This window comes from Acinonyx jubatus, chromosome B2 (genome assembly GCF_027475565.1).
Source record: "Acinonyx jubatus isolate Ajub_Pintada_27869175 chromosome B2, VMU_Ajub_asm_v1.0, whole genome shotgun sequence".
NCBI classification, from domain to species: domain Eukaryota; kingdom Metazoa; phylum Chordata; class Mammalia; order Carnivora; family Felidae; genus Acinonyx; species Acinonyx jubatus.
Window position 1 is genome coordinate 104,514,241 of NC_069385.1, and position 277,169 is coordinate 104,791,409.

General features: G+C 39.3%; 1 protein-coding gene and 2 long non-coding RNA genes across 5 annotated transcripts; 1 reads left to right on the forward strand and 2 right to left on the reverse strand.

Moving 5' to 3' along the window:
- Positions 1-7,613: 7,613 nt before the first annotated feature.
- On the reverse strand, positions 7,614-29,245 carry LOC128315621 (uncharacterized). Its single transcript, XR_008298570.1, has 4 exons — positions 27,977-29,245; positions 25,294-25,453; positions 15,317-15,445; positions 7,614-13,037 (listed from the first exon to the last, which is right to left on the reverse strand). It is a non-coding gene; the product is annotated as an uncharacterized LOC128315621 (long non-coding RNA).
- Positions 29,246-36,950: 7,705 nt separating this feature from the next.
- PTCHD4 (patched domain containing 4) lies at positions 36,951-224,801 on the forward strand. Of its 3 annotated transcripts, XM_027057592.2 has the most exons (5): positions 36,951-37,463; positions 38,670-42,594; positions 42,898-43,483; positions 98,671-99,151; positions 220,521-224,801. In XM_027057592.2, the coding sequence occupies exons 2-5, from the start codon at positions 42,590-42,592 to the stop codon at positions 222,152-222,154; spliced, it is 2,706 nt and encodes a 901-aa protein (XP_026913393.1). In that variant the 5' UTR covers positions 36,951-37,463; positions 38,670-42,589; the 3' UTR covers positions 222,155-224,801. The 3 variants fall into 3 exon arrangements, with proteins under 3 accessions (XP_026913393.1, XP_026913392.1, XP_026913396.1); XM_027057591.2 differs by lacking the exons at positions 36,951-37,463; positions 38,670-42,594 and having other exon boundaries at positions 42,884-43,483; XM_027057595.2 differs by lacking the exons at positions 36,951-37,463; positions 38,670-42,594 and having other exon boundaries at positions 42,884-43,309.
- LOC113598838 (uncharacterized) lies at positions 105,251-110,135 on the reverse strand. The gene is made up of 3 exons (XR_008298571.1): positions 109,978-110,135; positions 109,523-109,600; positions 105,251-105,627 (listed from the first exon to the last, which is right to left on the reverse strand). It is a non-coding gene; the product is annotated as an uncharacterized LOC113598838 (long non-coding RNA).
- Positions 224,802-277,169: the final 52,368 nt, after the last annotated feature.

The following is a 277,169-nucleotide window of genomic DNA, read 5'->3' on the forward strand; positions in this document are numbered from 1 at the left end:
AAGTCTGCATGCACAGTAATAATAATAAGTACCGTTTATAAGGTGTTTCTGTGTGACTGGCACTACATTGGACTTCTTGGAATACATGGTTTCTTTCATCCCAATAAGGTAGATATCATTAACTCTGATAGAAGATAAAAATAACTTAGGCCCAAGACCACACTGCTAGTCAGTGAAAGAGTGAGGATTAAAATTCTGGCCTGTGTGACTTCAAAGTGCATCCTCATAATCATTATGTTCTATTTCCTTTCATGTTTGGAGAAACCATAGGTACCACACCAGGAAACGATTAAAAAATGTATTTCGATAATAGTTGTCAGTCATATTTATTAAGTAGTACACTATTTCTGTACATGGTCTCAATTTTTTAAAAAGAAAAATTTGTAATTAATTAATAGTTGACCAACTAATTTCATTTTATCAAATTGCATTCACCAGTTTAGATAAGTTTATGGATGCCTGATTCTTTAATAAACATTTTTGCTTCACAAGTATTCCATATTAGAAAGATAATAAATACTGTTCTCATCAGTCTAATGGTACCTATTTTTACAAAAATTTAGTATTTTTACAAAAATTATTTACAAAAATTTTACAAAAAATATTTTACAAAAATATTTTTACAAAAATTTAGTAAGTTGAACTTGCACCTATTAATTTGGAAATCTGAAGAGAGACTACAATTGCCATCTTTGTTTTTGTACTTCATCACCTACCATTATCCCATTTCAGACTGAGGCCCAAACAGAGAGATATCTATAAAAGTGCACTTGGGACAGGTCCTGAGAAATTAGGAAGAAGGTGATCACTTTTCCCCTTTGCCTCTTATTTACAGAATGAAATGAAGTGAGAAAATTTAAATTTTAAATTTAAATTTTAAATGTAAAAAATTGTGACTGCTCTAGAAAAACACTTTTATGAACAGTCCTCATCTGAAAACACGTTAATAAAATTAATTTAGAAGTCAAGAATTTGAGGGGCATCTGGGTGGCTTAGTCTGGTAAGCATCGGTCTTTTGATTTTTGGCTCAGGTCATGATCTCACAGTTCATGAGATCGAGCCCCACGTTGGGCTCTGTGCTGACAGCATTGAGCCTGCTTGGGATTCTCTCTCTCCCTCTCTGTGTCCTTCCTCCTCCTCTTCCTCCTCCCTCTCTCTCTCTTTCACAAAAAAATAAATAAACATTAAAAAAAAAAAAGGAGTCAGGGATTTGGATCTCTGAGCATACTTCTCCATATAAGTGAAATGGTTAATTTATGTTGAACTTTCTAGAATGGCAGCCTTCAATGTACATGTATCTAACTCAGTGCTGTGGAATTTTGAGGCATGAAGTCTCCATTACCATGCTGAAGTGGAGATGGTATTGCCTGTTTTAGGCATAAATCAGCTCCCTGGCATGGTTGGTATTGTAAAGACTCTCAGTTGTCGACAACTGAGGGATCAGCACTGGGAAGGACCAAGCAGACTAATGGAAGGAGTGTTTGAAGAGGTTTGAAGGGTTGTGAAGAATGTTCACAACTGAGACTAGCCAATTCCCAAGTTCAAAATCATCCAACTACCATGTCTATGGAAAGATACCCTAGCCCTGGTATATAGTCAGAACTCAAAAAGATGCTAAATGCCACAAAGAATAGGCAACATTTCAGAGATTATCCTGAAGGGCAGTTGCTTCGGAAGTAGTGGGAGGCTACTTTCTGGGAGGAAGGAGTCCTCCACTTTGGTTCAGCCTCTTCTGCTCATAAAAGCCAGGACCTCACTGAACTAGCCTTATCTCCCTTCTTGATGTGAGTTCCTGAGGGGAGACTGTGCTGATGGGACTGGGGTTGGCATTATCCTGTTGACAGAAGAAAAGAATCTGTGAGCTGGATGAAGGGCCTCATAACAGCTGTCCCTGTACCTGTCATGACTTGCTTCTCACTGTCTATGTCAAATGGCTATAACAGAAGCCACTGTAGCTTTTTGTTTACTAACTTCTCTCTCCCTTCAGCAACAATGTTCACACATGAGCTTACAGTCTGAATTAGAAAGATGAGACGAGAAAGGCATTGCTTCACAATATGTATCTTTCATTCATTCATTCAGTCAGTCAGTCATTCTCCCTCAACACAAACTTGATCTCCTTGATAATTAAAGATGCCACGAGATATAAACACATCAAACTCGCATTCCATCATTTAAGTTTACATAATCATATGAATGACAGGATATACACCAAAATAATTAAATTTCAGTTAAAGGTGATAAGTAGCTCTTATGGGCTAAATTTATCCCTCTAAACTCCGTATGTTGAAGCCCTAACCCCCATTCCCTTCTGAAGTGACTACGTTTGAAGACAGGGTCATTAAAGAGGTAAAATGAGGTATTGGGTCAGGAGAGCTAATTAATTATGACTGGTATCCTTATAAGAAAAGGTGATTAGGACACAGACATGCCCAGAAAGAAGTCCATGTCAAGACAGAAGAAAGTGGCCACCTACAAGACAAGAGGGAAGCCTTAAGAAAAAAACAATTCTACTGCCACCTTGGTCTTGAACTAATAGCTTCCAGAAATGCCAGGAAATAAACTTCTGTTAAGCTATTCATTCTGTTGTGATTTCATTATGACAGCCCCAGTAAACTAACACAGTGTCTCTGCACAAATTAGATATTGATAGAATTAAAGAAAATAAAATATCACTACACACACACACACACACACACACACACACACACAAAGGAATTGCATTTAAGTGAGTCTTCAAAATATGTCTCTTATTTTGAAACATTGGAACATGGTTCACCTCCTTAAAACTTTCTTCTTCAGAGCGTTCTTATCACATTTATAAATCCTTTTATTACACTAGAATATAATCTTTTCAGGTCTGAAAACTGAATATCATTTAACGGGCTGATGTTCACTTTATATCTTCTCTCATGTATTGAGTTTCAGTTCCCCCAACACCATTTCTTTGTATCTTTGTGTTAAAGAAAACAAAAATAATAGATGAGTGAGTGTGTCGTTTCTGTCAGTTTAGTAAAAGTGTGCACCTTCCCTAAACATTTCCTTCTCTTGTTCAGCTTGTTCCTGTCTGTTCTTAGCAAAAACATATTTATTTTGTATTGTCTTGAGGGTTTTGTTCCGCATAGATCTCAGGCCAGTCTGGGCTTTGGGCTATCCTGACCACATTGCTGCAGACCTACCTGCTCTGTTTTAGGACTTCCATCCCCACTCCCAGGTTAGTGATCCTGGTGACCTCTCTAGGCCAGCTCCTCCTGGTTTTTACGTGTTTATTAATTTTTGTTAATGTTTGTTTATCTTTGAGAGACAGAGAAAGACAGAGCACAAGCTGGGGAGGAGCAGAGAGAGAGAGAGAGAGAGAGAGAGAGAGAGAGAGACAGAATGCGAACCAGGCTTCAGGCTCTGAGCTATCAGCACAGAGCCAGATGCAGGGCTTGAACTCACGAACCTGCGAGATCGTGACCTGAGCCAAAGTCAGCACTTAACCCACTGAGCCACCCAGGCACCCTTATGTCTTCTTTTAAATGCTTATATCAGACAGCTCTGTGTGTAGTCAAACTGTTCTCTTTTCTGTTTCTCTCCCATACAATTATCAAAATTTTATCAAAATTTCATTCTAGAAGATCCCAACATTCTTTTGTATCAAATGTTATTTAAATATGCTTCCATAATTAGAAAACTAACGTAGGCTCGCTGTAAAATGATTTTTCAATAATACAGAAGTTTAGAGGAAAAAAAAAAGATAAATTTCCCCTGTGCCCATACCAGTTCCCATTACATACCCAGAGGTAGCTGTCATTCCTACTTTGATGTTTCAATATCATTTTCTAGATATTAATTGGGAAAGCCATGGAGACGACATGACTGCTTGTTACCTGCAAGCTGACCAGGGGAACTGGAGACTCCTCAAGCCCCAGTCCTTGGAACACACATTCCACCCACCATCCTCACAGTGGGGGCTGTTTCAAGAACACAGCCTTGAAAGTAAGGTATTCTCGAGACCACCTAGATTGAACACGCGCTGAACCCAGGTAAGGCCTTTGTATAACCTTTTGAGATTCAGGCTGGCGACTGTAGAGATCCAATCATCTTGCAGCTACTCAAGAAAAGCGTTGGACAGAAGTCCCCTTGCCATCTTCCAATCTGGAGTCGCCTGTCTGCCTTTTTCTTCAGCCTCTCTTCGCCCTTCAGGTTTAGGGACCAGTCTTGAATATGAAGGGGGAAACTCCTGAGGTTTTGAACTGACAGCATTTAAGTATGGATGTTTAAACACCAAAAGAGGTGTTAAGATGTTATGGTCTGTTCTTTGATCATTCCTTTATAAACCGAAGTGCCATAACAATTCAAAAACTTACAGTACGTGATGCTATTGCGCTATATCATGCATTATGCTTGGTGATAGTGTCACAAATGACCAGTAGGTGTTGCCAGGGAATCCTTGCTCTCTGTGACACAGACAAGGGGTATGGAACATAAGGAAGGGGTAGCATTATCGTCCCAGCATTATTGCTGGAATGGCATATGTTGTCTGGGATTCATAGTCATGTATATATTTAGACAGTTAAAGCTCTTTTTAAACCACTGAGTTGTCCAAGTGTGTATTATATATTCAAATCTTTCTTCTATTATAGTGCACTATGGATTTGAAATATCTAAATGTTGAAAATAGCATTAAACCAAAACATGGCAAATCTTGACTGTGGATAAATGACACCTATATGGGTATCTTTGTTTGGCCTTTTTAAATCTAACATTTTCACTGTGGAATTGTTTTCACGTCAGTACATTTAGTCTCCCTCACACTATTTAATAGCTGCATGATATTGCTTAGCTTGTTTATCAGTTGTGGTCTGAACAGGAAATACGCGGAGGCCAGCAAGGGAAGCAGTAAGGGACAGTAATGCACCCAGCTGTTAGCAACAGAAGAAAGTAGTTACTACCTTGAGTCTGAAGAAACAGGAAGAGAATTTCCCTTGTTACTGGAACCTAGTGAGAGCTGTAACCATGGGTGGGAGGTGCGTAGAATGGAGTGGGGTTTCTTTTTCCAGACTTAACCACTGGGAGGTCTGGCCATAGTTAGAGGGATGAAATCACTACTAACCACAGTATGGCAGAGAAGAAATACCCTTTGACTCTCCCCAGTGCTGTTGTGCCTCCATGGGCTGCTGCAAACTAAAAGCCAGAGGGTAAGGGAACCCCGAGTCAGCTTCCTAGGAATCGGAGCAAGGCAGAAAATGGACATAGAGGGGCAATCAGAGCAAAAGAGCATTGTACGTATGTGAGTCATTTTTTTTTAAGTTTATTTATTTTGAGAGAGAAAACACAAGTGGGGAGGAGCAGAGAGGGAGAGAGAGAATCCCAAGCAGGATCCACCCTGTCAGTGCAGAGCCTGATCCAGGGCTCTCCATCTCAAGAACTGTGAGATCACGCATGACCTGAGCAGAAATCAAAACTAGGAGGCTCAACCCACTGAGCCACCCAGGTGCCCCAAGAGTCATTTTAAATATATCGACTGAGGATCTGCTACGTGTCATGTACTGTTCTAGGCCCAGGGAAACACAGTAATGAGTGAAACAGACAAACATGCTGCTTTCAAAGAGCTTATAATTCTAGGGTGGGAGGACAATGTAACTAACACGTATCTGGTGCTTATCAGGTGCCAGACATTGTTCCAAGTGCTTTATGTATATCGCCTCATTAAATAAATCAATAGCATAAACTTGTTCACCGCTCTTTAATGATGGAACATTATAGGTTGTGTCCAATTTTTCCTTCCTTTTTTTTTCTTTTTTGCCATTCCCAACAATACCAAAACAAATTTTTTTGAGCATCCATCTTCGTGCACGTAGATAAGAAATTCTGTGGAAAAGATACCTAGACATAAAACTGCTGAGTCAAAGGAGAGGCGTTTTTGTTTTTGTTTTTTTAACTTAATAGATTCAGTCAAATAATTCTCCAGAAAATGGCACCAATTCACATGCTCACCAACAAGAGTGCCAGGTTCCCCCTTGGAAAATCTCACTATTACCTCATTCCTTTTCCCAATCATCCAAGCAGGAAATGGCACACCATTGTTATTTTAATATGTGGTCCCCTGATTACCTGTGACACTGAGCAGGTCTTTCTAGATTTACTAGCAATTACTATGAATTGTCATGAATTATTTGCCATAATTGGATTGCTTGCTTTTTTTTTTCTTTTTAATTGTTAACATTTTAAAAATATACTAAGGCTGGGACTCCCTGGGTGGGGCAGTCAGTTAAGTGTTAGACTCCAGCTCAGGTCATGATCTCACAGGTTGTAGGTTTGAGTCCCATGATGGGCTCTGTGCTGACAGCTCAGAGCCTGGAGCCTGCTTTGGATTCTGTGTCTCCCTCTCCCTCTGCCCCTCCCCCACTCGCACTCGGTCTCTCTCTCTCTCTCTCTCTCTCTCTCTCAAACATTAACAGTAAAAAAAAATTTTTAAATATACGAAGGCTAATAATCTTTTATATAAGTTTTTTTTTCTTTTATAAATGCTTTCTTCCAGGGTCGTGCTTGTCTTTTTGCACTTTAAGGTATCTTGCATTCTACAGTACATGTTCATGTTTACTGAGTTACATTTCTCAATCTTTTCTTTCATGGGCTTTGAGCTTATAGCATATTGGGAGGCCCTTTGCTGTCTGAGGGAAATAAAGACACTTTTTTTTTCCTGTGAATTTCTAAATATAGATATTTGACTTCCATGGAGTTTCTTTGAGTATATGATGAGTGATAGAATTATAACATTAATCTTTCTCATATGGGTATCCAATTGTTATACATTATTTACTAAACAGCAAGTGTTTCCCCAATTATTTGAAATACCATTTCTATTATAAATTAAACATAATTCCTTAATGACAAATCATATTTGCAGTTCTGAAATAAACAGATTTGATTAGGTTATATTAGTTTTTTAATACAATAAATGACTTAATTTGCTGCTTTAAAAAATTGTAGTTATGTTCATATGTGAGTCTGAACTATTTTTAGGCTTGTGTGATAGTCTTGCATTACTAGATTAATGCTATAGTAGCCTGGTGATAAGTAAGACAGCTTTAATCTTTCTCTCTACTTTGAAAACAGCTTAAATAACAGGAATTATAGACAATTCTTAAGTATCTAATAGGATGATTTGATTGAATGCACAAGGTAGACAGATGTCATTTAAAGCAGTGCTATTTTAGATAGTTTTTCCTTTTTCTTTTTTTTTTTTTGGTTGGTATCTTGAGGTATTTTGTTAGTTCTTCAGTCATTTTTTGTCACTCAGTTTCCTAGAAAATGATTAATTCAATTAGACTTTCCAATATGTTGCTATAAATGTGCACATAGTGTTTTATTTTTCACTTCCTCAACATCTGTGCTTCTATCCTGTTTCTTTTCCCTAACATTGATTTTTAGTAAATTCTTTTTCCTGTTAAACTGACTTGCTAGACTTTGTAATATTTTGTTAATATTTGTTAATATTTGTTAATATTTGTTAGAATTTACTTTGGAATCACATATCCTTTAAAAAAAATTATCTGTATTAGGAAGCCTGGCTTTATCATTGTTTATTCCATCTCACCATGCTTTTCTTGCAATTGTTTTCTAACATCTCATATTAAAGGCTTAATAAACTTTTTATTTCATTTTTCTAATAAATGCACTTAAGGCTGTAACTGTTCCTCTGAGAGCCAATTGAGAAGGAGAGAGAGTCAGGGAATAAGTTGTTATTCAAATACTTTTCATCTCGTCTTACTTCAGAAGTTATTAAAATGGAAGTTGGGGCTGACACTTGTGAATACTAGAACCTGCTAGAAACTGCATCTCAAGGTTAGGCGGCAGACCCACAGTGCAGAATTTTCAAGGGAAGTATATGAAACTTTGGACAGCTCTCCAGTTCCACCCACACATCTAGGATATAACATGTCAAGATTTGAATTTAGAGAAAACTGTTGAGGAACATTCCTCTAGATTGGACCTCCCTCTGAGTCACAACCCCTCTTCTCCCACAGGAAGCAATAGTGGGGAGTATGCTACTCCCCAGCCTCCATCACTGGAAGGGTGATTGGAGGTGGCTACTCAGAGTGTAACCTGTGGACCCTGAAGTCTGAGGGCAAAAGCGGTACATTGGGGTCTGAGTCAAGTTGGGGAAGCTTGAATACAACATACTGGCTAAAGTGACCTCTGTAGGAGCAAAGGAGTGATTTGAAGTTTGGTAGGAAACTGCTCTTCCAATGTCTCGAGGAAAAGGCTTGCAGTTCCATGAACCAGACAACATGGCCTGCCTGAGGTTTGTCATCCACCCATCCCAGTTAATTAGAGGTGTCAGTTAGCCAGGAAGAGAGAAGTAGAAGAAACAGGGGAGGAAAAAAGCCAACCAGTTTCCTTTGCTTAGATGTTTGCCCGCAGCAGCTCCCGGCATGAAGAGCGGGATATGCCTTACATCAAGATTAGAGTTTTTAATGATGGCCTGGGACTGAGCACTTTAATGGCTCAATTGAGACTGTGTTTGACAAAATAAACAGGAACTATTTTTTTTTTTAGGGTAAATGATGTAGCTACCCAGTTAACCAGAGCCAGGAAAAAGGAAAAAATAGGCTCACTGAAGAAATGCAAAAGGACGTGAGATGCAAAATAGAGTCCCTTTATGACAGCATCCCATGAGTCATGTTTGTTCACATTGTGGTTGCACTGCCTGATCTGATGATTTTTGAGAGGAAGTGTTAACATCTCCTATTTTGGTTACTTTTTTCTGTACTAGTCCTTACATGTTCCCTCCGGTTTACTTTGCATATCTTAAACTTATATGACTAGAAAACCAAAGATCCCTGATGGTTGTAAGTTCTTAAAATACACCTTGTATCATAATAAAATAGTCCTCTTTATCCAAAATAAATCTTCACATTAAGTTCTGGTTTTTTTCTTGTATTAATATCGTCACAGCAGTTTTTAAAATAAGTCTTTCCTTGGTATTTTTTTTCATTCTGCATTTTAAAAGTTGGTGTCATTTTTTTGGGGTGTGTTTCTTGAAAACAATATTTAAACAATGTTGTTTGCCTGGTCTATTTGCTTTTATTCTGGGCTTCTTTGTTTAACTTTTTTTTTTTTTTTTTTTTTTTTTTACCCAACCCAATGATCTCTGTCTCATGGGAAAATATAAGCCTTCATATCTTCTTTGATTCCTTTTGATGTATTTTTATTTATTCATTTCAGTATAATGAAATTTAAACAGGGTTGTTAATTTACCATGTGAACTTATGACGTCAGTTGTTCTCTTCCTGAGCTTCTGGTCAGGATTCTCTATTCCAAGTAGTAGATACATGCTTCAAACTAATAAGAAGGTACATGTGTGTTTATGTATAGGTTGAAACCAGCAAAACAGAACAGCAAAAGGGAAGTTGACCTCAGTGTTAACAGAATATCAAGGCTTCATCAGCATCAGGTAATCGCTCCACATTCTTATTAGCAAGCTCACGTCCTCTCTTTGTTGGCATCTTTCAGGCTTTTCTCCCATTTTGCTCCTACTTGAACAGTAATAACTTTGTCTCATAGTCTTGTAACTCAGTCTGGAGAGGGGAAAAAAAGAATCCTTTCCATCTTGTCCTCAAGATGCAGGAAGGGATTCAGACTGACATAGTTTTGATCATGTGCCTGCAGTCAGACCAATGATGTTTCTTGAGATTTGGGTCAAGGTGACTGGAGATTCTGAGATTCCATTAATAGAAGGAAGGGGAAAGAATTGCCATGCAAAGACAGACATCCTATTGCCATCAGGCTCCGCTCTTTTGGGGTCAGTCTAATTTTCTCTAGGAGTTTAGACATTTTACAATCTATATTCATTATATTAGTGACTTACATTATTATTTAATACATATTTTAATTAATGTTTATATTTATACCTATTTCTTTTTCCAGTATCTCTATCCAAGTTTTAAATGCAACAGAATGTTAAACATGATTTCACATTCCCTCTTCCACCTGTCATGTTGATATCTTGGGAGGATTAAAAGTCCCAGATTGTTTCCAACTTTAAAAAGCCATGTTACAGTAATTATTTAGCTTAACTATGCTCTTCCTGGCCCATTTATCCTTAATAATAGTTAATTTTGTCTTCATTTACCTTGATGTTGAAAATTCCAAACCCAGCAGGTGGTGTTGAACTCCACTAATATGGCCACTAAAAGAAATTGTTCATGGGACATCTCAAATGAGGTTATTAGTAGAAAATCCACTTCTGCAGACACTTGTTTGCATACCAACATGCACTTAACACTCTGGAGTACATTAAATCTGCATATAAGCAAATTATATTCTAAATTCTGGAGCAGAATGCCCACTTCAGAAAGCTCTACTCACAGCATAGCCAAAGAGCAAATGTTCAAGCTAGCTGCTGCCCTAAAAGAATTATAACATAGATTCCAAAGAGTCAGAAAATCACATTATATACTTAAAACAATTTTGTTTTTATTGTGGTGATATATACATGACATAAATTTACCATTTCCACCTTTTTTAAGTATACAATTCAGTGGCATTAGTTATATTCACAATGTTGTGCAACCATCATGCCATTTATTTCCAAAACTTTTCCTCACCCCAAACAGAGACTCTAACCATTAAGCAATAATTTCCCATTCCCTTCTCCCACAATCCCTGGTATCTTCTATTCTGCTCTCTCTACGAATTTAATTTGCCTCTTCTAGATATTTTATATATGTGCAATCATACAATATTTGTAATTTTGTATCTGGCTTTTTTTTATATATTCCCATGTGATATATTTTTTCCAAGATTCATCCAAGTTGTAGTATGTTTAAGAACATGTTTCCTTTTTATGGCTGAATAATATTACATTATACACATATCACATTTTGTTGACCATTCATCTGTTGATGGGGAGTTGAATTTTCCCACCTTTTGGCTATTGTGAGTAACTCTCCTATGAACATGAATGTACAGGTATATTTGAGTCCCTGTGTTTAATTCTTCGGGGTATATACCTAAAAGTGGAATTGATGGGTCATACAATTAAATCAATATTTAGTTTTTTGAGGAATAAACTTTTAATAAAACCAAATGATGTTTACAGTTACAGAACCTTATAGAATTCTTTTTCAAAAAAATTTTTTTAATGTTTATTTATTTTTGAGAGACAGAGCACAAGCAAGGGAGGGGCAGAGAGAGAGGGAGGTGGAATCCAAAGCGAACTCCAGGCTCTGAGCTGTCAGCAGAGAGCCCAAGGCAGGACTCAAATCCAAGACCCATGAGATCATGACCTGAGCCAAAGTCGGACCCTTAATTGATTGAACCACCCAGGCGCCTCAAGAATTCTTAAACATATTCAGAATATAGGGGCATCCTCCTGGCTCAGTCAGAAGAACATGTGACTCTTGATCTTGGGGTTGTAAGCTCGAGCCCCATGTTGAGTAGTGGAAATTATTTAGATAAATGAACTTAAAAAAATTCAGAATATGGAATATATATGACCAATTAAAAGGATGTGGGAGGAGAGATTCAAATAAATATTAGAAGAGGATTTATCCAGATTGATTCTTAAAATATTTAATAGCCCAGGGGCACCTGGGTGGCTCAGTCAGATAAGCATCTGACTTTGGCTCAGGTCATGATCTCATGGTTTGTGGGTTCAAGCTCCATGTCGGGCTCTGCGCTAACAGCTCAGAGCCTGGATCCTGTTTCAGATTCTGTGTCTCCCTCTTTCTCTCTGCCCCTTCCCCACTCATACTCTATCTGTCTCTCTCAAAAATAAACATTAAAAAAATTTAAAAAAAGTTTAATAGCCTAAAGAACTATGATAACATACTATCATGTTTCACAATGTATTCATTTTCTTTATCAATAAAATACATCAAGTATAAGAAAAACATGATAGTGCCTTAATCAGAAGAGTGCAACAAGCAGGAACGATTTGCAGATATGCATTACATAACATCAGAATATAATAGAGGTGCGCTGTGCCTAGAGTAATAAATCCCCAAACAAAGCAAAGAAACCAAACTAAAAGGATGCACTTGAAAACCTCAGATAATACAGTAATATTGACTAATAAGATAATACTAACACAATAGTGTTTAGTGGAATAATAGCGTTTATTTTTTTTTTTAATGTTTATTTATTTTGAGGAGGGAAGGGGCAGAGTGAGAGGGGAACAGAGGATCCAAAGCAGGCTCCCCTCTGACAGCCGAGAGCCCTATGAACTGTGAGATCAAGACCTGAGCTAAAGTCGGATATTCAACCAACTGAGTTACCTAGGCACCCCAAGAAAAGTTTCAAAGGAAACAACTAGACTTCTTTTTTTTTTTATTTGTTTTTATTTTTGAGAGAGAGAGAGACAGAGCATGAGAAGGGGGGAGGCAGAAAGAGAGGGAGACACAGAATCTGAAGCAGGGTCCAGGTCCACAGAGCCTGAGGCCGGACTCGAACCCACAACCAGTGAGATCATGACCTGAGCTGAACTCAGACGCTTAACTGACTGAGTCACCCAGGCGCCCCAGAAACAAATAGACTTCTATCCAGACAAAAATGGGTTAGAAACACATCTAGAAGAAGATGTAATGACATATTGAATTTAAGTGGTGGGCTATAATGTATCAGCCTTAATAAGACAAAGTGTGTAAAAATGCAAATATAAGACAAGCCTTACCCAGTGAAAGAGATGGGAATTCAACTTCAGACCCAATTCCAGAGGCAATCATCTCATTGAAGCCTTCATCCTATGCCATCAAAGCTCAGCACATCTTGGAAACTGTAAGGTATACTTGAGACACTTTGTACATCTAAGATCCTATGACGCTACGCTATTAACTTTAACTACAAAATTGTTTCATTTAGCAAGACGATGCATTAAGATTAAGGAAAAAGCATGATAGTGCCATTCACCAACCACTAAGTCAGCTTTACCTTAGGAATTTAGGATCTAGGCCTTTTGGGCAGTTTCAGATAATTTCCCAAATGAACCCCTAACCGTAAGTCATCACTGGAGAATATCTGCTCAGAATATCTGTGTTATTTCATCACTGAAAAAAAAACAAACAAACAAAAACAAAAACAAACAAAAAAACCAACAACAAAACCCCCCAAAACCACCACCACCACCACCAACAAACCTCACTGGAGTTAACACAGATCACCGATCAAAAATGTCATTTAAGGGGCGCCTGGGTGGCTCAGTCAGTTGAGCATCCGACTTCAGCTCAGGTCATGATCTCACCATTCGTGAGTTCGAGCCCCCCCTCGGGTTCTATGCTGGCAGCTCGGAGCCTGGAGCCTGCTTCAGATTCTGTGTCTCCCTCTCTCTCTGCCCCTCCCCTGCTCGCACTCTGCCTCTCTCTGTCTCTCAAAAATAAACATTAAAACAAATGTCATTTAAATATAACATCAGTGAACAGTAAAACCCCAATATAGAGAAATTAGCTTGTGTTGTAGGTATTACTATATCTATCTATATATTGGTATTCACTACGTATGAAATGTTTTGTTTTGTTTTTTTTCTGAAGAGTGAACTCTTTTTTTAAATGTTTATTTATTTCGAGAGAGAGATAGACCATGAGCAGGAGAGGGACAGAGACAGCGGGACAGAGGATCTGAAGTGGGCTCTGCTCTGATAGCAGAGCTCCTGATACAATGTGTGGCTGGAATTCACAAACCAGTGAGATCATGACCTTAGTCAAAGTTGGACGCTTAACCAACTGAGCCACCCAGGCGCCCAGGAGTGAATCCTTTTGTATTCATCATTTCTGTGATAGTTGAAACATCTCTCATGATAGATATCAGTAAAACCATATTATCCTAGGACTTTAGAAGATGAAAGAATCTTGAAGTTCCCTTGTCTGCATTTTACCATCAAGGAGAATAAAGCTCAGAGACACCAAGGGATTTACCTCAGACATCCAGTGAGGTAGTGATAGAAGTGGCTCAGAGATTCTGGAACTCAGGGATTCTGTCCCAAACCTCATGTCATAATTGTTTTTCCTTTTTTTGTGAATCCACAAATGCATCAGTTGAATTATAGCGAAGAAAACATGGCTGAAAGTAAGGGGTTTGCTCTTGGGTCCTGGGATAACTGGTAGAGACTTCTTGCTGTTTGTTTTCTACATTTCCACTGCAATGGTTTTCCTTTTTAGCTGAACTTATTCTCATATGTGTCTCATGTTTGTGTAGCTGTGTAGTTCGTGCCCCGTACCCAAGACATGGAGCAGAAGAAGAGAAAACAAGGTGGGGTTACCTCCATGACACAGGAAGTGCAAACAGTCACGATGCCAAGTTCCAGAAGAGTAGAGATTCCAGGTGTGTCCGGAGGGCCTGCTTCTGTTGGAGGCCCCTTACCACATGCCCAGCCTGATGCACAAGGCTCCCCCTGATGCAGGAAGCAGGTGCCCCCTTAAGGAATGGAACAGTGCCAACTGGCGACCATGGTCAAGGCTCCTACAGTTTGAGAAGCCCTCTCCAAGTGTGCATTAGAAATCTGGATCAGGTCTGCATCAACCATGCCAACCTTCTTACTGCCAGGAAGGAAGCAGCTTCTCAAATGAAAAGAAGATAAAGAAGCTACTTTATCATACCAATTTCAGACAAAAAATAGCTGAAATTCTACTTAATGTGAAGCAAATTGCTGTAGAGGTACAGAGCTTGGTCTCATTTTAAGGAATCTTAAGTACTCTAGGTACTTAAGTCTTCAACAAGTACACGAGATCTCATATGCTTTTCATGGAGCATCTGAAATGATTTCATTTTTTTGGTGTAATGCTAACTTCAACCTTTGGTTATATTTTAGAGTAATTCTTATTTCCATCATTTGAATGTTCTTACTCTCAAAGCCACTCAGATAGAATAAGGACAGTTCTAGAGTTTCTCCAAACCGAGAAAGGATTTGTGTCGAAAAGGGTTGTGTCACCATCTTTGTGCAAGCACCAGGTGGCAATAGATAGCATCGGACATAAGTGTAATTTGGCCAAGGGAAGCATCAATTTCATCATCATGAAACTCCAGTTACTTCACCTTACTATTTAGCCTGCACTTTTTTTTTCTTTGAAGCAAAGCAACTCTTTTGTTTGTTATTTTGTACCTTGCATCAAAATTTCATTCCTTCTTGCTGCGATAGTTTTAGTGTGAAACCGTGACTTTCTTTTTTTTAAGATTATTTATTTATTTTGAGAGAGAGCAGGGGAGGGGTGGAGAGAGGGAGAAAGAGAATCCCAAGCAGGCTCTGAGCTGTCAGTGCAGAGCCACACGCAGTGCTCTATCCCACACACCATGAGCTCATGACCTGAGCTGAAACCAAGAGTCGGGCATTTACCTGACTGAGCCACCCAGGTGCCCTGAGGCCGTGGGATACTTGCTACTTGAAGATGTCCTCAGTGTGTGTTTGCTCCTGGTCTTTTCCTCATGTCTGTGAACTCCAGTTTGGGTGAGGGTAGCTGGCAGCCTTAAAAAAGAAATACAGGTCACGGTCACAGAGGCCCTAAGACCTGGCTGGTCTGGTGTACAGATCACAGGCAGGTTACTAACCAATGACTTAAATTGTTAACATAGCTCCTTCTCTGCTCGCCACTACCTTCTCCTTCTGAAATTTATATTGAGTTAGCTACCTGCCCCTTCTCCTCCTGTTTCAGGACTGGGCCAGACTCACCCTATTGACATATACCTAGAAAGATGAACTGTTACTATTTGCAAATGAACTATACTTACCTTCTGTGTTTATGATCTTTGATCTTTCCTTTTCTCAGCGAACCTAAACTGGACCATATACTTGTGTTTATTCTTATACTAGCTTCCTATTAAGGGCCTATCTTCCCGTCTTTGTATTAAGGGCTAATTTATAAGCCTTTAGAGGGCAGGAGCTCTGAACTACTTATCTTCCTATGCTCTAAGGTGCTAGACACAGAGTAAGTGCTCAGAGAAAACTTGTTCAATTAACAATTCAGAGACCCAAGGTGGACTTCTTAAAAGTGGGTTGAATGATACCTTGGGCTATTTATTACTGTATTATTGGCTTTTTCATTAGGGATTTACTAATTGCAAAGGAATGATCATACTATTTAGAGTTTCCTATATGTAAGTTTAAATTCCAAATTGATCATTTATGGTATGATTTAAACTTCCTGGGTATTGGTTTCCTTGTCATATCTTTCAAATGAGATAACGATGCCTCTTTTACAAGATTTTTATAGGGATTAAATTTACATAAAACTGTTAATCATCATATTTGGCACATATATTAATTTCTCTATCCTAACAAGAAAAATGTAATTATTTCCATCTTTAGCATGGAAACATTTTGGACTTTGTCAGTGATTCAGATCTTACAAGTAGTCAAACACATTTGCAAAACTATATAGCTAATGGAACATCTGAAATTACAAAATATGGTGGTTTGCAAACTTTCATAGCTGTGGGATGCTTTGTTCAAGCAAAATCCGTCCAGGTGATCCAAAACTAAACACTAGTTAGCTCAGATATTGAAGCAAAGCTTGATAGTTGGATCCTATCTGTTCTCCTCTCCCTTTTCTCCATTTCAGTATGCGTCAACAAAGGAAATCCCTGAATCTCTAGATTATTCAAATGCATTTTTAAAATCTAATAAAGGGTCCAGCTCCCTCATCTTGTACATGAAAAGAATCAGTGACATCCTATTACGCTTTCAAAGTCACACAGCTCACTAAAGTCGGAGCTGTGGCAAGAGCTAGATTTCCCGATTTTCAATGTGGTGCTTTATTCTACTCACCATAGGGCTATACACGTACTCAGTATAAACAGGAAAATTGGTCCCATATTGATCTGCCAGTCCCAACAAGTCCAGATAACAAGAACAACAAAAACATCTAATTTTTACTGAGGGTTTCCTATTAAGTCAAACACGATGCTAAGTATTTTAGAATCCCTGTTTCACCTGACCATTGTAACAACCCTGTAACTTGAATATTATTATTCTCATTTGACAATGGAGAAATTGAGCATTAGAGAGGTCCAATAATTTGCTTAAAGTTACCCAGCAAGAATTGCTCACGATGTGGGCTAAATTCAGTCCTTCCGACCACCAAAGTCCACATTGAAATAGCAACACTGTCATTAGGGAACTGAGAAAATAGATATAAATATTGTTTCCATAAGTAATGTTGGAAACTTTCAAGGCCATGCAAAGAACTGACTTCAGTAAGAGTACCATTCATCCAGTTTTCTACTGCATACAATTGAAAAGGATCTATTAATTATTTTGCTTTGCTTTAATAAGCCATTTTCTCAGTTACGATGTCATTAATACCATTCCTTTTTTTTTTTAATTTTTTTTTTGACGTTTATTTATTTTTGAGACAGAGAGAGACACAGCATGAACGGGGGAGGGGCAGAGAGAGAGGGAGACACAGAATTGGAAACAGGGTCCAGGCTCTGAGCCATCAGCCCAGAGCCTGACGCGGGGCTCGAACTCACGGACTGTGAGATCGTGACCTGAGCTGAAGTCGGACGCTTAACCGACTGAGCCACCCAGGCGCCCCAATACCATTCCTTTTTTAACTGTGCTTGCATTTCTTCAGCACACTTACATTTTACAAGTCCTTATTTCCCAAGAGAAAATTAAATTTAGTCAGTATTTTCCTAAGAAAACAGTCTTTGATTTATGGTAAGTCACTACTATCAAACCTTTAAATTAAAAAACAAAGAAATATAATAATCACTTAACTAGTTGTTAAGAATGAATCTAGATTTATACTGCAAAAGCATCTTAACAGGAAATAAAATTGTGGACGGTTTTGTTACACTCATGCATCAATTTTTATTTATATAATTCCAAAAGTATCCATAGGAAAAGTCAAATATTTAATCAATAAATTGTTTTTTCACTGATTTTTTTAACATATTCATTTATTTATTTTTTACCTGTCTAGTGCATAATATATTTATGCTACTTTTATATTGGTTACATATTCTCATGCCTAGAAACTCAACTGGTTCCCTTTGGTCCAAATTCTCTACATTTTCCAAGGTAGCACAGAAAGCCCATCTCAATATTGCTCTCCACTGTCCTCAGATTCATCACTCAACAGCCTTTCACACTTGCCCTGTCCTCCAAGAAAATTGAACTTCAAAGACATCTTCTGAGTCCTACGTCCCCTTATGTCTGTATGCTTTTGCACATGCTTCTTCATTGAATCTTTATTCGCTAAACTCTTTCTTCAAGACCAACTGAGATGTTACTTGCTCAACCCTCAGATATTTAGATCCTTCCTCCTCGGTACCTCTCCTGTATTCGGTTCACAATATAATTATAAAATTCAGAGTATCTTACACTTGATTTGCATCTCTATCTATCATCTATCGGGAGGAGAAAATACAGGCATCTAGAGAAAAAGAAACCTATCCTATTTATCTTTGTATCCCTATAGGCTCGCACAGTACCAACAAAAATATTCTAAATATTTCTAAATAATTTCATCTTTTTTATGTCTGTGAAGTATGGCATAGATATTTTAATTTCCATTTTGCACGTCATAAAATGAGATTAAGTTCCAAAATCCAGAGTAAGTCAGAGCCATAGCTGGCATCAGAGAACAGGCATCTTGAAAACAGGTCCTGGGCCTTCCTGCTCTACAAATGAATTGCAAAAATACTCTATTTTTATAGAGATATAAAAGGCATATTTCCTTTTTAAAAAATCACTAGTAATTTCCCCCGTTCCGCAGGAAGAAGAGATATTGTCAGATAGGCATATGGTCTTAGGTGCTATCCAAGGAAAGTTTTGCCAAATTACTATATATTCTGGGTGCAAATAGATCTCCTGTCATTCATATTATATCTTTTTTTTAACTACTTTATTGAGGCAGAAGTGGCATACAAGAGAACGCACATGTATAAAGTGTACAATTTGATAAGCTTTGACACACACACTCCTGTTAAAATATACACCAAGACACTGAACATATACATCTGTAACAACCAAAAATTTCATTATGTGCCTTTATAATGTAGCCTACCCTGCCCTCATCCCCAAGAAATCCCAAGCATATCCATTTTCTGTTCTTAGAGTTTGCTCTTTCTAGAGTTCTACAAAAATTAAATCATTAAGTCTGTACTCTTTCATGGTGGGGGAGGGGCGGTTTGGCTTCTTTCACTCAATATAGTTATTTTGAGACTCTTCTATGCTGTTATGCATATCAGTAAAAATCCCTAAAGTCACTCTTTGCTCTAACTTGCTATGATTTCAAGGTGGGGAATACCACATTTATCTTAAAATATTACATCATGTACTCAGATTTATCATATTACCTTAATTCTCATTTTCTTAGACCATCAATCAGATCTCTTCAATTGTATTATCCTTTGAGATACACATTTCTAGATTCAGTCATATCTCCTGGAAAAGACAGCTTTAAAAAAGTAGTCCTAAGAATTTAGACAGGTAAAATCATTTTATGGTTTGGGCAAATCCATATGTCTTCTAATGTTCTGTCAATGCAGGTCTTAGTTGATTGTATTACACAACATTAAGTGGGACCTTTGCAACCTTCCTGTCTTCTACTTAATCTCAGTATTTGTCCATTTTCTCTGTAACATAACCCTATTTCCCTTCTTCATTTTATCCATCCATCCAGCAGTAAAATTTCCCCCAATGCTCCAAATAAGTTCACTCAAGTGGAACTTTCTCATTGTCACTAGTCATGATTTGTATCTTCATTTGCTTGCATTATTTTCCACAAATTAGTCCTTTGGCTCTACCATCATACTGTCATTCATCCCTGGGACTCTCTTCTACTTGTTTTTGTCTTTCAGGAAAGAAGAAAAATGATGCTTCTAGTAAAATAGATTCCTTTTTATCTGGAATGCCCTTTCCTATCAATCTCATTTTTACCTACCATTTTTTTTTCTAGTTTCACTTTGAATTCTTTCCCCAGTCTTCCCAAAGCCATCCATCTCAAATCCATATGTTTTCCCTGTGCTTGCATAGCACTTCATTTGCACCACTATCATGCATTTAGTGTCATTAACTTTGGGGTAGGCATGAGTATACATAAGATATATTTCTGCTGTCTGTGAACTCTCAGATGACAGCTTTGGATCCTTGAAAATGCCCTGCACCCATGGGATAAATATTATCTCAATAGCTTTTGTGTCATTTTCCCTTCTCTGAAAAGGTGCAAAGGGTTCTGCAGTTATCTTGTTGATCAGTAGGTCTGTTTCTGGATCAATTTCTTTATTCTCCATCCTAACCCCTTCATCCTTTAAAGTGGCAGATGATTAATATGTGGAGGGGGGAGAGGGGGTGACAAAGGAGTAAGAAGTGTTTGGCTCTCTCTAGGATTAAAGACAGGAGAAGAGGTTATCAGATTTGATAAAGAGAGAGTCATTTCTAGCAGTTTTTCCTATTCTGTACCATCAAATTAAATGAGTAACGATAACGTTGTTTCTTCTGCTCACTAATATACTACTTTAAATCATCACTCGTTAATGGGGCGCCTGTGTGGTTCAGTCAGTTAAGCATCCAACTCTTGACTTCGGCTCAGGTCATGATCCCACTGGTTCGTGGAATCGAGCCCCATGTCAGGCTCTGTACTGAGCATGGAGCCTGCTTGGGATTCTCTCTCTTCCTCTGTCCCTCTCCCCCCACTTGTTCCCTCTCTTTCTCAAAATAAATATATAAACATTAAAAACAAATAAAAATAAATAAGCATCATTCATTACTGACACACCATTTTATTAACCCATCGCTATCCACTTGTCCAACCCTTAGGTCTACCTTTCAAAAGATGGAGTGAATTTCTTCCCAAGGCTAGTAAATAAAAATTTGAAGTTTACTGTATACAATAATTAAAAATGCATTCTATGGCTTGGGGTTTATCCACCTAACTGTCTTGTATCCACATTTTTAAAAAAAAGAGAACCGCTTGGGTAAGTCACTTCACCTTTTGGGATTTCAATTTTTTCACCTGAAAAATGAAGTGATTTGAAGTGAATGATCTCTGAAGTTCTTTATCTCCAAGTCTGCATCAATCTGTGACTCTATAATGTGTGCCTTGCAGGAATTCTATAAGAATAAATGTTTGTGAAATAATTTAAGACTCAAGGATGAAAGGTTTTATGATAGTGCCAGAACTATTTTTATTAAATGAAGCAAGCCAGAGAAGTCTGTTGCACCTGGGGATAGCTGCTTTCAGTGTCCCCAGCACTGCCTGGGCCCAACACATCTCAGAAAGGGGAAAAGAGAGCATGAATCCCACTAACAGAGCCAGAAATCATGGTGAGTGGATAGTACATATAGTCCCAAAATTCAAACAAGGAAGCGGAAACCAGGCACACAAACACCAGTGCTTACAGAAGAGAGTCCATGAAAGGATCTCGCCTTGGTGGCCCCATTAAAGCCCATTCACATGCCAGGAAAGAGGATTGGTGCCGTCTCTTGGCACCTGCCTGCACAGTGTATCTGCACTGACTTCCCCTTCACACTGAACCTTTCCTTGCCTGACTCCTTATCCAAGCAAACCTATTTGATGACCTCATTTTAGTCATCTAAGTAACTGAAGTGATTACTGAACCATTGAGTTAGAATTCAAGACAACTTTAAATTATTCATTTTTTTTCATATTTCTCAGACCAATAAAGTAAGCCTCAGAGCAGCCTGTGGACTCTCAAAAATCACAAATTATGCGTAGTTATACCAGGGCTGAGTGGTAGACCTGTGACTCATAACCAATGATGCTTTAATCACAGCTTATTATCTTATAAATTAATTCTAGTCTCCATGCTAACTGATGGAGAAGTAATGAATTCCCTGGCTACAAGTTGACAAAGGCTTCAATGCTTTACTCCAAAAGATTAAAAGAAGTGGATAATCTGGCACTTGGCAAGGTCAATGGCACAGATATTGTACACCAATATGGAAGAGCTGGTATGAGCTCCACACCATCTACAGAAGAGAGAAGAACCATTGTCACTAGACTTAGCCCATCAGTGGATTACTACTTTAATTCCCCTCTAGGTCATTTTCCATATATGTGGAATGGCAAGATTAGAATTAAAATCATCAAACTCAGAGAGAGTCAATTTTGTTCACCGTAGATAGAACATCAGGAATTTTAGGACAGGAGACATGTATGGGATATATTGGAGTTAGCTGTCTGGTGAGATATTATTTAGGTCTTTATTTAGTGTGTGAACTGGTAACACAGTGATGTTAAAATATAATTTCTGGGGTGCCTGGATGGCTCAGTCAGTTGGGCGTCTGACTTTGGCTCAGGTCATGATCTCACTGCTTGTGAGTTCTGGCTGCACATCAGGCTCTGTGCTGACAGCTCAGAGCCTGCAACCTGCTTCAGATTCTGTGTCTCCCTCTCTCTGCTGCCCACCCCCACTCTCTCCCTCTCTCTCAAAAATAAATAAACATTAAAACAATTTTTTTAAAGAAAATATAAATTCTGCTTCGGTAGGCTGCAGTGTGGGCCTCAGGTAACGCTGATGCTGCGAGTCTAAGGATCTCATGTAATGGTGTTCCACAATACCCCTCATGCTCATCAGAATCACCTGCAGAGCTTGGTTAAACACAGATTCCAGTGCCCTGCCCCAGAATCGCTGCAGAGATTCGGATTCAGTCCATCTGGGTTGGAGCCTGAGAATTTGCACATCTAACAATCTCCCAGGTAATGCTTAGCTGACTGATTGAGGTCCATACTTTGAGCACCACTGCTCTATACTCTGAAGCATGTCTCGTATAGTTTCGTTTTTATTATGGACATCACCAGATGTTGAATAATGCAAAAAATAATAATGCTTTTGTTTTAGGTGAAGGATAGTAAAAGCTCCCAAAATTCTAAAAGATTAAATCAAGTAACTACAATGTGTTAAAATATAAAGATTCTGTTTATCCACATTTTCTCTCATCTCAGTTGTCCTAAATGATAATTTTGCCCAGATATATCTTGCTGTTGGATACAGTCAACCCAAAAGGAGATGGCCAACTTTCCTAATACAGGCACTATCAGAAATTGCTTACTGCACAATTTTCAAGAAAATTTTAATAGAAAAAGTGGTTATGCTGGACATTTGTTTATATAATGAGTGTGCAACTGAAAATTTGGTGTGAATTAAAGCTGTGGAAAATTGACTGTATTTAAATACTATGGGAGAATGCTCTTTTAAAGGATGGCTGAACACACTATTATGACCACTTCTGTCAAGAATAAGGCAATCAAAGGCAAGGCTGAAGCGGGACAGTTGAAGAATATTACACAGGAGTTCTTTTAACAGTTCAAACATTTACAGATTCCAGTTAGGTACCAATGCCCATTCTGTGTTATGATTTATTGCCTGCATTATTGAGTGGCCAGCCCCATGCGCAGACAGATGATGAGAGATAGGGATTCTGCAGCCCCTGGCAACCTGATTTTCTCATGAAATAGTTATTTTTTCCCTTTCTGAGATTTTTTTCTTTTTTTGCATCCTAGTGCAGAAAAATCATAGGCTTTCACATCAGGCAAATCTCAGGTCAAATCCTCACATAGTTAATTCTTACAGGATGACCTCTCTGAGCCTGCTGCAAAATGGCACTAAAAATACTTGCTTGGCAGAATTGCTATGATGATTAAAGACAATGTAAGTTAAGTAGCCTTTGAAGACAGCAGCTATTTTCTATGAAGGAACAATATTTTCATAAGCTTCCCTGGGAATGACTTTCCCTCCAATCAAATATTCGATGATCATGCAAAGATGACTCTTGTTAATTTATAAATATCGATACAAAAGACAGCAATGGGTATTAACTATAAGATTTATGTATATTTCTGAATGCATACTTACTTAATATCATTCATAAGTAAGTTTGCAATTTCTAACTTTTTACCTATTTTAACTTTAAACAGACAATAATTAAAAAAAAACAGATAATTATTTTTTATAATAACAGTAAAGGTTCTGGATATTTATTAACTAAGTCAAAGTTTAATATGCTACAAGGTATTAAATAGACTAAAATTTGTGAAATAACTCGGAGAAACTATAGAAAAATAGTGATGAAACATTAAAGGATATATAAAATTGACTCTTCAACCTAAACAACTTCTGTATCAAAGAAGGCAGATGGACAATATTAAAAAAAGAGAACAGATAAAAATGAAAAGAGAAGTGAAGTAATCTTGTGGTAGTGCAGGATGTGAACAAGTAATAAGCTATAATCAACACGGGAGGCATAAGATGGAATACATATGAGACAAAAAATTGTAATTTATACATTGGGAATAAGAATTACTAATGCAATTGATAAATGCATTGAATGCTGTCACGATGAAAAGATTTTTCTCAACCTGCTGACTTAGAGATATCTACTCTATTTGCAGATGAAGGAAATTCAAATTTGAGAACAAAAAAATTACAAAATTTCACACAAAAGCACAATTCAACAAGGGGGTTATGACAATGAGTGCCAAAATTAAACCAATAATCTGTATGTTCATTCTCACTGAATTCCAATCATATCTTACATAAATACGATTATTAGTTGTCTTTACAATGATTAAATACATTAAAATGTGTTGACATTTTATTACAAATCATTAGAATCTGTTAAAACAATAAGTTCCACCTGGGTATAGATAGTAGTGATTCTTCCTTGTTTTTTGGAGACCAACTGATCCACCACTTAATTAGTAAAAATAACTTCCCAGAGTTTCAGAGTCTAATATTATGGACAGCATTAAACAAATAATATTTAGAGCATCCTTAAAACCATGTCTGTCCCAGAATAAGTACACTGTGAATTGTTCTGCTTTCATTATCATTTAGTTAATATTAGTCTTCTGGAAATTTCCACCTTATCTGGCCTTGCTACTATTGATCTCATCCCATTACAGCATCAGTACAGCTCTGTCTTCAACATGGGCAAACTTGCATCGGAGTGATAGCTGCCCATGTTTTTTTAAAACCAGATATTTGGGTAAAGCCTATGTATTTGGAGTAAAGACAGGTACTTTTGACTTTGTGAAATACATACATTTCCACTACACTAATACCATAGAGTGTTTAGTATCTCAAACACTTAATGATGTTCTTACAGGATATGTTGGACTTCACTGGATTTTTGATTACAGCTTTGAAATAATAAGTCATCTTCAACAACTCATATTCACATTTATACAATCATGCAGACTTATGAGTATTCATTACATGCATCGATTCTGTTTGATCCATTGCATGGTCATCTTTAATGCAATTGAATGATAGTCATTAAACAGAGGCCAAAAAGGCAATTGCTTTTATGAAGAAAGGAAGCATTGTAAACTATAAATCACTTACCCATTATGGAACTTGGGGTTTTCATAAAATAGATTTTCTTAAATCAAATCGACATATTTGTTGAGCAGATAAACTATGCTAAATGAGGCAAATCAATCAATATTGACTGGAGAGACCCAACCTTCCAACTGGGGGACATGGAAATGTTATCGATGGAGACCTTCGAAAAATATAAAAAATATTGTTTCATGTTTTATCAGATCAACCAAACACTGAATTCTTCCCTGTGAAATTTCTTATGAGATGACAAGGCATTCAGAATCCTGAGTTTTCTCTTGATAGTCTTGTAACCTAATATGCCCACTCAAAAAATTATTCTGATTTTGAAACACACATAATTATTGTACTCTCAATTTATTGCAGCCCACTGGGTTACATATTGTAAAATAGCATTTATATTTTAACCAAGGAGTCGCATCATTATGTTCTGTATATTATATACTTTATCTGAGATTTAACTTCATAAGAGGCTACCATATAACAGTTCCATTGACAGTAGAAATACATACACATTATAACTGACAGTTGTCTTAGATGCTTAACTCATTAATAATTGAGCTGAAGGAAATGATAGGTCACACAACAGCAGGCTAATTCTTTTTAGATAGTTGTGACTTTTTCATTTCCCTTATCCCCTTTCTCTTTAGAATCATTATATGGGCTTTGAAGCAAGGTAGATCTGGATTTGAATCCAGGCTCTGCCATCTAGTGGCTATGAGACCTTAAGTAAATAATGTATCTTCTTGGAGCCTCAGTTTACTCTAGAAATGTATAACAATGAAAACTGCCCACCCAGGACTTCTGTGAGGGTTAAGTAAAACAGTATATTCAAAGGTCCTGGCTCTTAGTAGGGGTCCCGGTAAATGTTACTTATTATGATTAACATCATTCACAAGCACAGTGTTACATCACTACATGAGGGCAGGTGTAGAGGGGAACAGGGAGGGCCGTAGAAGCCGGTGAGTAAGTGACAGTAGTAGAATTGACAGCAATTGCCATGTGTCCCATTCCAATGATTTAAATACTAGGCTGTTCATTTGTAAGGAGACTTGCCCTGAGAAAAAAGTGAACATGGCTTTTCCTTTCTCCTCTAAAGTCCCCTTTCTTCCCTGCTATTTCCTACTGATGTAAACCACGAAAAGAAAGAGATGGTGAATATTTAGTGGTTTCAGTTTATTTGAAAATTTTGATCTTTTTATTAAAAGGTATTCTTCTAGTACAGAAGTCTGCAAACTCCAGCCCAAAGGTCCAATCCAGACTTCTATCTGTTGTTATATAGATTATGAGCTAAGAATGAGTTATTCCTTTTTCGACTGTAGAAGTAAAATCAAAAGAAAAGCAGTCATTTATGGTGTGTGAAAATTCTATGAAACTTAAATGTTAGTGACCCTAATTACAGTTATTAGAATATGGGCACACAGTCATTTACACATTGCCTGTGGCTACTGTCATGTGCCAACAGGAGAGTTGAGTGGCTGTGATACAGACCATATGCTGCCTGCTCACTGCTTTGCACAGCTGCTTGGTTCACTATAAATCACAATTATTATTTTACAACATTTCTGGTGTTATGCACATTGCTGTACTATAACATTTGTTTTATTACGATTATATACGATATAAAATAAGAGAAGAAAAAACTAGACTTTGAATAATTCAGTCTTTTTTTTTTTAGGGGGGGAGGGCAGAGAGCAAGAGAGAGAGAGAGAGAAAGAGAATCTGAAGCAGGATCCACACTCAGCACAGAACTGGATGCAGGACTTGATCTCATAACCTTGAGATCATGACCTAAGCCGAAATCAAGAGTCAGACACTTAACTGACTGAGCCACCAGGCGGCCCCTGAATAATTAACTCAGTCTTAAGGTACAGTAAAGGGATTATTTTGGTATCAAATTAGATGGCAAAATATTTTTGTATTAAGCAGTAACACTATAACAATACTAATAAATGTTGATATTTCTAGATTATGCACTTATCACATCTCCCATGATGGGAAAGCAATAATCAGAAAAAAGAAAAGTTTAAAATATCTCATTACAACAGAATTTCTTCACAAAAATTAAAAAAAAAAATGAGGCTGCAATTAAATATTTGAGCAGCTCATTTATTAGCCAATCAAGAGAACACACTTACCAATGTTGACTTATCATATGAAGAAATGTAGCCAGAGAAAGTAGTTAACATTGTCAACTATTTGCCAAGAACAGCTGCTCAAAGAATTGAAAACATGGGAAGCAAATAGTCAATTAAAAACAAGGTAAATTATCTCAAGTAGTTTTCCTTGGCTCTTGATTAGTCCAAAGATACTGACAATACTAGTTGGTTATTGCTTATTAGTGAAGTCAATGATGAGTTTGAAGTGACTGAAAAATTACCCATGTAAATAATCTGTGTAGAGCAAATACAGATGAGAACATTTTCAAACACAGTGAGTAAACACTCATTTACAACAACCTGAAGTGGAATCTGCTAAGATGTGTTATAACTGATGGTGGCAAAAATATGCACGGAGTTATTTCCACAATACTGATGTTGTTTGAATCACAAGTAATATCAAAGTGCTTTAGAAGACCTGTGCTGTCATAAGTTAAAACAATAAGCTAGATCTTTTTATGCAAATTGGTGGTGGGCTAAACCACAGTTCTGAGCTAAAAGTAAGCTTACAACAGCATTTTTCTTACCTTCATGAATGTGCAAAGGAAATGCACATATTTTATAATCCATTGAATGGTGCAAATGAGGATCTTCTATAGAACCTTCAATTGGACATGATTTCTTTGCAATGTAATGATGTAAAGCAAATATCAAGACGAGAATCTAATAGAATCAATCAATTCCTTCTAAGAGGTTAACTATATGCGCTAAAATAACGTGGTTGTGGATGGTCATCAGTATCAGTTCCTCTCTTTGGGAAAAGGCATTTCATAGAGGAAATATACACAAAATCTCATTACAGATCAACATTAACAGGTGGACATGTGCAATCAGTTTTGACGATTGAGAACACTAAATCTGAAACCCCAAATGACCACAACTTAGTGACTTAAAATAATACTCACTTATTGTCTCACAGCTTTATAAGCTACAGCTTTATAAGTCAGATTTGCAGCTGCAAATCCCACAGGCCAAAATCAAGGTGTCAGCAAAGCTATGTTCCTTTCTGGAAACTCTGGGAGTGATTCCACTTCTAAGCTCATTTAGATTGTTGGTCAATCGCAGTTTGTATGGGTGTGGAACTGGAGCCCTCATTTCCTTTATGACTATCAGCCAGGGGCCAGTCTGGAGCTCCGCAATACTCTCCACATTCTTTCTCATGCTTTCCATGTGGCCCCTCCACAGGAGCCATCAACCACAGGTCAGCCCCCTCTCACACTTCCAATCTCTACTTCTCCTTCCCTGCATCTCTCTGACTTTAGCCTAAAGCATTCTCTCTGCTTTTAAGAGCTCATTTAAGGGGTGTCTGGGTGGCTCAGTCAGTTGAGCATTGGACTCTTGACTTAGCTCAGGTCATGATCTCAGGATCTCATGGTTCGTGAGTTTGAGCCCTGTGCTGGGCTCCACACTGACCATATGGAACCTTCTTGGGATTCTCTCTGTCTCTGCTTTCTGCCTCTCTCTCTCTCTCCTTTCTCAAAAATAAGTAAATAAACTTAAAAAACAAAAGAGCTCATTTAATTAGAATAGGCCCACCTGGATAAACTAAGCCATTATCCCTATATTAACACCCATAAGCTCAATTATATCTGCAACTTCCCTTTTGCTATACAGCATAGTTAAAGGACACAAGGGTTAGGGTGTAGACATATTTGCAGGGTCATTCTTTATTTTTCCTACCATATCCAATTGAGCAAAATGTTATTACCCCCCAAAAAATTCATTCTTTTCATTAGTAGCTTCATGTTATATAAATTATATATTATTATTATCATTAATTTTGAATTCTGTTAATTAAAAATGTATGGAAATGTATATTCCTCTCTTGTTATACAAAAACCTGACTAATATTCTCAATTTTGCCTTTTGGCCCATAAGCCTAAAATATTTACTTTCTGGCCCATTACAGAAAAATTTGCTGATTTATGTTATGGAAGAAAAATAGATTGGTGCAGACTTTCTGGACAGAAGTTTAACAAAATGTTTCAGAAACTATAATGAAAAAGAACAAACAAAACAAATTAAAATAAAAACCGTGCCAGGAATTATATTACCAGAAACTTTTTCGAGGAAACAGTTTATGTGTGCACTCAAATTTAGCAATAGTTTTTGCTTATTCAGCATCATTTACAAAGGCAGAAATTTGTAGTCAGGCCAAGTATGTACCAATGGGGGATGGTTAAATGAATTGAGTAAATCCATTTAGCACTAAAATTATATTATAATTAATGTAAATGGTAGCTATTTTTATTGCCATTGATTATATACATTTTAATATTTTTAATAACATATATTTATTTTATTTTAAAGAGATAACTATAATTAAAAGTTGTTTTATGAAACAAATTGACTTAATTTTGTGGGACCACTAAAGAAGCAATAAAAAGAGACTTTGGTCTAATGTGGGTAATCCTGAAATAGAGCTCTATAAATATCGTTTAGAGATACGGAGAAATATTCAAGAAGAAATGACGGGGGTCGTCCCTCAGGAGTGAGCCTGGGAGCAGGAAGAGGTAGGGCAGGGATTTTTGCTTTTCATCATAAGGTCTATGCACCATTTGATTTCGCTTTGATAAAAGTGAAAAAATATGGAATTTGCATGTGTATGTGTGTGTGTGGTTTATTTTTTAAAAGAAATATATGCTGGAGGCTGTCTTGTCATCAGGGAAGCACTATACTCCACAAAACAAGAAATGACTGAGAAATTGAGAGTAGAGCTGGTTGCTAAGTTTGATCCCTCTGATCAAACAGGCCAGAGTTTAAATGAATGAAATGTAAATTGAATGAAATCTCAAAAGACCTGAAAACAATATTTTGTAGGCCATGTTTTTCCTTTTTTTTTTTTAACGTAATGTAATTTTTTAAGTTACTTTAGAGAGAGAGACAGAGAGGTGGGAGTAGAGGGGCAGAGGGAGAGACAGAGAGGAGAGATACAATGTCAAGCAAGCTCCAGGCTCAGTGTGGAGCCTGACACAGGCCTCGATCCCAACCCCCTGGGATCATGACCTGAGCCAAAATCAAGAGTCAGACACTCAACCAACTGAGCCACCCAGGCCCCCATGTTTTTCCTTTTGAGTCTCATGTTCTAACGTCTTCCTTCTACATTAATTTCCTGAAGAGAAGGCCTTTGAATTTTGCTGGTTATAGAAAGACCTCCCTTCCCACCAAGAGAAGGGAAATCATTAAGCAAAGGCCTTTTTTCTCCGGGGGCAAAGCTGACATAGGCAGTGGAATATTTTCCCTGGATACACAAATAGGCAAAGTAAGAAAAGTCAATAGATAATGTTTCACAACAAGGAAATATCCAAGATACGCTAAGAACACAGAAAGACAGAGCAGTCCAAATAGCAGAATCAAGAGAGGCTTTCAAGTACGTAGGACTGCTTTCAAATTCCAGTAATTCCTAATCCTCTGAATCTCAGTTCTAATATCAGTAATACTGAGTAAGAGATATCTATGTCACAGGATTCCTTAGTAATTAAATGAAATAATGAATATAAAATAACAAGCATAATATTTAGCTTATGATATTCAACAAAGCTAAGTTTCTCTGCCTAGTGTTGTAAATTTCTCCCCCCAAACTGTATCCTTTTTAGTGTCTATAATCATATGAATAATATCTAAGCATATCTGTATATACTTAGGTACAGCTTTTAAATATATGCAAATTAATTTAAGTTAATTATCTGTTTTACTTTCAAGTAATTATGTACCTCCTTTCACTTTAGCTATTTTGAAAGCAGGAAGCACATCTAATAAATCTTGTGTAACACTCCATACAATATGCATCCTGCTTCTATTAATGTATTCCACTTAATCCCCACAATAGCCTGCAAGGTGTGAGCTTTTCTTATCCCATCTTATCCCTATACAGATGAGAAGGCTAAAGTGTACAGTGGTTAAATAAGTTGGCCAAGCTAATGCCATTCACAGGTGACAGAGTAGGGATCTGAGGGACTTGAATGGATGTATCTGTGTCCAGGGTCCAGATAATCTGTTATGCTGTATCGCCATCACCCAGAAATATTATTGTCGTTGCTCTCATGCTTATCTTTGTAAATGAATTCAGGAGGTACACTATCTGTTTTTAGCCTACATATCCACATTGACTCTATCACCGCATCATTTCTATTTTCACTTGCGGGTAACTCACGAATATTTTCATTTTCTACCATCCCCGTCCATAGTACCCTGGTCCAGGCTGCTCTTGTCATGGCTCAACTGTTTCAGCCTCCTGAAGGATCACTCAGTCTTCACTCTTACACCTTCCAGCTCATTCTCTACACTGCCGCATGGCTATATTCTAAAACCCAATCTGTTCTTATAGCACTTTAGTAACTCCCCATCGCTCTGAGGAAAGTGCTCCAACTCTCTAACTCCCCCTACAGTATAAGCTCCATGAAAGTAGCAGCCCTGTACAGCTTGCCTAGGAGGGCTTTGCACATTTTGGTGATTCAAGAAGTCTTTGTTCAGTTAGCGTGTTGAAGGAAACTGGTTTCCAGGCTTCCTTATATTCATGCACCTGTTCATTCTATCAGCTCATCTTTTGCCATTCCTGCCCTTGAATATACACTCCAGCTCTAATAAACTTTTTGTTTAGGTCCTGAAAATCATCAAAAAGACAATCAGTGATCAGAAACACACAGCACTGAGAATGAGCAAGATCTACTCCAAGGTGCAGACAATCTGATAATCCCAGGAGAGCTGAGGCTGGCAACAGGGCAGCCAGAAGGGCCAAAGAGATGCTTCGGAACAACCACCACAAAGGGCAATGGATATAAGGCAAATGGGAGCATAGATCCGTGTCACCAACCACAAGGACTAAACCTAAGGCTCAAAAGTAATTTGTTATGTCTTATCCTTAGTGACAGTTATATTTCTCCTTTCTTCCTTAGTTTTTTGTTGTTGTTGTTTTGTTTTTGTTTTTTGTTTTTGTTTTTGTATACTTCTATCACACTAGGAGAGCCATTCGGGGATGAATTAAGTGTCTATTATGCTATTGTATGTTTATTATACATTAGTTATCCTGCTAGAAACTGAAGGTACAAGACCGGAGGGTAATAGGCATTGTCCTCATGAAGACTGCAGGCTATGTAGGAGGAAGATAGAGATTAGTTCAATACAACAGAATAAAGATTTCCCTAAGTTTCACAGCTGCTCAGCAAAGGGGGGGGGGGGGGGGGCACTGTGCCAAAGACGAAGGCCCACAGAAAGGGTTCATCACAATTTCTGTAAATGCCTATTGATTTCGCCTATGTCAACAAGATAACTAAATCTCCAGATGGTTAGTCTACACGTTTTCTGGCGATGTGTTGTTTACGTACAAATGTGAATGGTCATAGGAAGCTTTCTCATTTTTTCCATTTGAATATTAACTCATTTTGTTTACACTGATGTTCCTGGCTAAAAGGCTGAAAATTTCCCAAAGGTCACGGTGAAATTCCTCACCTCGTTTGACAGACTGAAGACCAAATTTTTGAATGTCAAGCACCCTTATAAATAGTCTGAGTTTGTCTGTTGTCTAATGCCATTTCACTTATATTTTTTCTGAAGAAATCTGTTTTCCTCAGGAAGAAAACTCTATTGGGAATTAAGTAATAGGCAGGTGCTACATCAGGGGTCAGGCCCTCCCTTTTTTCTCCCCTCAATGGTGACACCATTTTGGGTGGGGTGAGAGGGAGTCCTTATACAGGGCAGGGGTTATAATCACAGGAGCGAAGCAACTCCGTCTTTCATATTGTGATTCCATATTGGCTGCAAACCCACCCAAATCTTTTCAGCCATATGCAGCATTGGATATGCAGAATGTGAAGTTACTCAGAAATCACAGTTGCAACTATTGGGAGCCGTGGTGTACCCGGTGTGGGGAGAAGGCAGGGTGGTGGGAGCACTCCACCTAATGTGTAGGCAGTAATGTCATTGGCCGTAGAAACCTTAAAGAAATGATAAAACTGAGTAAAATCTGGTCTCTTCTTTTACTACCCCCATGCATTGTCATTTTAACAATGCCAGCCGTATAATCCTCCTCCAAGCTGGGTTAGACCATTCTTTATGTGACCCTTCTGCCTCCCCACAAAGTCCTCTTCTCCGTACTTACATCTCTCTTTCTCCCTGACCCTAAGGGGGCAAGGGCTACCGTTACCAGAGCTGAGAGTGTTGTTCTCTTCTTTTGCTGTTTGTAATGGTATCAGTGTTGGTGTCTGATCACGCAGCAATGAATGTGGAATTCTAACACGGGGCGACTCGACATTCCCGTTCGAGTATCTCTTCTACGGTGAATCTGACACTCACTCCCACTCAACAATTGGCTTCATAAAATTCTATTTTTTCTTTTCCAGCATCCGATGGGAGAACTGTCTTGTCAGGAAACAGGATGTGCAATTTCGTGGTCAGGCCTGAACTTAATGAGCGACTCATCCTTTAGGTGCAGATTCTCCGCGGTTGCAGGAACACCACTAAAATCCCGGATCGGTAACCAACCACTGGATTTGATGATGAGGACGTGCGTTTTGGAAAACGTGCAACTTCAAAAAAACAATTTGAGAGAATTATACTACTGAGTTCATCCAGAAGAGAGAGATGTTTTTCAGAGTAATTTCAAGAAGGCCTTGCTAGGGACATTTTGGAAAAAAAAAAAAATACTACTGGGAGGAAGGGAAGAAGGGAAGACCTACAGGAAGGAAGGAGAGAAGGCAAAAAAAAAAAAAAAATGGAGGAAATCCTTCGGTTTATTGTAGGGCCAACTGATAGACCTGTATTACACTCGGATTTCAGAAAAAAATTAAAAGATGATTTCAAGGGGCGCCTGGGTGGCTCAGTCGGTTAAGCATCTGACTTCAGCTCAGGTCATGATCTCACGGTTCGTGGGTTCGAGCCCCGCGTCGGGCTCTGTTCTGACAGCCCGGAGCCCAGAGCCCGCTTCGGATTGTTTCCCTCTCTTTCTGCCCCCTCCCCACTCATGCCCTGTGTCTCTCTTAAAAATAAATACACATTAAACAAAAAAATTTAAGATGATTTTAAGAAAAAAGTGTGATTTACTTCTTCCCAAATTAGAAAATCTTTAATAGTTGAAAGCGGAATGTGTACAAAGCAGCATGTCGTCTTAGTGCATTGTCCGATAAACGTCAGCACTTAACTGCATTTTGGCAGGCAGTCTTTCGTTTTCCGTCCAGCTATTCCCCTGTGACCACAATATTCTGAGTATTTTTCCAGCCTCTCTATCTTTCTCCAGACCAACACCAAAGCTCGCGTTCTCCTGTGTGCTGTACCAGTCCTCACCCTCAGTGACTCTCTGTTTGATATCGTGCAAAGAGTAAACAGGAAAGCAAGGCTGACACTTGAACAGGGAATGACGTGTTAAAAGGTGGCAGAACTCACAAAGGAACCCCATGGAAGCAACTTCCGGAAGACGACGGAATCCCGGCAGGACAAGGCGGCGATCACCTACTTCAATTTTATTACTTTGTATCAGTTTACCCATGTAAATCTAAGGCCTACGGACACTGAAATGATCTCACCAAAGTGATAAACAGTGGTGAAGCAAGAGGAGAACCTGACTAAAGATTAAGACAAAAGCGATTGCTTCAAATCTTCTCCAAAACTTACTCTTAAATTCCACCATAGGAAAATACCAGTTCGGGCAATAATTCAGTACTGATGATTTATTTATAAATGGTATATTAGTGGATGTCTACACTGCTTTGTTCCTCTTTTGAGTCCATAGTGTGGCTATTTTACAATGGGAATGAAATGGTGTTTATTTTCAGTGGTAAGCATGCAGGGTGCAATGAGAGGACAGTGGCACTGAACCTCTAAGCCACATTTGATGCACAATCTTATATATGATGAATTTTAGGTTATCAAGTAATGCAAAGCCTATCTAAACTTCCTATAACTGTTTTTAATGTTTGTTTATTTTGAGAGAGAAAGAGACAGGGGTTGGGAGGGGCAGAGAGAAAATGTGAGAGAGAATCCCAAGCAGGCTCCACGCTGTCAGCCCAGAGCTCAGTGCGGGGCTCGATCCCATGAACCCTGAGATCATGACCTGAGCCGAAATCAAGAGTTGGATGCTTAACCAACTGAGCCACCCAGATGCCCCTCCCATAACTTTTATTAAGTCAAGATGTTTGATTACACTCCTCAGTCATTACCAGTCAGTCATCTCCTACTCATACGGAAACAGTGATCAGAGATAGTGGATTCCCCCCAAAAAATAATACTCACATATTTGTACCCTATTGAAATAAAGGTAATTTTTAAAATATCAAAGATCTCACGGGTGCCCGGGTGGCTGAGTCCATTAAGCGTCCGACTTTGGCTCAGGTCATGATCTCATGGTTTGTGGGTTTGAGCCCCGTGTTGGGGTCTGTGCTGACAGCTCGGAGCCTGGAGCTACTTCAGATTCTGGGTCTCACTCTCTCTCTGCCCCTCCCCTGCTCTCCCTCAAAAGTAAATAAACATCAAAACAATTTATATATATATTTATTTATATATAATGTGTATACATATGTGTGTGTGTGTGTGTGTATGTGTGTGTGTGTGTGTGTAGCAAGGGGCACCTGGGTGGCTCAGTGGGTTAAGCATCCAACTTCAGCTCAGGTCACGATCTTACAGTTGGTAAGTTTGAGCCTTGCATTGGACTCTGCACTGACAGCTTGGAGACTGGAGCCTGCTTCAGATTCTGTGTCTCCCTCTCTCTCTGCCCCTCCCTTGTTTGTGCTCCGTCTCTGTCTTTCAAAAATAAATAAACATTAAAAAAAATTTTTTAAATATGTATATCAAGTACCTTTGGACTTCCCCTGTGCAGTATTATAAAGCTTTTAACATAAATGGATTAAAACCAGAAAAACAATTCCTTTGTCAGATTATGAGTTTGTTTTCCATCCAGAAAGTATGGTCTCCAGAAACTAATTTGCTCCAGCAGAAAAACTCAACACCCAAGGTTAATGTCAGCTACCCAACATCCAAACATCCCTGCCATCACATTATGCTTCTTCCTAAGAAAACTTTTGTTTAAGACGAAACAAAACAAAACAAAACAAACTGACAAAGTAAACCCCACATAAACTCCCACACGACAATGTTCTCTGAGAAGAGGCTGGCCCCATTCCCAGCCACATAGTGAGTCCAGATTGGTCTAAGCCAATTACTGCATTACTGATCCTCTCGCCAGTGATTGATTCAGACACGGGCCTGAGAAATGCGACTTATGAGGAAATCTGTTGGGGGTCTTCTGGAAAAGGTTTCTTCCCTCTTAGAAGAGATGCACAGAAAGAGGCAGCTTCCTTCTTCCCCAGGATCTTGTTTTGCCTGGTTGTGTGGCCTGTGACCAAACACAAGCACAACGCTCATGCTCTGGGGATGAGCAAAACAGAATGAGGAAGAGGACTCAGGTTCTTAAGGACACCCTTGAACCTCGAAATTAACAAGTTCTATAACTGTCATGCTTCTGGATACTGTTATGTTAGTGCTAGGACGTCCTTGGAACCACAGTAGAGGGGACGGCCATCTTGTCAGCACAACCCAACGAAAAGCCCCTAGTAGCTGCCAGAACGAATCGGAGGTCAACCAATCACCGAGCGACACCTTAGTTCCCAAATAAAGCCTTTGACTGCTAAAATTTTTTAGCCTCTGACTCCTATCTTTACCCTGCCTTACGCCTGACCCTAACATTTGGTTTGCCTGCATGTTGGTAGTTCCAGTTGGGGTCGGCCGCCACGACAGCATCGGCCCACACAGGCATAGTGGGGTCGGTCATGTGGGTTTGGTTTGCATGTTCCCTGGCTGCGGCCTGGATGTGCTCCCTCTCCTCAGGGGTGAGGGTAGAGGTGAGGATTACCTGGATGTCATGCCATGTGAGACTGTAGGCTTGGGCAAGGTATTGGAATTCCTTAATGTATTGGGTGGGGTCAGCCGAGAATGACCCTAGCCGCTTTTCAATGGCGGATAAGTCTTGGAGGGAGAAGGGGACGTGAACGGGAACCAGGCCTTCAGGCCCTGCCACCTCGCGGAGAGGTAAGATGGCCGCTGGGGTCTGTTCGCTGGGAGGGGCCTGAGCACGAGTTCGTGGGAGGCGAGGGCGGGACGGCTGGGGGTTGGGACTACCGAGTGGGGCGAGGGCCTGCGGGCGGCGTGGCTAGATCCTCTAACGGGTCGGAGATCAGGGAAGTTGGTGAGGTGGGGTGATGGGGGGGGGGGGGGGAAGGTTGTGGGCGGGCAAGGAGCATGCGTGCAGAGGGGCAGGAGGAACATAGGGTGGGGCGAGACCTGAGGTCCCAAAAGGCCACGACTAGGGTATTTCTCCCCATTTTCCCCGCCGAGGGCAGAAAGTGTCCAGATCGGTTAAGACTTGGTATTGTAAAGACCCCTCGGGTGGCCATTGAGAATCATTATCTAATTTGTACTGAGGCCACACTACAGTGCGAAGGCGGATGAGCCGGTTACGACGAAGTTTGCCTTGTAAGCCCAGGAGCCAGAAGTTTTTAACAGACGTTGGAGGGGGGTAAGAGATGGAGGCGGTTTAGACTCGTTACTCCCCATTGGCGTGGCAGGGCGAGGCGTCCCTCGCGCTGCAATAAGGGGCCTTGCGGCGTTCGGAGGAAAGGAGACTGACTTGCCAGACGTCTCTCGTGGGTGTCAGCCATAGCTGGAGGAGGGAAGGAGGGGTCTGCCCTACTTACCGGCTCCTGTAGACGCTTGAGAGTAGGGTGTTGGCCTCTGGCTTGGCGAGGAGGGAGCTCAGCAAGGGAGGCGAGCTACTACCTCCTCCCGGGTTTTGGCACCAAATGTTAGGGTCAGGCGTAAGGCAGGGTAAAGATAGGAGTCAGAGGCTAAAAAATTTTAGCAGTCAAAGGCTTTATTTGGGAACTAAGGTCTCGGGCAAGGTTCCCTGACTCAGGGAGAGAGAGAGGGAGGAGTCAGGGATGTCGCCCCCAAGGTGTGGTGGGGCGGGGTTTTTAAGCTGCAGCGGTTCCGGGTTTAGGTCCGGGTGGGCCTTTTTCGCGTCAGGTCATGCTGTTGCTCGGCGATTGGTTGACCTCTGATTCGTTCTGGCAGCTACTAGGGGCTTTTCGTTGGGTTGCGCTGGCGAGATGGCCGTCCCCTCTACTATGGTTCCAAGGACATCCTAACAGATAAGAAATGCCCTTATTGTTTAAACCAGTTGCTGGAAACATCCAAAATGATTAAGACCAACATTGTCTCTAAAACTGTATCTCTCAGACGTGCCCTTCCTGGACACGACAGGCCTAAGAGGTCAGACTCCTTAAAGCCACCACAGAAGAAGCTCAAAGAGCATTTTCCCAAAACCAACATTGCTCAAGTTGCCTGTGGGACGGAGAAGGAGATCTGCGTGAAACTGCATTATTCAGCCTCTCTTGCGACTAAATTCTAATCTAAGGATGTAAGAGGAAATAACATATGCCATTCCAGACTGAGCCGTAAACGCCTCCCCAGCGGGCTCCTCCGGGCTCTTTCCCACGTTTAGCTGACTGGCCAGGAAATGGCCTCCCTTGGGAATGCCCTTGGAAGCCAGGAGTCGAAGATGGATGAATGACTTGTGGAACTGAGGTCTACCTTTTCTTGCTAAAACGGGAATACCCATAATGGACTGTTCACCTCGAACAAGATATAAACTTGTACTGTTTTACACCGCTAAAATTTAGAGGCTTATTTGTTACGATCACGAGTATTACAGCGCTAGTTAATACGACAGAGTTACAGGGCTTTGGTGAATGTTGCTGTGAATGAAGTGACAAGAGGGTAAAGAACATAATCCAAGTTCATAGATAAGGAAACAGGATCAGAGACCGAGGTGTCTCGCTCAAAACACCCAGGAAGTAACGTGAGGGGCTGGCCTAGAACTCAGCTAGTCTGGGTCCAAATTCATGTTCTTCTGGTGTCCTAACCCACAAAAGGCCAAGTGGATAAATGCCAACCTGGTTCCAAGTCTTGAAAACTGATTATTGACCAACACACATCAGAAAAGACAAATCCTATATGAACAAACCAGTACAGATATTTGTGTTGTAACTGATTGGCCTCTAAATGCACCACTTTCAGATTTATTTTAAGCTTTATTTTCAATCAGGTTTACTAGAATTATCATGCGATTGATATCCACTAATATTCTAGTGCAAATTAATATCCTGTAGGTTAATCTGGAATATTGCTAACATTCCCCTTCTTTTGAGCATATGCTTTATCTTTCTAATGAACCCATAATAGTATTTGCCCTTAGCTTTTTACAGTATCAAAATTAAGAAGCCATGATTTTCTTCTTTCCTTCAATTTTTTTCCAAAAAAAAATGTTTTTATTATTGAAAAATCATTTAAAGATCAGCCACTGAGCCAATTTGTCACTGTTGAAGTGACAGGTAAGGAGGTTACAGGTAAGCATGGGAAAGAGGCTTCAATGACCCATGTGGCAATAGATTAGGGTTGGAGACATACATAAACCCATGTTTAGTTTAATCTAGATACAAAGAGCTAAATAAAGAACTATTTATAGATATACACATGCACAGATTAGTATACAGACAGTCCCCAATTTACAATGGCTTGACACACAATTTTTCAACTTTATGTTGTGCATTCAGTAGAAACCATACTCTGAATGTCGCAAGCCACATTCAGTAGGATCATCTCTCATGCTAGGCAGCGACACTAAGCCACAGATTCCAGGTCACCATGCAGTCAGGAAGGTAAACAACCCATACGCCTTCAACCAGTTTTTCACTTTCAATACCATATTCAATAACTTACATGAGATATTCAACACTTTACTGTAAAATAGTCTTTATGTTAAACGGCTTTGCCCAACTGTGGGCCAATGTAAGTGCTCTGAACATGTTTAAGGTAGGCTAGACTTAGCTATGGTTTTGGTAGTTTAGGTGTATTAAATGCATTTTGAACTTGCAATATTTTCAACTTACCATGGGTTTTTTAGGACATCACCCCACTGTCAGCTGAGGAAGATCTGCACACCCATGTATTTCCTTGTTGTCGGTGGCGAAGGTTTAGAAGTGATGACACCCCAACAGCAAGCAGCACACTTAGCATCCAGATCTTTGTTTCTAATACCATTGTCTAATAGACAAACCAGGACTTCTCGAGAAATGGCTGATACTCAGACAGAAAAGATACAAGACAAGCCTGGAATATCTTTTAGTGCTGGAAAATACAGAATACTTTTTTTTTTTAAGGACCCAATAATAATGAGATATGTCAAAGGGAGACAGAGCACCCAGTGGGCAAAGTGGAACCAATCTGAGCAACAAAGGAAACAAAGTATTGAATTCTAATCCAAGCACAAGAGAAATATTTATAAATACCCCTAAACCCATGCTGATATAAAAGCGTTAAATGGAATGGAATGGAATGGAAGAATAGAAATCTCATACAGGAGCAAGGGCTGGGTGGAGAACCATCAGGGATATTATAGAAGCTATTGGCCTGGGGGTAGGGGGTGGGGTGCTGCAAACAGACTGGTCTTCAAGGTCAATTTCAATTTTAAAGGCTGGAATTTTTTCTTTTATCTTCTATATAACACCACCTTTAAACTGTTGCCCTTAATTAACCATTGCCCCTGTTTCTGAGCTGCCTGCAGTCTCTCTGGTCTTCTAACTGAAAAACTGATTCCACTAGGAAAAATAAAACTCATCTATTAAGAGGATGAGATTTTTCAGCTTTTTTTGTATGCACACGTGGGCATATCTCAAGTATCTGATGAAGAGTGGGTCATTTTACTATGATTAAGAAAGTGTGAATGAATCATGTTTTGAATCCCCATTTTCTCTATGAAGTCAGTGCAAAAAGAACAGAAACTTTGGAAAGCAGGTCTCCAGTTCACAACCAAACTTAGAACTTGTCTTCAAGGGTTCTTCACATTCTTTCCAGAACACTGGGCCTTGTGAAAGGCCCAATCAGCAAAAAAATAAAATACACACATCCACTTACTAATAGCAAAGTTTTTGAAGTTGATGGGATCTGCAGGTGAGAGTTTCTCATCTTTACAGGGTTAGGTACTCAGGGAGGAATTGTACCTGGTGGGAGTTTTCTCTCCTCTGTGGTGAAGGAGACTCACTGTTTTACATAGTAAACGACGCCAGTGTATTTCCTCCTAGCCCTGTCACCCTCTTTATTGAGGCAAAACCTATGTGATGGGTGTCCCAAAATGTTTGTTTCTGTAATTCCACTCAAGAGAAAACTAGATAGCCTCTGGGTCTACTTCATATCAGAATAAATCTGATGGAAGGGAAAATGGGGAAAGGGAACTGAAACCAGAAACTAAGAACTTTTTGTTCTAAACTTCAAAAGTACAGGAGGTGAACGTAATATTTTATGGGAAACTACACACTGCTTGTGGATCTTCACTACCAACCCGCGACACACACAAACACACACACACCAAGCCACAGGCGACTGCTATTGGCAAATGCCTCCTCTCCAATCACCAGATCAAGGAAGGGATCTCTAGAGCCCCAACGCACCACCCACAAATGGGGTCTCTGGCAGCCCTCGGCTGCAGCCTACTAGTCTGGAATGACGGCGGGAAGGTGTTGCAAGGAAATCCCTTGCATGCTTTGTGGTATGTTAAAAATGCAGCATCATCCTCTCTGCTCTCTTTTTCCTTCGGCAGGAAAGCAGATTTCGAGGGCACAGGGAAACTGGAGGGGCAAAACGGCTGCTGGCCTCCAGGAGCCCTCGAGCTCCCTCCCTCCACACACCCCCCCCCCCGTACACCCCCTCTCCCCCCCGCAGGCTCTAATTGCCTTTGCTCCAATGGGCCAGCAGCACCTTCACCAGTTTCCTCTTCCATTCACTCCAGCCAGGAGGGAAGAGGGAAAACAAAACTCTAAAAATAACTGCCAGCGTCTTAAAAAAAAAAGCTTAGCTGCCCCCCCCCCCCACCTCGCTCCCTCCCTTCTAGTCTCTCTCCTCCCCGCCCCCCTCCGCCCCGTTTGGGGCACATGTCTGCTTCTTACAACACCGAGGCACATGGTTCCAGTTAGGCACCCAACCCCATCAGGACGGAGAGGAAATCCACATCTGTGGGACGCTCCGCACGGAACCACCTCCAGCGAGGGAGGCCGGGGGACTGCAGCACCGAGATGAAGGGCTAGACCGAGGGAACGCTGCTCATGCGGTGAGAGGGGCGCGGGAGGCGGCGAGGGCGCGGGGAGGCCGGGGAGGGGTGGGCCCCGCGGTGCCCCCGCAGCGCGCTGTCGATATTTGCCCGCCTTGCTGCAACTTGCTGCAGTGTTTGAAAGAGTAGTAGGAGCGCATGGAGGTGGGGCCGGGGAAAGACCAGGCGGAGTGGTTGGGGGTGAGCGCGGAGGGGTGGGGACGCGGCGGTGCTGGGGAGGGGGGCTGGCCCGGAGGGGGGTGGGATGGGGGAGCGGGGGGGGGGGTGGCCCGGCGCTTACACATGTCACATGTGCTTTTTAAGACGGCCGGGAGCGCCTGCGAGCTGGATCTGGTGGAGGATGCTGCGGCAGGTGCTTCGCAGAGGGCTCCAGTCGTGCTGCCACAGGCTGGGCTTGTGCGTGAGCCGGCACCCGGTCTTTTTCCTCACCGTGCCCGCAGTCCTGACCATCACCTTCGGCCTCAGCGCGCTCAACCGCTTCCAGCCCGAGGGCGACCTGGAGCGCCTGGTCGCTCCCAGCCACAGCCTGGCCAAGATCGAGCGCAGCCTGGCCAGCAGCCTTTTCCCCCTGGACCAGTCCAAAAGCCAGCTCTATTCGGACTTACACACCCCTGGGAGGTATGGCAGGGTGATCCTCCTCTCCCCACCCGGGGACAATATTTTGCTCCAGGCTGAGGGGATCCTGCAGACCCACCGAGCCGTGCTGGAAATGAAGGTGAACCACAAGGGCTATAATTATACTTTTTCCCATCTGTGTGTGTTGAAAAATCAGGATAAGAAATGCGTGCTGGATGATATTATTTCAGTGCTAGAGGATCTCAGGCAGGCTGCCGTCTCCAATAAGACAACAGCCAGGGTGCAAGTGAGGTATCCCAGCACTAAATTAAAGGTACGCTCCTCCTGCATGCTTCTGCCAATTAAAGAGGCAGCACTTCATTTCTTGCCCTAAACAAGCAAAGAAAATGCAGAGGTCTCATCCTTAAGACTCAGAAGCTAATGCTTCTTTCATTTTGGGGGGAGGGGGAAAGATGGGCAACTGAGTGAAGAAAATAGGCAATGAATGGTACGACTAGATATTAAGAAATTCAAAGCCAAACAAAACAAATGCCAAAAAATGAAAAAAAAAAATGGAAAAAAAAAAGTTGTTTCTGAGACCCTGCAATTACATCTTTGTTCAGGGTTAATAAATCAGTGAATGGAAGGGGGAGGGGGAATCCTAAACAATTTGGGGGATTTCTTTTCATTATGGGGCTCGATGTATTTCTTATTACTGATTACACATCCACCTGGTGCCATGTTCACCTATTTACATCTTCAGCCTGGTTTGATTTTGACATGTAGAGATTTTGTGTTTTGGTGCCTTGTGAGTGTGTGTCTGGAAGCAGTGGATATGAATGTAGTAGGGATTTCAGGAATTATGTGTAAGTGTGTTAGCATAGCAAAAGAAGCAGAGACGTTCTATGTGTAAAAATGGGGATGTGCAGGTAACAGATGTTGCCGTAGACTGAGTCCTGTTACCCTCCTTTCCCGTCACAATATCCAAACCAAACCAAGATGATAGCCCAATAGCAAAGAAAAAAGAGAAAAATTCCACAGTCAGCAGAAGTTGCAAAAAAAAAAAAAAAGATTATTTCAGTATTAAACATATTATGCTGTTTGAACTCTCGATTCAAATTTTGTTGCTCAAATGAGATTTCTAAACTCATCCTACACTGTCAGGATTGAGCTGCTGCAGGCAATGAGGCATGCAGTCTCCAGGTGACTGAAGTTTCAGGGACAAATGTGACTTCCAAAAGAGTCACTGCACCATTTGTATGCTCGACCCTGTGTGTGCTCAGAACCTGCACAACGGAGAACTCCCAGGACAGGTGTTTCCCAAGAAGGAGAAATTTTCTTTCTTCTAACGTGTATAAGGCTATGTGTGTGCTTTCATGGAGATAATGGAATAGGAGGGACCTCGTTTGGGTAAATGGATGGCCGAATATCATTAATATTTCTCTTTATGTATTTGAGATTTGAGATTTGAGTCAGCATCTATACACGATTTAAAAATAACTTTCTGGGGTTATTTTAGATACAAAGGCTCTTTATTGTGCATTGAAGGAGAGTTTTGTGCACTTAGAAACTAGGGATTCCTCAGGAAACCTCATAACCTGCCTCCTTTTAACACGTTGTCCTTGTTTAAATGCATCCAGAGGCTGACAGGGTTTCAGCTTTACAAAGCTGAGCAGTCCCTTGGGGTTTACTGAAACTAGACAGATGATTCATCAGCTTGAAATCTAGGTAAGGAAGGGCTTGCCTGCTTCACACTTATCGAAGGAAGCACGATGAATATATGTGGTTGGGCAGCATGCTTTTTGTTACCCGAATCCTTTGCCATCAACATTATCACTTGCTACAGGAAAGGATGCAGTGGAGGGAGAGGTGATCTTCTAGCCTAATCTTTTAACTGAGTTCTAACCTATGCCGGACATCTGGTGTAAAAAGCCATTTGAAACTGTGTCATATTTAAGTTTCAATTTGTTTTCCCTGTGGAGGCAAGTTTGCAGATTACTAACGTGCATTATTAATTGGGTCCCTTATTTCCTTTATTCAGCAGTACTCTCCAGGTGTAAGAGCGTTGGCCAATCAGCCACTGTGAATATTTTGTTTATCCGTCAAAATCATTATGACATTTACAGTATAAACCCCTGAGGTCTTTAATTCACTCATTTAATATTTAGCTGTGCTCCTGTGATTTGCTAGGGGCTCTTGTAGGCACATGAGACAGAATTTGGGGTCAGAAAAACAAGGTTCTTATTCTCACAGGGCTTACAAGTAGTGTATGTCAGTATCCTCACCGAGAGTTGCCTGTGAGCAGGGATTCTGCAATCTTTGGGTTCCTCACTGAGCCAACACCATACTAGGCCTATCATTGGCGCTCCATCTAAACTTTTTGGCTGATTGACTGGTGGATCTACATCTTGGTAGGAGTCAGTGTATAATCATGAAAGAATGGAATAAGTGATTACAAAGGCCAGTGTAATAGTATTAATAGAATTATTCTATTAACCATAAAAAGAACAGGAAAATTACACCTTGGCTCTATAAACTGTAGAGCCCTATTCTGCTCCGTTCTAATGTCAACGCTTCCACACATGTGCTGACTTGACTCTCACTGCATGGCATCAGTGGGAGTTATAGAAGATAATTGGGAAAATGCATCCTTTGAGTGTCTTCTGAGAGCAGTGGGTCCTCTCAAGCATCCAGATGCAATCTCATACATGCTAATGTAATATAAAATATAATTTGTGGAGTACTGTGGAGAGCTCGAATCCTATCAAAGCGTCTCCAAGGATGTCTAGGTTAAGAGCTCCTTGTCACAGAGCAAAGTGAGATGGCCTCTTGTTTTGATTACATGTTATTTGGAGATGATTTTGATTCACATGTGGCAGTGGTTCTCAAGAGGTGTCCCTGGAATGTTGATGCATGGTAAAGTTTGAGAACTTCTGGTGTATGCGATTTGAGGGGAAATTTTGTACTTACCTTTTATGGCCCTCTAATTCATTTTGCTTTCCTCTGTCATACTTGGGTCACCTCTCTTCCCAACTCAATATGGAAAATTTTCATGGTGGAAGATGCCATTGATAGGCAGGGAAGCAGGAGTTGTGGGAAAATGCAAAATAAATAGCACTGGCTGGACAATTTGAGCAGGGATTGGCAATCTCTTGACACGGAAGAAGCAGCAGGTCAGTTCTCAGAGATAGTCTGAAGATGTAGAAACACCGATTGACAGAAAGAAGCGACCAGAAACAGTTCTGACCATTGGAAGGACATCTTCCAAATATCACGAAGACACCCAAGTAGTCCTGAGCACAGAATGGTTTAGAACTTCTGATAAACACGATTATCTTGCCAAAGTGATCCAGAGAAGCAGAGACAGGGAAAGTTGGCTGGTAACAGAGTCTCAGATAAAGCTGGTATGAAAAAAGCAGGAGTCAGCTTAGAATATTATAGAAGAAATGAAACATACACATTTTCAAAAACTGTGTGGAAAAGGTGCCCAAATCTGCAATTCCAACACCTGCATGATAGGAACTCTATAAGGGTGTCTCTAATTAAAATCTTTATATTATTATATCCATTATCATATTCCAGATGAGGCACGAAGTCATGTCTTCTATTCCTTCTATGCTATTTATGTTCCCCCCAACCTAATTCAGTTCTTTATAGATAGTATTCACATCATTGATTAGTCTGTTGATTAATTTGTACATTTGTACTGTAATATCACAAAATTATCATCACTTTTCATACTTCTGTGGCATAATTTTACTTTTAAAGGTAGTCTCTACATTCTCCAGATTTCTATAAAGTGTTTTTGGCCCCAATAGTTTAGAGACCTTTTTTTTTTCCCACCTAGTAAACTACATATTGTATAAGTTAATACAATGTGGCTAGACTGAATTTCTAAGTTAAATACATAACATATTGCTGAACCCCGTCTCTTGAATAAAATGAATCAGGTGCTCAACATCCTTAAGCAAGGACCACTCTGGACTCCAAGATCTTTACTCTGGCCACAGTAAAATACACAAATAAAAAGAAGCAGGCAAATGGGGTCCATAGCAAATGGTGAGAAAGAAATGAAGCAGATTTGATTCCCCTGCAGCCTGTCCTTCCTACTAAATTTCATTAATCCCACACCTAGGAATAGATGTTGAACTGAAGTGTATGTGCTTCAATATACCATATTTAAGAACAGGAGCAAAGAAAGATCTTCCTGTTTCTTAATAAAGGACAGCACTTCTGTGGGGACATTTCCAGGTTTGGAAGATATTGCCATTGATTATTTCATTCCAGATTCAATGGAAGGGCAACCTAAGCCAACATGGAAAGTGAGGACCAACATTATTTTAGAGATTTCCAAGAAAGTTTGGTTCTTCCAGACCTCTTTCCCTAGTTTATTCTAAAATCTTGTAAGACATCCATGTCAGGATCTTCTCTCAGGATATTTTGATTTAAGCTTACCTTCCTGATTCTGTCTCTTGACGGGGGAAAACATTGCTACCTTACTGAATGTTCAGATTTATTGTGCTTTATACATAGCATATTATTGTTACAAGTTTGTGAGTCAGGGGAGTATTTTTATTCTCATTTTATAGGTAAGGAAGCTAACGACCAGGTTAAATGACTTGTACAAGGTCCCTGAGATAGTACACGTTGGAGCTGGGATTTGAATCCAGGTGTCCGTACTGAATTCTTAATCACAATACTACATTAGGTCCCATCACGCTCTGCGCCATTCTTTGTAACAACAGGCCTTTGTACTAAGAAAAATCTCGTGCCATAATTCCCAAGTCATCTCAGATCTGCATTAAAAGACCACTACTGATCTTTCACAGTTGTCTGCTGGCTCACTCAGATCCACTAGTTCATAAGATGGGGAAAGGAAGCTTCACTTCTCTTATTCATCCATAAGGGAGTGAAACTTCCAGTCTGGGCAAACCCCTACTGTATGCTGACCGAGGAACCTGCTACAAATTGTTTAGCAAATGCCTCACTGGCCAATGATTTCATCTTTAATATCATTTCAAAACAACTCAAAACAAACCATGGCGAGGCTCCATGATCAACTGCAAGTGGGAAACCTACAGTGTGGTCTACAGTTTTCAGACAGGGTATTTTGTCCCAGACAAGCTTGGGTGTTTTTGTCTTAAACTGGCATCAGGAAAAATAATTGATGATATAGGTTGGGATAAGACAATGGGGAGTAAATTGGGAAATGTTCAGGAGCTCTAAGTTCTAAGCCCAGTTCTTTAAAGATCAGTTGTGTGTTAATGGATAAATCCCATCACCAATCTGGACTTCAAGTTCTAGCATTCTGATGTAACGTTCCACTAGGTAATAGATGACTATCATTACGGTAGATTTGGGAATATATTCTAGAATATTTTTCCTGTGGAATAAAGTAGATGTGTTTGGTTAGATCTGAACTATGCTGTTCAATAATGGTAATCACGGTTTCCTAATGAAGTTATTGTATATATATTTCCTAGCCACCGAGTCAGGATAAATTGGTTTATTAAATTTTTCTGACTGGTTTAAAAACTGTTCCTCGTACACGGGGCACCTGGGTGGCTTAGTCAAGGTTGAGCGTCAGACGGTTGATCTCAGCTCAGGTCGTGATGTTATGGTTGGGGAGTTCAAGCCCCATATGGGCACTGTCAGTGCAGAGCCTGCTTGGGATTGTCTCTCTGTCTCTCTCTGCCCCTTCCCTGTTTGCAGTCTCTCTCTCTCTCTCAACAATAAATAAACTTAAAAAATAAAATAAAATATGGGGTGCCTGGGTGGCTCAGTCAGTTAAGCACCAGACTTTGGCTCAGGTCATGATCTCATGGTTCGTGGGTTTGAGCCCCATGTTGGGCTCTGTGCCGAGCTCAGAGCCTGGAGCCTGCTTCAAATTCTGTGTCTCCCTCTCTCTGTCCCTTTCCCACTCATGCTCTGTCTCTCTTTCTCTCTCTCTCTCAAAGACAAATAAACATTAAAAAACAAAATAAAACAAAACTGTTCCTCCATACAAAGAAGGCAAAGAGAGACCAAAGAAAGAAGCAGGCCACCCTAGATTGGTAGGTGTCAAGGTTTAATGAGCCAGAGAACTTCTATATGAGGCTTTTCCTGGGCAGCCACAAGATGAGTAGATCTCTATACTGCCTGTGAGAATCTTAAAAGTCTGTATAGAAGCCTGTGTTCAGTTACATACACCGTCCAGATGGTCTCAACAACACATTGCTTTCTCAGGGCTGCATCCTTGAAAACATCTCTCACTGTGAGAATAATGGACAGTATGTATATTTCAAGGCCAGGGGAAGAGGTCAGGAGCCTCTGATTACCCAGGTCAAGCTTATGGGTCAATCAGAGGTCATGTCCTCTTAATGACCTCGTCCAACACTGAGCATCCAAATGGGCAAAAGGCTTGCTTGATGGGGGAGCTGTCTCCTTCTCCTTGGCTTCAACAAAGACCTATTTTTAACTAAAGTAAATAATTTTCATAATTTTATTTATACTCTCTTCATGTTTGAAATTCAAGGATTAAGGGATGGTTTAAAAAAAAAAAAAGGAACAGAAATGGTTCTCTCCATTCTTCTTTTCTTACTCTCAGTTGATCTGCTGGTGTTTCCCTCAGTGGTGCAGGACCACCAAGAGCTTGGGGTAAGGGTGGAGAAAAGAAGTCAAAGAGACACAACATGGTGGCAGTGCTGGAAGAACTAAGGCCACTCCCCCCTCCAAAAGAAACCACTCCTTTGCCTCTCCTGCCATTTTAAGCAATGATAAGCTCTAACAGTTATTTTCTCAGCCTTTTCTATTATAGATATTATTTAACTGAAACAAGCTATTATATTTTGCGTTTCAAAATACATTGTGCTTGGAGAGTATTTTCCATTTTAACCCAATAGCTGTTACATCATTATTGGACCACATTGCTTTTAATTCAATTTTAGAGTGATCAGCATATGTTCAAGCCTATTCTAGATACTTCCAAGCACTTCTGTATGTGCTCGGTATAAATATTTTTTAAAAAGGAGTCTGGAAATTCCTAGACTCTAGATTTGTGTAAGACGGCTCTAGCTTGAACAGCAAGTCTGTTTCTTCCCTGAGTCAAACAGATCACCTTGGGGCCCCCTCCCCAGGGTGGAATCCTGGGAGTAACTCATTTCTCTGGATTGTTTCTGCCCGTGTGCTGGTCGATAGGGTTACATTTATCCCAGCCCTGGCACGCAGAAACGTTTAGGCAATGCTTCTGGTTAAAAAGGGTGCCAAGTTGCATTGTAAATAACAAAATCAATTTCATTTTGTTTTCTAAGACCTTGTTTCCTAAAGTGTTACATATGGACAGGCAGCATCAGTATCACCTGGGACATTATTAGAAATGCAAATTCCCGCATCTCACCTGACAGGAGTCTGCATTTTAACAAAGCCCCTAGGTGATTCATGCATTTGAGCATTTGAAAAGCTCCGGTCTAAGACACAAGGTGGACCTCTGCATTCCTCATTCATGGCCGAGCTTGAAATAACCTGTCAATTCAGACCAAGAACACCCTAAGAAAATTGAGTAGTTGAGCCTATAGTCATATCATTCAGGCACGTGATAGAGATGTTGAGGAAATGCCTGGAGAATTAGCAAGCAGCTCTTCCGCATGGAGAAACCCTCGTCCATGGAGAAACCCTCGTCCGTATCAGCTGTCGTTGGGAACTGTCACCTGGTTAAGCTTAAAGCTGATTACTGTCGTTCAATATTTTCCAAAAATGTTGAAATTAAATCTAACCATCTCTTTAAGAAAAAAACATCAGCAGCATTTTTCTCAAGGCCCTTTGCAGTTTTTTTTTTCACGAGAGTGGCAACATTAAGGCCTAGTTAGCCTAATTATGTTAATATAATATGAGAACACAAGGTATAGGAACTATCCATAGGAGCAAGAGTATTTGGGAAAATAAGACACGAAATTACAGTGGGGCGTATTTTTAAAGTGACGTTGCAATCGTGCTTTTCTCACGATTATTATGGCAGAGCCATTCACTGAAATCAAGGCTTATTCTCTGTCATTCAGAGAAATTCGGGACCTCTGAAAGGTACCTGATGAGCAGCACTCAGAATGAATGGACTCTGTTTAGTTATAGGATTTGTGTTAGAACAGCCAATGTTTTCCCTCCAGAGCTACCCTGCCAATACGGGGAGGGCTCACGTGGGCCACTCTGACTTTCCTCTGCTGCCACAAAGGCTGAAGGCAGAGTACTTACTGGCTCTGGATTCTGGAAAGTGGTTGTACATACACAGGGTTCTCATAGCCTCAGGAGGTCCTGAATGTTTGTGGCAGGTGGAGGCTTGCCTGGATGGATCAGGTTCAGCCTCAAAGTTTACACTTCTTTTGAATGTTCAAGTCTGTTCTTTCACCTCACCAGGTTTCTTAATTACCTGGAGGGAGAGTGTATTCTTTTTTTTTTTTTAAGTTTATTTATTTATTTTGAGAGAGACAGCACGAGCAGGGAGCAGGGGAGAGGCAGAGAGAGAGAGAGAGAGAGGAATCCCAAGCAGGCTCCACACTGTCAGAGTGGAGCCAGATGCAGGGCTCCAACTCACAAACTGTGAGATCATGACGTGAGCCAAAACAAAGAACTGGACGCTTAACCAACTGAGCCACTCAGGCGCCCCCAAGAGTATTCAGTTCTGATTGGCACAATAGTTCACGCTAATGTGGGGAAGGTGCACATTTGATTTGAAAGTCATTCCTGTGCACACTCATCTAGGTAATGATTGTGTCGACTCTGTGCCAGGCTCCATCTTGGTCCCTGGCAATTCCATGAGGTACAAAACAGATGTGCATTTGCCCTCCAGGTGCTTAAGCCTGGCAAAAAAGGCAAAAATCACACGAATTCACATCTACAGATTATCATGGAAGAAAAGTGGCACTGTGAGAGTGGAATACCAAGTCTTGGGGTGTTGGATACTGCTGCCTTCTGAGGAGGTGAGATCTAAGGGGTGAGGAGGTTAACGTGCATGGCTTGGATGGTAGACACAAGAGAACAAAGGGGACGACAGGCACCTTAGAAGCATTGGATAAGAGCCACCGCGGGGGAAGGTACGGCGACGATGGGAAGGGACATTGTAAGAGTTTCTTCAGCATTGATGTAACACAAGTCAGATCCAGGTCTATGGATCTAGATTATCTGGGTGTAGATCTTTGCTCTGCCCCGTTAGTTGTATGACTTTGTACAAATGTTGTAACCTCTTCAGAACTCAGCTCCCTCCTCATAGTCCCTACCTCATAGCACTGAGAAGACTAAATGAGTTCATGATACCTAAAAGCAGTGCTTCTCAAGCTCTAATTGTTACCTTAAGCTCTAAATGTTACCTGGGGATATTTTCAAAAATACAGATTCAGTTCCAGGAGGTCTGGTGTGGATGAAAGTCTGCATTTCTAGCAAGTGATGCCGATGCCACTGATCCATGAACCCCACTGTGAGCAGGAGCTGTATACGGCATTAGAACAGCACCAGGTTCATTGTAAATTCTTAACAGCAGCTAGGGGCTTAACTCCATGAGCACTGATACTCTGCCCTTAGCCAGATTAGGTGAAAAGCCCTTTTTGTTTCAACCCTCAAAGCTGAAAATCTTTCTGTCATATGGTCGTCATCCTTATTTCCTTAGTAAGTGCAGATCCCTCTGTTTTTTGCACTAAAGACCTTAAGCTGCCTCCAGGGTTATCATTCTGACCTCTCTTTGCTAAGGATAGTAAAGAGCAGATAAGGAAAATGTGGGACCTTGGTTCTCTGCGTTCACTGGGTTTGGAAGTATCTCAGAGGTTACATTTTTGTGATGTTCTTAGCAGAGCTAGCCTTGACCACTTTCTCCCTGCTAGGTGTTTGTGACATTCTCGTTCTCCTTCTGTGTCTCTGATGGTTCTCTACTTCTTACTGGCTCCCTCTTCTTACTGTTCCCATTTTATAATGGCCCCCCATAAAACACTCTTTTTCGTTATCTTTTCTCTCCATATTCTCTCTCATTCAAGCCCAACATCTATTTTCTTCCACTGTCTATGACTGTTGAATAGCACCTCTATGCTGCCATTTACTCAAGCTCCGAATCTCAGTCACCTGTAATTAACTCTTTCTCCCCCTCCCCCCAACCAGCCAAGACATATACATAGTAATAGCTAATTAACTGTTAGGTCCTGATCATTCCACCGCAGAAGTCCTGCTAGCATGGTCCTTGGACCAACGGCACCCACACCACCTAGGAACTTGTTCAAGATGCGATTCTCAAACCTCATTCCAGATCTGCCGTAACTCTGGCAGTGGTGCCCAACAAGCCCTTTGGTGACTCTGATTCCTACGGAAGTGAGAGAACTCCTGCTCTGCAATAGTGGTGATCGGTCTTGGCTGAGTGTTGGAATCACGAGGGGAGATTTGACAATACTGATGTGGGGGTCTCATCTCCAGAGATTTTGATTTAATTACTCTTGAAGTGGCATGGGCATTGGGAATTAAAAAAAAAAAAAAACAAAAAACAAAAAACCCACAAAAACAAAACAAAACTCTGCTGATTAAAATGATTACTAAGTTTTCAGACCAAGGTCTCTTTCAAATTTCAGTTTTTCCTTTTCTTTCTCCTGTCCCTCCCTTGGGACTTCATTACTCCTTACCTACTTTATTTATGTGATAAACTAATCTCTCTCCTATAATTTCTCACACTTGGAATGTAGCCTGTGTAACAGGACTATAAGCATCTCTTGATTATATTTTTCTTCTAACCAAATCTTGCAAGTGCTTCCCATTGCCTAGAGAAGAAATTACAAACTCCTGACCATGGCCATGGAGAACTTTCCTTGTCCAGGGCACCAACTTTCCTTATAGTTTCCAGTTGCTGTACATCCTACGCTGTCACCAGACCAAAGTAAGCCAACCCTGAACTTTCCTGTCTTCTTACCTCCACTCATACTGTTACATTTGCTTGGAATTTCTTTCACACTGTCAAATTCGCACACATTTCTTAAATGCTGGAGCCCCAAAGCCACTTTTTCCACAGAGCTTCCCTAAGTGCTTCCAAAGGTAGGAAACACTTCCACACACGTTAGAGGTACTTTGAAGGCAGTTTCCTTAATCACAGTCTAAGTTTTATTATTTGTTGAAAGTCTTTGATGAAATAAAACTGTATGTGCCTCATGAACCAAGAGAGCTGGTAGCCTTCATTACGTAAATTGACTTGTCTGGGAGGAGCTAGCCAATAAGGAGGTCTGTGGGACAAGCCATTGGGGGAAATGTCTAAGAGAACAGGGAAAAAAAAAGCCTGCCACAGTGAGTCTGACATTCTAAGGCTGTCTAAACCCCGAAGATAGATGGCCACAGAAAGACACTGAAAGCTGTTCCTGTGAGTGGTCTTAAGATGGCACAAGCAATGTTGGGCTAAAGAGACAAAAGGCTGGGACGCCTGGGTGGCTCGGTTGGTTAAGCGTCCAACTGCAGGTCATGATCTCGTGGTTCATGGGTTTGAGTCCCACGTGGAGCTCTGCACTGATGGAGCAGAGCCTGCCTGGGATTCTCTCTTTCCCTCTCTCTCTGCCCTCCCTCACTCATGCTTTCTCTCTCTCTCAAAGTAAATCAGTCTCATAAATGAACTTAAAAATAATAAAGAGACAAAAGGCCATCAGAAGAGGAAAAGAGAGCCATTTTACCCACCTGTATATAGCACACATGTGACTTTAGCTCACGAGAGACTGCAGGAGGCATGGTATGGCTTGGGCACAAGGTAGGGCTGTCAGATTTAGCAAGTAAAAATATGAGGCACCAAGTTAAGTTTGAATTTTGGATAAATAAGGGATAATTTTTTAGTAGAAATGCATCCTATATATTGCATTCTTTACTTATCTGAAATTCAGATTTAACTGGGTGCCACGTATTTTATGTGGCAACCTAGCAGTAAGAGAATTCACAGAATCACATCTGAAGACCACAGCACCAACTTCAGTGAGTCAGGACCAGTGCCAGTGCTAGCTCATGTTAATGGCAATCAACCAGGGGACTGGAGAGGAAGACCATGGAAAGTGTTTTGGGAAATAATAAAGAGAGCAGAAAGACTCCCAGAAATGTAAGGGTAAAAGTTTTCAGGGGCCAGAGTTCCCATCTTAAATTTTTTTTTTTTAACGTTTATTTATTTTTGAGACAGAGAGACAGAGCATGAATGAGGGAGGGTCAGAGAGAGGGAGACACAGAATCCGAAACAGTCTCCAGGCTCCGAGCTGTCAGCACAGAGCCCGACGCGGGGCTCGAACTCACGGACCATGAGATCATGACTTGAGCCGAAGTCGGACGCCCAACCGACTGAGCCACCCAGGCACCCCCAGAGTTCCCATCTTAAAGTGAAGGTACAAGCAAGTGAAATTTAAGCTCTTGTACTACAACCTTATTTGTATATTCCGTCCATAGGAAACCCAAGTACTGTTTTAATAGTTCCGAGTGTTTATTTGCTAGTGAAATGAAAATTGAATGAGGAAAAGAAACTTATTCAAAGAGTCTACAAGCTAAAGATTCCATTCAGCAGTCTTTTGTTTTATATTTTAAAAAATACTTACGCACAAGAAAAAATTTTAATGAAAGAAAATAGATGGTGGATGTAAATTAGTGAAAATCTGTTGCATGGGAATATTAGCAAACCAAAATATGAACCCTAGACAGGATAGGTTACCCTTCCATGTATGAAATGTTGCATTAGAAACCGAGATGAAGCATGTTATTAAACATGCGTATAACAGCACAAAGGAGTGTATGTGCTATTTAGAATCTGTCTTATTCTCCTTCAAGACTATAAGACTTTTAAGGGCAGGGATCATATCTGATTCACACTTCTAGCTTAAAAGAAATGTGAGAAAATTCTAGCTTTTCATTTCTCTCTTCCCAGGAACCAGATCTTCCTGCACAGTGCAGTTTGTGGGATAATCTCTTTAGGGCAAATTCCTGGGGGGAGGAGGCAGAGCCTGAGTAATGGAGCATGAGGACAGGGATGGTGGGGCACCAGTAAGTGTCCCCAGAGACAGACACGCGCCCTGCTGGAGCTCCCAGGGCCCTGGGAAGCCCAGGGTCTGAACTAGTTTAATGACCCCTTTTCATAGATAGAGCATATCTCTCTAAGGGAATGGCACATAAAACTGGTATTAGCAACTTAACGTTTATTATCATCTCATTCTTTCCAGCCATTTTTTACCTTGGGGATTATTTTTAAGGAACTGGATCCTTTCTAGGCTGAGAAACTTTAAACTTTTTTTTTTATTAACTAATCACATCTTATCAGTATGTTACTAATCACATCTTAACTTACTAAACAATATCCAAGTTTATATTTCTAGTTAACTTCTCTCAAAAAGTTTTTTTTAATCAAAAAAAATGTCTTAATGTTTATTTATTTTTTGAGAGGGAGAGAGAGACAATGTGAGGAGGGAAGGGGCAGAGAGAGAGGGAAACACAGAATCCAAAACAGACTCCAGACTCAACACGGGGCTCGAACCCACGAACTGTGAGATCATGACCTGAGCAAAGTCTGACACTCAACTGACTGATCCACCCAGATGCCCCTCAAAAAGTTGTTTATTAATTTGATGTTATCCTCCTTGACTTTTTCATGATAGAAGAATATTTCGTTAATTGATAACTAAACTGATAAGAGATTCTCACTTTTCATCTTTCCCTCAACTTAGTATCCAGAAAACTTACTGATGATGTTAAACATATAAGCATGGACAATCCAGTCCATTTAACCTAAAGTAACAAATGTTTTTATTGAGGTGGGAGGTAGGGGTCTTATTGATTGAGTCCCTCTTTTAAAATTTTTAAATAATGATGAAGAGGGTAATAAAAAAGAAACTGACAAACCTTTGAATCCGATCTTGTCATTTACTAGCTCTATGACTCAGACATGCTACTTAATGTCTTTGTCCTTCAATTTTTCTGTTAAAAATTGTATTATTAATATCCTTTCTGTAGAGTTTCAAAATTTCTGGCACCTGGTAGTTTCTTAATAAATTATAGGTATTTTTTAATATAAATCAACATTATAACAACACCAAGGAAAGATTAGGAAACCAAGTGAAAAATCTCTCACAATTCCATTCACCAATTCTATACACAATTTATTTCTAGTCTTTAACTATAAAATACACAGTTGTCATATATGGTATATGTCTTTTTTGATTCTATTTATTTTCATTTTTTCACAAGCATTTTCATAATTATAATTTTATCGGTTGTTCAAAAGTCTGGCAAGTGACTGCGACATAATTTACTTAATTGTTCATTTATTGTTATCTTTAGAGTGCTTCTGGGGCAGAGTTTTTGGAACTGATTTTTACTATCTTTAATAGGCTTAAGGAAGAAAGCAAAATATTCTGGCTTCTCAATAGAAGCTATAGGAAAAGAGCATTTTCTTCCATGATTTAAGATGTCTCTTTTGTAAGTATATGCACTTATGAAAACAAGATACAAATATAGGTCAACAAGTTCCAGGGGAGGAGGTGTCCCAAGAAAAATCCTGGATGAAAATTAGAAGGACCTGATTTATTTGTAGACCAACTCCAAAATTCTGTGAAATACTTTGTTAAGGACCACATCCAAGATTAAGCTTCTAAGAGTACCTTGTGGCTTATCCTATTATGAAGTAATTGTTACAGCTTTTCACTTGCTATAACTCAGTGATTCTCCAAAGAAACAATTCAGGAACTTTCCAATTTTATGGTGCCATGGGCCCCTCCCCAGACCACTGAATTTGAATCTCTGGGGAAAGGGCCCAAGCATTGGTATTTTCAAAGTCTTTGTATGAATGAATGCAGGGATAACCAAATTGAGAAACACTGAGGGACCTTAGACCAGAAGATCCCACCATCCTATCCAGCAATTTTGCAACGGATGAGAGGATAAGGGGCAAATGCTATTTCCCCTGAGCCTCAGCCTCTGAGGTCCCAAAGGAGAGAGCATTTGCCTTGACAGCAACAATCACACCATTTCCCCACCAGGTAAATTACCTCCATGGGAGCTCTTTAGCTAAATAAACAACTTCATCCTCTCCTATAATTCCTTAACCTGGTATTGACTGGCCAGAAGTATGATGTCTTAATCAATTTGTTATATTCCAAAGATGTCTTGGATTACTCGCCATTGGGAAAATATATCCCTGGACACTTCAAAAGGCACGCTTACTTAGTACATTTCTGTAAGGAGATTAATAAAGAAAACCTGGAGGCACGTGAAAAATATTGTTATGGTGATACAGCCAAAGGTAATAAATCTTGACAGCTCAAAGAAGTATAATACCAGGACTTGAAATAGACCTTCACTTTTATTAAGTTGTTATTAACCCCTTAATTTTCACCAATACCTTCATATCCTGAGGTGGTCACGGTTTGCTACTGTGCAACCAATTCATTAATGCTATCCATCGTTAGTCCGTCCTTTTGATAAGTGCAGAGACAGAAGTAAAGGATACGTGTTGAATGAATGAAAGATCAAGTGACTTCGTGATCTTTTTAATTGTCACATATTGAGTATTAAAAACATGATATTAAGGAATTTCAAAATATTCCCAGTCTCAGCTTGCCAAACTTTACTTAATCTTCAGCTAAATACACCCCATGTCTTGTATCTTTTCACCTGTGAAAATAATATTATGCTTCCTTTTGAGACATAAGAGTTCTGGGAAGGTCAACTACTAGTTTTAGTAAGCTTGAGACTTCTAATTCATTCATAAACAGATCCTGGCTTCCCCAGATCAGTGTGGCAAATCAATTCAGATTAAAACAGTATTAACACCATGTCTAATTAAAGGAAAAGTACGTTCATTAAAGTGCAATGAATATTTAAAGTAGTTCCAACTACATAGGAGCCGTAACAATTTAAGTGCCCTTCTTGGGTCAGTAGAGAGCTTTTCCATTAGCATCCTAGCGGATTCACAAATCATATACTCCCTCGCTTATTGTGTTTAAATGGCAATTATAAATCACCTGATAGAATGAGGTAAAAGGATGTCTTCCTAGTCCACATGAATGATAGGATGTGTGCCCCTGGCCACTGAAAACTCAAAATTATGTATCACAAAAAGGAAGTTATCCCATTTGGTATCCCACTCTCTTCTTATGTTTTGCAGGGGCGTATAAGATAGGGATTTGGTTCCTCTTATTTACTGTTCTAAATACTATTCAGTAGTTGTGCCATGTGCGCCTTAAAGGGGTCTAACGTAAGTATCGTTTTGTGCATAAATGCTCGTAAGCCTTCATTAAGAGAAATTTTGGCAGGTTATCTAATCTACAAGTATCAGAAAGCCTTGTTTATACATTCTTTCAGTAACCTATTCGCTATTTAATGTCTCTCTTGATGAAAATTATTCCTCACATCGATTTAGAATAGGTGTTTCTATTTGTTCTTTCTTCGGTGAAGAAGGAGAACCCTGGTCATTATAATGTATTTTTTGGAACCATCTTCTACCTGCGACCTTGGGAATGGTCATTATATTCTGTTGGTCTTTTCCTCTCTGGCTCCATAATCTCTTATTGTAAACCTCATTCTTTAACCTCACAGCCTTTTGCTTTCAGCAGGCTTTTAAGTTTGGGAAATTGACGTGTGTCCTGGGTCTTAAACACATGTGTTGCATTCTTTATAAAGATATGCAAGCATCTTCCATGCTCCAAACTCCCTACTCTGTGTATCTGCCTTATCCCAATGAATAGCCTTTCTCAATAGAGATATATTCCATGCTTACATTGATTCAGACACGGCGCTAGCCTGGGGAGTTACAGAGATAAGTACAGATCCTCTTTTCCAGAAACCTAGTCTAGTGAAGAAGGAAAACAACTAAATGGGAAGCAATCAGTAAAGTGTGGTAACTTGAATCTTAAAGGTGAGTCCAAAATGATTCAGAGCTTTGAATAAGCCAGTATTGGTGCTATATCAGATTCAGCCTCCTCAGGGGTTCTATTAAAAAAAAAATTACTCTTTGCTGGTGGGAGAAGTCTTTCAGAGATGCTTATTTCACTTGGTAATAAATGTTTTCTTTTCAAAATGTATTCATTAAAACCGAGGTCAATGGAAAGCTGCTCTCTATAAGCAAGGAAATATTTTGCTACGATCAGTTACTCTGAAGGTTATGAAGTCAGCATAAAATCCCAATAATGTTATAGACTTAAAAAATGAATACCAAGCAGGAAAATTTTATGGGTATGGACCAAGAAATATCAAGATGAAAAAGCATGAGGGTTATTAATCATCCACAAGACCTGGCCAGAAGATTGTTGGATAGTGGAACTTTCCATGACCCCAAAAATCATCCCACCCTGAGGTCTTTCCTCCCTGATGTATAGTAATGGTTAAGATAATCATGAGATTATTTAACCAGCAAAAATGAAGCATGGACACAAGTACAAGGCATCTTTCATAAATCGTAAAGCAACGGCCACTAAGATGTTGAAATTGTGAAGCAACCACAGCTAAAATGCTGAGCATTTTTACTGATTACAAAGAATAAAGGGTTAATTCCTACTTTCGTTTTGAGTAATATCTGATTTAACAAATGTCGCCAACTTAGTGACCAGTTGGGTGGTAAATCAGCATTTTTGTTCCCATTAAACAAATTAGTCACTTTTATATCTAAGAAAAGGTCACATTAAATCTTTTCAGAACAGAATGGGTAAACATAATCTTCAAAAGATATCTCACATTTTGACTGATTGAAAGATGCTCAATGTATGCTTCTGAGAGTTACAGTGTATATTGAAATTGCAGGATGCCAAAAATCCTTGTTGAGAAACATAAAATAGAAATGGGCCTTTTTCTTTTCTCATAAGGATTCTTTGTATTAGTAAAGTGAAGTGCAGCATTAAATAATTACCCAGTGATGGGGTGCCTGGGTGGCTCAGTCGGTTGAGTGTCTGACTTTGGCTCAGGTCATGATCTTGCAGTCTCTGAGTTCGAGCCCCCCATCGGGCTCCGTGCTGACTGACAGCTCGGAGCCTGAAGCCTGCTTCGGACTCTGTGTCTCCCTCTCTCTCTGCTTCTCCCCTCCTCACACTGTCTCTCTCTCAAAATAATAAATACATGAAAAAAAAAAATTACCCAGTGAATTCAGTCTTCACGAATAGAAAAACCAGTGAGTTGTATCTGACAGTCCTAGAGCAACAGTTTGATTTTTCCTTTATTTAATTCAGTAATTAATCCAGTAATTCAGTAATTATTTCTTGGTTTTGATTGTTGTTCTTTGTTTTAATTTGGAGATAGTAAGACTGCCGGTCAAGAAGTCTCTTTCATCTCTGGAGAACTAAATTCTTTGGAGGCAAGGATAGCCCAGGGCGTATCTGATGTAGATCCACGGGAGCAGTTCTACCAAATAGGGTGTTGTGCACTAACATAGACTGAGTAATTGTCAAAGTCCAGTAAGACTGGATTGGAGCCAGTACTCTTACCGCAGTACCTACATTCTTACTTCTAAACCATTGACTACACATTGACCACACAGGTTCTTCAGTCTTTGGTTGTAGATAATATTTCTAAAGTTATTCCTGATGGTTTTCATGGGAAACTCAAGATTAAAAGTGGAAAAGGCTTCACTGTATCATCAAATTCACCCTCACCCAGAACTAATAAAAGTATATTCCCTACAGCATTTTTTTCCAAAGCAATTTAGGCAGTTTTATTAAGTTCAATTTATGTGCACCTCACTTAATTGATCGAATTTCTGCCACTTTTCTTGGAATACTCCTCTAAAGCCCTAATAAACCTGACTAATATCATGACACTTCTCTATTAGAAAACTATTTCTCTTTATTATGATATTTCATTATTCCTTTTTCTATTAACATAGAATGACCCTAAATAATTCTTCTTTTTCTAATAAGTCATGCTGATGCCTAGTTTTTATGAAGACCAGAAATCAAAGTCCATATCCTGTCATTGTGGAATAGGAACCATTGAAAATAGAAATATATTTGATGTAACTTTAAAATGATCTCTTCCTGCCCCAATTTGGACTGGGGAAAACTGGCAATCAAAGTCCTTCTACTTTTATTTAATAACTACCACTCTGAGGGGCCTCAGAATATGCGAAGAGATTGAATATTGATTATCATCTAATGTTTATTTATGTATTTTGAGAGACAGAGAGAGAACCATTGGGGGAGGGGTAGAGAGAGGAGGTCAGAGGCTCTGAAGCAGGCTCTGGGCTGACAGCAACAATCCCTATGTATGGATCGAACTCCTGAATATGTGAGATCATGACCTGAGCCCAAGTTTGATGCTTAACCAACTGAGCCACCCAGTGGCTCATATAATGAATAAAGGATTCTATCATCATATAATAAATAAAGGATTATGGAATTCTCACTGTGTACAAGCTGGTAATAGATTGTGTGTTTCTGATGCAGCAGAAACACTATCCCTTGCCAGTAAGGAATTTACAGTTTAGTTGACTTGGTTGGATAAGGTCACAACACAGTCGTCTTGTCATGTACATACAGTAAATACATGAGGCAGTAAATGCCCAATGAGGTAGGCAGACACTACTTGCTATAGAAAGGAGTTCAAGGAATAGTGGATCACCTTTGTCTTTCCCTCGGGCTTTTGGGATGAAGTGGGATTTAAATTAATTCCTAAAGCAAAGATTGGAATCAGCTGGAGAACTTCAGGGAGAGTCCCTGGGAAGAGAGCCCTCTTCCCTGAAGAGGAACCCATCTTGAGAGCACACCCAACTGGGTGGCAAACCATTTTTATTCTCATTAAACAAATGGAGAGAATTATTGTATTTCCTAGAACTGGCCCAGGTAGGCTGATTAAAATCATTTGAGAGAACTCAAAAAATGTGTAAATTCTCTAGGTCAGGCTTTCTTAAGCTTTGGCACTCTTGACATTTTGGGCCTAATAGTTCTTAGTTGGGAGGGGCTGCTCTGTGCATTATAAAATGTTTAACAGTATCTCTGGTCCCCACCCACTAGACTTAGTAGTGTCTTCCTCTTCGCCCCCGTTGTGACAACCAAAAACAAACGTGTCCAGATGTTGCTGAATGCCTCCTGGGGTACAAAATTTCAAGAACAATTTTGAGAACCACTGCCCTGGTTCTAAGAACATTGAGGGAAAGGGTTCTCTCATACTCTCGTCTCCTTCTGTAACACCGACCATCAAGAGAATTGTCTTTGCCCCTAACCTAAATCCCTCCTATTGCATGTTATAAATCCCCTTCTTTAGTGGCCTCAGAGTTGTGCCTTCATGTCAGGAGCACTCCGTCCCCTTGGCAAGATGCTAGGCTATATAATCCCTAGAGAATTTCTAGGTGCTCTGGGAAAACCGCTAAGAAATGCTCACTAATATCTCTTCTCCACTTAGGAAAAACCTCTCTCGTCTTGCTCACTTGTCCAAACTGTAGTCCTATTTAGATTAGAAACCTATTTCAATTGTAAATCCCTCTGGTGGGGGAAGCTCAGCTTTAGGAGAGAACACAGCTGGTGCTTCCTGGATGTTAAATAATTCATCTTCCTCATTTTGGAGAGTCAGAAACAGCCAAGCTGAGATGCTAAATCCTCAAGGTAATATTGCAAAACCTAGTCCCTGGCATGAAAGAGGGAAAAGGCCTACTAAATCACAGCAGCCATCCTCCACAGCTTTAAGAAAAGCTGTAGAGAGAATGCTATTTGCTAACCTGATTTTTCCCCATTTTGGTAACACAGGAAAGATAGGTTGCCCCGAGAGAATTTTATGAAATGCGGTTAGGAAGAATCAGCCTTTCTACATTTTATATAGTCATGCCTGTGTCACTCATGCATATAGCTCATTTTTCAAGTGCGGTATTTTGACCGTCCTAGAAAATATGTCCCCCAGAAGTCAAAAGGTAATCGTGGAACAGGAGAGTCACCTGCTCAGTTGCAGTTTGTAGACAATAGATGACATTCAAACAACTGCTTGGCGTTAAAGTTTTCTCATTAATGGTTCTATTCTCACACTTGGCTATTGATTGCATCATCTATTTCAGTCCAAACTGTCCTAGTACGCGTCCTAAGCTCATCTTGGATCTTCCCGTTGCTTTCCTTATTTTTTTTTTAATAGTATACAACGCTTTTTTAATGTTTATTTATTTTTGAGAGAGACAAACAACGTGGGCAGGAGAGGAGCGGGGGGGGGGGGGGGGGGGGGGGCGGGGCGGGAAACACAGAATCTGAAACAGGCTCCAGGCTCTGAGCTGTCAGCACCGAACCCATCGTGGGGCTCCAACTTGGGAACGGGGAGACCATGACCTGAGCTGAGGTCGGACACTTAACCGACGGAGCCACCCAGGCGCCCCCATATTATACTTTCAAAACTGCACTAAGTCCTCCAGAATGCACAGCTTGTGCAACAGTGTCCCACAGTAGTATCAGCACTTTTTTCAGGTAACTAGTAATCTAGTAAACTAGTGCTTTTATTTCTGTGTCCTGAAAGAGGTAACATTCTTACCAGAAAACCTGTTTTACATTTTAAAGAGACGATCTTTTTCTTCATATGTGACAGGGTCCATATGTGGGCTACTACACCTGTATGCTCCACTCAACCAAATGTCTTGATTATGAGACTCTAATGAGAATTTATAATGCTCAGCGATTGCCGAAACTTTTATGTTTTAATCTGTGCTGCTTGAGTGGTTGACTGCATGCAGTATAAGCAATCAAAGCTACCAAACTCCAGATTTTTCCATTGGTCAGGGTCGGTAGTTTTGTATTAGTTTCACTGAGAGTCAATACAGACAAAGGTAAAAGGCAATAGATGTCTGTGTGCAACCATTGCAGTTATCAAGACAATACAAATTTCTAAAATGATCACTTGGTTCTGTATCCAGGGGGATTTTGTCAGGGTACGTAGATAGACAAAAATTGAACTTTCCAACTGGAAATTGGCCAGCTGTGATTTGTAACAGCTACATTCTTTTGAAAAGGACGTTGTGGTCATTAGAACAGGGGAGATGGGAAGAGAGGGTGAATTCTATTAAACGAGATCTCACTTTGGGTTCATTTGTTAAAGTCTTTCCTCATCTCATAAGAACAAAGGGGAAAAAGCCATTTGGGTGTTTGGACCCAGGGGCCAAACAACCCAATAATTATGCTCTGACTGAATCCGAGACATCTCAAGCAATATTCAGCTTATGACAGTGGTGCCGGAGGATCTTTTATGAGCATCCACGCTATTTTTCCCTTCGTGATGTATTCTTCAGAAGTTAGGAATATAACCTGAACTACTCTAGCTTCCTAATAGCACAGCTTGCTTTAAGGTACGCTAAAAAGGAGCAGTTAATTCAAACAAGCTCCATTCTATTATTTTTCAAGGATGTCTTCCTTGGGAAATCTCATTTTATGGGCATTTTATTTGATTTGAAAATTGACAACTTGCATCATAAATCAGATGCTATGCTGCATGATAAGATATATATTATTAAATAAGTGATAGGATGTTTTAAAAGTCAAAACAATTGAGACAGCAGTCCCAGTATCGTATCAGTGAGTTTAGAGGTACACAGTGGAAAGAAAGGGGAAGTTGCCAGAGGCATTTAAAATAAGGATCCCTAGGAAGGCCTGGGTAGCTCAGTCAGTTAAGTGTCTGACTTTGGATTTTGGCTCAGGTCATGATCAAGCCCCACATTGGGCTCCACACTGACAGCACAGGAATCTGCCTAGGATTCTCTCTCTACCTCTGTCTCTCTCTGCCCCTTCCCTGCACATGCCCAGGCTTTCTGTCTCTCAAAATAAGTAGGTAAACTTTAAAAAATTAAAAATAAAATAGGGACCCCTAAAGATAATATCATTAACCCAGTTAAAGTACTAGTTTATAACTAATATCAAGGGGTAGAAAATAATCAACCCATCTTATCAATTAAATGTATATTGGCTTAATTGAAAATGAAATCATGGTGCCAGGAATACAACTAGCACTTTTAATCTGCCTGGATTCCATTCAAAAGAGACTGGGAAAGTTTCCTCAAAACTCTTTATGGGAATAGGGCTTTCTATCAGAGCTACTTGCATCTGAAATTCTTTTATTTCTGTAAAGGAGCAGCTCCAATAGGAATGAGTGAGATAAATATATATAAATGTAGGTGAATATCTGGGAATGAATGACCCAATAATAAGGGATGAAAAGGCCCTCATAATGAGGGGAAAGATTTGGAAATTAGCTAAAGTAAATTAGTTCAGAGACGGCAAGTTTTAGAATTATGTTCTGATTTGTTCTCCCAAGTAACTTCTATTTACTTGTTCCCCGGTATTACTTAATCTGTCAATGTGAGTATTTGCTCTTTAATTTTCCATTTTCCCTACATGTCTGAATGGTCTGGTTCAAACAAATTCTGAAGTAGCCAGACTGGCTCCGGCACAGCTATACCAAGACATGTCAACTGACTGCTAAGGATACAGCAGATGTTTCTACATAGACTCTGAACACATTGTTCGGATTTTGTTTAGTCATTCATTCATTCAACGTACATTTTAGTGAGACAATCCTATATATCAAAACCTGTGCTGAACTCTGGAGAAACAAAGGCACATGATACTGAATCCCTGCCCTCCAAGCTGCAGAAATCAGTGGGCAAAAGCCCCATCTCTGGCATCAGACAGATCTAGGATGCCATCCTGGCCTTGTCACTTACTAGCTGTGTGATATTGGATACATGACGTTATCTCTCTAAGCCCTGGCTTCTTCAGTTTAAAGTGGGGATAATAACTGTAGGTCATTGGAATGATTGAAATGAGAAACAAGTTTTCAGTAACTATACCAAAATAAGCAAGGGGTAAATCCTAGTGTTTATGCTTTGGAAGGAAGTTCCTTCCCTAGGAACACATTTTTGAAAATGAACACAATTAGGGGTGCTTGGGTGGCTCAGTCAGTTGAGCGTCTGACTTCAACTCAGGTCATGATCTCAGCTCTGTGAGTTCGAACCCCCTGTCGGGCTCTGTGCTGGCGGCTCGGAGCCTGGAGCCTGCTTTGGATTCTGTGTCTCCCTCTCTCTCTGCCCCAACCCACTTGCATCCTGTCTCTGTCTCTCTCAAAAATAAATAAACACTAAAAATTAACACAATTAAATTGTAGGGGTCTCTAAAGTGGGGGCACCAAAGGTCTCTTACCATCTCAAGAACAAAAAGAATGACAATGAACCATCCTGCATGGTGAAACCATTGCTGGAATAATGAAAACGTGCAAGTTTAAAAATATTACCACTATTACAAATATTTTTGAGTGAGATCAAGGAATTGCTCTCCTTTCTGCTGAGTTAGAAGGGGGAACAGAATTAAATGATAGTAAATGATTAGGCTTCCGGAAAATTTCAAATTCTAAAGGTTGTTAGTAAAATTTATCACCCCAAAGAAGTATTTTTAGAAGTATGACATGCAGCTTTCTTCCCTGGATGATTTGGATGCAGAGCTGACTGGAGCCAGGGGTGTGAAATCTTTAGGATATTGATGTGGGAATGATATGCAGAGTTGACAACGTGTAATAAACTATCATGGCAGAGATGGAAAGGTTGTAGTAAAAGGTCAGGAGAAGTTGGTAGCAGTTATATATATATTTTTAATAAGGAATGGGGTCTGTTCTGTCATTGTGGAATTGCAGTCTTTTGACTATAATATAAATTCTGTTTGCAAATTCTGCTTAGAATTGCAGCCTCCAAATCTTATGGTGCTATCGCGTTGAAACTTGACAGCATTTCAGTTAATCAAATGCTATTTGACAGAATTTTGAGGACTTTGTCATTTGGAAAGCGTGTGGAAAATATTTGGAAATTTAAACCTGAAACTTCCTGAGTTTGTATTCCAAATTCAGAAGTCACTTGTTTGGATTAAAAAAAAAAATTCTAAGCACTATAAAACATGGAAGGAAATAAAATTGGAACATACAGATATCTGATATGCACGTTCTAGACCAAGTGCCAGTAAACTTTTCTGTGAAATGGCAGGCAGTGCATCCACAGATGAGTACCGATAAAACTTTATTAACAAAAACAAGCAAGGGCCAGATTTGGGTGGTGGGCTTTAGTTTGCCAACCCTTAGTTTAGTATTCTGCAGTCATATTTTCAAAATAATAATGTTTTTCTTCTTTTGAGTATCAGACACTCCCACATCAAATTTAGGTTACATATCTGTGTTTGTGTTCAGTCTTCAGAATACAACATCAAACATTTTAAAAATGCAACATCTAGAACTGCACTTAGACTGGGAAGACTCAATTCTTCCTAGACAAACGAATTGCAGATTTGTACCAACTTGCATTCAGTTTAGAAAGGATCTGGGCACTGAAAGATGAAAAGATAGCCCCCGAAGAGATGAGGGTATGTGTGTGGCGTGTTAAAACTCTGTGGCAGCAAGGAGAAAAAATGTCGTATTTTTCGTCTTCCACATCCAAAATTGCTCCCTTCATGAAAATGCCTCAGGGTGCAAGCACAAAAATTAAAATATTAATGAAAATACATAAAACAGCAGCATTAAACTCCCCTTCAGTGAGCCCTCATAAAATAAGACTAATACTGGACCCTGCAATCAGGCTCAATTGGGGAAAATGAGATTCCCCCTTCGTATTCCTTTCCCTCGTCTCCCCCTCAAGCCCCTGAGTTCTGCATTCTCATTCTCTGACATTGGAGGCAATTTCACTTTAGATCTGAGCTCCAGGGTCTAAGCCTAAGAACTCTGTCTTTCTGTCCCCCTCCCCTGGTTAAAGAGCATCTCTTCTTTTAATCTGAAAGCACTGGATATAACAGTTACAGTGCATCTGAGAAGCTGTATACCCTCGAGGAGGCAGACAGCCTCACTTCTATAAGTCCTTGGCATCTGGAGGCACGTTTTTCATTTGTGAATATTGTTATGAGCTCGGCACCTATTTTGGGTGGCATTTCTTAGAGACATTTTACATAGCGAGAATAGCAAACACAGGCATGTATGTGAATTTAAGGGGTGGTAACACTTTGCATTTGAGATCCTATCTATGGCATACATTATAAAGCATGCTTTACAGCAGTGAACACTCTAAATACTTAAACGAAGAGTGAAGAAATGCACAGAAGATGCATGTATGTTCGAGGCAAAGCTTTGAGACTAAGATGAAAACGATGAGGAAATGGAATCTTGACATTCCCAGTACGAGTCTTCTGGTTTTGGACATCAGGAAATGCTGCCTCTCAGCATGAAAAGGATTATTAAATACTAAAGGAGGGAATGAATAACAATCCCCTAGCAATTTCCTGAGTGTGTGCCTCAGATTGGCATCTGGACATTACTAATACTGTTACAGATACTGAAAAGAACAGCTTGGATCAGAAAATTATGATTGTTAGAAAAGCCACTCTGGGAAGGCTTGGGATTGATATGGAAATTTATTGAAATGAAAAAAAAAACTTTAAAGACAAAAAGTGCTTGTGGCATATTTATGTATGTGAGAGATTATGTGCCTGCCTCCCCAGTAGTGAATGCCTTTAACATGGGTTTGCTTATGCCTTCAGGCTTTTTTAGAAGTGTGCTTGTGTTTCAACAATTTGTCCCAACTATATTTGTTCCCTCACATTTTCAACTTATTCACTAAACCATCCCTCAGTTCAGTACACAGTAACAGAAACTCAACAAGTATGTTTGATACATTAGGTAAGGAATGCCACTGACATTCCTCAGAAATCAGAGTAGACAACCATTTGGCAGTCTTTCTTTCTGGCCACTATTCCTCGGAGAAAAATTAAGCAAATGAGAAAATACAGACAACTGTTTGTGGTGCTGGATTTTATTGGCAGTTGTTTCTGATTAATTACTTTATTGATTGATGTAATATTTATTAAGTTTCCACGGTGTCAGATGTCTGCCTCGTGTTCTGACAAAGGCAAGACATGGAAACTGTGAAATTGAACTGCAGGGTAGAAAAATAAGAGAGGAAGAAACTGCAGTGCAGTGGCCTGGGTAAGTTGCCTGAAAGAGAGGTCCAGCAAACAGCTTCCAGAAAAGCAAGATGAGGTCAGTGATTTGGTTAGTAAGGCCAGTTTGTTCATTCTAGCCAGTCTCCATTTCTCAATCCAGAGTGTTAAGCTGCCATTCCCATCACACCTTTCAGCCCCTTTAGAGGGTTTGTTTTATAGGGAGCAGGGGCCAGCTAGCCCAGACATGGTTGGAATTTATCTCTCCATTGTATTGAATTGCATTTGCATTAGCCATCCTCATTTAAATATCAAATAACTAAGATTCCTGGAAGTAAGTGATTTCTCCAAGGACATAAAGCTGAAAAAGAGTGAACTAATTTTTCTGGCTCCGGGTTCCTGGTGTTTGTCTTTCTGAACGTTGCCCAGTTAGAGGCTATGTGGAACCATTTTTACTCCCGTTTGGGAAACTCCTGTTGATGGGCTTGGATTCGAGTTTAAAACTGATCTACATGGGTGGTGGTAGTAGGAGTGACAGATTTTCTTTCTCTTTTCTTGGAGTTAATCCATGAGAAAAGAACAAAGTGCTTCTACCAAACAACACATCACTGGCCTCTTGTTAATATCCCCACCGTTCATAGAGTGTGAACCTCAACAGAGACCAGTTTGTTTGGTTCCTACAGTTACGACCTTGCACAGCAATCTGTCAGTGTTTCCGTGCATGTCTTAAACTATACCAGTCAGCAAAAGTATTTTTAGAGTTGCCTTTTTTCCCCAACAATCCAAACACTGACATGTTTTACTGGTTACAAAAATATTCACAAATAATTTCAAATGGCTTTTGAAAAGTTCAAAGAAACAGAAGAAAAGAAGAAAATAAAGGTATGTTAGCAGTTGTGAATGAATGGTTGCTAAAGCTTAAACTTCAAATTCAGATCAGTTTTCTGGATGCTGAAAGCTACAGCTTAAATTTAAAAAAAAAATTTTTTTTAATGCTTATTTATTTTTGACCGAGAGAGAGAGACAGAGCATGAGTGGGGGAGGGGCAGAGAGAGAGAGAGAAAGGGAAACACAGAATCTGAAGCCGGCTCCAGGCTCTGAGCTGTCAGCACAGAGCCCGACGTGGGGCTTGAACTCACAGACTTCGAGATCATGATCTGAGCCGGATGCTCCATCAACTGAGCCACCCAGGCGCCCCTGAAAGCCACAGCTTAAAAAAGCATGACCTTCACAACAGCAATGATGTGGTTTTACCGGTTTTTTTGTAGTACTGGGTCTTAAAGCATTGGTATACTGGACAGGAATTCCAGTGACAATTTTGGCAACCGCAGGGGGAAATTCTACGTAGCTGTGGCTATCAGCAACCGGTGATGAAAATTGAGAGCACAACAATGAAACATTTTAATGTTGAAAGTTCTGTGAGATGGCTAAACCAAAAGGGCCAGGGTATGTAGATCTGTTGTGTTCTAACCGGTAGCAAAGAGAGATTTTAACAAATTCGACAGCCGGTGGGTGGCCTGTCCATTATGCAGTCTCCACCAAGTGTTACTTTATTTAGCTAAGCATTTGGCAAGAGTTGGATTCCAGAGTGTTTGAAGTTGCATGCTTTGATAGGGAACTGAAGACCTGATGTCCTATATTACAAAGTATGGGAGGGTGAACACTTTTGGAAACCAGAGGAGGGCTGATATCCCAGTCTGAAAAGGGATAGTCTGACAAAATTATCAATGGGAAGAGAGGCTCCTGGATGGCTCCATCAGTTTAGGGTCCGACTTTGGCTCGGGTCATGACCGCAAGCATCGTTATCAGGCTCTCCGCTGTCAGCACGGAGTACCTTCGGATCTTCTGTCCCCCTGTCTCTCTGCCCCTGCCCCCCCTCCAATAAATAAACATTAAAAAAAAATAACCTATCACCTGGAAAAGACTTGCTTCCTCTTAGTCTACAGACGTACCTCATTTTATTGTGCTATGCTTTATTGTGTGTTATGGATACTACCTTCTTTTAGAAATTACCGTTTCTGGCAACCTGTTGAGCAAGTCTGTTGGCACCATTTTTCCAACAGCATTTGCTCCCTTTCTATCTCTGGGTCACATTTTGGTAATTCTTGCAATATTTCAAACTTTCTCATTATTATCGTATTTGTTATGGTGATCTGTGACCAGGGATTACCGCTCGTTGAAAGGTCAGATGATGGTTAGCATTTTTTAACAATAATATAGTTTTAATTAAGGTATGTATGTTGTTTTTCAGACGTAACACTACAGCACATTTAATAGATCACAGAAGGGTGTTAACGTAACTTTTATTGCACCGGGAACCCAAAATGTTCATGTGACTTGCTGTATTGTGATATTCGCTTTATTGCAGTGGTCTGGAACCAAATCCACAATATCTCCGAGGTATGCCTTTACTCACTGAATTGAACTTGTCACTGCTAAGCTCCCTAAGAACCAGTTTTTAAAATAAAGTGCATCTCACTGTTACCCAACAAAACTAGTCATTTACATGTAATGAGTTGACATTTGGATTTTAGTTAAAAAATGATATTCATAAGGGATACCTGCCATAATCAACACCATGGATTTTTGTATATATATTAAAGATGCAGTTTTCCAGATATTTAAAAATAATGGTACCTCTCATCCATGCTTCACCAAAATGAGATTTTGCTTCTTCCTAGGAGCAGCAGTGAAGCAGTATGGTGGGGCACTGTAAGTTAGAAGATTGGATTAGAATCTTGACTCCGTCTCTTATGAGATGAGTTGCTTTAGGCAGGCCACTTGACTTCTCTCTGTAAAATGTGAATAAGAATTATATAGATTCTAGGGGCTTCTGGGTGGTTCAGTTGGTTAAGTGCCTGACTTTGGCTAAGGTCACGATCTCACAGTTCATGGATTCTTGCCCCACATTGAGCTCTGTGCTGACGGCTCAGAGCCTGGAGCCTGCTTTCGATTCTGTGTCTCCCTCTCTCTCTCTCTGCCCTTCCCCCTCCCCTCTCTCTCAAAAATAAATAAACATTTTTAAAAAATTAAAAAAAGAATTATATCCATTCTGAGGCACCTGGGTGCTCAGTAGGTTAAGCATCTAAGTTTGGCTCAGGTCATGATCTTGCAGCTTGTGAGTTGGAGCCCCATGTCAGGCTCTGTGCTGACAGCTCGGAGCCTGGAGCCTGCTTTGGATTTTGTGTCTCCTTCTCTCTCTGCCTCTCCCCTGCTCCTGCTCACACTCTCTGTCTCTCTCAAAAACAAATAAACATTAAAAAAATCATATCCATTTCAAGGAGTGGTGGAGGGAATTAAAGAATAGGAAAACACCTGCAAACTCATCTGGCATATACTACAAATAATAAATAGACTTTGTGTTTTTTTTTCTTCCTTATTCTAGACCCACTCTTTTCCAAAACATAAAGTTATTCAGAACACAGTCATTGTTCATAATTTAGAAGCATCCTGTTGGCCCTCAAATTTATACCTGATCGTTACAACTTGCTCTTTATGAGAACGACAAAGGAAGGCACACTTGATATTTTTCCTTTCATTCCTGACTCCCATGAGACACAAAAGATCTACTGACGCTATGAGTGCCACTGAAAGAGGGAGGAAAGGAATTGCCTGTGGACCGTGGCGGCAATACTTTCTGCTACTCCGTGTGTTATAAGGACAAAGTTAGGATGAGTACTTCTCAGGGATCCATTTTGGCATCTTCAGAGCAAATGAAAATAGAATTATTGTAAATAAAAATGGAAGAAAGCAAATTAAAAGGTAAGGGAAGTGTGGGAAAAGAGGGAAATCGGTCTGCTGTGATTGATAGGCCATCCTGATCACTCTGTGAGTGGCGTGGTCTCAGTTGTATGAGACTGACTCATGCGTGCTCCTAAATTAAGAATTAGGGTCATTAGCGTCATTAAATTTTTGGACTGGTAAGGACCTTAAAGATTGCCTATTCTCTTGCTACTCAAAGTAATATCCACTAACCCACAGTATCATCATCCCTGGAGCATGTTAGACATGCAGAATTTCAGAGTCCATGTCAGACTGACTGATTCAGGATCTGTGTTTCCAGAAGATTCCCAGGGGATTATTAATGTACACAAAAGTCTGAGAAACAACGGCCAGGTTCTGTAGCCATCCCATTTTCATGCAAGCTTCGAAACTGATATGCACATCTTATATTGTCATCTGAGTCCCTGATAAAAAGTGTTCGTGGAAGCAATGAACAAGGTTGAAGACAGAACTCTTCAATATGCCTGTGAAAAAAATTCTCTCAAGCCTCATCTGATGTAGTGGCTAAATCAGCATCTTGTTCAGTAATACAAATTCATGTAATTATTAACTATCGTTATCCAAAACGTTTTCTCCATCTTTTTTGCAGTAATATCATGAGAGACATTTTAATGGTGCAATATATTATACATACAGAAGAATATATAAGAGATACGTGTAGTTTAAAGCACAATTATCAAGAAAACACCATGTAAACATCACCAGGGTGAAAACATAAATCACTGCCAGCAGCTCAGCATTCCTGTGGCAGCTACTTGCAGCCATTTCCCCTTACCTTGAGTACTACTAGCTGCTAAAGGAATGACTTCCATGATAACCTCTTTCCCTTGTTTTCCTTTATAGTTTTTCCACCTAAGCATACATTTCTAAATAATAGGATTGTTTCACCTGTTTCTGAGCGCTATGTAAATGGAATTCTATAATGGAATTCTATGGTGGTGTTCCATGCTAATATCACTCAACCTTACATTTGGGTGATTTATCCATGTTGATTTGTTTAGTTTTGATTAGTTCCTTTTCATCACTGTCATAGAATTTCATTGAGCACTAATTTCACTATTCTAATACTCATAAGCATTTGTGTTGTTTGCTCTTTAGGGCCATTGTAGGCAATACCACAGGTAATATTTGTATACATGTCTCCCAGGGCATGTATGCGAAATTTGTCGAGGCTGCCTCACCAGGAGAGGAATCCCAGAGGCGTGGAGTCTTTGCATCTTCAACTTTACTTAATCATGCCTGAAGTCTTGCAGTTTACGAGTGGTTCTAGCAATTTACATTTTGAAAGAATAGGTAAGAGTCCCGACACTGCCTGTAAGGGACTTTTTCAGTGGCTGCCTTGATAGAGTCCCGGTGCAGTAGGTCCTCTGCAATTCCCTGATACATCTACCTGTGATTCAAAACAAAACAAAAACAAAAACAAACAAACAAACAAACAAAAACAGCTCAAACCAGCATCTCGTTATCCCTACCCCTTATCTTAATTGCTCATCCACCAGTACCTGAAATATCAGGCCTCAAATCAACATCGATCTTTATAGAAGCGTGTCAGAAATTCGCCTATCCTTTTGTCAACCCAAATTCCGTTTGCCTACTGCCAAGCTTCTGATCCCTCTCTGTTCACTGTGGCTGCATCAACATCACTGTTGGCAGCTCCGGGTCTCCTTCTCATGTCCTGGAACAGTGGGTGGTAATTAACCCAAACAATTTAGAGGCATCATTCAACAATGTTTTTAATCATCTTTTATTCTTCCTCAGCTTCAGTTCCTTTTTCCCTGTATTCTTCCCACCCCTTCATTCTCCTGGAAAGAGAACACAGAAACTAAACAGTGGCTTTATTCTTCATTTTTTTTTTTTCTTTTTGGTCAGCCACCAAGAGCTACGTTACTAGCCCAAAGCAGAGGACCTCTTTCTTCTCTTATCTTCTTGGTCCAAACAAAGAAAAACAAAACAAGTCAAATATTAACACCAAACAAAAAGAACTTTTTTTCTTACCTTTAGCATTTGGTGCCTTATTTTAAGTTTAGCCTTCTGAACACTATTCTCATAGATCCATGATGTTCTTTTTTTTTTTTTTAATGTTTATTTATTTTGGAGAGAGAGAGAGAGAGCATGAGGGAGGGGCAGAGAGAGAGGGAGACACAGAATCTGAAGCTGGCTCTAGGCTCTAAGCTGTCAGCACAGACAGCTGGGCTTGAACTCACGAACCACAAGATCATGACCTGAGCTGAAGTCCGATGCTTAACCGACTGAGTCACCCAAGCATCCCCATGATGTTCTTTTAAATTGTCTCCTTATTTACATTTTTGGACATTTCCTTATAAAAGGTAACCTAATTGGAGAACATTCTATGCCACCTCATTTTCTGTAGGGTCTCCCCTTTCCTTCCTCAGTGCAATGATTTCTATTTGCATAGCCTGCGTGATATATTTAAGCCTTTTCCAACCTTTGAGCTTTCTTTTTCTGTTATGGAGTTGCATGTCATAGCTTCTGTCAACTTTTTCTTTGAAACTCTTGAAGTCTCCTTTCTGAAGTTCACAGTGCATGTCTGACTAAGCCCAAGCTTGATCGGAATGAGATTTAAGAAAAAAAAGAAAAAAAGACACAAATTTGTACTCACTTCCTCTGTGATAAAAAGGACCCTTGGCTTCTCGAATGTGTGTACCTCTACATTTCTTCAGTGTGACAGGTTTTCCTTAAGTGCTTTCCTACTTCTTCACCTTCGCACTTTCTCATTTTCTCCTGGATGCCAGTGAGCCTCAGTCTGTCTTATAATCATATCATAACCTCTTCTCATTAAATGTTAATCTCTCTTGATCCCCTTCTTTTAGCCATCCTCTGCTGACATGCACATACTTAATTTCTTGGGAACAACCACAACCAAAATATGAAACTTCTTGCCGTGTTTCTGGTGTGAAATTTGACTCATTGCCAATGAGCTGACCTTGAAGCTCAGGAGAAGGACGTTCTTGGCAGTGGTTCTCAAGCTTGAGCATGTGTTGGACTCACCCAAGGGCTTATTAAAACACACATTGCTGAGCCCTACCTACTCCCTGGGTTTGTGATTCTGACAGTTTGGAATTCTATAAAGTTTTCAGGTGGTGTTGATGCTGCTGGTTCAGAGAACACGCTTTGAAAACCATTGTAATGGAGTGAAGTATTAGATTCTCCTGAAGGGATTGGTTTTCCTAATCCAGAACAACCCAACTTGTCCTCATACTTGGTTATTTATTAGAAATGGTAGAGTCTGGGCTGTTTGTGTGGAGTCACGGGTTACCATCTTCCAAGTAAGTGTGTCAAGGGTATGTTATGTGTATGAGGAAAAATCATGATATTTCAATGTATTTCTCTGCAAAATGAAGAGGTTGCTAGTCATTTACTACGCAGACGATAAGGGGAAAAAATGATTCAAAGAAGAAAAGTAAAGAAAAAGCAGTTACATTTTGCATTTGGATACACATTTTAGGGTACAAGAATAGTACAGCATCGGGAAGAAGTGGTTTGACTCTTCGAAAAATATGTCCTCCCCTTTTCTGGGTGGGGTTGGGGGAAGGTGGACACAGAAAGTGCACAACAACTGTTCTAGAGAGGAAGGTACTTTGCTGCTTCTGATAAGGTAGCTCACTGCCCGGATACCTTTAACTACATCTTACTATTACTCCGTTCTTTGTGATGTGATTATTACTCAGTTCTTCTAATCACTGGTTGGAGCGTGAGATGAGTCAGTGAAAAGTAAGAGTTTCACTGACTGCCAAGGGAGTTTATTCTGATAAGAGGTGGTGCCGACAGTAATGATGGCTTGAGTGATGGAACTGCTGACCGATCTGGAAAAGTGCACAGGGCGCCAATGCTCCGAAAGGAAAGAAGCAGCAAAGGAGTGGAGAGCATTCGGTCCGAGGACCCCCTTTCTCCCACCCCAGCACTCACCCTGTTACACTTTTCAAGTATGTTTCAAAATTTCAAACCTCCATTCAAATATTAACGACAATGTAATTGTCTGAAATCACAAAATATAAAAAAAAAAAAAAAAAAATGGAATGCTTTCCCACCCTCAGCTTTGTCCTATGATATGTTAGCCAAAAGTTTCCTGAGTAATCTTCATTTTTTCCAAGGAGCTTAAAAAAATTCCCATCAGTCAACTGCTGATCTTTACGTTCAGGCTTTAATTCTAATCCCTCTTGGTGAAAGCCGGAGCCCGAGGCCCCACCTTACCAGGTTCTGCTTTCACAACCACGCGTGGTCTCCTAGAAATGACTGTCCTTCTGCATCTCTCTTTATCCAGAGGTGCCTTCATTGAGGTCTAAATCTGCCTGCTTAACACTTGCCATTTCAGGTCATATGAACGTGGGGGTTTTGTCTTGTTTTTTTCTAGAATAACAATGACTATTTTAGCTGTCTGTCACACAAAAGAAATCCCACAACTAATTTTAGTCAAAAGTATACAGTATGCTTAAGCTGTCTCTTTTTCTCCAACATTCAGGATCCCAGAGTTTTCTGTAAAATGTAATGCCCCCCTCCCTGGGGCCCAGAGTTCCTCAAGGGGTGCCTCATATTTGACTCTTCAGAACGTACTTACTTAATGAGTCTGTCTCTCAGGCCTTTGCTTTCTGCTTTCCAAGGTAACAGATTGCTGTTCTGGGCTGACCTGTGAGTGAGAAAGAAATAGAATCCACACTAATCATTCCCATTCGGAATTAATATTCTTAAAGGTGATTTTCTGGGGAATGTTGCCCAACCCACAATATGTTGTCTAACGCACAATAACAGCACCTCATGGTAAAAATCTCCAGCCCACATAAGAGGTAAAAGCAAAGCTATGGAAATCAATGGAAACGATATTTGAGAGAAGGCAGAAATGGCGTCAATACACTTGGTGCTCGTCCAGCTACCATTTTGCCACAAAGACAAAAATACGAATTACCTGGATCCCATCCATCTGCCTGCTCCTTTTATGTGTTGCTCTTCTCTACTGTGGTAAGCCAGCATTACAAGTGTCCGCACATCTGGAGGAAGAGTTTCCAGAAAGCATAGTATTTTTTAAAGGCTTCCCTGCACCGCCGGGCATTGAGAAAGACCATGCACACGGCAGGGGTGTTGCTTACCACGTGAGCTCCACTAACTCTACACTAACTCTACAGATGAAAAGTGAAGTCCTGTACCACTTGATCTCGGGAGGTGCGGGCAGGGCAATTCTCCTTGAGATGTTTTTTGCTCAAGTTGGATGGAGGCCGATCACCGATGGGAGAAGAGAGACTGTGGTACAGGACTTCTAAGTTACAAAGCCACTTAGTTTTCTTTATAGTCACAGATAGAAGAGGGTGCCAGGCTTTAAACAGTAACAGAAAGGATGGAAAGAGTATGAAGCATCACATTTTTTTCCAGAGGCCCAGGAGCTTCTCACTCCCAGCTTCTGGCGATCTCCACAAACATACAGTAGCACCCCCCTCCTGCCCCACTTTCCATCCCTGGTTTCACTTTCTGAGGCTTCCGTGTCCCGTAGTCATCCAGTCTGGAAGCAGATGATCCTCCTGAGGAATCCTCAGAAGGTCAGTAGCAGCCTCACACTCTGTCACAACACCTGCATCACTCCCCTCACTTCATCTCATCACGTGGGCATGTTATCATCTCACCCCATCACAAGAAGGGGGAGTGCGGTACCTGAAGATATGTTGAGGGAGAAAGCACATTCACATAACTTTTTATCACAGTATATGTTGTAAATGTTCTATTTAATTATTAGTTATTGTTGTTACTCTTTTACTATGCCTAATTTATAAATTAAACTTTATCACAGGTATGTATGCATAGGAAAAAACATAGTGCATATAGAGCTCAGTGCTATGTGCGATTTCAGACCCCCATCTGAGACTGGGGGGGGTCTCAGAAGGTATCCCGGGTGGATAAGGGGGGCACTGCTGTGAATGTAACAGATTCCCCTAATTATAGCATTCTAGATCCACACAGTTTCCAGCAAATAGGACTTCCCATAATACTGGTAGGAGGTTTAGCTACCATAACCTCTGGGAAATGATTAACTATATTGCTTAGAAGCCCATTTCAAACTCTGGAATTTCGTATGTAAATTAGATCATTTGGTTTCTTTATGTACTCATAACCCTGTCCATTTCTATTCAGAAAAGATACACAATTCAAAGAGAAAAAAACTGAGCTGTTAAGACACATTCCACTCTTTGTTCAATAGATTTTTGAGAAGATACTCTATCACAGGCAATTGCAAAACAAAACAAAACAAAAATATCAAACACTTTATTCTGCTTTCAGGGAGTTTCCAGTAAAGAAGAAGGCAAAAAAAAATAATCAAAATACCACATAGTGATTTAAAATGTTATTTGACTGATCCAGAAAATACCATAAGACTCCAGAGGAGTTTTCTTCCAGTTTAAGGTTCTTTAAAAATTTTACGTAAGTTGGAACTTTTTATTTACCAAATATAAAAGACTCTCTTGAAAATAAGTTGACATGTCTCAGACAGTTCTGAAGTTTCCTCAGAAATACTGTGGCTTTAATGATCATATTGATCCCACTTGAAAACCTGACCATGTTATTTCTTTATTATAAGCAGCAAATGTATTAAGTTGTTAAAGTTATTCTTTTTTTTTTCAATATATGAAATTTATTGTCAAATTGGTTTCCATACAACACCCAGTGCTCATCCCAAAAGGTGCCCTCCTCAATACCCATCACCCACCCTCCCCTCCCTCCCACCCCCCATCAACCCTCAGTTTGTTCTCAGTTTTTAAGAGTCTCTTATGCTTTGGCTCTCTCCCACTCTAACCTCTTTTTTTTTTTTTCCTTCCCCTCCTCCATGGGTTTCTGTTAAGTTTGTTAAAGTTATTCTTAATGCAATGTGCTATTGCTTTATAAATAGGAGGTCATTTCATTATTTCTTTACTATTTAATTTAACTTGTGTCTATTCAAGGTGTTGCTATGCCTTATTGTTAAAATTTTGAACCCCGCTCTTCCACCAACATGCCCCCCCCCAACACGAGCGCGTGCAACTATTTCCTTGCTGAAACTATACTACTGAGTCAGGTGACTTTGATGATCAAGCTCCCCTTTACAAATAACTCTTAGCATATTAAATGACCTGGTCTAACACAACTCTTCATCACTGGTTCTGTCTTCACAGATGCCTAGCTCTGAAACAGGAAATGTGTGAGGTCACCTCTAAAGATTTTCTTTATATTGAACCCAGTAGAGGAGAGTGTGTGTGTGTGTGTGTGTGTGTTTGTACTCACTTCTTTTAACTATGCCTTTTCTTTTTAATGTCTGAGATAAATTTTCTGGAATCTGTCATTACTATATGCTGAGCACAAGGTGCAAAGAAGTCACTCCTTCTGTAGAAAGTAACCAAGTCAAGGACAGAGGGGTACATCATTATAATGAAATGCAAATTTCTCATTAAAAGGCAAATCCTTCATCTCAAAAGGTTGAACAGGATGCAACTTCTCTTGACTGGCGGGAATTTCCTATTAAAGCACTGAGAAAATATTCCAACTGAAGACTATTCTTTGGATCTGAACCCCTTTCATTTCAATGAATTGGAACATTTGAATGTATTGTAAGCTCACGTCCTACAAAAATTTATTCTGAGATAATTAAACAATTGTCAGCAAATGGGTTGCCATCCATGATGACCCTTCCTTTCTTTAATATATTTTCCCTATCAAGGCTGGTGAAATGTTTCATCAACATATGTAAGACTCTACAAAATGGGTTGCTATTTTTCTGCATTAGTTGCCTTTTAATGAATTATCCTGATCTTATTTTCCTTATTCCTCTGCATTCTTACCACAGCTTCTTGTATGCTCACATTATTCACTCTCTGGACAAGTGTGGCCTTATATCAAGCTTCTAAATTTGTATACCAGTGAAGTATTCATCTCTAGCCTTTGCCTTAAGCAATTTCTTTCTTTGTAAGTATCTCCAACTTGACGTTTTCCAGGTACTTAAAACTCAAAATATTGGGCTCCATTCCTGTTCCCCTATTCCCACACAAACATAGTCTTTAGGTTGGTGAGTGCCCCTGATGTACACCAGGCTCTTGAGCCACATTCTGTGGTCCTCATTTCCTTCTTCCATTTTTCCTTCATTACTCACATGCAGTCAGTCACCCAGTTCTATCCATTGTACTCCTTAAATACCCTTTTATTGAAATACCATTTTCTCTTCTCTCCATTGCCCCTTGTTCATTTTAAGGATTCTTCATCTCTCACCTGAATATATATTGGAACCTACTCATCAATCACCTGTTGTAAAATCCCAACGCACACACACATATGCACACGTGCATTTCAGACCAGTCTCCATATTGCTATCAGAGGGAACCTCTAACTTGTATCTCATCAGGTCCCTTCTTGTTTTAAAGATTTTTAATGGCAACTCTTCCAGATTCCTTCAGATGGTACACAAGACCCTTTTGATTTCTCTGTTGGGTTTATCCTTCTTTTCTGTTCTGGATGAGAAATAGCAAACATCATTGCTTAAACTGCTGTGGGAGGAAAACAAACACACAAACAACAACCTGCTGCTGGAGGGAGTGGTGGGCCTCATTGCCTTCCACACCAAGAAGAATCCTTCATTATCCAAATTGGGTAGCTCAGTGCTGATTGTCATTCCTTTCCTTTAGACACTTGCTCAGTATTTCCTTGTAAATAGCTCCAATGTAGTCCAGACAGCTGCCAGCCCCAATTCTGAGGAAGTGTTGTTTTCGGTTTGTGTGTTATTATTGGGTTTTTTTTTTAACAGTGCATTGACATAGCAATATGCATTTGAAAAGTCTCCCCTAAATACCTGCTTATGTAACTGATTGCAGTGGCTTCAAATAGCCCTGATCTTTCAGTCAAAGCAGACACCCACTTACCAAGTTAATTGTGCTTCCACAAAGTACCTCTATGTAAATGAAGGATGTTAGGCTGTTTTCTTTACATAAGCTGTGTAAAAAAGAGAGCCTCTCACCTTATTCATAAGGAAGGTGTGATATAGAAGCCTCAAATTCTCTGACTACTTGCAAAATTATAGGGAATTAACCTGTGTTTTAGTAAGGTAGAGTGATGGTGAATGTTCTTTGGGACAAGGAACCAGCGGTTTGTATTTTTGTGCCTGGAAAATAGTTTCGCTTGTAGCAGGTGCCCTAAAACACTAGTTTGTTGGGTGCGTTAAGTTAGAAGCCATGTCTATGTGGGTCCTTTTTGTGTTTACATTTCTCGTTCTGTCTGTGTTTTTTCCTTCTTTTCACTTTAATGTAATCAAGTTATGTGAATAAAGATATCTGCTATCAGTGAGGAAGATGAGATGCATTGGGTTTATATTAATACTGTAATAGACACAGGGCTCTTGGCATTCTTGAATAAACGTCAGTGATGCCTGTGATATGTTAAAGAATATCGGAAAGAACGTGTAGGGTAGTATCTATAGAAAGCATGAAATGTTGTAGTGAAACAAACATATTAAAATCAAAGTTTGCTGCAAATTCTTTTGATGAAATTATATTCCTTTGGGAATCCAGTAGGGTGATAAGATACTGGGTCAGCAAACACAATATGAAACAATGTGAAAGTGGAATCACCTCATCTGCCTTTTGCATGCGAAATGTACATAAAGGTGATAAAATAGAGAGGCTATGACAGGCTCCTTCATGGTTTCACCAGGTGCCCTTAGTTACAGAAGGACAGTTCAGTGAGCACACCCCCACCCCCCCAGCCGTATTGTAGAATCAGGAGGTTTGGTTCTTGCTTCCATCACCCCATTGTAGTCTTGGCTGCACAGAGTGCCACAAAGCTGCAGGGTCTCTTTCTACAATGGAATTTGTCACATCTAGAAGCCCACCTGTTTGGTGCCTAGAATAAAAGCAGGTGGCAGTGCTGACATGCAGGCCTGACTAAATTCTTGAACCCAATGAACACTGGGATGCCCGCTGCGGAGGAGAGTAAATTTCATGAGCTCAGTTTCCCAGTGAATTTGCTCTGATGTTGAATTGTTTTCCAAAATAGAAAAAGCCAATGTTTAGGGTCATATGGAGTATATTAAGGGGAAATCAAACCAACCATTTTAGGTTTCCCCTAAAAGTACCAGATACAGAGGTGCCTGGGTGGCTCAGTCGATTAAGACTCTTGATTTTGGCTCAGGTCGTGATCTCACAGTTTGTGGGATTGAGCCCTGTGTCGGGCTCCACACTGACAACATGGACCCTGCTTGGGATTCTCGCTCTCTCCCTCTCTGCCCCTCCCCTATTAATTCTCTCTCTCTCTCTCTCTCTCTCTCTCTCTCTCTCAAAATAAATAAACTTAAAAAAAATATTTAAAAAATACAAGATGCAGTCTGTCTCCTGAATCTGCATTAAGCTGGGACCAAGCTCTAAGTCATATAGAGCGTGGACCCTCAGGACTAGAACAGATACTTAGGAACTTTTGTTCCTCCTTTTAGTTAAATATACCCTAATTAGGGAGCCCTGGAAACTTCCTGTACTTGTAGTATAGGCTAAGGGTAGATGGGATGTTTTTGCTGCCAAGGGCCATGCTGTTTTTATTTCATTTTTTTTTTAATTTTTTTAACGTTTATTTATTTTTAAGACAGAGAGAGACAGAGCATGAATGGGGGAGGGTCAGAGAGAGAGGGAGACACAGAATTGGAAGCAGGCTCCAGGCTCTGAGCCATCAGCCCAGAGCCCGATGCGGGGCTCGAACTCACGGACCGTGAGATCGTGACCTGAGCTGAAGTCGGACGCTTAACCGACTGAGCCACCCAGGCGCCCCTGTTTTTATTTCATTTTAATATCACTGAATCACTCAACCGTCATTTTGTAGTTAGGTAATAACTCTTGATAGAGCCTTTACAAAATAACAAATGGCGTGCCATCCCTCTTCAAATACCATCAAACTTATTTCTCATAATAATGCTTATGAGCTAGACAGCCCCCTTTCATAACTAACAAAAGAGGCTCAGAGAATCTAAGTAACTTTCCAAAACTCACAGTGATCTTAAGTAGCCAGATCAGCACTCAACCCCAAGTTCTCCAAACTGTAAAACCGAACTGCTAATGCCAGACACGTGGCGTTTGATACCTCCGGAATATGTTGTAGGTCTGAAGAATGGGGAAGAGATCTCAGTTTATTTCTTAACGCCTTGTAAGGATAGGGTTCGAGAGAATTCTCTATGCTGAAGTGTTATGCTTTGGAAAGAAAGGTAGTGATTTGCTGAAGAAAAAATATATCGATTGTCCAATTATGCAAAATGGGGCTGCTGAAACTTGGCACTATTTGGAAAATTCAGCATAAATTGAAACCAACCTGAAATAGGAGCACAATTTTGATGAGAAGCATTGTCTCCAAACTTCATGATATAGAGCTAGAGATATTAGAACTGACACGGCCAAGAGGGATGTTTATGTGTGGCTAGAAGAAGCAGCAATCATGTTTATGTAGTGGAGGCAATCAAACTCCCAGAGGCTAGAATGTGGGTTGACCCCTTAAAATTGGCCTAATTTTGAATGGTAAATTTACAGTGATGATTACTTTCATTATAATGAAACTATCTGTCTTAGTATTTTCCCCTACTGCATAAAAACCCCTGTTGCATAAAAAGTAACTCGATTGCCAAAACATTTTGGCATAATCCATCATATATGCTTTTAGTCACTGTAATTGACTACCACCTAACTTAATAAGGTCACCATATGTCCCAAACCAAAAATAAGAATATGGTATCAAATAATGAATATATTAATTGAAAAGCATCACATGAATATAAAATGACACATGGGGGCACCTGGGTGGCTCAGTTGGTTAAGCTTCTGACTTCAGCTCAGGTCATGATCTCACAGCTTGTGAGTTCCAGCCCTGCACTGGACTCTGTGCTGACAGCTCTTAACCTGGAGCCTGCTTGGATTCTGGGTCTTCCTCTCTCTCTGCCCCTCCCCCACTTGTGCTCTGTCTCTCTCTCAAAAATAAATAAACATTAAAAAAATATTTAAATAAAAACACATATATTTGAATGTTGCATGACTTTGTCTGATTCAGATAATAAAATAACATGAAATTTTACCTTCCTTACTAAAGCTAAAGTCTGTACAGTCATTATGCATAACTTAATGTGCTTCTGACATTTCCTCACTTAACTTACTTTAAGTGGGTTACTTCTTTCCTATATCAGGCAAGTATTTGTATGTAGATATTTTTATTTTTTAATATTAGCCTTAAGCAAAGACAACTAGAAAAGCAGTTCTTTTTCTTTCAAGCAACACAAGCAGAAAATTATTTTCGAAGTCTTCAAAGATTTTTGGATAATCTTTTGCAAAAAGCACACACTTCGCTTTTGGATTAATTTTTTACTCAGGTATCTTAAAAATGTACCTCCTAAAGGCGTCCAGATGCTCCTTTGATGGATATCCAAGAATATAGAGTTTAAAACAAAGATCAGCCCATGCACTTGAGAAAAATATGTCACATCAACCCAGAAAATGTTAACGCCCTTGCAAAGGTGAGCCATTACACCCTCATCTCCTATGCTGAGAGAAGGAATATTTAACTCCCACATGGAGCTATGAGATAGGAGAGTACTTACTTTCTTAGCTTTATCAAAAGGCTTTCAATTATTTTAATATCTTTTAGGTTGGATACCTTGGTAGTAGTAAAGAACAATTTCATGGATCTCATTAGAATGTGTATCACACATGATACTTTCAAAGCATGTCTGTCCTTTGGGGATTAAAAAGGAAAGGTAATTTAGTGAAGATAAAATGGACTTAAGCAAGCATTGTATTCTTTATCTAGCATTTTACTGACATAGTTCAATAATTATCCTTCACTGTGGCTTCGAGGTAGTTGTCTTTCAAATACAGGAAGGAAAATGGTGGGAGAGGGAGGGGGAGGAAAACTGAAAGAAAGGGTTCAGAGGGGAGGAGAGAGAGGGAAAAAAGCAGAAGAAGCAGGAGAAGTAGAAGAGAAAGGAAATGGAGCAAGGAAGAGGTGGGGAGGTTGTTCATATAAGACAATGAGAGATCAAGATCTGATTTATCTTCGGTAGACACCCAAGGGTGTTACTTTTGTTTTATCAAAGGACACAGCTAACCTCACCGACACAACTGCAAATAAAGGCTACTTTTTCCATTTCACATTCTTTCACAATATGTCAATTCCTCTACCTTCCCTTGAAATACGTGCCCCAAATTCATTTCCTTTAGCTTGAGAAATGTTTCACCTTCATTTTCTATCTTCTCTAAATCTGGAAGGCTAGTCAGAGCAATGGTAAAAGGCAACCTGTATGAATCATCAGTAGAGGCCCCTGTGAATGAAAATTTTATACAATCTTGGAAAACAAAGAAAAATAGAAATTAGAAGAAATTAGAAAAATGGAGTTCATAAATGGCAGTGCTATCTTCACATTGCATAAATCAACAGCATATTTCCTGGAAGTTTTGACCAACCTCATAGTCTAGACTTCTGTGGTTACAATGGTCTAGATATTTCAAGAAAGAAGGAAAGTTTCTGCTGAGAGTGATGTTTTATGTACAGCAAATCCTGTACATAATGGGTCAATTAATTTGGCTTCTGTTTTCAGGTTAAAAAATGCATGGGAAGGAATGATACAAAGACAAAAATTAAAAAGAACCTCATGAGGGTCAGTTTGGAACTCAAGTTCAAAGAAAGAAAAGTGACATTAAGCCACCAAGGTTCTCATGATCTTTTCTTTGCCAGGAAAATACCACAGCACCAGTGCAAGGTCAGATCAGCTTGAGAGTTTGAGTGTTAGCTGTTGCAGGGAGTATGGCCGGAGTCACAAAAGATGAGTCCTCAAACAAAGTGCAGTGAAGTGAAGGTTCTCATAGTCGAGTGGGAATGAGGCCCTGACTCCAGAATGAAGCTTCTTTTATTAGGATAATTGCTAAAGACTACATGCATAAAGTCAGCTAAGCAAGTGTGTTATTCAGTCTAATGGTTTAGCTTTTCAAGGTTGAATTTTGAGTTAATTGGTTTCTATAACACTAGGAAGGGTCAGGTGTGAAGGAGGATCCAGCCCTGGACAATGTTAATGGCTCTAGGCGCTCCTTATGAGCCGCGCGTTGTTCAGCTGTGTAAACACGTCCTAAGGCCTTGCACCTTCTCCAGCCCTTCCCTTTGGAAGTCTTCTCCTTTGATCCTTCTCTCTTGCATCTCCAACAGTTAGCACTATACCCTACCCTAGAAGCCAGGAATCTGTTGTTATTTAACTGTAACTTTAAGTAGACCACGGCTGTTCATTATATTTCAGTGGGCAAAACCACAGTCCTTCAGGGAGAAGAATGAACCCTCATAACGTAAGTTGACTTAGAAGCCACAAGACAGATTGCTTAAGACTTGAGCCCGAAAATAAAAGTGTCTTGCTTCTTGGCCCTCCCTCCTCTTCCACTGCTTGTCTAAGTGAAGTGTGATCAGAAATCAAACCTAATTTATCCTTCCCATTCCTAACTACCCTTTATACAGTTCCCTTAACATACTTATTTTTTATTATTTTTGTTGATGAGTCCATAGTTTTTCAAATATATATATATATATATATATATATATATATATATATATAATAGCCCAACTAACCAAGAAAGCAGATGTGATCTATAATTTCATACCAAATAAGAGCCAATGTTTAAGTTTTGATGATTTCCTTTGAATATTTTTACATGCATATTTATTTTTACATGGTTGAGATCATGCTGTATGTATATAATTTTGCAGCCCTCAGCAGTTATCTGCATTCCTCAGCAATGTCTTCTGAGTTCCAATTTTCTCTGCTGCTTTATTTTCTCGCCATCTTATAGGCTTTGTTTCTATAACAAAAGTACAAACTCTTCCAAGGAAGAGACTTTTTTCTTTCTGTGTATTTGTCCTTATCTTGTTTTCTATGCACACACTAGCAATTTGCCTTCCCAGACACTCAGTGCATATATTGTTTGAATTTGTGAGATTTATGGGAACCATTAGAAGTAAATCACCGTTAGCAACTCCTGCACCTCTAGGAAGGAAGGTTTTCTCCAAGAAGTTCTAGCACTCAGGAAGACATGGTTCTTTGGAAAAAAACCCAGGTGTGGGGAAAACTTATTTTCCAGAATAGTGTGAATTCCATAAATTTTTTTTAAAAAATAATGTTCGTACAATCAGGTAGGTCTTGGCTTAAATAAAGCTGTGAGGAAGGCAAGAAAACAATCCCATGCTCCCTTTCTAGTGTCTGTCTCCATCCCAAGGCACACCTAAGGCACAACCTAAGGCTGATTTTTCACACTGCTGTCAAAGAGAGCTTTTGAATAAAGCAAATCTCCATACTCACTACCAGTACTCATTTCTGCATCGCCCTGCCCACCCCCACTGTAAATTCCAGTCATTCTCCAAGTCCCTGGAACACAACATGCATATTCTCCTTTCGAGGCCTTTGCATATGCTGTTCCCTCTGCCTGGAAGATCCTCCTTCCTCATGTCCACCCCATCTTCATCTGGGCAATTGTTACTCATGCTTCAAGGCTCAGCTAAGATGCACCCCTTTTCAGAAAGTCTTCTTAGTCCCTGCTAGGCTAGACAATTGCTTTTCAGTGCTTCCTTAATACCTATATATTTTTAAATGCCTTTCTGCTCATTTGTATCCCTCTTCCACTCCACCCCAAAGGCTTTCTGAAGAGAGGAACTGTCGCAGTTCACCATTCTAACCTCAACATCTGGCTGACACAGAGCAGGTGTTCACTGAATGTGTCTTCAATGAATGAATGACTCTACCCTTCTTGACTGTTTCCCTGCGTGTGTCATGTCCTTGAGCACACCAAGACTTCACCACACTGCTGTCCCAGGTAGTTACCTGCAATACCTCTGCCTTTGACCCTTCCTCTTTCCCATTTCTGTGAGGATCTTTGGGGCTCTACTCTGCCTCAGTAGGTTGTTAGTCTGTAGGTTGTTCGTCTGATCTACTTTTCCACTCAGAGGTGCTAATGACTCAGATGTCATCCTCCTGATACAGCATGCGACTGTAAACTACAGTGTTTGGGGGAAAGAGTTTCCCCCAAAAGAAAGGCAAGAGTAGGACTTTCAATCCTTCTCCTGAAGGGGGCATTGCACTTGAGGCCTTTGTGCATTCCACAAACGTTCCCCTGTGAATGATGGCCAGCTTCCTTTATGTAGAATTGCATCAAAGCTAAATGTCCTTTGATAGGGAACACTTGCCCATGAGTGGTTATGCTGATGCCTTTGTGAGAGACTCACTGAAAATAGTCCTATTGCTTTCAATTGAAATTTTTGGGATAGGGTCACTAAGATGAATTACAGAAAAAACAAAAAGTTCTTTGTTATATGCCTCACATTTAATGTACATGTTAACTCTACTTCCATACTTTTAAAATAAATGTGTGTACAGATTTTGCATCAGTAAAGGAGAAATGAAATGTATTTATCCAATTTTGTGATAAGTAAATAAATAACTGAAGACAGGGTACTCATGACATGGAGAGCTGAAGAGAAAATGAATTTTACTGAATAAGAAATCAATTCATCTAGGCTACTGAGAGATGATTTGCATCTAGGTAAAATCGGGCAAACTCTGGATCTTTTTCCACTGGAGAAGCATTCTCTCTGGAAATTACTCCAAGAGAGAAAAGCTACTGGGTCCAGATTTTAAAGAAGGTAAAAAGCTTCTTGTTTCTATGGAAATGAACATGGGTCATCTTGTGTTTCTTCTTCCTTCTTATTTCTTTTTCCCTTAGGGTAGATTTTTCTAGCCTACTTCGGAGTGTCTAATGACTTCACCAGAGATGAATCATTAAATACAGAGCTAATGAAACCTTTAGAAATAATATAAGCCAAGCCTTTTATTTTTGAGATGGAGTTGCTATCCCGAGAAGTCATGCCCTGTCACCTTGCCGTATAGTAGCAGAACTGGAGCTTGGAGTCAGATACTTGGATTCTGGGCCCTGTGTTCTCTCATCACATTACAGATATTTGCTGGGAAATGTAGAATAATATTAGATGTCTCAGTGAATAAACAGCATCATTCAAACATTTCATGTATGACATATTAATAAGGATAATACCCAACACTTTCTGAGCACTATTCTAAATGCTTTATATGCATTAGCACACTTGATCCTCACAATGCCTTATGATTCTTATTTTTTTTAAATGTTTATTCAGTTTTGAGAGACAGAGAAAGAGTGTGAGCAGGGGAGGGGCAGAGAGCGAGGGGAGACACAGAATCCGAAGCAGACTCCAGGCTCTGAGCTATCAGCACCGAGCCCGATGTGGGGCTCGAACCCATGAACCATGAGATCATGACCTGAGCTGAAGTCGGCCACCCAATGGACTGAGCCACATAGATACCCCAATGATTCTTACTTTAACCAGTAACAAAAATGACATCCAGACAGCTCCACACCTTCTCCATGTTGACACTGGTTCTCTAAGCGAGACGGTTGGATTCTCGACTCTGTACATAACTGCTGTATTATACTTCCTTTCATTCAAATGTATTCTTAAACTATTCAAACATAGGTGCAGCTGTGTTAGGAACATGCCTGACGGAGTCAGAAAGAAGAATAAGTGATTGGCTGTGCCACTTAGTAGAACCTTATTCCTTCCTCTTGCTACGAGCCTGTGTCCTCTTTGGTGAGTTGAGGCTACTCCAGCAAAGCACTTTCTCATAAAATGACCTAGGATAATGCAAAGAAAGTTCTTAAGTCATAAAACTGAGTCTGCCTCGTGTGTTAAAAAGTGATATGCTAGAGTGTATTCTTAAACTTCTATTCCGGTAGGCTAAAGTTCATATTTCATTTCAACAATACAAACCTTATTTTTTTAACTTTGCTATTTGAAAAAAAAAAAATACACACGTGCACTACCCTAGCCTAGTAATATGACATAAGAAATTTAATTCGTTCTTTATTAGGGCATTTCAATGTTTTAAAGTCATTTTCAAAATAAGTTTTGATTCCTTTTTCTTTATTTTTTTTTACTTTATTTTATTGTTTATTTAAATCCAAGTTAGTTAACATATAGTGTAGTAATGGTTTCAGGAGTAGCATTTTGATTCTTTTTTCTTTAAATACCTTATAGGAACCTTGTTTCTCATTATTTGCTTGTTTCTACTAAATATGAAACTCTGGTGAGGAAATCCAAGATAGCTGAGGATTTCATTTAATGGCAGTTTATTCTACAATATTTGATATTGAGAATAAAACAAAGAGACATAAGTTCAGAAATAAATAGGAGGGAAATCTTATTTAAACAAACAAGCAAACAAAACAACAACAAACCTTACCATTTTGTTAGAAATATCACTGCCTTGTTGAACATCTGACTCTTGGTTTCGGCTCAGGTCATGATCCTAGGGTCATGGGATTGAGACCCGTGTTCGGCTCCGCACTGAGTAGGAAGCCTGCTTGAGTTTCTCTCTCTCCTTCTGCCCCTCCCCTGCTCTCTAAAATTAAAAATTAAAAAAGGGGGCGTCTGGGTGGCTCAGTGGGTTAAGCGTCCGACTTCGGCTCAAGTCATCATCTCGCGGTCCATGGGTTCGAGCCCCGCGTCGGGCTCTGTGCTGACAGCGCAGAGCCTGAAGCCTGCTTCCGATCCTCTGTCTCCCTCTTTCTCTGATCCTCCCCTGTTCATGCTCTCTCTCTCTCTGTCTCAAAAATAAATAAAGGTTAAAAAAAATTTTTTAATAAAAATTAAAATTAAAAAAGAAGAAATATCACTGTCTTCTATACATGGGAAGATTTTCTTTTCAGCAATACAAGACAACTGATAATCTAAAAGTTTCCAATATCCTTGCAGTGTCTACCTCATCAAAAATCAGTGAAATCTGAAATGCAATTGTCTTGGACAGAGGTCTGCAGCTAAATTATCTTGCAATCCCAGAAAGTATCTTGATGTCAACCTAGCACATACATTGAGCAGATATGACACTTACTCCCCTATAATTTCAAAGCATCACTGACTAATTTTTTTTCTCTGCCCAATAGTTTGTGACATTAATGTCTCTTTCCTCTGCTATCTCTTGAAGAATTTATTCTTTGATCTTGTCTCTGAGAGTCTTAATTGCCTTTTCCACTGTAGAGCTTTGGATTGGGTGGTAATTTTTAAAAGCTACTCAGTAGTTACTGTAAACTGAATAAGACCTAAAGAATTCAAGATATTTTTTTTCTTCTTCTGACATTACTGCTCCTGGAGAGAGAATATGATGAGATGCTTTGTGGCTGTGAGGTAGCATCATGACCTGTAAATGCACTGATTCACCTTGGAACAATTTACCTACCACAGACTGCCTGGGCTGACTTTTTTTTTTTTTTTTTTTCATGCTGCATCAAGAACCTGAAATACTGCAGGGACTTCCTAATGGAACTCTTTCCTTTAAAGTCACCCTTACTGCCTAAATCATCTCCCATGGTACAATGAGAAAGCACTCCAAAAAGTAAAGTGTGCAGTTCCCTGCTTAAAACTCACAGTGGTTTCTTACTGCAGAACAGTTAACTCCGGCTCCCTAATAAGGCTTTCCTGGCTCTGAAATTTAAAAGACCTTGCTTTGCTCTCTAGCCTCAGACCTCATCTTTTCCTTCAGTTCCTTGAACACTTTGGCTGTCCTTTGCCCCCAGACCTGCATGCAAATCCTTTTTTCAAGCACTCACTAAGTCCCCCTGCCACTAGACTATGTTCGGTGTGCAATGAAAATAGAGGAGGAAACATATTTTAGGGAAATGTTACAGTAGAGTAAGGGGATTGGAAAAAAAGGTAAAATTTATGGGTTTTTTTTCCTGTACCAGCCTCCAATTTCTATATACACCTTTCTTCATCCGAGACCCTATTGTCCTCAGACACTTTGAGCTGTCTCTTGCTTTTCCTGTTCTTAATAAAATAGTGTCTACAACAATAATGCATGGGGGCACCTGGGTGGCTCAGTCAGTTGAGCATCTGACTTCAGCTCAGGTCACCATCTCATGGTTTGTGAGTTCGAGCCCCACGTCAGGCTCTGCGCTGACGGCTCAGAGCCCGGAACCTCCTTCGGATTCTGTGTCTCCTTCTCTCTCTGCCCCTCCCCCACTCGTGATCTGTCTCTCTTCTCTCAAAAATAAAAACAAACATTAAAAAAAATAACGTATGGCTAGTTATATACACCTCAGGGTGAACTGAGTTAAATATTATGGGATGTTCATTATATACCAGGCTGTGTTCTAAACCCCGGGAAATTGTCAGTGAGCAAGATAAGAAAGGTGTCAGCTCTCAGCGAACACACGCTAGTTGAAGGAACATTTGAATGGTTCAATAAGATCACTTCAGACAGAAATCCTTTGTAGGGAGAAGACAAAATAGGAGCATATCATAAAGTGAGGGCTGGGAAGGAAGTGTCTAGTTTAGAGCATGCGGTTCAAATGTTCTCTTTAAAGGTAAGACCTCCGTGAAGAAGTAGCCCTGGCCATAGAAGAGTAGAGGAAGGCATTCCAGGCAGAGGGCATGGCAGGTGCAAAGGCCATGTGGTGAAAGCTGGTGTGTTGAAGGAATAGGAAGCAAGACAGGAAAGCTGGAATAGAATTCATGGGGAGAAGACTGGTGGGGGACAAGGTCTGAGGCTCAGCCCACGGTGGGACATGCAGAGCCTTGCAGACCTGGTAAGGAATTCTCATTTCTTCCCAGTGCAAGTGGAAGCAAGTAGAAGGTTATAAGTGCATAAGTGGTGTCATCTCATTTAGAGTTGTGCACGTGGGCTCTGGCTTCGATGTGCAGAAACGGACGAGCAGAAGTGGGCACAGGACGAGCAGAAGTGGGCACAAGTATGTGGAGTTAGGAACTTCGGTTCATCCCGTTAGTGATGTCTGTTCAATTCAGTGAAACACTGAAACAGGAGAGCATTGAAAGTGATGTGTTACCATTTTGTCATGTTTTTAAGGTTTATCTTCGGGCCGACAAATGTGATTTCTGTACTTAAAGGAATCTTAGAATTTGCGTAAGAGGTTTTGTTGGAAAAGGAGGAAGTTGAATCAACATGCATGTAAGCGATTAAGCATCGGACTTTGGCTCAGGTCACGATCTCGCAGTCCCTGAGTTCAAGCCCCGCTTTGGGCTCTGTGCTGACAGCTCAGAGCCTGGAGCCTGCTTCAGATTCTGGGTCTCCCTCTCTCTCTGCCCCTCCCCCACTCACGCTTTATCTCTCTCTCTCTCTCAAAAATAAATAAACATTAAAAAAAAAGAACAGGGGCGCCTGGGTGGCGCAGTCGGTTACGCGTCCGACTTCAGCCAGGTCACGATCTCGCGGTCCGTGAGTTCGAGCCCCGCGTCAGGCTCTGGGCTGATGGCTCGGAGCCTGGAGCCTGTTTCCGATTCTGTGTCTCCCTCTCTCTCTGCCCCTCCCCCGTTCACGCTCTGTCTCTCTCTGTCCCAAAAATAAATAAACGTTGAAAAAAAAAATTAAAAAAAAATAAAATAAAAATAAAAATAAAAAAAAAGAACAGTTAGTGGGGACTAGGAACCAAAGTGGCCTCCCTGAAGTCAGCCCCACAGGATTCTAGAAAGTTCTGGATTTGGAATCAGAAGAATTGCATTGGAACCCTGGGTTCATCACTTTGACTAACAGGCCTGCCTTCTCTGAGCCTCTACATTTGCTCACCTGTTAAACACAAATGTCCTACCTGGTGATTGGTAAGATTTTGTTACGCCATAAAAATAATTAATTCATGGCTTTATTATAATGATATCATTTCTGGCCTTCACATCTGACTTTATAGGTAGTATTTTCATAGGATAATAGAGCTGAAAATTATCTTCAACATTATGTAAACATTTACTCCTACATTCATATCTGCTCATTTAGAGATGAGAAAATGGAAACCTACAAGGGGAAATGAACCAGCCAAGCGTTTCTTAGCCAGTTAGCCTGAGACCTGTGCTGCAGGCCAGGTCACAGGACTTCTGATTAGGCGTTCTTGCCACTAACCCCCCCTGATTGCTTACAGGTCCAGGGAAGTTCTGCCCAGAGGATAATTACAATACATGTTTTATTCATTCTCTATTTCTCCTACCAATGAACTGTTAAAGTTGGGAAACTGGCAAACTCTTCCACCATCCCTTACAAAACAGTAGAATTTTGCCTTACAAAAATATGCTCAGTATAGTTCTGAGAAACATTGGGATGATTTCTCAAGATCATATAGGATGACTGGGCCAATGGCTTGTACAAACTGTGGACCTTTCAGCCCAGCTTTCTGTTCAAGGACGTCTAAAGACCTTGTTTATTTTGTTCTGGTGCATGGACTAGAACAAATTAAGAGAGAGAAATTCATTCTATTACTTAATCCATTTAAATATAATGGGATGAAAGCGTATCTCTTATGAGGTAATTTTTGTAAGAAATGGCAATTAGACAACTTCAAAAGGGGGGTGAGCAGTTAGCCAAACTCAATAAAAATCAGTTGTTTAAAAATCTGTAGACTTTTGACTTTTGTCCAGGCACACTATCAGTGCCCTCTTTGATCCACTATAATCTCCAAATGAGGCCTGAGGGACGCATAAATCTTTGTTCCGCTGGTAAAGATCCCTGAGAAATCTTTTTGATGACAAGAATGAGTGAAGACAGATGGAACTGCACATTCTTAAGTGAATAAATATAGCTTTTAAAATACTTTCTCTTTCAAATAATCAAAAGCACATGTCAACATCACAGGCAGGATTTCAAAGAAGTAGAAACCAGGGTGGAGCTAAAAATTCTACCAAGCTTAAACCAAAAATAAACAAGCCTAATTGAGCGCAAGAGTGGAAATTCTTTAAAGAGTGGAAACCATATTCCAGTCTCTCAGTGCTGGGACGAGATGCCCACTCCTTCTTTGAAGCTTTCCTACTGTTTCACTTGCAGCTCATCGGAGAAGCCCACAAGGTTTCAAAAAGAGAGAGTGGGGAAACTCCAGCTGGAATTTCAGGTTTTTCATATATATATATATATATATATATATGAAAAAAGATGGAAAGTTTACAAAGATACAAAGATGCCTTGGAAAGGGGAGATTTTCCAAGCAAAGGAAGGAAAAAAAAACCTCAAATCCAATTCTTATTTAGAAATAAATTGTTCATTTAGAGTTGGTCAGGTTGTATTAAGTAGAAAAATTGCTTTTACTTAACGTATAGGGACAAATGGGTACGTGAAATGACTATGAAATTTCCTCCTCACAAATCTTAATGATACCACTAACAACATTTGTACTTGCTGTAAATTTCTCAAACTTTTTTGTGCCTGCAACACACTTTTCAAGTACGACAGTTACTTTAGTGCATGTTAAAAATACAAATAGGAACAAGTACCTCAGATATAGAGTCTGACTAAATGAGTCCATAACGACTGGTTACAGGTGTCTACTTGAGGGTAGAGTGCGTTGCAATTCTGTGATAACAACCACGGTTAGCAGTCTGTTTGGGTTTGTTGCCCTTCTGCACTACCTTTCTAGAAAGAATTGTTTCCTGCTCTGCTTCTATGCTTTTATATCCTTGTGAGATAAATAGCTTGCTTGACGTAGCAAATGCAGATTCTCCTCATGGCACTAAGTACCTTCGTGCCTGCATTTCACGTGGTACCTGCAGCACATTTTCAATGCCATGTTCCGCCTTGCGACCTGCTATTGGGCTCAGTATTGCATCTGACCACCATTGCCACTGAAGTAAATGATAGTTGTGGCAAAAAGAAAATATCCAAATTGATTTAAATTTGGTGATGGCCATCAGGGATTTCTTTCTGAGTGTTAAGGCACACTGGTTGATAATTACTGCTCTGAATTAAACAACTGCATATCTGGGGTGCATCGTGGCTCAGTGGGTTAAGCATCTGACTCTTGATCTTGGCTCAGGTCTTGATCTCATGGTTCATGACTTTGAGCCCCGTATCAGGCTCCACACAGACAGTGCTGAGCTTGCTTGGGATCCTCTCTATCTCCCTCTTTCTCTGCCCCCATCTCAAAACAAATAAATAAACTTAAAATAATAAGTAAATAAACAACTCAGTATCTACCTTACTTGTACCTTAAAGAGGAGTGATCACTTCTCTCATAAATATCCTAGTCCTATGACCTTGTCTGCTCTACTTCATGCGAAATTCTAAAATCACAATGACTTTTGACAAGCCCACCTGAAATCTTATCAGTTTCATTGGCGGGGGGGGGGGGGGGGTTGGTTATCCACTGTGTTCTATGGGGAAAAGGTCAACTTATGACTGAGGCAGGTGTTTGAAGGGAACATCATGATGAGTGAGCAGGCGCTCACCTCATATTTAGAAAACATTTCAACACTCTTGTATTAATTGTAAAAACAAAACAAATAGTATCTTCTATCTGGTGTGCAGTCCACCGTTGCACCCCCAGAGCCCCCAGAGTATAGATGTTTGTAATGTTCATGTGTGTTTGTGTGTGTTGGTGTAGGTGTGTGTGTTAACCCTGAAAAGCTTAGTGTATATTTACTAAATGGATTATTCTTCCAATTTTTGAAATGTTAACTCATGCCATGCTTCATGAAACTGAAGCTGAAAACTTTTGGCTGAAACTGAATCGTAAGACTTGATCCTGCATAAAGGAGTTGTAATAGACTGCTACAGACAGAAATGATGGGAACGGGGGTAGGGACGGGATGGATCATTTCCTTATGCATGTGGCGAGTCTTGCATAGCTTCGTAATTCTCTTTGCATCTTTCTAATCCTGATCATCTTGCATGGGATCCCATGACACTCCAAAAGGTTAAATATAAAATCCTCACGTGCCACTCCACCCACATCAGCTCCACGATTGCAAGAGCCATCCTCTGCCTTCATTGTGTTCCTTCACTTAGAGTAACAATCTGTTGTCTGGAATGTGCATCCCTCTGGTAACTGTAGTCTCTCCTTTTTCTGTTTTCAAGGATGGGAGGAACAGTTTTATTGGACACCAACTGGGCGGGGTAGTGGAAGTGCCAAACAGCAAGGACCAGCGGGTCAAGTCAGCCAGAGCCATTCAAATCACCTACTACCTCCAGACCTATGGTTCTGCCACCCAAGACCTCATAGGGGAGAAGTGGGAGAATGAGTTCTGTAAGCTTATGAGGAAGCTCCAGGAGGAGCACCAGGACTTCCAGCTCTACTCTTTAGCATCCTTTAGCCTCTGGAGAGACTTTCATAAGACCAGCATCCTGGCCAGGAGTAAGGTCCTGGTGAGCCTTGTGCTGATCCTGACCACAGCCACCCTCTCCAGCTCCATGAAGGACTGTTTGCGCAGCAAGCCCTTCCTGGGCCTCCTGGGGGTGCTCACGGTGTGCATCTCCATCATCACGGCAGCAGGGATCTTCTTCATCACCGATGGAAAGTACAACTCCACCCTGCTTGGAATCCCATTCTTCGCCATGGGTAACTATCCATCCTTGTGGTAATCGGATTCTTACCAATATGGGGCAAGGTAGTATATTTCTTGAATTCTCAGGCAGAAATCCGTTTTAATTTTGCACTGATGCATCTGTGTGATTATGTAAAATCTTACTTGGGGTGGTGTCCGTTTCACCTTACTGGGCCTTTTGGAAATTTTAGGCTGACCAAGTCATCTTCCCATTTATGTTGGGGAATTGAGTGCTGTCAGGTATTTTTAAATTATACAATATTGGAATTCTCTACTCTGCTTCTTCAAAAATGATAGGCCAGGGATAATGGAGTACGGAGCTAAGGAAACCCAACACTTAGTCTGAACAAACTTTCGTGGCTCGTATTCATGGGCATCTTCAAGTTGATGATGGTGAAGAGTGAATAGCGTAGGGTGAAAATTCAAAGAACCACTCACATGTTCTAATCTGAAAAACTCCTTCATTAATCTTGGCTTATTAATTCATTTCAAAAATTTTCCAGAAATTATACTCATTTACTTACCTCCATATTAGCTAAACCTTCCTGCTGCTGCTTAAAGGTGTCTCCCCCAATTTCTTACATCTCTGGTAAAAATAATTAATGAGCATCTTCACTCAAGATTATTCCTTCTTATAACTTTTCTCCTAGGCATACATAATGTCTAGAAAATGCTTTATGAGTGTGTGTGTGGGATGTGTGTGTGTGTGTGTGTGCGTGTGTGTGTGTATATTCTCACAAAAAAGAAGATCAAGTCTGGGAAGAAATGTGAGTGATGGCTCAGCAACAAGACTGATGGAATGCATCAGAAAAGCCATGATAATGGTGATATCTGTGGTACTACAAAAGAGTTCTGTCAGATATGATATAATTCCCCACATGCAGTGATTTGGAGGTTGAGCTGTAATAATGGCCTCTACGAGGTGAACTGACATGAACAGGAGAGTCTTGAGCTGTAAAGTAAAATCAGCTATGAATTACAATTTTATTAGTAAATAAAAAACCCCACAGGTATGTGGCCAAAAAGTCTTCCAGGTAATCCAGACCCTTTTTGTTTTCACTTTAACAAACATTTTTGAGAATACCGCAAAACAGGTTTATAGTGTAGGTACTGGGGTCAAAGTTCTTTATCTGGAAACCCAAGTTCGTTGTGACCCCTAGTAAGTCAGTTCATCTCAGTAAGCCTCAGTTACTCTTATATAAAATAAGGGTAATAATCGTATCACTTTCATAATTGTTGTTTGAATGGAGTAGAATACACCTAAAGCTTAGAGCAATACAGCAAATGCTTTGTAAATGTTATCAAGCTTTAAGTGAGCTGGATTAAATGATCAATAGGAAACAGCCCTTAGATTCAAGAAATTGAAAGTCATCCTGGATTTTGCATATCGTCTTTAAATGCATGTTCATCTTGTTAACAAAAGTTTTTTTTTCTTTTTCCCAAAGAACTATATTAAAATTTGTTTGTACCAGTGATAAAGGATGAGCCTAGATTTGAACCATTTAATACTTGTTTTTTGAGCTCAGTCTCTTGACTTGAAATAACAATATAAAATTCATAAGGAACATTCAGCATGATTCACAAATGCAGCATGGCTCATTCAAAATGACAAATTAGATACCTAAAACTGTGGCAATCTAAGTAGGTAATGGAAAGATTTATCAGGAAAATTATATGTTATATAGAATTCTATATTCAATACAAATAAGGAGAAAAATTGTCTCCAGTGGTGTTGAATTGTAGTATCAATTCTACAAAATCAAAGTGGTGTTTTCATTTCTTAAGGAAATAATAACATGTAAAGCCATAGCGCTGAAGCAAATGCCCAGACCCTGAAACACATACTTTTCACACTCTTTTTTCCTCTCTCAGTGTTTTTTAAGATCATAACTCAACTCTGGACAATGTAGGTGCAGACTCTAAGAAGCCTGGTGAATGGTTACTCATCAGGATTCATAGAATTCAATCCTTAAAATGTTCTGAAATAAACTTTTTTGGTATGTTCTGAAAACATAACTACAATAAACCTACCAATAAATACTTATTTCAGATATCTTTTCCATCAAGAGGGAGTTTGTTGGTTGTGCTTTGTTCTGTTTGTAAAATGATCCATAATGATAAAGATACCAAGATCAAGAACTAGCAAAATGAAAGGAATATCCTACAGGGCTAGGAAATATGGGCTTTCATTCTAGTTTTTCCACTAACTTTGTATGTTTTATTTAACTTTGTCCCAGTTCTTCATATATTAAATGAAGGGTTTGGGCTTTTCAATCTCAAATTTTGAAGATCCTATAATATTATTCATTTCATTTTCTTTCTTTTTTAAAGTTATTTATTTATTTTGACAGAGAGAGAGAGAGAGAGAGAGAGAGAGAGAGAGAGAGAGAGAGCAGGGGAAGGACAGAGAAAGGGAGAGAGAGAGAATCCCAAGCAGACTCTGCACTGTCAGCACAAAGCCCAATGTGGGGCTCAAACTACCAACTGCAAGATCATGACCTGAGCCGAAATCAAGAGTCAGACACTCAACAGACTGAGCCACCCAGGCACCCCTATTTATTTCATTTTCTATTGAAGCTAGATCATTCCTTTAATCATTCCTTTCTAATGTCATGTAAGGTATGCGTTATCCTCCAACCTCTAATCTCCATTCTCCTTTGTTGACTTCTAGCGTGTGTGTGGGTGCGTGTGTGCGTGTGTGTGTGTGTGTACATATGAAAGAGAGAGAGAGAGAGAGAGAGAGAGAGGCTTCAGATAGAAAAACCACAACCTTGCATTCAGAGCACAACTCCATGAAGGTGATGAGGTGGAATGTGCTATTGAGCATCAGTAAGTTCAGTTTGGCAGATCTATATCTTCTAGGGGTACACGTGGCATTGGTTGAAAATAGTCCTTTGATTGATCACATTGTATATGGTATCCAAACTGCACACTATGAAGTTAGTTGGGTGTAAGGCAAAGAAGCCCAACTCTTCTGGCAAACTTTTATTTCTATTCCTATCTTCCCACAAGGATTTATCTGAGGTAGTGAATATTCACTCCACTGTGCCTCAAGATTCAAACCTTTTGTGTTCATTAGAACTTATCCCTGAAGCTGAATATGTCACTTATGATGTTCTGCTCTTCAGCTATCTTGTTTCTGACCACGTATCTTCCTTCTAGACTGCACCTGCCTTGTTCTTTTTTCTGATCATTCATGCACTTAATATCCCTGGTGCCATTTAAGAGGCACATGTACTGTACTTTTATATCCTGCCATTTTTTTTGACAGAGAGAGTACGAGCAAGGGAGAGGGGCAGAGAGGAGAGAGAGAGAGAGAGAGAGAGGAAGAGAGAGAGAGAGAGAGAGAGAGAGAGAATGAGAGAGAGAGAATCTTAAGCAGGATCCGTGTTCTACATGGAGCCCAACAGGGGGCTCAGTCCCATGACCCTGAGATCATGACTTGAGTCAAAATCAAGAGTCAGTCGCTCAACTGACTGAGCTAGAGCTACCCAAACACCCCATCCTGCATTTTTTAAACCTGTACCAATTTTTATATTTTGTCTGTAAGTAAATTTGTGTCTCTCAAATTATATGTTCCAGATTTAGGTTTATAAAAGATGATCATAGGCATGTATATGACCTCTGGAATGACCTATTATGACTAAAATGACCCTATTTAACTCCAGCTTAACATCTTTTCTCTATGCAAACATAAAGCAATAAGAATGTCACTAATTTATAACTCATTGTCAGCCTTTTTTTTTTTTACTTCATTTGCTTTGTGTGAATGTGTTTCCTCTTTCTGGAAGGAGAAATATGGGCTAATGTTGCATACAGGTACCAACCTGGCTCCTTGCTGATCTTCTGTGGATAATTGCCAAAGACATTAGTAGCCTTGCTTCACTGTTATTTTTGCGATCTATCCTGAATTCGTTTTATATGCCAGGAGTCTTACTTTAGTCATTTGTGATTTTGACAAGAGCTGCTTTGTGGCAGTGCTGAGACTAATTTAAAGTTCAATAGAGCTTTAAAAATAGGTAGTGAAGATAGTGAGTAAAGATGATGGACACATGTACCTGACTTGTTTTGTTCAGGGGAAGCCAGCATTTCCATCTACAAGACTTCATTCATCATCTAAAACTCCATGCTCAAAATTCCGTGTTCATGAGCTCCATGTTCATTTGTTTATTAATGGATTCAAATATCTATTGAGCACCTACTATGTTCCAGGTATTTTTGGATTCTAAAGTAAAAGGCACTGAACAGAACTGATCAAGTTATTGCCCACATGGATCTTACATTGTTGGCCTGCAAAGGGGAGGCATCTGACAGTAAACAAATAAGATAAGTGCTATAAAGTGCAAAAATAAAGCAGGATAAGGGATAAAGAGCATAAGTGGTAAGAGAAAAGACTTTCTAAAAAAACAAAAAGAAAGAAATTGAAGTAGAGAGCTAAATGAAGTAAAGAAGTATCCATGTGGCAACCTGAGAAGAGCGTCTCTGACAAAGCCAATTATAAATGCAGTCTTTTAGATGGACTTCTCTTGGTAAAGTTGAGGAACAGCAAGAAAGGGAGTGTGGCTGGAGCAGAGTGGACAACTGTGTGAGTATTATGAGATGGAGTTAGGAAAATTGTAAAGAGCCAGATCATGTAGGGCACTGAGAATACTTTAGATGGAAAGCTATCTGAAGCATTTGAGACATTAGAGTATGGCCTGACTTACGTTCTAAAGGCATCTTTGGCTACAGTGTGAAAATTAGTCTGCAGTGGATCGAGAATGGTTTTAGGAAGACTGTGTAAGAGGTTATCACAAAAATTTATGGGATATAATGGTGGTGACTTGAAATACCTTGAGAACAGGGACAGTGGTAAAAAGGGATTCGACTCAGGATGTATATTTGAAAATAGAATTGACAAGATTTGCTGCAGGATTGGATGTGGTATGTAAGAAAAAGAAGAGTCAAGGATGACCCCAATCTTTGAGGACTGAATAATTAATAGAAAGCATTTACTATTTATTGTCATAGGGAGATTATGGAAGGAATCAGTGGTAGAGGAAAACTTGAGGAATTTACTCTTCTATCTGGTAAGTTAGATATACCTATGGAGCATCCAAGTGGGAAAAATGTGGGCTAAGACAGTATGTAGATCAGGTTCAGAAGTAAAATCAGTAAGTTGGAGCTGGAAATATAAATTTTGGATTTATCATGGCATAGCTGATAATAAAAGCCATGAGATCTGACAAGATCAACTGGAAAGATAAATATAGATAGAAAATAGAAGTCTAAGATCTGAGCCCTGAAGCTTTCCAATGCTTAGAGATTGGGAAAATGAAGATGATTTAGAAAAATGACATTAAGAAGGATCAGGCAGTGAGATGGCAGGAGAATCAAAAAATAGTGTCCCAGCAGCCAAGTAAAGAAGGTGTTTCCTGAAAAAGCTAGACATCAGCTGTTTCAAAAGCTGCTAAGAAGTTGTGTCCAATGAGAACTGAGACTTGGTCATTTGACTTAGCAACTTGAAGGTCAGTGGTGACTTTGACAAGAATTGCTTTGGAGGCGTGCTGCGAGTAACAAAGAGGTTGAGTAGAGCTTGGAGCATAAGAAGCGAAGACAGTGAGTAATGATAATTTTTCTAAGGAGTGTTACATCACAGAGAAACAATGATTGTACGCTAATTGGGATGCGCAGTACAGAAAGCTTCATAGTAAAGCAAAGATAGGAAGAAATTGCAGAAGCAATATCATTGAGTAGGAGAGATGGGCCTGGATTCAGAACGCAACTAGAGTCATGGGCTTTATATAAGAGCACAGACAGCTCATCTCCGGTTAAGAAAAGAGAAAGCAAAATATACGGACAGATCCAGATAGATTGGTACATGTGGGGGTGGGAGTGTGTGGAAATTCTCTTCTGTGGCTTCAACTTTGTCAGTAAAATATGAAGCAAGTTATCAGCTGAGAATAAATTTGGGAGAGGAGGTGTTGATTTGAGGAAAGTGAAGAGATTTTGAAAGAGTGGCTTTGGAAATTGGAGAATAAATTAAAGAAAAAAAAGCTAGGTGAACAGCTAAGAAGCACAAGGAACCACTTGAAGTTCGCGTTTACGGATTTAGAAAAGAAATCAATTGGCATTGTTGCTGAGTCAGTGCCCCACCTCCAGCCATATATAGCTGCTTGGGGGAGGGGTTGAGTAAGCAATGACATGAATTTAATTGGAAAAAACCTTACAGAGGGAAAAGAAAAGAAGGTTTATAGTGTATGCAGAAGAATGACTATAATGACAGATCATGAAAATTTTACTAGTTAGGGTCAACTAACCATGTTGCAATAACAAATAATGCCTTAAATCTAGTTGGATTAACACAACAAAGATTGATTTCTTGCTCATACTACAGTTTAGTGTGGATCAGGAAGCTTTGTTTGGGAACTCTTTCTCCAGCAGAAATTCAGGGGTCGAGATGTTGCCTCTGTCATGCAACATCTTGTCTTCTCAGAGTTTGTGGTCCCAGCTATGTACACAGAAAAGAGAATAGTTAGGGAAACCACACCAACTTATAACTACCTTGCGCGTGAATTGATAGTTATTTCTCATCATATTCTATTGGCCAGAACTAGACACATGGCCATAAGTTAGCTAAAGGAAGTATGGAAAATGTAGGAGAGTAAATGGATTATTTAATGAATTATTAACTGTCTCTCTCATATAAATTAAGTCAAACAATAAGAGCAATGAGGATTTATTTCCCATTATCATCATAGCAAAAAAGTGATAGGGTAAAAATATTAGGATTTTTTGTGAGGTCAGAAAATTGTTTGAGGTTGGAGTCTATTCTGGTTATTGATTGCTGTATAACAAATACCACAAGACTTCGTAGTACAAAACAACCATTTTATTATGTTCATGGGTTTTGTGGGTCAGTAATTTAGAAAGGGTACAGTGAGGTCAATTTCTCCCATCTCTACAATGTCTAGAGCCTCGGCTCAGGGTCACTTGAATGTCCAAGGGCTGGGACGGCTGGGGCTAAAACAACCACTTCTAAGATGCTTTCTTTGCTCACATGGCTGGTACCAAGTTTGGGATTTCTGAAGGAGCCCCTCAGCCTAGAATTTTGAAGATGGCCTCTAAATGTGTCCTCTCCAGCATGGTGTTCTCAAGGTAGTCAGGTTTCTAATCTGGTGACTCGGGCTCCAAGAAAAACGTATTGCAAGAGAGCAAGGCAAAACTGCAGGGCTGACCTGGTCACAGAAGTTGCATAGCATCACATCAGCCATATCCTGTTGACTGCATGCCATTCAGAAAAGCTAGCTCAGGTTCAAGAGGACAGCAGTGGGACTGTACCACTTCAGAGAGTGGCAGAGAGTTGAGAGAGAGGCGGAGTCACATTGCAGAAGAACAGGTGGAATGGGAGCGACCGTTCTGGCCATCTTTGGAAACAGAGATCTGCCACACAATCATAATGGGAGTGAGCTGGAAAAGAAAGAGATGGATTCTAGAGATGCATGGTATCAAGTTCTTGAGAAGAGATTATTACTAATGAAAATGACCATGATTTGATCATTTTGAGCTGGGAGACAAATGTAGGATTGAAGACATTATGAGTTCAAAGGACCTGAGTATAGAAGGGATTTTCTCTGTGGAATCTGAAGTCATGAAAAATTATGACAAGAGTTGTGATGGCCACTGACACATTGAGTCCTATGTTAAATCTTTAGCAAATGAGAGAGACTGATCCTGAAGTTTGTAAATGAATAATAATTTTTTTTTTAAAAAGGAATAATTTGCATACTACGTGGCCTACCTTCAAAAGAGTAAGTGTTTTTAAGGAAGATGAACAACATCTTTGACTTCCCATGTGGTAGAGGACAGCACCTATAAAACTTTCAGGTCCGATAACACAAGAGGAATAGGAGAACAAAGAGGCCTCCAATGGAGACAGTCAGGAAAGCAGTGTCCTCGGGGGATGGCAGCTTTCGTTAGAGCAAGAAGCTAAAGGTTATATTTGGGGAAGAGATTCTGGAGGTAAGGAATCTTAGTGATGACAGGACTGAGTTCCAGAGGGGAGGGGGAAGGTGGGAAAGATGAGAAGATGGTCAGATAGGGGGTTATACAGAACTGTATAGGAATGACAGTTCCCAGACCTGGGAATCGTGGGCCTCTGTGATTGCTCTGTGAGGGGAAGGGTATGGCTCGATGGCCGTACCAATGGTCCCACTGGGCAAAGTCGTTCTGTTACATTGTAAGTCAGGTCATATCACTCAACTGCTCAAAATCCTATACTAGCTTCCCATCTAAACCAAATTCAATGGATACAAACATTCAGTGATTTCCAAAGTCCCAACAAGACTGACATCTGTTGTCCCTCTGGCCCCAGGTTCAGCACGTCTCTCTCTCTCTCTATACCTGGAAAGCTCTTCCTCAGATACCTGCAGACTTGTTTCCTTACATCCTGCAGCTTTTAATGCAAATATCACCTTCTTAGTGGGGACTCCCCTGGCCACTCTATCCCAAACCACAAGCACCCTCACCTTCTGGTCTTCCTCTCTGCTTCAGTTTTCTCCTTAGAGCTCATCATTATCTACTATACAATACAATTTGCCTTTGGACTTGTTCATTTTCTATCTCCCAGCAATGGAATATAAGCCCCGAAAGAACGTAAATTTTCATTGTTCCATTCCCATTGTTTTCTAGTACTTCAAACAGTACTTGGCCTGGAATAGGCCTTAAAAATTAATGTGGAATTAATGAATGAATGGTCTCTCAGTGTTTCTCAAATGAGTTATGCTGTATTCGAGTCACTAGGTCAGTTTAACATATCATGATCCACATTTATGTTTCACTTAAGGAGAAGGAAAGAAAATAGAAAGAAATAGGAAATAGCAGAAGGTATTGCACATAGTAAAGTATCATTGTATCAATACTTTAGTTTCAGTATAATACATATGTGTGTAACAGATCCCAGTGGAAGATGTTTTTCATAATGTGGGCCCCGGTCAAAATTTTTAGAAAAACACTCTAGAAACTTTGTTGGGCTAGTATCTTAAACAGATCATGGTGATAAGTGAGGATTTATTGATGGGGAGGCCACTGGGAGAACTCATCAGAAACATATGTAGCTGCTTCTCTTGGTTAGTTCTGCTGGAGCCAGGATCAGTACTTCGGAAGGGGAGGGTTTTGCCAGGCATTTAAGGTGTTACTTCCTGGGCACTGCTGTTTCCCTAGACCAGAAATAGCACAGTGTTTAGCACGTAATGGGCCCTCTAAGACTTGAGAGTTGGCTAAAGTTTTTTAATGATTATGTTATGGTTTTGGAAATATTTCTCAGTAAGTTGCTTTTGCCACAGGACCTGTTTTACACGGGATCATTAAGCCATCGAAAGCTTCCCCAAAGTAACTCATTGCTGGGAGAGACAGGGCCTATTATTATGACATCAAGAATGTTCAGTTGGAGCTCTTTCCCAGCCATATTAATTGCAGCCACCCTGCTTTTGGTAAGAAACTGTTACTTCCTTTGGGAAAGGGTTGGCCGATGGCCTTGTTTATGGCTTGGGATCAGAAGATTTGGGAGTCCAGTTTAGTCCCACCTCTTATGGGCCTCCCCTGTTTTCTCTTTCATACCGTGAGGAAGTTGGACTGATTTGTCTTTAACATCCCTTCCACCTTTATTCTTTAATCAGTGAATCTTTTATTTGACACTTAGGCTATATGGCATGTTATTTTCTGGGTTTGGGGTTCACTGGGGGCTAGACTGGGTCTACTTGGTATCTTTTCTAATGTCTACTCCAAAGTGCCCATAGTCGGCATTTTGCAAACATTGACTTATCGATGACTCTTGTGGCCGTTAACGTTCATAGAGGAAGAAAAGTCTGAACTCTTGGCTGTTTTTAGTTTGGGTATCTTAATGTCCCTATTTTTCTTCTGTTTTTCTTTAGTTCTGATTTTCTTATATTGATGTCTGTTCTTTTGTAGCTTTGAGATGGATCTTCTGAGACGTAAGTTTCTAATAAGTTAAAACATCGTCTCACTAGCTGGTTTTTGTAGACCTTTTAAAGGAGGCGGGAAGGGAACAGATTTTTGGCATAACAAGTAAGAAGTTGAATTTTATGCCAAGCATTTCAGGTAGCATGTACTTTTTATTGTATAGCACTGTCCAACATTAGTAGTAATTATATCCTGACTCCTTAAGATTCTACATTTTCTTTGGAATCCACCTCCATATTGCACTTTTTACTGCAAACAAGCTTCCTCCAGTGATAGTTGGAGGTTTGGAATGAGGAAGAGTACTATTATATAACACAATTTTACTCAGGGTGAGAAGCATATGGACTCATTTTGGTGATACTGTTTATCTCAAGGGTAGCTGATGCTAGTTTAGACATTTAAAATGGAAAGATTTGTAAATATACCTCATGCTGCTTAATCCACTCTGCTCTTGCTTTTTACCTCTTGAATCAGGTAGCAATCAGTCTTGAGTAATTAAGCAGCTAGGGAATTGTGAAAGATAAATTTATTCAGCACATGGTAGAACTATTACTATGTCAGGTACTATTGCTTCTCCAGCATGGACTTCCAAAGCCTTCCTCAAATACATCTCTAACACAAGCAATCTGAACGATCCTCATTAACTGAAGTTGACTTAACTGTCATGTCAAAACATTCCAAGAAAAAAATATCCCTAGTGCCCGAAAGCTGCGGTTACCAACCAGATTGGGATTTTCTGCAGTGCTGTTTCAGGGTAAATGCTGCAATTTAACTCGAAACTTGAATGGTGGAAATGCATTAAGGCTTATGCCATTACTTTTCTGAGGAAAAACAAAGCCCTATCCAGGAAAAAAAAATCATTTAAAAACTGGACACTTACCTTCTAGATTCAATTCTTTCCCAAGCCAGTATTTTCATACCCAGGCATCTAACAAAAGAAGACAATTAGCAGAGAAAGATGAGATAATTCCTGTATTGATTTGAGGATGCTAGGGGCGACCCTTAAGCTTCTAAGAATTGAAGAATCCCTATGCATTGATTCCCACCTGCCTTCCTGGAACACTATGGTTTATGTATGCATCCGATATATGTGTCATAGTGGCTGATTTCTTTTGTAATGACAGAGCAATGCCTTCACCCAGACCAAGGCAAAACTTATTTGAGCTTCATCTTCTAGATCCTACTGTGTACCTTTAGAGAAATTATAATGCTGAGTTTGAATTTAATATGAAGAAGATGCTGCCATTTTTTTCTAGTGCTTCCTGACTTGGCCTAAATCAAATAAGACTATGTCCTGGCCAGTGATATTTCCAGTAATTGTTTACATCCTAAATTAAATATTTTTTTAAAGTTTATTTCTTTATTTTGAGTTAGACAGATAGAGAGAGTGAGTGGGGGAGAGGGAGAGAGAGAATCCCAAGCAGGCTCCATGCTATCAGGACAGAGCCCAACGTGGGGTTCTATCCTACCAACCATGAGATCATGACCTGAGCAGAAATCAAGAGTGAGACACTTAACCAACTGAGCCACCTAGGTGCCTCCATCCTAAATTAAATATTGTATTTAATAATATAAATCAGTAAAATATTAGTTAAGAAAATTGGCTAATGGTATTTGAGAATACATAATAAAAAGCATGGAGTATAACCATAATAGTCAATGATATACACCAAAAAAAAGGAGACAATTTTGTCAGAAAGAAGTGGGTACAAGAATAGGTTTTTCAGCCTTAAAAAAGAAAAACTACTATTTATGTTACCAGCAATGGATGGGCTTATTCAGGAATAAAAGAGAATTGTAATCCTGGACAAACAACCTATGGCAAAACCATAGACAAATCCTGGAAACAAAGGAAAGGTATGCTCCTGAAGGAGAAAATTGTAAGTTGGGAAGGCTGTTATAAACTACAGTCCATTGGAGTAAACTAGGAGTTGAAAGCATGGTGACTTTTCATTGGCTTAGCTATGACAGAGGGGCAGATAAGGAAAGCATTTCTTTCTTTAGCTGGGATAGTAAAGTTGTGTCCATGTGCATAGTCAAGTCTACTTCTTCCTCTTGGGTCTGCAATTGACTAAGAATAGCAAGGTTTGAGAGCTCTCCTCGCGGAAACCTTCTGGCTCCATTTTAGTGGGGTTTCCCATAACTAATTTTCACAGGTTAAGCTACTTTTTAGCGGGGGGGGGGGGGGAAGGAGATGGGAGAAACACATTACATCACATTACATGGCTCATTTCACTGAATAAAAACCAGTGGAGATCACCTATACACACATAAAGAAAGACTACTAAAGGCACCTAATTTGTAGATTTTTAGGAGTGACTGTGATGACTATAATAAGGACTCATTATAACACTCAACAATAAATTAATGGATTTACTCTATAACTCTGTCCCCTTTCCCTTCCTTTCCACTGTGTTGGTCAAGGGTCAGGGCAACTTCATGTACTTGACTGTGTTGGCACAATGTTTCAGAAATAATAAGTGCTCAATAATTATTTCTTGAATGAATGACTTTAATTCCTAGCTCACAGCAAAGATAAAGCTTAATTGTTTTAGAAATGGATATCTATGTATGAAATTCCATGTGTTCTTTTAAAATTCTGGGAATAATGATCTTTAAACAAAGCCATTGAAAATGGTTATGTAATGAAGGGATTTTGGATCTCCAAATATAAGAGTTTAGTCTAAATGTTTTATTATTTGTTTGGGTGCTTCATGCAACCTAAAAATATTCCCATGGCCATTTTATCATAAAGATGACTTCCTTATTTTCCCAGAGATACGTGGGCACCTGTTTCTACTAAATAAGGAAATAAAAGTCACCAGAGCGATTCTCAAGTATGTTTTGAAGCCAAGATCAAAACCTGTATTACTTAATTTTTTTTTCTCCCAGATTCCTTGACTCTGTTGTCTGTTCTCAAACTGAGCCCCGAGGACTCCTTGGGAGGCATTAGGACTATGGGCCTTGGAAAGAATTGAGCCAGCAGAATTTCTGGCTATTCCTCTCTGCTTCTGCCCATGAATTTCGCTCTGGTATTTTTTACATGGCAAGTTACCATAAAGATTTAGTTTGTGGAGAAATTCCTGTGGATCAAAAAACAAACCAACAAATGTTTGAAAACTGCCAGTTCTCTACCGTTCTCCTCCTTCATAACGTAATGGCAGGCAGAAACTGAACTTGAGATGAACTAAATTTATTTTACAGCCTGGGTGGCTGTGCTTTGATCAACTGTTATATCTACATGCTTGCTGTAGTTATTTTATTGAAATATTTCTAGAAGTGTGATTTCTACTTAAGACTTTAACATTCGCTCCTGTAGACAAGTTAACCTATTTTTAAGATACAGAAAATCCAAAGGGATGGAGGCAATGAGGTTTCATGGTTGCCAGAGGAAACTGAGCAAGACTGCAAAGAGACTCCAAAGGGTAGAATTATTTGTAACTTCACTGTATCCTAGGGTTAGGTTAGACTGTCTGTCTTACAGGTCAAAAAATTGTATCGTAAAGGCACAGTGGCAAACTAGACTCTCAAAGAAAGGATCCCATTTACTAAGTTGGAAAGAGATAATGGCCAACAGCTCTGTTCTGGTAACCTTTGCAAAAAATGGTCTAGTATACCACATAACAAGGCTTTCTTAAGATATATGAAAAAGACCAATTATTACTCAAAAGGCTTTGTGATGAGCATAAGTGAAAAAATGATATATGATGAATTTGAATGCTGCCAAATTGCCCACTCTGTCCTTCCAGATTTGGTGTCTTTCTTGCCTGAAAAGTTTTATGTACACAATACAGATTCATTGTTAGATGTTATCATTCTATGCTGGCTATCTCCTTTGGTTGATAAGCTTTATCTATACAATGACTCCATATCACTGACTATGTTAATAAATGCACTAAGTCAATAGTGTTTCTGTTGGGACTAGAAGACATTCTTTCTTCTTAGATTATTTATTGATCAAATAAGTTTAATCCTCAGACAGTCCCCATCTTTTTATGTTTTCCACGTATTTGAAGTTCATCCCTTCTGTTTCCACTGGGAACTTTCTATGGTATTTTTCTTTTTGGTTGTGTTATTTATTCCAGTCTGTTTATCCCTTTGCCCATTCAGATAATTCTTCCTAATCTTATCCTGAAAGATGAAAACCCTAAATCAGTAGCACATTATGTGAGAATTCCTTTATTCTTTCATCCTACTCAAACGCCATTACCAACATACCATCTACTTGCATAGCTTAGCACTGCTGTGTTTCTAGAGCAGTCTGGCCAAGGGAGAGATGTCTGTCAAAGGAAGTCCATGGGCTTCGTCTCTATGAACTTCCAATTCCAATCTCTTCACATTGTTTTCTCTGACCAAAATGAAACTGCTGTATATCCAAACACACAAGGCCATTTCCTGTCTCATGATGTTCCTTTCTCCAGAAATTTCTTTCTATATCTCCCTTGTTCTGAATTTCAAGCCTTTAATGTTTGTTGCTCTATGGCATTTTTTACTGACTTCCAAACCCAAGAATGACTGGTTTTCTTTTTTGCCTTCTCTGTGCCCTTGTTTACATGCCTGTCTTCAATTCTATACTAGACTGCAAAGCCTTCATTAGAAAAGTTTCAACTTCAGGATGCCTGGGTGGCTCAGTTAAATGTCTGGCTCTTGATTTTGGCTCAAGTCATGGTCTCATGGTTCACAAGTTTGCGCCCCTCATCGGGCTCTGTGCTAATGGTGCAGAGCCTGCTTGGGATTCTCTTTTCTCTCTCCCTCTCTCTCTGTCTCTGCCCCTACCACGTGTGCATGCACACATGTTCTCTTTCTCTCTCTCTCTCTCTCTCTCTCTCTGTCTGTCTGTCTTAAAGTAAATAAATGAACTTTAAAAAAGAGAGAAAGGATCTGGGGCGCCTGGGTGGCTCAGTCGTGTAAGCGTCCGACTTCAGCTCGGGTCGTGATCTCGTGGCTCGTGGATTCGAGCCCCATGTCGGTCTGTGTGCTGACAGCTCAGAGCCTGGGGCCTGCTTTGGAGTCTGTGTCTCCCTCTCCCTCTCTGCCCCTCCCCCACTTTTGCTCTGTGTCTATCTCTCTCAAAAATAAATAAACATTAAAAAAAATTTTTTTAAGAGAAAGGATCAACTTACTGTTTTTATCTTCAGTGACTAGTAATGGGCCTACCACAATATAGGAAGTAATTTAAAATTATTTTTGAACTGACTCAGTGAAGGCCAGCTCTGCCATATTGGCCCCCTGTATATAACTGGCCACCACCCTGGGTTCCTCACATAGCACTTGTGCTGGTTACTTTCTGTTTTCCCTCCCTATCATCACCAACACATTTTCTTCTCTATCCTTCTCTTCTTTGATCTTTGTTCTAGAAGGCTAATTTTTGTAGATTGCTCCACCAAGGCTCCCTTGGAACCTTGCTTTGTGTTGAGTTTGGCCAGTAAGAGGCATCACCAGGAGATAGTAGGGCAGAAAGAGAAAGAGGTCAAGGTCTTTCTTTCCTTCTTCCTTCTCTGCTTTGACAGTATTTCTCTGACAACTTTATCCTCCGACAGGCAGCCACTCCATATCTACAACTGTTACTAGTCCCCGGTAGTACTATTTCCTCCCTTTATTCCTTTAGGCTTAAAAGTAATAACAACTTCCTGCTCGTGCTCGTCTCTAGATACCTCAACATCCCTGGTTTTTGGCTCTGACCATAGGTTTGTAAGTAAGTCTCTCAATTAAGGTTTTTGTATTTATACTGTCTAAGGGATTGCTATGTCCTTCCGAGCTTCTCCATCTCTTGCTAGATATCATACAGCCATCCAATATCTTAGTGGATCTGAAGTCCTACCCTGAAGTCCATCTGCTTCCCTTAATTTGCTGGCTAATTCTTGCCAACAAATCGTCTTCTTCAAGGGTACTGGATTTTACTCTCTACCAACCAATTCCTGACCATCAGTGGATCTAGGAGCAGTCTGCATTGCCCATCTAAACTTGGTTATCATTAGATAGCTAGATATCTGCCATATTTGGCCATTTTGGACATCTTAACCTCACAATTTCCTTTGGACAGTGAGTGTGCATTGTATCTCCATTTAAATGCCAGTCTTGTGTCACGATTCATTTCTCCTACTTTTATAATTCTTGTACTTTGCTTTCTCCAACAAGTTGAAGTCTTGAGGCATACGAGTTTCCCATGCAGATTTATTTTTATATCTTTCATGGCTATTTTGATATGTCTCTTTTAAGAAAGACCCTAAAGAAGAATTTTCAAACATACGTGTTTTTACCTTGGTAAAACTTGGGGCTGGCATTAATAGAGGCTTTGCCCTCTATGAAGCAAGAATGAGAAATTATTTCATTCGAGAGTTCCATATCACTGTGATCATTTTTAGGTCATGGTGGCTATTTTCTTCCTTGTACCTAGTCTAAGCTAAAAGTAGCTTGATATAGAATTGTTGCCTTATAGTCAGATTTTCCAAATATATATAAAAAGAGGCTTCCTGTCCTTGTTTTGTGCCATGGTGCTTGTGCTTTTGCAACTGAAAATAGCATTGGCGCTCATTCCTGGCACATTACACTGCAAGCTTCTATCTAATTTGCTGTCCATACTCATCCTAAAGTCCTTTTCAGTATTGCTGCTTTCCAAGTATTTCCTTCTCATTGAGCATCTATGTCTCATTTTCCACAAAGCTATTCTTTTTCCATTTTCAAGGTTGATACACATCCTTCTACCAACCTCTCTTCTCTCTAGAAATGTTACTTAATATTCCTGAGTGGTAATTTTTTTTTATTCATTTTTCCTTATTGCAAAAACAATGCATATTATAGGAAAAGAGAAAGAAAGTGTACAACCACCATCCAGAGATAACTGATAAAAATTTCAACTATACCTTTGACTATATCTCTGTGTCTGTAGGTAGATAAATATGTAGATTTATAAAACAAAACATCTCTCTATATATTGTCATGCAGTCTGCTTTTCTTCTTCCTCTTCTTCTTTATTCGTTTAAGTAATCTGTATACCCAGCGTAGGGCTCAAACTCATGATCCTGAGATCAAGAGTCATATGCTCTTCTGACTGAGCCAGCCAGGCGCCCCGCAGTCTGCTTTTTCATTTAATAAATCAGGAATTTCCATATATGGAGAAATTATATAAACCTGTATATGTACTGTTTTTTCTCACAGTTATATGTTAACACTGGTGTGATTACTGCTCAGATTAAAAACTAGCATTCCAAAAGCCTCTTGAGTTTCTCTTTTTAATCACTCGTACCCCACCTTATAACCATTATCCTGACTTTTAAGGTAATGAGCTCTTAGCTTTTCTTTTTGGTTTCACCTATGTTACAATGTGTATACAAATATATATTATTGTATATTCTTGGTGAACCAGATATTTTATCAATATGAGCTGATTTTCCATCCCTAGAAATGGTTTTTGCTTTAGAGCCTATTTTCTGATATTAAGATAGCTCATCAGAATCTTTTGCTCATATTTGTTACATATGTTTTTCTATTCTTTCAGTATCAGCATTTCTGTTTTTTTCAGACTTCCTCATGTGTCTTGTAAATTGCATATAGTTAAATGTGGATATTCTTCAGCTTAACGATTTTTGTCCTTTAGCTGGAGAACTTAGTCCCTTCAGTCTTTTTAATACAATTTCAGAAATTTTCAGGTTTAAATCTACCATTTTATTTGTGTTTTATATTTGTCCCATATGGCCCATATGTTTCTACCCATATATATGTATATATTTGCTCCCTTTTTGACCACCTTTTGAAATGAAATAATATATTTTATTACTTCATTTCATTCCGCTTGCCACTTTGAAACTTCTAATATTGTGATTCCTCTAGAAATCAGAGTATAGTCATACTTCATTTACCAAAATGTAAAATTTATCAATAGCTTCATTTGTCTTCCTTATATAAAAAAGGAGATCACATGAACTCTATTGAGACCCCTCCTAACTTACATGTTATTGCTGTCCAGCACTTTAATTTTGATGCTATTATGTAAACTCACTGGACATTATCATTTTTTCTTTATATAGTTCATGGTCTTTTACTTTTACCCACATACTTACCTGCTATTTTATTATTATTGTTTCTTCTTGCATCTTAATTTTTTTTTAATCTGAAATCCCTTTCTTCTTTCTAACAGAAATTGCTTAATGCATTGAGAGATGTTCTACTGGTAGAAAAACTCTCTCAGTTTTTTGTTTTTCCCCTCATATTTGAAAGTTATTTTTGCTGGGTATGAAGTTATTGCATTACACTGAAAAATGATGATTCTCCATCATCTTTATTCCATTGTTTTTTTCTCCTCACTGCTTTTAAGATTTTGTTGTCTTTGGTTTTCTGCAGTTTCACTCGGATATGTCAATATGTGGCTTTCTTTGTATTTATCTCACTGACAATTTACTGAACCTCATGATTTCATGGATTACTGTCTTTTATAGATTCTGAAAACCTGTCAGCCTTTATCTATTTAAATACTATTTTTATTTTATTCTTTTTTCTTTCTCTTGAACTCCACAAACATATGTTATAATTGGCATGTCCCTCACCTTCCTTTTTGTATTTTCCCTTTGTCTCTCTGTGCTACATTCTAAATATTGTCCTCTGTTTGATAAGACAGTTTACTAATGTTCCCTTTTGCTGAATGCTTGGTCTGAATGTTTGTGTCCCTGCTAATTCATATATTGACATCTTAACCCCCACAGTAATGGTCAATGTTACCATTATTACCAGGGGTAGGAGGCAGGGTCCTCATGGCTGCTATTAGTTCTCTTATCACAGACACCTCAGAGAATTTATTCATCCCCTCTATCATGTGAAGAACACAATGAAAAGGGGCCACCTGTGAACCAGGAAGTGGTTCTCACCAGACACCCAATGTGCCAGTGCCATGATCTTGGACTTCCCCACCTCCGGAGTTGTAAAAAATAAATGTTTGTGGCTTATAAGCCATCCAGCTTATGGTATTTTTTGTGATAGTGGCCTCAGTGGACTAAAACACTACACCTAAGCTATTTCTAAGATACCATTAATTTTTTTTAATGTTTAGTATTAGATTTTTTTAAATGTCTAAAAGTTCGATTTAATTCTTTTTTGAGTCTCCTATTGTCTACAGCTGTTTACTATTATCTGAATATACTTTCAAGACCATATACATTTTAACACAAGAAGCATAATCTAAACTTTTTATAAACATTCTGTTATCTGAGGTCTCTATCCCTCTTCTGCTGTCTGTTATTTGTGCAGGTCTTAAATCAATCACCTTGTTTTCTTGTGTGCCTAGTTGTATGAGTGTGTGGTAGGCAAGATTCTTGAAAAAAAAAATCATGGGTGTTTTCAGATTCCTATGATGGTATTCTTTCTTCTAAAAGGTCTCTGTGGTTATTTGTCTCTGGCTGGCACCTGAGGGCACTAGTAATTGGAAACCATCTCAAATGTAATTCATAGCCTAAGGTTCCCTGCTCTACCCAGACTATGATGTCCAGTCTGTAAATGTACACAAAGACCCATCCATTAAACACAACATTTTTTTTAAGGTTTATTTATTTATTTTGAGAGAGAGAGAGAGAGAATCCCAAATGAATCCCAAAGGTTTCGTGCTGTCACTGCAAAGCCCAACTTGGTGCTCAATACCACAAACTGTGAGATCATGACCTCAGCCAAAATCAAGAGTCAGAAGCTTAACCGACTGAGCCACCCAGGTGCCCATACACACAACTTTTAAGATACTTTTTCCCTTTTATTTTTCTCCTGCTGTGCTCAGCACAGATAGAGGCTTCTCTAAAATGTTCTGTGACTTGAAGTGAGAGGTGGGGGTTAGTTCTGGTGTGTCACTGCTCTGAATCTGTGGCCTCTGAGGTCCCAGCTTGAGGTGAAGAAGGTGTCGCAATAAGACATCTCACCTTTCCTAGCCCATGGAGCAGACCTTTGTCACCTCTCATCCTTTCAGGCTGCTGACTTGAAGCCCAAGGGTGCAGTACTGTAAAAAAATATTAATAATAATTAAATACAACCCTCAAGGAAGAAATGGAATCCCTATGAATTTCTGCTTATTACTTTAGGTTCAGTATGGCCCCCAAAATTTGTCCTTAAGGTTCTCCATTATATTTGTGGCTGTTCATTGATTTTTCAGATGAAAAGCTTCATTTTTTTATCCATTATTTTCTAATTTTCAGCTAGTAGGTTAATCTGAATAACCATCCTGTAAAATGAGGAATCAGAAGCAGCTGCAGTAGCACATTTAATTCCTGGATATTATTCTGGGCAGTATTTAAGCCATCATCATTTGAATATTTGCTTGATATGTATGTGTTGTATATTTAATATTCATATTAACTATCTTCTGATCCAGATTTGCTTCTCACATAATTTCTTAGGTAGCAATTTGCTTATTATCTTAAATTTCCAATTCAATAGATAATATTTAAATACAAACCTTTTCAAACTTTCTTTTACTACAGACCAATTACTACTTTTCCTTTGAAACATTGTCATTTCCTTCTGAAAGGGAAGTGTTTACAACTATGAGGACTTTAATTTGAATGTAGAAGCAAAATTCTTCAGAATGCAAGGTGCGATAGAATGATTTATCCAGGTGCCTGGGTGGCTTAGTCACTTAAGCATCCAACTCTTGATTTTGGCTCAGGTCATAATCTCATGGTTCATGGGATAGAGCCCCACGTCAGGCTCTGTGCTGATAGCTCAGAGTCTGCTTGGGATTCTGCCTTTCTCCCTCTCTCTTCTCTCTCTCTCTCTCAAAATAAATAAATAAATAAATAAATAAATAAATAAATAGACAGACTTAAGAAAAAAAGGCTTTATCCAGAGTGTGACACCACTATATTTCCAGTATAAAGTGTGGAACTTAAACCAATGATTTTCCTTTGCAAGGACTTATTCTTATGTCAAGTGCAGAATGTTGAGAGGATACTAACCACTGTATTACTAAACTATTTTGGTGATCTTAGCCTACAACTGGATATCCATTATGAAAGGAAACAAATAATGTTTATGGTGCTTCTTAGAGCTTACAGTTCCAAAATATCATTCCTTGGAGTACTCTGGGTTCTAATTTGATTGGACCAGGTTGAGAGAAAATGGGATAGAATGATCTGAGAATGGTAGGGTATAAAGAAATTCTTGGAAATCAGGTGAAGACAGTTAAGAGCAGCACATATAAATCCTTTTACCAGAGACTCTGAACTCAAATGCCTCATAGAAAGGCTGCTTACACTTGGTATGTGCAGTAGATATAGGAAAGTAGAGAATGCTGAGGATTTGTCATTATAGGATATATACACTGCCAAAAAGCATTGAAATTTAGTGTTGAAAAATGCATTACCCATGTAAGACACTTCTGCAAGCCAAACTGCATGGTCACGGAGCCAGGAAAATGAACAAAAGGGATCGAATAATAATTAAACTGTATTCAGCACCTTAGAATGTCCCCATGATAGTAATTTACAGGTTTAATGTACTTAAATCCTCCCGATAACCCATTAAAGGAACTTTTTTTTTATAGATCAAAACACTGAGAGAGAGTTTTAATAATTGGCCAAAGGTCGTATCGGCTAATATGTGAAGGTGCTACAGCATAAACACAGGAACTCTGGCTCACCAAAGCTCTCCACTAAGCATATTGACTCTCCGTGTCTTTGTGGGTAGCTAACTATCAGACTGATTGAGTTCTGTAAACAAAATTAATACTGTCTACTAGATTCTCTCAAAACGCCGACATCCGTGCCATCAGAGAAAAGGAAAAATATATGTAATATTAAATGATTTTAATACATTAATTATATACACATACACACATTCAATTACCCAGTTCAATATAGACTGAAATTTATACCATGATGCATGGCTGATTTGGCCTCTATTCAGAAATACTTTGGATACAGAAAAACCAAACAAGCCAAAAAAGCAAACAACATTTGAAAAAGAAAAACTCACTTCAGTATAAAATAATGTCATCACAGGGTTTTTTGGCAATATAGACTCCATGCATATTACTAAAAATATCAATGTATTTGAACAAAAATCTTTGAAATGTTAGGCTTTCTATGTCTTAAGTGAACAGTGAAAAATACAGCACAGCAATAAAAAGTTATCTGAATATGGATATACAACATAAATAGCAATTGAATCAGCATGACTCTTATTTAATTAAAGCTAGTTTTTTCACCCTCCATTAAATGAAGGATTTCTTCTAAGATGAGAAAGTTGAATGGGAATAATTATATCATAAATTATTCTTCCTCTACTTTTACATATTTCTAACTTTATAATGCTAAAAATATTTTGACTAAATATGTGGCTTTCATACAGTGCCTTGTTATCTACGCATACACTTTGTTACTGCTAATCATTTTATTACTATCCAAAAATATTAGACCATTCTAGCTAGTTATTCCACTCAGTTCCATATGTCCTGATGTCCGTCCTTGTACCGTTTATAGGTTTTTAAAATGTTCTTTGTTTTTTGCCATGTGCCCTTTTGCAATTTTTACTTAAGGCATAAAGAGCCAATCCTATCAGCATGATAATTCTTTTAACTATGTCAGTTTGAAGAAGCACTAAAAATAGGAGCATACGTAAAGAAGGCAGTAGTCAATAAGAAGGTTCTGAGAATGATTCCAAAGAGTCATATGAAAAGATACATTATGCTTTATGAATAAAACTCAGTTCTCATAAATAAATGAAAATGTTTTGAAATGGTCAAACTTTTGTTTGAAATTCCATATTATACATTTACAATATATAATTCCCATATTATACATTGTACATTGCAAAGAACTGAGTTAAGCCTATACTCATATTAAAGTCATAGGGAAAAGCTACCATAAGAGAAGATACGAAAATTTGCCTTTAGTCACAAGCTTAAATAAAATCCTGATTTATAAATTATGTAATTGTTTTCCCTACATTTGAAATTTCTCCAACTTAAGTTATATTGCACATCTATTTTATTTTAGATCATGGGTGCAATTCTGACAAATTACCTGTGTCCTAAGCTATACACTAAATCCTATGTGTGGTATTTAATCATACACAACATGATCGCCTATATTATAATATTAATATGAAATCATACTAACATTTTCCTTTTTTTAAGTTTTTATTTTTTATTTATTTTGAAAGAGAGATCGAGAGTGAGCAGGGGAAGGGCAGAGAGAGAGGGAGACAGAATCCCAAGCAGGCTCCACGCCACAAGCACAAAACCTGACAATGGGCTCAAACTCACAAATTGTGAGATCATGACCTGAGCCAAGATCAAGAGTCCGACGCTTAACCAGCTGAGCCACCCAAGCGCCCCTATTTTCCTTTTGGATGCATAATCATTGGCAAATAGCTTCTGAAACCATACTCATATATGTACTTTCTTCAAGTATTTATTGTTCCGCACTGAACCTTTATATGAAATAGACTTTCCTATCTGAAAGAATTATGTTTAATATAAAGTTACCCTTAAATAAATATATCTAATATTTAATTTCATATACAGAAAAGCAGGAATCCTTGAATTTTTGCAGCCATCATTAATGATGAAATCAATAGTAATTATCAATGTCTAAATATAATTATTGAGAAACATTACTCATGCAAATATGTTTCCAATAACGCATTTATTGACAATTTATAGCGCTATTCTTGAATGTCAAAGCTAAATGGAGATGCGTGACCAGGATAGAGGATGCAGAGGATTCTGTGAGGGTGAGTCTCAGATGGCCAACCCAAACGGAAACTTGAAGGCAAACCGACCTCACTTTGGCTACCGTCCCCTCAGAATTCAGCAATAGCTGCTCCAGGCAGAATCACCTGCGTGCCATAACTAGAGAGACACCAGCACACAAAATGAAGGAGGAAAGAATATAAGCAAACTGAAGATTAGAAAAGTTTGCCCAAAGAGAAATTTATCCCAGAAAATGGAGAAACCTCAAAACATTCTCCATAGAAGACACAAACACCATGACTTTTCTAGGGATTACAAAAATGTGGAAAATAGACACAAAAGAAAACAGAAAAACTGAACAGGCAGCAAAAAGAGGAAAAATAAACTGGCAGAGCTCAGGGGAAAATAATTGAAGGAAATAAATCAAACCATTTTCAGAGAGATGGGCTACTTTGAAAGCAACAAAATATAAAATATAAAAGAATGAAAACACATTTAGAAACATAGAGCACAGACTTGAATAAATCATACCAAAGGAAATAAAAAAACAAAAATAGGAAAGTAATTAGAGAGAGGATGATTGAAATGGAGACAAAAGCATCAACATAATGATAAGCTGTGATTGAGGAAAAATAGAGGAATATGGAACAGAAATAAAATATTCATAATTACCCCAATTGTCCTTCAGGCATTAAAAACAAAGATAGATGATCTCCTGTGTGTAATAGCTCAGGGAATATAGCACATACGTCCCCTCGAAAAAAGAAGCTCTTTTATAAAATGTCATTTAAAAAAGGAATCAAAATAAAAACTCGGAAAGGAGAAACCATGATAAAGCTACTTAAATATAGAACAAAATTACCAATTCTGAGAATTACAGACATAGAATAGAAGGAAACTATTATAAATCTTAAAAATGTAAAAAAAAAAGTATAATAGCAAAATTGGGGAGCAGGAAAGAATTATGTGTACCTCTCATCTTTCATAGTGGGCAATACATAGATAGTGCTTACTGTTGAAACATGAAATTAAAAAAAATAGTGACCTAATACTTTCATTTCCATAATTTTTATCATTTTTACTTAGAAGGTTATCTACAAACTTTATAGGCATAAACAGAATTCCATATGAAGTTTAGTAATTTATTTTTTTATTTTTTTTTAATGTTTATTTATTTTGAGAAAAAGAGAGAGAGAGAGCAAGTGGGGAAGGAACAGATAGGTAGAGACAGAATCCCAAGCAGGCTCCACACTGCCAGCACAGAGCGCAACACAGGGCTCAGTCTCATGAACCATGAGATCATGACCTGAGCCAAAATCAAAAGTGGGACACTTAACCAACTGAGCCACCCAGGCACCCCTGAAGTTTAGTAATTTATTTTGAGGAACTTATTTAAAGAAAACAACATGAGGACATTGCACTCAGTTACCAAAATAATTCAGTAATTGTCATTGATATGAGACAAGTGTATGTAAAACATGTTTAAATAATCCTTTATATAATCAAATCTCATTTCTTTGAAAATTCACTGAAGAATAGAGAGTATTTTTAAATTTTATGCAAGATGAGCAGTTATGAAAAAATAAGGGTTAAAACTTTTTAAGTGGGATTAAGAACACAGAGAAAGAAGAAAGGAATACGAAGTTTTGAATGTAGCTATCCAAATATACCATGCAATGGATTTTTCCATGATAAATAAAAATTGTAGCATTCCAACACAGGAATACAAAAATGTAGTTCTGTGGTCTAAGGATCATGGGTTTATCCTTATTCTATATAAGTACTGTAGGAAATCATCTTCCTTCATGTTTTAATTTTTTATACATAAAAATAGAATTATTTACCTTTCATGGTTTAACATGCATGTGATTTGTAAAGATATTGTGTGGAAACACTTTGGATTTTGTGCATGGAATATGTTGAATATAAGCAGATACACTTACTGGTCTGGTCCTAAAAGAATCAGGTGTATTGATGTGTCCACGTTGAAGAATGATAAAGATACAGTGTATTTTAAAAGTCAGTATAAACAAGACTGTTGTCTTTAAACATAATATCACTGCCTGGAAGAGAGCAGATTTAATAAGTAAAATTCCATTTATTCTTTTCAAAAACACAGCCATGAGAATTATATAAATGGTAGTGATTGATTTTATAAACTTATAGGAAATATGAACTTAGAAGATTTTAGATTTCTATAGTGCTTTACTTAAAGATAACTCTTTTCTCCAATATGTCTATATATCTATAGATATCCATAGATACATATTTCACTCTATATTTCTAAATCTGTACAGACACACACACATACACACACATACAGATTTAGAAATACAGAGTGAAGTTCTTGAATATCTAACATACTTTGCTTACTAGGAAATAAAAACCCTGCACATTTCTGTCATTAAGAGCTTACTTTTTGCTGCTTTTTTATTATGAACATTTGAAAACATACCAAAAAAGTGAAAGAACTATACCTACCACCTGGATTTTATAATTGACCTTTACCACACTTCTTTATCACATAGCCATTCACCTATCTATCCATCCTCTATCTATATCAACCATCTTATTTTTGGTGCATTTTATACTTCATCCCTAAAGGGTGCATGTCATTTACTAGAGTTCAGTGTTGTTTACCATTTATTGTTTCTGGTGAGATAAAATTTATATACAATAAATGCACAAATCTTAGTTATATTATTCATTAACTTTTGAGAAAAAATTAACCCCAACATTTTATCTCCCCAGCAAACTCCCTCATACCCCTTCCCATAATCCTTACCCCCACTCTTAGCCCTCAGATATAGCAACTAGTCAAATTATATCTCACCATTTATTTGTTTTGCCTTTTCCAGAACCTCATGGAAATAGACTCATATAGTCATTTTTGGTAGAAGGCTTCTTTTACTGGGTGATAATATTTTTGACTACCATCTATATAAGAGTTTATATTTTGATGTTAGTAAGCTCAAGGTTAATATTTGTGATAAGAATGTAAACATGAATAGAATATTGTGGTTATTTCCAAGTGCATTAGAATATTGATACAGCCACAACAACAACAAATAGATGAGCCTGTGTACTTCCTAAAGTACACCTTTAGGTGTAACACCTCCCACACTTGAAGAAACATGGAAAAATCCAGTATTGAATCCTGACTTTATTGTCCCATTGTTCTTGCTGGATGAGTTACCTAACGTTACTTGGCCCTAGTTAGCTTAGCCATCATTGTGATAATAATGTGTATAACAGTGTGATAATTGTTGTGTGGGATAAATGAGAAATCGTATGTAAAGTGTTTGCCATGATACCTGAAAAATAGGAAGGATTAAGTAACCGGTAGCTATTATTACCGTGATTAGAAATCTGTCAATCATGAATACAAATCAGTAATCATAATGAATGCTAACATTTAGTTAGCCTTTATGTGCCACTGTTCTAAATGAATTAACTGATTTAATACTCAAACTATGAAGTAGACACTATTGTCATCCTCATATTGATCCGATGGAATTGCAATCTAGAGAGTGTAAGTTACTTTCCCAGAAGACATACTAAGTGATAGGGCAAAGCTGACACTCAAGCAGAAAGCTCTTGACCACCAAGTCACAGTGCTTCTTGGCAGTTTAGTGGTGCTCTGTAGAGGACAGGTGTGGGGGGGGGGGGTGGTAGTAGAGAAAGAACTGTGAGTAGCAGTAGGAGTAGCAGTGGTAGAATTTTATTAGCAGAAACGGAAAGGAATATAAGGGCACCAAGCCTCCAACCGAATTAGTAAAGGAGGTTCTACAAAACACAAAAAAACTCAAAAGAAAAAAAAGACAAGAAGGAAAGGAGGAGGTGGGGTGAGGAGAGAGGGGAGAGGTAGAGAAAGAGAAGGAAGAAGAGGAAGAGGAGGAAGAGGGATGAGGCAGCAATGAGGCCAACTTTAATCATTTCTTAATTTTCCTGTTGCTAGTTCTATCAGTAAATTCATTACGTAAAGGAAGGTGTAGTTTTGGAAGTTCCCCAGGTCACATGACACGGTTGTTCTCAATGTGGAGGGCCAAAGCAGTTTTCCCCTCATGGGCTTCATCATGTTACTTGAGGGGGCATGGAAGTTCTAAAACTATTAGCCATTAGCCAAAGGATACTTACTTTGTTAACTTTACTTTTTGTTCTCCTTCAATATAAGGGTGTTTTTTTCTGGTGACAGAAATAAAATATGCTACTCATAGAAAAACTTCAAAGTATGCAATGAAGCAGAATCGAAAAGATGTCATTCTCGTTATCATAATCATATTGTTCAAAGATAATGCTGTAAAATTCTATAAATATATGTTTTTGTTATCGGATGCGTAACAAATTACCCCAAGACTTACCAGCTTAAAAGAGCAACAATTATTATCAATAGTTTATGAGCATCAGGAGCCTGGATACGGCTTAGCTGGATCTTCCCCTTTATGTTCTTTTATAAGGTTGCAGTTAGCTTTTAACCTTCCAAACTCATTCAGTCCTTGATGGTAGGATCCAGTTCTTCAAGACTGTTGGGTTGAGGGTCTCGGCTCCTCACTAGCTGCTGGCCAGACTGTTCTCACTGCCTTGTCGCATAGAATTCTTCAGAATAACCGTACTTCACGGAACCCCACAAAAGAGGCTACGAGCAAGATGGGAGTCACAGCCTTTTGTAATTATAGAATTGGAATTCCATCACTTTCGCTTTATTCTATGTACTAAAAGTAAGTCACTACATTTACACTCAAAGGTGACATATTACAAAAGAGTGTGACTAGCAGGAGGTGGGGATTATTGGAAGTCATCTTAAAAGTCTACCTACCACAGTAGATATACTCAAATCTTAACAGAAGTGATACCAGACTGTAAAACTTGTTTTTATGGCCTGTTTTATCATCAATATATTGTGAATATCTTTCAACGTAACCAAATGTTTTAAGTTAGTTAAAATATGGCTGTGTGGTAATACTGTCAGCACCTATTTTTTAGAGATTATGAACATAGAGTCTGGAAATGGGTTACTCGGGGTGGAATCTTGGCATCACCATTTAATATCTGCGAGGTCTTGGACAGTTACTTAACGTCTTTACAACTTAGTTTCTTCATTGGTAAAATGGAGCTAATAATAATACCTTCCTCATGGAGTTGAGAACAGTGCCCGGCACATAGTAAGCCCTCGGTGAATGTTATTATCGTGGTCAGCATTATTTTTGCTATGATTTCAATTAATAAAATGCTGCTGTGGCCGTCATTGGGCATGCAATTTTATTCACCTCTCTAACTGTTTCCTTATGATAAATTCCTAAACATGAAATTGCCAGGTCAAAAGATACATGTGCTTTTAATAACATTGTCAAACTACTTTTCAACAAGATTATGTTAATCATCAACATTACAATGTCTGTTTCCTCAAACTCTCATCGATTGTGGATAATTTCATCTTTATGATGATAAGATGAAAAGCAAGAAATGCTATTATATTTTTATTTTATTTGTATATCCTTATCAATAAGGCTGAGCCTTTTTCCTTTTTTTTTAAATTAAGGTATAATTGACATATGATATTATAGGTTAGGTGCACAACATAATGATGTGATATTTGTACATATTGTACAATGATCACCACAATAATTGTAGTCAGCACCCATCACCACATGTAGTTCTAGAGTTTTTGGTATGTGTGATGAGAGCTTTTAAGATTTACTTTCTTAGCAACTTTCAAATATGCCTTACAGTGTTAGTAACTGTAGTCACCATGCTGTACATTATATCCCCATGACTTATTTATTTTGCAAGTGGAATTTTGTACCTTTTGACCACCTTCACCTATTTCACCTATCCCCCCCGCCCCCACTCCCTGCCTCTGGCAACCACCAATCTGTTCTGTGTATCTATGAACTCATGGGTTTTGTTTTGTTTTGTTTTGTTTTGTTTTGTTTTTAGATTCCACATAAAAGAGAAGTCATATAGTATTTGTCTTTCTCTGTCTGACTTATTTACTTAGCATAATGCCTTCAAGGTCCATCAATGTTTTTACAAATGACAAAATTTCAGTCTTTTTTACAGCTGAATAATAGTCCAGTGTGTGTGTGTGTGTGTGTGTGTGTGTGTGTGTGTGATGCCATGTTTTCTTTAGCTGTTCATCCGTTTGTTGATGGACATGTAGGTGTTTCCACATCTTGACTGTTGTAAGTAAATAATGCTGCAATGAACATGGAGAATGCAGATGCGTTTTCAACTCAGTGTTTTTATTTTCTTTGGATAAATACCCAGAAGTAGAATTGTTAGATCAGAGGCTGAACTTTTTTAATCTCCTCATTGGTAATATAAATTTCTTCTTCTGTGAATTACAGTTCATACTTTTCCCATTTTTAAATGGGGTATATTATTTGAATTATTAATCTGTAGCTATCTACTTTTACAATGTAAATGCCTCTAGAGGTACGATGCAGTGAGGGTTTGGCAAACTTTCAGCCAGAAAGAATTCACTTCCCATATGGGAGCAGGGAGCTGAGAAGTCCCTGAGGAAGTCATCACTTTTTCTCTGGGAAGGTGGAATTGTGTTTTTAACCCCACTCTTGAAAGGTAGCCAAGAAAGCATTCATTCCCTAATGAACCATACCTAATAATAGCTTTTTTTTTTCAAGGCCTTGGGGGCTCCAGCAATAAGCTGAGTGAGGTGTATCAAATGGGATAGCAGTTTCTGGAAGTACTTTATCCAAGTGAGGAACATAAGAAATTGGAGAGTGGCATGGCCTGTAAAAGTCCCAAAATGGTAATTTCTACCTGGAAGGACAGGACAGATAAGGCATCCGAGAGCTGAAATGATGACTGAAAGGGGGCAGATGTGAGATCAGAGAATAGAGAAGTAGAAGGCTTGTTTGGGGATCAGTCTCAAAAATATGACCCATACCCTCTACCATCCATCTTGTGTACAAATGGCCCAGGATGTCTCTGTAAAGTTGAAGAAGCGTATGGTACGCTATGCACTTTCCAAGAGCAGGAGTATTCTTGTTTATCTTTGTATGCAGAATGCTAAGTAAGCACCATGCCAAATTTATAATAGGTACCTGAGAAATATTACCAGTTTAACTAAGGAATGAACAGTTAAGAAAAGGCCTAGATAGGTACAACAGTGATAAATGGACACGTAGAGGAAGGGAGACAGGGAGAGTCTCTGCTCCCCCCTCCATGACTGGTGGGGAGCAGAGTAATCAAGATGAATCTCACAGAGTGAAAAAGACACACCAAAGGCAAGGCAAGATTAGTAACTGGCAAGCTGTCATAAAAACAGGGAAATCAGTGGAAACCAAGAAGGTTGGGAATAATATAAAATACTAGCATAAAGCAACAAAGAGATATCTTATTATTAGGGTAAACACCTACCTCAGCTAAAAAATGGGTCACAAATGTTAGAATGTATACCAAGAAGCATTTTCCAAGTGGATTAGTCGTGAATTTGTTTATTCAATAACACTACACTGATAATCGGATATGCTACTTACTCAGTGTAAGAAAGTTAACAAGGTGCATCCTATAACTTCAAGAAGCAAATAATTACCACAGAGTACAAAAGCCATGATGTAATTAAGAGAGAATTTTGTTTTATTTTTTTTTCAATATATGAAATTTATTGTCAAATTGGTTTCCATACAACACCCAGTGCTCATCCCAACAGGTGCCCTCCTCAATACCATCACCCACCCTCCCCTCCCTCCTACCCCCCATCAACCCTCAGTTTGTTCTCAGTTTTTAAGAGTCTCCTACGCTTTGGCAAGAGAGAATTTTAAAGGAGTTTCGGCGGGGAAGCCTAACCCAGCCTTGGGGTGATGAAGCTTCGAAGAAGAGTTGAGACAAATAAGGATAGTTGTGATGATGGACCAGGCAGAATGCACAGCTGAGCTGAGGGAGGAGAGTTGAGGAGTAAATTCCTGAAAGCAGCAGCAGAAAGCACCAAAATAATGTAGTGAGAGAGAGCTCAAAGCACTCTGGAAACCTTGTGTATTTCAGTGTGAAGACAGCCCGGAATTGGAAATGGAAGTGGGTACAAAATTGATTCGATTTTAAGACATTTCAAGCACCAATCATATTTTTAGTGGCATGACCCCAAGTAACTACATTCTTGAATGTTATTTTAGAATTGATTTGGGTACAGTGAGACATAAAAGTCAAATGTCAGCCGGAGGATATTTAGAATTTTGCTGGAATATTTGTGTGCAGGCACAGAAATAGAAGTTCCATGAGGACCCAGAATCAACTTTGTTGATTGATACTGGGGATATTGAATCCCCAGTATCTAGAATGGTGTGTAGCAGATAAATTCTTGTTGGAGAAAAATGAATGAATGAATGATGCTGCCACGGCTTGATTACAAAATTGTGGTTTAGTACAAAGTGTTCTAAATCCCAGACTGATTTCTGGATGCTGGTTGTACATTTATTGGCCAACTTCCCTGCTCACCAGTAATTTGTGGTCAGCAAATAAAAGTCAATGTTAATATTAGCCTGCATAAAATATAATTAGAAAGGAAAATACGCAAGAAATGAAAACACTACGCCTTCCAAAATTAAATATTTTCTTAGGTTATTGCACTGTTCTTAACTAGGGGCAGTTTTGCCCCCAAGAGATAGTCAGCAATGTCTTATTTCTTATTGTTGCAGAAAGAAGGCTACTGGCATCTGATGGGTAGCAGCAGAGATGCTGATAAACACTCACTACATTGCACAGGATGGTCCCCACGACAAAGAAATGTCCAACCAAAATGTTACTAGTGATAAGGTTGAGAAATCCTGGATTTAGGGAATTAGGGTCTCTGTTTATTTGGCATAGATCGGCAAAACATGGTTTTATCTTGAAACCCTTAGAACTCTTTTAGCTCCCAAAGTCTACATTTTTATTACAATGAATGTATTGGGCCCCATAGTACAACAAAATACAGTAGGAAACATCGAGGAGAAAGTGGAGTTTGGCTCCTGAACAGAGGATACAGAGAAGGGTTAGCCATTTGCCTGCTGCTAAAAAATGAGATGAAATGTTGGAGCCAACTTCTTTCTTGTTTTCTTTCCAGAATGGAGACTGGGAAAAATTAACAAGTAGACAATGGTCATCTGTGGCATTTCTCCTAACTTACCTCTTGTCATGATTGGAACTACTTCTCTTCTACCCTCTACTTCTCTGTCTTCTCGTTGTGTGTTATCACCTCACCCATAAAAGGTCCCATTACTTATACTGTTCCCTGTGTCTCCCCACTCTTCCAAAACTGCCCTTCTCTTGGTACCCTGTTCTTAGCAATTTGAGAGAACTCCACATCAGGGTTAACAGCTGACAATAGTTTTGACGTTACTACTTGTTAACTATATTTTCATCTTAAAAAGAAAGATGTCAATGTTTAACCCAAAGTTTTTGATAATGGTGAGATATCAAGCAGTGTTGTGTTAGAGATCTTCAAAGCATAACTTTAACTTGGCCTTTGTTCTTGAGGAATAAATGTGTGTGTAAACTCACTCTATAACCCAAAGAATCTCTAACCAAGTTCAGTCTTCATCCTTGGCTACAGTACTGACTGTAGTGATTAATCACTGATAGTGATTCAAGTACTAGAACATTTCTACACTCGCAGATATAAAACTGCTGCCCTAAGCCTCCTGAATGTTCACCATCATCTCCAGTTGTCCAGCCCCCCTGCAGACCCTTTTCTGTCTCCCCACAATCCAGCAACTGCAGGATTAATACCTTCCCCAGTAGATGCTTTCCAACTCCATCAGCTTCTGCTCTGATTGGCTTAGCCCAACTGCCTCCCTCCCTCATTCCTACATGGTTTGCATACTGTCTTGATTGTGTCACCAGCTACAACTATTGTTAGGTTGTTCTTACTGTCATCCTTGGTGGAGGTGGTGCCTATCTTCTTAGATTCCAACAAGTAAAAGTAGGCAAAAAACTTCCTTTCCTTGATATTTGGGTACTTCTTTAACATTTCGAGGAAAACAGAAACCTCAGATAAAGCCACAACCTCATCTTTCACAATATTGTTCTTCAGGATCCAGGAAAAATCCATGGCAAAAATGGGACTGCCCCATTTGTGTCCATTTCAAATGTAAAAGATGCAGAGGAGTATAAATAAAAATTATAAATATAAAGTAAGCACAGTTGTATGACTCAGAGGGATAAAAAGGATAATATAATGATGTTTACATGGAGAAAAAAAATTAGTAAATGAGAAGAGCAACATGAAACAAGTGGTTTAATTATAAGGGTGCTAAAATCCTATAATGAGAGATTATAATATAGAAGCATAATAAAAATGCGTGACATCATTCAACTTTTCAGCACTAAAATTCATTAAAAGAGATCCCTTAAATTTCAAAACTAAGGTGACTTAGTACTGACATCATTATTATTTTTTTCAAAAATCCAATCAATACAAAAAGTACAAAGCAAAGAGTAAAAAATAACTCCAAGCCTCACTACTCAGAACAGTCATCATTAACAATTGGTAAACTTTGCTTTGTCTAGATAGTGCTAATGCAATTATGCAGACATAAGGATGGGTGGGTGGATGGATGGATGGATGATAAAATACACGGATATATTAAAAAACAAAATGAGATTATGCTGTATTTTATTACTAATGATTATATTTTATTTATTTTATTATTTTATATATTATATTTTATTATATTTTATTATTTATATTTTTATTATATTTTATATTTATTATTTTATTATATTTTATTATTTTATTAATATATTTTATATTATATATATTATATATTATATATTATTATATTTTATTATTTATATTTTTATTATATTTTATTATTTATATATTTATTATTTTTATTTATTTTATTATTTTATATATTATATTTTATTTATTTTATTATTAAATTTTTAAAAAGGAAAAGAATTTCTGGAGCTGAAATTTTGGTGCACTTTATACAAAGTTCAAAAAGCTAGAGAGATACTCATTTCTAGAATTTCTGTCAATCAGAGAAGAAGATTATGCAAAACATTAGGAATTAAAGTTTGTTAAATATTTGCTTCCTGGGTCAGCTGGGTGGGTAGGTCAGTTAAGCGTCCAGCTTCTGCTCAGGTCATGATCTCACGGTTCGTGGGTTCAAGCCCTGCACCGCGCTCTATGCTGACAGCTCAGAGGCTGGAGTCTTCTTTGGATTCTGTGTCTCCCTCTCTCTCTCTGCTCCTACCCCACTCACGCCTTGACTCTCTCTCTCTCTCTCTCAAAAATCAACATTAAAAAAAACACATTTAAATATTTGTTTCCCCTTTTTTAGCCACCCTTATTTCTTCCCCGAGTGAAACACTTCTAAATAAAGTAAACATATTTTATTTCCTTTATGGCTCCCTCTTTCCCAGATCCTGACCTTTGTTAGTTATTGTATAGTTTTTTTGTCATATGACCCTTATGCTCCCATCTAGTTAGTTTCATTTCTACATTTAAATGGAGTCCAGGCCTTTTTCACTGAGTACATACACAATTATTCTGCTGTTTAATGATTGATTTAACAATTGTACTTTGTCTACTGACTTCCTATTATAGAATGTGAGAATTTACCCACTTATACCACCTCAGCCATACATACTTCCCTCCCCATATCCTCTCATTACGGCTGTAGAGTCATTTTTATTAAATTAATGGTCAGTGCTGGAGCCATGATTACATTTCTTACCTGTTCATTTTTTCCCTAAGGTTAGCAATTGCTTTGCTTTTCTATGTTAATATTGCTAATTCTTTGCAAATTTAGTATGATTTCCAACATGTCAAAATTCTTTAATTGGTTGGGTCCATTTTTCCCTCCTAGACATGTTGCTTCTAGAGCCTTCTATTCTCCTGAGCCAGCCAACTGACCACTCTCTAAGTTTGCTGTACTGTTGTCACCCTTAGGGCTTCCCATGGATTTGATCCCAAGGATCCCCTACCTTCATGTCCTATGATGGTGGCCCTTCTTCCCAAATCTTGTGTCTTCTTTACATGGAGTACATTCTCAGTAAGCGACCTTTGGAAATAAATTTCTGAGATCTTGTATATCTGAAAATATCTTTATTCCAACCTTATACCTTAATGGTTTGGCTGAGCTTTACTTAGAAACTTCATTCTGAAATTTGAAGGCATTTTCCCATTGTCTTCTATGTTCCACAGTGTGGCCGCTGCAGTTACCAGATGCTGTTCTGATTCCCCAGGCTTTATATGTAACTTTTTTTCACCTCTCTGAACAAGCCCTACTGTTTTAAAACTTCAAGTTCCAAATTGGTGCAGCTATTTTTTGTGTGCGTGTTGGCTACACAGTGGATCATCTCAATTTGGATGACCTCCACATATAACTCTTCCGGAGGCTTTTTGTGGTTGTTGTTGTTGTTTTTAATTTTAGCAATCATACTTTCATTTCCAAAGAACTCTTTCTTTTTTTTCCCGTTGTTCCTTTGTCTTTAACATCGTTTCTTGTTTCATGAATTCAGTCTCTTTCCTTAACCTTCTGAAGACATCATTTATAATTTTTGAAGTGTCTTCTGCTCTCTTCAGTATCACACATCTCAGGGTTTTGGGGGGTTTGGGGTTTTTTTTTTTATTTTTTTGGTTTGTTTGTTTTGTTTTTTTCTCCTGTTTGTTTCAGTTTTTGTATTCCTTCTTCGTGATCCTCCTTAGATATCTTGTGATCTCTTCTATGTCAGATTCTTAAAAAAAAGCATGTTGGAAGTTCACTGTGCATGCTGGAGTAGAGCTAACTGGCGTGCTTCATGGTGGACTGATCTGTTGGTACCCAAGCATTCAAGAGCAGTGGTTCCCAAATCTGAGTTTGGGAGTCAAACTGAGTGTCTCAGAATCATCTAGAAGGCTTGTTAAAACACTAATTGCTAGGCACCACCCTCAGATTTTTTTATTCTGTAGGTAGAGCTTGATGATTTGCATTTGTAAAAAATTTGGAGGTAACATTCCAGATCTCCATTGTACCTAGTGTCTTGCAAGTTACAGTACCTCTAATAATTTCATCAGAAAGTAAAGCTCATCCTACTTAAGGGTCTTGCTGTACCTTGTAAAGATTTCAACTGGACTTCATCTTTTCAACCCAACCAATTCCTGCCTTCTGAGGTGCTCATTGCCTCCAATTATTGAATCTTTCTAAGGTTTCTGCAGCCAAAATCTTTATTGGCATCCTTCTGTTCAGGCACACAGGTTTCATCTTTCCCCATGCTTAGTTAATTACCATTCTGCCACTTGCTTTTCATTGTCCCCACTTGCTAACACTTTATCTGTTATTGACCCTATTCCGAAAATTTTTATAGAGTGTATACCTGTTCAAAACACCTATGTCATTTAATGGGGGTTCAGGAGGGAGTAAATATAAATGCATGCATTCAGTCTACTTTGTTTTATTAGAAATCTCTGTTTCCTTCTTTATCTTCCCCCCTCCCTCACCTAGTGGCTTACTGAGGCTAGAATAATGGACAGAATGGACAAAGTCATAGACAATGGACACAGCCATAGGCAGATGATTTCTCTTTTATGGGAATAGTTCTCTCACCTCCCATGACACATTCATGCTTAGATTGTGTTCTTACCTTTAGGGACTAAGGTGACCTACTGAAGTTTTTGAAAGGAGGTGTGTGTCAACTTTATCAGCTCATTTATTTTGGTCTATACTTGACAATATTTTAATGATAGCTTATCATATGAATTGTGGATATGTTCTTGTTCCACTGAGGATAATTTTTTTATGATTTTTATTTTCTGTTAATATTGGTAGATGTCAAAGAAGAATATTGGATTAGAAAATTGCATTATGTTACCTGCAATTGAAATTCTCATTTCTGAGTTCTGAGAATTTTAAATAACCTAACTTTTTTTTTCTTTTTTTTTTAACCTGAACTTTAATGTATCCTAGCTTGAGGTAAAATGAAAAGTACCCACTAGACAACTTTTCAAGCTCTGTGAAGAAGCTCGTTTAAATAGCTATGCAATTTTACTTATTTTCTTACTTTATTGTTAAAAAATGTAATTCTGGAAAAAATTTAATCTAAACTGTTTAATGTATAATGTTAACACTTAAATTTACTAATTCTTGAGTTTAAATAGAATTTTCCAACTTTACATAGAAAGATATTTATGATAGGTAGTGAGTGTAAATTTTTACTAATCTTCTTAAGGATCAACCCATAATAATATAACAGATACATTTTTCAGAATTTCTGGTGTAATACCTGATAGTATTAGATGCTCAAAGATATTATCTGCACCGATGAGTGCAAAATGGATCCCATCAAGTACATTCATATTTGTCAGATTTCAGGCCCTGTTTTTGGTTCTGCACCATAAGCAGGTCACTAGTAGAAGTATTCAAGAGGAAAAAGCAAGTATGTGAAAACAAAATAAGCTCCCTTTGTACTCTTGAGATTCTGAAGTTTAGGGGCTAAACAGATGATCAGAAGGCCTAGCTTCTTTTATTTTGTCTAAATTCAATGAGTTGTCCTGTCTTAGTTTCCCTCAAGATCCAGTGAAGTTTTATAAAGCAAGGAGTCTTACCCTAGAGGTGAAACCATGAGAGATTAATAGCTGTGAATTGTTAAGAAGTTTATCTGACATATCAGACACTGTTTTTGGCTTTTTACTGATAGAAATTTTGCAAGATAATCAGCAAAGGGAATCTAACAAAGAAATAAATGAAATCACTAGGGAGTTAGGACAGGACGAGTTTCTTGGGTACTTTAATATAACATATATCCTCCCAAACTTTCTCCTGCTTCTCCTCTGTCTCAGGGTTTTCTTTATAATAGAGTCCCTGATTCGTCTTTAGAGTCTAGCTTGTATGTAGAGAAGAGTTTTTTCTTCCTTTGGGTTTCCAGGACATCTTTTTCCATCCACCCTCCTGCCTTCTCAAACATATCAATAACGTCGAGACCATCTTTGTACGGTACCAAAGCTGCTGTATGAGAAGTGGAAGGTGCAGGAGAGCACGTACTTCACTGGGCTACAGGGTGGAGGACAAGTTATTCACAGATACGACCAACGGAATCTTTTACTTTTCATTGTGTACCCAGAGACAGACATTTCTCATTACTAAGTTCGAGATGCTGAAAAGTCCTCAAAGCAAGAAGCAGCATTATCACTTACATGACACATACTTATATTTCCTTCACTTTTTATTTCCCCAAATGTACTTACTTCGATGGGAACTTCTTAAACATTTTTTTTAACATTTATTTATTTTTGAGACACAGAACATGAGTGGAGAGGGGCAGAGAGACGGAGACAGAGACAGAATCCGAAGCAGCCTCCAGGCTCTGAGCTGTCAGCACAGAGCCCGACACAAGGCTTGAACTCCAAAACCACAAGATCATGACCTGAGCCGAAGTTGGGCTCTCAACCAACTGAGCCACCCAGGCACCTCAGGGATGGGAACTTCTTAGCACAGTATTGAGTTACCCACACCAAAACTTCATGAAATCATAGGTTTTACTTTTTAAGTGTTATGACTGGCATCCACACTATGGTTTACAGAGGGCAGGCTCCTAGTAAATATTAGTCCCTTTCCTTTGAATTTCTTTAATAATGAATCAAGATTATTACTCTTCCATGAAAGCAGGGGACTCACTCTGTCTGTAATATGTTAAGTTAATCAGAGACCTTTTTAGGGAGAGTAATATGGAAATACTTCTTTCTCTTGATCCCTTAAGGGATACAAAGCTGCTTTTAAGACTTCAAGAACAATAGAGCTATGAATTGCAACTTCTAGCCTGCACACCTACAAGTGATACCATACCTTTGCAACTGGTTTTCACGAAAAGTTATCTATCTTCACATATATTCGAATGAGTTTTAATTAAAAATCAACCTACTTTAACACATACTCAAGGCATTCAACTTTACTTATTGAAGTACTCAGACTGAAGAGAAATTACATCGAGGGACATGTTTTATTTAAAAATATTGTTTCATTTAGTATCCCATCAAAAAGCCACAAAATAGTGAGAGGGATAATGCATAGATGGACAGTCTTGAAGGCCAGGTATTTTTCAACAAATGACAGGCCGGGGCTCCACTAGAACCAGAAATGTGTGATGACAGTTACCGATATTATGTTGTCATACTCCAGAAGCTAGTTCGATTCCAAAAAAAGAGCCACTCTCATGTGCTATTTTTAAAGCTACACAATACCCTCCAGCACGGTCATGGAATACTTACCTGGTAACTGTTTGATTCTTTCAGTGTCGCATGAAAGTTTTGTTAAGGTGAGACCACAGCAATGTTAATCCAGAGATCGTCTCCCACCACTGAGACAAGACTCTTCTGTGCACTCTACTCAGTGCCTCATGAATAAGAGGTTTTCCAGTCTGGCTGGTCATATCAGGCACTATTCTAGTCCTTCTGTGAGCACCAGATCCTGTTCCCACTCTTACCTTTGAATGATTCTTTCCGTAACCCACATGTGTAGATCAGTATTACCCTGAATTCTTGAGGGGGGCCTTTAGGAGATCTGCAGCATTTCTTGTCATGAAGCTTGATTTCCTCTCCAGTATTCTGTTCTGCAGACTCTAGCCACCTTGGATTTCCCACAGTTTCAGCTCCATCTCAACTGGGAGTCCACTGGGTTGTGCCCAGGTTCTGCCTCTCTGCGCCGTCGCCTAGGAACTCTCTCAAGGCGGGAAGCTAGAAGGAAGAGTGGGGCTCATCTCATTTGTTTCCCATCTCTCAGGTCTTACTGTCTTTAACTGTCTGTTGTCCAGTGACTTGCAAGCCATTGTTTCTTATCATTTGTCCAGTTGTTTTGACTGTTTCCAGTGGGGTAGGAGAGGGTAAGTCTGGTCCCTGTGCCTCTATCTTGGCCAGAGGTAGAAGTCTAAACTTCTGGGATTTTAAAATTAATTTGTTCCCATGAAACAATCCAGTCTATTCTGAGTAATTCATATGCATTATCTCAAAATTAGGCCATGAACAAAGTATCTGTTTATTTAAAACAAAAATAAGGGGCGCCAGGGTGGCTCAATCGGTTGAGCGGCCGACTTCGGCTCAGGTCATGATCTCGCGGTCCGTGAGTTCAAGCCCCGCGTCGGGCTCTGTGCTGACAGCTCAGAGCCTGGAGCCTGTTTCAGATTCTGTGTCTCCCTCTCTCTGACCCTCCCCCGTTCATGCTCTGTCTCTCTCTGTCTCAAAAAGAAATCAACGTTAAAAAAATTTTGTTAATAAAAAAATAAAACAAAAAATAAAACAAAAATAAAATACACAGTAATTTAAGCCATCTTTGACTTTTGAACAACATGGTGGTTAGAAACAACTTCGCCTTTCTTGTTACAGAAAGACATTAGGGTATTCTATTAGTAGTTAGACAGAGGACTGTCTTAAATAACGAGAATTCTACGTAATACACTTTTGAAAAATAACATGGATTTGGCTCTCTACAGTCCCCTTACCATGAAAATATATGAATCTAGTCTTACATTTGAATGGTAGAAAGACATTTACAGTATTTCTTGGGTTAGAAGAGGTGGGGTGGGAACATAGACTAATTCAGGTTAAACTTTTTAAGAGATGCACCATATGCTATCTGGTCTGAAAATTCATAACAGGAATAGAACACACAGATTTAGCAATAGTATTTCTTCATGGTCTTACAAATAATGGAAATTTTACCTGCAATAACAGATGTAGCTTAAGTAATAAGTCTCAAAATGGGATTTGAGAATTCATGTCCTATGCAGTCAATGTCAGTTTTTCTTGAATGAACCTATGCATACTTTTACTCTTAACCAGCAAATTCTTTGAATTTCGTCTTCTCTTTTCTGTTTAAAAATCATTTCGTACATTATAGGCAATCTTAGAAAAACAGGAAAAAGCATTAATATTCTCACTACCCTAAGATAATCACTTTCAAATGTTTTTATTGTCTTCCAATCCTTATCTGTGTGTGTGTGTGTGTGTGTGTGCGCACAATTTAAACCAAAGAGTATATAACATAGTGGTTAAAAACTTGGATTTTACACTATATTCTCTGGCTTCAAATCCTTGCCCTGTCACTGCCTAGCTCTTTGATCCTGGATAAGTTACTTATATCTCTGTGCCTCATCTGGATAATGTAGAGAATATTACTTCATGAGGATGTTTTGAAGTTCTAATGAATCATATTTATAAAATACTTAAAACAGAGGCTGCCACAGAATAAGCACTCGCTTAATTTAAGCCATTGTTGTATAGATACTTACATATTTCTATAGATTCTTCATAATTACCTATTTGATGGTCACATTCTGTGATCTTAAAGGCTTGTATCTTACTGAATGAATTCCAAATTTTTATTCAAGTTACTTCTAAATGCCCAGTGGGTTGTGGATAATGCTACAATGAAATCTTCATATATGTATCTCTGATTCTGTTTAATTATGTATCAGAGTGGGGTTATTGTATAAAAGGTGTGTATATTATGCTGTTTTCCAAAAGGGCTATACCAATATATAATTGGTTTCTTGGATTATGAATTCTTTTAAAGAAAGAATTGGCAACAGTAGGTTGCAAATCACTCCAAAATCTTGTTATTGAATACTTACATCCTAGATTGGTAAGCTTTTCTCTACTCATGTATAATAATGTCTCTCTTGGGGGAGCCAGGGTGGCTCAGTCAGTTAAGTGTCTGACTCTTGATTTCAGCTCAGGTTATGATCTCACGGTCCATGAGTCTGAGCACCGCCTTGGGCTCCATGTTGATAGCGCGGAACCTACTTGAGATCCTCTCTCTCTCCCCCTCTCTCACAGCCCCTCCCGGCTTGTGGTCTCTCTCTCTTTCTCTATTTCTCAAAATAAATAAATAAATAAACTTTAAAAATAAAAAAAATAACATCTCTCTTGATGAAGAGAACATATCCCAATGGTACATTATTCATCTAGAAATAACGTGGATGGGAGTAGAAGTAACAAACAAAAAAACAAAAAAAGAGGAACAAGATGTGTGCTCAGAGGTCAAGAACTAGTCTATAATGAAACTACATATTATAAAAAAGTCTTTATAATATAATTTAAAATTTCCCCTCAAACAGAAGTATGCTTCATAAATTATTTAAACAGAGTCCAATTTAGGTAAAAGGCGTGTGAGAGTGAGGATCGTTCTAAAACTGTAGGAGTGACAAGGTTCTGGAAAATCATGTAGGACCAGAAATACTGCTGTTGCCATATTTGAATATCTACCACAGTGCTACTTTAACCTTACTACTAATGCCACAAAATACTAGTAATACCATAGATTGAAACTACCACACCAAGGGGCTCCTGGGTGCCTCGGTTGGTGAAATATCCAACTCTTGACTGGATATTGATCTTGATTGGTCATGATCTCACAGTTTGTGGGGACGGAGCCCCATGTTGGGCACCGCACTGGGAGCACAGAGCCTGCTTGGGATCCTGTCTCTCCCTCTCTCTCTCGTTCCGCCCCTCCCCTACTTGCACTCGTACATGTGCACACCTGTGATCTCTCTTTCGAAAATAAATGAACAGGGGCGCCTGGGTGGCTCAGTCGGTTGAGCGTCTGACTTCGGCTCAGGTAAATCTCACAGCTTGTGAGTTCGAGCGCCGCGTTGGGCTCTGTGCTGACAGCTCAGAGCCTGGAGCCTGCTTCAGATTCTGTCTCCCTCTCTCTCTCTCTCTCTCTGTCTCTCTGCCCCTCCCCCGCTCATGCTCTGTCTCTCTCTCTCTCTCTCTGTCAAAAATAAACATTAAAAAATTTTTTAAATAAATAAATAGACATTAAAATTAAAAAAAAAAAAGCTACATCCCCAATACTAATACCGCAATACTTAACACATACTTCTGGTGATCACTGAGTCTACTTCCGGGTTTTCATGGCCATTTCTTTCACTGGACACAGGTTCCCTGAGAGTAGGATTTGTATCTTAGTTATGTTTTATTTTAAAACCGAGCACAAAGCTTAGGGCAGAATAGGCAATTAATACATGTTTGTTGTATTAACAGCAATAATTCACGTGTGAATCATTACACCTAAAAGAACCAGGATAATATGATATATTGAAAGAGTAGAATACGCCACCCTAAAATGTGCCACTTTGGCATGTGGATTATTTTGGGCTGAGGGCCATTGTAATTCATTACTAAGCTTCTAATGACTAGCTATCCTTCACTAGCAAAGTGGAAAGGATTGTGTCATACATAATAGAAAACATTTAGCGGTTTAGAGAAAGTAGAATTATTTTTAAAGATTGAATTAGGATGGAAAGTTTTTCCTACAGGAAATGATGGAGGGGTGGGAGAGAATTGCACATTTAGAAGATACTATGATGTTGAGCTCCTGCTCCTGCAATCCATTTTGGCAGACAGCATTCAAAACTGAAGGAAGTTTCCAATGTAGACCAGCTCGTGTTTTATGTAATGTTACCATTGAAGCAGTTAGTGTTTTCCTGGGAAATTATTTCATTGTCTTTATTTACATCAATACATCATCCCGATATTTTTTTCTTAATGGAATATTTGTACATGCAAAGCACCATAGACAAGATATACTTGGCCTCATTCTACTTCTCCATTAATACACTTAATGTGCTTTATGTTTTACACTCTGATTCCAGTTTTTCAATGACTACCCTCATTTCAGTGTAATATCACTTAATGTGATACATTTTGTGTTTATCCTAGAATCTCTCCTGTAAGGATATCTCAGATCATTTAACCTAATGATTTGGGGGGAGGGGGGATGTATAGTGCAGAAGTGATTTTACTTCCATGCTAAATAAGATCCTAAAGGATACAGGATCACTTCTTGATTAAAATCTTTTCCAAACTGAGAAATAAATCACTGCACTAGCATGCAGGTAGTGCATGGTTTTTCCCACAAAGCAGAATTCTTAACCTTTTGAAAATGTCATGGGGCCCCTGGGTGGCTCAGTCAGTTAAGCATCCGACTTTGGTTCAGGTCATGATCTCATAATCCATGGGTTTGAGCCCCACATCGGCTCCGTGCTGACAGCTCAGAGCCTGGAGCCTGCTTCAGATTCTGTGTGTGTGTGTGTGTGTCTCTCTCTCTCTCTGCCCCTCCTCCACTCACACTCTGTCTGTCTCTCTTTCTCTCTCTCTCTCTCTCTCTCTCAAAAATAAACATTAAAGATAAATGAATTAATAAAAATAAATAAAAATACCTAACCATTGGAAATGCTCGTGAAAGATAACGATCTCATCCTCAGAGGAAAAACTAACAAACACATGCACATAATCATATGTCTATATACAAGTGCCAAACCTGTCACAGACTCCTAGGAAAGCATTCATTATCCAGAAGTGAGGGGTACACTCTTTGGTTCTGGAGGATATGAGTTATCATTGACTTTGTCATTATCATCCTTGGCCTCATCACCACCGTCATTGTAGGGTATTTCTAAAGTAGTTCAAAATTTTCAAAGTACATGAATCTATATTGTTTGATTTTCAAGACCAATTTTATGTGTGTGTGTGTGTGTGTGTGTATTTAGCAAACATTCACTGACTATCTACTTTGTGTGTGTGTGTGTGTGTGTGTGTGTGTGTATTTAGCAAACATTCACTGACTATCTACTTTGTGCCAGACACTCTTTTAGAAGCTAAGAATAAAAATTAAAATCTGCCCTGGAGGAGCTCATATCTTTTGGTGTTGACAGACTGACAACAAATAATTATAGAGTAATTGGAGTACCAAGCCAGGAGAGCAATACAGATAAGTAAATGCTGCAGGAGCACAACCCAGGAAACAACGAATTCCTTCTTGGGGGAGCTCCATCACTAAACGCTTACATTCCAGCAGAGATGGAATATCAATATTTTGTCAATAAACTCAAATTATCCCTACTGCTATCACTACCCATTTCATTGTCCCCTATTCTTGAAGATGCATTTCTGTCCATTTCTTTCTAATATTTTCTAACACATGCACAAACCCTGGCCCCTTAAGCATCTTCTCCCATACTTAACAAACAAGATTAAAAATCTGCTATATGGGGCACCAGGGTGGCTCAGTAGGTTAAGCGTCTGACTTTTGGTTTAGGCTCAAGTTATGATCTCATGGTTCTTGATATTGAGCCCTGCGTTGGGCTCTCTGACAGTGCAGAGCCTGCTTGGGATTCTCTCTCCCTCTCTCTGCCCTTCCACTGCTTGTACACTCACTCTCTCTCTTGCTCTCTCCCTCAAAATAAATAAACATTAAAAAAAAAATCTTTTGCTACAGCATAATCAGAGAATAAATGTGGCTTTGTCCTTATACTAAAGTTTTCTTGGACATGCAGTATATCTTCTCATCTATAAATTTTGGGAACTTTAATCATTGGTATACCATCTTTCTATGTTATATAACATCTCTGTCCTGTTTTGTTTTGTTTTGTTTTGTTTGTCCTTTTCTGACTCGGGCAACGTTTTAAAGATCAGTGTCATATATTTACACACGAATTAATCAGTTTTTATTTTGTGCCCATCATTGTCCACACTTGTCTCCTTAACACCCTTCTAGTCTCCTTTTTCTGCAAGACTGATATCTGGTTAACTTGTTCCTGGCAGACTGGTATCCGGTTAAATATTCTTCCAGGATGCAAACAAGGATCTTCTTAGGAAGACGGAAGTATCATTTTAGAACTGAAAGAAATGGAAAAAAATCTCCACGTCTAGCTTTCTAGTTCTGGGCATGGCTTATCCTCAACAAATAATTACTGAGTGCAGCACTGGCTACATAATTTGCAGAGCTCAGTACCAAATAAAAATCTGGGCCTCCTTATTTAAAACTTAAGAATTTCAAAATGACAAGAGCAAAGCATTAAACCAAATAAGGCTCTTCTCTGCATGAGGCCCAGTGTGATTGTGCTGGCAACAGTCCCATGAGGATGGCCTTGCCTTGTTTTTTTTAAAACTCTAGTTAGTTAACATACAAAGCAATATTGGTTTCAGGAGTAAAATTCAGTGATTCATCAGTTACATTCAATACCCGGTGCTCATCACAACTAGTGCCCTCCTAAATGTCTTAACATATGTCATGTGCAAGGCACAGTTAAGTGTCCAGACTACCAAAAAAATTAGGAAGAGATCAGGGCCTTACAGAGGAAGCAGACAAGTAAACAGACAATTGCATTAATAATAATTTAGAATAAACCAATCTGGACAGCACAGCCTCGCAGTCAATAGAATCACTATTCTGGCATCTAAAAAGCACCAAAGAGCAATTTAAATGTCTACTGAAGTCTTTCACTAAAGTGATAAAAAAAAATTACATAGAGAAAGTTAGGAATTTCATTTGTTTTATTTTCTTTTCACTGTTCCAACTGGAGAACCCTGACTGAATATGTGTGTCCTCCCCAAAATTCTTATGCTCAGAACCCACCATGCTGGCACCCTGGAGGCTCGAACCTCCAGCCTCCAGAACCGCGTTCTGCAGTCAAATGGTAGGTCGTTACAACAGCCTAAGCAGAATAAGACACTGCCCTAAATGCTTTTAATCTCCTAAAATCTCAGAACTCATCAAAACAGTATCTCAAAACTCATCCACACTGATCTTTTTCTCTCCCCTCTTTACATTTTTTGGGGTCTTGTCTTTTTTCTTCCTGAAAAGGGGCTAGCTCTTGGCCCTACAAATGAAAATCAATCTATCTCTCGCTGACTTTCCCAGTTAACCCTCCCCTCTGACTCCTTACTCCAAATGCAGCTCAAATAAAAAGTTTCCGGAGGTGGTCAGGATAACACAGGAACCTCCTTAGAAGATAGAAAAAGGAGTGGGGGAGAGAAGGCTGGTACACACACAGCTGCAATGATATATTTTTGCCCTATGATGATATATTAATGAATATTGGGTAAATCGCCTAGCTAGCACCCAGCACTGGTCATACAGCCTTCAATTTTGTGGGCCTGGCTCTGAGAATGATAAACACGCAAAGTCACAGTCTTCTAGGATGATAGTAAATCCTACCTAGAATCCAGAAGCCACATATCCTGGTGCCTCTTTGGGTCTAGGAGTGATAAAGGCTTCTCACATATAAGCCTTGCAGTAATGAGCTGTTATTACTAGACTCGGTGGTTTCCCTACATCCTGCTCCCACTTAGTTTCTGGAAAAGATCTTTAAGTTTCAAAGGACAAGAGGAATTAAATACAAATGTGAGCAAAGGGGATCATGCTACATTATCTCCCATTTAGAAAGAAATTCCCCTTCACCCCTGTCCCCCTGCAGGGGCCACTGTTATATTCTTTTGCTCCCGTGTGTAGCAAAATTCCTTGCAGGTTTCTCTTTTGAACTCATTCCAGACAGGTCTCTGTTCCCATCACTCCACAAACATTGACAAGGTCACCAATGAACTCCATCTTGTCAAATCCACTCTGTTGACACATTGACCTTTCCCTTCTTCATTTGGCTCCCAGGATCCAGTCTCTTGGGATGTTTTCCTAACAAAGCTACCATTTCTCATTCTCTTTTTATGGTGTTTCTTAATCTTTCCAACTTCAAAAAGTCTATCTTTTTATTATCTACCCACTCCATAGGTGGCCTCATCTATACCTACGGCTTTAAATATCACCTATATGCTGACATTCCCACATTTATAGCTCTGTTCTTTATCCGTCTATTCCTTCATCAACCCTCTAGCTGTCATTTCTCAATGGACATTCCATTTAGATGTCTAATAAGCATCACAGCATTCACTTCCCCAAAATCAGAATCTTTTTTTTTCCTCCTCGTAAACCTGCTTCTCTTCACCTCTTTGCCTTGGCCAAAAATGTAAGAGTCATTTTGGAACCCACTAGCCTCACTCTTCTCATCCAATCTCTATATAGGCTCAGTCATTCTTACCGTCTTGATGTACCTGAATCTGACACTTCCTATCTCCACTGCTTCACACTAGTGGGGCTGTCACAGTCACTGCTCACTTGAGTCCTTGTAATGTCCTCCAACTGCTGTTCTGCCTTTTGCTCTCTCCCAGCTTCTATTCTTTACATGAGAGGCAGGGTTATCTTCAAGATGTAATTCAGATCATGGATCCTCCTTGCTTCCAACCTTCCGGAAGTTGCCAAGAAAAACAATCCAAGTTCCATACTGCACATAAAGAAAGAGACAGGAAAGAGGAAAGAGACGGTATATTCAGATTGGGGTTTTGGGGGGAGAGTTTGATAAAGAAACTGTTTTCAATAGTAGGAGCAGAATGTGGGGAAATCACAGCTAATGGATCATTACCCCAGGCTAGTAACTAGAGACTGTTATTTCTGGCCGTTGCAAATGGCTAGCAAGGGCCTGGTATCTGCACCCGTGGTTTGGAGTTTACTTTCTTTGATGGTACTTATCAGAATTGTAATAAAACAAGGTTTCAGGTATTTGCTTGGAGTTTATCTCTCCCAAATAGACTTTAAGCTTCCTAATACCAGGGATAGTGGGAACATGTCCGTTGTTCCACACTGTATCCCTAGGCCTAGCTCCGCCTGGCAGAGAGTAGTCACTCAAAAATACATCGATTTAAAATATTTATGGATGGATGAAAGAGTGAACTACAGCAAGCTCCTGGGGCCTAAGGTCTCTGGTCTAACATTCTATTACAGAGACAAGGAGCAGAGATCCCGGAGAATCTGGCTCCTGTAGACACATGCACAGTCATTGCCTGGAGAGGAGCTCTTCTTATCAAGCCCAGGTGGGTCCTGCTGAGCTCCAGGCAGTTGCAGCTGAAGGATGACACCCCGTGATTTTTCTTTTATCTTCTTTGCGCTTTTTCCAGTCTTAGACCCTTTATGATTTGGGAACCCTTTTTTTTACTCCCTCCCACTTGTCTCCAACCCAAGCGGCATTTTCTCCAATGAGTATTGTCTTCTGTCTTTAGAATGTTTGAAAGCAAAAAAAAAAAAAAAAAAAAAAAAAAAAAATTAAACTCTAGAGAGTGCTTCATTAATCATTCCTCACATTCCTTGTTCTAATAGCAGGAGTGTGATCTGCCTTCTGAGTATGTCTAGTCACTCTAAGGTCCCCAAAACAGATTTCTCCATCAAAGCTCTAGGAAAATTGGCATCAGATCTGCAGAATCAGCCCTTTGCTCATTTCCAAATCATTTCTTTCTTTTTTTTTTCCCCCAGAAATATGGCAGCTTGGATGTTCAGGAAAACTTTACTTAGCACCAACACCTACAAAATATTAAATAAAACATTTCGTAAGAATCTTTTTTAGAGTGAAGCTGCCCTGACATTAAAGTAATGAAAAGAATCAGAGGTTACAAATGACAAGGAAGCACGAATCCATTGATGTAACTGTGCCTTAAAGCCAGTGTTTGCCCTGAAGGGAGCTGGTGAACCCCATAGCCTAAGGTTTGGGTTTCAGTGGGTCATGCCTGACAAGACAGGAGGGAAAGCCTGGCACCTGAGAGGAGTAGGAGACAGAAATGGGATCTCACACATAAACCAGACCCTCAAAGGGTGACATCTTTTTTGGGTGAACTGGTAAAAACTCATAATAAGGTAACAATATTCTGGAATTTATAAAAGATTCAATTTCTCAGTCAAAAAATCCTAAAGATCTTAAGCAGTATAAATAAGAAAATATCCATACCATAGCACATTATGTTGAAGTTACAAAACTTTAAAGACAAAGAGAAGGTTTTATTTATTTATTTTTTTTCAAAGAGAAAATTTTAGAGGCATCTGGGTGGCTCGGTTGGTTGAGGGTCCAACTTCAGCCCAGGTCATGATCTCATGATTTGTGGGTTCGAGCTCTGCGTTGGGCTTTGCACTGACAGCATGGAGACTGCTTGGGATTCTTTCTCCTTCTCTCTCTGCCCCTCCCCTGCTTGTGGTCTCTCTTTCTCAAAAATAAATAAACATTAAAAAAAAAAGTGAGAGAGAAGATTTTAAAATCAAAAAAGCAATCAGAGAGCAAAAGAACACATAGTGGAATGAAATTTAAACTGGCAATTCAATGACTATGAAAAGTTGAACATAATTACCTTTAATGTGCTAAAAAAATAGCAAATAATATGGAATTTGATGCCCAGCAAACAGCATCTCTTACAAATAAGTGTAAAATAATGACTTCTCAGAGCAAACACATGAACACAAAAGGAATCAAAACCTACTGAATTTAGCTAAAAAATAATTAACACTCAAGAAACAGCTAATTTTGTAATTCAAGAAGAAAGTAAATGATCCCAAGAAGAAGATGCAAGATACACAAAGAAATGTGAAAACAGAAAATATCAACTTTATGGTAAATTTTATATAAAATGGTAATAATATCTAATAATAAATGTTATTCATGCTAGTAATTTTATTTTAATTTTTTTAACGTTTATTCATTTTTGAGAGACAGTGAAAGATGACACAGTTTAAGCAGGGGAGGGTCAGAGAGAGAAAGGGAGACACAGAATCTGAAGGAGGATCCACGCTCTCAGCTCTCAGCGCAGAGCCCAATGCGGGACTTGAACTCATGAACCATGAGATCATTACCTGAGCCGAAGTCGGACGCCTAACCTACTGAGCCACCCAGGTGCCCCCATGCTAGTAATATTTTAAAGAAAATGATTACTTTCTCTGGGAAGAGGTCACGAGAGGGGAAGGATGCATAAAGTTATCAGGACAGAGCTGAATAACTGGACAAAATTAGTATATATGTGGGGAGTGACATTACCAATATAAAATGTTTTTGAATTGTTTGGTGGAAAGATAAAGATCTTAATAAATTTCAGGCTTTTTTGTTTTTTTACAGAAATTAACATCTAAAGGATTCGTTAAAAGTAAAGAAATAGAATAGAGGAAAAATTAGGAAAGGGTATTTGTAATATATTTCTTAGGCTGGGTGGGGTGTACAGGAGGGTTAGTTTTATTTTATTTGCCTCTTTAAAAAGAACAAATAGGTTATACATGCCAGTAACATTTTTAAAGAAAATTGTACTTCTCAAATTGGATGACTGAACCTTAACCTGTCGTGGGAGGGATGGATTCACAGAATGAATAAGGTGAATTATTAGAACATTCATTTTACTTGAAGATGTTTAAAACTCTTTAGCATACTCCAGCTAATCAGTCTTGTACCCAACAATTATAGCAAGGCATTGCTGCCCAGTTTCCTTGGGAGACATGTTCTGCTCTGTCTTTTGCCCATTTCATATCACTGCCTTGCAGAAATAAATGGATTCTGTCACCTCTAGATTTGTCACTTTGTTTTTATTACCTGCCCAACATTTACCTGTACCGATGATTCCTGCTGGATCCATGACCCTGCATTCATCCACATTCTCAAATGGCTCCTAGGTCAATTACCTTCTTTGGATTTTGAGCAGATGTAAACAGGCAAGGTCGGAAGTCAGACTGTGAAGAGAGGGAAGGGAAGGAGCAGGGAGGAGCTGGAAGTTTCCCACTTCTCTTCTGGCCTGAGGTGACCTGCCAGGGAGGACTCTGATACCTTAGTTTCGGCCACGTCAGATGTGCCAGGCACATTCTTGTAGGATTCTACATTCCCCTGCACGCACTTGTACATCATATCGTATTATAATTGCTGAATGCCTCTCTTCACCCACTAAGCCATAGGCACCATGAAGCAAGGAGCAAGTTTGCCTCACTGTCCACTGCATTTCCTGCACGGAGCTCAGTGTTTGACAGACTCTTCAATAAACGTTTCTTGAATGGATGAATGGACAACAGATACGTTCCCGAGTTTCATTTGCAAGCGTACATATAATTGCAACAGCCTAAAGAAGTACTTGAGGGCTAGTCCCCTTTTCCTTCCCTCTCCCTCTCTTTTCCTCTCAGAACGTACTTGTTAGTTCAATGTGAGTCTTCCAGAAGACTTCTAAATATAGATTTGTTCAGCTCATTCTCAGGCCAGAAGCCCACATCAAAGCTTTAACTATGTGTCTTCATGGATCATTAAGACTAGGTCATTTGAGGAAATAACTGTTGCCATCAGGCTGATTTTTATTAATTTCTTTTGTCTTTTATTCCTCAAGGGCACTCTTTTACATCATCTTCACCTGTTAGAATCTAATGTATGTCAGAGATGGATCGAGGGTCCTGCCGAGTTATTTTCATTGACGTTTTCTGAGAGTTCTCTGAGTAATGTGTTATTGATTAGGGGTTGTCCTTATTTTTGCGAAGTAAAATTTGGAAGATTGGGATTTTTAATGGTGCGGTTACAGTTAGGTTTGTATCTGTCCTTAATTGATTTCCATAAACCATTGTGCTGTGTGTTTCCTCCAGCTGCAACGCTAGGTTTAATTTTAGCCTGTGCAGTTATTATTATAGAAATATAGAGCTCTGGGATGTTGGAGATGGAAAGCTCTTTTGAGATAATCTAGTCCTACTGTCTCATTTTATCTGTTGCTTCCTAGCTCTGCCATTCCCTTTCTGAACAGATATGGACAAAAGTAGAAACTGTTTCTGACGACTGACTTTTTTCCAGAGGTGGAGATTAACCGTCCAACATCAAAAACTTTTTTTATTACAAAACGTTGTTGGAGGAGTTTATAGAAAATGTTTACTAGGAACAAAAAATAGAAATTTATTAGAGAAATCTTTAAGATATCTATGATTCTAAAAATTTGACAAGATATGGTGGAAAGGACTTCGTAGCCAGAGAGAGGGGTATTCAAACACCTGATCTGTAACTGTAATGTCTAAACCAGGGGAAGGCAAACTTCTTTTCTAAAGGGTCAGTTTGTAAATATTTTAGGTTTTGCAAATCCTCTCTTTAGCAAAGACTTAGCTCTGTCTTTGTAACTGTAGATACACATCAACGAATGAGCTTGGCTACGTTCCAATAAAACTTAATTTACAAAAACAAGCAGCGGCCTGGATTTGGCCTAAAGCCTGGACTTTTCAGACCCCTGATAAACTGTCATTTTCCAGGTTGCATGAGCTTGAGAAGCTTACTTAAATTTACACATTATAATTGACGGTTACTTGATAATTAATACATTTAACTGCCACACTCCCTTTTCACCTCCAGATTGTGATTTCCTACAGATTCCGAGCTGCATATCCCCAAGGCCTAGCACAGTGCTAAACCACAGTAGGTATTTATTCAGCGTTGGGTGAATGAAATGAAATGAAATGAAATGAATGAACGAATGAATGAGGGTATGCTCAGGACAAGTATAGAAAATCACAAAAATAAAGACGTTTGTGGATAATCATCAAAGAATAAAAAAAGAAATCTACAGGACTTTATAAACTATACATTAAGCATGCATAGCACCGTATGTGTTTAAATGCGTAAATCTCGGATCAGCATTTCTAGGTATTTTCAAATATTAAAATACATGAGGTCTTTGCAATCCTTAATCTGTGATGGATAGGATTAGGGAATGAGACACGTCCTAAAGACTTGTCTTGATAAATTACTGAAATCTGCATTCAGCTCGATCGAAATGGATTAAGTGGATCAATTCTCATGAAGCTATATAAAGAAAGGTTAATTCATAAACCAGTTCCAAACTGCTATTGCAGCCTCCAGGATTGACACAGAATGCTTTCATTCTATGTTAAAATGAATACCTGGAAAAATATTTTTCAGCTTATCTGACATATTCTTGCTGCATTTCTCAATGGATTCCTGAGACACTAAGGAACTAGAGGGAAAATTTTTACACCTGAGAGAAAAAACAAGACAGAGATTATTTTTTCCTCTCTCTCCCCCGGGTGACATCTGCCAGTAACAAAAAGTATGTCTCACTTCGCAAAACTGAGTAATGAATGCAAGGGAAAGCATTGAAGGGCAAACACTGGTTTGCTGGAAAATAAGGATCCCTGCTTGTTTTTTGAAACCAGATTTTCCCCAACTGGAGCTTCCAAATTTAATTCTGTATCTAACTCTGTAGGTAATGGTTAGGGCAACCTTGGCCACCTTTGCCAGCTGTTACAAGAGGAACAGAGAAAGATCATCTTGACCCTGCAACTTACATTTTCTGTCCTTGAAGCTGTTTTGTCATTTTTTAACTTTTTTTAAATGTTTATTTATTTTGAGAAAGAGAGAGAAAGCGAGAGAGCACGCACACAGGGGAGGGGCAGAGAGAGAGAGGGAGAGAGAGAATCCCAGGCAGGCTCCATGCTGTCAGCACAGAGCCCGGCGCAGGGCTCGAACCCATGAACCATGAGATCATGACCTGAACCGAAATCAAGAGTTGAACGCTTAACCAACGGAGCTAGCCAGGCTCCCCTGTTTTGTTATTTTTTTAAATTGTGTTGTATTTTATTATTCTCCATTCTCACTGCAATCCCAGAGGATTTATGAAGGGTAACTGCCACATATACATGGAGAGAAGAATTATTTGTCTTTAAATATATCAACCCAAGAGCTCTCTCCCGTTTTCAAGAGTTATTCTGAGAGGCTCTAAGCTTATGCCAGTCACAGAGCCATTGTCTAGGACACATTTGCAGCTGCTCAGCTGGAATCCCTTTGGATTCTCTGCTGTTTTGAACATTTTTGAGGGAAGCAATGCTTCATCTTTTGAGAGTGTGTTTGATTTTGTATAAACAGTCCTAAATCATTCAGAGCTAAACCACATGAACAAGGCGAATGGCCAGGTTGCATAATACAATTTTTCATCCAACGCTGAGATGAATGGTCAGGGAGAAATGCAGGAGCTTGGGCACTTCCTGCACCAGGCAGAAGAATGGACCAGGGTCAGAATCACAGTTTTCTGATGCGGCTGCTGGACGGGGTGTCGGTACAAGTCCCTAAATGTCCACGTTCCAGGAATATTTTGAGCACTGGAGTTCAAATCTAACTTCCCAAGGAGACCACTTCTAAGCTAGTTTTAAAATTAACTTTTCCTTTGGCAAAACTCATTTAGTACTAACCATGTGCCGTTCCTTTTCCTCCAGATTTTACAAACATTAATTCACTAAACCACACAAAAACTCTGTGGGGTAGGTACTGCCATTAATGGCATCTCACAGATGAGCAAACCGAGGTCCAGCAATTTATTCAAAGTCAAACAGCAAGTGAGCGATAAGTTTGAATTATCTCCCACTCAGGTCAGCTCCCGGTTCCAGAGTATTCAGTGTGTTTCTACGTGGCGTCTGTTTTGCTACTTTATGGCTGTGCTTCCCAGCAGACTAACCCAGGCAGGGTGGATTCCTGTAGGGAACCTCTGTCTCCCAGTCCATCTCCTTGTCTCCATCTGCATGTATCATACACTTTCCAGCAGGAAAAATAGGTATCTCAAGCCAGAAGAGATTTAATAGAGGGAATCAGGAGCTTCAGAAGAGATCAAGCACACAGGAAGCTTGCAGGAAGTCAGCTTTGCCACATCTGCCCCCACACTGCACATCTTGCATCTGCCGGAGCCCATGTGGCTTTGGCTTTTGCCAAAGAACATGAGAACATTTCCTGCTTTTCTTCCACCTTCCAGGTGTCTCGAAAAGGTACATGCTTCTAGAAAACGTGGTCCCCAGGGATACGGCTCTTGCCTTAGATGGGAGAGGTGGGCAGTGGGAGAGTGACGCTAGGTTGCCAACAGACAGGCACACTGGAAGTCAGGGAAGGTTTGTTCCAAAACAATTAACATAATGGCGCACTAGGCAGACCAGATCATAAAAGGTCTGTAAGTTAGATGCAGTGTCACAAAGGAGCAAAACAGACGCCAGTATTTCTTAGCTACCCTGTTGTTGCGCAACAATGGAACAGGTGCTCTGGGAGATATTAGACTTACAACCGCCTTCCACATTTTAATATTGATTTGGTTACTAGCTTAGGGTGGCGAGTTCCTCCCTCCTGAAATTGGATAGAGACTGATATGAATCCTGAAACTAAGCAGGAGAGAATAAATTGGAGGAAAAGAAAAATGGAAACATGTAAATTGGCTTTTCTCTTCCCTTATGCTCTGTGTGATTCTGCTTTTAAGCCATGTTTTTCAAAGTGCTATTTCTCATATAAATAAGCACAGTAAAGCGGCAAAGGGAAATGCCTGTTTTTACCAGATTTTAAAGAGTGTAGGCGTTAAGGCTTTAAGTATTTATGGTTTTAATTTTAGTCTCAGATGCAGTACGGTGACCTAGAAAGGCTAAGGCTTTATGGTATAAAGTTTGAAAAATATTCAGCCGAATGACTGGGTAACTCCCTTTGGAGATGAAAAAAGTCATGTGTTAAATTCTCTCTCTCTGTCTCCACTGTCTCTCTCTCTCCCGCCCTCCCTTCCTCCCTCTCTCTCTGAGATTTTATTTTGAAAGTCATCCACTAGGGGAGAAATATACACAGCAATGTGCACCCCAAGCATTGCTGATGGCTAGCTAATACTTCTTTCTAACTACTCTGCATGGGGCAAAATGCAGGAAACCCAATATGGACCCTTTAAAATCAATATACAGACTAGTTACAGCTGTCACTTTGTCCAGTAAGATTATAAAATGACCTTAAAGACCCAGTTGAAACGTTTCTATGTATTTCCATAGAGTTTGGTTTATGATTTTCTTTGTGATCACATATGAGATCCGAGACAAAAAGGTCACAAAAGAACTGTGGTCACATCCATTCTACACTGAGTGAGAGACCTGCACGGCAAATAAAACAATTGCGATTATAATTAGAGTTTACATCTGGATAGTGACAGTGCTTTCATGTTATGTCAATGTCCTTTACAACATTTGTACGTCCAAGGAACAGATGTCTAAATCACCTCAAGTTCAATTTGTCATAGAGGATCAGATTTTAAAATTCCAAATAAGAAGAAGAAAATCATAGGGGCAGGTGGACGGCTCAGTCAGTTAAGCATCCAACTCTTGATTTCGGCTCAAGTCATGATCTCGTGGTTCATGAGTTTGAGTCCCGTGTTGAGCCCCTAGTCATCGCTGTCAGCGTGGCACCTGCTTGGGATTCTCTCTCTGCTTTCTCTCTGCCCCTCCCCCGCTCATGCGCGCGCTCTCTCTCTCTCAAAATAAATAAACATTAAAACAAACAGAAGAAGAAGAAGAAGAAGAAAGAAAGAAAAAAACAAAAAAAGAAATGCATAGAGTGCTGCATCAAACCAGAGGCAAAAGATCAGTTTCAGAGCAAGACTGGGGATTTCAAGAGATCTCATTTCAACAAAGCACATAAGGAAATGAAAAAATGGCAGGAACAATTGTGTTGAGTTTAGTGAGTCCCGTGTATCAATCCTGCCCTAACTATCCGAGCATTAATTCACTTAAGCTCTCAACAACCTCAGCAGGTAGTTTCTGATCTTCCCCCCACAAATCTGCTTCCCAGCCGTCTTCCCTAAGTCAATAGCAAACTTTAGCATGGAATAACCATAACAACTCCCCCTGCCCCAGTTTCCCACCCTTCTATTAGAGTGTGTGTGCCTGTATGTGTGTGTGTGTATATTATGTATATGTTTTATATATATAAATATATATTAAATATTAAAAATATATATGAGTATATATATTTATCTGGAATCTCATAATTCTCCCCATCATCACCCCACCATTACCCTGGTCCAAGGTATCATCTTTTGCCTGGTTGCTGCATTAGCCTCCTGCCTTGTCCTCTCTTTTTCCCTATGAAGTGTCCTCCCCAGCTCACCCTAACTGATGCAGTTAAATATAAATGAGATCAAGTCGCTTCTCTCCTTCAACTGATGCAGGGCGTCGCCTCTCACTTATAATACCTCAACCACTCAGTATGGTCTACACAATCCATCATATCTCTGACTTTTTTCCTATGAAAAAAGTCCCATCCCATACTTGCTCCAACAAAACTCCTGGCTGCCTTTCTAGTGTGCTACAGACGCTCTTGCCCCAGGGCCGTTGTACTTGCTACTTTTTTCTGCCTGAAATTTCCTGCCCTTACATATTCACATATCTCAGTACCCCTCACCTCTCCACTTAAATAGCCCTTTGTCAACGATATGATAAGTCGATATGATAAGTCGACAAGTCTTCCCGTTGAACCACATGGCCCCTCGCACTTTCTACCCTCCTTACCTGCCTTATTGGCTTTGTTTTACTTTATAGGATTTATCATCATCTAACATTATATGCTTTGTAAAGATGTATTTATTGTCTACCTCCCCCACTGGAATATAATACCAATTCCAGAAGAGTGTTTTTCTGTTGCTATATCCCAGCGCCTAACACAGTGTCTGGCACCTAATCAGCCATCTATATATTTGTTGGATAAATGCATGGGTGAAAGAAATTGAGGGCATGGTTAAATGCAAATCAGATATAAGTCAGCTTATTTAAAGCAATAACAACCAAGCCAGGACATGTGAATGCATTGGTTCTGATGAATTTCCCTCAAAATATGTTCACAGTGTTTGGGGCCTCCCTTGATGTGATTTGCTACTTGAGGAAGAGAATATTGAGACAACCTTGGTGGTGATGGAAACAAGAGGTGGCAGAAAGCACAGGGCATGCCAGCTGGTGTTACTCCACTTGAGTTCATACAGACATCTGAACAATAAGAAGTGCCCCACAGCATATTCTCCTTCAAAAACAAAAAAAATCCAACATATTAATTCCTTTCCTAATTTATATTCACTCTAAGAACAAACCTCAAAATACAATTTAAAGCCACCAGTGAAGAGCATAGGGATGCTAGACTTCACAGTTGATTTCATAGCTTAATTTATGTATCTAACCTAAGAACAGCCTTCGTCAGGGAGGTTATGAGAACGACATAAAGGAAAATGGCTTTAATTCAATGACGAGAGACTCCTGAAAAAGCCGTGATTTCTAGCTGTGACTCTGTCATGCAAAAACCACTTACTAGAAATGAAATACTCATCGTAAACAATAGCAAGTAAGCCGTGAGATGATATCCTTTTGAGCTGAATGTACTCTGCTCCACGAACACAGCCTTATTGAATTCTAGGCCTAGGTGGATTGAAATATTTAAAGTCTTAGTTAAATAACACAGTAACACAATAATTTCAATCGTCTAAAAGAGTTAGAAGTATGGAAATCTTTATTTAAAATTTATCTTCTCAAAATGGATGTAGATTTTACATTGGAATACAGATTATACCCCTCACCAAAAGACAAAGATAACAGAATGAAAGTGGGGGACGGAGGAAGTGAGTGAATGAATATATAAATTTGTGTTTTGGAGGGGAGTGATGGAGTGAAAACCGCCGCTTAATTTCAGTTCAGTCCCAAATGCTCTATGAAGAAGATGCAGGTTTAGAAAGAGTTGAAGGATATTAAGAAGAATTTTTAAAAGTGAACTGAAAGGGGGCACCTGAGTAGCTTGGTCATTTGAGCATCTGAGTCTTGATTTCGCCTCAGAGTATGATCCCAGGGCTGTGGGATCAAGTCCCGCATGGGACTCCGCACTGAGCGTGGAGCCTGCTTATGATTCTCTCTCTCTTTTTCTGTCTCTCTCTCTCTCTCTCCCCTTGCCCTTCCCCCAGCCCTTCTAAAATAAAACAAAAAAAAAGGGAACTCAAAGTCATACTGGTCAAGTTTAACTGCTCATATGTGCTTTAGCAAACTAAGTCACACATACTAAAATTACGTTACTAGATTTAGATGTGTAAAATGTTCTGGAAATCCAGCACCATATTAATCTTTCTTTTTTCTTGACATACTATTCAAAAAGTTTGTGCATGTAATAGTGTTCAGTGTAATAGTCTTGTGAGGAACTTGGTGACTTGGGTGCATATTTACATATAGTACACATCAACGTTTTAAGTTACAGACAGATGACGATGCTAATCTACAAAGAATTTGTTTGTTTTTTTTTTTTTTTTAGAGAGAGAGAGCACAAGTGGGAGTGGGGGGAGAAAGAGAGAGAGAGAGAGAGAGAGAGAGAGAGAGAGAATCGTAAGCAGGCTCCACTTTCAGCATGGAGCCCAATGTGGGGTTCGAACTCAGGACCGTGAGATCATGACCTGAGCCAAAATCAAAAGTCAGATGCTCAACCAACTGAGCCACCCAGGTGCCCCTCTACAAAGAATTTTTAAAGACAGCATTCTAACTGTTGAGTATAAAAATTAAATGAGTCATAACGACTTAATTATTTTACATATTTTATGAGTAAGTCATTTTTTTATATTGTGTCGTAATTAAAATAAATCATTAAAAGTTCAGGAAAATAATATAATCATCAGGTAAATTTTTGTTGCTTGAAATGGAGTAAAAAGGAGGTGTCATTATTCTTATAGATAGAGCATTTTCCCCTTATATGTGAGGATTGGCCTCAATAGCTAAGTCATACTGATGACATTCAAAAGGATGAACTAATTAATGTCAACTACTGGGATGCTAAGACCATGATTTTTCAACTCTTGATTGACTTGTGTCTTACTGTCCTGCATAGAAAATTCGAACTCAGTTACCTAAAGGTATATCTGAATCCAGTTCATCTTTAAGGACTCATCAGGAATTTGCAAGCACTTAAAATGTTTGCTGGCTCCTCACTGAGATATATAGATGGATGGGTAAATATTCATTTTCACTTTGAAACTTCTCCAAACTTAAATTATTTCAGCCAAGCATTGTCTACTGCACAGAATTAGGGAACTTGAAGATCCATTTGTATCTTATAGACTCAGAATTCTTTCCTGAGAACTGTTTGGATTCCTCCATAGGTAGCCCTGCTCATAGTTGAGGGATGGATGGTCTTCCACTTGCCAAGTGTTCAGCTGGGCTCCTGCTCTCTCATTACAGGTGTCAACACAGCCCTCCACTTGGTTGATTATCAGAGCATATGGTTCTCCCTTTAATTCTTCCATATAGAATATATGCAGTCTAGGTTTGTGTCAGAAATTCTGATCTCAAACTCTCACTTTTTTGATCAAAAATGCACTAGTAAGAAACGTTATTTATTGTGTGTGTGTGGCTTAAATTGTGGGTAATCTTTCTTCTAGATATTTTCTGGTTTTTTTCCTTTGATTAATAATAGCTTAAACTTTGTACCAGGGTACAATTCTAAGCCCTTCACACCTATCAACTAATTTAATCCTTAGAATAAACCGATGAGGTGGATAATATTATTATTTCCACTCTATGAATGACCACACTGAGCCAGAGGCCTAAATTGTTGGGTGACACATAGCCAGGAAGTGACAAAGTTGAATTTCAAACTCAGGCCATTTTGTCTCCATACTCTTAACTTTTATACTACACCATGCACAGCTGGCCGTGCACTTGTACCAGAATGTGTGGGCCCCCCAAATTATGCCTTTCTCTAGCTTTGCTTTGGCAATGATCCATCTATTGTACTGAGGACCATCCTAAGAAGTAGCCTTATGATGGGGCACCTGGGTGGGTGAGTCGGTCAAGCCTCCAACTTTGGCTCAGGTCATGATCTCACAGTTTGCGAGTTTGAGCCCCATGAAGGGCTCTGTGCTGACAGTGCAGAGCCGGGAGTCTGCTTCAGATTTTGTGTCTCCCTCTCTCTCTCTGCTCCTCCCCCACTCATGCTCTGTCTCTCTCTGTCTCAAAAATAAATAAAAATTTTTAAAAAAGAATAAGAAGAAGTAGCCTTATGAAACTCACCATGGGACTTATTGAAAAATATTGTTCTGGACATAGTTCACTACACCACACCAGGCACCCTTTAGGGAAGAAATTTCTCCCAGCTGTCAGAAACAAGCCAAAAAAAAGCTGTGCTTTTATCATATGAATACCATTAATCTCATTCTCATAAGTGTGTTTACCCTTTATTCCAGTCACTGGAAAGCTCCAAACCTAATTTTTTTCTCCACTTCTATCCCTCTTCTTCACCCTCTCAGTACTCTGTGCACTGACCCTGCCTATTAGTCGGCCTTATTTTCCTACACCCATCTCCTTTGTTCTATTCTTTGTGCCTCTTTAAATAACTTCAAATGCATTTTTAAGAGCAAGCATGAAAACAAATCATAATACAAACGAACAAATCTTAGTACTGATGGGAATGTTAATTTGTGTGAGAGGGCGTGATTTAGTTGTTCTTTTTGTAAAGATTATGTGCTATTCCAGTGAATGGCTAATGTTATTAATACTTGTGTCTCGTCAAAAAGCATTTTAGGGTCAACAAGCTATAGGTAACGGCTCAATACACTTTTCATCTCCAAGCTCACGGCCACCCAGGATACCCCTTCTTCAGTAGAGTTGTCCTAGAGACTTTAGGCTCGCATTCAGGAGCTGAAAGGAGATGGGGAAATTTGAGGGTCAAGTTCCATCTGGCCAGGAAATGAATGGGATAGAACAGGGCCCTTTCCAAGATGGTAGAGGTAGGAAGGAGCTCTGGAAAGCAGAGAGACGAAAGAAAAGGATGAAATTCTGGTTTCTGGCTTATAATTAATAAGAAACAAAGGAATCCTAGAACAAACCATCCACTCCGGGCCTTACTGGAGTCAACTGAATTATATAATTTAAGAGAATTGCTTCTCCCAGCACCCCAAATCCCAATGTTAGTAATTCATTTGTGTTAAAAAGAAAACGCTCCCTATGAGGAGTGAGAAAGGGCCCCTATTACATGATTCTATCAACTTATGTAATAGTTAGCTTTTCTAAGACCTTGCTGAGCTTTGGCTAAAGGGACCAGAGTTTTGATGGAAAGTGAGAGAACAAGAGGAAAGAGGGGTAATGTTTGCACATGGGGCACTTCAGTGAAATACCAGGGTAAGTGACAATTCTCTGGGGGAGGATTTGATGCGGGGGGGAAATGGAACGCAATTCTGAACATGTTGAACTTTTGGTGCCTTTGGAACATGTAAGTAAAGACACTGTGGTAACCATTTGATAATATGGGTCAGAAGTTCCCAAGAAAGATCTGGAAATAGGTTTAGAGTGGTCAGTAAAATGGCTTTACAGTCAGAGGAGTGAACGCAGCATTGAGGCGTAGAAGTACATCTAGTGAGAAGAGAGAGGAATTTAGAACAGAGCCCTGAGGGTAGGGTGTAGAGAAAAGGCATCCAAAATAGAAGCTAAGATGAATTGGTCAAAAAGAAAGGAGGAAACTGGAAGAGGGGTATAATGGAAGTCCCAACGTGTGCCAGTAGTCACCTGGCTTCACTCTGCCGGGAATTGCAGCACAAGTAATGCTCCAATAGGAATACCAGTAGGACTGTGACCAGTCAGCTATGGGAGCCATGGACAGAAGAGGTCTTGTCTGAGAGGGAGAAGCCTTCCAGAAAGGGAAACATCAGGAACAAAGGCATGCAAGTAAATTTACTGTGTGGTAAGTTTACAAAAGTAAACGAACAGTTTGCTTTTGTTGGAGAATAAAACGCTAGGGAAAGCAGAAAGTGATGGGTGATTTTATTCACTTAACAAACACATAAGGCTTGGCATGGGCCCGGTACTGTTCTAAATGCCTTATACAGATCAGCACTGAATCTTTTCAACAGCCCCTGAAGTAGCTTTGATTATAATCCCTTTACAGATGAGGAAATGGAGATTGGGAAAGGATAGGTCACTTGTGTGGGGTCTCACTGCCAGCAAGGAGCAGAATGGACCTTCACACTCAGTCAGCGTGGCTTCAGAGTTGATGTTCTTAATTGCCATGCCTGGAAGCTTCTGCAACAAACAGGAAGAAAGAGGTATAATGGTAGGCGAGCAAGAGAATGTTTCTTGAAGAAGGGGGATTCTGCGTAGAGGGCTAAATGGGAGTGGTTCCCCTGCTGCATGGACTTTGAGGCCCACTCTTGGATATTTGTGGCATCGTATGGACTTCTATAGTGTCCGGGTGTCCCTGGAAAGCCCCTTAGTCCTTGGATCACTTCACCTTTAGACCTTCATTTCCCACCAATAAAATCACTATGATACTGGCTGCTCTTTCTCTCCCCCAGGAAGCTTGGGATGTAATTTTTTACGTTTATTTATTTTGACGGAGAGAGCTGGGAAGGGGCAGAGAGAGAGGGAGAGAGAATCCCAAGCAGGCTCCCCCGCTGTCAATGTGGGGACCCCAACACGGTGCTGGAACTCACGAACTACGAGGTCATGACCTGAGCCGAAATCAAGGGTCAGATACTTAACCGACTGAGCCACCCAGATGCCCCTCGCTATGTCATTGTTATGCTTTTGATGACTTTTATCAGCTTCAGGCCAAAAGAAGAATCTGTACATTTATTCAAAGAGTATACAGTGCAAGTGAAAATAATCATTTGTTGTTTCTTTATATCCTACTTGGAGAATATGCTTAAAAGCAAATAACATTTTAACAGCAAGGAAAAGATGCATTTCATTGCTCTTCAGTCAAACAGTAATGATTATACAATTACCTGTTTTTTCCCATCTAAAATTACCACCATAAATGTGCTCCTTTATTCATGCATTTAATTCGTAGCCTTTCAGCTGCCATTTGAAACACTTGGCCTGAACTGCTCATCTTCAATGCCATGTTTGTCCATTAGAAACGCTTCTCTTTCCAAATATGGAAAAACTCATCAAAGAAAAAGCGCCAAGTGCTTATATGCAACTTTCATTGGACTCTGGTGAAATTTGCATGCATAATGGTAAAAAACAAAAATCTGCCAACTGGCTGGTAATGGTGTGGGGACGCGGGAGGTCTGACTGGAGTGACACTGGCTGGCAGAACTTTTAGATGCGGATACAGCCCCTTGGTGGTGGTAGACTGGGAGGACTCAACAGGGCACTGTCAGATTTCGCACTCAGGGACCTCAAGAGTTGATTAATGACCCTTCTGAAAGAGGCACTGTCTTATATAAAGTAAGTGTCAAATAAACCAAAATACTCTTCATAAATCATGCGAAGTAAGGATGCTGCCATTTCCAGTAGCCTGACAAAAATCCCATAATGCACATCAGCTGTATGTCTTGCTCAATTGAAGAGAAACAAGGTCTCTCCAGGGTAAAATCATCAGATATTCAAAACTGTCTCTCCCTCTCTCTCTCTCTCTCTCTTTTTTTTATCCCAGCCTCTTCTTTCTGGCCCCATGCACATTCTTCCTTGATAGAAATTACTAGACTTATGTCCCTTCCCAGTATCCACACCCAGAAGGACCTGGTAACCTGGCATTTACAGACCGACAGACCCAATTAAATTTTTACTAAAATCAATTCACACTACAGTGTTATCTCAGTTTCAATTTAAGTCCCATCAGGAAATCTCTCTCTGTAACTCACACACCTTATTAAAGGTATTTTTCTAGGTATCAGCAAAGAGATGAAGGTCTTGGGAAGCTGAGGTACAGATATCTCTGAAATCAAAGGAGACCCACTTAAGGCTACCCACAAAGGAACCTGACAGTTTATGGATGACAAAGGTGGGTGGCTCAGAGGTTACAGTCTGTAATCTGCCCAGACATAGAGAAGGACATGGAGTCCTTCCAGGAACCCCATCCAGCCTCCTCCAACTAAGGAATAACTCTGTCTCCAGAATTGCTAAGGACAAAAGAGCCTATCCTTTTTTTAATTAATTTTATTTTTTTTCCCTGCCTTTATTTTTTTAATTTAAATCCAAGTTCATTGCCATATAATGTAATAACAATTTCAGGAGTAGAATTTAGTGATTCATCACTTACATATAACACCCAGTGCTCATCTCAGCAAGTGCCCTCCTTAATGCCCATCACCCATGTAGCCCATCCCCCCACCCACCAATCCTCCAGCAACCCTCAGTTTGTTCTCTGTATTGAAGAGTTTCTTATGGTTTGCCTCCCTCCCTCCCTCTTTTTATCTTATTTTTTCCTTGACTTCCCCTATGTTCATCTATTCTGTTTCTTAAATTCCACATATGAGTGAAACCAAATGACATTTGTCTTTCTCTGACTGACTTACTTTGCTCAGCATAATACATTCTAGTTCCACCCATGTTGCTGCAAATGGTAAGATTTCATTCTTTTTGATCGCCGAATAATATTCCATTTCATGTGTATACCACATCTTCTTTATCTATTCATCAGTCGATGGCCGTTGGAGCTCTTTCCATAATTTGGCTGTTGCTGATAGTGCTGCTATAAGCATTGGGGTGCATGTGCAAAAGAGCCTATCCTATCCATTGGTCACTTCCTCTGTTAGGACTACAGCCTGCCTTATCCAGTTTTGCGGCCGGCCATGCCTCCTCCTGGAAGTCCTTCTTTTATACAGAAGAAGCTCTTAGGCCTTCCCCCATTGCACCACCCCTGACCCTAATCGGTGCTTCCCTCTGTCAACTTTCCTGGATATATATGCCTTTAATGTTGCGTATTTGACCCATTGTTCTTCATGGTTTGAGAACTGAACTCCCTTTGTCTGGTCATAAGAAACACAACCTAATGATACACATGTTTAATATATACTCATTTGGGGGAAGTTTATGGTAAGAAAAAAATGTTCCTACTAGAGTATTTTAGGTATTAGGAGTATTATAATAATACCCTTGTTGTTATATTTACTGAGCAGTTGTGTCCAGCTCTGTGGTGGGCCCACGAATAGATAAAAGGCAATGTTCCCCTCCTTAAGGAACTCACAGTTTTAAGAGGACACATGACACACATGTAATAATATTGGCTGGTTATTGTCAGTGACATGCTCCATTAAAGAGGAAGAAGAGCCTCGTGTCGTTATATATGGAAGTGGAAAAAAGAAAAAGCCAAATTATGTCTGCGTTTGCCTGAATTCTCTGAATAGTGCAGACCAGAGCAGTGTGTCCTGAGTTACACAAGTAATTGCTGCTCTCGGTCTCGGAATGTTTCATCAGTTTTAAATAACTGGGATAAAAAGTAATACAGAAATCCATTCTGCAGCCCATGGATAAAGGAATCTTGTAGACTCTCAGGTCTTATTATTTAGGAAATACATTTCAGGGCTCCTGGATGGCTCAGTCGGTTAAATGTCCGACTCTTGATTTCAGCTCATGGTTCATGAGTTTGAGCCCTGCATCGAGGTCTACACTGACAGTGCAGGGCCTGCTTGGGATTCTCTCCCTCTCCCTCTCTCTCTGCCTCTCTCTCTTTCCCCTCTCTCTCTCTCTCTCTCTCTCTCTCAAAATACATAAATAAACTTTAAAAAAAAAGAAAAGAAATACATTTCATAAGGCTATCGCTGACACAAGTAGCAATTCCTCTGATGGATCTGGGAAAAGAAAACTGCAGACCCTCTGGAAAGGAGTCACCACTCTCGATGCCATTACAAAGCATTCATGATTCGCAGGAAGAGATCAAAATATCAACATTCATAGAAGTTTGGAATTCCAGCTGTCACGGATGACTTTGAGGAGTTCAAGACTTCAGTGGGCGAAGGAGCTGCAAATGTGGTAGAAATATCAAGAGAACTAGAATCGGAAGCGGAGCCTGAGGCTGGGACTGAATAGTTGTAAACTCACGATCGAACTTGAACAGTTGAGGAGTTGCTTCTTATAGATGAGTACAGAAAGTGATTTCTTGAAATTTCATTTCTTGCAATGAAGATGCTGTGAAGGTAGATGAAATGACAACAAGAGGTTTAGAATATTATATACAGTTAGCTGAGAAAGGAGCAGCAAGGTTTGAGAGCATTGACTCCAATTTTGAAAGTTCTACTGTGGGTCAAATGCTATCAAACAGCATGATATACTACAGATAAATTGTGCACGAAAGAAGAGTCAACTGATGTGGCGAATTTCATTGTTACGTTATTTTGAGAAATTGCCACAGCCGCCCCCACGTTCGGCAACTACTGTCTGGTCAATCAGTAGACATCAGCATCAAGCATTGAGGCAAGACCTTCCACCAGCAAAAAGGTGGCGATTCTCTGAAAGCTCAGATGATGGTTAGCGGTTTTTAGCAATCAAGCATTTTTTAATTAGGGTACATACTTTTTTTAGACATTATGCTGTTGCACACTTAATAGCACAGTGCAAACATAATTTTTATATGTACTGGGAAACCAAATATTTAATGTGACTTGCTTTATTGTGATCCTCACTTTATTTGGATAGTCACTTTATCGCAGTGCAGTGGTCTGGAAACGAACTCACAATGTCTCTGAGGTACGCCTATAATAAGGAAGCAGAAACAGTTCCAGGGTCTTGCCTATGTAATATAAAGTTGCTAATTCACACTAATTCCGAGACAGCACTATCACTTGAAATATACATTTCAATAGAACTCTGTGTACCTTCTACATGAGGGCATACACAGCCCTCATGAATGTTTCCCTTTGGGTTTTCTGTGAAGAAAATCTCCTAAAAATATTTTTTTACTGTGTGCCATGGATCCCGGGGAGTATGTGCCTGGGAATATATAAAAATATGATGATCCAGTAGACACTAATAGCTAGCTAAGGTTTTGTTGCAAGAATTGATGTTGTGGAGAGTAAAAAAACCTTATATGGGGAAAATCTACTTTAAAAATCCACGTCTCTATGACAGTCTTTCTCTGAGATTCCAAACATCTCTGTGCAAAGCAAAATTTTCATCCAATTACCTGGATGTGCTTGGAATGGATCCTTGGATTTTTTAAATATAGTTGAATGTGAAGACGCAAAATATCGTTCTATGTCTATAAACCATCTACCCTTTTTTTGCCCTTTCAGAGTGTGCCTTTGGACTGACTCCAATGTACTGCTTCACCTCCCACTCTCTTCGTTTACCTCTTGTCCTTCTTTTCCATCCACTTTAGGAAGATCATTTAGAAAGAAAGAAAGAAAGAAAGAAAGAAAGAAAGAAAGAAACAGACTAATACGTGCAGAGAACAAATTGGTGGTGGCCAGAGGGGAAATGGATGGGGGATAGATGAAATAGATGAAGGGGATTAAGAGGTATAAACTTCCAGTGATAAAACAATTATGTGATGGGGATGAAAAGGACAACATAGGGAATATAGTCAATAATGCTGTAATAACTTTGTATGGTGACAGATGGTGGCCACACTTAGCATGGTAAGATTCCATACTATATAGAATTGTTGAATCACTATGCAGTGCTTGAAACGAGTGTAACATTATATGTCAACTGTACTTCAACTGAAGAAAAAAAAGCCCACTATTTTCTGACAGCTGATTTAAGGATGCTGACCCAGTTTCAACTACAGGGCATGGAGGTTGATGGACTAGTCAAAACAAGTTTCTTCCCTAAGACTATGCATAGGAATCTAAGAAGCTGTTGCAAGCTATAGAGCAAAAAGCAGAAGGTGTTACTTTCATTGGGTATGGCTCCCAACTCCTCAATCTGGAAGGAGCAGAGGGCACTCCCATCTGTGTGAAATGAAAAGCGAAAGAGACCAGAAAGAGGCCACAATCAACCACAAATAGTTGGTAGTGGGCAGGATTGCCATGGTGGCTTACGTACAAATGTCATACACTCTGAAAGTCCATAAATCATGGGAATCCAAGCGTGAAAGACCCCACTTCCAAGGCAATGATTCAGACCTTTGAGAGCATCTCAAGTTCCCCTCTGGAAATTCACAATTTCACATCTATGGACATATGTGGCACCAGGGTGTCGTAAACTAAACTGCAGTGCTGATTTGTCAGAGTTTACAACCTTTTTACCTACTGCAAGACAAAAACAGCAAAAGTTATGTTTGCTTCAGAATAGGCAGAAATTCAAAATGCTTGCAAGATTCAGGGAGCAAAAATTACAAAGAATTGCTGCAGAAGCATCCCTTTGGGCTTATCAGATACTCTTCCCTGTTATGGTTTTATTAAATACAAATATGAGGACTAAAAAATAATAACTTGCTACCTGGGTGCAAATGGGTTCTTGATATTCAGTAACCTATCTGAATTTCTTTTTTAAATGGAATACTTTTTTACTTCTGTTACATTTTCCTGAGTTCAAATCCTTACCTTAGTTCAAATGAGCATTTCCATTTTGATATGTAAATTGTCTTTTATATATGGATTACTTTACTTGCTTTGCCAATTGTTTTCATTTAGTACTGTTTATAAAGAAGATATTGGATATCAAGGTGCTTACATAGCACTTGATAGAAATCTACATTAAAACGAATACATATTAAAATTATGTGTTAGGTACCAATTCATAATCTTAATGAGAGCCTCATTCTAAATGCAGCTCCATTTAGAGCCTTATTATTTTAGAACATCCTTTTTACCCCAAATGTGGCTAGATTCAAATCACATATTATTTTTATTTAGAAATTTTCACTGCGAAACAGAGAGCACACAATTTGTTATAATATTTCTCTCAAACACCATTAAAATAAGTTTTGCATATTTGTACAATGCATATTAATTTCTTCATTAAATATTAAAAACACATTTATAGAGTATCAACTGCACCAAGAACTGCCTTAGCCCTGGGAGGACAAAAATGATCAAGACATGGTCTCTGTCCTCAAGAAATGCACAATCAAGTAGAGTAGGCAGAAATGGAAATAGGAATTGCTATGCAATAAAAGCGACGCTATAATATGATATATAACATTATATAATACAATAGCATATAGTAATACACAAAGCATAGTGCAATAACAAGACAGAAGGGACAGATTCTTGATGATTGGGAGAACAGAGGGAGGTGACATTGTTTCGGGTGAATTCTTAAAAAGGAAGATGTGTGTTAAATGGTAGGCCTGTTATCCACTGCTATAATTTAATCCAAGTCAGTGAAGACTAAACAAAATCTAAGTTACTTTAGACTTGTTTTCCTCAGTTTAGAAAGACCTTTTTGGACTTTGGTGCCCAGTCCTTGGTCTCTGCCTTCAGAGCCACTGAAATGAAGCATTTCTTTAGATTTCTTTGTTTCTTTCTCACTGAATTACTTATTTATGGAAATAATTGTCCATGCCAGTTGCAGAAACGATTCCTTGTCCAACTTGGAAGACATTTTTGCTCATCGGATAAGGAATGCTCTTTCAAAATTACTTGGGTAGACTTTTTTTTTTTTTACCAGAGGAGTTCTTTAAACTCACTTACCTAGAAATCTTCAAATATGTGTGTGCTTGGGAAAGGCAAGAAAGATCCCAGAAAAACAGAGCCACTGAACCTCACATAGGCCACAAATTGTTTATATGAAGAATTACAGACAAAGCAAAACAAAAGATTAAAGACTCTTTAATCGAACCAGTTTAAGATTTTACTACATGAAAACTGGCTATGAAATCTATAAATTTTCACAAAAATCTTTGGATTTTTCATCTCAAAGCATATGAGATAAATAAGAAAAAAAGGAACGATTGACTTTTAAAGTGGAAAGATCATTTAATTCAGTATTCTCATTTTTAAAATGGAAAATCCAAGCCCTACATTCATAAAATGTACTGGAGAGATGGGCCAGCTAATTGTATACATGGAATTAGACTGCATCTTTGCTCCCAGTAGAATGTTCTTTCTCCTGCTTCTTTTTGTATGAGATCTAGTTCTGGTCCCTACATCATAACATCTTTTACCATTTAGGTTAAAAGATTTTTGTCTGCCACTCTTCAATCTTTACCCAAATAATATAGGGCAAAGGGCTCGGGTAAATGTGAGTAGTGTCACTTGGAGCAAGCTGGAACTCACGGCAATAGCCCCAGCGGTGAATGAGCCCCCCACTAGTTAAGTATCTTACAGAAAGGCCACAGAGAGACCACTTGGCTTCATGGGGAACTCCTGGCCCCCGTAGTTCTCCATTTTTAATAGGGAAAATATGGGGTAGAGTGTAGACAGTACATAAACATGTTGGGCTGAGGATCCGAGGAGCTGAGCTTAGGTGCCAAGATAGTCCTGGAAGATGATGGCTTCCAACACCTGGAAAGCTTGGGATCCTCGGTCCCCTAAAAAGTTGAATTAGGTGTAGCCTCCCTTCTGGGACATAAAGGGCCCTCTAGCCCTTATGGAGCTCACTGACGGACAATCTGGAGAGAACTCATTGAACAATGCTACTGGCCTTCCACAGGATAAACTTCAAATGGGTGAAAGACTTTCAAGAATCTCTTAGCTGTATAGATTTTAATGAAGCAACAAGGATAGTTATCATGCTCTGGTGGCAGAAATTACATGTGCTGGTCCTTCACATGTATAATTTTACTCCCCACATCTATCTCAAGGCAGATGCCATCTTCTCCACATTACGAATTAGAACACTGAAGTTATTTTCCCAAAGATTATTAGTAATGGAGCTGAAATCCAAATTCACATCTATGTCCTTTCCACTTCACGCTATTGTTGGCATTTAGGTAATTATCTTATTTAGCTTCTGAAATGTAATCATACTACCCCAAAATATTAGAGCTGAAAATCAGTGCTTTGCAACCTGCAGCGTAGGTTTGCAACCTTCCAGGAGCAGGTTGGAATGCAACTTCTAGTTCAGTAGATCTTGGGTGGGGCCTGAGTCCCTGCATTTTTCACAAGATTCCAAGTCAAGCTCATGCTGTTTCTCCCAGGACCACACTTCAAGCAGAAAAGTATAAAGTGGAGATGCCTGGGTGGCTGTGTTGGTTAAGTGTCCAACTTCGGCTCAGGTCACCACCTCACAATTTGTTGTGAGTTTGAGCCCCGTATCGAATTGTCTGCTGTCAGCACAGAATCCACTTTGGATACTCTGCTCCCTCTCTTTGTGTCCCTCCCCTGCTCACTCTTTCTTCTCTCTCAAAAAAAAATATATATATATATATATATATATATGTGTGTGTGTGTGTGTGTGTGTCTCTTATGGATAGCCTAGTCTAACTCCCTCATTCTCTGAGATTTAAGTTCTAAAAAATTAGAGATACTATCAATAAGAAATAAAGAATAGTTGTATCTCATTTTTATCATATAAATAGCAATTTTTAAGCAGGCATATCCTTTTACAATAATACATTTGTATACCATTAAGCTCCTTGAGGAAAAGACTTTATATATTTCATATTTATGTGTATATATCTTTTACACGTATATGTATATGTGTGTATATATATATATATATATATATATCTTTTATATATGTATATGACAAACTGACAGACTTCATTCTAAAAACTGAAGTTTCCAAGTGTCAAGAGAGACATATGCTCATTGGTCACTCTCAACCTAGAGCACCCACCTTTCCTCCCAACCTCCAGTAGTGACCTTCAGCCCAGCACCCATCAAGGATCCTACAGTTGTAGTTGCACTGTTGAGGGGAAGATGTCCTTCACATGTCCTTTCATGGCCCAGATGAAGTGAGCCCCAGCACCTTTGAATACAGTGTGGTATTTGGTGGCCACGGGGGTTTACGGAAAGAGGAAGATGAACAGGAGTCACATGTGTGACTCCTGGAAGCCCTTCCATCAGCCCGCAGGCAGAGCCACAGCCTCTGCACAACAGATTGCTCATTAATGCAGAAAGCTCCAGTCATCAATCCCCAGGACCTGTTCTTTGCTCAGCGGAAGAACAGTGAAATAAAAGAGGCATGGGAAACAGGGAGCAAGTTGGGAAACCAGCCCTGATAAATTGCCCCTGAGACTGAAAGCTGAATAAGCACAGTACTGAGTCCTATGGGAAGGAAAACCTGTGCGAGTTTATTGGAAAAGAGAGAATGACTAAAAGCGAGCCAACAGAGAAAATGCCCGTGAATTCCCCACTTTGCGGACAGTGACACTGGGCCATGGGCTGAGAGAGATGAGACTGGCAAAAAAATTAAGGAGTTGTCATGTTCTGGCATTCTTTCAGAATGGCGGCGGGTCTAAAAGGGAATTGAAGTCCTCCGGAAAACAAACACTTTTCTTTGATCGCATGAGTTGGTGCCATGTATTAAAGAAGAACTTTGATGGCCAAGAAAACTAAGAATACTATGAAAACATGCGGCCGATCATACCTATACCTCTGTCTAACTGTGGCTGCAGAGATGAACCATAAAAACAATAGCTTGATAAACATGAAATCAGAAAAAGTAACATATCATAGTTCACTTAACAAGTGAATTCAATTAAATTCCTTCTTTGTCCCCAATATTTTTCTGGGTGCTAGGGAAACAGGAATAAATCAAAGTTTCCTCCCTCCTGAAGCTTAAACACAGGGGAAGGAGATTACTACTACCAGTAACAAAACACAAACACCACATACTTAACAAAATGTCTGGCTACAGGTACTGTACAAAGAAACAGGTCAAGATGAGAGGAAAGAAACTGATGAGAAGTTCTGTTTTACATGGGGTAGGCCGAGGGGTTTTCTCGAGAAGGTGACCTGTGAGCAGAGATGTGAATTAAATGAGTAAAAGAAAGAAAAACTTAGAGGCAAAAGACTGTGTTTGTGTTCTTTACTTGAAAATATGTTACAATCTGCTCTCAGCTGCTTTGGAATAAAGCCTGGGTGAAAATTCTTTGCAAGTGCATGACCGGGTTCGTGAACCTGTTCTTTCAAAATGCCAGTTACAGAAAGCATGTTATGCGTCAGGCACGGTGCTAAGTGGGTCAAGGTCCTATCTCCTGTAATCCTCACAGGTTTACAAGGGAGATGTCATGATTTTCATTTTACAGATGAGGTAACTGAGATCCATGAGGTTAAGACAACAGCCTGAGGTCCTCAAAAGCAAGTGGCGGGTGAAGATTCGGTCCTCAGTCTGTCCACTTGACGTGACCTCCACACACCCTCCCTCAGTTTGAATGCCTCTGTACCACTGGGTTTCAACATCATCTTAATCTTCATTTTGCCTATAACCTGAAACAGCCTGTTAGACGTCCTTCTCTTTCTCCCTCCAGCTCAAACTCATTTTGTAATGAGGCTTCTCTCTCTGTTTTTTTTTTCCACATAGTCAGGACTCCATCGTACTGGGCGGGCAATAGGGCAATACTGACCGGGAGTGGCCTGGATCGACCATCTGTCCTTGTAAGTGGAGTGGGATGCGGCTCAGAAGAACAAGTGATGTTGACCATGAGATTGAATTTCATGTAGAGATCAGTCAGGGAATAAAGGATTTAGTGGGCAAAATACAGAACCTAGATAGATAGAAATATTTAGGACAGTGTCAGTAAGAACTCAGAATGTCAGGAAGAGTTCTGACCACCCAGAGATTGGTTTTTGCTCTCCATTTACACTTTATTCATGGTGCTAGCCTTCAGCCCAGCACTGTGAAGCGTCACTCAGAAATCAGAGGATCTCCAGGGATCACTGCCCTTGGCTGGGGCAGGGGACACATGCTAAGGATACTCTAGTGACTTGGTTCCCGTGAGCTGATTGCCGGGAACCCCTTGAATTTTGCAGTCAAGCACTTATACATTTTCACACTCATTTTTCCATCCAGTGAATACAAGTGAAAACAAGGAAAACCTAACAAGGAACTTGCACCTTTTGTAATGGTTTTGTTGTCACAGTTGTCTTTATCGTGAAACATTGACCTCAAACTTAACATCATCTATGCCGTCTTCACTTAGGGCAAGAAAAATTATCAGGCGAAGGGCACGGAAACAACACTGTATGGTTATGAAATGTGGAGAAAATAATCCTAGCATGAGTTTCACTAGCCAGCTTGTTTTTGTTTTATGTTGTGTATGGCGCAAGTTAAGTTTATATGTGAGGATCTAGAAAAAAAACAAGACATAAAAAATACAATAACTTGGGTAAGGACAAGAGATCTTAGGTTATGTTGGTGAAAAGAGTAGTAAAGACAACTAGAACTTCTAATAAAATACAGCATATAATGCACTACTGATTCCCAGAAATTAGGGGGAAGAAGGCCTGTACAGAAAATAAGACTAAAGTACACAGAGGAATCTCTATATCAAATATTTTTATTTCTTCCCTTAAACTTTAAGTTCAAAGAATTTTTTTAAATGCCATTTCTGTGATTAAAATGTTTTCTTAATGGCTGATGGATTAATCCATAAATTTGATTAATTTCCCAGCTAATTTTGTTGGTATCTTTCCCCCTCTATGTCTTTGGCCAGCCCCAGTCCAGAAGACAGCAGCACAAGAAGAAACTGAGAACCGAGACAATAAGAACCAAACAGTACTAAGTGTTCAGAAAAACAAAACAAATAACTAGATAGGAAAGCACAGATAATAGGAGCTACCAGAAATGGTGTGAGCAGCAATCAAGATATATGCAGGTAACAAATGAATGTCAGTAGGGCTCTCGACTGTAATTAGGAATAAAAGCAAAAAGAATCCTTGTTTAGGCTGGAAAGCCAGTAACAAGAATGGCACTTAACACTAAGTCTAAGGGTGCTCTCAATTTGGGGGACCCTTCTATGGCTTTGCTTCAGAGTCCTATTGTAGATGAGCCGAGTCTGCTAGCAAAGGACTCGCTGGCTGCAAACACGGCCATGAAGTTCATTGCATGAGGGCACCCAGCCAAAGGAGTAAGGAAGGATTGAAACCCAGCCCAGGTTCTGCCTGCCAAACCATATGCTCTGTGTGGGATTGGATCCAGCAGAGGAAGGGGTACCTTTTTCTAATTCCCACAGTCATGAACCAGTGGACTTTTAGCCACCTTGAGGATTGTGTCTTTCTAATTCCTACAGCGGGGCCAGTTAGGCTAGTGAAGGTCCTGGGGAAGGAAAGTGGACACATATACCCAGAGTAGGAAAGTGGTGGTAAGGAAAGAGAAGGATGAAGAGGGGTAGAATGGAAAAGAAACGGGGGGAGAAAAGAGTCAGAGGGAAGGGATCAAGTCAAGATACGAAATCTAGCATTTCTGTTTCAATAAGTGTCTTTCATAGTTTCTTGCATTGAAGGGATTTCTCAAGCTAACAGTCTTTTGAAAATGAAGATTGGATTCAGTATCCACATTAGTTAAGATTAAGTTTAGCTGAGTGGCAGAAGTCTGTCAAATAGCAACTTAAAAATTGAAATCTACTCTTCTCTCACATAAAAGTTTTGATGCAGGCAGTCCAGGGCTGGCACAGACTGTCATCTGTCCCATCATCTGGAACCCATTTTGCTTCCGCGGGGTCAGGTACAGAAGATACCCTTCTTCTCATGACCCAAGACAGAGATTCAGCCATCATATCCATGTTTTAAGCATCAAGATGGAAAAAGTAGGTAAGGAGTGCATGTCACTGCCTCTTAAAGAAATTTCCCAGAAGCTGCTATGCTATATTTCCACCAATATCCCATTGGCTAGAATTTAGTCATGTGTCTCCTACTAGCTACAAGAGAGGCCAGGAAATGTCTTATTTCAAGCGGCTTAATGCTTTGCTAAAAGCTAGGGGCTTGAAGAGGGGAAAAATTGATATTTGGGTGGGAAAATAGTAGTCTCTAACACAGACCAAAATTTATGCTGGAAAACAAAGTCCAAGGATATGAAAAATTGGCAGAAGAGAATATAACTGGGTAAAAAATAGGAGGGCAAAAGTGTAATGTACTATACTTTAAAGGAATGTAAATTAAAACAGGGGAATGACACTTTCTCCTATCAAATTAACCCTCCAAAAAAGAAATAAAATTGCTAAGTAATTTATAGAGAAGTGCAATAGCTAACAATAATTATCTTGGAACAGTGGAACTACAAATAATTTGTTTTTCAGAAGAGCTTGTCTGAAATTCAGAGTAGTGACAGTTATAATCTTTTTCTTTAAATGTTAGCTAGACTTTTTTTTTAACTCTTCCTCTTCATTTAACTTTTGCAACAGACTATTTTAGTCCTCACCTCAGTGAACCTAAACCGACAATGTGGTAAATGGAATTACACCTCAGTGATCACCTTTTTTCTTTCCTCTTTCTATAATCTCAACAACAATCAGCAGAACCTATTTAGCGGTACTTCAGATGCTCCCAGTCCTCTTGTCCTGTTCTTTTCTTTGACACTTGGGTGGGAGCCATCACTGTCTTAGGAATAGAATTTTAGCTAAAACCTATGTATCTACCCAAGGTCTAATTCTGTGTTAATTTCCTTGTCCAGGCTCACATCTTCCTAATGTTCCTCTCTGACATGATTGTGTGTGTGTGAGTGTGTGTGTGGGTGTGTATCTTTAAAAGTGTTGTGAATCCCAACAGAAGACATTGGTAATGAGTGGGCATGCATGTGAGAAACAACCTATTCGGTGGACAAGTACCGTGAATGCAAATGTTGCTTAAGTCCATATGATCTGTTGGATGATGATTCCAAAATTTATCTTCAGCCTTTCCCTCTCCTCTGGGATATAGACTCATGTATCCAACATTTCCATTTCAGTGTCTAATTAGATATCTAAAAATGTATCCTAGCCAAAATAGAATGCTTGATTTCCCCCACCCTGCATACACTTGCCCCCTCCCAATCTCCCCACCCAACGCCCGCAGTTAATGAAATTGTGAGCCACACAACTGCTCAAGTAAAAATCCTAAAGTCATTTCTCATTTTGTTTATATCCTTGTTAGCTCCATTCTATCCATCAGTAAGTCCTGTTTGCTCCACTTTCTAATTATATCCCAAATCCAGTCACTTCACCCTGCCTCCAAGTGGTACCTTTGGTCCAAGCCACTGTCATTTCTTGTTCAGACCACCACAGTAGCTATCTGTGTCAATCAGGTTAGTCTGACTGCTTCAGCAAACAACCAAACTTCAGTGACTCACCACAAATAAAAGATTATTTCTGGTAGGGAGACACTGCTCTGTACAGTCATTTGGGAAACATGTTCATTCAAGTGGTGGCTCCACCATCACCAAAGCCCTCTAAGTGCATCATCCAACCACAGACAAGAGATGAGAGAACTCATGGAGATTCACAGAAGTGTTAAGGTTCAGGCCTTAAAGTGGCCTACATCATTTCCACTCGTATGTCATTGGCTAGAAGGCAGTTGCATGGCCCCACCTAACTGCAAGGGAGACTGGGTAATGCAGACTTCCTGACTGACCAGGAGGAAAATAAAACATGTTTTGTCACACCTATTTCCTGCTTCTACAACAGCTAGAGCATCTTTTCAAGTGGATTAGAAGTCGGAGCATATCCCTGCCCTGTTCAAAGCTTTCTAATAGCCACCCACTGCGATGACATCAAAATGCAAACTTGTTACCCTGGTTTCAGAATCACTTGTGATCAGATACCTGTACGTCTCTCTGACCTTGGATACTTCAACACTTCCTTCTTTTTACTATTTTCTGATGCCCTCAGCAACTCTAAGGTCCCTCTTAGCTTGGGGCTTTGACACACTGCTGGCCTCCTCCACTAGACCCCTCTTCTTCTGTATATTTAGATATTCAACCACCTCTTACCATTCTGATTTTAGGTTAATTGTCATTTCCTCACAGAGGCTGTCCATCATTAACTCTTTAGAAGTAGCATACCCTCCTGGTATCTAACACCTCACTGATAGATTACTATGTGCCATTTTGTTTATGGCATTGATAATTATGAGATATTACCTTATACATTATTTAATTTATTTATTAGCTGAGGCTCTTCACTCTATCAAGAGCAGGGACCTGGTATCTTTCGTTCACTGGCAAATCCATCATTAGAACAGTGACTGATTTAGGATATGCGTAAAATATCAATCTGTTGAACGAATGAAAGAAAAAATATATATTTCACTTGGAGATGAGGTTGGGTTCAGCTGCTATACGAGGAGCCCGAAATAATGAAGTTTAAATGTGATTAGACCTTATTTCTCTCACAAGTAAATAATTCAGGTGTAGCAACTTGTATTTACGCATTTAATATGCCAGCTTCCCAAAGTCCCAGATCCCTTCTTCCTTGTTAATCTGGTAGTACTAGGGGTTTGTCCTAATCCACGTGGTCCACCATGACTCTGAATTCTAGCCAGCAGGTGGGAACAAATAGGATCCAACTTTTTACATCCAGACTAAGAAGCTGAACACACCATTTCCTCTTACATTCCATTGCCCCAAACGTAGTGTTGTGGTCACACCCCGTTGTAAGAGTAGATGAAAAATGCACACTTAATCTGAGTAGCTATGTGCCAAGATGCAAAACTGGGGTTCTGTTATTATAGAAAAAGGGGAGATGCACTGGAAGAAAACTAAAAATCTCTGCCATAATACTTGAGGTGATTGTTTTTTCCATTTCAAATTTCATGAGAGAAAAAAGCTCCACCAAAAAGAACTGAACCTTCAGGAGGGAATGACCTCTACAATATTTGCAACAATTAAATATATTTATAGCTAGCCCAGTACAAAAACTGCGCAAATATTCTAACATTAACTAAAAATCCCTTTTCATCTAATTATTTGTAATATCTTAGCAAAATCAGTGTAGGTCAATCTCTGTCCCAGTTCTGATTCAACTTTTCTGGCATTTGGTTGCCCTGGTTCCCATGTCTTTCTCACTCCTACATCCCACACAGTGTTATTTCCCTAGGCTGATCTGGATCTTTCTGGTTTAGAACTAATGAACCACTTATTAAAAACTCTCAATTTCAGGTTGAATCTTTGAAATTCGAAAGCACTGTGTCTTTATTACTACATTGATCCTCCCCCACCCCACCCCCTACCCCCCGGCAATGGTCTTTCCACTGTCTTAGCTACTTCTTTTCCTCCTTGGAGATGCACTAACCTGTCCAAGGTGAAAATTTGAAAGAGTGGCTTTCTGACACAAATGTGAACATTCTTGGGTTTTATTTTTATATTTATTTATTTTGTGGAGAGTGCAAGTGGGGGGTGGGCAGAGAGATGGGGACAGAGGATCCAAAGCAAGCTCTGCACCAATAGGCTGACAGCAGCGAGCCTGATGTGGGGCTCAAACTCATGAACCATGAGATTATGACCTGAGCTGAAGTTGATGTTTAACTGAATGAGCCACCCAGGAGCCCCATGTATAAACATTCTTAACTCCAAATGTCTGTGGATGCCATCTGCACCTATTGGCAGAGAGGGTTCCTGGACTTGGTGTGGAAAAGGTAACTCTAGGTTGAGTCCAGGCTAGAAACAGTATACTGTGGGGACACCTGAGTGGCTCAGTCGGTTGGATGTCCAACTCTTGGTTTTGGCTCAGGTCATGATCCCAGGGTCGTGGGATTGAGTTTGGCATCAGGCTCATGCTGAGCATGGAGCCTGCTTAAGATTCTCTCTCTCCCCCTGTGTCCCTCTCCCCCACTCATGCTCTCTCTTGTTTTCTGTCTAAAATAAAAAAGTAAAAGTATGCTGTGAAGTTCTTTCCTCCACTCACTTTTTCCTATCTCCCTCTGGTCTAGATCCTGTCCACCACCCCATTCACACCCAGTCACCATTTGTCTTTACTGCAGCAGCAACTTAAAATTCACTCCTTGAGATAAAATTCTGCTCAACTTGATTTTTCTATTTCATGTACATTTTTAATGGTTGCAACTGTACTACCATCTTGTTACTTGGATTTACTTATTTCTTCCCCGAGAGTGGCTTCAGCATTATTGGAAATAAATTTTCAGGCATTTCTGTCTTCAAAAAAGTTGGATGAGATCCCTGGAGATAAATTTTTCAAACTTCCAATAACTACATTTAAAGGACATGTATTGGGGGCCCCCTGGTGGCTCAGTTAATAGAGCATCTGACCCTTGATCCCAGGGTCATAAGTTCAAGCCCCACATTGGGCATGGAGCCTACTTAAAAATGAATAGAATAGAATAGAATAGAATAGATAAAATAAAACATATATGTACTGTATATTCCTTTGGCACTTGGAAGCCTCTGAAACTCTTTTCTCCAGCAAAGGTATCAATTTTTTTAAGTTTGAAAAAATTTATAACAGAATATATGTAGTAAAATCAAGTGTCTGCTTCAATATTGGTTGATGATCTCAAAGGGTTATAGCATCCTTAAAGAAGGAAGTCTTACAAGAAAACCTTCCAAGCCCAGAACACTGTAGTTTATAGAATTGTGTGTTCTCTCACATCTGCCTACTTGATCATGTGCATTCATCTTTGTTTGTTACAGCCTTTGTTTCACGGGTGCATTTTCATCAGCTTGGCTTTGTTATTTGGACTATGTAGGTCAATTGTTGATGTATGCAAGCTTAAAACATGACCTTGAGCAATTGAGTTAACTTCTTTGTAGCGTAGGCATTTTGGAAGGGACAACTAATTCTTTTATCCTAACTCTTTGAAAATGTAGTACCTGTTTTGCCCAAAAGTAGTATCATAGAAAAAATTAGAATAAACAATTCTTAAAAATATATTCAGGGTTTAAAAGTAGAGTTGTTCACCATCTGTTATTTTATACTGTAGTTTTAGCTTAGTTGTTTATTCTACAAACAACTGGATTTTATTTAAATTCAATTATTTTTAAATCAGATAATTTCTTCAAATGATATGTGGAGGAATGCCAACCCAGGAGAATACAAATACAAAGTGGTTATATTTTTCTCCAATTAGTGATGTCAACTTGAGCCTTAATTTTGGACAGATTTCATGATTTCAGATCAATTTTAGGTATTAAAATTCAGCTTGTTTCACTATAAATCTCTAATTTCCTGTCCCATTAGCTGTCATCTACCAATTGTGGGAAGGGGCGTGGCATACTCTTCTGCTTCTAACTTCTCAGGGTGTGTGTGTGTGTGTGTGTGTGTGTGTGTGTGGTGATGGGGGGTGGGCAAGAAGGTTTAGTGCTTTTTCTCCCTCTTCCATAATAGGAATGGAGAAGAGGAATTAGGAGGGGCAGATCTTCTTAAGCAACTAATTACATGTGGGCGGTAGAGCGGAAGACATCTTGCTCTGTGGCTCAAAATGGTCCCACTTGCTGCTGAAGGTACTCACAGTTGTGGGGGTCTCCACACAGATGATGGAGGTGATTTGCTGAGGATCACCTCAAAGAAAGTTGACAGCATCTCCCCTCAGTCTCACGTATGAATAGGTTCCCAGGTAAGCTGTAATCTCCCTTGACCAGTTTATGCGTTGGTTGCCTGTGTCCTGCCTCCTCCATTACCCATCCTGCACCTTCCATGGAACTAGAGAAATTGCTAGGGTCTCCACCTACTCAGGGAGCTACAAGAACCCACAGGAAGTTTCCACAACCCTTTACTCCCAAGCCACATTACACTTCAGCCCCATGTCATTTGCTGGTGTCAGCCACTCCAGCAGCCTTCCAGCACTTTCTGGAATTCACAGCCACCAAGCTCTTTGTTCACTCTCACAACTGCAGGACATGCACATGTCACACTCTCCCAAGAAACCTCTCACCATGCACTGGATGAGAGCATTAGAATGGACTTCAGGATTTTCGGCTCTGAAATATTCCAGCTGGTCTGTGTAAAGGATTCCTTTAGAAAACCACCAGCCACCACCCCACCCCTAAAAATTCTCCACTTTCTTTCTTCAGCTTAGACACTCAATTGTCTTCTTTCAGACTTTGTGACTGGTATTGTATAAGTTAGTACGGATTTCAGGGTATTTTGTGCCTCTTTGTTCCAGTACAGAGCAATTTGGAGGCAACGGGCAAAGTCCCAATCTTTGTTTCTAACAAACATAGTACTACTGCCCCTTGAACAACATGGGGGTTAGAGGTGCCGACCCCCTGCACAGTTGAAAATCCATGTATAACTTTTGACTCCCCCAGAACTTAGCTACTAATAGCTTACTATTGACTGGAAGCCTTACCAATAACATAAATAGTTGATGAATGCATATTTTGTATGTTGCATATATCATATACTATGTACATATAAAGTAAGCTAGAGAAAAGAAAATGTTAGTAAGAAAACCATAAGAAAGAGAAAATGCATTTACAGTACTGTATTTATCAAAAAAAAAATCTACATATAAGTGGACCGACACAGTTCAAACCCTTGTTGTTTAAGGGTCAACTATAATTATAATGGCCGGGTACTATAATTTTATTATCAGATTCATTACAAATCGAATGTGTTGCAAAGTAGCCTGACTTCCTGTGTGCACCGTTCAGTTTTCACTCTTTTTTTGACTTTAGTTTTCCTATATGTAAAAAATACCTCCCTTATATCTTCCATGAGTCTACTCTACCAACTCAGAACCTTTTGGAAACTTTCCACAAATTTAGTTTAGAAATGATGTAACGATGATGCCACTATGAAAGCTGCTTAGGACTCTCAATGCCAACAGATCATTGTCCTCTGTAAATGGAACAATGTAAATTGTCATCCTCTTGACATGATCTCCATAAAGAATTTTTCTGTGTTGGCATACAATTGAATTCTGACTATGCTTCAAGAATGAGAAATATTACAATATAGACCTAATACACAAATCAACACACCTAATAATTTTTAAAATGATGACAAGGGACTAGATATGTCATTTTCTTGAATAAATAAGAGCTCAAAGATTTAACATCAGATTTTAAAATCCATATTGACAAGCGTTTTAGAGAGCCTGAGGCAACCCTCTTCATGGTTTTACTTTTTAAGCAGAGAAGTAGTAAAAAGTCTGTGACATTTAATTAGGTTTCTTTCCCATGGAATTACCTGTAGACCTTTTAATATGGATGCTTAATCACTACCTTAGGCAGATAAATTTTATTGCCCCAAATCTGAAATGAATTCCAATAAAGATTTAAGAAGTTGCTTTGAGGAATTTTGACAAAGTTGATGAGAAGAGAAAGAGAAAAGAACCTCATGATAAATAATGTATCATTTTCATGTTCTCTTTAAACTGGTTGGTGCAGTATTCCTTCTTTTTTTTTTTTTTCCTTATTTCTTTCTTCTATTGATTTACATGACTGTATTAGTCAGGGTTCGCCAAAGAAACAAAACCAGTACATAGATACAGCTGATCCTTGAATGATTCAGGGTTTAGGGGTGTTGGGATGCAGACCAAAGGGGTTTCTTCTATTTTTGTCTTTACCAGTCTTGTCCAGAATTTACAACATTTTCCTCATGATGAGTCATGATTTCATCTTATTAAGCACCAGTTCACCATGAAAGTGCAAAACCTTTTCTCTCAATTCTTCTGTTTTATTAAAGAAAAAAAGAAAAAAGTTGCTAAAAAAAAAGAGCAGAGCATTGCTTCAGTTTTTGGAAATGAGAATTGGGACTACAGGTCACCTAGATTGAAAAGAAGCTAAATAGTGTGAAATACTTGTCCTCATTAGAAGAATGAGTAAGATTTTCCTTGGTGGGGAAAGTCATAAGAAACAGTGTCCCAGTGGGGAGCATCATAAAATGAAGTTCACGGAACATATACCACCAGGATCCTCCACTAATAATAAAGTCTACTTGTGCCAAGTAGAAGAAAGGAAACTCATTGAAACAGACAGGAACTGAGTTAATTATCACTTACTGGAGAAACCATTGTTTTGCAAAACTGTGCTTGCTGAGTCTGAGGTTTAGTTCACTACTGGGCAAAGTTGCTTGCCCTTCTTTGGAAAATTTACAGAACAGAGACATCCCAAATTATAGCAACTGATGATAAAATATAAGAGTTTAAATATGAAATATGAGTTTAAATATGACTGAAGGTCATGCCCAGAAATTCTTGGTAAGTCACTAAATGTGTGTAACAATTTCTAAATAGACAATAAATGGAATTGCACTTGAGACATTTTGTAATCATATCACCTCCAGTACAATCTACCTAAATATCTCAGGGAATTTAATACAGAGCATTAGGTACAAAGATCCAAAGAAGTTCAAAAGCAGAAGGAAGAAACTGGAGCGGCAAAAGGTAGGAAGGCGTGATACCCAGAGATGAGAGGCTGCTATTATTTCTGGGCTGTAGCCACAAGCTTACACTTTGGAGGTGCTATTATGGTTGATCCTGGATCTCCCAGAATTTCCACCCTGATCATGGCTGAAACTATTTCTTGAAACCAGCCTGACAGCTGTCATTTCTGTAACCATTTCTGTATTGTCACTTCTACTACTGGAAAACAACTACCAGAAACCATAAGCAAGAAGAAAGCCACTTCTTCCCTTCTCTTGCTTTCCATCCTTCCACCAGTGCCTCTGTTTCTATGAGTTCAGGTTTTTTATATTGTATGTATAAGAGAGATCATGCACTATTTGTCTTTCTCTCTCTGACTTATCTCACTTAGCATAATACCCTCTAAGTCCACCATGTTGTTGAAAATGGAGGATTTTCTTCTTTTTATGGTTGAATAATGTTCCATTAAATATCCACATCTAGATCTATGCACATACCACATTTACTTTATCCATTCATCCATTAACGGACACTTAGGCTGTTAGCATGGATTGTTCAGTAATAGAATTCTTGCTTGCCTGATTTCTAAGTATTGAATTACCTCAAGGTTCAGTCCAAGGATCTCTGTGATATTTCTCTGTATTTATTCCCCAGATCCCATCTAGTCTTTTGACCATGTATATATTCATTATTCTTAGAATTAATCCTTAGCCTAGTCTTTTCTCCCGAACTTGATGCACATATCCAAATGCCTACCTGGCACTGGACTCAGATGTCTATTAGGTATCTCAAATTTAACATGTCCAAAATCCAACTCAATTTCTGCCCACCCAGGGAACCTCCTCCAGACTTATCATGTGTTTCTCAACTCAGCATCATCATTATGCAAGGCTCAAAACCTTGATGTCCATCTTTCACGACCCCATATCCAATTTATCAGCAAATTTTGTTGGCTTCACCCTCAAAAACACTCTGTATCTGCCATATCTCACCATCTCTACCTCTCTCATCTTAGTCTGAAGTACTACCATATTCTACGTGGACATATTGCTGCCATGGCCTTCTTATTGGGTTCCCTGCATACACTCTTCCCAGAGTCATCAACTCAGGTTATTCTGTCCAATTATTCTGATCACCTCTATCAGACATTACACAGCCTAAACGATCTGGCCCTTGTTAACTCTCTGACTGACTTTCCTGTAGCTCTCTTCTCCACCATACCATGCTCTAACAATACTAGTCGTTTTGCTGTTACACCAGTATGCCAAGCGTGTTCCCACCTGGAGCCCCAAGCAAATGCTATGTCCAGAAAATTCTCCCCTAAGACATTATCATGGTTTACTTCCTCATTCCATCCAAGCCCTTTCCCCAAAGCCACCTTCCCAGAGAGGCCTTTCCTGGTCACTATGTCAAAAACAGCGTCCTCTTCCCTCTCAGTTCCCTTACCAGTTACATTTTATAGTGCTATGTCAGCCAAGGCCCAACATGGGAAAAGGGGCCCACGCTAAGTGGTCCAAAAGAACTATAATATAAGGAAGTAGGATCAAAGCTGTTGAAAGAGGCAGCGCAAAGATTAGGAAGATCTGACTGCAAGACCTTTAGAGCTGGAGGAAGAAAGTAAGAAGATGGTGTCATCAGAGCCCAAGAGCTGCCCTTGAAAGACAATACAGGATAAAGGGGAGATACCCCAAGTCACTTACATAGAGAAGAGAAATTGCTTATATAAAAGAGATACAGCCATTGTTTTGCCCTAAAACAGAGAAAAGACAGGAGAAATGACATGGATTTTCCCTTCCTCTTGCCCTCTACTCTCTTCTCAGAGCTTTCCTCTGCCCAAAGCCAGCTGAGAGCCAGAGGACAAGGGACCCTCAGAAATGTATTTTCTAGAAGGAGGACTGGGAATGGACCCAAGAGCAGTGAGCAGTGAACAAGTGACCACCACAAATATTAATCACTACTTGACTTTATTGGTGCATTCAACTACTTATTGTTGTTGTTAAATGTCTGCCTTTTCCATTAGAACATAAGCTTAATAAGAAGATGTAATTTGTCAATTTTGTTCTCTGGAACACTGCACTGTGAAAACATACTTATATGTAAGTGGAGGGTGGTTATTTTTAAATCAAAACATTTAGGACATGCCCTTTTATCCAAAGTTTCAATGAAGGTCTTCTCTTTCTTCAAAACCTCTTAATATCTTGAAGCACATGTTTATCCCTGACCAAGAGAGAAGACTACATATCTCTTAGCATAAGGGATATTTAGGGAAGGGAGACTAAGGGTTGAGAGAGAAGGCTGTGAATAAAGCCATACTAGAAAGTAGAAAACGTGTAGAATCACAATGAGTTTGCAGCTCACAAGGGATATCTTATTTTAGAGAGCGAGAAGAATTTCTAGTACAACTAAAAGAATGTAATTTTCACACACATGGAAGAGCAACATGTAGGGAGAGAAAATTGACTTAGACTGGAAAGCTTTTTCTAAAGGGCTTTATCAAGTAAAAAGCTTGATTTAGATTATTTAGGGGGAAGTAGGAAAGAAAATAAACTCTCTGACAAATGAGAAATAAAGCTTTCCTCTTAGGGACATAAATATTCACAAGGAATATGTCCTGCCTCTATGCTCTTGTTGTCCACACTGCAGATGACTGGCACACTCAAGTCTGAACTGCTTACTTCACCGTCCTGTGGAGGGGGTTTTGAGTAACTCCAGAGGGCAGTAGACATCTTGGGTGGGTGAGGCAGGAGGTGAAAGGTATCTCCTCTGCTAGCCCATAATATCATAAAGTGAATAAGTGATGAAGACAAAACCCCAAATATTAGTTAATTAAGCAAAATGACACACTGCCGAAATCTGCAACCAAAAAAGTCTAGAGAAAAAGGAAGTGTTTTGCACAGTCGGTAAAGAGCAATGGTAGGAGTGCCAATATCTTAATTATCCCCCACTCAGGGCTCACTGCGTCTGGTCAGATTTCATGAATATCAATTCGCTATTAATTAGCTCCTAAAAGCAGCTAATTTCAAAAGCATTTACTTACATTTTCATAGCGGCTTCTTTCAGAGTGCCCCCAAAACATTGGAGACATAAGCTTAAGATTCAAACCTGGCATTTCCCAGGCCAGGTCAGAGCCGGGGGACTAGGACCTGTATATTAGTCAGGGGTCTCCACAGATACAGAATCAATAATATATACATATATGATTTATTATAGGAATGGCTCACACGACTGTGGAGTGTATGTTCACATTCTGCCATCTGCAGGCTGGAAAACCAGGAAACCAGGAAAGCTCTTGTGGTGTAATTCAGTCCAAACCCAAAGGTTCAAGAATTAAGGGACTGATGGGGTAGATGGTGGTCTGAGTTTGAAGGTTTGTCTAAGGTCAGGAAAAGTGGAATGTCTTACCTCAAGCAGAGAGACTTATTGGAGGAGCTCATCTAGAGAACATACCCGCTGGTTGACGGGCAAGCAAAATCCAGGCAAATGGAGGCTCTTCACCCCCTCCCCTGTCCTTGGAATGTATGTTTCCATATTAGTAGTCATTTCAAGGACATAACCTTGAGGCAATAAGGTGTTGTTGAGATCATCGAAGCTGTTTTTGTGACAGAACTCAGTTAAGACCTCTACATAAACTTTTAAGATTCTGTTGGGGGTGGGTGTAGAGATCTCCTTGTCTTGTGGCCACCCAAGACAAGACACATATGTAAGTTCTCTTACATCTTATTAAAACTGCCACCTGCCAATCTGGACTGCCTCTTTCTTTGCTCTCTCCTTGACCTCCATGGTTTGCAGCTTGCAAACCAAGATGACAGGTTTACCCTTCTTCTGCCCTGTTGTTCCGATGGAGCTCTCAGTGTGAACTAATGCCCACACACATTGGCGAGGACAATCTTCTTTACTCAGTCTACCACTTCAAATGCTGATCTCTTCTGAAGACACCCTCACTGACACAGTTAGAAATGATGTTTTTACCAGCTTTCTGGGCATCCCTCCACCCAGCCAAGTTGACCTATAATAATGATCACAACCTGAAATATCCTAATGTCATGAATTAGAAGAGGAAGAAGGAAGGAAGGAAGGAAGGAAGGAAGGAAGGAAGGAAGGAAGGAAAAAAGGAGAAAAACTTTGTCCAAGGAAATAAAAAGAAGTTAAAAGCAAGAAAAAATAAAACTGGGAAAAGTAGGAAATGGATTACAGAGGGAAAGCAGATCAATGGAGAAAGAAAAAAAAAGTATTGAGATGTCCGAGTTCCACCCACCATCGGTTGATGGTAGAAGGGATGGAGTGGCTATGGTTGTTCTTCTTCTGCTGTGGTCTTTAAACACAGTGACTATAAGTGATCCTAAGTGGCAGAATGAGTTCATCACGGACAGCTCCAGTTGTTATTAATCTATGGATGCCAGGAATGAGACCCCAGCCTCTGTTTTGACTTCTTTGTTTGGTGTTGTGGGTGTTTCTGAGGTGATCGTGGAATAGCCCATCCTGAACAAAAAGCTGACATGAATGTTTGATAAAAGAAAATCAGGTGTTAGTTGCCTTTGTTTTATTCAGCTTCCAGGCAGGACCTCGTCTCAAATCAAAGCATGTCTTTGATGGAAAGATAAGGAGGTAGTTGACAAATGAATAAAAACCTGCTTAACATAAAAGGCAATAAACACAAATAAACACAACATGTATCTCTGTCTCCCAACCAAATTCCAAGTACCTGGCCAAAAATTGGAATGGGTGTGTGTGTGTGTGTGTGTGTGTCCATGCATGCATGCCTGTGTATACATCCTTGCCTGTACAGTGCACTAGACCTCACCCTGACATCTCAGTTACTCTTCTAACCACACTGTCAGGCTCTCAATAGTTTCCTCCATTCAAAGGAAGAAACCCTCAAAACAAAGGAAGCCATTGTCTTCTGGTGCCATTTCCAAGAATTTAGTACCAGATGAGCTCTTACAAACCAAGTAGTGCAAAATTCTAGATGCGAAAATCGAAGGTCAAAAAAGTGAAGTGCCTACTTGCATCCCATTGTGGCCAGAAAGAGGTAGGGCAGTCTTTTCCTAAGTCGAGGAGGATGCTGAATCAGATCCTCCTACTGTCGTAGCCATGTCGCCCATGTGGAGAGATGGTGCACCCCTAATATTCCAAGAATCAGATTCTCTTTTGTGTCCTGGTGTGACACATGTGCTAGGCCTGCAGTGCGGCAAGGCAGCAGACGTGAGAACCCAGCAGGGGTAAGCGTTACAGAGTCCAATTACTCATCTACATCTCCACTGTTAACCTCCTGGCCCAATCAGTTAATTGTTGCTCCTTGTTTATTCATGTGTAAAAAGAGGGAATAATATTACCGACTCGCTTCAAAGAGTCTAGAGATGGAATAATGAAGAGTGAGAATGGTGTAGTAATTGAGTTTGAACAGGAAGCGAAATAAATCATTATTAGACAATTGGGGATAACAAAAATATTTGTCATTTGGCTTATAATAACTCTTTTCTTAGCTTTTTTTAAAATTGTTTTTTATGTTTATTTATTTTTGAGAGAAAGGGAGAGAAAGAGCATGAGCAGGGGAGGGGCAGAGAAAGAGGGAGACACAGAATCCGAAGCAGGCTCCAGGCTCTGAGCTGTCAGCACAGATCCCAATGCGGGGCTCAAACTCACAAACTGTGAGATCATGACCTGAGCCGAAGTCAGACGCTCAGCTGACTGAGCCACCCAGATGCCCCTCTTCTCTTAGTTTTAAAACCCTGACTTCCAAACCAAAGAATACTGCATTTTAACACGAGACAATATTAATTTTTTTAAGTTTTATTTCTTATTAATAATATTTTGAGCACATGCTTATTGTCTTTAATGTACATATACTAAGGAAATGCCTATTGAATTCCTAGTGGCTTACAGTAGAGTACCATGTGAGCACACGCTTTCAGCCTCCCCATTTGGTAAGCAATACTTACTATTAATCTGCTTCAGATGATATGAACGAGATATTTAAGTAAATGTCCCCCCAAAATTACAGACCTGGGATAGCTTTGCAAACTCTGTGGTCTGCAGGTGTCTCATAGGTATTTTCTCTGATACCTAAATCACTTCCTCAAAGGGTCACTGCGTCAAACTACAGTGATAATCTCTACCTCGGGATTATAGTTCACTTTTAGATTTCCTATGACTGTCATGACTGAAGTAGCATTTGGACTGTCCATTAGTGTGAACAAATGCTTCAAAACATAACCGATGGTTTTAATTTTGGTAAATATATATTAGCACCCACTGTATACCAGGCACCCTGTTAGGTAGATTTCAATTCATGAAGCATTCCTAAATGAGGGTGGCTTTTAAAATAAAGGAACCATAATGTCTTCTCTGTTTACATCACTATTATTATTTATTATTCACATATTGTAATCTCCTCAAATGGATCATTAGCCACCTACAGTTTTACATTTGCTCTCGGGTGAGGGGGGGAAATTTTATTAAAATGGATATTTTATAAATTGAAGTTAGTAAGAAAGTTGTAGGTCCTAAGTGGCTGAATTTATAGACTCCTGGAATAATTAGATATGAATAAAAGATTTGGTGGGTTAAATTTTCATTTCTGACAGAAACCATGATACTTCTTTAGGAGAATATTGGCCAAAACCATGTCAGAGAGTGGCATGAGGGAAACTGACCCAGCTCAAGGGCAATTTGGGGCATTGTATCTAAAAGCCACTGCCCCCAAAAAACAGGGCAGCATTATACTTCTATGCAATTGATCCATTCACAAGAGTCTATTTATTACTGGGAGCGTGTGGAACAGAATCAGCTTTCTCTCCTGGAAATGTCAGTCAAAGTCCCAGAGGTGCGGGTTGGAATCAGGGCTCTGAGCTCTAGGCAGGAAAAGACAAAATCGCAACTCATAGATCAGATCAAATGAGCAAGAGTTGAAGAGCAGGGGCAAAGCTGAGCATTGGTGGATGGCCATCAGAGTGTCCGGAGCTCACTCAAATAACAGTAAGTGGATTTTTGAAGCATCATGTGATAAGGCTCTGGATCCTAATTATTTTTTTGTTTTTAGCAGAGTTCCTCTTTTGGCTCATCATACAGGTCCTGGCCTACTTTTGTGGGATGTAGTACCAATGACAACTTATTTGTCACAGCCTATGCAGTGCTATTCCAGTCTGCTTTGTTTGCGGACTGCTCAGAGGCCCATATGAACACTTAGGTGGTATTCTATACTGTATTTCTATCTCAGACCTTTGGAACTGCTAATTCTAATCAGTTTCATGTTGGGGTTACTAGGGATCTGCCCACAAAAGGCAAAGAAATTCTTTCTCCAGCTCCCTCCTCTCCAAAATCCACCCCAACTCTCTGTAAATTGGTAAGGGGAGGAGCAGCTTGGGGTAGGAATCTAGGAGATCAGGTTTCCCCTCAGTCCCTGCTGAGACCACTGTGGCTGCCAAGGGCTATTCCCAGGGGGAATTGGAAATCCAGGCTCTCCACTCAATCTCTGCCAGCACCACAGGGGATATGTTCCCTTCCACGATGTTGGACTGTAGTAAGGTGGGCTTTGTCAAAAACATTGCCACCCTGCTGGACCCCCCATTTTCTGGTTCTTTAGCTAGAGAGAGCACACTTTTGGGAGATCTTTATGGTTTGTGTCTTTTGGGACTTTCAAATCCGGCCAGGACTTCTCCAGCAGCTGGCCTGGGATGTATGGGAGGAGAAAAAGAAAGTGTGGGGAACTCATCCCACATTGTCAAAATCCCAAGGTCCCTAATTAGTATGCCCTCCTCATTCCACCTTTCAGAGTCTTCTTATGCTTGTCTGCTGTATTATGTCCAAGGATATTATAATTATACTTAAGAGGAGATATAGCAAGAAATGAGTCTTCTCTATCTTATCCAAGTCCAGTAGTCTCAGTTCAATAACATTACTTGTTATAATCATTAGCAAAACTGATTCTTGCCTGTGGCAGTACTCCTGGGAACCTGAAGTAATGTAAATTAAGACCAAGACCATTTGGCTGGCAGAATCGTAGGAATATTATTGACTCCATGGGCAAGAAAACAGTCTTTGCTAAAAGTTGTCTCAATTCCAAATACTATCGTCTCTAAAATTCCTTCCCACCGGTTCCACTTGGCCACTAGAGACCTGTAACTGCCTCCAGAATTTGGAGGCATGTTTGTTTCAAAGGGTGTTCTACATGGAAAGAACAAAATACAGGCATTGTAATAATGTATGCCATTCAAAGTGGTCCTGCTTTGGAAAACAAAGATGGGAGGCAACACATCAGAATTGAAAGTCTCTGTCTCTTTCTGAGACTGACTTATGATTAATACCAGGTTTCTGCATGAATAATAATATTGTAGATTAATAGATAACAACAGTAAAACCCACCATAATTCTCTAAGTGAAGTCCGCAAAAGTCAAGGTCACACTATAATAAAGTTAATGAAATGACAAGGGTGAGCCTACTAGGAGAAATTGCCAATCTTGTATTCAAAATTTGCAAAGTGAGCCACATCACCACAGGGATTTCACCACAGCTACCACTTAATCTAATGCTGATCTCGTGTCAGGATTTACACAAAGGGCTTTACCCTCAATGGAAGATTTCATTATTTTCCTTCTATAAATAAAGAAATTAAGATTCGGAGAAGTTAAGAAATTTGCCCAACGTCAAACAGCCTGAATATGGCAGTGTAAAGAAAAACAAGGAGAGAAACTAGTCTCCAAATACTTGGCTTTAGTCAGTATTCTACGTTTCCCTCAAGAACCATAGTCTGAGGCTTAATTCAGGCTGCATGTCCTGGTGAGATTAAAGTTTGTAATATATTCTCTGAGTTGGCTTATCCTGGATGGGTCTGACCCCACAAGTGGAAGTGATTCCAGCTTGGAGGGCGAGGGAAAGAATGGGGCTGGGCAGACTTGGCAGCAGAAAAAGACCCTGGAATATTCTTCATTGTGTGGAATGACTGTTATGAACTAGCTTACCTGAAACTTCATCACAGCTTACTTTGTATTTTTGAATCAACTAATGTGTATTAAAGTGTGTGCAAGGCATTCTCAGAGGGGTAGAACCCCACAACCCTCCTATAGATCCCAGCGGAATCAAACAGCTCTTGGTCGCAGCATAGGATAAGGTTGTTAGGTCCTCGAATTCTATAAAGTATTTTAACTTAATTTGGCATATTTGCCTCTTATCCTTGGCTCCCTTTCACACGGTGAGGCCAAACACAACAACTGGCTGTAATCCGAATAAAGGCAGGCAAGCTGTTAGCACGGGGAGAAACACCGTGGTTTGGCAGGCTATCTGATCATGGCATAAGGAAGGTCTGTGGCAAGGACTAGGCTGGCTTGTAGCAACAGAGCAATATAGAAGGAGCTGAAATTGGCACATCCAGTCACTGAAATCAGTGTGTTTGGAAACAATGAGTAAGACAGGAGTCCAGAGACATGACTTAAGTCATTGTCTCAAGCCTCAAGACCCAAGCCTCTGTCATGTATGAGGTACCAAGATACTGTGCTTAGCCCTGGGGATATGGTGGTGACTAAGATTCTTTCACCAATCAAGCCAGTAGAAACTTTCCTTCCCTCAGTCTCCAGTAGTACTCTATCAGGTCGTCATATAGAATTTAGAACTTATCATAGCCAACTACATAGAACAAGTATCCATATACTTTTCCTAGTCTTCAGAGCTATAGGTTTATTGAAGGCAGAGATGGTCTACCATTTATCTTTGCTCCACCAATATAGAACCAAAAATAATATTTTGTTCATAGTAAAAATATAGTAAGTACTTGTTGAATGAAACTGTAGACACCAGCTTCATGTAATCATTATCTTTCTCCTGAGTCACTTGCAAACTAGCTCCTAACTGTTTGCTAGCCTTGAATTCTTGGCCCCTTCAATTCATACTCCTCATGGGGCCAGAGTTCTGCGTATCATGACTATTTTTGCCTGACGTCCTTCAATGGACTTACAATAAAATCAAAACTCTTCCACATGATCTATGAAGCCTTTTATTTTCCAACTCATTCTTTATCTGCAGCCACACTCCATGACTCTCTCCTCATTGCTGTCAAAGATTCAGCCGTGTGTGTGTGTGTGTGTGTGTGCGCGCGCGCCTGGGGTGTATGTGTTTGTGTGCCAGTCTCTGTGCTTTCTTCCTAGTTCTTTCAGTTGTGCATCCCATTTGCCACCTTTGTACATCCTGTTTCTGATATGAAATCCTTCCTCTATTTTTCTCTCCCACTCGTTCTTCTGGTCTCATCTCAAATGGCCTTTCCATTGAACTCTCCTAATATAAAGTATGTCCCTTATCCTTTCCTTCATGGCAGTTAGTGCTTTTGTAATTATAGATTTACTTGTGTGTTTATTTATTTGATGTCTCTCCAGCTCATTAAATTTTGTGATTGATAAATGTCATTTTCAAAGAATATGTCTCGAGTGAATGAATGAAGGATATTCTTCATTATCTTTTATTGACCGACTAATCTTATTTTCATACTGCCTCATTACTAACCCCCAGATATGCTTCTCTCCACCTTCTGCAAAGTGCATACACTATACAGAATTGTAATGAAGAGAAACAATGGTTCTTGCCTATGCTGTTTTGCATATCCAGAAGGCAGCTTCACTGCCATAATCCTCCTCCTTTTCTAGCCATTTGGTCTCTGTTGCAACCACTCAACTCTGCTGTTGTAGGGGGAGAGCAGCCATAGGCAATACGTAAATAAATGGGTGTGACTGTGTTCCAATAACATTTATTTCCAAAACAGGCAGCAAACTGATTTGGGCCCTCAGGCTGTAGCTTGCCAACCCCTGTACTAAGTGATCAGAGTCACTGCTTTAGATAACACATCTCTATTGCCTGGATTATTGCAAAAGCCTCCTAACTGGTACTGGGTTTTTTTCACTTGCACCCTTGCCTTCTATTCTTATCCCAGAATCCTAGGTGATCTTGCCAATGGTCCCCCATCTTGCTCCACATAAAAGCCAGTGTTTGCACTGTGATCTGCAAGGCTCTGTCTGTCCCTCACCATGATCTATCTCTCTGAGTTTATCAATAATCAACCCTCCCTTCTTTCGGTCCACTCCAGCCACATTGGCCTTAAGATGTTATCTTTGAACAAGTCAGGCAGGTTCCTGCCTCAGTGCCATTGTACTCAAGGTTTCCTCTGCCTAGAATAGTCTTCTCCTGAAGATAATACAGCCAGGATGTTCACTTCTTTCTGGACATCTTTCAAAAGTCATCTTTATGGTAAGGTTTTTCTTAGACATCGTATCTAAAATCTCCCACCCCACACACCTAACCAACCCCTCTTTGCTGCTTAAGTTTTTCCTGATTCACCAACATATAGCATGTTATATATTGTGCTTATTTATTTTATTTACTATTTGTCTTCTTCACTAGAATATAAACCCCATGAGAACAGGGACTTCCTCTGCCCTGATCACTGCTGTATCCTTAATGCCTGTAATAGTGCTTAGTACATTTTGTACACTTAATGAATATATATTGACTAACAGAATGAAGACATTAGCAAGCCCTCTTTCCTCATAGGTACTTCTGCGCCGAAGCAAAACACCATCACAAGTAATTTTTTTCTTTTCCTGTTGAGTGTGTGTAAGAAAACTTGTCAAATTTTGAGCTGAAAAAGTTTGCATATATTGTGCTCATCTGCGCTCAAATTAAGAATGCTTCATAGTCTCATTTCAGCCACTTCCTCTGAACTGTCTGTCTTCACTGCCTGGATGGAACTAGAGGGAGGGAAATTAGGTTGCAAAACTCAAAAAGCAGATGTATGGTTTTTTTTTTTTTTTCAATTAAATGCATGCACAGAAATTGGCTATGGAGAAGTCTTGCTTCAATTCTGTGGGTATTTGTGAATGCTCTAACCAGACCCTTCTCCCATGGATCACAAAAATGTCAGAAAAACTTTTCTTAGAGCTCCAAGAAAAACAATTCATTTCTGTAATTTTAAACAGAAAGCACTATATGAAGTATGTTTCCTTTGTACTTTGGAACAAAGGAAAACATTGAGGTTTTTTGAGATTCAAAAGTCTTTGTGGGTTACTTTTGAGCATATCAAATTGGCTCAAGTTAAGACATATTTGACGATTGCCCCATCAAAAGAGACAAAGAAAGAATAGCATTTGAATTTATTTATATGTGATTAAAAGGAAATCAAAGTAGTTGACATTGTTTTTAATTGGCTGCTCTGTTTGAATGGAAGGGAAAACGATTGCTAATTAATATTCAGACTGAAATCACGAATGTCTCCCATTTCTTTGTCGGCCAATATGCTCATCATTTTCTGAGTTCTAAAATCATTCCCTTCATTTCAATTTCCCCATGTATTTGTTTCCCTGGGCTCCAATAGTTTCACCTCTAAATGATATTCAGTGCCTTGAACACAGTAGGTAAAAAATAAATGCCTGCTTGCCTGGATTAAAGCATCTTGAATTCTTATTTAAGTATTTCTTAAATATATGCCTTCACTCAATGAGATCATAAACCCCTCAGAATAAAAAAGGCATCTAAACCTACTTTCCTCTCTAATCACTCAACACCCAGAGCATACAAGTTACTAAATGATGTAGAGAACAAAGGCAAAAGAAATATAGAAGAAAAATTAAGCTTCCTAAAAACTTACAGCCCAGTGACAAGTACTTGAGACGGGCAGAGTCACCTTCTTCAAGGAGCTTAGCTGCCTCCATGCTAATGCTTTGCTGGAGGCAAAAGGCAACCTTAGCTTGACTTAGCCCAACCTCCAGGATCCTGAGGATCTGCAAAAAATTCTCCCTTATCTCTGCTCCCCAAGACATATGTTGGACCATCCTCTAAACATATGGCCCACGGGTACACATCTGAAGGGTCTCAAGAATAAGGTTTTACCAGACAGCAGTAAATGACTTTTTCCTAACAATAGCTAACCCCTCAAGGTCCTGGAAACCTTGTTTTCAAATTCCTTACAGACTTATGCTATCCCTAACCCTATCCCAATTTGAAAGTGTATAATCACAGAGAAAGACAGGTAGGTACCATATGTTTTCACTCTTATGTGGATCCTGAGAAACATAACGGAAGACCATGGGGGAGGGGAAGGGGAAAAAAAAAAACTTAGAGAGGGAGGCAAACCATAAGAGACTCTTAAAAACTGAGAATAAACTGAGGGTTGATGGAGGGTGGGAGGGAGGGGCAAGTTGGTGATGGGCATTGAGGAGAGCACCTGTTAGGATGAGCACTGGGTGTTGTATGGGAACCAATTTGACAATAAATTTCATATTAAAAAATAAAATATAAATAAATAATTTTTTAAAAAAGAAAGTGTATAATCAGCCACTCCTCACAATCCCAGTTCTGCTCTTTCTGCCCATGGGTCCTGCCCCCATGCTTTAATAAAGCCAACATTTTGTACCGAAGATGTTACAAGAATTCGTTCTTGACTGTTAGCTCCCAAACCCCAACATTTACCATCACTAACTACTTGTTAACTTGATTTGTTAAAAAGAAACATTAATGTGCAGCAGATATTTAGGGATTAAAGGATAATAATTTTACAGCATTTAACATTGAGCATTTCAGTAAAACCTACTGTCATGAGGAGAGCCAGAAAATGTTAATTCATCAAGAACCAGACAGGTTGTTGGGTTACTGGTTATGTTATTGTTGTTTTTAAAATCTTTAATTCCCCAATGTCTTCAAGTAGTTAAGTCAAAATAAGAGCTAAACTAAGAAAATAGCACTTAATCTAACTGTAGTTCCTGACCTGCTTATATTATTATTATTATTATTATTATCATTATTTTAAGTTTATTTATTTTGAGAGAGAGAGAGAGCACAGGGGAGGGGCAGAGAGGGGGAGAGGAAGAATCCCAAGCAGGCTCCACGCCTTCAGCGCAGAGCCCAACAAGGGGTTCGAACTCACAAACCGTAAGAACATGACTGAGCCCAAACCAAGAGTTGGATGCTTAGCTGACTGAGCCACCCAGGCACTCCTTGTATTATTTTTAAGGCATCAGTGAGTTATCACCACTGAGTTTACAGGAGTTTAGAAATCCAGTTCTAAGGAAAGACAGGAAGGAAGGAACAAAGGAAGGAAAGGAACAAGGGAAGGAAGGAGGTGGGGGGATCCTCTGCTAGGAAGGAGGAAACTAAAGCACAATTTCAAAGATTAAACATGAAGATTCCTCTCATATAGTCTAAAAGGTAGGAAACAATATAATGTTAATCACAAGTAGAGTGATCTGTGAGATCATGAGATTTTATTCTCATCTTAGAACCGAGCTATCTGCTTCTTAGAGGGTAAGTCTGCTCCAGGCATTTCTTTCCTCCCTGTGCTTAATGCTACACACTGCAATGCACACCATCTCAATCTCTATCTCCCACCTGACTTCTCTCGTGGGAAAACTAAATTGGTTTAAATCATGTGGGAGCATTATAAATACTGTTTGGTGATTAGAATAAATTGGTTCAAATCACATAGGTACTTTCCTACGTACTGACTGATGAGGAAGTTTAGATATGCTATAATTTATCAACAAAATGAAGGAGGTTGTCCTGGCAAGACATGAGAGGTAGGAACAGTTTTTGCATTTAAGAAAGTGAAAGGGAAGAGAAGGGTACATTTCCCAAGTCATTCTAGGAGGCCAGTATTACCCTGATTCCAAAACCAGATACCAGAAGGAAAGAAAACTAATAATAATAATAATAATAATAAATGCAAAATTTTTCAACAAAATATTAACAAATAAGATCCAACAACATATAGAAAGGATGGTACACCATGACCAAATGGAACTTATCCCATAAATGCAAGGGTGGTTTAACATCTAAAAACCAATTAATGTAAAACATCGTATCAATAGAATAAAAGTCAAAAACTACATGATCATCTCAATACACACAGAAAAGGCATTTGATAAACCCTTTTGTCATAAAAACACTCAACTAACTATTTTAGAAAGGAACGTTCCTTCACATGATGAAAAGCGTTTATGAAAAATCCAAAGCTAACAGCGTATTTAATGGTGAATGCTTTTTCCCTAAGATCAGAAACAGGGAAGTCTGCTCTCACCAAATCATTTCAATATTGTGCTGAAAGTTACAGGAAGAACAATTAGGCAAGAAAAGGAAATAAAAGTCATTCATATTGAAAGGATGAAGCAAAACTTCTTCATTTGGAGATACGATGATTTCATCATATAAAATTGTAAAGAATCCACCAAAAAATGTTTGGGACTAATAAATGAGTTAAGCAAGATTGCAGGATACAAGATCAATAATATAAAAATCAAATCTATCTCTACATACTGGCAATAAACAATTCAAAAATGAAATTAAGATAACAATGCCATTTATAATAACATTAAAAAGAATAAAATAATTAGGAATTGAAGTGCAAAATTGTACTCTGAAAACTATTCAACACGGTTGAAAACAAACTTTAAAAGACCTACGTAAACAGCAAAACATTCCATGTTCGTAGATCAGGAAAATGACTATAACACAGCAGTAATGAAGACACAGAGGTACTGGCATGAGGACAGACAAATCGATCAGTGGAATAGAATTGAGACTCAAGAGATAATTCTTACATTTGTGGTGGTTTGGCTTTTGACAGAGGTGCCCAGATAATCCAGTGGGACAAGAAGAGTCTTTTCAACCAATGATACCAGAACAACTGGATATCCACACGAAAAATCGTGAAGCTGGACTTCTTCCTTACACTATATATAAGTAAAATTTAACTCAAATAGATCAGACATAAATGAAAAGCTAAAGCTATAAATCTCTTAGAAGAAAACATAGGAGTAACTTCTGATGGCCTTGATTAAGCAGTCTTCTTGGAAATGATTTCAAAAGCAACAAAAAGAAGATAAATTGGACTTTCTCAAAATTAAAAGACTTCATGCTTCAAGAGACACCACAGAGAAAGTGAAAAGACAGCTGACAGAATGGGAGAAAATTATTTCCAAATCACATATCTGATCTGACATATATTCAGAATGTGAAAAGAACTATTGTAACTTAATAATAAAGACAAATAACCCAGTAAAATGTGAGCAAAGAATTTGAATAGATGTTTATCCTAAGAAAATAAACAAATGGCCAAAAAGCATGAAATATGCTTGACATCATTAGTCATTAGAGAAAGGCAAGTCAAAACCACAATGAGCACATGGATAGCCAAAATAAAAAAAGTCAGACAGTAACAAATAACAAAATAACAAATGTTGATGAGGTTGCAAGAGATTGGAACCATTCATACATTGCTGGTGGAAATGTAAAGTGGTGTCTGTGCTTTGGAAAAGAGTCTGATAATTCCTGACAGGCTAAGTATAGAATTATGACCCAGCAATTCTACTCATTGGTATACATTCAAGAGAAATGAAAACGTGTGCCCACACTAAAACTGGCACACAAATGTTCATAGCAGCTTGACTCATATTAGCAGATACTCATCAACTGATGAAGAGATAAATAAAATGTGGTGTAGCCATATAGTGGGATGATATTTGGCCATAAAAGGGAATGAAGTGCCGATACATGCTACAATATGAATGAACCTTGCAAACGTTATGCTAAGTAAAAGAATCCAGTTGCAAAAGACTAAATTATTATATGATTTCATTTACATGAAATAGACAAATCTATAGAGACAGAAAGTGGATTAGTGATTGCCTAGGACTAGGGGTTTAGTGGAAGAAGATGGGGAATGGAGAGTGACCACTAACTGGTATGGGGTTTCTTTTGGGGTGATGAAAAATTCTAAAATTGATTGTGGTGATGGTTGCTCAACTCTTTAATACACGAAAAATCATTAAATTGTATATTTTAAATGGGTGGATTGTACGAAACATATCTCAATAGGGTTGTTACAAGGAGGGGTTCGCCTTCATTTCTTTTTTTTTTCTACTTAATTTGGAAACCCCATTAGAACATGCAAAGTTATTTCAGCAAATGTTTGATCCCAGACTAATTTTCTGTACCCAATAGGATGGATTTGAGTTCAGAAATCTTTAGTATCTTTACACTTTTATGCCTACATTACATTTATGGAGCATGATAGATTACAATTGTTTCCACAGCCATTTCATAAATAACGTCCTATTTGGTGGCAGTCAGCAAAAGTACTTCATCAAGTTTGTCAAAAATGTCCCTAAGTACCTATAATGATCATAGTACAGTGAAAGCTCAGGTATTGAGGAGCAAAGAGATGTCAGATATTGTTTCAGGAAGTTGGCAAAATATGTAAATTGATAAGAACAACAGAGAAGCAATAAAAAGTATTTATGCATATTACATGGGAGAAACTCTTTGACAATCCCAGGATTTGTGTCATATATAGTATTATATAGCCTTGCTATAAAGGGGGAGAGGCCCTTCTAGACCTGTATTTACTTTGATGTTTTGTCAGGACTTAATCTCTTGCCTCTTGTAGGAGCAAAAACTCTTCCACTTATGGATACTCCTAGTCTTCTCCTGAAGAAAAAAAAATCTAGGAGGAAATATTTCTGTTTATTCATACAAACCCTTCACTGGATTTTTCTCCAGGGATTTTTCTCTCTTATTGGAGAAATAGGGAGAATCTGATGTCCAATGGCCCCAGTACCAGTAGGGACCAAAAAAGGAAACTTGTTTCTGTTCCCCCTATTTCTTCTCTTCTTTCCTTTCTTCCTTCCCTTGTTTTTACTCCTCTTTATTTCCCCTCAGCGGCATGCCCTCCTTCCTCTTGCAAGGGATGCATGCCTTCCTGAAGTGACTTTGCTTTTAACTGGAAGGATGTCTACATGGGGTTAAAAGGTAGAAGCCTTTGGTATCCTAAGCAAGCTGATGAATTCATTGCTGTTTCGCTCTGGTCTTTGTGTTTACTCTTTTTTAAACAGCCATTGGAAAGAAATGTGAGTGGTACCATGTGCACATTGAACTGACCTTGAATCTCCAGCACTACTGTTGAGAAGTTCTTCTGCTAAACGTAGAGTTAACCCCATGTTCCCCCCATGCTTCCATTCTTATTCAATGAGGAAAATTCCTAAGACATAATCTATGCTTTACAGATTTGCCTAATTACTGAATAGAGGAAATAGTTGAAAAGCATGGGGTCAGGTCAAATAATGGGAATAATACTCTTTACAGAGATATTTAAAAATCAATATTAGCCAAAAAGATTCTGTAACTTACCAAAAATTTTAGCTACAGGGTTATGATGGTTTACAATGCAATTTAGGGGCACCTGGGGGGCTCAGTTGGTTAAGCATCTGACTCTTGATTTCAGCTCGGGTCATTATCTCATGGTTTGTGAGAACAAGCCTCACATCAGTCTCTGCTCTGACAGCACAGAGCCTGCTTGAGATTCCCTCTGTCTCTCTCTCTCTCTCTCTCTCTCTCTCTCTTTCTGACCCTCCCCTACTCTTTGAGTCTTCTGCCTCTCTGTCAAAAGAAATAAATAAACATCAAAAAAAAAAAAGAACCTGTGCTTAATTCACAATTGTCCTGCATTCAGTCTATGATTCTTAAAAGAAAAACAAATTAAATAAAAATGCAATTTAGAAAATAAAATGCCATTTTGGAAGGATAAAATAACAAATAAGAAAGAAAACTGCAGCCTTGATATGAGTGTTTATGATATGCCTACTGTATAACTAATACCAGACTATTAAATGAAAGATATATTCTTTCAGTGATCATGTCATAGGTAATGTGTGGAAATCAGTCATCTCAATCAATCAACCTTCCCCACTGCTGGGTTCCATGCAGTGGAGAATATATACCCAAGGAGCCTAACAAGAGTCAATTTTTCATCCTTATAAATGGAGGGATGGTATTTCCCAAAGTCTCCAAAGAATGGAGACCTTATATTGTACCAGAGTCTAATGTGGGGATCTCTGCCTAACGAATCCTAAATCTAGATTCCCCCTCTCCTTCCTATAAGGAGAATTAGGTCTTTAAGGCACCCCCGTTAAGATTTCCTTAGCAGCCAATTGCATGGAAGACCGTGGTTTTCCTCACAAATCCAGTTGCTGTCAGAAGAGGGTACTGGAGACCAACATTAAGAAATGGCCTCCCACAACCAACAGAATGGGAAAAGATATTTGCAAATGACATATCGGACAAAGGGCTAGTATCCAAAATCTATAAAGAGCTCACCAAACTCCACACCCGAAAAACAAATAACCCAGTGAAGAAATGGGCAGAAAACATGAATAGACACTTCTCTAAAGAAGACATCTGGATGGCCAACAGGCACATGAAAAGATGTTCAACGTTGCTCCTTATCAGGGAAATACAAATCAAAACCACACTCAGATATCACCTCACACCAGTCAGAGTGGCCAAAATGAACAAATCAGGAGACTATAGATGCTGGAGAGGATGTGGAGAAACGGGAACCCTCTTGCACTGTTGGTGGGAATGCAAATTGGTGCAGCCGCTCTGGAAAGCAGTGTGGAGGTTCCTCAGAAAATTAAAAATAGACCTACCCTATGACCCAGCAATAGCACTGCTAGGAATTTATCCAAGGGATACAGGAGTACTGATGCATAGGGGCACTTGTACCCCAATGTTTATAGCAGCACTCTCAACAATAGCCAAATTATGGAAAGAGCCTAAATGTCCATCAACTGATGAATGGATAAAGAAATTGTGGTTTATATACACAATGGAATACTACGTGGCAATGAGAAAAAATGAAATATGGCCTTTTGTAGCAACGTGGATGGAACTGGAGAGTGTGATGCTAAGTGAAATAAGCCATACAGAGAAAGACAGATACCATATGGTTTCACTCTTATGTGGATCCTGAGAAACTTAACAGAAACCCATGGGGGAGGGGAAGAAAAAAAAAAAAAAAGAGGTTAGAGTGGGAGAGAGCCAAAGCATAAGAGACTCTTAAAAACTGAGAACATGGGGCGCCTGGGTGGCGCAGTCGGTTAAGCGTCCGACTTCAGCCAGGTCATGATCTCGCGGTCCGTGAGTTCAAGCCCCGCGTGGGGCTCTGGGCTGATGGCTCAGAACCTGGAGCCTGTTTCCGATTCTGTGTCTCCGTCTCTGTCTGCCCCTCCCCCGTTCATGCTCTGTCTCTCTCTGTCCCAAAAATAAATAAAACGTTGAAAAAAAAATTAAAAAAAAAAACTGAGAACAAACTGAGTGTTGATGGGGGGTGGGAGGGGAGGGTGGGTGATGGGTATTGAGGAGGGCACCTTTTGGGATGAGCACTGGGTGTTGTATGGAAACCAATTTGACAATAAATTTCATATATTAAAAAAATAAATAAATAAAATAAAATAAAATGATTCTCTCTCAATCAAAAAAAAAAAAAATGGCCTCCCATTAGAACAACAAGGCCAGGAGTGCTTCCACATGGAAAGAGAAACTGAGGACAAGCCCTCACCCTCCCTACTCATTCATTAATATAAGTAGTGCAGGGTAGAGAAATAGGGTTCAGCTTATTTCTTGTTTTAGAGGAATAGCAGCCAACCTACTGGTACATTATCATCAGGCTCCAACCATCAGATCAGCTGTTCCCAGTACCTGAAGGAATGATTAAAGCATAAAAGGAAAAAATGGAATATACTATTCAGCACTATCCAAATGATATTGGATGGAAGCCACTTATGCATGGGAACATGAAAAGTAGGGAATGAGAAAGCTGAGGGCAAGTTCTGACCCTCCTTACTTATTAATACAAGTACTCTCTCCAGCGCTATCCAAATTAGAATGGATTGTAGTTACCTCTTCTTGGAAACATGAAGTGTAAGTATCCCTTCCCCAACACACTAGAACACCAGAAATCTTAGAAGATCAGAGGTACCCACTGAGTCCTCAGTTTTATAATAAATATTTACTAAGTGCCAAGTAGTGCCTTGGGAAATGGTTACATAAGAACCAAAGAACCAAAGAACACAGTCACTGCTCTCGAGCTCAGTTTACTCACACTGGGGTGAGAGGCTAAAGATTTAGCCTGGTCCTGACTACCAAAGATTTAGATTCTGGTCCTGACTACCAAAATCACTTTGTAAATGCTGTATATCATGGATTCTTCGGAAACTCCATTTCCTAATGATTAAATGAAGGGTTCGTGGGATTCATATACAGTGATACTCTTCAGGATCCCCTTTGTGCACATCTGCTCATCAGTGGCTCCTTCCTTTGTACCCAGCCTATTCTGTCAACACATATCTGTTTTAGGAAAGGATATGACAAACTCATTCAGCCAAAAGAATGAAGAACCACTATGTTTACAAGGTAAATCTTCCCAGAAGCATTTCTATTTTCATAGAAGACTAACTCCTTAAGTTGAATACAGAAATAATTTCCACTTGTAGATTTGCATGAAGCTTAACTTCCTTTTCCTAGTATAAATCTAAAGTGTCAAGCAACTCCACTGACAAATTAGGCCTGCCATGCTGCATGGTGAGCTAGTATGGAAAATCTGTCTTTTTTAGTTTTGTTTTGTTTTTACATGTATTAGCTATTTGCTGATCTTGTAAACCTATCCAAGAAGCATTCCTAGGATACTCTGCCTCATGAGACAGAAATAGATCTTGCCTTTGAGCACCTCCATAGTTGGTGAAAACAGGCTTTGTACAATATTGACTTGACCACATCTGTTACAAAAATCACCCTTGCCATCAACTTAGTAGAATGTCATCACCCACTACAGTACAGAAGATGGAATGCGTGTAATAATTGACAACATGTAGATATCAATCCCTCTGCTGTGTTCCCGAACTGTAATTAAGAGATGATCACAGGACTTACCATCTGCCACTCCCTGTAATGCTTCAGCCTGCTTTTGAACTTCGCATGTTTAGCTACAAAACTTTAACAACACAAGACTCAAAAAATATTCTTTAAGTACTTGCTGCATTTACGACACTGCTAGGTACTGAGGGACAAACAAAAATGAAGACATGGTCCTTGGTTTCAAGGCACTTTTACTGCTATACAGTTCTTCAAATTGAGTCCTCTGCAGATGTCATCAGAGGAAGAGTCAAAGTAATGGGATGATTGGCCTGGAGAAGACGGAAGATTCCATGCTATCGTCTCCAATATTTGAATTATTACATATGTGGCAGAACAACTGCCATATGTTCCAAAGTATACAATTAGTAGCAGATTTTGGAAATTTGGGGGTGACTAACATCAACTCTAAATATGGAGGAACTTTGCAAATTTCAAAAAGTATCTGGACAGGATGTTCACTTGTTGGGTATGTAGAAAGATACACTCATCAGGGTAAAGCTGTGTGCTGTCGTGTAGCACCACAACTTGAATATGGTAGGTCCTTCCTCGATATCTGTTGATTAGTTGATCAATTTCTTTGAGAGCTGTGCTATTTTATTGAAGATTCCTTACCAGTGTTAATAGAGTCTACCCCTTGAGAAATCTCAGAAGGTGTCACAGAGATAATAAATTTTGCAAGCTGCTGATATTCTTTCATCAGCTCTTTATGTACTATTTCTGAGCCCTGGATTGTTGTCAGTCAATTATAAGTGAAAATGGTCTGGAAATAAATAATGTGGGCCTGCTTGGTTTTTTTTTTTCTTATTTTTATAAATGCTAGAATAGCCCTAGAGTTTTCATATACCTCAAAGAGCTCGAAACCTTCAGATTATCTCCCTAAACTTTCTAACGGTCACATGGCCAAAACTCATCCTTCCCCAAGAGTCCAGTTAGCTGTTTTATAGTCATAGCAATCTGGGTGAGTTTTCATCTGTTTCTCATGAAGAACAGATGTTCTTCTCATGATTGTTTCTTGATGAATCTTTGCCTAATGGAAATGGGCTGGACAAAGTCCATAGGGATTATCAAGATGGAAAGGAGTAAGATTTATCATAAGAGGCAATAAGTGTTTCCTACAATTTTCATTCACTGAAGCTATGTTTAGTGGCCTGCCGTGTTATCATGACTGTCATTTCTATTGATAACTTCAAGAATGAAACAGCCATGTGCTGTAGTGAACAACGAACACAAAGCCTAAGCCCCACACGAACGCTTACCCATAAGCAAAAAGTGATGCTAATATTTACTGAGTGTTTGATATGTGCCAGGGACTGTGGTAAACATTTTATGTGGGTTACCTTATTTGTTATTATTTGTTATTTGTTATTTGTTATTTGTTATTCTCAGCAACACTGTCAGGTAGGTGCTTACATTCTCTGCTCTGCATGTGAGAAAGCCAACATGGAGAGTATCCATGGAGGTATCCAGTTAGGGAATAACATCGCTGAAGTTTGAAGCTATGCATGAACACAAAAGCCTGTACTCAGGACCCCCTCTGCCAGGCTACTATCCACATGACCCACGGTCCTCTATCCCCTGCCTTTGAGAATTAACACCTAACAAGAAATTGTTATAATAAGAAGCAGAAAAGATGTAACTCTTATTTATAAATTCATGCTATGACAAAGCCAAGCTAAGCTGTGTACCACTAAAAGTGGAGAAAGTACTAGAAAGTACTAGAAAACTTCCTTCTCAGCTGAAAAGGAAGGCTGTATTCATCAGGGATACATTCAAATAATATCAGCTCTGTCATTTCTAGGGCCTTCTGCAAATGGTCTCTTTGCTCTCTGGACTGATGGAACTCAGCCATCTGTCCAGCAGCTCTGCTGTGTTCTCCTTCTGGAAATGACTGGGGTTCCCTCTGTGAGTCAGAAACACACAGTGTCTGGAAAGCTCCCTTTCAGCTTCCCTCCTGCTAAATGAGAGCAACTCTATTAGCAACCTTGAATAAGAACACTCACGCAAGGAATGCCACAATCAGTTGAATCTAGTTAACTAAAACCCTTTATTAATCAGTGCTTTTCCACAATTAACTTTTAAGGACAAAAAAAAGGAGCAAGTTTCAAAATAAAAATCAGAGAAGAGAACTTTTAAACTTTTCTCTAAGCCTGGTACACATTCATCCAAACTCCCACGCTTCTACAACTACATAATACTCTTCAATAATAGCTAGCATTTGTGGGAGCACGAATTGTGTGCCAGATATTTGTACTAAGGGTTCCATGGGTCTATTTTTCCTTTAACATAACAATCCTTTGAAGCAGCTACTGTTATGCTTTTGATTTTTACAGATTGCCAAATCCAGCCATGGAGTTAATTTGCTCAAGGTCATACATCTAGTTGATGGTAGTGAGGAAGCTCAAACCCACACAGCATGTAATGCTTTAACCAATATGCCATACTGCCTCCTGATTTTTTGTGCATAATAAAATGATGATCCTGTGGAGTATTATTCAATAAATAACAATAGCTAACTCACTGAGTGCTTCCTGTGTGCCAGGCACTGCTGTAAGCACATTATAGCTACTATTTCATTTAATCTTCTTATTTGCCCCTTAAAATAGGTGCCATTTTTACCCCCATTTTCTAGACTAGGCAAATGAGACACGTAGAGGTTAAACTAATTGATTCTCTCCACATCACACATCACACAGTGATAGAGCCAGAACTGGAACCAAAATGTGTTACTCTAGAGTACATCCTTTTAATTGCTACACATACTGTTTTCTTTCCTTCTTCCTTCCTTCCTTCCTTCCTTCCTTCCTTCCTTCCTTCCTTCCCTCCTTCCTTCCTTTAGGACAGAACACAGAAGAATAATACAAGTCTAATGCATTTTAGAAAGATCTTCTCCAATAAAGTTAATCAACCAATAAAAGTTGAATCAAAAAGGAAGTTCTGGTTGATTAATTTAATGGCTATTCAAATGATCCAATTTCTGGGCTTTCTGGTTAATTGAGTTTCCACTGGCTTTGAGCCATTCTGTTCAGAGAGAAATTCCAACACATGGGATATTTTATTTCATCTTCATTGGTAAAACAAAAAAACAAAAAAACAAAAAAACAAAACACTCAAGGATGCTCCCAGAAAACTTGCCCTTTGAAGCATTACACTTCTTTCAAGAATTCATGCTACAACTTTGAAGATTTCTTTTGAGTGATATTTATTAGGAAACTAAAGCTATGCATAATTTAGGTTTGCTAAGTAAGATTACTTCTATTTCAAACATGTTTCCCAATGATTGAATCAGGCATTTTGAAATCCTTCTCCAGATCTTGGTGTTACAGAAATCCTAATTTATCACCACTTTTACTCTTTATAGGATAGAAGATCCCCAAAGCTTATAATTAATGAACTGATAAATTCAGACATATGGATGTGATATGGTTTTCAAGTGGGACAAATGGGAGTTATTAAACTTCAGAAAGATGACATTTGACCATATTTTCCTAATGGGAGGCACTCAGGAAATGTCCTCCAAACGAATGAATTAATTCTTCTAATTTTTGTTCTTTAAATGTCTTTTGCTCAATAAACACTATATCTTAATTTTCATTCATTCTTACAAGTTCTTGTATTTATTATTTTCTTCCATATGATTCCTTAGTCTAGGTCTTGACTTTTTAGGCATGTACTTGTGTTTAGTTTCTAAACTGCAAACTCACTTCTCTTAACAATTTTAAGATTTTCAGCCTGACCACTCATTCTTCCATTAATTGCTCTTCTTTGCTTAAAACAATGATTTCTTAGTATCACATGACTGCTTGCTCCTCACTTTTCCTATTAATATCTGTGTTATCTTCCTCAGAACATCTTCCCACTTATATACCCAACTGGCATTCTTTTCTCACTGAGAGCACAACCAAAATATTTCTTCCACCAGGAAGCCATACCTTGATTTGGAAATTCACATCCTCCAGGGCTTAACTCTGACTCAGTACTCCTGCTCTAACTCCTAAACTCAAAGAAATCAATTTAAAGTCAACAACACAAGCTTTAACTTATTTTGTTTTCCAAAAACACCTATTCATAATAATATGCCAATGCCCCCCCAGTCAAGGACCACCAGGAATACTACTATAAATGAAGAAATTTGGATTAACCGACTCATTACATTGAGGAAGAACACATACCATTGGGGCATTGGGGAACAATTCAGGAATAAGGTATTAGAATGGACTTATATGATTTTTGCGTGTGTTAGGTGATTTGGAAGAGGGTTCAAGACAGCACGGTTGGTCACTATCAAGAAAAGAGGATAATTCTGTGATCAGTTATCTTAATAATACTGACACCTAGAAGGCAAGAAGACCAGACTAAAGACCAGGAGATGAAGACTAAACTGTGATTGGCAAAGAAACAGCAATCACTCCTACCATTCTTGACATTAGAAGGTGTTTGGTCCATTTTATGGCGGTTTTTTGTTTTTGTTTTTATGTTTTGCTTATATTCGGTCATAATCATGAGGTGGTCTTGTTTTATCTCAGTCCATCTCAGTCAGACTGGTCTTATCTGATGCAATTCTGCCAGACTAGACTGTCTGTGGTCAACGCTAAGCCTAACTGTGGGTGCCAGACCAGGGCCTGGCGACACCCAAGGCCAACTTGACAGCTGCTTTCCTCTTTCTCAAAAGCAATGTATCTTCATTTCATAGAACTTGAAAGACATGGAAAGCATTGAGAAAAAAACAAATAGCTTGCTTGTAGTCTTTTTTCCCCTGAATGGGAATACCAGAAAGAGGGAGAGGACGAGAAAGCAAGCCATCGTATGCACGCTGGCTCTGCAGGATTGCTTCAGCTTCTGGCAGCACTGGAGGCGCCACAGCAAGAAAAGCTGAAAAGAGAGCACTGGGGATCCCCCAAAGCCAACTCAGCTGTGGTGGTAAAGATAGCAAAAACCAAGCTGCATTCAGAAGGTGGCATTCCAAGGCAAATGATCTGGAATGTTCTTGATGCAAACAACCTGCTGTTGCCAGCACCAAATTTTTCCATTCAATAGAGCACTTACCGTGTGCCAAGCGCACATGTTAACTTATCTGAAAATGATAACAATCCTATGATGTAGCCCCCATTGTTATCTCATTATAGATGAGGAAACTGAAATATGGAGCGGTTTAAAAAAACAACCTGCCCAAGGTCACAGAGCTAGGAAGAAAGGGTCCTGAGATTTGAACTCAATCAATCTAACTCTGGTGATGTGCTAGTAACCACATTGTCTACCTAGTTTTGCCCCCTCTGAGTATTAAAACTTTAGCTGCAATAGTCACCAGGTTTTGAAACAATCCCATTCCCTATCTCTATTGCTATTTCCTTCCCCTTCTTTCTCTCTCTCTCTCTCATATGTATATTGAGATCTACATATACTCACATGTGTATGTGAGGACACACACACACACTTATTAGATTCTTTACATTCACCTTTATGTAGAACTACAAAATAAATTAGCAAAAATGATGGAATGCAACTCTGGAGTGAGACTATATGCCCTTTTCTATACATTAGGATATGTATAAAATACACAACAGCTCTGAAAAAACATCCAGTAAGAATCTGTTACTAAATTCCATTTTTTTTCTCTTAGGAACCTAATAAAATCCTCTAACCTCCTACTAAGTGCTAAGAGATGAGTGGCTGTTCAGATTCCTTCTAATTCCTCTTTTCATTGCAATATGGTGCCGCTTTACCATGCGTTTTAGCCTATTTCCTTCTGTACGGGGATGGGAACATTTCAAGAGAAGTCACTTCCTGGGTAACAGTAATATGAAGCTAGACCCACCCCCATTGCACGACACCATCACAAGTTTCAGGTAAAACAATCAAATATGCCCCTGGCAACAGCAGCTTGGACCTGTTGGGACGAGCACTGGGTGTTGTATGGAAACCAATATGACAATAGATTTCATATTAAAAAAAGAAAAGAAAAAAGAAAATTCCTGTTGAGGGGCACCTGGTTGGGTCAACCTGTTAAGCCTCTGACTCTTGATTTCAGTTGAGGTCATGATCTCCTGGTTTGCCCGTTGAAGGCCCGCGTCAGGATCCATGCTGGCAGTGCAGAGCCTACTTGGGATTCTCTGTCTCCCTTTCTCTCTGCCCCTCCCCTGCCCACGTTCTATCTCTCTCTCCCAAAATAAATAAATAACTAAACATTTTTTTAAAAAAAGAAAATTCCTGTTAAATAACATCCTACTCTATGTCTTTTAGGCTATATAGGTATCAAAAGGCAAGAGCCCTGGCCATCCTTTGTGTATAGAGCTTGATAATCACCTGTTTATTCTGATGAACATTGATTAAAAGTAGTCAGTCTAAAATACACACTGATCACCACCTCCAGGTGAGAGATTATGAGGATTAGAAAATGTCTAAAAAAAATCCATCTCTTAGGGAGCAGGAGTACTTTACAAAATCATTTCCACCCTGCCAAATAACAATTTAGAACAAGCTTTTTAATTTGATATTCCATTTCTCAGACATTTGTAACGCTGAACCAGTCAAATTAATGAATTACATGCTACTTTGCAATTGAACGTCACTGATACCTATCATTGCCTCTGTCATAGAATCACCACCAAGGTAACACTCAAGTGCCCTTCTCAGTAAAATGAGGGAATTTCTATTTCACAGACACTTATGCTAAATATAGAGTTGTTAGTAATAATCGCTGCAAGCACACTTAAAAATATATCTTTTTTAATGTTTATCTATCTTTAGAGAGAGGCAGAGACAGAGTGTGAGTTGGGGAGGGACAGAGAGGGAGACACAGTATCCAAAGCAGACTCCAGGCTCTGAGCTGTCAACACAGAGCCCGACGCAGGGCTCAAACTCATGACCTGAGACTGAGTCAGATGCTTAATTGGCTGAGCCACCCAGGCACCCCTTAAGAATATCTTTAAGACTAGACACAGATCATGGCCAATTCAATTTCGCAAAAATTCATTGAGCACCAAATAGTGTCAAATAATTGAAATATAAAAGTGGAAAAGACAGTGCCTACCCTAGACAGTGAGGGCCTTACAGACTTACATAAAAAAAACAGGCACACCGATGGATAATTTTATTAGTTGACATTACCATATGTGTTGGAATGCAGAGAGGCTCCTAAGCATGTGAGTTAGGGATGAAGAGGGCAAGCAGAAGATATTAGAGATGAGATCATGTTTGAGTGGTATCTTTAAAATATAAGCGGGAACAGCCAACTAAACAGAAGGAACAATGGATGAGTATCCCATATAATGCTGAACAGGTGAATGGTAACTAAAAATGCTGATTCAATATCCAGATTTTGTGGTGGGGGGGGGGGGGTGGAGTTGTTATTGTTGTTGCTGTTGTTGTTGTTGTTGCTGCTGTTAGCTGCTTTACTGGCTCAGTTGGCTAGATTTTATTTTTTTCATTCATTATTTATTCATTTGATTAGTATTGGGAAGTCACCTAGCCTGAGAGCCCAGTAGAAAATCAAAATATGCTTTTCCACCTGAGCTTAAGGGTGATTTCCACAAACACAGTTACTGAAAGCATAGCCAACCAAAGCAGAAATAAATGAGATTAAAGAAATAAATAAATGAGATTAAAGAAATCAAAAGATTTCTCTGGAGCAGATCATAAGAAGGAATATTATTTTTGCCTTATTTCTTATGTTGCTGAAACCAGAGATATCAAGCTCTCATGACCTGCAGAAGGCTTGACATATTCAAGTATAAAGGGAAGCCCACTAGTACATCTCCTCGAGGCAAATGAAGAGAATTCTAATTCAGCTGATTAGAAAGAATTAGAAGCCCACAGATGGTGCTTATTAAAGTAATATATCAAGAAAAGCCCAGTAGGGAGTACTAATTGAATCAGTTACAATTAGTTCTGATTAGATTTGATCCTTATTAAAAGTATTTTCTTTGGAATTCTGGTTTGGGGAGAGATTGGGTTTGGGATTGACATGGAAACTGTCAAATTTGTATTGCATTTACTGATGAACAATACTTCCTTTGAAGGAAGTCATTTTAGGCCTAGCCCTGTCACCAGAGTTTTCCTAAGTCACTGTAGGTACAATCACAGTATGGAAATTTACACTGGAATACAAGAGCTTAGAGAAATGTTGTTAAATGTGGGAAGGAATCTGTTCTCAGAGAACATCTGTCTTACTTTAGAAGTCCTGTTTAGTTGTCTGTAAAGTGATTACTTCGGGCTCAAGGGAATTACAACCCATTCTGAATATTGTTCAGCTCATTTATGACTGAAATCAGTTTTGTTTGGTAACAAAAGTGTATGTTCTTAAATTTTAACCATTCAAAATTTTCTCTCTGGCTGACCTACAATACCATGACCAAAAGAAGAATCCACATAATCTTCATTTTTTTGTCATATTTATCCATTGTAAATAGGAGAAATTGTTAATTATTGTCAAATAGAGTAATATTCCTAATACTAATCAAACGCTGGTTCAATATCCAGATTTTGTTTTAGCCAGGTGTCATGTAAGTTTCACTTGTTATTGCACAAGGCTTCCCTTTGCTTTCATTTGGAAAGAGGTCTCCAACAACATTGCTGAAGACTTTTGGAGTATTCAATATACACACATACACCCAAATCTTTTATTTCATTGCCCTCCTTGAATTGTCCTCCCAGTTCCAACTCTATCCAAAGCATTTTTAAGAGTTCTCTGTTTTTTCATGAAACTTTGCCAAGAGAAAGCTTAGTTATCCCAGTCGAGCCGCTTATTATGGTATTGTAATATAGTTTGCAAATATATGCTAATAATTGAAGGAAATCATGATCAAAGTTTGGCAGTCATCTCCTGAAATAGTAAATGCATTTTTCCAGCAATGGCATAACCGGCTGTACCAACAAGCTAATATTCAAACCACAACCACCTCCTCTTGATTTACAGGCATTTGTGCCTGAATTCATGTTATTCCATCAGTCTAGACTGCATCATCCTCTATGTGTCAGAAACTTTTGGAGCTTTCCCTGATCCCTCAGAAAGAACCAGGTGTGTTTTCACAGTCCATAGCATTCATCTCCGCTTAGAAAGAATTCCGGTTATTCTTTACAATCCAGTTAACGGCTCACGTCTATGTCTCTCACCAGTCAGCAACTCGAATGGAGTGGTTCATAAAGCAGAGGCCTTAGGTGGAGATTAAGGATTTGTGCAGGAATGGGAGAGAAACAACAAACTGTCAGGACTAAGGCACCAAAAGGAAATACGATAGAATTAGTTCAGGTCGTGGTCCAGTGGGGCAAGCCACACTATCATCATCATCTGTGATGGGAGGTCACTTCCTTTAATTTCAGGTGTCTTGTCTGAATTGCAATAGGACCCTTGGCAACTGTGGAAAACTAGTGAATACACACTTTTAAAAAGCTATGGGAAATAGCTGGGCTTCTTTCAAGTGAGTAGATGTTCAAAAAATGGTTTTAGCCTCAGAATGGAACCCAAAGTCAAAAGTAAGAAACCAAGAGAGAAAACACTGCAGAGGTTTGGAAACAGGCTTCCCACAGTTGACAGGACACCTGGATAGCAACAAGAGTAATCCCAAATTCTAATTTCTCTTTACAGGAGCCCTGTTCTGTTAGATAATTAAGTAGTTACCAATCTGGATGGATGGATGGATGGATGGATAGATAAGTTTAATACATACTTGTATACATACAAAACTGGCAGAAATATGCGAAATTGTTAACAGCAATTATCTGTGTTGCAGGAATATAAAATAACTTTGAACCATTATTTTTTCCATCTTTCCCGATTTTTTTTGATGGAAGTATGTCCTGTTTTTACAATCAGGAAAAGGTGATTAAAATACATGTATGTGTGTGTGTGTGTGTGTGTGTGTGTGTGTGTGTATGTACTTTTTTTTTTTTAACTACACCAGTAATTCTCAATTGGGTGCAATTTTGTCCCCCAGTCAGCATTTGGCAATGTCTGGAGACATATTTCGTTCTCACAATTGTGGAGTGTGCTACTGACATCTAGTTAGTAGAGGTCAGGAAATTCTTCTGAACATCCTACAGGACAGCTTATAAAATTCATATCTATAATCTCAGTCTCAGAATTACCCAAGTGAAAATGACCTTCTGGTCTGACAGATATTGGAAAATAGCGTGTTTCTTGTTTACCTTTATGTTTTATATATTGACTAGTTTAGGTACTCATGTGTAACAAGTCAAAATAAATACATATTGGGTTGAATTGAATGAAAAATGTATACTTCTGGACACAATGTAGATATAAAGATGCATAATAAATCTTAGAATAAGTAATGAAAAGATACATTTTTATGACCCATCTAGAATCAAGAATTGATTTAATTCAATAAGAGATTAGTGGGCATCTTCTGGGCATCTATAACTCTGCCAGATTGTTCTGCGAAGCATAAAATGTATTCCCTGACCTTGAAGAATTTGCAGTCTAACCAAAGAAATAGAACATATCCTAGGAAAACCATTTTGTTCCAGAGCAGAACAGCACATGGTTTTGTGCCAAAATGAGTAACTAATTAGTGCAGTAAGACTTTAAGGAACAGAAAAAAAATCAATATGTCTGGAATTGTCGGAGATGAATTCCTGGCAAAGAGAACTGAGCTGACACTTAACAGATTGATGGACAAAACGTCCATATGACCAGCGATAAGGAGAAGGTATTGCAAGACAGAGAAAAAAGCATGAATAAAACTAAGAACTTAAGACCGATCATGGGCAGGTTCATGGTGAGAAGAAAGACTACCCTAGCTGAAGCAGGTCATAGATTAGACCAGCAAGGAAATGGCCAGATTATGGTGAGAATCAAATGATTCCTATCCATAGGAATAGTCTGTAAAATATCCAAACCTATGAATGGGATAAAATGTCCTCTCCAAACAAAGTTTGGAAATTATGTTTTCAGTTTTCACTTTATCACACTTAAAGTGGTTAGTTAACCTAATATAGTTTAGCATCATCTTCCCACACGTACAGATCTTTGTACTATATAAAGCAACAATCTGGCCTACATAGTGTACCTAATATTCACAAAAGTGACCATTAGGAAAGGAAAGCCAAATTTAGCTGTAGCCCCATGTAGCCTCCTCCCCCTTATAACTACAAAGATAGCAAGAGTCCTCATTTCAGAAGAGAAGTGCTCTAATTAAAAGAATTCTTTTAATTACTTCAGCTAATATTCTAATATTATGTTTTTGTCAAGGGAATGAAAGAGCCAGTATTCTGTTTTGTCAAGGAGTCTTGCAGAAGATAGAAATGAAGAATTAATGATGTTAAGAAGTATTAGACTTGGGACTCCTGGGTGGCTCAGTCGGTTAAGCATCCGACTTCAGCTCAGGTCGTGATCTTATGGTTCATGAGTTCGAGCCCCACGCCGGGCTCTGTGCTGACAGCTCAGAGCCTAGAGCCCAGAGCCTGGAGCCTGCTTCAGATTCTGTGTCTCCCTCTCTCTCTGCCCCTCCCCTACTCACACTCGGTCTGTCTGTCTCTCTCACTCTCTCTCAAAAATAAACATTTTTTAAAAATTAAAGATTATTAGACCTAAGGCAATGCACATACATGTTGAGCTAGTAATTAAATGTAATAAGTAATAGATCACTGCCTCCAAAAAAACAACAACAACAAAATACTTACCTTATACATAAATGCGATTTGCCTAATCTTTTCTATTTGCTAGGATAAATTTATCTTTTCTGACTGGAGACCCAGAAGAGAGAACTTTGGAGAATCAATAGATTTATATTTAGGATAAGAACAACCCCAATGCAGTAACAATTAATAATTAATTTTAAAAACTCCCAAAAGAGATGAACTAATGTTTTTTAATCAAATATTAGCATTATATATATTTAAACCTGTAAATACTAGAGTCAAATTAACTATAAAGCAAGAATTCTTAGCTCCTCATAAAAGAGGTTTAAGTAAATGTTAACTCACCTACAAAGCTTTGTTGGTCAGGAAAAAGTTCAACTGTATATGATAACCTTACTTACAGTGGCTTAGATAAGCAGAGATTGGGTTCTCTTTAAAGATAATTAGAGGGGCGCCTGGGTGGCTCAGTCGGTTGAGCATCTGACTTCAGCTCAGGTCATGATCTCACAGTTTTTGTGTTCGAGCCCCACGTCGGGCTCTGTGCTGATGGCTCAGAGCCTGGAGCCTGCTTTGGATTCTCTCTCTCTCTCTCTCTCTCTCTCTCTCTCTCTCTCTCTGCCCCTCCCCCACTAGTGCTCTCTCAAAAATAAATAAATGTAAAAAAATAAAAAATAAAAATAATTAGAAAGGATGGTAGGCCATGGCTCTTATTGGTGGCTCCATGATACCATTTACCGCAAAGCCTCTGGTTTTCTAATAAGCATCCTTAGGTGACTATCAGTTATATTACCCAGAAATACATCATATGAACCACCTCGAGTTGAAAGGTAGGCTGAGAAATGGTTTTTAATTGTGCCCATTGTAGTCCCAAATAAAAGTAACAAAGGGGAAAATTATGTACGCCAATTAGCAACTCTATCAACAACACAAGATCAGTGATTATAGTAAGACCTCAGCCATTATGTTTGTTAAAGCATTGTTAGGTGAGTTGCTCCAATATCTAGGTGTCCCACAAAGTCCATTTTCCAAGTTTTCTTGAACTAGGTCATTTTGTGCCTTTAAGCTACATCCTCCTCTAATGGATTTCTTGGAGAAGAGCCCAAGCACAGCTTGTATCCATTCATAGAAAAGGTTTGTGTGTAGTATTGCTTTGCCTACAAGGGCAAGAGTGATGCATGAAGATTTTCTCTCAGTCAGAAAGTTACCAATTGATACCTTGTGGATGGTAATTGACAGAGCTAATTCAGGGAAGTGAAAAAGAGGGAAATTGAAGGTATAGCATAGTCCCTTTGCTTTCCCAGCTGTTTTCTGCTTTGGCTGGTAAGGAAGCAAGTGGTGGTATCTTCAGATCTCTTAAATGCCTGGGGTGGGTGAAGAAGCAGGCAAGGTGGGGAGCGGAGAGGGTGGTGGCAGTTCAATATCTAACAGTATCTGGTACATAGCAGGTGCTCAAGTAATATTTGTGGAATAAAGCTTTTGCTTATTTACTCCTATTAAAGAATGCACAGAAGCTGATTAAAAAGAAGCATTCCACATCCACTTTAAGGAAGTAAATGTTAGCGTTCATACTGTGTGAATAAAAGCTCTGTGAGGAACCCAAAGGAAATACTTGCTATGATCTCTTCTCTGAAGGTCTTCCCCTGTGTTTTATGTGACCTGGCGGATTTTTTCAATTCACACCCAATGTTAATTAATCAAATCTATAAGAATTGGTTTCTAAGCCATTTGGCCACCAAGCAGATTATTAAACATTGCAAAATCAATTTTAAGTGATTTTTTAGTGTTTCAAATCATCTTATAATTTCCTAAATCAGCCCATAAGTCAGCTTGAAATGGAGGTTAGGGACTGTCAGTCAATACATCAATTGATCGAGCAGTCAGTTGAAGTGGGGCATTTGAAGATGTATGAATAACAGTCCCTGCCATTTACAACTTACGATCCACTTAGGGAGACAGCATGTGTCTGGGGTGGGGGCGTGGGGGTGGGAATCACATAATAATGTCAATTATACTTACGACTTGTAAAATTAATAAGACAGACAGTACATGTTTAATTTTATCCAGAACACCGATTCACTTGGACTTCGCTAAAATAGACACCCAGACTAACTATATCCTGTTGCGTAACTCAGATTTTGAGACCCTGATACGAGGATCATAGCATTTTGAAGATTAGAGTATAAAGTGCTGCTTAGCATAGATAGTCTATAAAGAGCTCACTTGAGCCATAGGAGGAAATAAAAACAATGATTCTTTCTCTTTTCTAAAAAAAACTAGGTCATGGAACTAAAGGAGTGTTTGAGCTTCTGTCCGGATGGCGCAGAACAAGAGAGAATTTACCCTTCAAAGACAGGGTTGCAGATGCCTATTCTGATGTGATGGTCACCTATACCATGACCAGCTCCTTGTACTTCATTACCTTTGGCATGGGTGCCAGCCCATTCACAAACATAGAGGCTGTGAAGGTCTTCTGTCAGAACATGTGTGTCTCCATTCTGTTGAACTACTTCTACATTTTCTCATTCTTTGGCTCCTGTCTGGTCTTCGCGGGCCAACTGGAGCAAAACCGCTACCACAGCATCTTTTGCTGTAAGATCCCCTCCGCAGAGTACCTGGACCGCAAACCTGTGTGGTTCCAGACGGTGATGAGTGACGGGCATCAACAGACATCCCATCATGAGACGAACCCCTACCAGCACCATTTTATTCAGCACTTCCTACGCGAACACTACAACGAATGGATTACCAATATCTACGTGAAGCCGTTTGTCGTCATCCTCTATCTCATTTACGCCTCCTTCTCCTTCATGGGGTGCTTGCAGATCAGCGACAGGGCCAACATCATCAATCTACTAGCCAGTGATTCTCCGAGTGTTTCCTACGCCATGGTTCAGCAGAAATATTTCAGCAACTACAGCCCGGTGATAGGATTCTACATCTACGAGCCGCTGGAGTACTGGAACAGCAGCGTCCAGGAGGATCTGAGGAGGCTCTGTAGTGGGTTCACTGCAGTGTCCTGGGTGGAGCAGTATTACCAGTTCCTGAAAGTTAGCAACATCAGTGCCAGTAACAAGAGTGACTTTATCAGTGTCCTACAAAGTTCATTTTTAAAAAAGCCAGAATTCCAGCATTTTCGAAACGATATCATCTTCTCCAAAGCAGGGGATGAAAACAATATTATCGCTTCTCGCTTGTATCTGGTGGCCAGGACTAGCAGAGACAAGCAGAAGGAAGTCATAGAAGTGTTGGAAAAATTGAGGCCCCTGTCCCTGTCAAAGAGCATCCGATTCATCGTGTTCAACCCCTCCTTTGTGTTCACGGATCATTATGGCTTGTCTGTCACGGTGCCTGTTCTGATTGCAGGCTTTGGTGTCCTCCTGGTGTTAATCCTGACTTTTTTCCTAGTGATCCACCCTCTGGGAAACTTCTGGCTAATTCTTAGTGTCACCTCAATTGAGCTGGGCGTTCTGGGCTTAATGACACTATGGAACGTCGACATGGATTGCATTTCTATCTTGTGCCTTATCTACACTTTAAATTTTGCCATTGACCACTGTGCACCACTGCTTTACACATTTGTACTAGCAACTGAGCACACCCGAACACAATGTATAAAAAGCTCCCTACAAGAGCATGGGACAGCCATTTTGCAAAATGTTACTTCTTTTCTTATTGGGTTGGTCCCCCTCCTATTTGTGCCTTCAAACCTGACCTTCACACTGTTCAAATGCTTGCTGCTCACTGGGGGTTGCACACTTCTGCACTGTTTTGTTATCTTACCCGTGTTCCTAACCTTTTTCCCCCCTTCCAAAAAGCACCACAAGAAAAAGAAACGCGCCAAACGGAAGGAGAGAGAGGAAATTGAATGCATAGAGATTCAAGAGAACCCTGATCATGTCACTACAGTCTGAAGGTGTAGACAAATGGATTATTTTTCTTTTCCAGTATTGCACAATGATGCAGGGAGAGTAAAGCTCACTCCTCAGCTGCTTGGGCTGGCCAGGGGTAACAAGGAAAGTCAGATCAAGAGTGAATTGTTCATGACACATCAAGGTGTCCACTTCCCGGGGGGAAGAGAGAATCAAAGAAGAGGGAAATGTTCTTTACAACCTTGTTCTCCACTAAAGATAAGTTTGGGGATGTGATCTTAGAGCTCTTCCAAGGAATGGACGAATGAATGAAGCGTTGGAAGGCCAAAAGATCTCACTGCTTTTAAAAATAAAATGCTTAAGAAAGATGGAGAGGAGTAGAAAGGGGGCCTCTAAATAGGGGAAAAGACAGTAAATGTCAAAATTGCCATGGCGTTTTTCTTATTTGTGTTTTGAACAGGTTGGTCAAAGGAAACCTATGCACTTGGGAAGTACATATTTAATCCCGTCTAAACCAAAGGACTTCCCAATCCATTTTACGTGTACATATATATGTATATATACCATATATACATATACTTAGATTTGTCTTTAGTGAACATTGATGTTTGTGTAGAAGAAGCTGTCCATTTGCAGATGGGCTGGACTTACTCTAGAAAGTCAAACCTGCCTTAGCCAAATATAGATGCATTGATGGCAACTCAAAACAACTCAAGTGTTTCAACAGAAAGAGTATTACACAACTGTGTGATAAGCGAAATAAACAGAGACGTGAGTCCATTAGATTCTGCATATCATGTCAATCTTGGAGATTCTTGCTTTGGATGACTTCAGAAAAAAACAAAATCAAAAATAAAAAATAAAAAACATACACACACAAAAGGCATTTAAACCAATTACCACATGGACAAGGGTTAAAATTTCATGTTGGAGCTAAATAGTTGATAAGGCTTTTCATTGAGGTCTAATGGTTCGCTATACTCGGGAAGGCTGGTTTGGCTGCTTTCAGAGAGCTTACCCACTGCAAATGAACATTTTACACATACTGTCCATACATGTATGTATAGGGTACACGTGTGTGTGCGTGTCTGTGTGCGTGTGTGTGAGACCGTTGAGGTATACCATAGGTACAGTGTTCTCATTTTAGATGACGAATATATACTGCCATGGAATATAGATAATTAACATAGGAAAAAGGAGATCTAACTAAGAAACGTCGTAGAACGAAACAGAGTAAATGGATCATCACCACTCATCATGCGCCATCAACTGGTTCTTAGTGTAAGGAAAATATTCTAATCCTATAAAGTCTAGTGTGCTCCTTGCATTAATATTTGGAACATTGACCCAGGCCACGATCACTATAGTAGTGGTCACTATAACTACCGCAATATCGTTTTGTAGCTTCTTGCGATATCATTGTTCTTGTTCCCTGGAAAGTGCTCCTCAGCTGGCCCACCCCCTGGGGTGTTCGTAGCTCTCCACGGGTCATGTTAACTGTAACTGCTGCTGAATTCTCTCTCAGAACAAGTACCGAGGTAAATGTTTTCATTGAGTTAACGTTTAAAACTGCTCCCCAGCAGATACACTTAGTCTGTTGGGTGCTTACTTGGATTAATGCTGTACTTCCTGTCACAGAAAATTCCTAGAAAATGCCTTTTCCCATGCCAACCAGTAAAATAAATTAATTTTCAGGTAGGACTGAACAAATGTCCAGTGATGACAAAAACATTTAGTAAGCTCTTTTACCTGGAAGAGAGCTACTGTTTCCCACCAACTTCAGTTGTATATTTTAATTGAATTTCAAATATTAAAATCTGGAAACAAAAAGGAAAAAAAAAAGAAAAGAGAAAAAAAAACCTCTTGGACTCAGTTAAGTTCAGAAAAGAGATACAAACCATTCCATTCTGGTTGCAGTCTGGAAATGAAGTTGATAGATTAATGAAGTAACAAAACAATAAAACAAGTATACTTTTCCAGATAAGGAGTTTACCAGGATATTAAGGGAAGGAAGAACTGTCTCTAAAATGAAAACCATTTAACGAAATTTTATTTTATTACGTGAAGTTTGTTTTGTCCTACCTTGAGGTTACTGAGTTTCTTTCTATTAGAAATGATTCGTGTCTTCTCACTTGTGTTCATGTGGGCACAATAGCAGTAGATCAAGTATGCAAAGTAATTGACATAAACATACACAGCTATTGTTCTCCTATTCTTTGTGAAATTCATGTCACAGATAACCCTAGCCTTTTGCCTCCTGAACAGCTCTGCTGGGATGAACTGGTATTTGATACTAGTAGACCTGCAGACCATGATCTCATATCTGAAGTAGAAGTCTCTGAAGAGTTAGGCTTTGAGGGAAAGGAGGGAGATTCTTCTGCCATAGTTTACTCACCCTTTGTGAATATTTGTTTTACATCCCTTTCAAAAGATGGGAAATAATCAACGGAGACATCCCATTAACTATTACTCCATTGTTTGCCCAAGGTGTACCATTCTCCATTCATTTACCAATTTTTAAAAAGCTTGCCTATTTGGGTCATTTTTTTTTCTTGATTACCTTAGACAATTCCATATTCCATATATGAAGAAGATTGGCAGTCTGATTTCTAAAGAACGAAAGAAGCATGCCAGTTGCCAAATGCATGTGAGGACAGTTTGGCATCTATTGCCAAACCACCAGGACAATTCCAGTCCTGGATAGTCTCTATGTGGATGGTCTAGATAGTCTAGATAGTCTCTATGTGGATGGAGGAAAACAGTTCTTTTTTAGGTTATGTCTTCAAGGATCACAGTGAGTAAAATAAATGTGAATTCCTCATTGCTCAACTGACAAGAGGGGTTGGATTTTGGAAGGGTCGTTATCTTTTCCAGGATACCATAGTATTCATTAATGAACTGTAGCAATAATTTACTGAAATGGAATTTCTTGTTCTGGAAGAGTTAATATACCATCCAAAATGCCCTAGCTCAGTCCTAGGAAGTAATTTAAGCCCATAAAGAATCTAACTGAGCATCATCTGACCTCCCAACCTCACTGTGCAACAGATATTTTCAAATATTCGATTACTCAATGCCAAGATACATCCTAACATATGAGATCATGATTTGTAGGTAATGCCCAACCTCTGCCTTTTTCAATAGCTTATGTCTAACTCTCAAGTTTTTCTAGTTTACTCCCACTGTTTTTGTCCATTTGTGAAATACTCATGGCGTTCAAATTGGGAACCCATCTACTGCTAAAAGATGACTGATCAACCCTGGAAGAAAAGAACCCGTGGGAAATATGTCATATATGTAGAATATTGTACTTTGCTGAAATGTGGTTTTCTCTTAAAACAAGAGATTTTAAAGTTTGTAGAAAGAAAGAAAGAAAGAACGAAAAGAAAGAAGGAAAGAACACACCTTTTCTGAATTTAAACTGCAATGTGGATTTATTTTCTTCCAACAGATTATAAATTTGAATCAGAAAGTCCTGTAAGAACTCCACTCCCCATGATGGTTAATAAGCTCCAAAGAGGTACTCATCTAAATTGCAGAAAGAGATTTGGTTAACCTAGACCATGCATAATATTTTAAATGAAAGGTGTGCTTAAATGTCACCCCATGAATTCTTCCAGGGATCGGGAACCTCTCTGACAGGTGTGCATGAATATTCCATGAAAGAATTATTCTTCCCTATGGTTGTATCATGTGAATGTTTCTTTCCCATTTGATTCCTATTTATTTCCAGAGAATTTGGGTTTTACCTTGTGAGTTTAGAAGAATTATGACAAATGAAGCTCCTACGAAGCTATAATAACCATTCTTGAATGTTGAATTCGAGAGGGTGAGAGCTTTGTCCATTTTGTAATTACCCATGCACTTTCCCATAATAATCTTCCAATCCTTCTAGGCTTGTGGTTAGAGCTAGGGATTAACTATTGCCATCAGAATTACATGTATTTTTATAAGTTGACTGTAAATACCATAATTACAGTCACATATTTTTGTAACCAAATAGTTATGAATGCCTGGCACTATGCATGCATTGTTACTAATAGTACATAGATTTTTACAAACACTATTTTCATGGTTATTGCAACTTTTATTAAAATTCTCATATCAGCTATTCATAAATGCCTTGTAGGTTTTGGTCCCAACGGCCTAAAGTCCACAGAAAGTTTCATCCCAAGGGGGACAATTTAAAAATTGCCTTCCCTGGGTGTTGATAGCAGCAACCTCTTCTAGAATGTCCTCTGAAAAATCCTAGAGGCTAAATCTGGCTTCCAGGTAAACAACATAGCAGATTCTGTGTTAGTCAGTAATTATTCCAAGTTTAATTTCTTAAGTTTGCTGATCTCACGGTGAACTAGAGAGTACAATACCTTGCGACTGAAATTTAGATCTGTCTCCTGTGAATTGGAGAACTCAATGATTGGCTCAACCTCTTTTTAGAGAGATCTCTCTGTTCTGTTGGTGTTTGCAAAGGTATTGATAATCTTTTCAAATGTGAGCCTGAAAACTGTCATTTTTTTTCAAAGTAATTTAGAAGCACTTTTATTCCCTTTAAAAACAAAACAAAGAAACAAAAAATATGTCTTGCTCCTTCTGTGTTACAAAACAATTTTGTGACAAATTTTATGACATTGACTCAAAACCTATCTATAGCTGAATTTGTATGCCCTTGGAATCTTCCCATCTTGAATCTAAAATAAAACTCAGCATCATCACTGTGGTGCAGGCATTTATACCAACCCTTTTAAGCCATGATCTGCCAATACATTGTACAGGGGAAATGAGCTAGATTTTTTTTTTAATGATTTGTCTTCAAGATCATGACTGCAAATATATTTAGTCAAATGAAAGCAGCAAAATCATAATGACAACAACAAAGATTCTTTGCATCAGGTCCAGCATGGGAGGAACTATATGTAGGCTTAACTGCGGCAAATTGTTTTGAATTGTAAACTAAATGGCCAAGGTTTGCCCCACCATGATGTTTTAGTTAGAAAGGAAAGAGGTGGTGTTCTGTGCTTAATGTTTTGTGCAGTTGGCTCAGGCAACATTTGAAATAAGTGTGAAGGAATGTTGGGAAATGAGCCCACATGCTCAGAGATCAAGATGTTGGTAAGTAGGTGTGATAGAAGAGGTGGGGGAAATTCCACATATATTAGAGTTTAGGATAATGCACAGAGAATTGCATCATTCCTCAAAACTACAGACTCTTAACTGCTAGCAAAATTGGTCATATGCCAATATATTTCACTTGAAGATTGTCTTCTTATTTGTCAAATTCATAACCTGATCTTTGCAAGGAAATTGCTTCTGAATTTCCATGCATGAACCAGAGCCATAGATAGTTTTGTGGGTGAAGAGTGGGGTACTAGGGAGCCTCCTTGAAAAGAAACTTCAAGTAAACCCCCAGGCAAGCATTATTCATTCTTAGAGATGGCTGTTGGCATTCCTTGATTTTGTCCATCTTTGAGGCATAACAAATAATTTTTTTAACGTTTCCTCTGTACTTAATGAGGTCCTCTCTGTTACTGATAGAGAAGTCACTTGCTTTTCTTATAAAATGGAAAGTTATTCAGAGAGAAATATATATATGGTAAAAAATCACATAACTAGAATGGTATGGATGACTGGTCTGTAGATAATAATATCTCTTCCGCACCTCTACAGATGCCATCAAAATTAAATGGACTTATATCTTAAACTGAGAACCTCTATAAGGTAGATATTTTTTAATATAAAGTATTTATTACAAAACCATTGCTAATTTTTCACTTTTATAAATTACAGAAAGTCACTACTATTTTTCCCCCCTTGAAGTTTTAAGAAAGTGTTCACAGGTCATGCTAATTATGAAGTCTTAAAAATCGGAAGGAAACTTTAGAAACAGAGGAGTGAGAATATCTACTGGTTGTGTGCGTTTCCTACTCCACGTCCCATGTTTATACTTATCTGAACAGGGGGTTTTGGAAGTTATTTGTAACTGGCTTCTGGATTCCCACGTGGCTAATGGTATGGCCAGATAGAGGAACGGTATGGTCTCCTTTCCATTTCCATAATTATTAGAGCAACCACATTACCCACAGGGCTCTGTCAAAACAGTGAAGAAATCAGAACTCTAGGAGGAATTAGGAGAGACTGCCATGGATAAAAGACAAGTGGGGTTTATGGCAAGTGTGCTGTTTTCCAGTCTTGTGTAGATTTATTAACTTGGATTAACTTGGATTTGGGCAGAGGCAGTCTACACTATGTTGTGGGGAGCATTGAAGTCATCTAATGTAAGATGGCCAATACAGTATCCACCTGGAAACTGATCTTCCATCATTCTAGTTAGTGGATTTACTGATTATTTGGTAGCCACAGTGAGAGAGCTAGAAAAAGGCCAAACTCTTATATTCCCCCATACCCTGGTGTAATGTGCAGCATCTATTTTGAGGGAGAATCAGGAAATTCTGGCATCTTTTCTTCTCAAACATAAAAGTGCTAGGTACTGATAAATTAGACCTTAAACTCACCAATGTAAATATCCCAAAGTTTTAGCAGACTTTAATCAACAACTTTATTAGACTTTTACGTTAATTAGACCTATTTTTCAGCAATCGACTTTCTTGCTCTTAAACAGGAAATCTATCACAGCTTGAAAAGGGCAGAGATCTCTCCAAGCTACCTCATAAGGGTATTTAAAGATGAAATGGCTTGCAACCTTTGATTAAATGGCAATACATTAAAGCCACAAAGCAATATTATCTCATCTCCCTCACTTTCTAAGTCTAGATGATCTAGATGTAAAGGGAATACCCCCTGGGCAGTCCTCCTTTGCATTCCGGTTAACATGATGTTCACTAATGTGAAATCTCTCAGAGCTGTTGTTTGGTTATCTCTCTACAGACATCTCCGAACATGAAACTCGGTTCAGAAAGAGAATACCTTGACATTGGCTTTGAGGCAGTGGTCTACCTAGGGAGGTGCACAATCAAATAATCTGTGAGTAACTCAGTAAAAATTCAAGTGCACTTCCTATCAATGGAGGGAAAATTTAATCTGTTTGTTTGCTCACTTACCCTAAGCAAATAGAAAGACACAAAGTTACTAGTATTTGGCATTTTACTTAGGTTTTCTTTTCCACTGGATATGATCACTATCATTTTTGACTAAATTAGGATTCTGAAACACAGGACACCTTGGGAAACATGAGAATCAGTGAGAAGAAAACTACTAGGAGGAAAAGATCTTCACCCATGCATAGACAAGTTGCAGAAATGAAAGTAGAAGTTGAGCATTTTATTTCCTTTGCTATCCTAAACCAAAAGCCGAGGTGCTCTCCTGGATAAACAGAATGCTAATTTCTCTAACAAAGAAGAATGATAAAATGTATGGTATTATGAGACCCAGTGTCTTATCAGTACAAACCTCATAGCAAACCACCATTTTCAGATATCTTTCCCTATAAGAACATTATTTTTTTAATGTTCTATGTCATGTAGTTTCTTAGCACATCTCATTCATGAAAACAGCCTCATTTTATCACTCATAAAATAGTGCAAATACACTATTACACCATTTAAACTCTCTGCTCTGTGATTCTGAACCTTGCACCATAAAACTAAAGCTACTTATTAAGGAACACTTGAAAAAGAATTTTGAACAAAAATGTCAATATCAAAAAAAAAATTGCTGAAGTTATATTTTCATCCCAAAATATCTTCAAAGGAGGAAACTGTCAGAGTGCCCACCCATATCAGATCTTACTCACAAGCAAATGTTCTTATAAGAGTCCTTCAGAAATTTCCAAATTACCTGAATTTGGTCCATTATCAAAATTTGTCTCTATGCTCTATAAGCAAAAAAAAAAATTATAAACTAGGTTTTTCCTAATATAATAAAAATAGAGAAATAAATTATTTTCCATAGATTTACACATGTAAACATACTTAATTAGTAATTAATCTCATAACATAATCAAGGAAGTTATGTTGCTGATAGTTCCTTGTTAATTTCATTATTATTTTCATACTTTGGATACATAGAGATATAATAATTTTAGTTAATTTCTCACCATTATGTTATTTAAGAAATCTATGATCTAAAAAAAAAAATCTATGATCTAAAGCCTAAAAGTAAAAACCTCAAGAAAAATAACAATAAAGTCTTAGCTGTTTGTAAAAAAATGTCATCTCAGTTATATTTACTGTAATGCCACTAGGCAAAATTATTTACAGTATTTATTTTTTAACAACAACCAAAATCCATATCCATTAGTTATAATAAGGAACAGTTAGCATATGAAAACAATGATAGGTGATATTTGGTGGCTACCCTTTAGTTCCTAGGGTCAGTTGACTTTGCTAAATTCTTTCTAGATTGCAATTCCAAATGCTGCAAACTAGGATATTGATAGATTCACTGTAGTTTCCTATTGATATTAAATGCCTTACAGAATATCATACTACAAGACTTCTTCATCTAATGTCACTGGGATCTTTGGGCTTCCTATCCTTTAAAGAAAGATTCTTCTAGACTACAATTCAACTTCTTAATCCTAATATCTCATGTCATCACAATGTAACATAACAATGTATACTTCTTTAGTCCATTATAGAATCACAAGTTCCAAAACTTATAAATTTTATCCTTTAAAAATTGATGAATAAATTCATTCCAAAAATACCATGATAATATATATTAGTTATATTTACATGGTTAAGATAGGGCATTCTGAAGCAAAGGCAAAATATCTTGGCATTTCTGAGACTTCTTTTAATCTTTAAATTCACAAATATCTACAACATGTAAATTACTAATGTGTTACTAAAATATTTAGATGGCCATTTATGACCTCCATGATATTAACTTCATGTCTAACGCATTTTATAATCAGCTCAAAAAAATCCTGCCTAAAAATTTTTACCATTACATTGTATTACTATAAGAACATAAATTGCAAAGGTGCTTGGAGCAAAAATTTTCTCATCACGTGAGAGCTAAAGAGATGAAGACGATAATAAATAGACTGGTGGCTCTCGTGTAGTACGCAGGCTCACTCAAAAAGCACATCCCTTATCGTCTATGGACGTGATACAATTCCAAGTCTGAGCAAAATTATTCATGAGCTGTCAGCACCACTTCTAAGTCATCGAAACCCAGAATGTTAAATCTTTGAATACCCGAGTTCACTCTGTGTTCTGATAAATAATGTGGTGTAATTACAAGGAATACATAAGATAACCAACATTCACAGGATTTAAGTGCACCTGATGCCAAAATTATACTGAAACAATTTCATAATCCACAATCCACGTTAGAAACCTGTCATTTCAGAGCCAGCTCATTATTGACATTATTTGCATGACTAAATAAAAAATTCTGTCTGATAACATTTTATTATATATAGTTTTTAAATTTTTTTCAAACAAGAGTGCCCAGAATTTTGAATGGAAATGTTTAACTCCATAGCCATTTTCCTGTCTAAATTTAACATTTTCGTCATTAATTTATTTTGTTTCATTCCTTTGTTTAATATGTTCAGTCTTTCTCATTTTAAAATAATTTTTTAGAGTGACTAAAGCATAGTTTTCCTTTAAGTAAGAATGAGCATGGCTAGGACGGGGTGAAATAAGAAAATTTAGCAAGATTCACCTGACAGGTGAACATATTTACAAGCATGGAAGTCTTGGAAAAGTATTATTCATTGTTTTCAATATGGGCAGCAAGCTGAAACTCCTTACTTGCTTTTAATAATGCCAAGCTAAGGTGCTACCACTTAGACACTCGCAAGTACCTATTTAATGAAATAAATTAAGGAATCCTTCTGCCTCTGACTTGTCTGCCTGTGACCCATGCCTGTGAGTTTTTCAACAATCTCAATCAGTGAGACCTATATTTGGCTGTTTTGGTGGTTGTTTTGTTTTATTTTATTTTCTGGGATTATTTTTTAAAACCAATTATTACACAGGAAGAAGGCCCCATATGAAGAATAAAATTCAGCTATGATGAAGCTAACTGTCCTTGCCAATAACTTGGGATGCTAGAACCTGGCACAATACACATCTTGACAGGGAAATAAAAGGCAATGTGATTTGACGTGGAAAAAAAAATACCAAAGGACAGGGATGCTTTTAAAAAAGAGAGATCAGTAAGAAAAAGAAAAAAAATGAAAAACTTGAAGAAGAAAATAAACACTGAACTAAACGTTTCTGGTTTTATTTGGTTTTTGTTAGTTTAGTTATTTTGTGTTTTTTTAATGTATTTCTTTTCTTAATATTTATTTTTTTGAGAGAGACAGAGAGACAGAGCATGAGTGGGGAGGGGCAAAAAGAGAGGGAGACACAGAATCTGAAGCAGGCTCCAGGCTCTGAGCTGTCAGCACAGAGCCCCATGCGGGGCTCAAACTGTTGGGACCACGAGATCATGACCTGAGCTGAAGTCGACCACTTAACCAACTGAGCCACCCAGGCTCCCCTATTTTGGTTTTTTCTTTTTAATAATAAACACATTGAAAGAGGTCAAAACAAATGTTGACAAATCTAAATCTCCAAGAGTTTATTGGCTATTAGGCCCTGAAGAAATAGAACCAGAAATTCAGTTGTATTTTAGGAGCAAGCCTTACTGTGGGTAGGTTTCTGGAGCACTCTTAGGTTGCTTGAGATTATATGCATTTATTTGGCACATACTTAGGAGCCCCTATATCGGTCTCTGTGCTAGGCTCAGGGAAAAATGCCAATGTCCATACCCCTGCCTTTAAGGCACATATAATCTGTTAAGGAAACTTCTGCCTAGGAAGTTCACGGAAGCCATTATGCAATATCCACATTGGTGCTTGGATAAGATTCTAGTAGATAAAGACAGTCTGGAAGAATATGGAATACACAAAAGGACACACAGACTGCAAAGCAAAGTTGTGAAGAGTACCACAGATGCATTGCAACCCAGAGGAGAGTGGTCACAGTTGGATATTAGAAAGTAAGGATCACCAGAATTGCATTTGGACTTGGGGTCATGAAGAGACAGCTTGTCCTGAGATATATTCTCGGGTTTGAATGCAGTGAAAGGTTGATACAGTGTAAACACCACAGTCCCCTTTTCTGTGTTTTTCCTATTTAAGTCAAGGATCCAAAAATTCAGCATCAACATGCAAACTTCTAATCTTTATTGCTTATAGTATTTGCAAGAGCCAGTTTAGGGCATGAGTTTGATTCTCTTGACAGTGGAACACCATCCATATTCTGTCATAGATACCTGTGGCCACCTGGTCACCTCAGAAACACCCAGTGTCCTTCACTGTGCAAGAGTAAAGGGCTGACACGGACCAGTTAGAATCCAAACCTTCCAGAAAAAACAACTCCAACTAATACACTGAAACTAACCATCTCTGTCAAAATTATTAGTTTTAGTTACAATTCAAATATCTGCCCAGTAGGGTAGGTATTGTTGCCCCTGCTTTATAGATTATTTTACGAAAGAAAACATTATAAACAAGCACTATGTCCCCATGGTACAATATATCATCTTTTCATCCTAAATCAGGCATAAAAAAGTGCCTGTACAGAGTCATACAAATACAAATTATATGTGATAAGAACAGCTGCATAGAAGATTTTTCTCTCCCCCCCCCACACCCCTTTCTAAATACAAAATTTAAGACCATGCGTTGGTTAACATGCTTAAAACTATTTTTAAATCATATGCTTAAGATTCACTTCTACTTCAGAGATCACAGTAAAGTGTAATATGTGCACATAGTTTAAAACTATTCAATTTATATATTAGCCTTTTCCTTTTTTTATAATTAGTGTCTTAATTACAATAATGATTGGTGCTCCCAAAAAACTAGCAAGTGGGATTAGAAGGAAGTTTGGACGGATATATTTTAACTTTTATTTTTTTTAATTAATTTATTTATTTTGAGGAGGCAGAAGCAGTGTGAGTGGAGGAGGGGCAGAGAGAGAGAGAGAGAGGGAGAGAATCCCAAACAGGCTCCACACTGCCAGCCCAGAACTTAATGCAGGGCTCAAACTCACAAAACCGTGAGGTCACCACCTGAGCAAACCCAAGAGTCAGATGCTTAACCGACTGAGCCACCCAGGCGCCCCAACCTTTAAACCTTAAGTAAGCATTTCCCAATAATGTGGCTTAGAGTTAAAGATAAGATTGGACTTGGTCTGGGGAAGCCACATTTTGGAGCTGACTGAAGGTTTCAACTTTTCACAGAGTTGATAGGGACATAAATTTACCAACCAAGTAGCCATAGGAGACTGTGGCCAACGTGCACACTCCTAAAAACATTTTCGGTATTCCTAGGATCAGCAGAGCCATTGGTCCTCAAATTTTCTGTGTATCAGAGTGACCTAGAGATATTTTTTTCTTTATTTCAAAGCCCAGAGAAATTAAATCAGTATCTCTACCAGTGGGACTCAGGTCTCAGTATTTTTGTACATTCCCCCCATTGATTTCAGCGTACAGCTAAATGTGATAGGCAGTGGCTTAGACCACCAAGTCCACAAATTTAATCCAACAAGTGCTGATAGAGCCCTTACATTGAGTGAGGATATAAAAGTCAAGACAAAGGTATCTATGGCATCCATAACTAAAATACGAGCAAGAACTTGTAAAGAATCCCACGAAGAGTATCTAGAGGGTAGAGAGTTTACCTCTAGTAAAGCCAAACCTGGAAGACGTTCATTCTATATAAGACAGCACGTCAGGTGAGGTTAAATTTTTGGCCTGAGCATCCCAGGTAGTGTGCACAGCCTAAGCAAAGAAATTAAGCAACAGAAGCACAGACTGTGTTCCTGAATCAATGAACTCAATTTAGCTTAAGTGTATGTTTCCCATAGGGGATTTTAATTTGTACAAGCAGAAGTTTGGCATAGGGACCGTGAATGTCATACTGGACAATTCATATTTGATATGATGGATTTTTGAATGGCTTTTTAAAATTATTATTAGAGTCAGGATTTAGAAACATTAGTCTACAATGATACAACCATAAGATAGATTGGAAATGAGAAACTTGGGCCAAAGAAAGTGTTGGGAGGATGATATAGTCCCCAAGGATAAAGGTAATAATGACATGAAATAATGACATGAAATAATGACATGAAGATAAGAAAGGAAGAAATGAATGCAACTAATTCTGTGGAACCGGCATCCATAAGGTAGCCTGGACACCCAGGAACTTTTGAGTTGTCAAAACACCAGCATATGTTACCCTATAATTGAACATGTTAGTGGGTTTGATAGGGTATCACAGTAACCAGTCACTCGTTCTTTGCATGATCTATTCACTCTAATATTCTAATTCATATTTTACTAATCATGTTGTGTGGTTCTTATATGCAAAATTAGCTGTTGTTACTGCCGAATGTCAGGAAATCACTCTTGACAGAATGGTTGATTTGGTTTTCCACATTTTTGGCCTGGGGAAAAAAATGGATTTAATTGGTTCACGTTACTGACATAATGAAAGATGTGTCAAAGAGGAAGAAACAGAAAATTTTAGCAAAATGAACAGGTACCCCTGATCTTTTGTGCTTTTCTCTATGTTAGATTGCTGGATATTCAAGTATACGACATTTATCTACATGTATGCATCCTACCTAAGGAACTCACAACAATATTTAGATTAATCTACAGATGAAAACATCAATTTAATTAGCAAACAGTTCTTGAAATTTGTTTATATTTCAGGGAATTTAACATTTCAGGTGACCTATGCATAGAAACATGATCACTCTTCCTCCCATAATTAGAAAGTTGGTCTTCAGTCATCTGCTCAGATAGTTTTGTATAGGCACATATATATACCTCATCATAAAGACAGATGTTGTCATTTTTAACCATCAGCATTGGTTAATTCTGGATATGTATGTAAAATATAATTTTCACAGCATATCCTCATACACAGCACTTGCATAATCTCGTAGCTGGCCTGTCTCTAACTCAGTACTTTTTCCATGGAATAATTGTCCCATCAAACGTTTTGCATTTATAGATACATGCTTATTAACATTAGCATGTGTCTATAAAATGACCTGAGATGGTAATTCATCTGAACTCTTTGTATTCTTCCACCGTTTATAGAACTGAAATGCCTAAAGGACCAAGGAGCAAATGGTAGCTTGAGAAAATGTAAGAACAGTTGGGCCTTGGAGCCCCCATGCCACACAATAGGATCCCAGAAAAGCTTTACCATCCACCCAGCTTTATGATGTACACTGTGGGTTATGGCTTTCACTAGACAGCTTACTGAAAAACAAACAACAACAACAAACCATAATTACCTATGGACTCATTTATTCATCAAATCTTTCATTTAACACAAATTTTAAATACTCTCCATGTGCCAGGCACTGAGAACGAATACAAAGAAAAATCCAATCAGCTATTACCCGTCAAGGAATTTAGACAATCCAACTAGAGGCAAGACAGCTACGTTTAACTACAACAAAAGTGAAGGGCGTTAACATAGAGTACTTATTCTCAGACTGAAGGGTACATCAGAATCACGTGGAAGGCACGTTAGAACACCGATTGCTGGGCCCCACCTCCAGAGCTGCTGATTCAGTGGGTCTGGAATGAGGCCTCAACGTTTATGTTTAAGTTCCCAGGTGATGCTGATGCTACTGGCATATGAAACCACAGTTTCACTTGGAAAATTGCTGCAGTAGAAGTCTGTAAACAGCAGTAGGCGTTTGAGAGTAGCTGGATGAAGTCTGCCCAGGGAAGGGGGTGATGATGAGGGGCAGTGCCTTATCTCTAGGCCTGAGAATTGGGATGATTAGAGCATGCAAAAACATTCCAGACTGAGGAAACAAAACCGCCCGAATTAGGGCCGTGTTTGCCAAATTTGCCTATTGATAACACTTACCTGGAAAGCTGGTTGAACGCACTAGGGGTTAGGCTTAGGCGTCTATATTTGTAACAGGTCCCCCGTGAGGGCCTTGTCATGAAGAAACTTTAAGAGACGTTGAACCAAGTCATAGAGTATGAAAGGCTGTATCATTTTCAGAAAACTTCTGATGGGAGTGTTTTGACTGAAAGGCATAGGTTGCCAGGTAAAATATAGGATATCCATTACGTTGGAATCTCAGGTAAACAATGAACACTTCTTTTTAGCATAAGTATGTCCCATGCAACATTTGAGATATGCTAAAAAGTTTATTATTTACCTGAAATTTAAATATCACTGGGCATTTCATATTTTTATTTCTCAAATCTGTCAACGCTGAGAATGTAAGGTATGTGTCAGGTGGGCAGAATGACTAGAAGGAGTGAGGCTAAAACAATATTATAAAGTATAATATAATAAATTTTATTATAAAGCATATAAATTCTATTTTATAATATTGTTTTTCATGTGGGATGATGCGGATTTAGCACCTAACTAATGAAGCTTAAATTTCAGGGCCCTTTGCTCGAGTGAGTCTTTCCAAGCCCCTGGAACAGTCTCCAGCAGTGTGTTCATATCATCATCGGTTTATATAAAGTTCATGAAAGTAAGATAATGTTGTATTCCTTTTCTTACAAAGGGACTCCAAAATTGTACACACTTCAGGTCCCACAAAATATTGATCTTCCTCTGCATGTGGGACTATCACAAATATCAAGTAAAACAGAATGATGGTGGTAAATATTAACTCTGAGGTAAAATACTAAGTACAATCAAAGTCCAAACTATTAGGAGATCTTTTTATTCCTGTCTCTCCAATAGGAGCTTCTTGAAGTACAAATGGCTTCAATTCTGCCAAATGAAGCCTACCTTTCAAATTACCCTAGATGTTGCAATGAATTTCCCAGTAGGGTAGACAGAAGATTACATTTCCCAAATATATTTGGCTATGGGGCCCTATGTTCATGGAGCACCTTAAAAACTTGTGTTCCATGGAGCAAACTTTGGAAACTATCTTATTAGAGAATAAAAGAAGCAGTATTGATAGGTCTGTATACAAACCAGTTCTTATTTGCTAAATAATATTACTATCTAGATAATTAAGGGATTTATGTCCTCACAGAAGAGTAGAATACTTAAACAAAAATGACTCATCTACATGGTAACTGCATTCAGAGTCTGGGTTGTAGTTAAAACAATATAGAGTTGATTTTGCCCTTTGGTTTTAGTAGAAACTCAGAGAAGTCAGGGGAAATAAATGGAAACCAAGTTGAAAAAGACCAAAAAGAGTGAAATATGAAGGAAAAACATTACCAAAATGGCCTAGATGAATGGGTTATTTTGTTTGTCATCCTTTTGAAAAATGCAATGACATTCTAGTATAAATGGGAAATTTGGGTTGTGAATGAAACACTTGAGAAAGGTTATTTCTTGAGAACTTTATAAAGTAGAAAAGGGGATATTTTTCAACCAAAAACAGTGTGTAATGTGTGTTGAAAATGGTTGTAAGCCTTCTTTGTCCTCATTATCACAGCTTTTATACCGTGATGTATGCCAAACCAAAGACACTCTTAAAAAAAGCCGTAATCTAGCAAAATCAACGGTTGACAAACACCAATTTGTTTAAAAAAAAAAAAAAAAGACAGAAAAAAAATTCACCACCACCAGACCCTCAAAAAGCCACGTTGGTCATCCAGGTAGAAGAAGGAATATTGAAACTTATTTTAGAGCTGTACACAAAATGCCTCTAGGGGTCATCAATCTCTTCCCAAATATTCCAATAGTTTTTCTTTATGAGTTATATCAAAATACTTAGAGCACCCAGCTACTTTTAGTAATCAGAGCCCCAACTAAAGGTTGACAATGGTAGAGAATAATTATTGATTAGAAGTTTTTCAGCAACTAGAAATATGGGCAATTAGCTAGGAAATAGGAAAGGAACAGGGCATAACGAAAAAGCCGTATCATTCCTTCACTAATCCATCCCCCAAACATTTATTAAGCACTTACAGTGTGCCAAGTAATGGAACAAGTCCTGTGCTAGGGACAAAGCAATGTTCAAATAATTCAGAAAAACATCTTAATGCCGAATAAAAAGATGGAAGACATTATTTTCTTTAACTGAAAATAGTTACATTATGAGAATAACTGAAAGTAGAGTTATTAGTTAACCTAATCTAAAAACTGTTCAAAAATTTTGATTAATATAAAAAGCAGTTACTCTATTATTTTTGTGTTTGTTTATTGAAAATAAGTACCAATGCATGCTAGATATGTTTTGAACTAAATGGTAAGGTAGAAAGGCAAGGACAGGCAATTGATTAGTGTTATTAACAACGCAGAAGATAAAACCTTAAGGGAAGAAATCATTTTGCTTGATATTAATACACTAAAACAAGTTAGTGACTACATCTACAAACAAGTGCCAAAACTCATAATTTGACCCAAGGGAAGAAACACTGATAAACAGACCACTCAGACCAGAATTGAGACAGAGTAGGAAAAAAAAAAAAGGAAAAAGCATTTTATGAAAGAACATCAGAAAAGAATGTTAATAAGGAGTCATTTCCTGCCATGTTGTCACCGCCTCTCACTTTTATTTAGCATGGCAATGACTAAGGCATATTCAAAAGTATGGCTTAAAGGTAGGAGAAATCATGACTAATTTGGGAAAGAAAAAAGAGTCATCTATGGAAGGAAGAATACAATCTTGCTCCTTAACATTGGGTTCCCAAGTGTTTATCCAGTTTAAAATTTAGTTCTGGATGTACTGTAAGATCTCGCCCAGGGGGACTGAGATTGATATGTTTCTCTAAAATGACAATTTGAGAGTCATCAAGTGGAATCTTCTCTTCTTGTTTGCTCTATTTAGCATGGAGCACATCAACATTTTTTCCTTAGTTGGACTATAGTGTCTTCCGTAGAGAGCAGATGAACAATGTGTAAAAGATAATTTCAAGTCTAAAAATCATAAAGACCTTACCGTAAGAGAAATAATTTTTATGCAAGTGTTGTATCACCACTACTCATCCATGACCACTTCTTTTGTTGTTGTTGTTAAGTTTATTTATTTATTTACAGCATGAGCAGGGGAGGGGCAGAGAGAGAATGAGAGAGAGAGAATCTCAAGCAAGCTCTACACTGGGGGCAGAGCTTGAACCCATGAACCTGTGAGATCATGACCTGAGCTGAAAACCAGAGTTGGACACTTAACCAACTGAGCCACCCAGGTGTCCCCATCCATGACTTCTTCTTAACTAGGTGACCTCAAGCAAATGATTCAAATAAACTAGTGGCCTAGTGGATTTTCACCCTGTAGTTTATGTCTCTGATATATTTATAATTTGCCACTCCACTGATAGCCCTGACTCTGCTAGGTAACAATATGCTACGAAATTGGATACATAGATTCGGAAAGAAATCTCATGAATGAAGGCAGACATTAAGGGGAATGGATAGTAGTACTATTATAATAAAAGAAGCCTGCATAGATGGGGCCCCCATTTTCTACAGGGCAGAAAGAAGGAGTCTACAAACATACAGAGATAATCTCTAAAGTAGAATGGGCGATGACATAAATCATCAGATAAACCAGAAGATAATGTGTATTATCCACTGAGTTCTAACCTATAGGTTTGTTTTTGTTTTCATGGCAACATTCCTTGAATTTTTTTGAGTTGTGGATTTTTCTATTTTTTTCTTAATTAACATAATTTATTTTATTTAATTACCATGAGTCTCAGTATTATGCACTGTAAGGGATGGAGAAAATGTTTTACGTAGTTTCTACCCTTAAGTTGCTTGGGGTCTATTTGAAGACACTAACAGAGGAAACAATCATAAGTGATAAAACACAGAAAATGGGTGATGACAACTTGCATGGTTCATCCTTTAGAGTTAAAAGAATCGGGTATCAGGGGAACCCTGCAGGAAGGAAACGCAACTTAAGTCGTGCTTGAAGAATGCACGGGATCTGTTCATGTAAAGCATCCAGCGCTGCACAACCATTACTTCCGGTGGGAGATGTGGGAAAGCGGAAACCGTAGCAAATTTGGTCCCTTGTCTCCTGCTCTCTTACCTCCTCTCCAGCCACAATCACTTTTGTCCTCCTGTACTTGCTGTTCTCACCACCCTGAAGGCTCTTTTCCCCCCACCCTTAGCCATAAGTCTTCTTCATTTTTTTCATGACATTTCTTCTTAATATCAGGTCATTAGAAAGGCCTTCCATAACCAGACTGTAAGCCTCCTACCTTCCTTCCTTCCATTGCTGTTTGTTTGTTGTCTCTCCTTAGTAGATTGAAAACTCTATGACGACAGATTTTTTTTTTCTGTTCTGTAAACTACTAAAACTGCATAGTCCAGAATAGTTCCAGGAAAACATTAGGCATTCAATAAATATTTGGAGAAGGAAGGAAAGAAGGGAGGGAAGGAATAAGATCAAAGTGGGGGCCAATTTCAGGAGAATCTTGAAAGCTTCAGATGTTTCGATTGTAAAGCCATTGGATGTATCTCATGGTCTAGTAGGTAATTCAGGGTACACTTACTTATAAATTGGAAATTTCTTACCTGTGAATGCCTTGCCAGGCAATATTAACATCTAGCCTTTCATTTTTAAAAATATTTATCTATAACTTAAATTTTAACAAAAGCTGTGATTTCCTTTGACGCAACAGAGACCGTCATAGGTTGCCCTTACTTGTTAATGGAATGAACGAACAAACGAATGGATGAAAGAAAGAAGAAAAGAAAGAAAGAAAGAAAGAAAGAGAAAAAAACAACAAAAGAAGAAAAGAAAGAGAGAGGAAGGAAGGGAGGAAGGGAGGAATGGAGGGAGGAAGGGAAAGAAGAGAGAGAAAGAAAGAAGAAATACGGCTCAAAATGTGAAAGACCATCATGGCAACCACAAATTTGAGTGGGAGCAATTGCTCTGCTATTTCTTCTTAGTGAAAAAACTCAAACACACTTCCCCAAGCCATTTTCAGTTGGAATTTTAGGATTACATGAGCACCCAAAGCCAGCCTGGCATAAGCATAAGTAAAATCTATCATCTGATGCTTGGGAACATTTCATTCTTCTCCCAAAATGAATAATTTATTGGTATTCTACCTGCTGTTTCCAAGCTCACATTAATGATTCATCTATTAGTCTCCAAAACAGATGCTCGTAATTAAGTCACAGGTTCTGTAAGATCATTAACTAGTCCTCTAATGGCTGAAAGAATTAAGTTTGTAGTTTAAGTTAATTCAGGGAGGAATATAGGAAGCATTTTCTGTACAATTGTGATATTCGCTATATTGTTTTCCTTTCTGGTAGAAATTTCTCATCTTCTAAATTTTTGTTAGTTTAGAACTTGTTTTAGCTTCTTTAACATCAACAGATTTATTGTGCAATCCCATCCACAGAAATTCTGACTCAGAAGGCTTGTTGCTTGTCCAAATTTCTTACTGCATTTTGTTTATGACTTAGTTTATCTTTATTAGAATTGTTCCGAAATAACATAGTTTATTATGTTGGTGAAGCAGCATTGCAGTATTTATGCCAGAAAATGCTTTATTAATTATACCACATAGATTTCAGCATATGCAAAGTTTTCTTTAAATCTCATAGACGATAGTTGCTTGGGAGATGTGATAGCTATTTCATTTCCATTAATGTTTCATCTCTGCCTTGTTCTCAGCTGAAATTGCTACTAATATTTTTATCCACTTGAACTTGACATTGAGGTAAGCTGAATATACCCAATTTTATTTCATCTACATCACTTCGTCCTCCATAAGGAAATTATTTTATGGAAGAAGGTGATGAATATTTATCAACTAAAATCAGGTTTTCTTCTTAAGCCTGCCTCCTAATCCAAAATTGGGGGTGCCTGCTACAAAATCAAGTATATTTCTACCTGAGAATACTTCCTCTCCTATAATTTTTGGAGTGTTCATTCAGGGCTCTCACTTGGTATAACTTCTAGCAAAACTCTTTCTAGGGAAGGAATAAGAGACTGCATGGAAAGCACTCAAGTTTAAATGTCCATCGACAGTCTGGTTCTGCCCCTCTTTAGCTTACAAGCTAAATGATCTACTATGCTTCAGCAATCTTTGTGTTTGGATTTGAGTAGGAGATGTGAAACAAATGGCATCCTTAAATGTGTTATCCTCGGTCCTCAAGGTACCGATATCAAATTATTTCTAATTACAGTTTGCTACAAAACCTGTATCATTAAATTAGCTTTGGGATGTGTTAGAGTACCAGGTTGTGAAAGAATATTTAATGGCAACTATTAGTGCGTTTAATATCTGTGTGCTCAGCATAGTGCCATCCTTCCTAGAGGATTTACTTCACAACTTTTTCATTGCTATACCCCAAATGAAACTAAGTCGTTTGTTAACAGTTTACAGCTCTTATGTTTGGACACTGTGGCAGAGACACAGACGCACTTTTCACTGAAACGTGGTTAAAGCGGTTCGATGATGGTATGAAATTGGGTCAGCATTGCAATGCAATATTGAGAAAACTAGAATGCAATAAACAAATGTAGATATTACATGTGACTACTTTCTACCCAGACTCCTCGTTTATTGTTTGGACACGAGAATTCTCCTATCTTGCCCAAAGGCAATCAGAAGTCCATGTGATGCTGCCTTTGCTCCAGGACAGAAGTTTTAAGAAGCGAGAGATTTTGAAATGATGTCGTATTGCAGGACGCGGATTAGCCCCCACGGAAGCTACATGTTCAGATGAGACTTTATATTGTCAACATGCATCTGTTCTTACTGGTCTGGGGAGAAAAAAGATTTATAGTTTACTGTTGATCAAACACCGTTTCCTGTAGACAGAGAAATACACCAGCACATGGTTAGCACCAATCTGGTACAAAACTGTTGAGAGAAAAGAAAAAGTCATTGTTCTGACAGAATATGAAGCAACGCTGATCATACGGAATTTTTTTCGAGTGGGGCAATACTATAATAATATTAAGTCTTGTGTCTAGGTTTTCTCCAAAAGATCATTTTTGCTGGATCCAGAAGGCTCAAAATTTCCCTAAGCAACTTTGATCATAACTTTTGTCATGCTTCAGCTTTTGGCAGTTTTGATTCATTACCAATTATTAATATCATTATTTAAATACGAATATTGTCCCTTCTCATGAAAAAGCTATTATAAACATATATGGATTTATATAAAGGTTGATGACTATATGCTTTTTTATATTAGAAAACCACGTGAAAACAAAATTAATCTGATGAATGCTGTTAATTATTTTAACTTTTTTATTAGGTATAAAATGTTCATAAAATTATTCTCTCTATAACTTACCGAGATTTATCAGCTTGTGTAATTTTTATAATCAGAGGAGTCTGGTTTTCTAATTAAAGTTTTGTCAAAGAAAATGAATTGTGTGGCTCTTTCCTTCCTTGGAGGCATATTATTAAGATGCCAAAAACATTGTCCAGGTTTTCTCTCCTCCTCTATGTGGTATGCAAATGAAACCGTATGCAGCCAACACACCCGGTTTGGGGCTATTTTAAATTTCCATTACAGGGAAAAACAAACCAAAATACTCTTATGCATATCTGAATACCATTAGAAAAAGCTAAAACCAGGAAGTCCATGCAATTCAAAGCTGATCGTCTGGGAGGCCTAACAACATTAATTTACAAGTCACTTTTCCTATCTATTCCCATTTTGGGGAAAGGGCTAACATGTTATCTTAAACATTGCCATCCTCTCCTCAAACAAAGTGGTCAAATCTCTACATTTGTAAGCCTCAGTTATTCCATTCCAAGTCCCAAATGAAGAAATTTGCTGTTATCAGGAACATAATCACTGCATCTCAAATCCCTGCTATTCGAGGAAATAATAAGAGCAACTGTAAGAAAAGACAAGCATGAAGTTGCACACATTAGCACTGCCATTGCCAAACTTCCTATGAAACAGATAACTAAAAAGGAAAATACTATCAGGTATAGCTTTTAGTTGAAACTTTTCTTCTCCAAGGAGTTTGCCCTACTGACTCGCTGGGAACAAATTGTGTGAGATAAATCATAGGAGAAACAGTCAAGAAGACCATCTCCAAAATTATCAACTTCAGGACCGGGTACCATTGTATTTTCACTCCTTTGCCTTCTGACCTTGAAAATGTAACCACTTTTAAGAATTCCCCATCAGGATGCAAAAGTCTCTGGAAAAGATGATATTGTAGATCAATAGTGGTAAATCTTAACAGGCTAGTTATTTCTTTATTCACTAGCACCTTAGCAGGGGTTAGCAAAAACGGGAGTTCCTTTTTTTGTTTTTAATATTGGAGGGATGATGTGTTACAGTTCTAAAAGGAGAGCTTAGGGAGAGTTTCATTTCACCCCCCCCTCCTTTGTTTACCAAAGTCCAGAACTCCTTTTTTTCTTATGTCACTTAATTGTATTTTCAACACAAGTTATCTGTCTCAAAATAACCAGATCGGCTTAATTATATGCCACAATGGGCTGTGAGGTAGATATTTTAATATAGAAAACACGACTCAAGCTATAAGCCACTATCACCCACCAGAAGCCCAGATCTATTTTTCTGGACTTCTACCCCAGTTTATAACCTCTGGGTCTGTCTGTACATCATCCCCGATACACTAAATAACCCATGCATCACCAACAGTGAGCACTTAGGCTAAACTGGGCTCGCTGGTAACCTACTATTCAGGACCAACGGACTTTTTCCTTAGAGAGTTGGTAGCACAGGGGAAAAAAGTAGCCTATTGGTCGAAAAAGATCTTGGTAACTGCTATTCAGTAAAGTAGCAATTATAGCTTGGTGAAATATACATCTAGTAATAAAGAGAAAATTAATAAATATGTCAGCCAAATGTCACAAAAGAGCCAAAGAGCCATGAGGGTTGGGGGCTGGGGGCAAAATGGGTGAAAGAGAGTGAGAGATACAGGCTTCCAATTATGGAATGAATAAGCCATGGGGATAAAAGGCACAGTGTGGGGGATAAGCTTAGGAATCCCCCGGGCTTACACCAATGGGTTAACAAGGCATAAAGAAATACAAACTCATAAAATGGTCACACCCAAGTTTGGGTAAAACAGATTGGCACTCCAGGAATAGAAGGGTGCAAAGATACCCAGAGAATAGGGAGGCACAAAGGTGCCAGGATGAGGGAGATGCAAAGGCAGCCCAAAATAGGGAGGGGTGCACAGCCCCCAAAAATAGGGAGGGAGAGGCAAAGGCCTGAAATAGAAATGGTGCAAAGGTGCCCAATACATAGGACTAACAAGATTAGATGTTCAGGATAGAAGCACCCCAATTTAGTACTATAGCAGAAAACCTGCTTTCACAGGATAATAGGGCCAGGGTAGGTAAATTGGTGAATTGGACTATGGACCACTGCACTGCAGGCAAAGCAACCCCGGAGCAGAGAGGATTAACAAAAGAAAAGGTGCCTTGTTAACCCTGAGGTTATTCCCCCTTATCTGTCTCATCCCCTAGGCCGGCAGAGATAAACAGGCACGGCGCCTCCTGTCTGCTGTTAACAACCATCTGCCATCTGCCCGGTGCCCAGATTTTGTTTTTTGTCGACCCAAACCCCAGGGCTCCTGGGCTCCTGGGCTCAGTCGGTTGAGCATCTGACTTCAGCTCACGTCATGATCTCACCCTGTGTCGGGCTCTGTGCTGACAGCTCAGAGCCTGGAGCCTGGAGCCTCCTTCAGATTCTGTCTCCCTCTCTCTGCCCCTCCCCCACTCGCACTATGTCTCTCTCTGCCTCTCAAACATAAAGAAATGTAATATATTGACCCAAACACTGTATATCTTCAAAACCCCCTCTCCCCCTGTCACGTCCCCAAGTTAATGTTCACGGTTTCTTTGTCTCTTTGTGCCCAACACGTTTCTAAGCCTTCTGATCTGAATAATTATGGGGCAACGACCCTTATTCGGGGCTCTTGTCTTTTCCCAGTCTCTCATTTTAATCCTGCATCTGCTCTTTTGCTGGTCAAAAGAGAACTTTAGACTTAGAGTCTATGACAGCACAGTATAGGGAATATAGTCAGTGGTATTGTAATAGCCTTTTATGGTGACAGATGGTAGCTATACTTGTGAGCACAGCATAATGTATAAACTTGTCAAATCATTATGTTGTATGCCTGAAACTAATACAATGCTGTGTGTCAACTAGACTTCAGTATTAATTACTTAATTAATAATAAAATGGTAGGCTATGAGGACCACACATTGACAGAAATGATCAAAATCAGGATGAAAGAGAAAATGAACATAAAAGCAATTATGCCCCTACAGTCAGACTTGCAGAAGACCTGCAAAATAATATTGCCAACATCGTACTTGCAAATTGCTAGGGCTCTGCACATTCTCATGGTTGCAAGCCTGACTGCATCACCAAATCAACAGAAATGAATCCTGCTGAAGGGAGGTGTCATCTACAGCCCCTAGAGTCAAGCATCACTTTAAGGCTTCATTATTGATTCAGAACAACTGATAAACCCAACTGCAACTGATAATAAAGCAGTCAGTGTTCCTGAATCTCACAAGGGAAGAAAGTCAAGAAATAGAGGCATAAAGATATTAAGGATGCAAGCATTAAAGAACTCAAATGAATTTGGTAGAGAAACACACGGGGAAATCTACCAGAAACCTGGGTTGGGAGGTGGGGGGGGTTGGCAGAAACATAAAAACAGTAGATAAGCCAACAGAGCTCAACACAGGTATGAGAAAGCAAGTTGAGACTACATGTTTAGTATTTATAAGAAATATACAGGCCAGGGCTATTTGAGAGGACATGCAGTACGAAATTGAGAGATGCAAATAGTTTTTATATCCCACTGAAATGGAAGGTTGGCCATTTTCATTCCCCAAAAAGTTGAGGACCCATTGAAAGGCTCGAGAATGAGAGGAAAGATTGGAAGCAATTAGATGAACAGTTAGAGAAAGCAGCATCCGCACCTCAAGAAAAATACAGCAGTGACACACAGTGGTGATGTAAATTAGGAGGAAAATAATAGCCGTGAGCCAGGAAGCCCAAAATCCGTCCCACTTGTTCACTCTCGGGCAGTTCTTGGTGCTAGTTGTAGTTACTTGGAAAAGCAACCGATGGCATTTCTAGAGACAGAGAGCGAATTTCATCTCCGCTGTCATGAGGACCGTGGGAGAAAGAGATGCTATTGGCATCAACCAAGGTTCCTGAACTTTGAGTTGTGGAAGCCTCGCTTCAAAGATCAATGCAAACACCACGTCCATGGCGCAGATGAGCACAGCAGCTCTGAGCCAGGAACCTGTCACACCTACCACTCTGCTTCCAAGCCCTCAGGCCCCCTGAAAAAATCTGAAAGCCATCGGTAGATGAAAACACAGAGAATCTCCTTCATTCTGCCCCGATGTGGTAGAATGACAATGGCTGGCCTTGTCTCAAAAATGAGTGGATTACGTTAATGATATCTGAGGCTCCTTCCCTCTTTGGTCCCTACAGGTATGGTCTCTGCAACTTTGGCAAATGAAAACTATCATATGTTAGTTTAACTCTTTCTGACTGAACTATGCCAAAAAGAGAGACCCTTTCCTCCGGTCATTTGACACTCCACACAAGCCACGCCACACTATTGATTGCCCGACTTCCTACCCACACTTGCCATCCTTTCTGCAAACATCTAGCCTCTGCTCACACACTTTCTATAATGGCCCCCTTGTGAGCCAACACCTTCTATCTTTAGATCATTGTTAGAAAGCTTCTCTTTACATTGATCTAATATCTATGTCCGCCTTTGGCCCAATCAGAAGAAACCTACCCAATCTTTCACATAACAGATCCTCAACTGTTTGGAGAGATTTTTCTTGCTCCCCTGAGGACTCTTCCCTTCCAGAGAAATAAAATGAAATCACCAGCCCTTTCTAATGCTGCTCAGAGGACATTATTTGCTGGTGTCTCATTAGGCTGGTTTGCCTGTTCGAACGTGTCCCCGCTCATCAGTGACTGGACACAGAATTCAGCTGCGGTATGACGACCCATTTATTACACAGTAAGAGGGGCCGTTTATTAGGGGCCATTGATGCAGCCTGACGTTACATTAGCTGTCTCAGCTGCCGCATCGCACTATGAGCACAGGCACGGTACGTTACCACCTGAGCAGAGCCTTAGTACTTCTCAGCAGCTCTTCAGTTACCTTCATACTGACGAGACTCTGGGAACCCACTCCTCTGTGATTTACTGATAGGAAATGGGGCAGGGAAAGCCCTGGGTAGCCACGCTACAGTGAGCTCCTAATTTCTTGAGAAGCCAACACTAGCCACAGGAGAGAAGCTATTCCCTGCCAGCTTCCCTGACTCAGATCCTATGTCACGACCTTCAAAGACTGACCTGAGAGCAGTTTCAGTGCCCGCAGCGCTATCAGGAGTGAGTCATTCATTTATTCAGCCAGCCAAAGTTTACTGGACGTCCTCACCCATCCTTCCATGTTCGGGGTGTTAATTCCTGATTTGAACAAACGCTTCATAAGGTCCAGGCTGTAGAAGAAAGCGAGCACTAGGGAAATCTCACCTTCTATTTCTAATATACGTTTACAAAATCACAGCACATTCGGCCAATTCTCCGTGAAGCACTACTGAATTATGGGCCCCTTGCCATCTTCTTCGTGGGAATAGTTGTTACATATCATGCCCGCTGCATCTAAAACAGAAAAGGTGGGATCTGAAGTGGGATTTGTTCTGAGATACTGAAGGGGGTCATCTCCTATCTCATATGCGAAAAGCTTCTCATTACAGGCCTTGCCCATGTTGGCCTTCTGATTCTCCCAGACCTTGGAGCGTATCCTGACGCTGTAATTTGCAAGTCATGGGATATTTGGCAAGTTGCCTAACCTCTCTGAATTTCTTGCTCCTCACAAATAAAAATAGGTTATTAATAATTATGTGCCTAGAACTCAGCATTCTTTTACTTCTTTCCTCCTGTCTGCTGCCTAGAATTTTATTTCTCAGTGAAGCTTAACCAGGTGATGTACATACATCATTACAGGCTTCATACCCTAAAGACACTCTATTGCGATTTCAGACATTTCCATCAGAGCCCCTCTGCGGCTTTCCTGGCCACAGTGGGGCTGTAGGATGTGGAGACATACTACAACCACCAGTAGGCCAGCTTCCAGAACTGCTCCTTTTTCCCCTGGTCCATGGAGTTACCACCCTGAAATGTTCGTCCGCCCTTCCTTCAGCCATTTACACTCATCAGTCATTAACTGAGCACCTACTTCATGATAGGCTCTGGGGTAAGATATGAACACTCTGTCCTAAGTAGCATACATGTTACCAGAGGGAGTCCAACATGCTTTCTTTCCAAAAGCACTAAGAGGAATAATATATATTTGGCTAATGTCTGCACAAAGTATGGAAGAGTACTAAGGAAAAAAAATATTCAATTATACCTGCTTGGAGGTGGGCCGTGGAAAAGACTTCATAGAAAATGTTTCTGGACTACACCATATATTCTGAGGAGAGAGACGTGTTTTGTCTCATTTGCTATTGTACTCCCTGGAGCATAGCAGAAGGTTCAGTTACCAAAGGAGATTGAGATATGTGTGTCACACTTCCAGGCAAAGTTACAAGGAGAGAGAGAGATTTACAAGAACACGTGGAGTCTGTGACTCTTCTCACAGGGAGAGTCTGGACAATTGTCTGCAGTCAGGATCCAGTTAGGGCAACCCTGGTGTAGCCACTGACACTGATCCCCCTCTCCACCCTCACCACCTTGCCCCCTGGCAGAGAGAGAGAGACACCTCCAAAGAAAGACTTGTCTTCGGTGAGCTTGGATTCAAAGGTAAGGAAATCTTGTGGTCTGAGGGATATTTCCCTCAGGCTACCACAGAATCTAGTGCCTTGGCCGTCATCTGTGTCACTCAACGTAAAGCCAAGTATTTCCTGGATGTCAGCCGCCCCCACATGTTTCCTTTGTCCCCTCTCAGACCAAGTGTGAAGTAGGACTCACCGCATTTTCCATTCCTCAGAAGAAACAAAATCTACTCGCATCCCAAACATTAATGAGTAACAGGACCGAGGGGAGATTTAGAAAACGGGGTGAAGACTGTTTGACACTCGCACCGTCATAGCCCATAACCCTGTGACGCCCGCCCTGAGCAATATTAGAGCTGCTCACCTGGAGGGGTTTTTTCCTCAGCCATTCCCCGAGAGGGCCCCCATCCCAAATTGTGGTCTCCCCTGAGGCCTTTCAATCTTTTGCTTCTTTGTCATAGAGAGCAATGATGCATCTCTATGCCACGTCCCCCAAACTCATCTGCTTTCCCTCAAGCACAGACACATGAAGAACGTCCCAGCCATCAGGGACGACCCACCTTGCAGGGCAATTGGACGTTTATAAGTAACTCTCACAAGAAATGTGTGTTTACTTTATCATATGCTACTGAATAACACTGAAAATTTGCCTCACAGAAGTTTTCTTTTTTCAGCATCTCTCACTTCCATATTTCTAATACTTAACCCTCTGCAGCAGTGTGCTATCTAGGAATAGCCTAGATATTAGGTGGATGAAGCTTGAAATTTGAAATGCGGGTCTCCCCTACCATATGATAGTAGAACATTCTATGAAAGCTTTCATAAGCCAAAGTGGCATAAAGCAAAGAAGCAGTTACCATTAATGTATATAGAAAAATTTGTGAGCATTCTCAGACCCCATAAATAACATCTCCGGGGCTTTCCTGATCCCTTAGGACACATCTTGCTCAAGGGTACACAAATTAAATGGAGCTAAAGCACGGATGCTCACAGACACAGTTCTAGGCTGTGATGCCTTGATGCCGAGATGCTGGGTGTGGTTCCCAGGGAAGGAGCTTGGCAGGGCCACTCTCTCTGCTCCGGGTACAGAACAAACGCTGAACAAACAAATGCAGAACAAACCCTGGATGCTATTTTCACTTTTCGCACTTTTTTCTAAAGGCAAACATCCCCTAAGGATTTCTTGTAGACAGTGGGGCAGGTACTATTGTAAATCTTTCATAAAAGCAAAGTGGTGTAAAGAAAGGGGAAAAAAAGCAAAGTGAAATAACACAAACTTTCAAAAAGCGGTCACACTTCTATCTGGATTCATTTCAAATCTTACATCTGCCATTCACCTCTTTGAGTGTAAACTTAGGAGAGATGTTTAATCTCTCATTGCTTCGGTTTCCTAATCTCTTAAAATGTGAATGCAATGTTTCAACAATATATATGGAGAGATTAATATCTACTATTTGTTTATTCACTTGTTCATCAAATGGTGTTGCCTATATTCATACTGATGGTCATAAGTTGGTTCAAAATAATTGATGTGAAAGTCTTTTTTTTTAACCTTTAGTTTATTTATTTATTGAGAGAGAGAGAGAGAGAGAAAGCACAATGGTGAGTGGGGGAAGGGCAGAGAGGGAGAGAGAATCCCAAGCAAGTTCCATGCTGTCAGCACAGAGCTCAATGTGAGACTTGATCTCACAAACCATGAGATCATCATAGCCAAAATCAAGGGTCAGATATTTAACTGGCTGAGCCACCCAGGCACCCCTAATGTGAAAGTCTTAATACAGAGTTTATATTGTAACTGTTGAATAAGCCATTCTCATTATTACTATTTTATTCTTTCCCCTATTCCTGAGAAAGGGCTTATAAAAAATTCCATTACGTGGAAAATCTATTCCTGTTGAGCTTTGAACTTGTATGCATTCAGTCGATTTTCCTTCTGTCTTTCCTGCTCTGTTCATCTCAGCCTCAACCTTGAGAAAACCAAGTATATTGAACTTCATTACTGCTTGAATTTGTTAACTCTTCTCGTAGGTTCAAAGGGTTAGGAGATAACGACTCTTATTTAATACCAACATTCTACTAATTATTGAACAATTTTTCCTCAGTATCTTGAAGACATAAGCCAAACTCCAAATATCACTGTCTTGTGGAAATATGGGAGTTGAAGCCTCTCATTGATTAAATTACAGATTGTCTGATTTTCCTGGCTATCAGTTATCAGGAAATAAAATATGTTATCAATTGTCGCGATGGGTAATAATTTAAGTAATTCTAAAAGTTCAGTTGGAATTTTCCTTTCTTTCAACTTAATCTTTGCATTAAACCTGTCAAGCCAACTCAGATGATGCAGCTGGAGCCAAAAATAAGCTTTCTCCATGGATGCAAGCCCAGATGGTGGATTCTTGAGAAAAAATAAATTATTGTTTTTTAAACCACTAAGTTTTGGAGTGGTTGTTATGCAGTAATAAATAACCAGCACGCCATTACACTGTAATAATATCTGAAACCATAAAAGGCATAATACCAGTATTTAAAAACACTCTGGAGACCATCAAGGTAGTGTTTTACTTTTTTTTTTTTAATGTTTATTTATTTCTGAGACAGAGACAGACAGAGCATGAGTGAGTGAGGGGCAGAGAGAGAGGGAGACAGAATCCAAAGTAGGCTCCAGGCTCTGAGCTGTCAGCACAGAGACGGACGCGGGGCTTGAACTCACAAACCGTGAGATCATGACCTGAGCCGAAGTCGGTCGCTCAATGGACTGAGCCACCCAGGCACCCCAGGAAGCCTTTTACTCTTTATAAATGGAATTACTTGGCTCAAAGAAATTAAGTGACTTGCCTATTGTCAAGACAATAGAAGTTACACAGTTAGAACATATATAATTCATATTTCCTTTCCATTATTTAGGATCTTTTCATTGGCTGTCTCCATTTTTTATATCTCTTCTTATCTTCTGGAACATTTTCCACTTATTTAAATTCTTCTCCTTCCCAAAAGACTTCAAGATGTGTTTTGAGTCTAGCTAAACATTTGTGAAAGGGATAATGTTCTTTGTTTATATATTTTGGTTTTCCTTTTTGACCCCAATGATCCATGATTACCACCTGCTCTGTGTCACCCATATCAAAGCCAAAACTGACAGAAGTTGTTATCACATAGTTTCAAGTCAATACTTTTTCACCCTCAGGCAAAGCCATGAAGCTTACTGTTCCCAAGAAAGAATTGGGACAAAGGGGAAATACCCTGTCAGAAAGTAGAATCAGGGGAAACCTGTTCTTTCTAGGCTAATTGGAGCATGAAGAGAAGCAAAAGTTAAGGAAGGTCGGGGAAACATGTGTCTCAACTCCTCTTCTTTGTACCGGAATCCCAGTTGGGAAAAGCATTTTATATAGGCTTGGGGAAAACTGAAAGCAAAGGAGTTTTTTCTCTGTTCTACTTTGAAACCTTGGAAGAGCTTGCTGGGATGGTTGACTCAAAGCCAATATGAGGCACTATCGCACGGCAGAGCAGCTCAGGAAAATGACTAGAGAAATAAACTTCTTGTTCCCCACAGCCTGCCCGGGGCATGTAGAGACAGAGAAGCTGCTGAGGGCCATGAGGATGAGGTAAGGAGACACTGAGAGAGCCAGTGGGCTGATGGAACCTGGAAATTAGGCCCAAATGACATACAGGATTCACTACTTGTAGCAAATAACCAGGACCACAGTCTTCGGCAGTCGGTATCGGATGGGACGATTTGCACCACAACAATCACCAGTCTAAGAGCCAAACCAGAACGGTTGCTTTCTTGCAAGGATCCAAGAGGATCCAATGACACTGTGTGAATCCAAAGTCCCTTCTCCCACCATATACTCACAGACCACACTGCCAGGAAGGAGAGAGAGAAACATCTCAAACCCTGAGCGCTTAACCAAAAGAAACCAAATGATCCCAAAGAGATTATTCAAGCGAACACTGATAAGGAGTTATATTTATTTTTTTTTAATTTTTTAAATCTTTTTTAATTTTATTTTTTTTAATTTACATCCAAATTAGCATATAGTGCAACAATGCAATTACGTAGATGGAACTGGAGGGTATTATCCGCAGTGAAATTAGTTCAGAGAAAGACAAATATATGACTTCACTTATGAGGACGATAAGGAGTTATATTTAAATTACTAGACTTTCGACCCCAATAGGCTGTTTTAATCAGAAAAGACTGACCTGTTGAGTCAACGTGTACTGCTTTGCAGGAAGGCATGAACTCATAAAGAAGATCAGAGACAATAAAAGATCACACTTCCGATTAAACAAGGCATGTTTACCATGCCGGTTTATTAATTTTTCCTCACGAACCCTAAAATCAAATAAAGAAGACATTTAAAGTATAAAGAAGCCATATACCCATAAGGGCAAGTGGGACTAGACAGGCAACAGCAGCAGATAGGAGTATCAACAAAATTTGGGAAGCTTAAAACCAGGTGGAAATCTGAGAGCTGATTTAGGAGACAAAAAAGATGGCAAACCAAGACTGGAAGACAACCAATGAGAAACACATTGATTTTTGCCACAGAATTCTAGACAGTTTCAGGACTGAAGGAGCAGGTACATGCCAGCTGGTGGTGTGAGTGCTCGCACCCAGTCATTCTCTAATAGCCCAGTTCTCCCTTCCCCCAGCCTGCAGTCAGCTGGAGTTGAGACAGTTAAGAATGGAGTGTGCAGGACCCCAGACTGGATTGAGAGGCTTTTTGTCTTATGAGAAAGCCATGGGAAGGTGGGAACAGAGAACGGTGGGAACAAGGATAAAAGAAAGAACTATAGGGAAGCCATGAGGACTGGGAAGAGGACAAAAAGGGGGAAGGATGGAGTATTCTTGTGGGACACCCTCCAAAGACCTACCTGACATGGTCCTCTGGTGTGGGGGGAAAAAGGGAGTTGGTAGATGTACAGGACACAATCCCTGATTTTGTAGTGTTTCAAGATATTGGCTTGAACCATTTGGTAAAATGATTTCTCAAACTCCTACTGGGTCCAATGCTAGACTGTTTTGCACAGATGGGAGCTGCTCATTAACCCCCAGCTCTGTAACTCTCACACACTGACCCATCTACTGCAAATTAGTAGGAAAGCAGTAGGACTGGAAAGCAAAAACATCAAGTTTGAGATCTTGAACCTAATTGTTTTGACTATCCCCACTCCAAAAAGTGGTAACAGCCTCCCCTGAAGATCAAAAAAAGTCTCTGATCCAAGAATTACATTAGTAAAATTATTATAGTTTAGTATTCAAAGCCAGCATGGGAGTTGGAATCCCTAAATCTAGTTTTTTTTTGGGGGGGGGGAGGGTGAAAGAGAGAGAGTGTGAGAGTGCAAACAGGGGAGGGGCAGAGGGAGAGGGAGAGAGAGAGAGAGAGAGAGAGAGAATCTTAAGCAGGCTCCATGTACAGCACAGAGCCCAACACAGGGCTCGATCTCACGACCATGAGATCATGACCCGAGCCATGACTTGAGCCAGAATCAAGCAAGAGTCAGACGCTTAACCAACTGAGCCACCCAGGCACCGCCCCCCCTTTCCTCCTAAACCTAGTTTTAATGTCAGTTCTGATATCACCTACTTCATTCATTTCTTCAGTAAATATTTATTTAATGAGTACCTACTATGTGTCAGACACTGCCAGACAGTTGGGATGCAGCAATGAAAAAATAAGACAGGTCTCTTCCCTCCTCAAGCTTAGATCCAAGGAGGGAGAGAGACATTAAGTGAGGAAATGTATTTCGAAAACAAGTAATCATCATAATCCTCCAAATGGAAATGGAGTGGTTCAAGAGAGGAATTTGGAAAGGAACTGGGAAAGTCCTCTCTGTGAAGATAAAAATTGACCCAGCCTCTGAGGGAGCCAGTCGCACAAAATATCAAGGAAGAAAGTTACAGCCAAAGAGAATGGCAGGGGCAAAGACTCTGGGGTAGCAATGCCAGCATTGCTGGAGCAGAGGGAGCAGAAGAAAAATGATGTCAGAAATGTTGGGGAAGATACCTTAAGGAGGGGCACCTGGGTGGCTCAGTAGGTTAAGTCTCTGACTCTTGATTTCGGTTCAGGTCATGATCTCATGGTTCGTGGGATCTAGCCCTGCATCGGGCTCTGAGCTGACAGCATGGAGCCTGCTTGGGATTCTCTCTCTCCGTTTCTCTCTCTCTCTCTCTCCTCCTCCCCTGTTTATGCACACTCTAAATAAATAAATAAATAAATAAATAAATAAATAAATAAATCGTTTTTAAAAAGATACCTTAAGGAGTATGGATATTATTCTAAATACAGTGGAAATCCACCCAACAGTTTTATCTTGATGGTTAACATACTCTTTTTTTCTTAATATTAAATAACTGGGCAAAGGAGGAGTTTCCAGAAAAGGAAAGTGAAAAAAGGATCATTGGTGAGATATGTGTGGAAAGCAAGAGGAGTGAGGTGCCCAAAGGCAAAGCCAAGAGAAGAAAAGGGATTTCTGTTTTGGTGTCATGCAGTTTAAAATCTTGAATGGAATGCAGAGAGAACCATGTTTATTGCAACATCTGGCAACGCAGAAGTCACTGGAAAATATGAAAACATATTTTCATATAGGGAGACAAGGCCATTCAATATCTTTTACTGTGACAAAGAGCAGAGAAAGGAGGTGGTGGCTCAAGGTGGGGTGCAATCTGGGAAGCAGGATATATAAATACCAAGTTTTATGCCGATGGGGAATCTCCAGGAGAAAGGGAGAAGGCGATGATGCCCAAAAAGAGTGAGTACAACTCCAATGCCATGTCATTGAGAAGAAAATAGACACAGAGGCATTTCACACGTTGTAAAGGCGCGGGAACAACTAGGAACATGTGCACAAAAATATGTTAAGTGTAGATCTGCTCAAAATATAAGGAAATTTCTCTTTGGGTTTATATTTCCTCAGTGAAGAGTGTGCAGAAAAGACAGAAGGAGACATGGAAGTTTGAGGAGAAGAAAGTATGAAGTGGTCATTTTAAAAGGTGGAAACACGAAGACGTGCCAGGGTGGCTCAGTCAGGTTAGCTTCTGACTCTTGATTTCAACTCAGGTCATGATTTCATGGTCGTGAGATTGATCCCCATGTCCATGCCTAGCATGGAGTCTGCTTGGGATTCTCTCTCTCTCTCTCTCTCTCTCTCTCTCTCTCTACCTCAAAAAAAACAAAACCGAACAAAACCAAAACAAAGGACTTTAAAAATAAAAAGTGGAAAGTGAATTAGGTGGGTACAAATCTCATCTCACGGCATTGTTGTACAGGAAACACAACTTCCTATAATCTTCTACAGCAGAACGTAATCTCTGCTCTAGGACCCCACTCCACTAAGTGAGGGGAGCTTACTGTTAGTCAGTTCTAATTCTTACTCTTTTCCTAATGCTTACATTTGATTTCTCAGATGGGCTGGGATTTAAATAGTGTATGGGCATAAGGGGTGTGACTCAGTAATTATGGAAAACATCCTGATATCCACCAAGATTCTTTGTTCCTATTTGAAGTGTTGAGTTCACCCAAATCACTGTAACATTGTCCCTGACCTCTAGCTACAAAGCTGTTTCATGGCCAGATCATCCTTAGCTAACTTTCTCCCACTGTGAAGCATAGGATTATTGTGCTATCATAACTGTTGACAGGACTAGAGGTGGAGATAAAAACCAGGAATTAAAGCCTCCATTGGAAGGGAGGAGAGACAAGGAGTCTCTTGCTAGTAGTCAGCAGCAAGGATAAAAAAAGGAGATAGAATATTGAATGCACTCAATTTCAAAGGAAGGGGGTCTTTGTGTGTGTGTGGGGGGGGGGGTGTTGTTTGTTCTGAAGAAGGAAAGAAGAGGCTTGGAAGCAGCAGTCAAGGATACATCTACACCATTTTCTGACCTTGACCTATGATGCGAGAAAGAAAAAGAATCTTTGAGACTGCCCTGTTTTCACAGAAAAGCCAGGTTGAAGAAAAGGCGAGGATGTGGAGGGAGCATTCTGGGAACCATTCAAACATAAGAGAAATCAGTAAGTCACAGACCAGTGAAGAGAGGAGCCTGGGGCCTTGGGTCAGTTTAGGGGCTGGACAGAGTAGTGGGAGATGAACATCCAGTTGATAGCTGATGACAGAGAAAGCATGGCGACATGACCTCCCCAGACTCCTGAAACTCCCTGAGCCTGAATTACTTCTGTGGAAGTGTAATGTGTGTGTGTGTGTATTTACACATATAATATATATACATATATATACACACACACACACGTATATATACACACACACACACACACACACATATATATGTATTATATAATACACACACATGTATTATATAATACATATATATATACACACACACGTACATATTATATAATACGTATATATATATATACACACACGTGTGTGTGTGTGTGTATACGTATTATATAATACATATATATATATATATATACACACACACAAGTATATATATATATATAACGTATACATAATATACGTAATATATATATTATTCATGTGTATAATATATACACACCCCATATACACACACAAATATATGTAAATAAAAATACTGGGAAATGTGTACATGATCAAGCCCATGAGGGTGGCAGAGAATCAAATATGGGCAGCCTAGTCACCTAAATCAAAACAACCTGAGTCAAATATTAAAACAGAATAAAATTTCAAATTAAATGACAATGTCCAAGGGCCATGGACCTTCAGAGGGAAGAGCGGGCAAAAACTTTGGAATGTAGTATGTGATGGTTCCTTTGTGAGGTAGAAACTGACCTGGAGCCAGAAAAAAAAGGATTAGTCAAGAGAGAGAGAAGAAAGAACATTCTGTGCAAACTAATCTGCAAATTTTTTTTTATTCTCTTTTCCACTCACTTTTTGAGGACTAATGCTGAACTTTTGGGCCCTCTTACATATGGTTCTTTCCTCTGAATGTCTTGGAATGATGCTCCCTTTTATGAGTTCCACCTTTTCTCTAGATCTAATATGCAGATCTAATTAGTTCAGCACTTCAAAGCCAAAAAGGCTTTTTCTCTGTGCTCACTTTGAACATCCTAACATCTACCAGGAAAGTTCTTTCTCACACATCATTTTTTCATCCATATCCCCTCTTTTCATTTATTTCTTTTTAGATCTACATTCGCTATTAATGCATTAATAGGGTTTGATGCTGTACTTATTATAGAAGGACATTTGGTTTCAGATTATAAAACAATCAGGGGCTATGAAAGCAGAAGAAAATCTTCAAATATTTCTTTCAAAACTTGAGAGTCTCTTTTCATCTTTCTCTCTTTGTAGCTCGTGATTATATTGGAATAACTGCCTCCGGTTTAGATCTCACTATGTGTCAGTCCTGGGTGAAATGTTTTGCCCGTCTCATCTCATCTCAATCTTCACAAACACACCACAAAGTCAACACCACTCTGGCCCTCATTTTTCTGGTTAAGAAATTGGGGTTGAGTGGTTAAGTAACTTTCCCAAGATGACACATCTGGGAAAGCGGGGAGCTGAGGCTTGAACCCAGAGCTGACGACACCCAACCCTATTTTCTTAACCACACTATACTTTTTGAGAATCATGACCAGTTGTGAAAATGTGAGTCCCTGTCTGACACCCGCGAGTTAAAGTGAATATATGTACATGCTCTTGAAACTACAGGCAGCCAGGATCAATTTTCCAAATCTTCCAGGCTTTGACTAACAGGTCACAACAGGTGACTAGAATGATTGAAGGGTTGGTGGAGGAAAGTTAATGGAGGAGCCACTTGGTCCTTTGAATATATGCCATGAGGTGTCACTCAAACAACAGCCATCAGGCTGAAAAGCCCGGGCCTCTCTCATAATTTTTCTTAAACATCCTAAAGCCATTTGAAAGGTGGCACCCAAAATAAAATTACAAAAGCCCAGGAAGGACATTTTTGCTCTGCATCTGAGATCATACTTTCCACGGTGTTACTATTTGAGCATCAGGCTCATTCTTATTAGTGGAAAAGAAAGAGAAATCTAGCTCTGCTGGGCCCTGAAACTTCTGGATCTCCTACCTGGCAGGCAATTTTGCTTTCTTAAGCATTTTGATAAGTTAACTTTGCTCTCCTGCCAAAAGGCTTCTGCTGAGAACACCCAGTTATTAGTACAAATCTAAGGAGCTATCACCCTGTCCTATTTTCAATTGAACTTGACCTTGAAGAAACATTAAGTATGACTTGTTTAGCGGGGAGGAGAAGAGAATTACTTCATTCTCCTGCCTCTGTCAGCGCTTCTTCATCAGAGGAATTTCACACCAAGAACAACCTGTGACATAATGAATTGCTGAAGTGTAAAATCCTCCAGAGGGGCACCTGCTGCTTTACCGTTATGGGGCTAAAGACGTAAGACTGTAAATAGATTTTCGTAAGACGTCCCCTGTCAGTTTGCCTAGTGGGATGAACTAATTTCCCCACTGCCGAACGTTTACATTGGACATAGAAAAAGAAAATCCTTGCATCTTCTTATAAGGGAAGTAAGTTTGTTATTATATTCACCTTCAACTTGATCTGCAAATCATATGAAATCCATATTACTAACGTTTGATAAAAAAAAACAACAAGAAAGGTGGCAATTATATTGACCACAGATAGTTTCAGTTTTTTTTTAACTAATATTTTCCTTTGAGATTTGCCAAACTCTATCAAAACACCCTCTGGCGAGAGCTACATGTTTTTGGTCGTCTTTCAGAATGCCCCCCTTGCCACACATCTCAGCCCCACTTCAAGCTCACCTTCTTTTTGCTTTGTCACCAAGGACAACATCTCAGAGTCATTGAGTCTAACGCCATCTTCAGTCAGCATTTCCAGCCAGTCCCTGTTATGTTTTGAAATCTGTCTCATACCTATCCTTTCCCCACCCCCCTTTTCAGTGCCATCACCCTTCTCCTGGTGTGGCCCCACACAGTAACTGTTATACAAGAGAACTCTAGCTCCCCAAACCTCTAGTTCTCAATTACCATCAGGATAAGGGACCAACACCTCAACATCATTTCCAAAGCCCCTGGTCTGGCTGTGGGTTCTGTCCCCAGCTCCATCTCCTAATCCTCCCAGCCCCCAGAATCTGTCCCTGTCTTCCACAACTCTGAATGTTATTTTTAATTATTCCGATACACAGAGTGGCCAATCATGTATGTTCTCTCTCCCTGGTCCTCTTTCATTCCAGACTCCCACCCCTAGCCTGGTCCATGAAAAAAGGAAACAGGGTTGTCTTCGTTTGTTTGTTTGTTTGTTTTGTTTTGTTTTGCTTTTCATACGTATATCCTTAGAACCTGGCTCAATCCCAAATGCAGAGCAGGAACACAAGATACATTTCCTACATAAATAAATGTATAAATGGACTATATAACTTCATTATCTAATACTTACCTTAAAATGCTATCTCCTGCCAGTTTTCACTCCCCATTTCTTGGTGTTTGTGATAGGCAGAATAATGGCCCCTTAAGATGTCCATGTGTTAATCTCTGGAATCTATGCATATGTTATGTTACATGGCAAGGGGGAATTAACATTACAGATGGAATTAAGCTTGTGAATCAGCTGACCTCAAGGAAATTATCCTGGATTATCCACATGGCCCAATATAATCACATGGGGATTAAATAGGGAAGAGGGAGACAAGAAGGTCAGAAAGAGAGAGATGGCATCATGAGAAATATTCAACCACTGACTGCTGGTTTTGAAGATGGAAGACAAGGTCTGAGAGCCAAGGACTGTGGTCAGCACTAGAAGCTGGAAAAGGCAAGAAAGCGGATTGTCTCCTAGCCTCTAGAAAGAGACGCAACTTATGTGACACTGTGATTTTAGCCTGGTGACATCCATTTCAGACTGTCAACCTCTGGAATTCTAAGACAACAAAACTTTGTGTTGTTTGGAGGCGCTGAGTTTGTGGTAATTAGTTACAGCTGCAAGAGAAACTGAATACAGTCTTCTAACAAATTTTCATCTTGCCTTAAGTTTTCATTATGTAGTCATGTTTAGCAATCTCCTTAGTCTGGGGCAATACTTCAAACTGTTTTGTGTGTAGTGTGTGTGTGTGTGTGTGTGTGTGTGTGTGTGTGTTGGATTGACACCTTGGAGGTGAATAATAGACATTAGATGCACCCTAGAAGTGCATCTTTCAAAATGCATAAACCAGGCATTTGAACAGTGTTAGAACAGCATATCAGAAAATGTGTTGGTGACATTTTTTACAATACATACATCCTCCCCACAAAACTCCCCTCTCTCTCACACACATACACATGTGTACACACAATAGAGACCTTTGCTCTAGAATCTGTGATGATGACCACCTAGTCCTGGAACTGAGACAATTTCCTCCTTTCAGAGAAAGGAGCGCACTATAGTTCCCCAGCTTATAAAGATTTTTAGGAATGAAACCCAAAGTCCATTTGGGAGAGGAAACTGCCCTGTGCCCTGGATTGGGTCGGGAGGGACCCCCAGACACCACTGAGTCCATACAACTCCATCTCAGCCAGTGGAAAATGGGTGGAAGTGATGCATCACACTCCTGTAACATCTCACCTCCTGAGTTTCCATTCTCACTCCCTCCTTTTGCAATGACCTTGGAGACTGTTGTTGAAGATGGAGATATCACCACGTGGAATGAGCCTGACTCTGAACAACTGCATGGACAGTCTCTTCTGCCCATTGATACTGAGTTATGACATGAAATAAATTTGTCTTATGTTAGACTACTGAGACTGAGGATGGCTTGTTTGGAATTTTTTGCTTTGGTTGGGCTTATTTATTCATACATGTAATTACTATGTCATAACATAGTCTTTGTTTCAATAAAGCGTAGCAGCAATACTTTCAAAGGTTTTAAAATGTGGCTTTCACTACATATGAGCTGATTTATATCTGTGTTAATACCTCTTATCTGTGCACATGTCTCTTTATCTCCCTTACACACACACACACACACACACACACACTGGCTTGCTCTCTCTCTTTCTCTCATGCATCTTTTTTTTCCTTTTCTTCAATACTCTCTCCCATGTTTTCTGTTTCCCTCTCAAAAGGCCTTAATATAGGATTGAGATATTTGTGTAGTATTGGGTTTATTGGATAATATGTCTTTCTAAATTTCAGGGACCCCTGGTGCCATATGCAATGACCACTCTACTTCTAGTCAGTGAGAGAATCAGCTTTTCTAAAACTAGACAACGCTGCCTCCCAAAATGAAGGCAGAGAGTTTACAATAAAATATTTATTGGTTGTTCCAATTTTTAGAGAGTGACCTTGGGGGATCTGCTTTTGTTTAGGTGAGGAAATCAATGCTATAACTCCCAGAGATATTCTAAGTTGCTTAGATAACTCCCAGGGCTACCAAATGTTTAGAAAAATTCCCAACCAGTGAACATTGTTACTTAAATTTTGTAGCTTTACAAAAGTCCACACAAATCATCATAATGGGCAAAGAGAGAATTACTGAATAGTGCAATTCAGCTGGTCCCTTTAATGTAAGGTACCTTTATTTTAGTTCTGTCAACACCTTTCATTTATTACCCACTGTGCTGCTGAATCTTTAGATTTAAAATAAACAATACCAACAAAACCAAAATGATTCAGAGTGTCAGTGCAGTATATTTTCTTTATTGAAAAAAAATGCACTTGACTAACACAGTTGTGGCTTAAAAAGAAAAGAGAGAGAAATTATTTTAAATGTGTGGATAAAGAGAACCTGACAGAGGTGGGAAGAACTAATCCATTTTTTCCCCAGTGCAGGAGCCAAATGTGCCCTTCGGTTCAACACACAACTGGGTTAGAGATAATGAATGAGAAACTAAAACATCTTCTGAATATTCTCACACAGAGTACTTACAAATGCTTTTACAAGTTGACTTGACACATTATGCTTCTAGAAGTTTTCCAGGTACTATTCAGAATTCTAACCATCTAAAGGAGGAAATAATTGGTTTCAAGGACATTTTTACAATAATAAATGCATCAAGAAGCTCAACTGCTGTCACGATGAATGAAAAGCTTAAGTTACCCCTTGCCTTCCCATTGCTTAGAATGTCCTTTCCATCCCGGGTTATTATTTCTCAGTCTTCTCTGCATATTGAAGAGTGAGTGCTTAACAATATACAGTACATACTGATAATTAAACTTCGGTAACAACGCTTCAGCTGGCATTGGCCATGTATTATCTCAAGCTTAAAAATAAATGCGAATAACACACTATTTTTTTTTTAGAATTTAAGAAAACGTATTAGAAATGATATTTTTTCTGAAGCTCTAATGGACAGGTGTAGAGCTACTTGGCCTCAGAATATAGCTTCCAATTCTTGCCACAGTCACCATTATTACCATGACTCCCTCCACTAGTAAATCTGTACCTGCTCTAAACAGAGAACCACAACATTCTTGAGGTGCATCGTATCCATTGACTTTATCATCTTTACCATCTGTTCAACATCTTTTCATGTATTTTCACAGAAGGCAGAACAATATGGACACCACAGTCCTAGAGCCATACTTTCTGAGGCCAGACTCTCATTTATCTATTTATTTACACACATATCAGCAATTAACACTAGGGTAAAGAGGGAGAGCTGTTTGATTTTTTACAAAGCAGCACATTTAATGCTTGCCTTAGGTACTTTAGATAGATCCTGAGGATGAAAACCCTACAGGAAATAGAAATCTCCAAGAGTAGTGTCTGAACCCAGTTGAATTTATAGCCAGAATAGCCTATCATATTGTATCCCACTAAGAAATGTGTAAAAGTTCTAAGCTAAGAAATGACTGCTAAGCTTCCTGTAAATAAAACCAACTGTCACAAGAGTAAGAAATATGCAATTTTCCCATTTCAAAGAAATTCAGAAATAATGCAATTATTACCACAATCTCTTTACAAAAATTTTTGGGTAAGATATGTTCTTATTGGATGCAGGTGTACATATATGTATATAAATATGTATATACACACATACATACATACATAGGATTATATAAATAGATGAATAGATTGATGAATAGATAGGAGATGATAGATGGATAGGAAGGAAGGAAAGAAGGAAGGAAGGAAGGAAGGAAGGAAGGAAGGAAGGAAAGAAGGAAGGAAGGAAGGAAAGAAGGAAGGAAGGAAGGAAGGAAGGAAGGAAGGAAGGAAGAAGGGTTGGAAGAAAGAAGGGTTGTTTCCTCAAGTTCTCCCATTTTGTAGCTTTTTGTATTTTAATGGTATTTGTGATGTTACAATTTGGGTAGCACGTTGTAAATCAAAATCCCCAAAGAGATAACTCGGGCATAGTGGGATTACGCTCCATTGGATTCAGATTGAAATTTATCTCTGCCTGAGAAATTAATTTTCCTTCCAGCACTTCCCTATGTCAAATTCACTAGGCAGAGGCAACTGCACGTCTGGAATTGAGGCAGCTATTCCTCTCCAGGCCCATCTTGTCCAAAAATACACCTGCACCAGATCCTTCTCCCTAAGCATTCCACACATACCACTATTAAGTCCTTGGTTCATTCTGTTAATTTTTTACTTGTTCATCTGTCGGTTGGTCCAAGATTTCTCTTCCTGTGCTCTGAAATTCAGGCCCATGTCTCCTCAGCTTGATTTTTGAATGTTTGCTCCATATAACCATAGCCACAAAAAAGTCATATTAAATACATGTCAGTGATAAGAGCTGTCCTAAGGATACATGACAGTCACTGATTGCCTTCTGTGAAGCTTGGTTAAGAAAACTATAGTTGGTTAAGAAAATAAGGATTAAGAGAAGTCCAATTGTCTAGCATCTAGGATTCTGCTCAGAGCTAATTTTCTAGAACTAAATTCCTCTAGGTCTGCTTCTCTGGGGGCCCTTTTGTGACCTCTGCCTGACCCTAGCCCCAAAGCCTTTAGTCTAGGTCTTTCTATAGTAAGATTTAATCCATAGAAAGTAATTCTGGTTGGCTTTGATCTTGCTGAAAAGTCTCCAGCACTTTGGGATTCTCTGGTTTTATCTAAGATTTTGCCTATTTTAATTTTTTTCCCATACGTGTGAACAAGGATGCATATCACACTGTCATCACTGAAATAGCATTGGAGGAAAGGTTATCAATCATCTTTGCTTTTATACGTCTTTGTACAATAATGTTCGATTTGTTGCAGGGAGATTGTATTACTATTTTAGTTTCAAAAACTCGAATAAAAAAACTTTAAAAATTAGTCTTTGTATTTTTGTAGTCTTTAGGATGAACTTAAATCTGTCTACATTTCTCTCACCTTAATATTAATAAAGTAAGAGACAAACTTAGTTACACAGGAAATAATTTTCCCCCAAACAATTCAACTTGCTACTCAGAACATTTTTAATCTACACAGGCTAGCTCTGAAAAATAGCTGGAAATCTTTCCTTTGGGGCTTCAGCATGGAGAGTCTCCAATGACAAATTCACCCCAAAAGCATGATGACAACTAATGACAGCTACTGGCAATAGAAAGGCCTCCCTCAACCGCCCTCCATCCTAACCTAAGATGAAATTCCCCATCGTGCCAGCTGACCCACTCTTTTCACCTCCTCACCAGATTATAAGACCCATTCTCCCACTTCTAACCACATGTGCCCCCTGGGCCTTCCAAGGAGACATCACTTCATTCTAATTTGGAAAGATGATATACACTACCATCTTATTTAGGATACAGTTACGGCAGAACTTCTCATTTCTTTGGCCAGATCTCCACAAATCCCTCTGAAAGTTACCCTCAGCATATCCCAGACACTTGTACACACACTTGCTATGTTTTAAGGTCTCTTTTCCTTAACGATATTATTTTTGTAAAGTAACAACCATGCTTGGGATATTTTCCAAAACACACATTTGACTTCCACTAGGCAAAACAGGGAGAAGAGCCCCAATTCACAAAGGTTTCTCTAGCTCTATCACTAGCTTTCTGTGTCTTTAGGGAAAGCTTTGGGGCTGTCTGAGTTTCAATACCTCCAGGAGTGAAACATGGGTGGCCAGCTGACCTCTAGGGCCACTGAGTGCATTGATTTGAAAGTTTGCTGTCAGCAGGAACTCCTTAGGAGCACAGAATGGAGAGTTTTCATTCTGGATTATCACAACCTAATTAAACCAACCAGAAAATAAATAAGATTTACACTCTCACATTACAACAACCACTGACTACTATTACATATTGTAATATGTAATATTGGAACCAAGAACCAGGTGGCCAGGCCAGGAAAAAAGCACCTTTCTTTCTTCCTAGTATCACAGATCCCAAAGTCAGTATTTAACTGCATCACTTACGTTGATACTATGTGATGGGCTTTTCTGTTATTCTCGGCTAATTGCTCTTGGACTGACTGACCTTCATCTCATCAATGAAACTAGAGGCAGCCTAAGGCACTCCTGTTTCAGAAGAGTGGGTCTCAAGCTTGCACACCCCCAGATACACCACTTTATACAGGGGACTTTGTTCGCATTTTCTGGGGCCTTTCTGTTCTGGCTTTACTGCTCCATTTTTTGAGCGTTATTATTAATACTTTGTTTAGGAATTTGTAGGTCCATATATCATATTATTTGATCCCCAGTAAAACATGTTAAGGGTTTATTATTATCTTAATTTTCAAATAAGCAACGAAGGCTCAAACAAATTAAGTGGTTTTCCCAAAGCCACATTGTCAAAGTATAGGAATAGATTCTTTAACACTGGTTGTCTAATCCAGGGACCAATGCTCTTTTTGTTATATCATGGTGTCTCCATATTTTAATAAGTTTTAAATTTACACCTTCCTTAATTGTGAGAGGTAGTATAGTAGGTAATGAGATCATGGCGCTTTACTCTATCTATCCCCTTTTAATCTGTCCAGAGACATGTATTTTAATCACCTACAATGAGTGATTGTTTGTTATATAATTTCATGGGCTAGATATAGACCAGACTAAAACATACTGAATTGCCCTTGGTAATTATAGCATGTGAGAAAAACCTATCACATTTGCTTCTCTCGACCTACTTTAATGAAGTGATAATGTTCAGTATTAGCAGTCACCCATCCAAATGCTCCCTATCTCCCATGCAAGTCTGTCTTAGCCAAAATAACTGTCCAGATAATCAGAGGTGTTTTCATTTATCTCGGTAAAGCTCAAATCATGTTGGTGCTTAATTTTGTGTAGCTATTACCCAACTGTCCTATTCCCCATGATACATTTGAAAACAATTGCATAATTTTCCAATTTCCCTGCATGATTTTGTACTCAGGGGAGAATATACCAAACATGTACTCTAGAAGGCAATACTTTGACCTTGGCAAGCAAAGTGAGATACATGAAAAATAGCTACTCTTCTCAGCTACATCATGGTCACCTCTGCTAAGGAACCACTAAGTGGCTCCATAGAGCCCCTCCCATCACTAAGGAGACCTGGACCAGAGCTTCCAACCCAGGCTGGGGTGGGGGGAGTAAGAAAATCACCAAGAGCACTGGCAGAGTTCTCCCTGGGACGTGATACTCATAAGTTGCCCTAAGAAAACTAAATTTGTAGATTCCTCCTTTCCTACCCTAAAACATGAAAATCGTGATCTAGACACCGAGGTAAGCACCAGACCTTGCCTGTAGGATATTTTGAAAAGTGCATTATCACGAGTAGACTCTCCTCCATCAAGTAATTCTTGATTAAGGTGGTTTCCCTCGCACCCCTTTCCTTTGCCTCTCCAGTTTACATAAACTAAAACAAGCCAGAAGTCAGGTCATACCCTATTTGACAATGCAATATTCACAGTGCAGTCAAAACAAAATGCCCTGGACATAATATCTAGGTTCTAATTCCAAGTCTGTAATGAATCTGCAACCTTGGGCAAGACGGGGACCTTCTCTATGCTTTGTTGGCTGAATAGGAGTAACACTGACACTTCTTTTTTTTTTTCAAGGCATTGGGAAGTTCTAGGACAATAGATTTGTGAATAATCTAAAATGTACAAAGCACAATGGAAATATAAATTATTAAACAAAATCCTTAGCCTACTGATTCTGACCAAATATGTTTTGCTGTACCTTTGCTTCCCTTGTCACTACAAGTGAAAAGAAAAGAAGAGTCAGTCTATCAATGCCACTAGAGGATGTCCCCATCATCAGTTGTAACTAACACCTCCTCTCCAAATGTGTATATAGCACAGGGATTCCAGGAGCTGCACAGATATGGGAGTAAATCCTGCCCCAGTCTCTTCCCTGTAACCATTGTCAAGTTGTTTCATATATCTGAGCTTCAATTTCTTCATCTGAAAATGGGGTAATATATTACCCTATAATGTATTACGGTAAATCTCATCTCAAAGGATTATTATAAGGATGAAATAAGGAAATGCATATAAAAATATTTTACAGAAAACTTGGCACATAGCAAGTGCCTAGTAAACGTTGTAAATATTATCTCTTAATGTTTCTTTCATATGATGTAAATAGGATCTGCTGGAAATAAAGAGTTCTAGACTCAATCGAATTTGGAAGATACTGGTTTAAATGAGTTCTAACATGTAGACTTCTCATCTCAGAGCTATTAATGTGCTAACATACAGGGTAGCCATTCAAAAAGGAGACAAAGTGTCTAGCATTTTCCCAAAGTATTTGAAGATTAGCAAGCACCCTTTATTTTTGCAGTATATTTGTAGGACAGGGTTTTTTGTGGATCATACTTTGGGAAATTTTGTTCTCACAAATCAGATACTCATAAAATTGTGGTGACATCCCAGGATGTCATTTGCTTTGGAGGCGAGGGAAGAAGGTAGATAAGGGTATACACGATACAAGATGAGCCACGTATCGATCATTGTTGAAACTGGAAGATGGATACATCGTTCATTATACTTTTCTTTCTCTTTTATCTATTTATGGAAAGTTCTATTAACTTTTTGTAAAGATATTAAGCAAACCAGAAAACTATGTACACACACACACACACACACACATGCACACACACACACACAGACTCTAAAAGGAATGGCTAATCTCCTGAGGTTCAGAGACCCACTCAAGCAAAGGTAAGTTATTTGTTTCTCTCTCTCACTTGGAAATGAAACTCTTCATGTACCTGAAAGAACCTGAAGAGGTCCCCTGTGGTGTCAGTAGTCATGGAGAATCCAGCTGGCTGAATTGTTATTCATACATGCCTACCAGATGTGCTACTATAGTCAAAATCAACCAACGTCTTGGCAGGAGGAAAACCAGAATCAGTCCCTGGATGACAGAGCTTTGAATATATCAAACTCTCAATTGGCCTGGTGTAATAATTAGTAGGTTTGACTTGAAGACTCACGAGCATCTTTCATTTTAACGAAAACTGTATTTCGGGAATGCCAAGGTTTCTAGCTGCCAGGGAATCCCAAGGGACTTATAGTTGGTCTGGAACTTATTTCACTTGCCACAGGGCCCAATTTATTATATTAAGAGAAATATTTCTACTGACAACAATGAAACCACCAAGCAATGATCACTTTTTGGCTTTTTAGACAAATTTTCCCTAAACGCTCTTTTGTTCTAGATGTCGTTATTTTAAACATTATCTCATTATTTTTAGTCATGCCCAGTTAAAGGTGCTCACATATTTGCATCATGTAGTTAATGGTTTAAACTCACTTTGGGGCATGGACAAAATCCTATTATTGTTCATTTAACCTTTAGAAAGTTCACAGATAGCTGACACATCTGTCACCAAGATTTGTGTTCACGATTAGTCATTTCCCAACTAGACCACTTCATGATCTCCTGGCAGGCCTTTTTATTCATTTCTTCTGTGTTTCCAGTCCACTCAAAATTTATAAGGTGCGTAAATTTGTTTCATCCTCAAAATTTCCTGTTTCCACTCTCCCTTTGGTCCAGCATAATGACTTTCCTCCTCACCTAAGCGTTACCTTTGAAATTAAGGTAGCCTTTTCTTATTTTGCTTCTGTTGTATAATCCAAGAGAGAGAGAGAGAGAGAAAAGTAAGGAAAACAAAAGCTATTCCATTGGCTTATAAGTATAATGGGTCTCTATTTTCCTCTTTACAAAAGACACATTGATTCGGGTTACCCTGGTTTCATTTCTTATTCTCCAAAGAGTCCTGATAAGGGGCATTTTCAAGATGCTTAAGCAGGAAGAAAAAGATGAAGTAATTCAGTTGTAAGAATCAGACTGCTTCTGCCTGCGTGGGGTCCACATCTGGGAGACTACAGCTAGGACAGGACAATAATCTACACAGAAACTATAATGAGTGGGCACATTATGAGCATAGGAAGCCCACACTACTTTCACTGAAAATGGGGTTGGTCCGAAACCCCAGAGAGGTGAGCAGATACTGTGATTAAGGCATCAGGAACAAACCCTGCCTCCCTAATCAGGTGACGCTGCCAATCAGTAGAAGACCCTTTGCACCACTTTTTTCGGTTATAAAAATACTTTTCTCGCCAGTCCACGCTCACCTCTGCCCGGCACCTCATCTGTAAGAGAACAAGGCAAATTACAGATGTGGAGTGAAGCTGTCCCAGACAGAGACTCAGACGGACCTCCTCTGGATACCTTCACTGTATCCAGACCAGCTTTCACAAGCTCCTGTCCTAAAGGAAAGGAGTCCCTTACACACTAGACTGACATGGGCATCAGAGGATGGTGGAAGTGCGGGTTTCCAGCACCCTGTAGTTGGTAACTCTGCCATAGATTGGGATAATTCAACTAACATATTTTACTTCAATATTCATAGGGTGCATCATTATTTGGATATTCCTTATTAATTACTTTCTCCTGACAAGGTACATGGGGTGGGGTTGGGAGTCCAGAGAACTAACACTTGTCAGCTAACTTCCCTGTATGTGCCAGACCATATGGGAGCACTTTAGATGCACTCTTCATTTCCAAAAGGTGTGCCATTCCTCTTGTAGAGAAGAAAAATTGAGTTTCAAGGAGAAGCATACCACTGGTAAGTGGAGAGATTCCAAAACTAAATTCAGATCCTAATCATACCCACCACGCCCCAACACACGTACACACTAGGACAGGTATTGGGATGGACATTGTCATTGCGGACGGCTTCTCAGTGGATTCCTTTCCTTCTTCCCAGATGCAATTAGTGCAGGAGATTCGAGCTTTCTGGATGCATATCATCCTGTTCCCTTCCTGGATATTCTATTTTAGTTCGGGCCCTTTTTCTTATCCATCCACCTCCATAGTCTCCCAACTCATTTCCTTGTCTTCTACTCCTACACATCACCTAGAATAAAATGCAAAACCTCTAAGACTAACCCAGAAGGTCCTCTAGGATGTGCTCCCTACTCATCTGCACAGCCTAATTTTCTCCTACACACCCTTTGATCCAACTAATACAAACTGTGCTCTATCCTCCAGGCATGCCTCTGCAGGGACCAGCCCCTCCATCTCCTCCTGGGCCTGAACACCTAACCCACCCTCTAAGTTTTTACTTCCTCCTTGAAGCCAGACGGTGTACCCATCCTCTGATGCTGCTTTCCCTATTAGACAATGAGCTCCTTGAAGGTTGAGTTCATATGTTTTTCAACATCACTACCGAGTCATGGGCTGGAACAAAGTCGCACAACTAACCGGAGGCAGAACCCAGTCCTGGAAACTCCCTTAACCAAGTTCTTTCCAATAAGCCTGTTGCTTGGGGGTTTTGCTGGAAACATGACAGGGATTTGTACTATTCTCTTGTGCTATTTAGGACAGCCAAAGCAAACTAAATCCTAGAAAGTGTCTCCTTCACATACATGGGAGGATAATCCACTTCTGGATTATCTATGGCAGATCAGCTTGTAGATTTGTGAAGTTGGAGGATTTCATTTAGAGTATCCGATCAGCAGCAGTGTGGGATGATAAAAACCGTCAATCAAATAACAGTTTCTCAGAGAGAGAAAAAAACCAGTATGCTGTTGGTTCATAAGCAAGTCTTCCCCAGTTCTCTCGTGGCCAATCCGCCCACAGACGAGACTCCTTAATTTAACTAAACTGCTCTTCCTGCCAGGTTTCACATCCTTCACAGTGGCATGACAAGTTCAAAAAATGTAACATTATATATCAGGATCTCCTTTCCAATAATTACACATTCCAACTAACTACTCTGGACATAGTTTTCTCTGTTTTAGGGAAACTAAACTGAGTGCTCATTTCTAGACTTCCTGGCTCATTTTCTGAAATGAGTGAAAGATAGGGAAGCTACTGAGCAAATATCTGAGTTGACTTGGGAGAGAAGGCAGAAGGAGGGACAATTGTAGGTGGGAGAAAAATATTCTCTATCTCATTGCAATTACTTAAGCCAGAATTTTTTTTTTTAATCAGAAAGGACATTTCCTTTTCCTTTGCTATCCATTATCCACATGCAATTAATTACCAACTCTTGTCAATCTTTAATTCCAAAATACTTCTAAAATCCATCTCTCCCCCTGCAACCCAGGTACAACTTTTCAGACCCTCTTCAGTCCTCACCTAGATTAATTTTCCCTCTACGCCTTCTTAAAACCATTCTTCAATGCTCCTCAAGCTGTGAAGTGTATAAAAACATCATTAGATTTCAATCTCCTAGAGATTTAAATGGGTACCGCTCCACAGAGAGTCAGATGTGGGAGGTATGAGTAGGGCCAGGTGATTTACATTTACACAAGCCTCCAAGGCAACTCAATACAGGTGTCCCAACTGCTGTGTTTTGTGTTTTGTGGTCCAAAATAGAACTCTGAAAACAATCCTCATGTACTAAAAACGCTTAAAGATTTTCCCACAGTCAACTGGAAACAAAAGCTGTTGACCCTGAGATCATGATCTTCCAGGACCTTCATGAATTTACAACCCCTTCCCTGTCTCTATACAACTTCTTAGAGCCTCTGTAATATATCATGCCTTTGCATAGAGTGTCCTTTTCCTCACAAAGCTCTCTGGTTTTGAAGACCCTTCCAGCAATTTCTTCTGACCAACTCCTATGGGAAATTTCCTCTTCCAGGACAGGTCTCATCCCTTCCCACACCAGTGTGGCTTAGGAGAGCCCTCCTATGCTCATAGAGCTCCCTGTGCTCCCTCTCTCATAGCACTCTCCACAAGGTATCACAATCATCCTTCACTCATCTGTTTTTCCACCGGACCATGACCTCTTTTCATATAAAGAGTGTGCATTCTTTTCAGCATAGCTTCCTGTGTAGTAAATACTCATTAAATAATGTTTACTTTAATTTGTCTTCAAAGGTTATCACCTCAACACACCCCCATACAATGGATTCCCTTATAACATAAACAGAGTTATGACTTGATGCACCTGGTCTGGGACCTCCGGGCTCTATAAAAAGGGTGGAAATTGATTCTTAATTCCCCATCCCATTTGTAAATTGAGCAAGGAAGTAAAATTATTCGAAGAAACCTAGAGTAGGATTTTAGAGCAAGCAAGAGGGAAGGAGAAAATTTAAAGACAGAACAAATCTCTCTGTCAGCCCCTACAACAGTGAGAAGTGCAGGCTCTGGAGGCAGCGTGAGAGAGCTGGAACCCCAACTCTTCCACTGACTGTGTGACTTTTGAGCAGGTTGCATAAATTCTCTGCACCTCAGTTTCTTCATAAGGAGCAAAGTATATCCCCCTCGAGGTCTTAAGACATGTAAACAGTAGAGCAGATTTTTGTGAGACTTTTTCTGTGAAGTGCCAGAAAACACATACTTTAGGCCCTTCAAGACAATCTCTCTCTCAACAACTCAAAAGGGGAAGCAGCCACAGACGATATGTAAACAAATGAGTGGTTGTGTTCCAATAAAACTTTATTTACAAAAATAGGCGGTGGGCCAGATTTGACCTGAGGGCTGTATTTTGCTGACCTCTGCGCTAGAGCAATGCTTGTTTGTCACATGTTAAACTTAATAATATTGTAGCTGCTATTATTTCCCTTGGAGAAATTTAATACCTGGCAAGTAACTTGAGTTTCGACCTTTTACACAACCTTTAATCATATGGCTCTCACTACAATGAGAACACACCTCATCTATTTGCATTAACTAGAATCAATACAAAATGGGCCGCCATCTAAGGCTCACAAGCTCAGATGATTTCCCACCACTACTCATTTATACTGATCATCTGAAATAAAACAAGTAGAGTATTTTCTGGGAGAATATATCTCCCCCTCTAACCTCAACCATTCTGAAACTTAATTTGAAAAAACTCATAAGCCACTGTAACAGGAAACATGTACTGATAGTAGCAGCCTCACTCATGTGAATGATTTTATTCATTTGAAGATCATTTATATGGAGTGATAAACAATTTTAATTAATAGTTGTGCTAAATTAAATTAAGACAAAACTGAAGACAACCAAGACCCTAAACGGCTGAAAATGGAATAAATAACTCCCTTTCTTCCCACCAGGATCACATGTATACTTACAGTGCCAAAAATATGTATGTCTCTAACCTTCAGAATTATTCAGTTATTTCCAAACAGCAAGCCATGTCATTGACTCCACTACCTAGGAAATGTAGAGTACCCAAGGGGTGAAGCCAACAGCTAGATGTTGTCGTTGGGGATTTGAGCAACTAAACTGTGAGTACAATCATTTAACCACTTCTGGTATTTTCTCTAGGAGCTAAAAATAAATATATTTTTAAAGGTATTTAAAGAAGTCACACCTGCCTCCTTTTTATATCAACGTTTGCATGCAAACTTTTTGTAGAGTTTGTCTAGAAGTTGTTACTCTGTGCCCACATAGTTACCAGCTAATTAGCTCCTCCAAGGGTCTGTATCCACCTGCAGACCCTGAAATAGGAAATTGCCCCTCCTGATCCACTCTTTCAGTGTATCTCCACTCTACCTCTTGTTTCTGCCTTACCCACTCAAGCCATTACACTCCAGGGGCTCTGACTGTGACCATGAACATTTTTGAGCCAGTTGTTTCTTACAGAGGTACCTACCTGGTCTTCTGGCTCCTGGGCTAACCTGACTTCATGCTACCAGTCCACACGCCTTCCATTGCAGGCTCCTCACTGGGGCTTGCCCAGATACTTCCGCTAACAATAACAGCAAACGACTCAAAAGAGGTGGCTGGGGTCTCGTCTCACCCTGAACCATCTTCTTCGTCTTCAGAGAGGTATCATCTTTGGAAAGTGCCTGGTTTCATCCCCATCCTGAGCCAAGGGCTTCATCTATTCCCCACGTTCAGGCTCAACCACAGAATTGCATTCTCTTTTGGATGGATGCCCTGCCAATTCCCCCGTGGCAGCAAGTTCCTGCAAACTCCTAGTTTGGAAGTGCTTGTAGAATCTTCAGGCTTGGTCCTATATTTAGAGAAGGGTGCCAGTTTCTCTACTCCCTGGGAGTGTTGAGAGTGATTCTGCTTTAATACTATTATTCCTCACTTCCAATGCTTTAAAGCTTTTTATCAGTCTGGGCTCATACATGGCTTTGCTTCTACATGGACGGAGTGT

Coding starts and splice junctions, on each gene's coding strand:
- PTCHD4 (XM_027057591.2), top strand. CDS start 42,884: ATGTGCTTTTTAAGACGGCCGGGAGCGCCTGCGAGCTGGATCTGGTGG. Junction 43,484..98,670: donor ATCCCAGCACTAAATTAAAG/GTACGCTCCTCC, acceptor TCTGTTTTCAAG/GATGGGAGGAACAGTTTTAT. Junction 99,152..220,520: donor AATCCCATTCTTCGCCATGG/GTAACTATCCAT, acceptor AAAAAAAACTAG/GTCATGGAACTAAAGGAGTG.